At 47.0% G+C, this 257,891-nt stretch overlaps 2 protein-coding genes and 1 long non-coding RNA gene across 4 annotated transcripts; 1 reads left to right on the plus strand and 2 right to left on the minus strand.

The window, feature by feature from the left end:
* Positions 1 to 28,010: 28,010 nt before the first annotated feature.
* On the minus strand, positions 28,011 to 32,374 carry MSANTD1 (Myb/SANT DNA binding domain containing 1). Its single transcript, XM_023585370.3, has 3 exons — positions 32,023 to 32,374; positions 29,701 to 29,976; positions 28,011 to 28,381 (listed from the first exon to the last, which is right to left on the minus strand). The coding sequence occupies exons 1-3, from the start codon at positions 32,274 to 32,276 to the stop codon at positions 28,141 to 28,143; spliced, it is 771 nt and encodes a 256-aa protein (XP_023441138.1). The 5' UTR covers positions 32,277 to 32,374; the 3' UTR covers positions 28,011 to 28,140.
* Positions 32,375 to 37,879: 5,505 nt separating this feature from the next.
* HTT (huntingtin) lies at positions 37,880 to 205,468 on the minus strand. 2 transcript variants are annotated; one of them, XM_058301329.2, is made up of 67 exons: positions 205,094 to 205,468; positions 188,698 to 188,781; positions 176,478 to 176,598; positions 169,150 to 169,209; positions 168,676 to 168,755; positions 166,888 to 167,026; positions 160,472 to 160,613; positions 159,554 to 159,732; positions 149,883 to 150,087; positions 148,673 to 148,720; positions 146,064 to 146,144; positions 141,909 to 142,270; positions 137,261 to 137,384; positions 136,898 to 137,016; positions 135,927 to 136,038; positions 135,534 to 135,671; positions 134,498 to 134,656; positions 134,303 to 134,400; positions 132,987 to 133,126; positions 131,454 to 131,517; positions 131,169 to 131,269; positions 127,591 to 127,737; positions 126,202 to 126,322; positions 124,136 to 124,212; positions 122,756 to 122,907; positions 121,435 to 121,637; positions 113,541 to 113,667; positions 111,339 to 111,463; positions 106,509 to 106,619; positions 102,471 to 102,548; positions 101,651 to 101,874; positions 100,462 to 100,540; positions 100,168 to 100,329; positions 96,939 to 96,994; positions 95,893 to 96,041; positions 94,213 to 94,349; positions 92,396 to 92,512; positions 86,443 to 86,565; positions 85,907 to 86,142; positions 84,706 to 84,848; positions 78,836 to 79,043; positions 74,197 to 74,338; positions 72,162 to 72,341; positions 71,864 to 72,040; positions 71,509 to 71,585; positions 70,301 to 70,439; positions 69,095 to 69,217; positions 66,813 to 67,026; positions 66,281 to 66,426; positions 64,534 to 64,711; positions 63,434 to 63,529; positions 60,919 to 61,106; positions 58,737 to 58,863; positions 56,554 to 56,654; positions 55,506 to 55,660; positions 54,945 to 55,084; positions 53,844 to 53,926; positions 51,720 to 51,850; positions 51,448 to 51,577; positions 49,529 to 49,684; positions 46,848 to 47,038; positions 45,190 to 45,304; positions 44,853 to 45,066; positions 44,312 to 44,417; positions 42,571 to 42,733; positions 42,214 to 42,374; positions 37,880 to 41,295 (listed from the first exon to the last, which is right to left on the minus strand). In XM_058301329.2, the coding sequence occupies exons 1-67, from the start codon at positions 205,303 to 205,305 to the stop codon at positions 41,082 to 41,084; spliced, it is 9,390 nt and encodes a 3,129-aa protein (XP_058157312.1). In that variant the 5' UTR covers positions 205,306 to 205,468; the 3' UTR covers positions 37,880 to 41,081. The 2 variants fall into 2 exon arrangements, with proteins under 2 accessions (XP_058157312.1, XP_058157313.1); XM_058301330.2 differs by lacking the exon at positions 148,673 to 148,720 and having other exon boundaries at positions 205,094 to 205,458.
* A 33,842-nt stretch (positions 205,469 to 239,310) lies between these two features.
* On the plus strand, positions 239,311 to 248,919 carry LOC111761286 (uncharacterized). The gene is made up of 3 exons (XR_002794691.2): positions 239,311 to 240,232; positions 242,856 to 243,003; positions 248,834 to 248,919. It is a non-coding gene; the product is annotated as an uncharacterized lncRNA (long non-coding RNA).
* The last annotated feature ends 8,972 nt before the right edge of the window (positions 248,920 to 257,891 follow it).

Consider the following 257,891-nt stretch of genomic DNA (forward strand, 5'->3'; position numbering starts at 1 on the left):
CGCGGCGGGAGACGCGATCGTCTGTGAGAGCCCCTGGAAGCAGCCACAGACAGAGACGGAGAAACGCACGGCAAGGGGACCCAGGCACGCGGGACGCCGGTCCTCCCCCCGCCAGATGTCCCTGGGGCGCGGCCCGCCATGCCCTCCACTTGGCCTTCACCTTGGGGCTTGCGGGGCGGAGCCAGCGAGGGAAGGACGGGCCTCCGCTTCCACGCAGGGCGCGGGCGGACGCGAAATCTTCACCCACATCGTGACGCCAAGAAAAACGCGGGAAGCGGATTTGGCTCAACGCCAACCACATGGAGGTCTGAGGTTCAAACCCCCGGCCTCCTTGACCCGTGTGGAGCTGGCCCATGCGCAGTGCTGATGCGCGCAAGGAGTGCCGTGCCATGCAGGGGTGACCCCACGTAGGAGAGCCCCACGCGCAAGGAGTGCGCCCATAGGGAGAGCCGCCCAGCGCGAAAGGAAGTGCAGCCTGCCCAGGATGGCGCCACACACACAGAGAACTGATGCAGCAAGATGACGCAACAAAAAGAAACACAGATTCCCGTGCCGCTGACAGCAACAGAAGCGGACACAGAACACACAGCGAATGGACACAGAGAGCAGACAACTGGGTGGGGAGGGGAGAGAAATAAAAAGAAGGAAACCTCGGAAGAAATTCATGATTACACTTTCCCACGAGGTTAGGAAGACAAGCAGGGCGAGGAAACTTTGAGGAACTGAGCTGCTGAGAAAGACGAGCTGTCCATAAAGAAGAGAGTGGCAGCAGCCGCACAGCTGGGAGGGGAGCCTGGCAGCGTGGGCATGGAGAGGGCGCAGGCCTGCCACAGACGGGAGAGCTGCGGGGGTGAAGAGAGACCACCCGGGCGGAGATGACAAACCATGGAGCCCAGCGAGTCTGCTCCCCTCCACCTGGGCCCCAGTTTTGCCAAGTCCCCCAAGGAGGGACTGGAGAGCAAAAGGGAAATCATCAGTCCTGCACATTCTCACAGTTCTGGGGTTCCAGGGCTCGGGCAGAGTTACACGTAAGGTGAGCCAAAATTATCCAAAACTGTAGCACTGAGAAGATCAAAAACGGCTGAAGTGAAATGGGAGGTGCAGGGCTAGCTAAACAGCGGCGGATCAGTATAATTAAAGCTCTCGCCCAGCCCCCCATCAACACGAGTCTTGTGGCATCTGAGTGATAAGGCCCTCCCCGGATGAGGAAAGGGTTTGCGTTCTGTGGGAAATAAACTCAAACCAAGCCAGAATATTGCATGTCAGTCTCCATTGCTCATTGACATGCAAGCCCAGAATGGGGAAAAAATACGAGCCATGTGAAGAAGCAGACAACTTTGACCCATGATCAAAGGGAGGCACAGTCACTGGATGAGGACCGCAGATGAGCCGGCCTTTGGACATGACGTCAGACAACTGTCAGGACTATGCTCAAGGGTTAGTTAAGGCCGGTGCACTCGTCTTCCAAAGGACGGCCAGTGCAAAGCACCAGAACTCTGCTGGCGTTTATAAAGGGGATTTATTTGGGGTAAAAGCTACAGCCCCAAAGCCACGGAAAGTCCACCTCAGCTGCCATGTAGAAGCAAGATGGCGGGCGACCTCCGCGGGGCACCAGCCTTCGGCTCTGGGCCTCCTCCTCCTCTCGCGGCTCCGCGGGCCCAGCGTCTCCCCAGCCCAGCTGCGGGCTGGCATGGCTTCCCGCCCTGGCCCCTGCATGGCGCAGCTCCCTTCCCCAGGCGGGCTGTGCGTGACCAGGCTGATGGCTCCTCTCTCCGCGGCTCTAGCTGTTCGAGCCTCCTCCTTTCTGTCCCTTGGCAGGACCAAAAACGACGAGGTCCTCTCCGCTGTGACTGCTTGGGGAGTGTCCACGTCTACCAGACCCAGCAAGGGGCGGGGCCTCAGCCTGAGTCACGCCCGCTGACCCAGTCCAGTCCAAAGGCCTAATCCTAACAGGTCATCTGATCAAAGACGTCTCGGCTGAATTTATGCAATCAAAGGGTGTCACACCCAGAGGAACAGATTAGTTGACAAACATAATCTTTCTCTTTTGGGGATTCATAAATAATCTAAAATTGCCACAGATGGATGTAATAGATAAAGAGACAGGGGTATTTGGGAAGAAAATGGAAATTCTAAATAAAATATCAGAAAGAAATTCGAGGACAAAAAACTGCAATATCACCATATCTAAAATTTAAAAACATATATCTTGGCTAGCTTTCTGAGCACTGCAGAAGAAAAATTCAGTGAACTTGAAGACATGTCGATATGAATTATCCAAACTAAATCACAGAGGAAAATATTGCATAAAATGAAAAGCGCACCTGTGATCTGTGGGGTGATACCAAGCAGCGTGACAAATATATAATTGGAGTACCAGAAAGAGGGGGGAGAAGATGGGGAAAATAGCGTTGAAGAAATAGTGGCCAAAATTTTTCCAAATTTGATTTTAAAAATTCAATACACAGAACCCCAAAGCTAACAAACTCCAAGCAGAATAAATACAAAGAAAACAACCCTAGCACAACTTGCTTAAAACAAAACTAGTGCCTTAGAAGCTACTGGAAGGGAGGAAAAGACCCTTTTTTCCCTTAGTACGACAGGAGCGAGGGCCGAGATCATCGGAAACGCCGGAGGCCGGAGGACCAAGGAGCAGCGACACTGAAGACCTGGGCGGGGGCTGCCGGCTAAGGTTACACATCCAGAGGAAAGAGCCTTCCAAAAGCAAGGTAGAAAAAAGGCATTTTCAGATCAACAAAAGCTGAGCGATTCCATTGCCAGTGGAGTCACACGACAAGAAAAGCCTGAAGAGGTCCTTTAGGCTAAAGGACAAAAATGCCAGATGGAAACCGGGAGCTACACAAAGGAATAGAAAGTACCAGAAATGGCTGTGAATATAAAAGGCTACTGCTTCCTTTGTTTCAATTCTTTAAAGAACAATTGAACATTTAAATAAAAAATAACATTGCTAAAAGGTTTCTAACATAAATAGATGTAATACATGTAGCACAAAGGGATGGGAAGGAAATGAATTATGCGTTGCAAGGTCTTACCTGATACACGAGGAAGTACCATGAGCCTTCAAGGTACACTGAGAGATGTTAAGGGTACGTCTTGGAACCCCGAAAGCATCTCTAAAAAACAGCACCGGGAGGCGTCGCTAACAACCCAGCGGGCCCCACCTGATCAAGGTGGTGGCATGGGGCACCAGGGCTCTGCCCCCGAAGAAGCTTTGACCCACAAGCAGAACTCGCGAAAGCGTCTTTCTCACAGCTCCAGGACGCAGGCGAAGGTGAGCGCTGAACCAAGGCCAAGGCGACTTAAGCATGGGGCAGCCCCCGCCCCTGGCCGGCCCTGCCCCCCGGCCCTCCCTGGCTCGGGCAGCTCCCAGCCCTGCTTCCGGGGGAGCCCAGAACCCTGGGCCCTGCACACGCCAGGACGCGGGCGCGTCAGGGCCAGCCCGGGGCAGCCCGAAGGAGTGAACCAGGACGCACCCCGGGCTCGGCGCCACAGCACGCGCCCTAGCGCAGCGGCTCGTTGCCGGCCAGGTGGAAACCAGGGGCCCCTCGCTGAGTCCACCCTGTACTGCGTATTATGGAAAGGTAGATCACACCCGCACCAGCACATCCCCACAAGAATAAGGTTTTCTGAATTCCAGCTGAGGCTCACGGACCCCTGGGTCGGGACCCCTGCCCTGGAGGCAGTTCACAGAGCGCCCCAGGTCCACGGATGCCTGGGGCAGGCTATCGCGGCCACCTGGGGCACAGGCGTGCCCGCTGTGGTCAGACGTTGAAGCAGCCAGGACCTGAGGAAGCCTCAAGAACCCGCTTTAGCGTTTCTTGTCTCCTCGGGGAACAGAAACAAACAGCAAGGCGTTCCGTAGACTCGAACCCAACTGTTTCAATAATCACATCACATTTAAATGGTCTCAGCATTCACACTAAAAAGCAGACATTACCCAAGAGGATAAAAAAACAAAGCTTGCTATATACTGTTAAACAGAGACACTTTAAATATAAAAATACATCCGTATTCAAAGTAAAAGGATATAAAAATATACCCTGCGTGTAGCACTTTGATATTATTGATGAATTCCAGAGAGAAATATTGGATTATGTTTGCAAACTAATCTTTTCCTCTGGGCATATTAGATTATATTAATTATGTAATCAGGTAAACCTCTTGTGCCAGTAGGGCACTGAGTCCCTGCCCTTTGGTGGGTGGGGACTCACAGATAAGAGGCATGGCAAGGGACAGAGCGGAGGGCTTTTGATGTTGGAGTTCGATGCTGAAGACTTAAGCTGGAGCCCTGGGAAGTCAGCACACAGAGGAAAGAGAAGCCAGCCCCTGGAAGAAAGGAGCCTTGAACCCAGAGAGAAGCAAGCCCCAGGAACGTAGGAACCCAGGAAGCCTGAGCCCTCCAGACGTCGGCGGCCATCTTGCTCCAAATAGACTTTGGTGAGGGAAGTCACTTAGTATGGTATCTGGTATCTGTAAGCTCCTACCCCAAATAAATACCCTTTATAAAAACCAACCGATTCTGGTATTTTGCATCAGCACCCCTTTGGCTGACTAGTATACCATGGAAAACAACCATGAGTGACTATATTAATATAAAACAAAATAAACTGAATACAAGGAATATTACCAAAAATAAAGAGGAGAATTTCATAATGATAAAATGTTTCATTTATCAAGAACATATAAAATCTTAAATGTCTATGAACCTACCAACAGAGCTTCAAAGTATTTGAAGCAAAGATTGTGAGAATTAAAAGGATAAACAGGCAAACCACACTTGTTAGATATATTAACATTCTTCAATCAGAAATGGATGGGAAAATAACACAAAATAATCAGGAAGGACATAAAAGATTTGAACAACAGCATCAAACAATTCAGGCTAATTAACATTTCCAGAACATCACAACCATCAACTGCTGAATACACATTCTTTTCAATCGCACGTGGAACTTTTACTAAGAGAGAACACATACAGGGTCATAAAGTAAATCTTATTAAATGATAAAGGATTGGAATCACATAAAGTAGGAGTTCTTATGAGGGGACCATGAGCTTGAATTGAAAATTCAAAACAACATTATTCTTGTGGGGATGTGTTGGTGGGGTGTGATGTATTTATTAAATGATATACAGTGTAGTGTGGACTTAGTAAGGGGTCTGTGGTTCTCACCTGCTGGCAAAAGGGTCCGTGGAACAAAAAGGCTCAGAGCCCCTGATATAGAGTATGTTCTCCGACAACAATAGACCTCAACAGCACTACCTAGGAAACACCCAGCATTTGACAATTAAGTAACATACTTCTAAATAGTTCACAGGTCAGAGAATAAATCACAAGGGAAATTAGAACAACAGTTCTAAATGACTAGTAAAGAAAGCAGAATCTATAATAATGTGTGGTATATAGCTAACGTTGTAATAGAGATAAATTTAAAGTCCTTATACTTTTAAAAAATGGTTTGAAATGAATGATCTAAGCTTCTGCCTTAAGAAGCTGGGAAATGAAAGTAAATTAACTTAAAGTAAATAAAAGGAATGAAATAATAAAAATAAAAGTGAAACAAGCAGGGAGCAGAGGTAGTTCAAGCGAATGCCTCTCTCCCACCTGGGAGGCCGGGTTTGGTTCTTGGCGCCTCCTTGAAAGAAGATGAGCAGACAGAGAGCTCACAGCAGGGGCGGGATGGGGGGGATAAATGAAATAAATAAACAAATGTGGACATCACTGACATGGAAAATAGCCAAACCACAGAAAAAACAAGAGAGCCAAAAGTTGGTTTTTCTCAGATTGATACAATGTATCAATGCTTAGTAACATTAATGAAAAATAGAGGGAAAACATAAATTGCCAATATCAAGAATCTCACTCTAGAGCTTACAAATTTTAGAGATTTAGTTTTCTATTTATTTCTCTCCCCTTCCCCTTCAGTTGTCTGCTCTCTGTGTCCATTCGCTGTGTGTTCTTCTGTGACCGCTTCTCTCCTTATCAGTGGCACCAGGAATCTGTGTTTCTTTTTGCTGTGTCATCTTGTTGCATCAGTTCTCCATGTGTGCGGCACCATTCCTGGGCAGGCTGGACTTTCTCACACTGGGCGGCTCTCCTTACGGGGCGCACTCCTTGCACATGGGGCTCCCCTATGCGGGGAACACCCCTGCGTGGCACGGCACCCCTTGTGCACATCATCACTGCACATGGGCCAGCTCCACACGGGTCGGAGAGGCCCAGGGTTTGAACTGCGGACCTCCCATGTGGGGGGCGGACGCCCTAACCACTGGGCCAAGTCCGCTTCCCTAGAGCCTGTAGATTTTAAAAGGATAGTAAGAGAATTGTTTGAATGACTTTAAGACAAAAATTTGACAACTTGTGTTAAAGGAAAAATACAACTTAACAAAAATTACACAAAAGGAAATGAAAGTCTGAATAGCCCTGCATTGGTTAAAGAAATTACATTAAGAATTTAAAATCTGTTGGAGGAAGTGTGCTGATGTCTCCACCTTATTTAAAAAGAAGATAGAATGATGGCTAGAGAGTGGGATAAATCCACGGATAGACGCATGAGTTTTAAAATGAAATAAATGTTAATCTAGGAAATGGGCATCATTGTTCATAATACAATTCTTTCCATTTTTCTAAGTGGTTGAAATTTTTCATAATAACATTTTAGGAGGAAAATACCAGCATGTGCCACCCAAAAGCCTACCCACAAATCAGACTCCAGGGCCACAGGTGCTGGCGTGGGCTCTTACCACGCGTTTCTGGGAGCAGCGATCCCATTGTCACCAAGCTCTGAAAACAGGAAGGTGGAATGCCCCGAACTCATTTTGTGAGAACTGCTCAACCTTGACACCCAGATCTGACAAGGACATTGTGAGAAAATGAAATTACAGACCAATGGCCCTTATGAACACACACACAAAGATCCTTAGCAAAATGCTAGTAAATTGAATACCACACCTTGACTCGGTGGGGTTTAACATGTGAAAGCAACCCATGTAATTTTACCACAGTAGCAAAGGAGAAAAATCTTGGGATTATTTCAATAAATGCAGAGAGAGCAGTTTTCAAAATTCAACATCCAGTTATCATTTTTTTAAAATCCTCGAAACAAACTAAAAATAAAAGAGAGACTTTCTTAATTTGATACAAGGCATCTATAAAAACCCTGCAGCTAGCATCAACACTCATCGGTGCAAAACTATTTTCCCCTTAAGACCAATTACAAGGTAATGCATTTATAACTTTAACATTGCACTGGAAGAGGAAAAAGGCAAGAAAAAAGACCTAATGGGCAGACAGATTAGAGAGAAAGAAGCAAACTGTCTACATGGAAGACGTGAATGTGAAGACAGAAAATCCTAAGGCACCTACAAAAGAGCTTTGAGGGTTATTAGAGACTCGAGCAGGGCGGCAGGCCACAGAGAGAGACCTCAGCTGTATTTCTGTGTACCAGCAACAGCAACTGGAAACTTCATACACGGAGGGGAAAACTGAATCAAGACGGCCAGTTCAAGTTCATCTACAGATCTGATGTCACCCTCGTTTCAGCAGCCTTTTTGTATTTTTTGGTAGAAATTGACCAGCTGGTTTAAAGTGTATAAGGAAAATAAAAGGATCTAAAAGAGCCAAATGAATTTTGGAAAAGAACAAGACTGAAGACTTAGACCATCTGACTCAGAACTTTTTCTAAAGTTTAATACAGTAGTCAAGATGACGTGGTTGACCAATGGAAGTGAAGGAGGCCTCTGGAAATTTACCCTCTCGCTCAGATTTTCAACAGAAGCATTAGAAGTCTTCAAGAGGGACAGGAAAGGCTTTTTAGCAAATGGGGCTGGGGTGACTGAGGGTCACACAGAGAGAAACTTTGGGCCTAACTCACACAAGCACAATTAATTTGAGATGGGTCAGAGACCCAAATCTGTAAGAATTCTAGAAAGGACAAGGGAAGTATTTTCACAACCTTGGTAAAGATTTCTTAGGCCACAAAGACGCTGGCCGTGGAGCAAACAAACAAATTAGACACTAGGATAATTTTTACCCAAATCACAATCATCAAAAGACACACTCAGGCCGCGTTATGCCAGGGGCGGGGGGTCCTGGGTCTGGACTTCGCCTCCACTCTGAACTGGAAAACCGGACAAAGCACGGTCAACACGGGGCTGAAATCTCAGGCGGGGAAACCAGCACAGAGCTTGGGGTCCCAGCCCTGCGCCCCCACTTGGGCTTGCGTGGGAACACGGGGACTCTGCAGACCCCCTCAGAGGAGGCGGGCCTGGGGCGCGGGGGCCCCGGAGAGCCATCTGGGGCCAGACTAGGCATCGAGGCCCTGGGGCCAGGGGAATGGGGGGTGTTTTCAGGTGGGGGAGCCCCAGGGTGGGGCGCAGAGTCTGGGAGAGGGGCCTCGCCCCCCTGGCGGGCGCCCCGCACCCCCTGCCCGCGCCCCCGCGTGCCCTCGGCGCTCCTCTCCCGGGCAGCTGCCCCCCAGCCCGCCCCTGGCCTCCTGCTCGGGCTGCGGGGAGACGTCTAATAGTGCAGTGACAATGGTCCCTGCCATTTCAGGATAATTGCGGAGCTGCCAGCTGGCACCCGGGAGCCGCGTTGTTCCCGACAGGACTTGAAAGCGTCTGGAAAGTTCTTTGGGCAGGAAAAGAGGAAGATGCCTCGGAAGTGACAGGCTGGGGTCCTCCCTGCCTGGGCCCCTGTGGCCTCGCTGCAGGCCCTGCCCGGCGGAGGGGGCCCCTGGGGGAGCGGGCGGCCACGGACCACTCGCCCTGCGGCCGAAAAGGCCCACCCCGACCCCAGAGCTGCAGGGGTAGGCGGGGAGGGTCTGCCCGGACCCCCGGCCCGCGGGGCCCCCTTCCGGGGGGGACATCCAGCCTGCAGGGACCAGCACCGCCGGGGTCCGGGCGCCAAGGCCGCAGCGGAGGTCCTGGCTCAGGGGCCTCTGCGCCCAGCGTCCCCCTCGCGGGAAGGGCCTCTCCCCACACCCAGCCTCTCCCTGCCCCGGGGCCCGGGCGCGGGCACGAGGCATGGGGGTCTCTGCCCCGTTTGCGCTGAGACCTGGGGCCACCGCCGCAGCCCTCGGGACCCCTCCCTCCTGCTCGCTGGGGCCGCGTCCTCAGTGCTTGAAAGGGCTCCCTGGTGCCTGGAGTGCTCGGAGCCCGGTGTCCCCAGGCCCGGAGTCCCCAGGCCCTATGTCCTTGTTCCGTATCCCCCATGATGCTCCACATCCCCCGTGACCACGTCCCCGTGCCCACGTCCACCTGCCCCACATCCCCCGTGCCCCGCGTCCCCCTGCCCCACGTCCCCCCTGCCCCGCGTCCCCCTGCCCCGCGTCCCAGTGCCCCGCGTCCCCCCTGCCCCGCGTCCCCCTGCCCCACGTCCCCCCTGCCCCGCGTCCCCCTGCCCCGCGTCCCACTGCCCCGCGTCCCCCGTGCCCCGCGTCCCCCCTGTCCCGCGTCCCCCCGCCCCACGTCCCCCCTGCCCCGCGTCCCCCTGCCCCGCGTCCCACTGCCCCGCGTCCCCCGTGCCCCACGTCCCCCCTGCCCCGCGTCCCCCTGCCCCACGTCCCACTGCCCCGCGTCCCCCGTGCCCTGCGTTCCCCGTGCCCCGCGTCCCCCCTGTCCCGCGTCCCCCGTGCCCCGTGTCCCCCCTGCCCCGCGTCCCCCGTGCCCCGTGTCCCCCGTGCCCCGCGTCCCCCCTGCCCCGCTTCCCCCGTGCCCCGCGTCCCCCCTGCCCCGCGTCCCCCTGCCCCGCGTCCCCCCTGCCCCGCGACCCCCGTGCCCCGCGTCCCCCCTGCCCCGCGTCCCCGTGCCCCTGGTCCCCCCTGCCCCGTGATCCCCGTGCCCCGCGTCCCCTCTGCCCCGCGTCCCCCCTGCCCCGCGTCCCCCCTGCCCCGCGTCCCCCTGCCCCGTGTCCGCGTGCCCCGCGTCCCCCCTGCCCCGCGTCCCCCCTGCCCCACGTCCCCCCTGCCCCGCGTCCCCCGTGCCCCGGGAGCCGCCTCCCTGTCCGGCGGTGCCCGCCCTGGCCCCTCCCTCCCCTCCTCGTGCCCCAAGGCCCAGCCCCCGCGCCGGCAGCCCCGAGGCCGCGCGCAGTCCTGCTCTGGACCCCTGGAGCCGGCACACCCAGGCCGGCCCGGGGCTGCCCTCGTGGGGCTTGACACCTGGGTGGACGGAGCGTCCCTGGACTGCCACCTCCCACCCGCTGCAGCTGGGGCCGTCCCCGCAGAGCTGGCCGGGGGCCTGCAGGGCCGGAAGCCCCCCGCACCGTGTCCCCCGCCTCCCGCAGCCTGCCGCCCCATCCTGCTCTTCCCCAGAGCCTCACCGAAGGTGCAGGCAGGGCCCCAGCCCCGAGCTCCGGGGGCCTCTGGCGGCCTCGCCCCAGGGTCGGCGGGTGTCTGCCCTGGGGGGCGGGTGACTGCGCGACCCCCATGGCCTAGTGGGCCACGTCTCTCCCGCCCGCAGGCTGGCCCCGCACTGCGCGCCAGCCCTGCCCAGCTCGGCCAGCGCCGCGTTTTGGGCGGTCGTTTCCAGCAGCCCTCCCGCGGCGCTAAGTTCTCAGCTCAAAACTGCCTTCGCTGTAATAGCAGAGGCTGGAGCGGGAGGGAGTCGGGGCAGCCCCGGAGCGCGCGGCTCCTCCGAGCAGGCCCCTGGCGTCCATGCCTGAGAGCGCCTCACAGTCCTGGGAGGCTGCCGGAGACCCAGCCGTCTCTGCTCTGTTTTCTGCAAGCAGGAGAAAGTGGGAAAGTGGCAAGAAAAACAATCAGACCTGTTTGTCCCTTTCTTCAGCAGCCTTCCCAGCTGCACCCCACTTGCTCGGACGCCTCCCCTGGACCCTAACCTGCAAGGTAGAGGGTGGGCTGTAGCTGGGAGCAGGGCTGCCCCACATAAAATGAGTCCTTCCCTCCGAGGAAGGAGAGAGGGGAGGCAACAGGCTTCACCTCGAGGGACGGTGGTGGGCGCGTCGGGGGTGGCACCCGAGCACCTGGTGACGCTGGGCAGGTAAGTGATGGGACGTCCCCAGCTCCTGGGCAGCAGGACACGGCCTCCCAGGGCCGAGCCCTGAGCAGGTGCCTGGAGAACAGGCTGTCGGGGGAAAAGTCACTGAAACGGACACGGGCAGTCGCCCGGCTCGAGGCGCCCCCCGGGGTCCCAGCAGCAAGGAGGGCATTTCCACGGCGTGAGCCGGGTGGGTCAGTGTAGGAACCAGACCGCGCACAGCGGGGGGCTGGCGGGACCTCCAGCCAGGCGGCGCCCACGGTGGCCAGTGAGAGCGCCCGGGCGTGGGCGAGGTGGCCGGTGGTCAGCAGCCGGGCTGGGCCCAGGCGAGGGCCAGCCAGAGCGGAACCCGCGGCCTCTGCCTCTTCTCCCGACCCCTCTGACCGTAGATGGTGATTCAGTTTCCTCATCGCTCAAGCAAACACCACACGCTGGATTGGCTTAAACAATGGGAATTGGGAAGCAGGTGTGGCTCAAGTGGTTGAGCTCCTGCCTCCTAAAGAAGACGAGCAAGACCGCGAGCTGACACGATGGGCTGGTGCAGCGAGCTGACGCAACAAGATGAAGAAACAAAGAGACACAAGGAGGAAAACACAATGAGGGATCCAATAAAGCAGGCAGCAGAGGTGGCTCCAGCGATTAGGTGCCTCCCTCCCACATGGGAGGTCCTGGTTTGTTTCCAGAGCCTCCTAAAGAAAGAAGATGAGCACTCAGTCAATGCAAACAACGAGCAGGGGCGAGAAATAAATAAGTGAAATAAATCTTTTTTTAAAAAAACAAAAAATGGGACCTTATCAGCTCATGGTTTCGAAGCTAGGAAAAAATCCAAACCAAGGTGTCACCAAAGCGGCACTTCCTTCCAGGAGCCGGACGCCTGGACCTTCTCATTCCTCAGCAAGGCCCCTCCCTTCTCTCCCGCTGCCCGTGACCCTCAGCGTCTGGTGCTCCCTCGGTGGCTTTTTCTGTCCCTGTCACAGGCCAAGACCCCTCGGGACCGGCTGGCCGCCCTCGCCTGCAGGGGTCTCGTCGAAAGGGCCCCGTGCCATGGCCCGCGGGAATGGACTTGCTCTGGGAACCTGCTTTTCTGGGGTACACACACTGCGAGCCAGCTCAGATGGCCCCTGACCGTCGACGCCCCCCAAGCAAACACGCCCCTAAGCGGCCGCCAGGACAGCCTCTGCCCCCAGCGTCCCCTCACCGTGATTGATGCCTCTAGCCAAGCCTGGCCCTCTGATGGCCCCCCCCTTCCCTTCTGTCCCCCCACGTGCCCCAAAACCTTCACCCTGAACCTATGGTACAAAGGATTCTGGGAAATTCTCAACAGAACAGTCCAGAGCACACGGACCCCGACCTCCAGCGCTTGGAGGCAGCGTCTGACTAGAAGGCGGGGTGCAGAGGTGCCCGGACAGGGGGAAGGCAAGGGAGGGCCTGAGACCCGAGTGCCACCACAGCACCAGAGGCGGGGGGCAGCTGGCCGGGCCCCGCGTGGCAGGGGGCGCCGCACCCGCCGGCCTCAGCGAAGGGCACGGGGCAGGCGGAGCTGGGACTGACGCCAGGACGCGGGTGCCCACGGCAGAGCGGGCGACGCCAAGGCAGGGCCAGGGGCGCGGCGGGGGCGACGGACTCAGGGGCGATGGAGGGGAGCGGCCCACACCCCAGCCCCTCCCGTCTTGGGAAGAGGGGGCGCCCCGGTCCTCTCGTGCAGGAAGCCCTCAGCGCTGCGCCCCTGGCAGCCCCCCGGTGGGGCCAGCCCCTCCATAAAAGTGCCGACTCACCAACCAAACCCCCCTCCGCTCTTCTCCAGGGTGGCCTGTCACTTGTGTTTTTTATTATTATCCCCCCTTGCAGCTTTTTGCGCTCTCTGCTCTCTGCGTCCGTTTGCCGCGGGTTCTGCTGTGTTCTCTCTTGTCTCCCTCTTTTTGTTGCGTCACCTTGCTGAGTGGCTCTCCGCGGCACTTGCCGGCCAGCGACTCTCCGCGGTGTGCAGGCGAGCCTGCCCTCACAAGGAGGCCCCGGGACGCCCAGGTAGGCGGGAGCCCAACTGGTGGAGCCACAGCCGCTTCCCTGCCCGTGAGTTTGTTTTACCATCTACGGTATTGGATGCCTTTGCCTTTTTAAAGCCATCTTTGCAATATAAAATTTTTAAATTTCATTGCTCAAATTAGGCTCTTTCTCTCTTTGTGTTGTCTCAGAAAGGTCCCTCAGATAACAAGGTTATACATTCTTACAAAACTTCTAGAAGATTTCCATTTTTAGCATTTAATCTTTAACCCCTCTGGAATCAGCTTTGTGCCAGCTCCACGGAGGTTATACCAGTGCGGTTTCTCGTCTCACCAAGGCCATACTTGTCAAATATCAGCTTCCCCGCAAACGGTTCATTCCCCCAGCCCCGGCTTGTCCCGTGGCGCTCCCACAGGGCCCTGAGCAGCGGGCGCTACCAAGGCTTTCACTGCCTGGCGAGCGAGCGCGGCACCGCTTCTCTTTCCAGCCATTGTCTTCCGCGCCTTAGAATCATTTTGTTCCGCTTTCCAATGCCCCAAGGTCTGACAATTTCACTTCTGTCCCCCTCCCCCCAGCACTGTGTGCAGTGCCCTAGCATCAGGTGACTTTTCCGGTTTTATTCATTCATAAGCATTTATGTTTTGTTGCTACCATAAAGTTTTTTCCCATTTCTCTCTATAACCAATTTAGAAAAAACAATTTTGGGTATTTGTCTTATATAGTTGTCTCTTATTCATTCTACTAGGTTTTATTCTTAACTTCTCTTTCAGATGTTTTGGTGTCACAGCCATGTCATTGGCAGAGGTGATTTTACATCTCTTTTCCTAGTGTTTTCACTAATTGCTTTGTCCTTGTCTAGCCCGAGCTGAGCACAGCAAGGCTGGGCGACAGGCGACCTGCGCACTCCCATTTCCATGGACGAGGCGCAGCGTCCCGCTCTGCAGCAGGTGCTTGATGGTAGACTGAGTAAATGACCTTTGTCCTGTTCCTTCTACTCCTGTTTACCCAGGAGCTTTATTATTATTAAATTCTTTTTTTTTTGAAGATACATAGGTCACAAAAAAATGTTACATTAAAAAATTTAAGAGGGTCCCATATACCCCACCCCCACCCCACTCCTCCACATCCACAGCCTCCTCCATCATCGTGGCACATGCATTGCACTTGGTGAGTACATCTTGGAGCACTGCTGCACCCCATGGACAGTGGTCTACATTGTAGTTCACACTCTCCCCCAGTCCACCCAGTGGGCCATGCAGGACACACCATGTCCAGCATCTGTCCCTGCAGCACCACCCAGGACAACTCCAAGTCCTGAAAACGCCCCCACATCTCATCTCTTCTTCCCTCTCCCTGCCCTCAACAAGTACCAGGCCACATTTTCCAGATCAATGCTACGGTTTCCTCCATTCCTAGTCACAATAGTTCCATAGTAGAATATCAGTAAGTCCACTCTAATCCATACTCTATTCCTCCATCCTGTGGACCCTGGGATGGTGATGTCCACTCCACCTCTATATCGACAGGGAGCTTAGATTCCACATGGATGATGGATGTGATTCTCCTGCTTGCAGCTGTAGGCACTCTTGGCTCCCTAGTCTGGTGGTTGACCATCCTCACCTCCCTGTTAGCTGACCTGGGTAAGTCCAACAAACCAGAGAGTAGGAGCTGCAACTCTGCTGAGGCTCAGGGCCCTGCTGGCACATGGGCAGTCTGGAGACTGACTTCTCACCCAGGAGCTTTTAATGGGAATGCTAGCTTACTCCAGCAGAACCCTCGGCTCCTCCTCACTGGGCACGTGGATTTGCTTTAGTTCCATCACAGTGGAGGTTGCTTGCTTTGCTGGAAGAAACCCAAGTTGGTCACGGTGTACAATATTTGCTGATATTTTACTTTGAATTTTTATGTTTATAGCTATATGTGAGAATGGGGTATGTTTTTGTGTTTTATACTTTAAAAAATCAGATTGTAGTATTAAGGCTTTGATTGGTTCACAAAATGAACGGTGGACTTCCATCTTCTTAATGATCTGAAATAGTTTAAATAGCATCAGAATTATCTCCTCACATGACAAAATTATCAACCACGCTTCCACAATCTGCTTAACTTTAAAGGATGGATGGATGGATGGATGGAGAGTAGATAGATGGATGGTGGATGATGGATGATGGATAGATGATGAGTGGATGGATGGATGGATGATTGGATGGATGGAATGATGGGTGGATGGATGGATGGATGATGGATGATTGGATGAATGATGGGTGGATGGAGGGAAGGATGGATGGATGGATGGAGAATGAATAGATGGATGGATGATGGATGATGGATGGGGGATGGTTGATGATGGATGATCAGTGGATGGATGGACGATAGATAATGGATGGATGGATTGGATGGATGAATGATGGGTGGATGGAGGGATGGATGGTAGCCGGATCAGAGTCTATGGACTTGAGCCCTCTTGACATCTTGGGGTAGGGGACTGTCCCGTGCATTGCAGGGTGTTGAGTAGCACTTCTAGACTCTGTGCACCAGATGCCAGGACATGGCATGGCATGGATGTCATGACAACCAAAAATGTCTTCAGAATTGTCAAATGTCCCCTGGGGGACAAAACCCATGTTGAGAACCAGTGATGTAGGAGGACATGCAGCCATGTGCATACTCGCTGAGCCCCACTGCTTCCCCAGATCCTGAGAGCACCACCTTCTCAAGAAAAGTCTGAAGTGAAACACTCAAGTCCTTGCATTGGTGGCTCTTGCTTCCACCATAAGAGGTAGGAGTCAGAAATATTACCAAAAAAACATAAATGAAAAGACCCATGAGACCCCCTTACAGAACTTGAGCTTCCCGCCCCCCAGCCCTTAGGCTCTGCTGGGTCAGATATCCCTTCCCAGAGGGCAGGGTTGGGCAGCCCGCTCGGCTGAACTTGGAGCTGCAGCTGTCATCGAGTCATCTGGGCTCCGCGTGCCCGGGGCAAGCAGGCAAAGAAAGGAGTTGCAGGTTGACAGGGGTGACTGGCCCTGAGCACAAGCAGGTGTGGGGCTGCTGCTACACAATGAGGCAAGAAAAGCAATTGTATGTGGGAACCTCAGGGGTCCACTGGGGCCTTTGGGAGCCTCCCCGTCCTGAGAAAGCAGAATGGCAGTGACCCCAGCCACCCACCAAGGGCACGACCGTAAGAGCTCAGATGCCCCCAGGCAAGCAACAACTGGAGCCTAATGCTGGTTGTGTGGGGCGTATTTGGAATGGCCGTCCAGGAGGGAGCGGGGGACATTGCTTACCGCCTCGGGGCGGCAGCAGCAGTGGGCGCTGCGGAGATGGGGGCTGGACAGGGTTCGAAGGCTGGGGCTGCAGGCAGCAAGGGGTGGACTGTATCTCGTGCAGCCCGAGCTGCCTCTTACTCCAGCCACCGCCGCGGCGGCCGGTTCGGTGTGGGCACCGCGCAGCGTCACACTGGTACCTACTGCGGCCACCTCGCTCGGGCAGCCCGCTCACCTCCTCCTGCCCCAGACTTGCTCATCACCGCATCAGAGCTCGGACCAGCGGCGCGTGGGGCAAACCCCTCGCCAGGACTCCATTTCAGGCGCCTCCGCAGACCCCCTGGGCGAGCAGTCTGCTCCCCCCGGCAGGGACACCTGCGGGGACTGCTCTCCCCGCTGCCCCGCCTCCAGTGAAGGACTCCCACCAAAGCCCCCCGGCTCAGGCCCGGTGAAAGCACCCCCGGGGAGCTCTTCCTCCCCTGACATCTGCTGTGGTGCAATCCCTGCAGAAGCACAGCCTGGGATGGGGCGAGACGAAGTCGGGCGATGGGGTGGGGTCTCTGGACCCCCAGCTGGAACGGACCTCGGGGACGGCAGGCCCACGTGCCAGACCGGGAGCCGCCCCAGGGGACCCGGGGGGAGGGCAAAGCCTCAGGGCCCCGGAACGCCGCCCACCCCAGCTCCCCCTTTTGGGGCCTGGGGCCCCGCTATGCGGGTCCAGCTCCAGCCTCCTGCCCTGTGGGTCTGAGGCCCTGACCCCTCCCGGAGGGCCGTCAACGCCCGAGTGTTCAGTGGAGCCAGCGCCCCCCCCCCCACAGCTCCTGCCGCGCGCTCCCGTTCACACGCTCCCGTTTTCTTTTTCTCCTTTTTTTCTTAAGGGTTAAAAGTTGTTTATTCAATAGAACTTGGTCCTGCCCTTCAGTTTGTCTCTGAGCTCAGTTGACATTAGTAATCACTACATGATTTTTTTTAAAACACTAATGACTTTTTTTAAAGATTTTTAAAAAAATTTTCTCTCCCTTTCCCTCCTCCCCCCACCCCTTTGTCTGCTCTCTGTGTCCATCCGCTGTGTGTTCTTCTGTGTCTGCTTGTCTTCTTGTCAGTGGCACCCGGAATCTGTGTCTTGTTTTGTTGCGTCATCTTGCTGTGTCAGCTCTCTCTGTGTGCGGCGCCATTCCTGGGCAGGCTGCACTTTCTTTTGCACTGGGTGGCTCTCCTTGCGGGGTGCACTCCTTGTGTGTGGGGCTCCCCTACGCGGGGATACCCCTGCGTGGCAGGGCACTCCTTGTGCACATCAGCACTGCACGTGGGCCAGCTGCACATGGGCCAGGAGGCCCTGGGTTTGAACCCTGGACCTCCCATGTGGTAGGCAGACACTCTATCAGGTGAGCCAAATCTGCTTCCCCACTAATCATTTTTATTAGCATGAAATCTAAAATCTTTGGGTGGCACTTCTCACTTCTCTGGAAATCTTTTAACCTTGCAATAAGACAAGGTCTTCATCTACTCATATTCACTCCACTGGACATAAAAAAAAATCCCTCTAATTTCTTGTTTAAAATTGCAAATATATAATATATAAATATAGAACTTAATGGTAACACACACAAAAAGTATAATCTCTGGGGGAAACGGACTTTGGCCCAGCGGTTAGGGCGTCCGTCTACCACATGGGAGGTCCGCGGTTCAAACCCCGGGCCTCCTTGACCCGTGTGGAGCTGGCCCATGCGCAGTGCTGATGCGCACAAGGAGTGCCGTGCCACGCAGGGGTGTCCCCCGCGTAGGGGAGCCCCACGCACAAGGAGTGCGCCCGTGAGGAAAGCCGCCCAGCGTGAAAAGAAAGAGCAGCCTGCCCAGGAATGGCGCCGCCCACACTTCCCGTGCCGCTGACGACAACAGAAGCGGACAAAGAAACAAGACGCAGCAAATAGACACCAAGAACAGACAACCAGGGGAAGGGGGGAATTAAATAAATAAATAAATCTTTTAAAAAAATAAAAATAAAAAGTATAATCTCTGAATGCTCTAATAACCTTGGCTTTTAAGGTTTTTTTTCATTAAAGAATTTCTATTATCTCTCCATCAATTATAAAAAATCCCAAAGTATAATTATTGCACATCTTGATTTACAAATAAGAATAGCACGGTAAATTCTACAGGTTGAAATTTCTGAATGACATAGGAATTTACTGGAACAAACCATAACATTAAACTTTAAATATTTTCTATTTCAACTCCTATTAACTTTTTGAAAAGCTATAAATTTGTTGACAGGCACAGTCCACTCAATAACTTGATATTATCACTAGAGATAAGATTAATCTGGTGGGTGGAGATTTGCCTGCTGGACTTACGAGACCCTTCACGTATCGGACCGAAGTGGTCGTCTTTTAATTTTTTGTTCTCCAGGAGGTCAGGAATTTTTCTGTTTTGTCCCTGCTTTGTCATCTTTTTCGGGCAATGCGCAGATGAAACTTCATTCCACAGACGTCTCCCCAGTTGCTTCAACATCTCTGCAGCTCCACCAACCCCGGCCGCCCCCAAACCTCAGGGCCGAGGCCGGAAGGGGCACGCGGGAGGGGGCGGCCCCGCGAGGGGCAGCGCCCCAGGCTGCTCCAGGTCCCCGAGCGGGAGGAACGCCCGTCTGGAAGCCCTGCCGCTCCCATCTTCAGTCTTCTTTGTTTGTACCGCTGGAAAAATCCTTGAGCTCAGCTAAAACTTAGAAATAACGTTGTTGGTTTCCACGCCCCCTCATTTCTAGGGCATTTTCTAGGGTGGTGGAAGGATGTCAATCACCTTTTTGCATACTGCCTAGAGTCCAAGTCCTCCCCACTAAATCACTCCTTCACACTCAGAGAGAAGACAGAGGCGTGATTAGCACCACTATCGCTCCACAGTGGTCTGTAGACAGTAGCCAGTGCGATGAGAGAGGAAAATAACATCGTTCTTTGTTTGTGATGTGGCATTACATGTGGGATAAACATGCCTTTAATAGTAAGCTTTTCCTTGTTATCCAAAGTCACCACAGTCCATCTCAGTAAATATAAAAAATATGCTTAATACTTAGCACCATGCTGGCTTTACGCCCAAATAAATCTGGATCAGAAAAGTCAATAAATTCACTTTAAGAACCCCCAATTTGGCATCAGACTTGGCCCAGTGGTTAGGGCGTCCGTCTACCACATGGGAGATTCGCGGTTCAAACCCTGGGCCTCCTTGACCCGTGTGGAGCTGGCCATGTGCAGTACTGATGCGCGCAAGGAGTGCCCTGCCACGCAGGGGTGTCCCCCGCGTAGGGGAACCCCACGCGCAAGGAGTGCACCCATAAGGAGAGCCGCCCAGTGCGAAAGAAAGTGCAGCCTGCCCAGGAATGGCGCCCACATGGAGAGCTGACACAACAAGATGATGCAACAAAAAGAAACACAGATTCCAGTGCCGCTGACAACAACAGAAGCAAAAAAGAAGATGCAGCAAATAGACACAGAGAAAAGACAACAGGGGTGGGGGGGAGGGGGAGAGGGGAGAGAAATAAATAAATAAATCTTTAAAAAAAAAAAGAGTCCCCAATTTTTAAAAAAGATTTCCAAATGGATTTAGGCAACTTGGAATAATGGGATTTACATAATAAATTCTGAGACAAGACTAAATAAATAACAAAAAAAAATTCTAACACAAAATTAGAATTTCAAGTTCACAGATTTAGGTTATGCCAAAAAAGCACAGAAAAAAAAGCATAATCTGAAAATCTAGTACAATCAGGAAATTTGGTAAAGTGGAAGATTCCAAATAAATTTATAAAAATCATTAATTTCCTTATAAAATGGAAAAATAAAGGGAAAATTGCCAAAGAAGATAAAATGTATAGGAATGAGCATATCAGGAAATATAGGAGGAAATCTTTAAAATGCTCCTGGTGGACAAAAAAGAAGGCGCGAATGGAAATGAAAACAAACACAGTGTTTTTAGCGGCGATGGCCAGTACCGGCCCCCAAGGCCCCACGCCCGGATCCCCAGACCTGAGTGTCCCTTGTCACCTTATGTGCAAAGGCGCCTTTGCAGATGTGACGAAGAGAAACTCGAGAGGGGAGGCCACCCTGGGTTATCCAGGTGCCCGGTGTAATCACGGGGGAGGAGAGATTGATACACAAGTAGACGGTGTGGCCGTGGGAGCAGAGGTCAAAGTGACCAGGAAGGGACCGCGCGTCTGGGAACGCAGGCGGCCTCCGGAGGCTGGGAAAGGCCCCCTGGAGCCTCCAGGTAGAGCCGGCCCTGCCCACCTCGACCTGAGGACTTCTGTCCCCCCGAGCCGTGACAGCGCGTGCTGTCTGAAGCCACCAAATGTGATCACTCCTCACAGCAGCTGCGGGAAACTAAGACGGATGAGGAGGCTCCGGGTCCAGACGTCCGTCCTGCCCTCGGCGTAAGCTCCCTGAGCGCAGGACCCTCGCTCGCTTGGTCCCCGGCCCTCAGAACTGCGCTGCACAAAGTCAGCGTTCCATAGATGCTTTAAAATAATCTACAGCTTAATAACATGTAAGTCATTGACAGTTTGGGGGGGGGAATAGAAAAACTGGATATAAATGTATCTAGAAACATAAACATTAATATAATCCCGGACATTTCTGAACAAGAGGGTGATAAGGCAGAGGTGAAGGCGGGGGTGGGGGTGCACGAGCCTTTCCAGACCAGAAAGTGCTGCAGAGCGGGAACGAGCGGAGCCTTGCGGTGTAGACGAAGCTCCTAGAAACCAGTAAGGAAAAAACAACAGCAGAGGGTGTGCCGAGTGGGGTACAGAGGAACCGCCTATATTATTTAATGTAGCATTTTGTGTGATTTATGTATCTTCACAAAAAAAGATAACAATGATTAAAAACCCCATAGGAAGTAAACTTGAACAGAGAGCACATAAAAAGAAGCATGAATGGGTTTTAATTGCTGAAAATACACTTAACCTCATTCTTGCAAACGGAAGTGACGAGGCACCATTTTGGCCACCTCACTGGCATCACGGTTTTGCTGACCTGGTGGGGACATGCTTAGGCGTCGTTGGGAGGTGCTGGCACCCCGTCTTCAGAAGGCATTTTGACGATATCTATCAAAAATCTGCATGCACTTCTTCTTTTTTCCTTTTAAGATTTATTTCTTTCTTTCCCCTTACCCCCACTGTGTGCTCTCTGTGTCCATTCATTCTGTTTTCTTCTGTGTCCGCTTGTATTATCAGTTGGTACTGGGACTCTGTGTCTCTTTTTGTTGCATCATCTTGCTACGTCAGCTCTCCGTGTGTGCGGCGCCACTCCCGGGTGGGCTACGCTTTTTTGGTGTAGTGCGGCTCTCCTTGCAGGGCACACTCCTTGCGTGTGAGGCTCCCCTACACGGGGGACACCCCTGGGTGGCAGGGCACTCCTTGTGCACATCAGCTCTGCGCGTGGGCCAGGTCCACACGGGTCAGGAGGCCCTGCGTTTGAACCCTGGACCTCCCATATGGTAGGTGGATGCTCTATCAGTTGAGCCACATCCACTTCCCTGCACTTCTCTCTTGATCAGCAGTTCTCCATGTGGGAGTTCGTTGTATGAAAACACTTGCCGTGGGCACACGTCCATACGGGGATACTCACTGTCCATTGTTTAGAGAAGAGACTAGAATGAGCTAACCACCCGGCAGTGGGGACCCATTAAGTCGTGGTGCTTCTACCCAATGGAATCCTATTCTGCCATTAAGAGTGAGGGCACTCTGTCTGTATACATACGGAGCAAACGCGACGATCGGCGCGTGAACGCTGATGCATTACTTATTGCTTGTGTACTTAAAAGATCCAGTGGGGCGAGACACCTGCATGCGGGAGGGGGCTCATGGGAGAAAGCGTACACAGTCGAGCAGGCGGACCCAGAAAGGGGCTCCCTAAAGAGCACTGGTAGCTCACAGGATTTCTGTGAAGGTCGAAACGCCCGATTCCCCTGAGGTCCTCACCTCTTTTCACTAACGTGCCTTGTATCTCTGCTCCTTCCTGCCCCAACCAGCAGGAAGCACCTACAGAAGAATGACGGTCGCCCTCAGGCGCCTTGAGAGTAAGCGTGAGGGGAAAGCTGAGGCAGGTAAGGAAGCAGGGAAGGGGCTGCTCGGAAGAAAGCTGGCCCAAGACCCTGATCTCCAGGCCCAGTTGAAAAGTCCCATGCTCAGAATGAGTCCTGAATAACTCCAAACAGAAGCTACTGATGCCGTCCAATTGGTTTAAATTGTGACAATGCTATCATGTACAAATACCTGCCCAAGTCCCTGCTTTCAATCGTTTTAGGTATATGCCTAAGAGTGGAATTGCCAGGTCAAATGATAATTCTATATTTAACTTTCTGAAGAACCACCAAATGGTTTTCCACAGTGGCAGCACCATTTTACATTGCTATCAACCGTGAACGAGAGTTCCTACCGCGCCACGTCCTCTCCAATGCTTGTTCTTTCCACCTTTTTTTTTTTTTTTTGAGGTACCAGAGCCAGAATGGAACCCAGGACCTCGTAATTGGGAAGCTGGCGCTCAACCACTGAGCCACGTGGGCTCGCTTGAGTTGGTTTTTCCCTTTGTTTGCTTGTTGTTTTTGTTTTCAGGAGGCGCTGGGAACTGAACCTGGAACCTCCCATGTGGGAGGCAGACCCTCAAGTGCTTGAGCCACATCCACTCCCCTCACCTTTTAAAATAATGGCTAGCCTAGAGGGTGTGAAGGGGAATCTCACTGTAGCCTTAATTTGCATTTCTTGAGGGATTAAGGATGTTGAACATCTCCTACACTTATTGGCCATCGGAATATCTTCTTTGGAGAAATGTCTATCCAAACGCTTGGCCTATTTACTAAGGGGGCTGTCTTTTTGTTGTTGAGTTGTAGGCGTACTTTATATATTTTGCATATTTTACCTTATCAGATATATGGTTTCCAAATATTTTCTCCTATTCTATAGACTGTTTTTTTTAATCTTGATCATGCCCTTTGTTGGACAAAAGTTTTAATTTTAAAAAAGATTCATTAATTATTATTTTTTAACCTGCCCCCCCCCCCCCCCGCCCCCAGATGGTTCTCCTCTGTCTGCTCAGTGTCTACTCGCCTTCTCCAGGAGGCACCAGAAACCAAGCCTGGGACCTGCCACGTGGGAGGCAAGTGCCCAATGGCCTGAGTCATATCTGTTTCCCGTGGGCTGTGGCATCTGCTAGCTTGTGGCATCTGCTCGTTTATGAATCTGCTCATTGCAGTGGGTATGGCATCCGCTCATCCACAGGAGGCACTGAACCTAGGACCTCCCGTGTGGTAGGCAGGCACCCAACTGGTTGAGCCACATCCATGTCCCCAAATTTTTACTTTTGATAAAGTCCATTTTATCTTTTGTGGCTTGTGTTTTTGGTGTAAAGTCTAAATATTCATTGTCTACCACAAGGTCCTGAAGATATTTCCCTTTGTTCACTTATAAGAGTTTTATAGTATTAATCATTGATTCATTTTTAATTAATTTTTGTACATGGTGAGAAGTAGGAGTCCACATTCATTCTTTTCATTTGAATTTCCAATACCACTTGTCAGAGAGACCATTCTTAACCCACTGAATGAACTGACACTGTTGTAAAAAAATCAATTGGCCATAGATGTGTGGATTTATTTCTGACTCTTAATTCTATTTCAATAGTGTATATGTCTATTCTTAGGACAGTACCACACTGTTTTAATTACTGCAGCTTTGAAATAAGTTTTAAAATCAGGAAGTATAAGCTCTCCAATTTTAATCTCTTCTTCAGGATTGTTAGACTATTTGGGGCCCCTTGCAATCCTGTATGAACTTGAGGATCAGTGTTTATATTTCTGCAAAAAAGTTTGCAGGAATTTTGATAGGGACTGCATTAAATTTTTAGATAACTTTAGGCAGTATTGATATCTTAACAATACTAAGTCTTGCGATCCGTGAAGAAGGGATGTAGTTCCATTTATTTAGGCCTTCTTTAATTTCTTTCAGCAATGTTTTGTAGTTTTCAGTGTTTAAGTCTTCTACCTCTGTGGATAAATTTATTCCTAGGTATTTTAATCTTTTATATGCTATTGAAAATGGAATTGTTCTCTTGTATTCTGAAACTTTGCTCAATTCTCTTATTAGTACTAGGAGCTTTATTATGGGTCCTTTGGATTTTCTATGTGAGATCACGTCATCTGCAAATAGGGAAAATTTGAATCCTTCCTGTCCAGTCTGGGTACCTTTTGTTTCTTTTGCCTGATTTCACTGGCGAGAACTTCCAGTACACTTCTGAATTTAACAGTGGTGACAGCAGACATTTTACCTTGCTCTTGGTCTTAGGGGAAAAGCTTTCATCATTTATTATGATTTTTGCCGTGGGTATTTCATAAATGCCCTTTATCATATTGGGAAAAATTCTCCTCTATTTCTAGTTTCCTGAGGGTTTATAACATGAAAGGGTATTAGAGTGTGTCAGATGCCTTTTCTGCATGAATTGCCATCCATGGTCATGTGGTTTCTCCCCTTCATTCTTTTAATACGGTATATGATATTGACTGATTCTATGTTGAGCCATCCTTGCCTCCCTGGAATAAACCCCACTTAATCATGGTTTATAATCCTTTCAATATACTGTAGGATTCAGTTTTTCAGTATTTTGTTGAGGATTCTGCATCTATATTCTTAAGGGATTTTGGTCCATAATTTTTCCTTGTGCTGTTTCATCTGGCTTTGGAATCAGGGTAATAGTGGCCTTACCGAAGGAGTTAGGAAGTAATCCCTCCTCATCTATTTTTTGGAGGAGTTTGAGAAGATTGGCCTTAAATCTTCTTGAAATATTTGGTAGAATTCAGCTGTGAAACTATCTGGTCCTGGAGTTCTCTTTGTTGGGATATTTTTTAAATTACTGATTCAATCTCTGGACTGGTTATAGGTCATTTGAGATTTTCTATTTCTTGTTGCATCAGATTAGGTAATTCATATATGTCCAAGAACTTGTCCATTTCATCTACGCTTTCTAATTTGTTGGATTATAATTGTTCATAGTACCCTCTTACAATCCTGTTCATTTATGCAAGGGCTGTAGCAATGTCCCCACTTTCATTCCTGAGTTTAGTTGTGTTCTTGTTCTTTCTTCTTTATCAGTTTGGCTAGAGGTTTGTCAGTTTCATTGGTCTTTTCCACACACCATGTTTTGGTTTTGTTGATACTCTCTATTACTTCTCTATCTTCTCTTTTATTTATCTCTGCTCTAATCCTCCTTCCTTTCTTCGAATACTTTTGGATTTAGTTTGCTCTTCTTGTTTTAGTTTCTTCAGGTGTGAAGTTATTTACTGACTTGTAAACTTTCTTTTTTAATTTATGAATTCAGAGCTGTAAATGCCCCTCAGCATTGCCCTTGCTGCATCCCACGCACTTCCGGTCTCCGTGGTTTCTGGTGAGAAATCCACAGTTAACCTCATCGGGGATCTCTGGTATGTGACACGTCACTTCTCTCTTGCTGTTTTCAAAACCCTCTTTGTCTTTAGATTTTACCATTTTGCTGCAATGTGTCTTGGTGTGTGTCTGGTAGTGGCTATCCCGCTTGGGGGGTGTTGAGCTTCCTGGATATGTGGAGCTGTGTACATCCATGTCTTTCACCAGTTTGGGGCCATTATTTCTCCAAATACTTTCTCTGCCCCTTTCTCTCTCTTCTTCTGGGACTCCAGGGTTGAGTAAGTTGATACATTGATGGTGTCCCACAGGTCCCTCAGACTCTGCTCATTTTTGTCTTATTTTTCCTCTTTCTGCTCCTTGCACTGGGTAGTTTAATTTCTTGTATTCAAGTTTGCCTCTCTTTTCTTCTTCCTGTTGAAATCTGCTGCAAATCCATCTGGTCCATTTTTCATTTTAATTACTGTACTTTGCAACTCCAAAATCTCTTTTGTTCATTTTTATTACTTCCATCTCTTTATTTTGCTCAATGTTTTCCTAATATCCTTTAGTTCTTTTTTATATGAATTTCTTTAGCTTAGTGAACACATTAAGGTAAGGACAGTTGATTTAAAGTCTTTGACTAATTGTTCCAATATATGAGCTTCTTTGGGGTTCGTTTCTGACAAATTCTCTTTTCCTGTGAAGGGGCTGTACTTTCCTGTTTCTTTGTGTTTTGTAAATTTATTGAGGACTGGACACTGTATTACGTTGTTATAAACCTGGAAGTCTAGTTCTCCCATTCCTCTGTGATTGCAAGGACTTTTGATTTTGTCTGTTTTTTGTTTTTAGGGCTGAAGCCATCAATTTGTGACTTTTCCAAACTATATTTTTCTCCCAAATGGGGAGTGCAAAACTAGAAAAGGAAAAAATGTAGATCCTGCTTCTTTGAGGTTCCTCTGCCATTTTGCCTGAGGGCCCCCCATCTGGAGCAGCTGATCACAAGCTACCCAGCCCCAATGCTGGGGGGATAGTTCTTTGTATCCCCCCCGCCCCCCCCCCCCGGCACCAGCAAGCTGCCCCAGGAGCCCGGGACTGCCGTCCCCACTGCTGCCGGGGAGGGAGGTGGGAGTTCACTGGTTTTTGCGCAGTTTACCCTCCTCTTCCTCCAGCTCCTCCCTGACGCTGCGCCGTGCTCCTCGAGACTCCAGAACCCCAGAGAGTTGCCTCAGATCATTCCTGCCAGCTCAATAGCTGCTTGGGTGAAGGGAGCGACTCCTGGAACTTCTCTGCCATCTCCCCACTGTCCTCTCCCACCTTAAAACAGCCCACGTGCCTTACCCCCAGCCTGCTGTACCTCTGTCCAGTGCGTCCGTCTTCTGCACACTAACTGCACACTCTGCTTATTGCCTGCCTAGCCCTACCCCAGTTGGCTCCACGAGGACGGGGGCTTCTACCTGCTTTATACCCTCCTCTCTCCCCAGTCCCAAACCGTGCTTGAACCCAGAGCTGATTGACAGAGGAGCTGGTAGACGGAGAGAGAGGCCTCGGGGGTGTGTAAGGGTCCCCCGCACGGGCCTCGGGGCTCCAGATGCTTCCCTCTGTGTGGCTGCACGTTACCCTGAGGGAGGCCCCCCAGCCGGGCGCTGGAGTCCAGGCCCCGCTGGACGGACTGAACAACCAGGACAGGGCGCAGCTACCCGGCGGCTCTGCGCGTCCCGCATCCCGGCCGCACCCCCCGGGTCAGCTCGGCCGGGTCCCCCGGGCACCCCTCCACCTCTGTGCCCGCGTCCGCCGAGGCCACCCGCGTCCCAACCCCCCGGCCCGCGGGCACCCTCCCTCCCCCCTGCCCACGGCTGGCCCCTGCTCCCCCACAAGGGCAGCCCCGAGGCGGGCGCTCCGTCCCCACGCACGAGGCCCCCTGCCTAGAAACGAGAGGGCGCCGGCCCGGGAGCGGGGTGGGATTCTTTTATTAGCCTGGCTGCCGAGGAGTCCGTCCAAATACCCCGCAAGGAGGTGCGTGGAGGGCTGAGGGGGCACCGACGCTCTCGGGGCTCGCCCTCTCAGAGGCGACACGGGGCCACCTCGAGGCTCACCCCGAGAGCAGAAGCAACCGCTCCGCCGAGGGAGGAGGGGTCCGCGCGCCAGCCCGCCACGGGCCGCCCCTCTCCTCGTGTTCAGAGCAGACCCCCCGCCGAGGTCCTGCCTGGCCCCTGGCGGGAACGGGGCTGCGGCGGTGACGGGAAAACGACACGTGTCCCATCAAAAGCCACGTCAGGCGTCGTCCACGGCCGCTCCGCCGGGGGGCGGCTTCGAAGCCGCGCTCGCCGCGCTACTGCCACGGGCCCAGCTGGAGACGGGGCTCGCGGGGCGCGCGGGGCCCCGAGAGCCCCCCGGAAGGGCCGCCACCACCCGGGAGCGGCGCGCCCTCTCCCCGCCGCCGCCCGCGTGCCCGCGGCCCGCCTAGCCGCTGGCCTTGGCGATGATCTTCTCCAGCAGGCTCATCATGCGCTCCTGCAGCTGCAGGCTCTGCACCTGCAGCAGGTTCTGCTGGTCCAGCACGCGGCGCGCCTCGCGGCACGTCTCCTCCACGGCGCGGCTCAGCTTGCGCTGCTCCTCCAGCATGGCCTCCAGCAGCCGCAGCTTCTTCTTCTGCAAGTGGCAGCTCTGCGCCTTGCGCTTCTTCGCCGGCCGCTCCTCCGACCTGGAAGGGCACGCAGGCGTGAGGGCACGTCGGGGTGGGGGCGCAGGTGCACCAGGACGCGTGGGGGGCGAGGCCGGGTGGGCTGGGGTTCGTGGGAAGGGCCGACGGGGGCCACCCAATCCTCCTGGCCTCCCACTGGACAAACGGGGAAACTGAGGCTCTGGGGAGGTAAGTCACGAGCTCAGGATCCCTCGGGCCAGGGTGGGAGGAGGGCCCACATACCCAGGACAGGCAGAGGAGCCGCGGAGACCCCAGCACCCCAGCTCTGGGACCAGCACGCGACCCCACAGCGCCAGGTCGCAGGACGAGCCAAACCTGCGGGGGGCGGGGCCGAGGCCGGACAACACCAGGGACACGCCCTGGCCCGAGGGAGAGGCTGGAAGGTCAGTGCCAGTGCCATGAGCTCCCGTGAGGAAGGCGGATTCCCACCTTGGGCGGGTGGGGAAACTGAGGCCCACCAGGCCGCGACGCCCTGCTGCAGGGGAGCGGGACAGGACTCTCCAAGAACAGGAGGCCTGGCCTGAGGTGCTCTGAGAAGGGGGTGCAGTCCAGCCTGGGCCCGGCTGGCAAGGGACCACGTCACCCCACAGGGCGTGGAGGCGGCGCTGGGGAGGCCCCGAGGTGCTGCGCCCCGGGCCTGGAGCTTCTGAGCAGAGCAGCTCCTGCAGCGCCCGTGCAGGCCGCGCGGCACCAGCGCTGTGAGCCCAGGCCCCTGCTCACTCGTGCCCCCTCACCCGTGCCCCCCTCCCACCTGACAGATCTGGAAACCGAGGCACGGGGGGGGGGGCAAGGCGGAGACAAAGTGGTCAGGGAACCAGAGCCGTGATTCAAATCCCTGTTATTCCCGTGCCCGTCTGCAGCTGGCCATCTCCTACTCACCCTTGGGGAGCCCACCCCAAATGCCCTCTGCTGCCGCACCCCAGTGGCGGCCTGCCTGCGGGGCCTGCACAGGCCTGGGGCGAAGTGGACAGTGGACGGCAGAGGGGTCCAGGAGGGCACTCAGGAGGCTCAGCCAACACCCCTCCGAGAAGCGGTGGGTCCCTGCAAGGGCAGGAGGCGGGGACCCCAGGGCTGGCCTGCTGGGGGGCACGCGCAGGCCGGAGGCTGAGGGGCGGGCAGGCCGGGGAGGCGCGCGCGGGGCGGGGCAGTCGTCCCTGTCCCCGCAGCCCTGGCTTATCCCCACGTCGCAGGGGGGAGACTGAGGCCCAGAGAGTTCACGGAACTTGGCGCACAGCCGAGAAGCGATGGAGCGGGAGACGCTGGAGCCCACACGGCTCGGGGAGCCCCCCGCCCGCCGCCGCGGCCCGGCCGGGCCCTACCTGCACTTAAGGGACAGGAAGCTGGAGGAGCTGGAGGAGCGGGCGTCGTCGCGGCGGCCTTCGTAGGAGAACTGGCCGTACGGTAAGTACAGGGGGGCGGACTTGGCCGACGGCGACAGGGACGCCTCGGTCTGGGAGGCGGAGGGCCCGGGCGGCCGGCTGTCGGGCAGGTTCCCATCACACGCCTCGGGGACCTTGCCCAGGATCCTGTCAATGGCTGGGAAGTAGGGCCAGTCGGGCGGGACCGCCTCGCTATCTGTCATGCATTTTAATTTCCTGCAGGGAGAGACAAAAGCGAGGGTGAGAAGAGGGCAGCGGCCGGCGGGGGCCGCACCGGGGCTCCGGGCAGGGGTCTCCCCGGCCCTGCCTGCCGCTCCCTCCCAGAAGGACCGGCCACCTCCGGGGCCGAGATGACACTGCGCCAGGAAAGGAGGGGAGCGTTGGGGTCTCCGTCACCGGAGATGCTGAGACGAGCGGCGGGGATGCAGACCCCCAGCTAGCCCGGAGCTCTCTGGACGGTGGGGCTCTTGGGGAGAGGGCACCCTGTTTTTCTCTTTGCGCGTCTGTATTTCTGGGTTCTCTGCGGTGCACGGATTCTGTCTTTTTATAGGTTAAACAGTGATCACAAAATGTCTTAAAACATATAACATAAGGCAAATATCATACAAGCATGGCCATAGAGCAGGTGCATTTCCTAAAAAGGACCCCGTGGGGGAGAGAAAGCACAGGCTTTAGGGTCCAGGAGATCTGAGTCTGTATCTTGTCTCCACCACTTGGCTGTGTGGCCTTGGGCAAGTTCATGAACCTCTCTGAGCCTCAGCTTTCACAGTAAAAGGGCAATAATCAAAGGAAGATCCCCCCCCCACCACAGCTGTAGGGAGAATGTAGTAGCACCCCCACTCCGCCCCACCCCTCCCCAGCCAGTGGCCCGCACACTCAGCCCCCGGCCCTCCTGACAGGCCAGCCTGCCCTCGAGCCTGTCCCCAACGTGGGCTCCGGCCCCCAGCCTCGCCCGCGCTCCCCCCACGTTCCTGCGTAACACCCCCGCCTGCTTCGGGGAGGGCCTGGGGGTACAGAGCGGTCGCGGCCAGGCCCCGGGTCCCTGTCGCCGTGCCGTCCTTCTTCTCCCAGCAGGCCCTTGGCCCGGGCACCCAGCGGCCAGCAGGGAGGGGCTGCTGCCCAGGGTGACAGCGGGGGCCGGGATCCCGGGGCTGCCCACCAGGCAGTGACCGCAGCCCCTCAAGCAGGGCCGGGGACGGGCCACGCGGGAAGGAGCCCAGGTGGGACGCTCCAGGGGGGCCACCGCGGGGGCCAGGCCCGGGAGGGGGGCGGCTCTGCTCCTTCCCACGCGCAGCCCCGGCGTCCCCCAGCGGCGCGGGGCCCAGCGCTGCCTGCGCCGCTCGGGCCAGGCCTTGGGGACGCGGGGAGGCGCGGCCGCCAGCAAGTGGCCTGCTCGGCAGCTGACGGCGCAAAGCGTCCCGCAGGACGCAAGCCCCCTGCCGCACTGCGCCTCGGTTTCCCCACTGGTGAACAAGGGCTGACGGGGGGCACCAGGTGCGGGGGCCCCTAAACCGTCAAGGGCCATGCTCCCACGCCGCCCCCCCGAGGGTGCCGGACCCCGCTCGGCTGCACACCCCGCCTTGGGCAACGGAAACAAAGTCCTCCCCGGGGACTCGCGCGGCTTTCAGGATAAATAATGCATCACTCGCCCAGGCGCCAGGAGCCGGCGGCCTCTCCCGAGGACCCCGAGTCGCCCGCCCGCCGCCCCGCAGCCCGTGCCCGGGCGGCCAGCCTCGCGCCCTCGCCCCCGTCGGCCGGGCCGCAGCGCACGGGGGGCCGCCCGCCTTCCGCGCCCGCAGCTCAGGGCCCCGGGGCCGGGGGGCGGAACGGGCCTTGGCTCGGGCTGGGCTTCGGCCTCCGCGTCGAGGCCCCGCGGCGTCGGTTGGCGCAGCTCACGGGACCCCGCTCCCCGGGCTTCCGGCCTCGGCCTCCCCCCTGCCCGGCGGCGCCCCGAGGCCAGGACTGAGCTTGGGGGCTGGGGTGGGGGGCGCTGGGCCTGCCGTCTCCAGGCCTGCGGGTGGCACGCACCCCTCCACGGCGCTGTCGGGGGCGACGCTCAGGTTGAGCTCCCTGGGGGCGGCCGGGCCCGCTTTCCCGCCTCTCCGGGCCTCGGTGTCCCCACCCCCCCGCTGCGAGGTCCTGCGCCACCCGGGCCCTGCCCGTGGGTGGCTGGGGGCGGCCGGCGCCTCCCGCCTGGGCCCTCGGGGGGCCCCGGGACCCCGCGGCGCGCGTGACCCCGTGGCCCCATGCGGGCGCGCCCACCTGTACTGGAAGGTCATGTTGGTGATCTTGATCTTGATCTCCTCGCCCAGCCGGCGCTCACCGGTCATGGTGAACAGCTCGCTGGCCATCTTCTCGTACACCTTGGCGTTGCGCTTGGTCTGCTTGAGCTCGTCGAAGAACCGCTCCCAGACCAGCAGGAGGCCGCGCATCTCGGCGTCCGTCCAGTTGCGGGCCCGCCGGTGTTTCTCGGCCTGCGGGGACAGCAGGTAGCCGGGCCCCTCGGCCGCGGCCATGGCGGGCGCCCGCGGGGTTAAGGGGCTCGGGCGGCCGCGGCCCGGGGCCGGCGCGCCGCTCCGTGCACCATGGGCGAAGGCAGCCGTGCTCAAAATGGGGCCTACGTCTGACAGGCAGGAATTTAGTTAAAAGCTTTTAAACGGGAAACGTCATTTTGATGTCACGTTTCCATAGCAACAGAGCAACTGCATAAGCTACAACAACAGAAACCTTTTAACGGAAGGCGCAGGAATCAGGGCAGCCCTGACGGGCCATCAATACTGCGGGGCGCGCGGCCCGCCGCCACGCTCCCTGCCCGCCGCGCCCCGCCGGGACGGGGACAGCGCGCGGCCCCTCGGCCCCCAGCCCGGCTCCCCCCACACCCCGGGGCCCGGGAGCCGGGGCTGGGCTGGACGCACCAGGGCGAGAGGGGCAAACGGAGAGGGGGCGGGGGTGCGGAGGCCGAGGGAGACGGAGGAGGGCAGATGGGGGGGGGCAGAGAATGGGGGCCCTGACACCCCGGGCCCAGATGGCCACGGCACACGCCACGGCCTCGCCTGCCACCGCGACCACGTTTCCTGAGAAATCGGGGCCTGTAACGCGCAGGCTCGCCCTCCCGGGCTGGCTGTGCCTGTTTCCCTCGAGGCAGAGAGCCCGAAGCCGGCTGGGGAGGGGAGCAGGCGGCCAGGGGGCGTGAGCTCTGCCACCTCCACCCGCTCCCGGGGATGGAAGTCACTAGGTGTGTCCTCCCTGCGTCCTCGTCCTCGGTAGCCTTGAGATGAGGCTGTGGTAAAGTCTTGCTGTGAAAAGGCGAGTAGGTGACCTAGACTTTGCCCTCAGACTTACTGGCAAATTCCTATTCATTCTTCAAAACCCTCTGAAGGCCTCCTACTCTGCTTTGGTACCTGCCCCTCCCCCTCTTGCTGTGGGGACCCACCTAGAGCCAGGCCCTCCAGGGCGAGTCAGAACGCCGCAAGAGTGACGGAGCGAGGCTCAGGCGCCCGCGTGCCGAGCACTGCGCAGGAGCGTGCTCTCCAGAGGCCTCGTGACGATGCTGGGGTGAGGCGAGCGCAGCTCCTGCTCTTGCTCAGCGGATGAGAAGCGCAGCTGAGGTGAGGACGCCCGGCGAGGGAGGGGCGCTGCGTCACTGCCGGAGCCGCCACACTGCCCCGAGCAGGCTCGTGCAGGGGCTCCCCGTGAAGGACGCCCACTGCTCCTGCTCTGCCCATGGTCCAGGGCACGGGCTGGGCACACACGGGCGCACACACAGGAGCACACAGGTACACACTGGCACACACATTGGTACAAACATGAGCTCACACACAGGCACACGGGTACACACATGCGCGCACACACAGGTACACACAGGTACACATGGGCACACACAGGCGCACATGGGTACACACATGCACGCACACACGGGCACACGAGCCAGGTGCACGCCAGGTCCTCAGTGCGAGCTGCTGTGTCCGGCGCACGCACATGTCCCCCGTCCCCGGGGTCCCTAAGGAGGCCTCTCCTCCCTGCCCGCCCTCCTTGCCAGCTTGTGCTGCCCGCTGGCACGCCCACCCACCAGAGCTGGGCCCCACCCCACGGAGCAGCCAGGGGAGCAGACAGACCCCAGCACCCTCGGGCAGGGGCACTGTCGCCGGACGAAGAGGGGGTCTCAGCCTGGTGAACCCGGGCAGGTGAGCCAGGCAGGGGGAGGCCGGCGACAGCCGCATGTGCAGGACTCTGGCTGCCAGAGACTGGGGCGCCGTGGGGTGGCCGGGGACCTCGCGGGGGATTTGGTTGTGGGGCACCGCGGCGACTAAGCACCACCTAAAGGCATCAGGGTCCAAAATTAACGCTAAAAAACAAATGAAACATGCCAAGGCCGAGGTGCCTGGGTGGGCCAGCCAACATGGACATGACGAGAGTCGTGGCTGCCCCCAGGAGCCGGCCCCGGCGCTGGCGCACCTGTCAGAGCTGCTGCCCACACCCACCAGATTCCGGCTGCACCCCTCCTGGAGCTGGGGGTAGCCCTGGCAGCTGCCCCCAGGCCTGGCGGCTGCGAGGACAGTCTGGTGGCAGCCACCCGGGGACTGGAGGAGCTGGGTCGGGGGGCTGCAGCCAGGAATCGGGGGGCGAGTCTGCACACTGTGGGCCCCAGCATCCCCCAAGAACAGCGGCAGAGGGGGCTGTTCCTCCTGCCCCTGTCGGCGAAGGCTGGGGGCCTTGAGAGCCAGAGGCGGGCAGGGCAGGGGAGAGGAGGGCGGCAGGCTTGGTGTCCGGGCTCTGGACCCTGGTTCCACCGGCGCAGCGTGGGGCCACCTCCAAGCCTGTTTCCCCATCTCGGCGGCGGTGGCACAGCCGCTGGCCGGGTGACCAGACCTTGCCCAGGAGGGTGCTGGAGGGCAGAGGCGCAGGAGGGGGCTGGCTGTGGGGCCTCTACGCCCTGCCCACCCCCGCGGACCCTCCTCAGAGCTTTGGAGAGGACAGAGGTCCAGTGCCTGCCAGGGCTGGTAAGCACCAGGAAAAGCCGCCACCCCAAAGGACAGGTGAGCCAGGCCGCTGGGCCAACGCCCCCGGCGGCTCAGGCCTCAGGGCCGCGCCACCCCCGGTGCCCACGTGCAACCCACCCTCGGGCGGCGTGTCCGGGGGTCAGGGGAGAGGCCAGTCCTCTTCCACCTCCCGCGCCGCACGGAGGCACCTGGAGAGCAGGAGCCCAGGGGACTCCAGAGCTGTCGCCCGCGCCTCGGAGGACAAGGAGCCAGGCCGACGGGGGAGGCCGCCTGCCGGGGAGCCCCGTACCTTGGCGCGGCTGCATGGCGCGCGGGCCCCTCGGGATGTGGGCTGGCGAGGCCGGGCCTGGCTGCACCTGCAGGGAAGAAGGGGCAGCTCGGGCCTCGGCCGGCGCCCGGGGGAGGCCGGAGGGGCCCTGGCTCCTGAGTGCCGTGCGGGTCCCCTCGCCTGCCCTGCCCGGCCCGGGCCTGCTCGTGGGGGTGGGCGGGCCTGGGGGCGCGAAGCCCAGCCACGAGGGCCCCGCGGGGGGATCGGGCAGGCCCCCGGAGCCGGCACCCCCAGTGCGCTGGACAAGGGTGGCCAAGGCGGCGGTGGAGAGCCCGTAGCTTGCAGGAAGCACACGAGGGCAGGGGGCGGGGGGTGAGCGCCCAGGCCAGGGGTGGAGGGACAGGGCCCGGGCCGTGGGGCCTTGACCAGGGGCTGCTCAGGGCACCGGGGCTGCGGGCCCGGGAGGGGTGGATGGTCAGCTCGGGAGAAGGGAGCTCTCTGGTGGGCCTGTGCCGTGACGGGGGACAGGGGCTCGCTGTCCAGCCCTGCGGCGGGGGTGCCCGGGGCCGGCCCCCACACCGGGCAGCACCCACCTATCCCGGCTTGTGCCGAGACCAGACTCCTTTTGGGCTCTGGTGTCGGGGACACGATGGCCCTGCCGTGTGCCCCCGCCTGAGGGCGAAGGCTGGCTGGGGCCCTGCCCGCAGAGCAGGGTGCAGGCGCCGGGCGGGCCCTTCGGAGGACACGGCCTGGGGGCGGGGGTCTGGAGCCCTGGGGAGGGCGGGTCCCGACACTGCGCAGGCCTGGGTCCCCTGGGTGTCGTGGCGCTGGGACTCAGCTCGGGATTTGTTGATCAGACTGTGGGGACCTGGAGGACCCCTCCTGTGTGGACAGGAACCAACGGCCAGGGACCTGGGCAGCAGCAGGCCTCCACGTGGCAGCGGCAGGGACCCCAGCAGCTGCTACCAACGGAGCGCCCCACAGCTCCTCAGAGCACCCACAGCTCCTCAGAGCACCCACAGCTCCTCAGAGCGCCCCACAGCTCCTCAGAGCACCCACAGCTCCTCAGAGCACCCACAGATCCTCAGAGCGCCCCACAGCTCCTCAGAGCACCCACAGCTCCTCAGAGCACCCCACAGCTCCTCAGAGCACCCACAGCTCCTCAGAGCGCCCCACAGCTCCTCAGAGCACCCTCAGCTCCTCAGAGCACCCACAGCTCCTCAGAGCACCCACAGCTCCTCAGAGCGCCCCACAGCTCTTCAGAGCACCCACAGCTCCTCAGAGCACCCACAGCTCCTCAGAGCACCCACAGCTCCGCAGAGCGCCCCACAGCTCCTCAGAGCACCCACAGCTCCTCAGAGCGCCCACAGCTCCTCAGAGCGCCCACAGCTCCTCAGCGCCCCACTGCTCCTCAGCGCCCCACTGCTCCTCAGAGCACCCACAGCTCCTCAGAGCGCCCCACAGCTCCTCAGAGCACCCTCAGCTCCTCAGAGCACCCTCAGCTCCTCAGAGCGCCCCACAGCTCCTCAGAGCACCCTCAGCTCCTCAGAGCGCCCCACAGCTCCTCAGCGCCCCACTGCTCCTCAGCACCCCACTGCTCCTCAGAGCACCCCACAGCTGCTCAGCACACAGCAGCTCCTCAGCGCCCCACTGTGCCCCTCAGCGAGCCCCACCACAGGCCCTTGGTGCACCCCAAGCCCGCACAGGCACGCTTCCTCCCCGCCCTGCACCCCTGCGCCCCTCCCTGAAGCTCCGGGGCCCACTTAGGGCGTCCTGCTGCGGCTTGCCCCCGCTGCTGAGCAGGAAGTTCCCCCAAGCCCACTCCCCTAGGCGCTGCTGAGCCCCCAGCCCCCACGGCTCCGTGACCCACCGTGCTGGTGCACCTCCCTTTGGCGCCACGTCCTGGGAAAAGCTGGTTATGGCCAGAAAGCAGCGCAGGGCTGGGGAAGAACGGGGGTGATCTCAGAGCCTCCCCTGCGCCTCGGGGCATGTTGGTGATGGGGGCCCTCTGTGGTGGAAGGATGGGGTCCCAAGACAGTACTCACCCACCCCTGCCCGGCCACGTGCCGTGGACAGGCCACTCGCTGGAAGACAATGGTGTGCCAAGGGCCTGGCCGCCCTGGGACCAGAGATAAAAGGGGTGTCAGGCCACAGGTGGCCCAGTGACCAGAGCTGAGAGGCCACGGGGAGGCGCTCGGGCGGCCCTGGAGCCGAGGCCACAGAGGACGGGAAGGGCCTGCGCTGGGCAGCAGGGCCGCTCGGAGGTCTCCAGGGCCAGCCGACTGAGCAGGCTGGGGGGCTCGGGGCGCCCTCCCCGGCACCACCGCCAGGGCCCGGCTGTGGGGCTGCGACCTGCAGGCCTGCCCAAGGAGGGGTGTGCCTCCTCCCAGTCAAAACACAAGGCACCCCACGAACACTGCAACTGGCTCCCGGTGCCCGGGGAGCACTTGAGCGCCGAGACGGGCCCCCTTGTGGGGCTGCGCAGGCTCCTGGAAAGCGCTGCTCCAGGGGCAGGGCGCCCCAGCTGATGTGGGCATCGGTGGAGGCTCAGGCCCAGTGGTGCCAGCGCCGAGGCGGGGCGGACCCGCTGCCCTGGGCGGGCGGTGGGAGGGCGACCTCGAGAGCCAGGCTGTGTCCCCTGCCCACGCTGCAGGGCCCTGGACGTCAGCGCTCCTGCGGCTCCTGGCCACGGGGTCTGCCTCTGGCAGTGGCTGGGGGCCGCTCCGCTCCACGCCTGCTCCCCGCCGGCTGGCTGCTTCCACCCACCCGGGACAGGGCCGGGCCCAGCACCCCACACAGCGCCTCCCGGCAGGCTGCGTCCCTGAGCAAAGCAAGCTGCGCACAGCAACGCTCGTGGTTCAGGTGTCCTTTAATTTGGATGTACAGTGTTTGCAGCAGTTTAAAAACGTCAATACACACCTCGTTTCAGCCCTCCCCGCCCTCTCCTCCAGGCGGTCTGGCCAGCGCTCCGGGCCTGGCCCATCCCAGCCTGGCCGGTCCCCAGCAGTGGTGGCAGCAGCACAGTCACCCCCCCCCCACAGGTGGCCCCGTGGCCCCCGCCCGCGGGAGGAGCTGGGACAGAAGCCACGCACAGGAGGCCCCTGTGGGGCGGTCAAGGCCGGGCTGCCAGCCAGTTTGCCCACGGCCGGACGTGCGGACTGCTGGCAGCACACGGGCAGGGCCCAGGCTGCCTTCGGTGTCCCTGCAGGCCACCCCTTCCCGCAGGAACCTTGCAGGCTCTCCCCGTGCCTCCTCCTGCCCCCCACCCACCCCAGGACCCAGGACACAGGACACGCCAGGGAGTAGCGGGCACTCCCCAGAGAGAGGCCAACACCCAAAGTGAGGAAGTCTGCTCCAAGTTTGCTTACAGGCGTCCAAGGGAAACTAAGTGCACCCCATTGGCAACAGAGAAGGGCAGCGCCCGCCCGCTCCAGCACCCACTGGCCCCGGTTCCACCGCCAGCAGGACACAAGCTGAATTATTGCTGCATTAAGATCCGTGCTCCACGGGAAGGGCGCCCAGCGGTGCCCGGGCCAGAGGGCCGCCCCTCAGGGGGCTGGGGGACGCCCCTGGGCACGATGCGAGCAGCATAACATCTCTGATGCCCCTTCCTGGTGTGGAGGCGTTTAAGCTTCATTCTTTCTTCCCCAAAGCACGGGTTTGCTGGCAAACTAAGAGCAAGAGTAAAGGGCACTTGGCTTGGGAGATGGTCCGCTCCAGCCCACGTGGCCAGAGCCCGCCGCGGAAGAGGGAGGCACGTTTGGAGAGGAGACATGCTTCAACGCATTGTAACAATTCTACCCTGGTTTCATTAAAGTCTTTCCTGATATCACCAGCAGGAAACAAAACAAAACAAAAAGTCCGGCAATCAAGGACCCTCTGCCTAAGCCTGGATTGACAACTACTCGTCTTAAACTGTCCTCCCGTCCTGTGGGACATAAGCGGTGACGCTCCATCCACCGAGTCCTGCTCCCACACGGCTCCTGCCCATCTGTGCCTGGCGTTCCCCGTGGACAGCCGGGCGCGGGTCGGCACTTCTCTTCCTGAACTTGTGCCCATGCTGGGGCGCAGGGAGGTCTTTGGGTTGGCACCTCTCCAGAGCTGGGTTCCGGAGCCTCGGTAACAGCCCCTCTGCTCTAAAGCACGTGATAAACAGGCCGGGCCCACTGGACGCCCATCGGGCCTGCTCTGCTACCTCCACAGGGAACGCTTCGAGAGCTGCTCACAAACGTAAACGACCAGCAGCTCCACGGCCTGGACTCCCGTCAAGAGCTCCCCTCCGCAGGCCTCCCCGTGCCCTGCGTCCCTTGGTGGCTTTCCATGGCACAAGCTGGGAGGACGCGGAGCCCCAGCCAACGAGTGGGGGCTGCTCTGCTTCTCGCCAGGGCTCAGCAGCGTCCCAAGGTCCTGAGCAAATGCAGAGCCACTCCTGCACCCACCCGGCTGCGGGAGCCCAGGGAAGGCCTGGGAGCGCGGGCAGGCAGCCTGCTGCCAACGGCCCCACGTTGCTCGGGAGGGCCTGAGGAAGCGGCTGCTCGCCAGTGTAGACATGCTTCACAAAAGGCCACTCCTGAGTGCCAGTTAACCTGGAGGACCAAAAACGTTCCCGCTTTCAGATTCTGCAAGAGCTCTGAAATGACCTCTCCTAAACACGGACAGCATTTGAGCCCACGTGCAAACTGAGACAACTGCACAACAAATCCAAACCTCCAGGGTCTGCGTCGGAGAGCAAGGCTGTGTGGCAGGTCAGTGGGACCCCCTTCCTAAGGCCCCTGCGCAGCGGGCAGGGGCAGGCCTGCTTCCCAGGACTCACTGTCACTTGTAACGACCCGGCTCCTTGGGGCCTGGAAACAAGCTGCTCAAGGGGCTCAAGGCCCGAGGGTGGAGCAGCTGTGGGCCTTGTCCTGCCCCTTTCCTGGTGCACCCTGCTCAGCCCCAGTGCTCCTGGGCGCAAGGAGCCCGAGGAAGCCCGGCCGTGTGATTCTGCTGAGCGTTGCCTCTAACAGTTGTCAAGACACCAGGATGTCCTTGACCAACAGGGTGCAGACAAACGGACGGCACTCAGCAGTCAGCGGGAGGCATAGGCTGGGGGCGGCAGGGGCAGGTCTGGTGCCAGGTGGGAGCCGTCCCTTCCCGGTAAGTGGAGCCTTAGAGCGGTCAGGGCCAAGGGAAGAGGGGCTGCACTGCCTGCTGTGCATGGCACACCTCCTGGGCACTCTTCCTGCACCCTTACGGGGGTATGACAGAGAATTCTTGAATACAGACAATTCTTTACACTCTAATGAAATGTGCACGCATAGAAAGGGTGACGCGAGCAAAGATGTGACGGGCACAGTCGGAGGACCGCGGGGGACCCGCCGGGCAGAGGGGGAGCCGCTCCCGGGGAGGGGCATGCAGCCCAGGCTTTACAACTGTACATACTTTACATGGGTATAGAAATAGTTCCGTTAAAATTAATCTCTTTACTGATATAATTAAATTTTAAATCCTGAGAAGTTGGGGACGTCAGGCTGGGTGTCTGGAGCTCCCACTGACCACCCAGCCTACACCCAGCACACACAAGTGCAGACATGGGCGGCATGCCCGGAGGGCTGCTGTGACCCCCGCGCCCTGCGCCTCTGGGGGGATCGCTGGAGAGGTCCCTCCAAGGCTGACAGCATCCACTTCCACCTGGGAGACAGCCGAGGGGCCTGGCAGCCAACCTGAAGGGAGGAGGCCTTCGGCCCCGAGGCAGGAGAGGCTGCAGCCTGACGGCGACGGGCCAGCCTCTAAAGGATGCAGAGGCAGGAGGACGCCGGGCCCTGGCCTCCAGCGCTCGCTGCAGGGCCAATGCACGGGGCTTCACTCTCCACGAGGATGCGTTCCCTGCATGGCACCTACTGCCGCCGGGAGAATTCAGACACCATCTGGCTGCCCCATGCTGCGGTGGCGAGGGGAAGCCTGCCCCAACGCGCCAACTGCCTGGCCAAGACCCCTCTGGCCCCTGCAGGTGGGTCCCACAGCGACACAGCCCCGGCGCCAGCTGCTCCTCGAGGCCTCTGTCCTGCAGGCACTCAGCACGCGGCGCCCTTGTGAACACTGAGCAGACAAGCCAGCAGTCGGCGGTAGGGGCTCCCGGGCACCGCGACCACCTCAAACACAGACTGGAAGGCCCTGCGGTCCAGCTCCTCCTCTATCTGGTGCCTGTAGAAGTCTGTGGCGACCAGGCAGAAAAGGTTCACATCCACGGGTTCCAGCTTGCCCATTCTGCTGATGACGTGGGGGAGGCTAGCAGAGGAGTTAAGGCAGCAGAGTGGGTAGAGTGACAATGGCCCCAGCTTCCCGGCGCTCCACCACCGGCCCCAGGGAGACCCTTTCCTGACTCCAGGTCCACCCTCTCCAGCCTTCACAGGCTCTGGGGCCAACCAGAGTGCAGGAAGGGATGTGGCCGGAGCCCTCCAGCTGCAGCCACCTGCCACTGCTCTCTGCCACCCAGGCCAGACGGCTGCGGGTTGGACACCAGCACTCCCTGGCCTGGACGCCCGGGCTTGCCCACAGAGCGGGGTGCTGGGCAGGGCTGGCAGAGCGCACCTGGCCTAGCTCCCGGCAGTGCCGTGCTCCTGCTCGGCCCCCGGGCTCGCCGAGGGAGGCCGCCCCACCAGCAAGCGCCGGCTGTGCAGCGTTAAGGCTCTGTGGTCTGTGTTGGGGGAAGGCGCCTAAAGGGGAACTTTTGGCAAAGAAGTCTTTTGGGGCTTGGACCTGAGAGGATGGTATGGGCACAATGACAAGAATAACGAAAAACAGCATCAATGAAAACACCCCACCATGAGCGCAGAAGGGGCCAGGGAAGGCGTCCTAGTGGCTTGCCAGCGAGGACTGAGACGGACCGTCCTCTGTCCCCACTGTCCCTCTGCTTGGTGGGCTCGCCCGGCTCTGGGGACATATCCTCAGGCTATCACTAGGGACACACTGGCCCAGCCCCCTTTTCTCTGGCTTTACTTTGGAAATGGATGTCCACCCCACCAGTTTCCTTATCAACATGTTAGTCCCTTGGAGCAGAGGAAAATGTCATCTTGACACCTGTGGGTTCTCAGCAGAGGTTAGGATTCAAACACTTCCACGGAAACACCAGCCCATGTGCTGAGAGCAAGCAATGCAAGGACTAGGCGTCGGGGGCGCTGGTGCGGCAGGGCACAGGAAGGATACGTTGCCGAGACCCACGGGCTGGTGGAAGCGCTGACGAAGAAGCAGGAGAGGCTCCACATGGCCATGGCCACCGGCGCCCGCTGCGTGAAGTTGGAGAGTGAGAGCATCACCCAGTCCCGCACCATGGACGACTGGCCTGTGCCGTGCAAGGTCTGGAAGACCTGGAGGAGAGCAAGGGTGCGGTGGGCCTGGGGCAGCAGGAGTGCACGGCCTCGATTCACCCGCGTGGGTGAGGGCCGCGGCTGGCGCTAAGGGGAGGAAATCCCCGAGGGAACGGCACGTGGCTGGTACTCAGGAATCAAGCGCGACGCTGTGCGTGAGCTCTTCCGGGCGCCAGTGCGGCCGGTTGCATCTCACCTTGAACACCACGGAGGCCATGAACTGGGGGTACGGCTGCTGGTTGGACAGAAACTCTCCAATGACTTTGTTCATGACATCCTGGGGTGGGAAGAAGTCATCCAAAAACTGTGGCAGGATCCGGGCCACCACTCTGGCTTCACAAGGAAACCCTTTCCTGATCCTACGAAGAGGAGAAACCAGTCAGAGCCTATCCTCCCCCAGGGGGCTCATCTCTGAAGCGGGGTAGGGGGCTGAGGGCTGGGCTCCGAGGCGGCTCCTCGAGTGCGAGGTTAAGAGTGAAGGCAAAACCCCCACCTCACTTCCCCTTGACTCATTATTTGACTGCTGACTGCGCACCGGCAGAATTGGGGGCTCTCTACCCCAAAGCGGTGTCCTGTGAAACAAAAAGGCTTTGTCCAACCATGGAAAGCCACAAGCAGAATAAGATGACTCTGGCATAGAGGAGATTTAAACTAGTGACCCCAAACTGTCCTAGTGGTTTTGTTTTCCCATGCTGAGAAGCTCCAGCTCCATGAAACTCCCATGGGAACACACTCGAAGGCCTCGCGGCATACTGCCAGTGAGGATTTCTCTCCCCACTCCCTGACGCCTACGCAGCCCCGCAGGTGCGCCCCAGCAGACCCTCCCATCAGCATCTGCAGCGGTCCTTTCCGAGGCTCCAGACGACCCTCGAGCTGCCATCTGTCACCACATGTATCAAAGCTGAGTAACTGATAAGCCCTCGGGGTCTTCCGGAAGCTGAGCCTGCGCTTGCCCCTCCGGTGCGCCTACACACGAGCTGGCACAGCTGCTGCTCCAAGACATTCCACGGTTCAAAGTGGTCTTCTGTCGGGCCAGTGCTGGTCAAGCAAGCTTCTCCCCACAGCGTTCTGAGCAGGCGAAGTGGTCGTGGGCACTGCACAAGCTGAAATCCCAGCTGCGCCACACGCAACCAGCCCTCAGCCGCTAGGGTGTGAGTGCACGCGGGCAGTGCAGTGTGCACACCTCCACGCAGGGTTGCGGCCAGGGCCAGGCGGCAGGTGGTGTCCAACGGACACAGCAGGATGAGACATGTAGAGCCGATGGGCTGTCTGTTACACTTCACGTGGCCAAAGGGTGCTCACAGGGAGCCTCATACAAACCAAATGGCCTCCTGGGACCAAGCAACAGACCCTTCTCTTCAGAGAGGCCGCGAGCAGACACCAGGCCCTGCTCTCAGGAAAAAGCCTGATCAGGTGTTTCCTCTGTTCTTCAGAATTAGCAAACTAAGCCAATTCTGAATAAAAAGGCCTAATTTAGAGAGCTGGGAAGCAAGCCACAGGTCCCACAGGCTCTCAAGACTCCTTCTCTTCTGACTGCTTAGACCTTTACTGTGACCCAGAAGTGACGCCACAAGGGCAGACAGGCTCACCAGCATCTCTGACTGACCTGGGCACTGTGCCGGCCCCCAGAGCCCCTGTGGTCATGTGCAAACCTGACCTGACCCTGCTCGGCCAGAGCCTGCCCCTTGACCACAACGACGGGCGTAAGCCTGGGGGATGCCTGGAGCGAGGCACATCCAGCCCCGGGCACCGGTCCAAGCTCTGCGCTGACCGCTAGAGCCCTGAAGGTGCAGGCGGGCGCCACAAGCAGGGTGTGCCCAGGGATGCCACACGGCAATGCGCCCGTGCAGCAAGACAAGCAGATCTGCACCAACACCGTGGCTGCTGGTCCAACTCAATGCCGGCTAGGTGATGAGAAGGTAGGTTTCGCTTCTTACCTATCAAAAAGGACAGATACCCGTTCCATGGCGACGATCACCGACTCGCTGTCCGGGGCCGCAGGGTTTGCATCTGACGTTCTTCCTGGGCTAATTTTCTCCTTTCCTGAAACAGAATCGCTCAGCACTGAGGATGCCTCGGCCGTCAGCACATCAACACTACTCCGTGGACAGTGCGCTGTCCACAGCCATCCCCTGGGTGCCTAGGATTATCTGCAATCGAGGGGCATGAAGCTCTGCCTGACCCAGCACCACGCCCCCTCCTCACAGGCTGGGCTGTGCACCACGTGGTGGTGGGCGTCCACAGGCCCGCGCTCTGCCGCGCTTTGATGATCACACACGAGGGACCCCGAGCCAGTCACCTCCCCGCTCTGGGTTTTAGAACCTCCCTCGTAAGGTGATGGGGCTGGATGGGAGTGGCACTGAGAAGTCGAAGCTGGAGGGGACAGGTGGGTCTCCACCCCGCGAGGGCACTGAACAGAAGGCTGCAGGGGGCGGGCTTGGCTGCACACCCTCGTCCCGACTCCCACCGCCCACACACCTGTGTACATGCAGGTGAGCATCAGGCCCAGGGCCGCCATGGCTCGGTGCGGGCTCTGCACGTTCACCCTGTCAACGCTGAGCTTGACCAGCGACTCTGCATCCAGCCGGGAGAGCTGCTCCGAGAGGAGGAGGCGCTCCAGGCCTCTCAGGACGCAGTGGTACATGACCGCTGGGGTGGCCTCCTCACTCCCAGACAGCATCACCCCACACATCTGTGCGAGAGAGGCACTTTCTGAAGGCATAGGATCGCCTCCCGCTCTCCCACTGCCCCCCAGGAGAGCTCACCCAGGTATATCCTGTAAGCCAGAAGCCCTGGGAGGCCTGAGCCAGCTCACCTGGATTATTGAAGCAGAAAACTCTGGCCCTACATCCAGAGGGTAGTTCTCGATCAAGTAGAAGGCCGTGGCACACATCACCAGGACGTGCTGCTGGCTGTGAACGTTCACACAGCTAGAAACACGAGACAACAACGCTCAGCAGACGAAGTGAGTCCATTCCAGGCCACAGGCTGAGAGAACCAAGCTCTGGGACCGGATCTAAGTGCTGGTCACTCTGATCATGGAGAGTGGACAGACCGCAGCTTGCCATACTGAGCCTGACGCTGCACGCAGCAACCTCAGCCTGTGCCCTAGGCCTCGCACTGCACTTGTCCCGGGAGTGCCTGTCACCTGGACAGCCCTTACAGGCGCCAGCCCGTCCAGCTCGTCCCTAAGGGCTCCTGTGAGCCTCTGCTGCCCTGCCCCTCCCTGCCCAGCCAGCTGCCTCACGCTCACCTGCTGCTCCCCCTATCGGGCCAGGGCCTGCTTCCTGTGCTCAGTGCACCTGGCACGGACCACCGCGCAGATGCACAGACCCACCCCGCCCTGTGCAGACAGGCTTGCTTCACTGCCCCCCTGGTGCTCTGCACACGTCGCCTCTCCTGTGCCCAGTTTCCACTTTTGGGGCAGATGGCACTAGCCCCCATTCCTTGGCACTTCCGCTCAACTCACCATCTCCACCTGGATGACTTGCTGACACTGCAGGCTCACTGCACCCACCTAGAGAGGGGGAGCCCACGGCATCTCTGTCCACAGCTCGAGTCCCCTCACCCCCCACGTGTGGCCCTGACAGTCACCCAGTGGCCACCTGCAATCTAAGACTGCTGGGGCCTCCACCTTGGGTTGCTGCCACTTCTCAGGCTGCTGCCCTGAAATCGAATCACTGTGTCCTCCACACACAAGGCACTGAAAAAGGCCAGGGGCAGCTCTTGGCTCCCCTCCCAACTGCATGTGCTTGCTTGCCCCACATTCGCCCCATTTGTCGAGCAGCTGCTCCTTGCCAGGCTCTGGTCACGCCGGGAGGGCCAATGTCTGCTCAGTCTGCTCTCGGGGCACCCGCTGTCCAGGGAGGGCGACAGACAGGAAAGACCTCATTCAGGGCTCCTGCCACGGGCAACGGCCTGTGTCACCGTCCCCTCTGCCCCTAAGATGCTGTAACGTGCCCCTCTAGACTCTCTCACCCTCCTTGGCATTCCAGGCCTCCCCAGATCCTTTCAAACCTTCCGCTGACGTGCCCCCGCCTCCTGCCCTCCTCTCAGGACGGGGAGTGACTTTCCTCCCACGTTCCTGCCCTCTCTCCCCTTCCTCTGTCTCAGCACATTCTACCAGTCAGGGCAAGCTGCACGGGAGAGGAGCTGGCACCGGACAAGTCAGAGCAGGACATCGGAGGCAGAGCTGAGCGCCACTGACCTCGGAGCAGGAGCTGTGGGCAGGCACCAGCACCGGTGTGGAGCCGGAAGCCACCGTGGTCGCAGCGGGGGCATCGAGGACCCAGAGGTGGGGCCCCAGCTCTGAGCGGGAGCACAAGAGCTTCAGGGCCTGCCTGCCCGGCCTCCTCCTGACGCCCTCCCAACACCCCGCTGACGTCCACTCTTCTCCTCCGAGCCCACCCTAGGATGCCTGCGGCGCCCCAGCCAGAGGAGAGCCAGCTGGGGCTCGCCGCGGGCCGCACTTACGGGGCGACCACCTTGAGGTTGGAGAGGAGGTAGTCGCTGACGAAGGGGATGAGCTGCTTGGCGGTGTCGTCCAGGAGGTCGCACTCGAGCACGTAGAGGACGCCGTGCAAGGCCCCGATCCTGCTGGGCAGGTGGCTGCTCCGCAGCGTGCTCTCCAGCAGGCGGCTGATGGGCTCCGCCACCGCCTTGTCCTGGGGCAGAGGCACATGGCACAGGCTGACCTTGGCCGTGCAACGGCCGCCCAGGACAGGCTTGGCTCGGGTCATGGATCAAATGAGACACTGCTCTGGGGAGGGAGGTGTACAGTCAAGACCCGGGTGCTCAGAAGGGCTGGCACCCGGGCCGGGCTCCAGGGGGCGCCTGTCCGCCGGCGAGGCTCACGTGCCTGGAGGCTGGTGCCAGCAGCGTGCTTGAAGCTGAGCACATGCTTCCCCTCTGCAAGCCCGTAAGGTGGATGGTGCTTCGAGGAGGACCCCGTGTGACCAGCCCCAAAAAAACCCCAGGCCTGGGCCTGAGGCCCTTCCTGGCCAACACCTCACAGCACTGTCACAGCCCGCTGCTGGGGGTTAAGCGGTCCCGTGTGGCACCACTGGGAGAGGACTCCAGAGATTTGGACCTGGATCCCCCGGCTGTGTCCCCCAGGCGGCTCCCTTCCCGGGCTGTTTGGCACCTTGTTCTGTGCTACCTCCTCGTGTGTGATGACCACCTGCTGGGTCCCGTGAGGCCCTCTGGTGCATCCAGGCTGCTCGAAGACCCCGACCCAGAGGTTATGCTAACTTCAACCAGAACAGCATCAACGTCACCGCCCGAAATACAGCGGAGGTAAGCCGAAACCAACCCTAGTACCACGGCCCCTCCCCTCGGACATGCTCTTTACCGGTGGAGAGAAGACCACAGAAGAACCCAGTTGCGAGTGGCAGCCCACGGCCTTCACAGAGCGCCCTGTCCTATGAGAAGGCCACCCGCTGCTGGCTCGCTCTTCAGCTGGCTCCTCAGAAGCGAAAGGAGACTGCTGGGCACCTGAGCCCCGTTTCACCGGAAGGACACATTCTGCACCAGAAACCTTCTCCTCTCCTCCCCCCATCCCTGTGCTGTCGCCCGCCCCACATTCACGCCGCCATCTGAGCCCTGCTTGAGAACTGCTCAGGCCCTCGCTTCCAGAAGCACCACACCAGGACGGGAAGCCACGGGCTGTGGACCCCTACGCTGGACACACACCTCCAAATGGAAGGGCATGCCTTGGAAAGGCTCTGTCTGTAGTAATGCATCCCCCAAGAAACGTCCCCCAGGGGGCTGGGGGGCCAGGGCCCAGGTAGTCTTGCCTGGGGACCTCGTTTTTGAAGCGTCATTATTTACTGGGTTGACAGCAGCCATTTGCTTAAGGGGATCTGGGCCTGAGCACAACAGCACAACTGCGATGAAAACTAATCCAGCACAGAGCAAAAAGCAGCCGCTTTTTACCTTGCCACCCCAGAGGGGTGTGCACTTTGAGGAGACAAAGCGCTCCCTGCTGCTGTGCCCCGGTGGCTTCTGGACCACGGCTGTGGCCGCGCTGAAAGTCGCCCCCAAGGGGGCCACTGCTCGCACAGCCTGGTGCGGGCAGGACAAAGGCCACGTGGGAGGTGGGGCGGTGAGGGCTGAGAGTCAGGGCTCCAGCTCACGCCTGCCTCTGGCCTGCCCGTGCGACTGCAGCTCAGTGCCTGACCTCGGCCTCCACAGGGTAGGCCAGGAAAGCGGGCCCACCTGTCACACTGGAGATGGCTGTGGGGGAAGGCAGGGGAAGGTGTGACAGGAGCTGCTGCTGCGAACGCTCCACTGCACCTCTTGGGAAAGGTGGCAAGGGACCCAGCACCCTGGGGTGATCCCGGATGCAGGCACCCAGCAGCTGCTCAAGCATCTGCTGAATGTGTGAATTTCTGTTGCTGCCATAAAAGAGATTCTAGGGGACATCTGAGCAAGAAACACCACAACAATTTGCCGATCCTACATGGCAAATAGCAATCAGAATGCCAAAAGACAGTTGGGAGTCAAGCTCTTTTTGTCTAGTGGCAGAGCAGATATCCTTTATATGCTCTTGTTAACAAGCAGCAGGGCCCAACACAAGTATTTTCATATGTATATATGGGTGGATGTTTGATAAATACGTGTAATAAGCACAGAGAATGGATATGGGACTGCACTGGTTGAATTCCCATCAACTAGCAATGGAATACGAAGGTACTTAAAAGAAGGCACCATTTGAAGCTGATGCTAAAAAGAGACTAAGGAGCAGAAATAACAGGCGCAGATTAATGAGACAGGCGGTTCCCAGGAGGGGGACTCTGTCGACGTGAAAGCGCAGGGGGCTCTGGACCCTGCCCCGGCAGGAGCCAGGAGGCCATGAAGCCTGGACAGCAGCTGTGGGGAAGGTGCCTGGGTCCTCGTGCACCCGCCCGCCTCTACGTGCCCTGGACAGCCAAGACCCTGTGGGCTGTGCGAGCGTATAGGGGCACAGAACCCCCACCTGGCTTGCCCCCAAAACCCTGCCCCGCAGCGAATGACGCCACCAGCTCCCCTTCCAGCCGGGCTGGCCGGTGGGGCCCAGGCTCAGGAGGGACTTCCCGGGTGGAGCGCACCCCGCACACCCCTCACGTGTTAGGTACCAGCCTAGAGTGAGCCAGGGCCCGGGTCCCCTGGCTTACCATGCCAAGGACGGCGGCTGCCTTGCACATGGCTGGCACCAGGTACTGGACGAGAATCTCATCTTCTGCAGGGTGCACCCTGCGCAGCTCTGTCAGCGTCAGGTACATCATCTCAAACTGGCTGCGCTCCGTGAACAGGTCTGACACCACCAGGAGCTGGAGACACAGAAAGCCGGACAGAGAGGGGGGCGTCTGTCAACAGGGCCCTGAGAAAGCAGGCCAGACGCGGCAGGAGTGCGACGTGCTCGGAAAGCCAAGACGGCGGAAAGGGTGGAGGAAGACATGGGTGCCCTGCCTGGGAGACGAAACCAGCAAGCACCCCGGAAACCCAGAACACCGCGTAGAATATGACAAGAAGAAAGCCAGTCACTGGCAGTTCTCAAGAGCATGTGCAGACCCGCCATCCTCCGCAGACACGTGTGCGGGCAGCAGCCCCACTGAACGGGCTCTACGCTGCGACCTGCCTGGAACGGACAGGCTCTCAAAACCCCTTCAAGTGGAGAAACAGGTGAACGCTTGTTTCAGAAAGAAAGGCTCTGGAGACTCTTCTTGTTGCCTCCATGCGCTCCTCTTTCTATGGCTTGGCTCTGCACGCGACGTCTGCACACGTGTCTCCATTGGGCGGTCCCTGGGTTGTGTGTGTGCTGGGAGGCTGGAGCAGGGGAACTTCGGGCACAGGGGGCCTCAGCCCGTGGGGTGGGACCCCAAGACCATTTCAGGGCCCACCCGGTCACACAGCTTTTCTAATATTACTGTCTTTTAATCTTGTTCTTTCATGAGTGTTTGGGAGAATTTTCCAGAGGCCGCATAGTATGTGGTCTTGCAACAGACTGAATGTAGAGTGGAGATAAGAATCCTGCTGTCTTCTAATAAGCCACAGATAAGAGATTTGCAAAAGTATAAAACAGTGCTATTCTCATTGATTGTTTCAAGTTATTTTTATAAAAAGTCACCCATTATTTTAAAGTGGAATAATAAAGTTAACTATTTCTAAAACTTCTCAGTTTTACTTTCTAATACTGTAAATATACCTATAACCCACAAACAAATGCTCTTTGGGGTTTTCATTAAGTTTTAGAGTGTAAAGGAAACCTGAGATTAAAAAGTCTGAGAAGGGCTGCCTTAGTGCTACTCCAAAGTGAGGTGTGTGGTCCTGGGACCATCACAGCAGGTCTTCAAAGAGATAAATGCAGAAAATGAAAGCAAGTCTCCAGAACTTTTATAACAAGTTTCCGTTTTCATGAATCTTTTACTGTATTTTAAAAGAGCATCATGGGAAACGGATGTGGCTCAACCAATTGGGCTCCCGTCTACCATATAGGAGGCCCAGAGTTCGATGCCCAGGGCCTCCTGGTGAGGGCAAGATGGCCCACACGGAGTGCCGCCCCGCACAGGAGCACAACCCAGTGCGAGAAAGTCACCCCCCGCAGGAGTGCTGGCCGAGTATGATGCAACAAGAGATGCAGAGGAGAGAAAATAAGAAGCAGCAGAACAGGGAGCTGAGGTGGTGCAAGAGAGTAATCGCCTCTCTCCCATTCCAGAAGGTCCCAGGATCGGTTTCCGGAGCCACCTAATGAGAATACAAGCAGACACAGAGAGAAGACAATGGGGGGAACAGGGGAACGGGGGTGAGGAGAAATAAATAAAATAAATCTTAAAAAAAAAAAAAAAGAGCATCAGTCTGCCATGGATTGGAAATTTTAAAAGCTGTCTCTTCATCAGTTTGAGAAACACTGATCCATCATCCTCTATCTGTAAATCTGTGAGTTCCCTTAGAGATAATCAGAGATTACAACCACCTGTTGGGAATTTCCTTTTGTGTGTGAGTGCCAGAGCCAGAGAGACAGAGCCACAGAGAGGTAGAGAGAGCCAGAGCCGCGCCGTGCCAAGCGTGCACGTGACGTGCAGGGCACACTTACGGATCGGACCACCTCGCTGACGAGAATGGCGGGCGTCCTCCTGGCTGAGCTCCCCGGCAGGATCCAGCGGCTGTACAGTTCAAGCAGAAACTGTGAACACGAGTGGATGTCAACTCCTGCCCGGTGTTTCCTGCAAACATACAAGACAAAAGTGTTCCCCATACACAAGGTGAGAGACTCGAGGCACGGTCACTGTTTTTAATAACCCCAGACAAATCAAATGGCTGACAAGAAATTTCAAGGCACTTTAAAAAAAAACAGCAAATGGAAACCTGGAGTTGACTGGAGACGTGGGTGGTGACGAAGGTGCCGGGGCATCAGCCTCATCCTCCTCCTCTTCGTCCCACTCCTCCTCTCTCAGGGGCGTGATGTTGTTTCCCAGCCACATAGAGTGTATCGAAACCTGGTGGAGAAAGAGGACACAGCGCAGTGCTCAGGGAGCCCACATGCAGGCTGCTCGCTTCTCGAGGGCAGAGAGGTGGGCCAGGGACACTGGACTACGGGTGCCGCCCAAGACCCCTGAGCCGAGAACAATCCCGTCAGCTTAGGGGCACCAAGGAGCCTCCCAGAGCTGGGGGCCCCGGGAGGGCTGCAGCCCAGGGCCAAGAGCGGCTGAGGGAGCATGGCGGGACAGGGCGCTGAGAATGGGCTTCGGGTCCTGAGTGACACTAATGAAATCCCAGCAAAAATGGAAAGAGCACATGAGATTTCCGCTCACATCTGGCCCTCATTCACGGGGTAGTTATTGTGGTAAGCCCATCTTTCTGAACTACCTGTAAAAAAAGCCCCCTGTGAATCCAAGAGGAGCAATGGGCTTATTCTGTAAATGGCAAGTAGGAAAGAATTAGGAAGCTGAGGGTAAGGGATCCAAACAGGAGGGTGGCTGGGAGCAGAAAGCGAAGCCACCCTGCGGTGCGGAGGGTCCAGGAGGCAGGTGAGGGCTCCTGCCGGGCACTCCCCCTCTCGAAACCCTGTCACACTTCAGCACAACGGCTTATCTGCCTGCCCATCTGCCCTGTCCATTCTGAAACCACGAGCACTCCCAATTTGTTGAATGAACGATCACACAGTGGGAGGCGCTCAGTCCCACCCCTGCTCTCGGCACACCAGCCACTCCTTTCAGGGGAGCTGGCCTTGGACATGGCTGGTCAGAGGCCGAAGGCCAGACTGAAAAGAACTGACTTGCAGAAGCAATTTTCAGCCTAGGAATAGCATCCCCTCCACACCTAAGCCCCTTCCCAAAGCAAGTGGCAGCTCAGTAGAGTGAACGTGCGAGCCAATGGCTGTCCCAGCCAGGGCAGGGGTGGAACCACATTTCGTCCCAATGGAACCCCACCCACGCGGTCTGTGAAGTCGGGCACAGGTGCAAACACCAAAGGGAGTGTGTGTGGTCAGGAGAGGGCCATGGAGCCAGCGGGACGCAGCCCAGCCCGAGTCCATTTCCCTGGCCACTCCCAGAGCCCCCAGGTCTGGGCCAAGAGCTGCACGCTCACAGCCTGCTCTTCCATAAAAGTCACACTGAGTTCTCGGGATTGCTTTCATTTAGAATGGAAACTTCTCTGCAAATGAAAAGGAACGAAGAGTCTGTGGCTTCTTTCCAACCAACTAAGTCACTGCTTCTCACTTCTCACTCACGGAAGCCAGCCAGGCACCAAACGGGACCAGGATGCTGGACCAAGAGTGCACAGGTGGCAAGCTGGGACCACATAGGAGCCACCCCAGGGTCTGTAGCCTGCACTACTTTTCTGGGAGGAAACCTTCAGAACTAACAGGTTTTTCAACACTATCTGGATGAATTTCTTCTTTTAAAAAAAGCTAAACAATTTTGCAGGGCATCCTGGGTTCTAAGAGGCTGGTGCTATATAGAAAGGAACTGGGCAGGGGTGGAGGGAGGAGGGCCGGGCAGTCAGACAGGCCGTCATGCTCTGTGGTCAGTGACCAGGGCCCTGGGGTGGCAGCCGCCCGAGCACTTCCAGCACCTCTCCATCCAACCCTCCACCCCGAGCTGCACAGTCACAGGCGCGGCTGCTCCAAGGTTTCTGACGAGGATACTACAGTGCAGGCAGTTACAGACCATGGGCAGAGCTGGCACCTAGCATCTGCCATGAGGAGAGAAACGTACCTGCACGCTGCTGAGCTGCACCTGCAAGGCTCGTGGCCATCAGAGCAAGGACACTGCCGTACGATCTGTCTGCGCCTCGCTCCCTAATGCCTTTTGTACTTGGACCTTTGCTTTTCTCGTCTCTTCCTTCTCACCTGTTTCTAATTCACAGTATCTCACCATTTTCATACACTTCCACATCACTATATCCATATGAGGATAATATACCTTACACTCTTTTTTAATTAAGAATGCAAAGAAAACACCTCGGCCTCGAGGGGCTACATGCACAGACCTGGCCGAGCTTGTAACTCATGCTGCCCAGCTCTCGCTCGGGGTTGATCTGGAGCAGAAGCTTGTCGTGGCTGATCAGGGCCCCTGGAAAGCAACAACAGGGTGAGGGGTTCTGCAGACACCCTGTGCAGGCAGGTGCGGGCACAGGAGGGAGCCGCAGGCTCAGAGAGCCAGCCCCGCTCCCAGCCCGGCTGGCCTGCCCTCCGCTCACAGTCTGGGTGCTCTTGAATACATGGGAGCCTGTTAACTGCTTGCCGGCAGCCCTGCACTACTCCCTTGTCCCTTGTGGGACCAGCTTTTCTTGATCATCCCTCAGCCTTGGACTCTGGAGGGGAACTGGTCGTGGGTTGGGACAGGTGAGGTAACCTGTGCCCTGGCGGGGGGTCTCTGCAGGGCCTGGGCTCGTCTCTCCAGCCTCCCCGCCTTACTCTCCAACCTCCCTGCCTCCTCACTGAGCCCTCACTATCACCCACACACGACAGGCCCCAGAAAGGACCGCTGCGCTTCCCTCCTGCTGGCCCAGCTGAGTGACCAGATTCTGGGACACTCTGCCAGGCTGGCGGCACACATCCTCTTCCAAGAGGCTTCCTAGCCACTCCTCCCCGAAGCATCTGTTCTCCTCACAAACCCCAAAGCCCCCCACCTGCTCCTAACCCACCACAACCCTGCCCTGCCCGGCATGGCCATCGGGAAGGACTGCTGGTGGGCTCCTGTCACATCAGACTTCTCCCGAGAACCCAGAGTCTAGGAATGTTTACCTGGATCCTCTTGGTTTTCCCAAACATGAGCAACTAAGCCAGCTTTTAAAAGACCATGCACTCAGCCCATCTGCCAGCCTCTGAGAACTCCTGCCTCCTCAAGCTTGCCCAGTGAGTTCCCAGGACAGTGCTCCCATTCACTTCTAGACTTTATTTCCTTAGAACTGATAAAATGTCCCTGGGCCAGAGTGAACTTTGACCCATGAAGTAGGGCAGCATATTTAGCACCGCAGCCTCCAACAGTAAAACAAAATCACCACATGAGTTTTTTCCTGCCTAAACAGTGTTAATAAGTTCTATTTTCATTCAGCCTGAGTGCAAAAAGAGCCTTTTCCCACAGGTACCTGTCGTAGCTGGAGACAGAGAAGGGACGGGATCCCAAGCTTGGTATAAATGATGGGTGGCAATATTCTCCCTCTTTGAAACCATTGCTTGAATCTCCTGCTCTACAATTCCTCTGATAACACTCAACTTCCTTCCAAACCTAAAATTCAAACAAAGGTTAAAGAATATTTTGCTTCTTCCAAAACCCCAAAAAGGGAAAACACCAGGATGTCCCTCCAGCTTTGATGACAGACAGCGTGGCAGCTGAGCGAGAGAATGCGATGCTCTTTTCCAGCCAGTTCCTGCCCACGCGCCCTTACTCAAGTGCCCATTAACCTGCCACTCCTGCTGCCAGAGCTGCCCGTTAACACGCCCGTGCCCCCATGTCACCGCTCGCCTCCTTTCAATGGGACCACTAAATAAGTCACTTCTGGAAATACCCTAACTCTCCGTCTTCCTAGCACTTCTTGCAGCAACACAGTGTACAGTGATTTTGTTAATTTTGGCAACACAAAGGGCACTGGTGAAGCTGCTGGCCACCCGGGGCCCCTCCCTGGCGACGCGTGGGAACTGAGGCGAACCTGGTGTCGAGAGCCTTCAAGGGCTTGGTCCGGGGCTGCTGCTCCAGGCAGCTCACAGCGGGGTTGCCTGCCACGGGGACAGCCATGGCGCTCAGCACCAAGGAGGTGATGGCCTGCACGGCCAGGACGTTGATCTGGGTCCTCTCTGTGTCTTCCTGGAAGGAGAGCCCCCATGCCGGGTCAGGAAATTGTGGCCAGAGAAGCCCCAGCCTGACTCCACCCCTGCCACATCGAGCCTGGCAGACTGCTGGCCCTGGCTGGTGGCCACCACGGCCTTGTCGGGAGGAAGACGGGCCCAGGTGAGCCTGGAGCCGCACGACCTTCCCTGGCTGTGGTCTCCTTTTGCCTATGTTTACAAGAGCACCACGCAGTGCACACACACAGCTGCCTACCTTGAAGTAAATCTGTTGGGCAAATGCCTACTTTTTTCAAAGCACCATCTCCTATGGGTACAAAACTCCAAATATGACTTTTTAAGGAACTGTCCCTAAATTTACTAACTTTAGGGATTCTGCATATGATAACCCGTTAGTTTCTCCAGATGAACGTAAGGACAATCTTAATGATTTTTGACATGCTTATCTTCTTAAATGCTATCTATGCAAATTCATAACCATACCTTTTATCAGTTAGTGACATTTAATCTTTCAGGCTTTGTTTTATCAGAATGTGGTTTAATTAGAAGTAACATAATGTAATGTTCACATGCTAAGAAGCCTGATAAAGTCTTTGCAAAACCCACACAGGTATGTGTGCGTGATCTTTATAAAGTGCCACTCTGCTTCAATTCAGCCTCGCACTCCTCTGACCAGGAATAAATAAGCAGGACTCAAGCACACTTCAAGAGGGGCTGCCCACTGACCAAGAACATGCAGGCACACCACAGCCACTGGCAAGCTGCCGTGTCCAGACGTCCAGGGGCTCTGTCCCTGCTCTGGAGCCTGCTCAAGACACAACCTTGCTTATTCTTTTAAACATAAGGTAAAGTAGGAGAACGCTTAGCTTCCTGCCTTCCTTGTGCCCTCCACGAAAGCTGACAAGTCCTTACCTCTGGCTGGCTCTCTGCCTGCTCCATTGCTATGGGCTGGGTCACCAGGACACCAAGGAGAGTGGCCCAAGTCTCCTCAAACTGAGTACGACTGGTCCATCCTGGGAACACAAAGGTTACACAAGAACATCTCGCCTGGTTCTCAAGCCTGTCAACATAGTTGCGTGGTCCTGACTACTCTGGGACAAGCACGTTCTCCAAGGGCCACCTGTGCTGACACCTCTAGTCCTCACGACAATTCCAGGGTGTGAGTAACACTATCACCTCCATTGTACAAAGAGGAAGTTGAAGCAGAGAGAAGTCTGCTACGGAGTCTGAGGCCATAGGACCCGTGTGGCGCAGGCAGAGCTCAGCCAGCAGCGTGGTCCAAGCGCCGCCTCCCGGACCCCTGCCGCTGTGAGCGGGGGGGGGGGGGGGGGGGCGTCGGAGCGTGCTGCGAAGCCCTTCTGCCTGAATCGAACAGAAAGTCGCCACATCACGGTGACGGCTGCACAACTCTGAACCTACTAAAAACCAGTCAGGGACTTGCACGCTTTAAATGGGTGAATTGTACAGTCTGTGGTTCTCTCTCAATGAAGCTGGGTGCAGGGAGGTGGATGTGTTTTTAAAGAGAGGCCAGCAGTCTCTGCCCTTGTGGAGCAGTGTTGGGAAAGAAGACTGGAGGAGGCCGTAATCTACTAGGCCGCTCGAGCCTCAGCGGCGTGTGGGGTGTCTAACAGGCCCTCCTAAGGCCCATTGAGCCACCCTCCAGGAAGCGGCCAGTCAGTGTTGTCCTGAGGGCTGTGCTTCACTGTCCTGGGCCAGGACCGGCGCCCAGGGGCCACTGTGTCAAGGCCAGGAGTGACAGGAATGAGCATCACTGAGGACAGGAAAACTAAAAATCAAATTTCAGGATCTTCTTAATAAACAAGATACAGATAAGGGAGAGATTGATTGATTTAGATACACAGTCATAGATTTATAGGGACAGACATGTGACAATTAACACAGGGAAAAAGAAAAGAGGGGAAAAAATAAAAATGACCAAGAGCAAAGGTAAACACCAGGAAAAGACTGTAAAACTGTCCTGGCTCAAAATTAACGATTCAAGAAAAGGAAAACCTGAGCAAAGAAAAAGGACACTAGTCAGGCGAAGGGGAAGAGCAGGAGGCTATCTGAGAATAGCCTTTCAGGAGAGGCAGAGAGAGCGGCTCCTGGAGCAGGGGGTCACTCTGGACAGGGTGAATCACATCGGCCGACTCCAGGGACAAGCAGAGCAATAAGGTGGCCACTGTCCTAATCTTCCAGGGCCAGAATAAGCCCCAAATGCACAGAGGCCCGTGGCAACAGGCAGCCCAAGGGCCTGAGGGACAAGCCTGACAAAGAAGCCAGTGCTTCGAGTGCTCACTGCTGGCTCCCAACACTTGTGATGGGGAAATGGGAGACACAAGGACTTTTGCCGGCAACCCCCAGAACAGGAACACGGCAGTTTAGGAGTTACTAATTAAAAGCCCGTCAGATGATAACTCTGCAATAAAGTGGGGGACAAACAGTGGCAATTTCTACTGTGCTTCAGAAAGCAGAGAAGAATCCTGAGAGAAGAACCACCAGCACTACCCTTTGCTGAGCTATTATTACATGCAGGCATTTCTTTCTAATGTCTAGACTTCTAACGACTCTATGCTGAAGGATGAGGAAGCTGAGGGGCCAGAGAGCACGACCTGCCCGCTGAGCCAGAAGCCTGCCCCCCCACTCCACCACGTGGGATACAGGGGAGCTGCACTGGGGAGGAGGCGTCAGACCCAACATGCTCGTGAGAGGACAGATGTGGACGGCGATGCAGCACAGCACCAGAACTGCCAGGAGGAACACGCTACCACTCTTTAGCATAAGTCCTAAGAGGAAGATGACGTTTGGGTTTGCAGTATCTATCACAAGTGGACCTATCCTGACTTCAAAACATATCTGAAATATAGAAATGGGATTAAAAACACATAGGTGCCCACACGCTACCTTGGAACTAAGTTTTCATTAGAACAAAAAAAGGTTTGGGAAGATACCGCAAAAATGCAGTTATGTATGTTCATATTACCCCTAAACCTTCTGCTGAGTAAAATGAGGTGAGTTAGACTGCAGCCTTGGGTTTCTCCCAGGCAGGTATTTTCTGACGTTCCCCGATTCTGGAAGACAAGCCATAAGCACACCTAGTGTATTGATGCGGTAGATGAACTCTTTGAAGACTTCCTTTTCCTGAAGAAACTCCACAGGGATCTCGGGAAGTGCTGTGCCAAAATCCCCTCCAGGTGTGGGTGACCATCCGAGCTTCCATACCTGAGAACACAAAAAGGAAGTAGGATCACCTAGACGGAGCCCAGCAGCTCGACGCGAGGCGGAGAGACACCACTTCTCTACTCCCAGGGTCCCTCCTGAGCCCGAATGCCTCCAGCTGTTTCTGAACGCAACCCACTGCCTCTCCAGCAGGACGCCTCAGGAGTGCTGTCCCACAGTGTCTTCCACACCTGATGGCGCCGCCTCCTCGCCTACACCCCGGGCCAGGTCCAGTCACCTGTCACCACACATGCCAACTCCCCTCAGCCAGCCTGCCTGCTCAGGATGGCAGGTTCTTTGTGGGAGAAGCTGGCAGCCTCTAGCCTCAGGCAGGGAAAGTGTAGAGAGAAGAGCAAACAGGTGGTGTGCTACACTAAAAGTAAGCCTCCCATGAAATTCAGCCACACGTATGAACTCTCTGGCAAGCAGACACAGAAGCAGCCGCCCTGTCCATTTCTGTGGACCTGTGTCCTCAGGTGCCCAGCAAGCACCTTCAAGGGAGGCTTGCCTGAGGCAGACAGTGCTGCTGTAGTTGCGGGCCTGGCCATGCTGACAGGGATCTCCCTTGGATATTGGGACAGAACACTCAGCAGAGGCCCAGGCCAAGAAGAGGCCCACCCCAGACCCCCACAGCCTATCTGGGCAAGGGCAGGGGCCTCTGGGGGCTGCCGGCCAATCTGAGCGCTTCAGTACTTCTCATTTCACAGGAGGACACTTGCCCCAAGCCCCGGGGCCCACAGTCAGATAGAGGCATTGGCCGCCTTCAGGTAGTGCCTTCCTGAGACACCGAGATGCTTGCTGGTGTCCGGGAGGACCGCTCAGCCTCTTGCTTGAGTGGTTTAGTCTCTGTCAGTTGGTCTAGACTGAAGGACCTGCAAGCTGCAACACTAACCTCTGGATGATGACTGTGTAGCTGCCCTTCCTGCCTCCAGAATCCCCCAACCTGCTCCCCCAAGTGCAGTAACAGCCTCAAAACTACCACCCGCTGAATGCACAGCAACTCCGCCTGACTGGGGAACAGGCTGAGCTCTGTTCTAACTGCACAAGGCGCTGACAACCTGCTCTCCAGCACGGCTCTTCCTCCCTCTGCCAGTGGGCACTGGGCTTCAGAAATGCCTGGCCACTGACAGCTTTACACCTACGTCCAGCGCTGCCATGCCCTGGGCTTTGTCTCCTGATGGCCCTTCATCTCGACAGCTTCATCCTCCTGCCCTGGCAACACCCTCCTCATCTCTCAAATTCTAGAGAACACAGCTTCCTTGGTAAAAACTTTTCCAGAATCTCTCATGTGTGCGCATGTGCGCACACACACACATACACATACATACATGCATACACACACAGGGGCTGTGTGCTTACCCTTGCATGCACAGCCCCTTCCAAATGGAAACAGCTGCCCTGGCTCTGAGGACCTAATTTTCTCTTCGGGCTATCATCTCTCTACTGATTTAGACCCGCTGGGTACAAGCTTTCTTTCCTGCTTGTGGAGGACTTTCTCTCCGACAAGGACTACATCTCACCACCTCACTTGAGAAGCTGTGGTGGGAAATGACACAATCTCACTGGGGAGAGGGCAGTGCGGTCCCCTATCAACCCTCCCCCTCTTCAAGTTCTTTCTGTTACCCAAAACAAGAGTCCCCGTTAATAATGCCTATTTTGAATCAATTCTGAAGACAACTGCAAAAGAGGAGTTGCAAAAGTGGTTATGTAGAAATACATGAATTATCACCAAAGGTGACTACTTTTAAAGAAACTATTCACTGAGGGGTATAATTTCTGGTCTATCATTAAACAAGTCAATCTCACTCCTTTGGAGTCCCATCCACCATGAAGTATCTAGTAGTGGGAGATAAATGATGTACTGCCTCACCTCGCTTCACATTATGCCTGGAACACCAGAGAGGTGTCAGACTACCTGTAAGGAGACATCCTGTCCTCAAAGGACACACCTAAACAGCAAGAGTCTGTTTCATTCCTCGGGCAATCCCCCCGGTCAGAAGCTTGCCTTTCCGTTCCCATTTCATCCCCGTCTTCCGCAAAGAACACGAGCAGGCTCACCAGCGGGGGGACGCGCGTGTAGCTGTTGACCAGGGGTAAGCGGGCCAGGCTGACGACAATGTTCTTCAGCACGGCGGTGAGGAAGGCCGGCACACTGCCGTTCCTCCTGTGGCCCAGGGCCAACACCGACTGCAGGGACGCCACCATCTCTGCCACCATCTCGCAAGCTGCAGTGACATACCTGGGAGCTGAAGAAGCAACCACGGTGACGACAGGACTGTTCCATCAGCGCACTCCAAACCTGCCTCTCCTCCCATTTCCCAGCCCAGGGGAAAAGGCAGGACCACAGGCCGCCTCCACGTTTCCTTCTTCTCCACCTCATTCCCACCTGGGGCCTGTCCGAGGGTCTGCACTTCTTAAACATCCACCTAAACCATGCAATTCTCTGCGTCTTCTACCAGGATTGTTGCAACCATCGTGACACCGGTCTCCTGCCTCCAGCCTGCAGCCCCTCTCGCCCGCCTCCTACGAGGAAGCCAAAAGTGGCTTTCTAACACCCCGAAGCAATCGCGTGGCTCCTCAGCGAACACTTCCCTCAGCATGCGCCCCTGCCCTTCCTCTTTCTCTGGCTGCCCCAGAAGCCTGTGCCTGCTCTTAAGCTGGGCCGTAAAGAACCCTGCTGTGGCCTCCGGTTCACGGTTTCCCACAGCCTGGGGTCCTCAACGGGCTGGCTGTGGGGTCCCGACACAGCAGCGGCTTTATCACTAGCGTTCTTGAGGCAGGATGAGGAGGCAAACCACGCACTTGCCAGCACTCTGAGTGCAGGTAGTATCTCTTACTCGCTTTGGGTCTGCTATATTGTATGCACTAAAAATGTACCTGGTGAGTTGATAAATATTTAGGATCTTAGCTGGATATCCCCTATAGTCTAGTAGATTCAACTGTCTAGGTAACTTCCTAATAAAGACAAAGAACTCTTACTGAACTTAAAGAATCAAGCCCCAAGCTAAAAGAAATGAGGTTGCCTTAAATATTTAGTGGGAACTTTACGAATTATCATCCTATCAAGGTGATTTTAAAAGAAAAAAAAGCTGCCACCAAGTTTCTTCCTCTGGCCAAGATAAAGTTAATCAGCCTAAAGAGGGCCATGGAGAATGAGCACAATTACACTGTGATACACAAAAACCCACATTAAAAACACTCCAGCCAGTGGCCTGGCATGCTCTAACTGAAATCCTTGAAAGGACTAAAAATTTTTTAGAGCAATGGAAAGTCAAATTAAAAATTAAACAAATGTTGACATTTATTGAGTTTTTACTCTAAATCTGGTATTTACTCTAGATGCTTTACATATATTAACTTATTTAATCCTTAGAAAACCCTATAAGGTGAGCGTATGCTTCTCCTGCTTACAGAAGATCATGGTAAATGTGCTTACAGCCAAGAAGGGATGTGAATGCTTCATGTACTCCTCAGGCAGAAAAACGGAATCATGAAATCATAAGCTAAGAGCTGAAATAGACCTGAGAGGTTGGAAGTAAATATGCAGGGAACAGGACCTCAGCTCTGTATTAAAACACTGTTATGCAATTACAAAAAGTTGGCCAAGGAACCAAAAGAAAAAAATATTCTGCTTAAGACTAACAGGGGAGAGTTCCCACCCCGGGAGGGCAAAAAAAAGACACAAAATGTTTATGGACTTGTTATAAATAAAGCATGCTTCAGGGGTAAAGGAGCTAAAATGGCCCCAGAAGCCAGGGACGCCGGCCTCAGACCCCAGTCCCTGCAGGCTGGGCCCGCGCCTGGGGCCTCGGAGGCTGGGCTCGCGCCTGGAGCTCGCGCCCGGGGCCTCGGAGGCTGGGCTTGCACCTGGCTTCAATCAGCTGAAGAGCCTGACACTTCTAGTCAGCAGTGAAACAGGGAGCCACTTGACCAAAAAGTTTTCCTCACAACCTTCCTTACCATCATTTCCATAACGAAATATCTACTTTAGAACCAGGAGGAACAACATAAAAAAACATGGTACACATCTAAGTCTAGAATGGGTTGAAATGATTTGGATTTGGTTCCAGCGGGATGGTCAGGGATTTTCTTTTAAAAATCTGCTTACTCAGTCATCACTCAACAAACCTACTACATGCATTTGTTTCTGGGAACATAAAGGAGAGCATATTCCCTATCTTCAAGGGGCTCAGAATACATGTGAAAAGGCTTATAGAGCAGAAACTGCCGTGGAGTGCGGGAAGTGCTGAGACGGAAGGCAGAGGAGGGGGCGACCAGAAGAGGGGTGCAGCCCCAGTAGGCGAGGAGGATGTAGATCAGGGAGGGCTTCCCCAGGAGTGTGACATCCCAGTCACATTTGAGGGGTCAAAGACAGCAAGAGTGGGGCAGGTGCTCCAGCAAAGACCACGTGCAGACAAGGTGCCAGAGCCCCGTGAACTGAGGGAAGAGCTGCACAAAGCAGGGAAGTTAAAGCAAGCATTCGAGGGGCCACGGTCACCCTGTAGAAGTCTCTGCTGAATGAATTTCAAGCCTCCAAAGAGATTAAGGGAGAGAAGTGGACCTCAGGACTTACTCAGCATCTTTGCATCTACTTCATCCTCTCCGACAGCCTTTGGAGTGTTTGTCTTTCTTTCTGGACTAAGAAGCTGGTCCCCAGGCTGCACTGCAACTACAATTACAAAAGAACAAAAAAATTTCCAAACACTTTTACCATTCCTTTCTATTCAAACTTCTTCATTATGTAGCCTCCTAAAAATTCAAAGTTATAGACTACATCAAGTGAGGTACAGATTTCTTATAATTAACTATAGGCAAGTAGAAAATACTGGACAACACTAAACTTCAGGTAGCATTATCTTTGCTAATCTTAAATTTACAAGGATTTGGACTTCCACATCCTGATTTCTGAATCCTTCTACTGTCTTCTATTTGCCATCTCTAATCCTAAAGGTTTTTATTAGACAGTTCATGATTCATTGCTGCTAAAAGCATCACAGTAACCCCAAGAAGCCTGGCTTTTAAATTCATCCTGGGATCTTCATTTTGAAATTGACTACAAATGCAGAGATGAAAACAATGTAAACAATGAGACTTCAAAACACCACTCTATAATGTTTAATTTAAAAATACAAAACTTCACACACCCTCAAGCATGTAAACTATAAAGTCCAATTTTTAAAATGTTTTGCCTAATGACCCTCACCAAGAACATTACCCTTGAAAAGAAGTAACTTTTATTTTACAGTAAGTTATTATTACAATGCAATATAGAAATAACTGTCTCAACTATAATAGAAAACAAGCAATCTTTTTAATCTTATTAATCTTATGCCATTTAGGACTAAAAACATAAAAGAGTCAACTAGGACCAGAGATCCAAGGGACATAAAATTCAAACTTTTAAACAAATCAAAGTTGTGACTCCAAAATCTAAACAAAATGACTATAACCCATGTTAAATTCCAATGTAGATGCCAGAATACTGGAGGTTGAGGGGAGGCTCTCCCTAAGGCAAAGCCCAGATTTCACCCACCTCTCCACTCTCAAATTCCTGCCTTAGTACCTGGCCAACAGGGGGCACCACATAAAAGCATGTGAACCACCTTTGCTGAGCTGATGACTGGCTCAAGGGACAAAGGAGAAGCACACATGGGCTGGGGTGCAGGTGCTTACTGGCTTCCAGGATGAAGCGGACGCAGTGGATGAGGGAGCAGGCCTGGGTCACACAGTCCGTGGAGGAGATGAGGCCCCAGAGCTCTGGCAGCTGCAGAGCCGAGCAGCAGCAGTCCAAGCCGGCCTGGAGGTCTAGACTCAGCGGGACCTGCTCGTGGATTAAATGCCACGACAGGGCCTAAAAGAGAGTATTACACTAACCAACATTTAAGCGCTAACGTCATGATGGGTGCTTTCTACATGGGCAGCTGCAGCAGGGAAACTACATTTCAGAGTTGTCATGGAACTGCCCAAAGCATCAAGAGGCTGGCAGCTGCGCATGCCCTCGCCCTCCTGGGAGGACTGCTCTGTCCTGCCTCTCCAGGCCATCCCCAACCACCCCTTTTTACTCCCTCTGGATCCCAGTCCCACCCACTCCCCAAAGCTCCAGCTGGCTCGCCCCCCAGGGCTCTTTCTCTGCCAGAATCCCCATTGTAACCTGGCTGCCGCCTTGTCCTTCAAAATTCAGCTCCGTGGCCCCTTCCAGCAATCCTTCCTGGCAACATCAAATGCTCTCCCTCAGGGATCCCCCAACCCCAATCTGGCCTCTGTCACAGCCATAGAGGCTGGACTGGAGAACATGGGTTCTGGAGATAGCCAGACCTGGGTTCCAATGCCGGGTTGGTTAACTCCTTTCTGTTTGGGTGAATCTGGGCAAGGCACTTAAACTCTCTAAGCCTTGTTTTCCTCATCTGTAAAAGGGGGAAAGCAAATCCATCTTATAGGGATGTTATGAGACCCAAATAAGATGATGCATGTCAGGGATTTTGTCCTGCACATAGCAATTTAAACTGGCAGCTCTGTAACCGTACCTCTGGACTGTAATCCTATGCACACTTTCCAGTCTTTCCCACAAGCTGAAAACCTAAAAGGCAGGACCCATCCCCACCCAGCATGGTCTAGGGCCCTCCTGGCTCAGGGCTGAGAGCCTATTCAGCTTTCTTAATCTGCTGCTTCAACGGTCCTCTGCCCTGCCCGCTCTTGGTGTGGAAGGGCCGGAGCACCTGGGCTGGGTCGCCAGTGCATGCCCTTGTGTAGGCACTGCCACTCTGGGCTCTGTTCCCCAAGGAAGCAAGCCAGACCCCACTTCCAAAGGGTCCACGGGAAAGCACTGCCTCCACAAGGGGCACACAGATTTTCTGATAATTAAAAACGTCAGCATCAACTGAGTGCTCAATCTCCCCATGGCTGAAATGTCTGGGTTTACGGCTCAGTTTAAAACATAAACTCACAGGTTATTTCTTTAAGGTTCTAAAATGAGGATCCGCATTACATTTATAGGGCTTTTTTCCCTGGAAAAAAAATTTTAATGGGTGGTCTGTCTTATAATCAAAGGCATCTTAGAATCAAGGAAATAATGTCACATACGAGTACATGACATGAGCAGCCTAGTGTATTTGGGAGACACCCCCAAGGGGTCTGTACTCATCTCTCCAGCTCCCTCTGCTTCTCCTTTATTGACACCTTCCATCCTCAGCCAGCTCCCCAGACACAGGGGAGTGGAGAGGTGGCTGTGGCCTATGTCCGGCACCAGCTCCCCTAAACCTGAGTGTCCCAAGCTCCACAAAGCAAGGACAATGCCTGCCATCTCTATAGCACCTGGGGACTGCTGAAGATCTTGCCTTCCACAGGCAGCTGCTTTGCTCTCTCGAGCAGCAAGGACCTCCCTGTCCCCCCTTCTCGGCACTGCCTGCCCTCTGCCTCCTACCTCCAGCGTCATCACCACGAACTTGACGGTGTCCCTTTCCTTCTCAGGAGGAAGGTGCAAGTGGCTGGGCAGTTGGGAAAGCACCGCAAGGTACTGCGCCAGGGCCCGGGCCAGTGTGGTCAGCGTGGGGTACAGTACAGCATCCCCTGGAACACAAGGGCTTTGTGGGGAGATGCAACTTTTGCCAGCATTCTTTAACTTTTAAAAGCGGTCAAACATTTGTTTGAGAATCTGATGAAAGTGAAGACAGCTTTCCTCAGGAGAGCACAGCTGCCCATGCCCCTCAATGACTGGGTGCTTCGAGCATTCCCATCTCCCCCGAGGTCCAGCCAAATATTCCTTAAAGGCCTGAACAAAGGACAACAGAGAGAGAAGTGGAGAGCTAAGAATCCCAGCACTGCTTCTCAATGACCTCTTAAAATGCTTTCTATTTATTAGATTGATAGCATTTATTATATATTTACTCCCTGCAAAGCACTGTGCTGGGCTTTGCAACTGCTTTAAAGATAAGAGAAGTTTTTATTTTAATTACCATACAGATCATTCAACTTGCTCCAGTAGGCTGAGGACTCCATAGCAAGGAATGGCTGGAAAACTTGGTGGACAGCAGGAAGCTGCTGAACGAGGCTCGTCACACGATCCAGAGTGACCACTCGGGCAGTTTCAAACAGGTGGCTCTTCCGGCCCCCAGAAATCTCAGTCACACCTAAGCTTAAGCATGGTGCTAACAGGCTTACGTTGAATTCCTGAAATGAGAGAATGGAAGTGAACAACAACACAAATGAGGAACTTTCAGTCAGGCGAGAGAGGAAAAGACACGCACACATTCCTGGGGCGAGCAGCTCAGTGGACCATAAGAAACAGCGCCGCGTGCTACCTCTGTTACAAGAAAGTGATCAGCGCCATTTAAAGCAGCTCAGTCAAGTACACTGCTGCTCTCTTCTGGAGACCTTAATTTAAACTAGTATTTTTTCTTTTTGATTTAAGATTAAAAAAGTAATATGAGAAAGCTTTAAACAATAAAAATACAATATTAAGGCTGATGTGCCATCTGAGAGAGTTGAAAAACCAAACATTCCTGAAGTTTGAAAAAGAAAAATGTTCAAAAGCAGCTGGAATAAATCAAAGTAGCCATATAAGTGCCAATATTTGGGTTAGAAAAATTGCCTTTCATATCAGAATGTTTGAATTTGTATTGATGTATTTCTTGTTTTGCCAACTTTTTTTGTATAAAATTTTTTAATAGGTTTAAAATTTTTTTTTAAAAGATATATAGATCATACGAAATGTTACATTAAAAAATATAAGAGGATCCCATATACCCCCCACTCCCCACTCCTACCCCCACTCCTCCTATATCACCAAATTCTTTCATCAGTGTGGCACATTCACTGCATTTGATGAGTACATTTTGGAGCACTGCTACACAGCATGGTTTATAGTTTATATTGTAGTTTACACTCTCCCCCAGTCCATTCAGTGGGTTATGGCAGGATATATAATGTCCTGCATCTGTCCCTATAATATCATCCAGGACAACTCCAAGTCCTGAAAATGCCCCCATGTCACACCTCTTCTTCCCTCTCCCTGCCCTCAGCAACTTCAGTGGTCACTTTTTTTTTTTTAACCATTTATGGACTGAGGGAGGGGGGCAATTTCTCATATAGAATATCAATCTTAGTTTAGCTAATATTAAGAAACTCATCAGTAATCAAGATTCAACCTTCCTGTTAATAGTAATTACTTCTAAAGCTGTTAAAAGCTCAATTAGCAAATTTGGCAAATTCAATAAATTGATCATTCAGCAAATTTCTCATTCATAAGTCAGTTTTCATTAAATGGGTTTCAAGGTAAAATGAATTTTAGCAACTTGATTTTTGGCCAACTGTCCTGTTCTTTTCCCATGTAGTTCTTATTTCAAACTGATCAAGAATTCATGCTTAAGCACACACTGTGCACCGCCTCCTTCCCCCAGGCGCTCACAGCAGGGGGCACCTGAGCTTGGAGGCCCTTGTTTGGGTGCGCTCCCTCACACACCTGCACAGCCCGCCCACCAGCTCCCCACTTGGTACCCAACCCCAGAAGGTTTAACCGACTCCTCATTCTAGCAGGTCTAAGAACCCTACTAAGGCTACAGCTTGAATGACCCCTAGAAGGGAGCCCTCTTTCCTCACACCCCTGCCAACAGGGCTGAGGACAGGATGTGGACACTGCACGGGCCTCCCGTGTATAATACACCCTTACTACACCTGGGGAGCAGGGAGAGGACCTTCCTCCATCCAGGGCGGGGGTAGAGGACCTTCCTCCATCCTGTGGTGTATGCGCACGCACGTGTGTGAGCAGGCCTGACGACATATAGTGAGGAGGGTGGTGAGGAGCGCCTTACTCCAACTAGTTGGCAGTCAGAGATACCTTACTTCCTCCGGAGGGGGCGTTACTACATCTACTGCGGGGACAGGAGAGGAGCTTACAACTAAAGACGAATTTCCAGAACAACACGAACAAGTTTTTTCCCTCAACTTTTAATTTAAATTATGCAATATGACACCATTCCAAGAAACTTCCCTAATTACCACGGAGAACAAATAAGAATTGACTGTAACCTAAGAGCACACACACATTTTCTTCAAGTACCTGAAAAGCTGAACAAAACACAACTCACTCCTTTTTGGATTCTAAGGCAGGGAAGGTGGCGAGAACAACGCCGGTGCACTGTCTAAGGCAGAGGGGAGTGGCTACACATGGCCAGTAGAGTGTGTGTCCGACAAGAGGCAGCCAGTGATTTCCCAGCCTCCTCCTGCACGAAACACTTACCGGGCTGGACATGAGTGCACTCAGCTCACCAGGAGGAATGCGATTCACCAGCTCTGCACCTTCCAGCAGTGCAGAATCTGACTTTGTCCAACACTGGGATTTGACGAGACGTATGTACCAGTCCTGGAAAGAAGAAATAGGTAACTAATGGAGATGCCCTGGGGCAGGGTGCTCAACGGGCTTCACTTTCCCAGGAGCAGTTGTTTCTTTGCCCACTACTCCTCACTCCCTGTGGTTCCAGGTCAAAGGACAAGGGCCTCCTCCACTCTGGACACGAATGCGGCTTCGGTAATACAAGGTCTGTGGCTTTGCAGGAGCAGGCCTGGGCTCACAGTTCACTACAGCACAGCACCGGTTGTTTCCAAATGAACTGCTACAAAGGCTGTGCCTCTGGACTTGCTGTTACCTGCCCAGGATAGCTTTTCCTCCTCCCCTTCCACCTGGTGAACTTCTAAGTGTCCTCCAAAGCCCAGCCACAGCATTAAGCGTTCCTCCTATGTCCCCTCAGCTCCCTAGACCTCCTCACTTGGCACTGCACCCATCACCCTCTATTGGGACTGCCTGCTTTATCTTTCGCCAGTGCCTCAGGTAAAGCAGGTGCTTGGTAAATAGAGACTGACAGAAAGGGCCCACATTTTTGCTATCCTATACATGGCTGTTGGCTTTTGAAATCAAGCTTCAAAACAAACTCTCTCTCCAGATAAGTACTACTTGGTGCCAATTCTCTTCCTGCCATGTCATATTCAATAAAAGAGAAAAGAAAAGAAGCAATCTTATTTCCTCTGAGCGAGCTGGTCTTCCGGCAGAAGCTGGACAGCAGAGAGAAAGCCTGCTCCAGTGGCCAACCCTTCAGCAGGCACCATGAGCAGCATGCAGGGCCCTGCACGGTTCACAGCTCTGAAGTGTGAGCACAAGTGCAATGACAATGCAAGAGTGGCCTGGGAGCAGCAGAGTCACCACACACAGGGGAGGTGCCCCTGCCACTGCGTGTGCAGAGGTCCCGGTCAGCACTGCCTGTCTCATGGAACCTGTCAGAGCCCCAGATGGCTCTGAGCAGTCACTGGAGACTGGACTGAGGCGCCTGTGCATGCCAAGCACCTGCCACCCCCCGCTCTGCCCCCCATGTGGAGAAAGGCCTGCCCCACAACGCCCTGGCGCACGACATTACTGAGTGAGCCCTGGGTGCACAGACATGCAGACACTCACTCCGTCGGGATTCACTGTTTCCGGCGACATCTGCGCATCCCCGTCCAGGGGGTGGGAAGTGACTGGAGGAGAAGGACTAAGGGACTCCGGGGCAGTGGAAAGACGGAACCTGTCCAGCAGGGAATACAGTCTTTGGTGTCTGAAATGTAAACACAAATGAAATTACAGCACAATTTATTTTTTTAGGCTATGCAAATCAAGGTTCTAGGAATAAAATATGTAAGGAAGAAATATTAGTGGCTTTTTGGAGTAAGAGGCACCTTGCTCAAAACTTTCTCTTCATGGCTATTTTTTCATCAATGCCCAAACAGGTCATGATGCAAGTTCGGGCTTTAGTTCACTTTAAACAACCATAATTTACAGCCCATAAATATTTTCAGAAATTTTTGGCCATTTCATAAAAGAATCACATCCTCTGTCCCAAGACATTTCTAATCCTCCTCATCTGAGCTGAATACTAAGTAGGGTCAAAAGCTAGACCTCACATCATCTGCTTTGAGTGTGACAACTTCATAGTGCAAATTACAACATAACTCAGCTCCGCATACAGAAACACCATCCGAAATTGTGTACTGCCCATCAAATGATATCCCATCCTATTTAAAGACACTATCCACAACCTACTTTCAAGATGGAAATCACAGTATAACAATTATATTCACGCATACACCAATGCCCCCAAGGAGGACAAAAAGTCAAAGCTTCCCTCAATTTTTTGGCAATCATGGAAATATACTACATAATTGATACAATGATTTCTGAGAAAGGCTTCTAAAAGACTTTGCAACAAAGTGCTAACATGTTGCAGATATAATTCTTACATGCTAAGAACTGGATAACATCTTTCAGATTTACCAATTCTTACTTAGCAATTGGATGATATGCTTTGTTTTTGCTAAGAAAAAGTTCATATTCCTATTTGCCATGGGACAGTGAATAGAAGCAATAAAATACCTACTACCTGTCAAATATCCAAGGAGTGCAAACATATCTCCATTTATGCAAAAGATGTGATAATGGCAGTGTTGATTTTCACTTTCTATAAAGTGAGATCCAATTTCTTAATGTTTAGAAAGGCTTTCTATTCAGTAAGCCCACCTATAAAGTGTATCAATGTCTTGTCCTTTTGTGAACTTATTCCCTTACAAATCCGAGGTTTATCCCCTGGGTTACCTAAAAGCAAGAAGCACCCAGATGTCCAGCATTACCTGGGCGCTAAGCCGCTGCTCTGAAGGTACTCCTGAATTCTGTTCAGTTCTTCTACTGGTAACTGAGACAGGCTGCTCTGTAGGAAACAGAACACATCAGTGGATTTGCAACACACATTGAACTGAAACAATCTCTTTGCTTAAAAAAGGACCAGCGGTGACACATATGGCTCATTTTAGCAAAGGTACACTAGAAAAAAATACATAGCACACAGAGAAGGACACGTCTGTATGTGTTATGCATGTTTCTCCCAGTGGCCTAAGAAGAACAGGCCTGTAGAAAAGCAACCACTGATTGTTTTGCTGGCTTGGCTATGGTTTCAATATAAAATCATTATCAGTGTTTTTTCAGTACCTGTACATTTGCAGCCAAAAGCATCTCTACCCGGCGACAGGCAAGGGTGTCCACCATGCGAGCCAGCACACGGAATGGGGTGCACAGAAGCCTGTCCACATAGAGCGTTAGCACCGCGCCCGACTGGCTGAGGTGGATCCCCTCCAGGCACTGAAGTGTCCTCCTCAGAGTGGTTGGCTAAAGTTTGACAAGGAAAGAAAAAGCACAGATTATTTTGCCAATTGGAAATTAGCCTTTTAAAACAATTTACGGTAAGATAAACTACGGTTGGCAATAACGGGCAGCACTAAACACTCACAGTTGAAAGGTTTTCACAACGAGATTGGATCGCCTGGATAAAAAGGCCACTAGCAGCAGAATTCCGGTGAACGGCACTAATAAAATCCTGAACTGGAGGCTCGTGGGATAGACTGATCAGATCTTGAATATGATTCACGATGAGCCATGTTAAGTGCTCTGAATCATGGAGGTTCTGACACTGAGGAAAAACACAATGAAAGAGTCACTCTCAAGTAGATAAAAGACAAGAATGCCATAGAAAAGGCTGGAGGGGAAGACAAACTCCAAAATATAATCCTCACTGAAAATATGTGGCATTTAGAATGCAGAAAACTGACAGGGTAGGAAATTCAACTGGTGGAACTCACCCTCCCTTCCCAGCACCAAGGCCCAGGCCACGTGACATCAGACCCCACGGGTGGATGGGATATAGTGGCCCAGCTCCAAAAGGCTCGAGTTGATGGCCAAAGGACAGAGGTTGAGCAGGGCAGGCCCTGCCGCTCTGGGGACAATCGACAGGCAGCCTGCCCACAGTGCTCCAGCTGCAATCCAAGAGCAATACGGCTCCCGCCATGAAGCACTGTCACACGCGAGTGAAGGCATGCCCCCGCCATAGCACTCGGCTCTCTGCCAGGTCTTGGTTTGGCCCACTGAGCAGTGGTCTCCAGAGTTACTCGTTCTCCAGTTTTGTAACAGCTCAGTGGAAAAAAAGAATTCACTCTATCACAGTTCTGACAGAATACCCGAATTAAAAAAATAAACAGATCCCACATTTCTTCATTTATAAGGAAACAAGGAAATTTCTACTTTTTAAACATATATGCTGCCTTTTCATCTGAATTCATAATCCTAGGCAGAAACTGTAAAACTCTGTCAGTTCCTTGACATCTAGTTAAAGGACTAATATTTTTCATTTGGGATCATTTGACAGTATGAACTTGGAAAATTAATACTCCTTTTGCCTACATTTACGTGAAAAACAGCATAATATAAATATATAAAACTATTTCTTAAAAGTGGAACAAAATAGAAAAGTAAACATCAAGAATGTAAAGCAAAAAATTAATAAATTGCTATCACAATTTTAAAAAAACCTCTTGTTCAGTTGAAGTCAACTTCCTTTTCTGACTCAGAATGTTTAACAATGTGCGACAGCAGTGTGTATATGATCTCATCTGTATCAAAGAAAGAGATATTTCAAAATAGATATGGAGAAAGTATTAAAATTAGACCAAAATGGAAGAGCAAGTAAAATGATTACAGCAGATTTTATTTTCCTCTGTTTACATATTTGGTGTTTATAAATTCTCTAGAGTAATTCATGACTACAAGTTTTTTTGTTTGTTTTTTTTTTTTTAATTACTGAAATTAAGTTTACTTGTATACATAACAGTCACAAGAAATGTGATTCTGTAAAGAATCCTCTTTAGCTGTGGCCTGGCAGTATATAAATGGTGCTTCATTTAACAGAATATCTGTGTAGGAAATACAACACATTTGAAGTGTAAAAGAAAAAAATCTATTTTAAAATGCTACAATGGAAAAAAAAATGCACTTTGAACACCTAACACCTTTTCTATAGATTAATTTTCTTTTTTTAAATCAGGGACCCCTTTACAGTTACCACTCTTACTTGTTTTTGGTTTTTTGTTTGCTTTTTTTAGGCGGTATGGGGGATTGAACCCTGGGACCTTGTACATGTGACGCAGGCAACCACTGAGCTATACCTGCTCCACTGGTTTTTGTTTTGTTTTGTTTTTAATTCTGTAACAAAAATGCCCAGCATTATGTCTGGCATAAGCAGTTATTTGATATTTGCTGAAGAAATGATAGCTGAATGAAACCTTTTATAAACTTAAAAATATGGTGACTCCAGGGCCAAGTCTGGCTTCAGAAGAGGCTAAAACATTAATTTTAGTTTTTTACTTTGATAGAGCGAGCAGAATGGTGGGGAGTTAGTCTGGTTTCCAGACAATCCACACAAAGGAGCACCTACACAGGGCTTTTCCAGCCCTTCCCCACCTCCACCCCCTGACATGCATTTTCAAACTTACAACGTAATCACAGAAAAGAACAAGCGCTCCTCTTCGTACTATTTCTCTGTTGCACATCCCAAGTTTGGACACCATGTCAGAATCATCATCCTCCCCAGACATCTGAGGACTGAGTAACTTGGTGCTGGAAAGACTGTGTCTTCTAGAAGAAGCAACAGATTGTATTTACAATATTTCTAGGATGATAGTGAGCTGATTTTCAAAATAGTAAAAATGATGTTTAATTCTAATTCTGAAACAGGCAAGTTATTTTAAATATTGACATATCAGAATGATGTATGTGTAATATGTACTTTAGTTTTCTATTCCTGAGCCATGATAAAAGCACAAATAAAAAACTAAAGAAAAAAGAGGATTTAACAGGCAGAAAATTAAATGCTTGATTGGAAGGCAGAATTCACCATTATATAACAGCTGCACATTCAGTCAGCACTTTTACTTCAAAATTGAAAATGAACTCACCCTGGCTATGTGTGATAACATGGCAATTGCTTTGGAATTCCCCGTTTTTAATATGACGTGAAAACTTTTAAAGTTTTGCACCTTTCTATTCAATTACCAATTAGATGTTGCAATTCTAAACGTGTCCACAGTATATATTATGACAGGACGTCTGCACTGGCTGTTTAAAAGCATTTCTGCAAAAGTAATTCCCTATTAGTGAAGGTTATTTCACTGCATATTTACTTCTCACATTTTTCTTTTCACCTAAGTGGGAATTGGAGACTCAATTCTAACAAAAATGCTTAAAATTAAAACCCAATACTTGTCCAATCCCCAAAGCGCAGAGGTCATGGCAGACACCACCCTGCCCCTCTGACTTCAGGGCTGAGCTAGGACACTGTCCTCCCATGACGGAAAGGGCCTGGGACATCATCTGCTGATGCTTCTCTGAGACAGAGGCCACATTGAGGCAAGGATATTCTGAAACGTGTCAAGTTTTCCTGGAATGCATCAGGATTCAGAAGAGAATGGGTATAAAAAAATTCTATAGGAATACAATTTTTTAAAACTACCATTTTTCTTCCTGCTGATGAATGGACAAAGCAAACCATCCATCCCTCCATCCAATGGAATATTACTCAGCAATGAAAGGAACGATCCTATGATGTTTCAAATACATGACGCTAAGTGAAAGAAGCCAGACTCAAAAGGCTACAGACCTAATGACTCCTTTTATACAGTGTTCCGGAAGAGGCCAAACTACAGGACAGAACAGGGGCTTGGGAAGGTGGTGACTACGAAGGGATGTGAGGGGCCTTTGAATGGATGGTACTCTTCTACATCTTAATTGTGGCACACACTGTATTGTAAATTATAGTCAATTTTTAAAAACTCAACCCAAGAAAAAATTTAAAAACTCAACCCAAGAAAAAAATATAAAAAATAAAAGACAAAAATTTTAAAACTGAGGGAAAAAAAAAAAACCAACCCAGACACCCTGCCATTTCTCAATCAGTGACCCTGCCAGTCCCAAAGTGATTTATATTCAGTCTGCAATTTTGTGTTTTGCTCAAATGGGCTCCCCCAAACCCACTTTCCCCCAAGAAGTAAAAAAAGCATGTGCCCTGCAGGTGGGAGGCCAGGCCTTCCCTCCCCGATTCACGGCGCCTTCCATCACCTGCAGCCCGGCAGTCCGGCTTAGCCCTGGGATGTGCCAGGGGCTGCCTGAGGCACCTGAGGTAACAGAACAGAGATCCCTGGTCTCACTGAGTTTCCCTTGTAGTGGAGACACAGACACACACGCCAAAAACACAAAAGGCTCCACATCCACCATGTGTCAGTCACCTGCGAGCCCCGCGCTGCTAAACCATCCTCGTCTTGCATAACTCTCAGTGGCATATGACCCCTAATCCCCCCTTCTAGTGGGCCCCAGGAAGTGGCACTCCCCTGTGCTCCACCTCCCTCAGTAGAAGCTCGAGTGCCACAGCACTCAGGCCTGAGACCGCTTCTCTTTCCTCTCACTCCCCGAGAGGCCCCTCACTGGCCTCATGATGCCAACTGTAAGACAACGTCCCCCAAACTGACATCTGTGCAGACCTCATGCAAAGGCTCGAAAATTGCACCAACTCAGCATTTCCACTTGGTTTCTCATCAGCATCTCAATCCTAACGCAACCAAAACCAAACTCTAATATTCCCCCTGAGCAGAAGCGTTTCCAGGAGTTTGTCTCCTCCTGGGTTGACAGCAATGCCATCCTGCCAGCTGCCCAGGCAGAAACTCTTGACTTAGTCCCATGTCCTCTCCTGCCTGCTGGCAAATCCCACTGTACAACCTGCAGTGCTCCCAGCCGGGGCCCCCTCCCCTCATTTGTCATCTCAGCCCATGCCACACCCCGAAGAGGGTTAGCTCAGAGTGCGCTCCTTCGGAGGAAGAGCCACGTCCTCACGACGGCCTGGCTGCAGCTCCACCCCTGCTCCCCCAGCCTCTGCCTCTCCTGGAGCACACTGTTGCTCTGTCTGCCTGCTGCAAACTTTCCTCACATGCCCCCACGGTTTGCTCCTCTACCTTCAAAGATCTTCAGGGCACAAATCCCTGCCTAGGCTTCCCCTCTGAGCCACCCCCCCCCCCCCCCGACACTCGCAGTCCTCCACCCTGCACTTCCCATAATGCTGTGCAACCCCCTTGTGCTGCAGAGGAAGCTGTCTATGAGACTGTTCCCCATAAGAGGCTGTGAGCACCTCTGGGGCAGACACTTCAGTCCTGCATTTTGAAGGTGTACCACAGAACAGGTCCTTTTATATTCACTGAATTAATGATGTTTTATGGTGAAAGGCACTGGCAATTTTGTCGTTTTGCTCATTTCCTAAGAAAGGAAGGTGAAAAAGAATCATGAATTACTTCCTGAAACCTCTGAGACTACATGAAAACACCTAAATGTCCAAAACCGAGCTCCTTAGAAGGGTAAATCACAGATGAAGAGTCGAAAAGGAGGAAAAATGGCCTTTCTACTGTTTTTAAGAAACCACGTGACAAAATGATTATGTAAGAAATTTTACAAGAAAAGTAAAATTTTTTATTACATAAATATCTTTTGGTCAGGTCTGCTAAGAAACCAAACCAAACACTGTGTCATCTCTGACCTTAAAAAGGCTGAGAAGAAATGGGCATCTCCCAGTTGGGGGCAGTTTAAGCCAGGAATTCTCCTGAGGAAATGCCTTGTGGGCTATTCCAGGGCGTGGAGCAAGGTTCCTCACCCCATAAGAGCCGCCACACACAGTGCATCCTCCTCCCGCCTGAAGGCCCAGCAGTACAGGTGGAGAAAAGAAAAAGAAACAGCAGCAGGAGCGGCCCCGAGAACCACGGGGCCAGGCGTGCGCTCGGCAGTGGATGCCCTCCTCCACCCTCTTCCCTACAAAGACCTGCTGCCATTCACCTCCACCTCAAGTTCGAGCCCTCAAAGTCGTGCCCAGCACAACCCCACCTTGGGCGACCCCAGTTCCTCAACTCCCAACCATTAGGTCTGGAAGGCTGAAACCCTGAACTGGTCTTTCCAATAAGGCCGCCAGGGGATGCGACGCCACTCCCCAGGGACTCAGGACCTCGCTGCTCAGAGGGCGCACCGTGGGTGAGCGCCATTGGTGTCACCTGGGAGCATGATAGAAAGGCAGGTTTTCAGGTCCCACCAGAGATTTGCTGAATCAGAGTCTGTATTTCACAAAGACCCTCAGGTGATCTGTACGACATTTAAGTTTAAGAAGCACTGAGCTAGGAGACACTGATTTTTTGTCTCCCAACTCTTAATGGCAGGTAGTCAATATGGTATCTTCAAAATGTGTGAAATAACCAAAGTATTTCAAATGTTTTCACTGGACTTGTTTCCACCAACCCAATTATAAGCACTCTGAGGACAGGAAATGGCTATTATTTTTCCTCTGCATATCCCATACCTAGAGCACAGAGGATATGTTTAGTAAGCCTACTAATATTGGATTTTCCAGTTGAAAGCAATGGATTGGCCAAAACGAGACCCTTTGACTGCACAGAACCCAGGCTGCCCACAGAGGGAGAGGAGCTGACCTCAGTCCTCAAAGGCTGGCAGGCTTTTATTTCTGCAGGTCTCTCTCCCCGCACCGGCCCTTTGGCCTTACAGAAACAATGCAGTGAGCACTCCGATGGGGTGTGGCACCTTTCATTGGTATAAACGTAACAAATCTGAGCCAGTGAGCACTTAGAAATTGAGGTTTAAACCTAAAAACTTTTTGCACAAAGAGGGTTACAATTAGACACTTAATGAATCTTTTTGAATAAATAACAAAAAAGGAAATTCCAAGCATTTTGAAATTTTGCTAAATAATTTCTTCATTATCTAAGACTAACCAGAACCACATTTAACTTAGAATGAAGTTAAAGACACTGCAAAAGGCCTGGCATGCAACATGACAAGAATAATTGTAAGATGGAACAGTGTCAAAGAACTTGTCACAGAAAATCCTACTTGAAAAACAGCTACTGTTTTGAATGCCATTAGGCAGACCACATTTTCCCCTACAGTATGGAGCCCACAAATCAAAGACTATGTGGGAGAAATTTTAGAAAGCCTCATGAAAAAGAGAAAATGACAATGCTCTGATAATGGTCAGCTCTCAAAGCACTGATAGTCTTGGTGCAGAAGACGTCCCGTGCACCCGGCCCTCACCTGGGCGTCTGCTGCACCTCGGACCACCAGCGGTAGTCGGTGTGGTTGGCGAGGAGCAGGATCTGGCACCAGAGCAGCACGAGGGACGGGTGGGTGGGCATCATGGAGTGCACCTGTGCATTCAAGCTCTCCAGGGTATAGAAGTTGCCGTCAGAGCCGTCACTGCCGAAGAGGCGCGTGGCAGCGGCTGTGATTCTCCGGAACATTCCTATAAACAAACCAGAAGCACAGCCGCCTGAGGGGAGAATGTCTTGTGGCTCATTCAGTCCAGCACTACGAGGCTACATGAAGATCTTAAATAAAAAGACACTGAGCATCCCTTTCCTACACCTACAGAGACAAAGCACTGAGTATTTAGACATTTTGACTTTCCTAAGTAAAAACGATTCTGCTGGTTTAATAGAGCAACCAAGAAAACTAACTTTCTTGCTCTCTAGCTCTGACTTCCCATTGATGACACCCTCTGGAACACTTGAGCATTGCCCCATTCTGAAAAGCTCCAAGTCGACGGCCCTCACTTTCTGGCCATGAAGACCCAGACGCAGCCAGATTCAGGAAGCCAGCAGATGCTTGGCACTGCTCGAGCACATGCCCAAGGCAGGTGGGCATCCCCCTCCATGGAGAAGCAACCATGGTCACACTGCTCGCCGGGCCCTAACTTGCTACCACACAAAGACTCTGCCTGCTAAAAACTGAGGGGTGGTAGCAACAACGACATGGTCCCATGGGCAGACAGAACAAGTGTGCAGCTCCTGCGCATTTTCCGGCTGAAAGCAGCGGGTTGGCTATGTGGGCTCTGGCAGCTTCCATGCTCCTGTACCTGGGTGCCCAGCTGAAGAGCCTCCTGGGACACCAGCCCAGCACTCGCAGCAAGGGTAGGCCCAGGTATGCGCCGCCCACAAATGCTCGAGAACATCCTTCTCCTGGGCTTGGAAAACATTCCATGCAGAAAAGAATTATCTCACTTTTGCTCCTCCTTGGATGAGCACAAACTCTGCTCAGCATGTTCCTCTCCACCCATGAGGGCTTCACAAGGGTGGACTCAGCCTAAGGACACAGAGATAGGCATATGCCACAAAGCACAGTGGGGAAGCAGGGGCAGGGCCAGGGTGAGGTGCAGGGAAACGCCCCCCTTCCCTCAACAGCTCAAGTCCTCTAGCCTCACTGCAGGGGGGTCCAACCTTTAACCCCAACTGGACAAAAATAAACAAAAACTTCTTCCGTATGACTTCAGTAAGGAAGAAGAGTTCTGAGTGGTTACCCTCGTCTCTGGCCGCTGCTAACCCCTTGGTCGGCCTGTGGTTGTTGCATGGCCAGCACTGCCCACCCTGGCCCACCTGGCCCGGACTCATTCCTCCTCTGCTACTGCACAGGCTCCTCGCGGGGCCCACGGGCAACGGGTAAAGGCTCCTCCTGCCATGAAGGAACCCTGGAACTGGGCCACGAAGGGGCCGATCAGGGTGGACGCTGTATTAAATAGGTCAGAGAAGGCCGTGGCTGGAGGTGTGCTTTAGATGATTAAAGTGTCTAAACAGGCTCTGAAATCAGACTGCATGGTGCAAATCAATCCTCTGCCACTTATAACTTGATGACCTTTGACTGAGGTTACCTAGAGCCTCAGCTTTCTCAGTTGTAAAATGGAACTAAAAGCAGTACCTGCCTCACAAGCTGCAGTAAAGATGAAGAAATAAACCCAAGTGAGGTGCTGAGTGCCGCACCTGGTCCAGAGTGGACAAGTGACAATGGGGGCTGCTGCTGGAACACTATTGGAAAGAGCTGAGGTGAACGATGGCACAGACTTCAGGGGGCAGGGCCAGGGGAAGGAGAGGATCCGTCGGTAGGGAGGGCCTGTGATGACAGGAGGGCCACTCCTGGGGGCAGGGGACAGGGGAAGATGACCTTGGGGCTTTGCACATCCCTAACGAGAACTGGCCACGTTAGCAAGAGCGGGAGGCCCTGGGGAAGGGACAGCTGGGTGAGGCGGTGTGGTTGTCCTGAGCTTAAGTTAACTATACTATTTTCTCTTTCTTCCAGTATTCCTACTTTGGCCCATTACGTGAAAACACTGACCCTTCGAGGAAAAGTACTGAGATGACAGCGTCCACCCGTGCATCCTTCGAGCCGACCTCTGCTCTCGGTAAAAGGAGGGATGATGCATCTGACAGAGGCACCCAGAGGAGAAGCATGTGGCAGCTCAGCGCTGCCTTCGGGGTCTGCCCTCGCCTGCTCTGCTCCCACATGGAAAGCTCACTAGCCCAGGACACGCCTCTTCATCCCCCTCAACTGGGACCCAAAGGGCAGTGAGCAACGATTCCTGCTGCTCCTGACCCTGGGAGAGCAGCTGGTTAGCGGGCAGGGAAGGAGCATCACATAGCGACTTAGGACAAACGATGAGCCAAGGCAGGAGGTTTCCAATTCGGCCACCCTGGTGGAGGAGAGGGAACAAGAGGTGTTCCAAACACCGTAAGCTGCAGGGCAGCATCTATGTAGGCCACTCTTTTACATGGCTTGAATCTGATACAGACAAGCAAGAGGGACAGCAGAAGACCAGAAGTCAGACTAGATCCCGTTTTAAGAAACAATTCCTGAAATAGACAAATTGGAAGGTCTAAGTTTTCAGTGGAGGCGTGTAAGTCAATGCCTTTGTTTAAACAAAGTGTAAGAACAAATAACCAATTTTATATGCCAAATGCACCTTATTTATATGATCTACTTCAATTTTATCTCAAAACCTATCAAATACAGTAATTCTGCCACCTAGTGTCTTTAAAGGAAAAGCAGTCAAAATAAGCAAGGAGATAGAAATGGATGTTTATACACACACACAATTTACTTGTAAATGCTGACCTAGTTCAACAACATCCAAAGATGCTAGCAGCAAAATCCATGTGCCCCGATACCAAGCTCCACCGTTTTTTACATATACCAGCACTGTCTATTATGGTAGCCACTAGCCATGTGTAGCTGTTGAAATTAACTGAAATGTTAAAAAATTTAAAACTACACTCCTAGGTCACAGCAGCCACATCTCAAGCCTATGGGTCAGGATGCCCCCGTAACTGCAGGAAGTGCTGAGGCAGCACTGGGGCAGACACAAAAAGATGCCCCCTGATTTTGGAGAAAAGGAAGAAGAGGCAGTGAGAGCAAGAGGCTGCAGAGCAAGCCCCTGGGCATGCGCAAGGGCACAGCGCATGCCACTCTTCTCCCAAGGAGGCCAAACACAACAGAGGTGGAGCCTTCTCCCGGTGTTAGACCCAGAGCAGTTCCCAGTAAAGCATTTCAACGGCCAACATGCAAAAAATGATGTATTCCTCAACAAGGCATAAGTATTTTCTCAACTTTAAACTTATGGCAGAGGGTCAGAGAAACACAAATCAAAAGACCTTAAAAAAGAAAAAAAGAATAATTAGTAAATGAGAATACTTGAAACCTCATCCATTATCAAAATTAAATTCCGGCCTTGCCCTGTGCCAAGGAGCTACCGATGAGAGGAGCAGGCAGGAAGCTGCCTCTCTGTCCCTGCCCTCCCAGGGCCGCGAGTGGCCTGGCACCTCCCTGCGACTCGCCCAGATCGTCCCTCCGGGACAGCGAGCCCCTGCTGGCCCTCAGCCTTAGCTTCACAGACACTCCTCGGAAAACCTGTCCCCTCTTCCCACTGCCCTGCAGCGATGATACACTTGTCTTCCCCACTAGTCTGTGTGCTCCCCTGAAGCAAGAAGCCCATCGGCTTTGCCCGATGAACTCCGGGAGCCAGCACAGTGGCTGGCTGCCATCAGAGAGCTTGGCCGAGTGAATGAAGATCCAGAACAATTACTACTAAAAATACTTAAATAGGTGTTTTTTAAAATTTGTATGAAAGTAATACATGCACATGATGATGTGAAAAGCCAGTAGCTGAGAGGGCTTCAGGTTCGGGAGCGCCCGGCCCCACCAGGCCGCAAGCCACCACTTGTTTCCAATCCTGTAGTCAGCTCTCCTGGGGGCTGCCCCCACATTCTAGCTGAGAGGCCCTTCTCACAGGCAGTAGACCGTCAGCTACTGGGCCTGCTCCTCCTCCCTTCCTTTGGGGAGAGTAACCTCACACCCCCTCAAAGTGTGCTAACCAATCTCCACCTGCCCCAGGTAGCCAGGGGACCCAGGGCGGGCATGTGACACTCCCACTCCTGCCAGAGGACACCCTTCCTGCCATGTGCGAGGAGCCAGCAGAGAAGGCAGCCAATACCCAGAGCAGAGCAGAGGCAGGATACTCAACGCAGACAAGAGGACCCCAAGATCCGGTCACACTGCAAGGCAGCATCTCCCCCTGAGCTTTTCAGGAGCACAAACTAATGCAAGCCTCCTGCTCCAGTTCAGGCTGGCCTCACAACTCACTCGTGACTTAGACAAGGGACAACTCTGGACACTACTTACCAGTTCTACCTTACTAAAGATGGGCCTCAGTTTACTTAAACTACCTCCTATCAATTGAGTTCTAGTTTTAGTTCTACCTAGTTTTCTCTTTTTCTTCCAACATTAAACATTATCACATAACCCTGAAAATGCAAGATAAGAATGCTAGTGCCCCTGCCAATCCCGCACCGCTTTCTCTACCTTCTACTTTCCAAATTAACTTGGTTTGCTTGTTTTTATATTTCTCAATGCTGAAAACGTTTTCATTCTAATCTGTAACCATATTCAGTACTCAGGTCTTCTGTGTTTCATTCATTTATTGACTCCAAAAGTGAAAAATCCAATAGCATTTCTATTATGGCTTAACAGTTAAAACTGTTCCCAACAGAGCCAAGAAGCCCAGAAGGATCACATTTCTTTTCTCTGGGTCCTTGGCCATGAACTCAGGGCCACATCAAGGTCTTCCAGGACATCAATTGTTAAAAATAAAGAGGGAAACGGACTTTGGCCCAGTGGTTAGGGCGTCCATCTACCATATGGAAGGTCCGCGGTTCAAACCCCGGACCTCCTTCACCCGTGTGGAGCTGGCCATGCGCAGTGCTGATGCGCGCAAGGAGTGCCGTGCCACGCAAGGGTGTCCCCCGCGTGGGGGAGCCCCACACGCAAGGAGTGCACCCGTGAGGAAAGCCGCCCAGCGTGAAAAGAAAGAGCAGCCTGCCCAGGAATGGCGCCGCCCACACTTCCCGTGCCGCTGACAACAGAAGCGGACAAAGAAACAAGACGCAGCAAATAGACACCAAGAACAGACAACCAGGGGAGGGGGGGGGAATTAAATAAATAAATAAATCTTTAAAAAATAAAAAAAAATTAAAAAAAATAAAGAAACATTTTGGTTTGAGTTGTATTTGGACCATGACTTTCTTGGTGTTTGTTTTTTTCTAGATATCAGAAGTACCTTTATTTTTCTCGCCGAGAGAAGAAAGATAACCCTGTACCCTCTCACCAATTCCTCCTGCTTCTTACTCATTTAATCTAAAGCAAGGGATTCTTTTGGAAAAACCCTGGTCCTCCTGGAGTCTGACCACCCTGGAAAGCACTGGTTGCTTCCTCTGCTGCTGCACAGCTAGCACCTTGCCACTTCTCTCCTGGACCCACTGCCCTTTGTAACTCATGGTAAAGGTAACAAAAACATCTCTGCCTTCCAAATCTTTAAAACAGGAGGAAACTCTCAGGTTTTTCACACGAGCATTTTAAGTGAGCCAGGCACCAGCCCTTTCATTCAGAGAGCACACAGAACACAGTGCAAGCGGGGGACAGGCAAGGGCTCCCCAGGGCCCAGCACTGCCAGGGCGGCGATGGGAGGGAGCACCCCAGGGCCCAGCAATGCCGGGGCGGGGACGGGCAGGGGCTCCCCCGTGGGGTCCAGCACTGTCGGGGCAGGGACGGGCAGGGGCTCTCTGGGGCCCAGCATGCCCACTCACCTGACTTGAAGATGTGGATCAGGCACATGAGCAGGGTGCCCAGCTCCTGGCAGTAGAAAGTATGCTGCTGCTCACTCACGTCCACTCTCAGCTGTTTTGTAACGATGTCCTCTAGAAGAATGCCAACAAGCTGCAGTAGAAACCTTCAGAGAAAGGGAGTAAGATTCGAGATTCGGGTCAATTTGGGGCCTATTATAAAGCACTTAAGTGAGGGCCAGAGGAAATACAGGCCAGGCAAAAGGAAGTTCAAATGGCTGACTAACTCCAGAGTAAGCCACTCTGCCTCTCTGAGTACTACTTTCCTTACTTTCTAGGATCCATCTGCAAAGGACTATTATGAGGAAAAGACACATGGCATTTTTTCAAGTTTTGGAAATGGCAAAGCATTACACCCAGCTAAGCTGGTATTCTACCACAGGAGCTCGATGTACCAACAATCCCAGCCTCTTGCTTAAACATGATACAGGCTGCTAAATGTGCAGAGCTGCATTCTCCCTATGCTGAGCCACACAATGAGAAGGGTGCCAAGCAGCCTTGCTGGCTTAGTTCCATGAATGACAGGCCCTCGTCCTTGACCACAAACTCGAAGGGCCACTAAACTGCCGTTAGAGCAGACCCGGCCACATGCAGTGCATCATCGAGCTCCACCACAGCGAATGTCGAGGCCAGCAAAGGGGGATACACACTTGTCCACATAACAGTATTCTCAGTCCCTGAAGGAGTTTCCAAAAAATTTGTGAGAGAAGAGAAGATATGATGTCACACATCTATCAAGGGAAGCACACCTGGCAGGGAGAAGTACTTTATTACTGACCGTGCTGAAAACTGCTCACATGAGGCAAGAATAAAAAGAAGACTAACGTCTAGTGGGTTTCCTAACATTGTAAGTTCCCTGCATACAGCGCATCCTTATTGCCTGCACCCAGGGGAGGCCACTACCACCACTCGTGGTGCGTCACAACCGTAGAGTCTTTGGCGGGAATATAAGACAGAAGGCGACGGAGCCCTTGGAGAGGTACGGACCAAGGGTGACAGGCAAGTTGGGCTGATAAAGAGGACAGACCCAACACGCTCTCTTGTCTGACTCGCCGAGACACGAGGCCAGGCTGGAAAAGCACCAGAGTGATGCCAGACGTAGGACCACAGAGCACCACAGACCCAAAGGACACGGGCAGACTAAGGGCCGAGAGGAGACTCACACCTGGAAAACGTCTCTTCAGGCAAATGTTTCATCTGGACCCCCTCACTGTGTTCCTCCAGTGCTGAATTACTGCCCCCTTCTCTTAACCTATTAATTATGGGACAGGAGATCAAATACGGAGAGAAGGAGAGCTCCTGGATGCGTGAAAGAACAATATCTTCCGTAGACTGGGAAATAAGGACTCTCAGGATGGCGAGGATTCCTGATATCCACAGCTGAACAGTGCTTACAGATGCCTAAAGGGAAGGAAACAAACAAGTTATAGCTGCAGAAAGAATGTCCCTTCTTTTCCTTATTCTGACCTCATGACAGAAAACTGTCCCTATTTTACCGTCCTACCAATGCCTAATTCTCTCAATCACTGTGGCCTCTGGACGAACAGTATCGGCACCACCAGGGAACTCAAACTTACCGAGTCAGAAATTCTGGGTGTGGACCCACCAATCTACGTTTTAACAAGCCCTCAAGGTGGGTCTGGTAAATCACTGCACTATACATTCTTGAATCTCAAATGCAGCAGTGGGCAAGGTACTCACCATTGTGCTTGGAGTAACGAACATGCTTCGTAATAGCATGTCCACAGGACGGAGGGAAGAAGGGGCCAGAATTTCAAACAAAGTATTTAATACTCCAAGGGCTTCATGAGAATCGATGTGCATCTGTTGCAATTAAACATCACAAAAGTGTCCATATAAGCCAACATAACATAAACCAGGCTGTATACATCTCAAGGTCGAATGACTTTAATCATTCCATCATTACCACCCCCTTGCTTAAAATACATTTTAAGTTCAATAGTGGGAAGCAGACTTGGCCCAATGGTTAGGGCATCCGTCTACCACATGGGAGGTCCACAGTTCAAACCCCGGGCCTCCTTGACCTGTATGGAGCTGGCCCATGCGCAGTGCTGATGCACGCAAGGAGTGCCCTGCCACGCAGGGGTGTACCCATGTAGGGGAGCCCCACGTGCAAGGAGTGCACCCTGTAAGGAGAGCCACCCAGTGCGAAAGAAAGTGCAGCCTGCCCAGGAATGGCGCCATAAACATGGAGAGCTGACACAGCAAGATGGCACAGCAAAGGGAGGCAGATTCCCAGTGCGGCTGATAAAGATAGAAGCGGTCACAGAAGAACATACAGCGAATGGACAGAGAGAGCAGACACCAGGGGGTTGGGGGGGAGGGGGGGAGAATGGGGGTTGGGGGGAGGGGAGAGAGAAAAAAAAAAGTTCAATAGTGAATCAAACTACCAATTTTTGGAAGAACAATGTATCCATAATTTTTTTTTTGGGCAATGGAAATCTTTTCATTTAGATTTTATTACATAAATAATATACGCTTTCTGTAAAAGATTCAAATAACACATAGGAGTATAAACAACTATCACCAGGAATTGCCCCACCCTAACATCATCATCATCAACATTCTGGGATGTTGGAGAGGTGTTTCCCTTAAAAATTTTTGAAAAATTGTAAAAAAACATGCCTGCTTTTCTCACCTAACAATAGGATGGAGAACTACCAAGGCAACTGGCTGTAAAATCAAACATTATTTTTAATGGATGTAAATATTCCAAGCTAAGTCTGTACCACAATTTATTCAGTCATTCCCCAGATGATGATGGGTACCACCTCTGTTTCCAGTTTTTGCCACTACTAATGTGTGTATATGTAGGAAACAATCCTGAAAAGATATCCAGAATTTTCCAACATGCAGCCCTGACAAGTCCAGCACTGTGCTAAACCTTCACAACAAGAAGAGTCACGAGAGGACCCCTGAGCTGCACCCACACTCTGCCTTCTCTCAGGTTACCCTGGAGAACCCACCATGCCCAAGGCAAAGGCCAACCCTGAACCCAGAGGCCACATTGCCAGGCAAACTCCTCTGTTCTGCACCACCAGATTCTACCTCTATTTGCTTTTGTCCTTGGCATATGAACAGACCCTTATTTCTCCCAACTCACACCCTCTATCGAACCCTCTTCCTCCCGTGGGCTACTTACCCAATTCTTTGTTCCCTCTTGGAGTAAAACTCTTTCAAACAATCATCTATACACAAATTCCTCCCATCTGTTTCTTTAGGGAGCACACTGCAATCAGGTGTTTGTTCCTCTGCCTTACCCAAACTGCTTGCCAGGAACCTCCATGGTTCCAAATCCAGGGGCTGCTTCTCAGAGCTCATTTCCTTGACCTCTCAGTAGCCCACAGCCACCCCTCCCTCCATCGCCCTCCCTCCTGCAGGAAAGGTCCTTTGCACGGGCACCTGCTTTTCCTCTGAGTGCCCCGTCTGCTCCTTCTCAGGCTCCTTCATGGCTCATCCTCACCGCTGGGACTGCCCACAGCTCAGGGCTCAGCCTTCTCCCCTCTGGCAGCACTCTGCCTGCTGATCTCATCCAGTCTCACATTTTCTTCCAGCTCAGCTCGCTCCTGAGAACTCCAGCCTCAGACATCCATGTGCCTGCCTGACCCTTCATGGGATGCCCAGTGGGCATCTCAGCTGAACCATCCAAACTAAGCTCTGCCCTTCTGAAACCCACTCCTCCCAGTCCACCCCACCTCAGTAAACGGCAGCACCGTCGCTTCCTTGAAGCCATCCTCAAGCCCTCTCTCCATCTTGCATCCCGTATACCAACCGTTAGGCATCCTCACTGGTCCCCATCCACACTATGACAGCTCCTCGCCGCCTCCTGCCCCTGCCCTAACACAGGTGGATATAGCAGCAGCCTCCTGGCCCAGCCCCTTGCTCTGTCCTCACCTGTTTGCAGCCTGTTTGCAACTCAGGGGTAAGAATGAATCCATGCTCCCTTCTGCTGACCCCACCCCACTGGCCTCTCCACTCCCTGTTAAGGCTGGCAGGCATGGTCGCGGTCCCTCCCACCTCCCACCCACAGTGTCTGCTCTGTTTTCTCTGCCTGGAGAGTTCCTTGCCCAGACATCTGTAAGGCTCACTCCTCCACTTCCCATGCTCACTCAGGGGCGCCTTTCTCCTCACCTACTTAACAATGTAACCCACGCCCAGGCACCTCCCTTCTCTCCTTGCTTTTTCTGCAAAGTATATATTACCATCTGCCATTTTAAACATTTTATTGATCTATTTTTCTGTTGTCCATTTCCCTCCCCTGCTCCCCCCCTCCCCCCCAAAAACAACTTGCACTCTGAGAGGGCAAAGAATTGTATCTGCTCTGTCGCCAGGACATGGAGCAGTGATGGAACCCAGTGGGTACTCAGCTGGCATCTTCTGAATGTCCCATGTCCATGAGCTTGCTCCCTGGCACGTTCCATGTACACTATATATCATCAGATTTTCACAGTAATGGAAATTGGACCAGGCATTTATGACACATTCAGGCCTTCCATCTCAACCTTCTCCAGACTGTGCATATGATAAAAGAACAGAATAAAGCTAACAGAGTACTATTTTTAAAAACCTGTATCTGTAGGCATGGAATCCACGACTGCATTAAAATGTCAAACTCATCAATTTATTAAAATTTCTGTTTGTCAGAAACCAAGCTCCTTTTATTCAAGGTCTTTTTCTAGTTACATCACCAGCTGGTACTTGGTAGTGATCCCTCGGCACCAGGGAGGCTCATCCCCGGGAGTCATGTCCCACACTGGGGGGAAGGTAATGCATTTACATGCTGAGTTTGGCTTAGAGAGTGGCCACATTTGAGCAACATAGAGGTTCTCAGGAGGTAACTCTTAGGCACCCTGCATCTCTAGGCCTAGTTCATATTTTAGGCACACAGGCTTATAAGCATAGTCATCAGTATCAAGGGTTCATTGTTGGACCATCCTTCTTTGTTGGTCTTTGCCGTTGCACTTGGGGGATTGTTGCTGTTCCATTGGGGAAGGTGACAGAGCTCCCCTGGCTAGGAACTCAGCACTCCCTCAGCTGTCATTTGTAACTGTAAGTACTATGAAAATACCCAACATATATCCAAACATTTTTATGTACCCTATATACATGCCTTGGAGAACTCCCTCCCAACCATGTGCCCCCAATAACAATAACACAATCAATAACACCACACCAGTGTTCCTTGAAAAAAAGGATTAACTCAGACCAGCAGAATATCTCAGCCTACATGTAGGATCATGTGTTGAAAACTGCTTTTTGACCTTGAATAAAAGGGGGAAATGGTGGCTAAGAGTCTTCAAAGAAAGAGTTGGGAGGTTATCAGAGGGGTCGCTCTTACACATGCCTCAGCAGGACCCCAGAGACAGCCAAAGTAGATACAACCCCAGGTACTGGTTCTCCAGAGAGCTACAGAGACCCACAGGTCCTATGGTCATGGCAAATGACTCTGGAATTCAGTGCCATGTCAGTTGGCCCTACTTTGGAATTTGTATTCCTGAGGGTGATAGAGTTGGACTCAGATGTGACCTTTCTACATATGCCTCTTCTGTTACTTTTACCAGATCTGTGGTTGGCATTTGGGTTGGTATATACTCAGGAGACCTGAATCTCTGGACAGTCCATGTGATGGCCAGGCCCTGGGCCTCAGCAGACTTGTGGTTCTTACCCTCTGGTTCATTGGACTTACCTAGGTCAGCTAACAGGGAGGTGAAGATGGTCAACCACCACACCAGGGAACCAAGAGTGCCTACAACTGCAAGCAGGAGAATCACATCCATCATCCTTGTGGAATCTAAGCCCCCTCTCAATATAGAGGTGGAATGGATATCACCATCCCAGGGTCCACAGGATGGAGGAATAAAATATGGATTAGAGTGGACTTACTGATAGTCTCCTATGAAACTATTATGACTAGTAATGGAAGAAATTGTAGCATTAATGTGAAGAAAGTGGCTGTGGTAGTTGCTGAAGGCAGGGAGAGGGAAGAAGAAATGTGATGTGGGGGCATTTTCAAGACTTGGAGTTGTCCTAAATGATATTGCAGGGACAGATGCTGGACATTATAAATCCTGCCATAACCCACCGAATGGACTGGGGGAGAGTGTAAACTATAATGTAAACTATTATCCATGTGGTGCAGCAGTGCTCCAGAATGTATTCACCAAATGCAATGTATGTGCCACAATGATGAAAGAGGTTGTTGATGTGGGAGGAGTGGGGTGAGGAAACCTCTTATATCTTTTGAACATAACATTAAAAAAAAAAAAAAGCTATCATAGGAAGAAAAGAAAGAAAAAAAAAAGAAACCAAGTTCCCCCTTCCCTCTTTGTCTAGTGGTCTCAGGAGAACTCCGTGACTAAGTCAGAACCGGGGTGAAGCTATGAAGAAGGTATTAGAGGGAAGCAGATTAGGCTCAGCTGATAGAGCATCCACCTACCATAGAGAACCAGGGTTCAAACCCAGGGCCTCCTGGCCCGTGTGGTGAGCTGGCCCACAATGCAGTGTTTATACACACAAGGAGTGCCGTGCCACGCAGGGCTGTCCCCATGTAGGGGAGCCCCATGTGCAAGGAATGTGCCCCTCAAGGAGAGCCGGCTCCCACACACAAAAGAAGCACAGCCTGCCTAGGAGTGGCGCCGCACACACGGACAGCTGATGCAGCAAGATGACGCAACAAAAAGAGTCACAGATTCCTGGTACCGCTGACAAAAATGCGAGTGGACACAGAACACACAGCGAATGGACGCAGAGAGCAGACAACGGGGTGGGGGGAAAGGGTAGAGAAACAAATAAAAAATAAAGCTTTGAGAAAAAAAAGGTATTAGAGCGCCTCAAAGATTTCATCAAATGCTGTGAATTATAAATGATTTTGTATTATCTGAAGTACTTGTTTCCTTAGTTTGGATAATCAAGATGAACAAGCATCTACCTACCGACTCCATTCAAAATGCAACCTAAAACTCTGCCAGGCAGTTAAAGAGGCTTCTGGAAGAGTCATCTTCAGCAAGTTACTGCTGCACCACAAGGGCCCCAGCCTGGCTTCAGAGCTGCCGCTGTGACGGTTGCCCAGTTCAGTCCTCTGATGCCTGCTGGTAGGGGTGGTTCCATCCCAGATGGCAAAGCCAGATCATTTCCTTCCACTTCATTTGGGGAAACACCAAATCTTTTTTTTTTAATTACAGAAATTCTGACTAAATGATGGATAAGCATTGAATGATTTTTCAAGTGGTAAGAAAAAAAAAAAAACACTAAAGATTTTTTTTAAATGCTTGACTGCCCAGAATGAAGGCAGTAAGGTAAAATAGTAAAATAGTTGCATCCAGAGACAAACCTGGATCCAATCCTAGCCTACCATTTTCCAGCTATGGGACTCTGGGAACCTCAGTAATATCTCTAAGCCTCGGTTTCCTCATCTGCAAAGTAAGTAGACAACACCAACCCGAGAGGGTCATGAAAATAAAGGACCCTCTTTTCGCCATGTGAACGGCATTGCTAATAACTGTCACAGAAATCCACAATGTGACTCCATGAAGATTTCCTGAGAAGCTGATCACAGTCACCCACTGTCTCACTCACTCCTCTCTAAAGGTGTCATGACGACCCCATGCCGATGCTCCAAGGCGTGGTGACAAACCTGCTGTCTGGCTAGCATTGGGAGGATCATGTCGGCGATCTGTCGGGACAACCGCTTCCACTTGTCTTCATTCTCCTTGTGACACTGCTGCAGGACGAGGATAAACATCTCCAACACCTGAAACAGCATTTCCACACAATCATAAAGGCTCCTGGTCAAGAGTAACCTTTTCTCTACTCATGGTCCATCTCTCACACTGATTCAGCTCAGCCAGACAACTCTAAGACGAAAACAAATGCCATCCCCAGTGGGCAGGTCTGCTTCAGACCTGATGCGGCTGGTACAGTTCCCACCCTGATATACAAAGTGGAGGGAAACAAGAAGGCTCCGAATTTGCCGATTCCTCAAGGGTGTGCGCAGGTGGCAGGCTCTGCTCAGGATAACCTGCTGTCATTTCAATGGAGTTAACGAGATTTCACTATCAGAGAAAAGGCACATGGGAAAAGCAAATTTACATTCCCCTTTGGCAAAACACAAACCCAGCCCGGCAGACGCTTAGTACTTTTGTGTATGTTAATTTCAATTCTGTGACTTTTGCAACAGTAATCTCCCCCTGAATAAGACTTAAGTTCAAAAGGGTTTATGCAAGGTTGAGTATGAGTTTACTCATGGTAATGTATTCCCCAATGAAGGCCCTGAAAACTTGGCAAAGGCCAGTGACAGGGTCAGTCCACCACCTGTTTTTGTAAATAAAGTTTTACTGGAACAAAGTCACACCCGTTCATGTACTTTTTGTCTATGGCAGCTTTCGTGCTACAATGGCAGCGCTGAAAGCTGGGACCGAAACTACATGGCACGCACCACTAAAAATATTTACTATCTTGCCCTTTGCAGAAAAAGTGCCAATCCCTGGTCTATAATATACAACCTGCTCCCAAGAAAATGCATACCCAACTAAAGTCCAATCTCCCATCAAGCATGCCCCAACTACCACTTTTAACACCTGCCTTCTCTTGTCCAGGGATTTGTGCAGCACTTAGTACTACACAAGAGAAATCTGCATTTAATTCCAGTAACAGCCGTGCCAACAAGCCTCTACTTAGTCACCTGGCCAGGCAAGCTGACATGAAAAGCATGCCCAGAACTCAGTTCACGCACGGGCTGAAAACTGAATCCCATAATCCAGCTGTGCTTGCCATGTGGCAGGTGCTTGTTCTCAACTCTCTTTATGGCAGTTGAACTTTTTATTGTAATTATATGATTTAATTAAATATTGCATAGATTAATCAAAATATGAATGGAAAAAGAAAGTGCTGTTTCTATGAAAAAAGTTCATCGCTTTGTAAAGACGCAAAGACCAATAGCTAAAAAGAATTGTCAAAATAAGTGAGAACTAGGCAACTAAGTTAAAAGAGAAGTCATTTAAAAAGCTAGATTTCTGCATTCAGATTGCCTCAAAGTGCCTTTAAATTCTTGCTTCACTTCAAGGAAAACAAAACCAGAACAATTCGAAGTAAAAAGACCTTGGCCCTACATCAAAATATTGGTAAATAAATGTATAATTAGAGCCTTTAGATTATTTCAGTCATATCGTTTTTAGAATTCTACCATTTTGACGGACTTTCTCCATTAATTGGTTTAGGTCCTTATTTGGGAAGAGAGGGCCCTACCATCTTTTTTTCCTGCCTTGAGGGACCTCTTGACTACGAGGTGTGAGTCAGAGGGCCTCCCCAAATGCATGCACGCATGTTAAAGACAGGAGCCTACCACAGCTTCTGTTTCTCTGCCATCTCCCCATCTCCCAGGAGAACCCACAGCATGTTCAAAATAACACTCACTGTTTAACAAATGGCAAGACTGGTGCATTTTCCTCTTACCTGGTGGTATGGGATAAGTCTCAGTAGCATTGACACCACCACTTCTTTTTGGGTTTCAAGCTCTTTTCCTGCATCAGCTTTATTTGTTCCTCTTAGTACGAAGAGGTCGTGGACAATGGGCTGCAGAGCCGGAATGGCTGGGGACATGAAGGACACATGAATAAGGTGTACTGCATGTAAACTTCAAGAAGACAACTCAACATTTCCAAAATATTCTCAAGAAATAAACAAAAACTGTACTGAGATTATGATAAGAGCTAATTTAAAAGTTATCAACAAGCAAAAGGAAGTATTGTGAAGTTGCTATACTATCATGGAAGGCCAAGGCTCTTTCTCTGAACACTTGTTTGGTGAAGGCCTTTGGAAACAGAGAACTACAGTTTCTATGGCACAATAACACTTTTGGGAAAGGTGACACAAACACAAATGGAAATTTAAAAAAGCAAACTTTACAACTAACCAAAAATAGCAATATACCTGGTGGTCTCATGAATAGTCTACTTAAAGATTTAGCTGAAAAGATAATAAATCCTTCTTTAATAGAATACATTCAGTCATTTTATCATTAATTTCTATGCTATTTTAAGTAATCTCACTCTCTCATTAGATAAATGGGATTTTTTTCAAGTCTTCTCCTTATGCAAATGGCAGTCAAAGTAAGTTATTTAGTCTAACACAACCACAGTGAATAAGCTATATAAGAAATAGCTTCCACTGTTTCCCCATCATGCTACCAAGACTACTTAAAAATAACAATCCCCAAGCCCACTCTGTGCCTCGGAGCAGAAAGTCCCAGAGCCGTTTGCCTCCCTGTTCAAAGCCTGTTCTAAATATGGGAACCTTAGTTACCCCTGCATTCATCATGTGCATTTTTGCTGACACGTGAATTTGAAGACTTTGTAAGGCCATGGGAAAGACTGACTCACTTATAGTGTGAAAATCTAGATGGCAGGCTGCGCACCTGCCTCTGCATGGCTCAGTTCTCTGCTCTACTGCAGACACACTTAATGGAGGGCATTATATGTGCGTCATTTTCACAACTGGGAATTTGCAAAGCTCTTAGGATATACCCCTGCCAAAGTTCAAAAGCCTACATAGTCACAACAAAGGAGTCAGAGGAGCTGGGAGAGAAACGCAGAGAGATCAATTTAACAAGTTCAAAGACAGATTTACAGCCTATTTTTAAAACCACACAATCTTATTCCACATGTTGAAAGAAAGATGCTTTGGGAGCTGACCATTTTCCATGGTCCATATTTAAGCTCCTATAACATAATCAAGCAAAACAGAAGGTCCTGAGTTAAGGTCAAACTATACCCTCCAACGTCCCAGGATAATAAAATCAAATGCCCTTACAATTGACTTATGAATGATTTTTGACAAGATGGATTTTTACAATTTTTGTTTCAAACAGATAAGCAAGCATATTTACATTGAGAAGCTATCTGTACCTTAGACCATCTTACTGTTTTTTGCACTTAGAAACTCCTGAGAGTAAAAATGTGCTGTCTACTCATTTTTAACATCTCCAAACATGTATGTGTGCATGTGCACACACACTCAGAACCTACAAAGTGGAGAATAATTGTTTATACAGTTGGAAGTGGGTATGAGGAAAGACTAACACTGTCGAGTACACCATGATTACTGAAGGCCCCAGTGAAAGGGCAGTCCGGTTACCATGTGTCACAGCCTTCCTCCCGCTGGCCATGATGCCATCACAGAGCTGGATGATTTTAGGAATTCCAATGATCTGTTTTGAATGATAGCGTTCATAAGACAGCAATACCAAGAAGAAAAAGATGTTTGGAATAATTGCCTCTGATTCCCTGGAGACAAAAACATCCATTTAGACACTTCCTTTTAAAATTAAGATACACAGTCAATAAAAATAAAATAACTCATGATTCAAGGTTAAAAAGAGAGAAAGAGAACATTAACATAAGGAACCATCAACCTCGACCTGCCCCTGCATCTATACAGAGGGTCTGCCAGTCACTTGGAAAGGGGCGTGTGGGAAAGCACCCGACAGCACTGGTGCACAACAGGAGCAAGGTCCCTAGCACTCCCTCTGCCCCTTCACTCTTCAGCTGCAGAAATGAGACTCAAAGGAGAAAAGGCAGCATGCCCACCATCACACAGTTAAGCTGCCACACGGCAGAACAAGAAACTGGGTCTCTAGATCCAAGAGACTCTCGGAGTACTTCCTTCCGTACTGTGTTGCCTTAGTTATTTATTAAGTACTTCAGAAACTAAAGACTTTTAATTTTTAATAATTATATGTACAAGTCTATAACTGTTAGAGTGAGAAGTATTAAACTCTTAACGTCTAGTCAGGAAAAGCTGCAATTAACATAAGCAAACTGCATAGTAATCATCATTTACTAAAGAATACAAAAAACGCTTTCTCTAAGATTCAAAAAGCCAGCGCTCCATCACATGAAATTCGATGTAGCAATCAACCATCATAAGTAAATGCTTTGAAAATGTAAAAGGAAAACTGACAGCACAGGACCAGACACAGGACTACACCTAAACAAGTCTTGAGATACTTAGTCATTAACTTTCAAAAGAAACAAAAATATGCATCGTTCATCATATTTCCATTGAAAACATACCTAGTAAAAATGCTTATCAATCCCTTAAAGTAAACCTTAATTGTATTCTAAAATTACATATAAGTGCATGAAAGGACAAGAAATCTAAAATAACAAAATACTATTTACCTGAACTGGCCTACTTCGATGTATTCAAACTGTTTTAGCACAAATCCAATAAACACCTACAGACAGGAAAATATAAATTTCACATCAAGTAACAGAATTAAAATGTGCAAACTAAATTACTTATAAAAACATCACGTTGACTTTCCTTCCTACTTATCTATTTGTATGTGTGTGTATGTTTTTTCCATTTGCTTGTTGTTTTTCTTTTTAGGGGCACTAGGGACTGAACCCAGGACCTCCCACGTGGGAAGCAGGCGCGCAGCTGCTTGAGCCACATCCGCTCCCCTCTGTGTGTGTGTGTGTGTGTGTGTGTGTGTGTGTAGGTACTGGGCCCAGGGACTGAATCCGGGACCTCGTATGTGGTATGCCAGCACTCAACCACTTGAGCTACACTGGCTCCCTGTGTATATTTTTAACAAGTTTCCTGACAACAATAAATTTACTAGTATGTAAGAACTCAAATTTATTTTGAAATCAGACCAGATAATTTCAGAACACTTCCAGAGATCCCTTTAAACAAGTTACTGAACGCTGAGGTGAAATGCAACTGGAAAAAATAAATAATAAACACCAAGAGCCATCAGGCAGTACCCAAAACATATAGCTGGGGGTCTGATTTGCTCCAGTTAACAGCAAACCAAGGAACACACAGTTCCTGAAACTGGTTACATAATAAGATGCCAAATTCTCCCTTCCATCTCACCTACATTCAAGTGACCCAATGCAAAGGGGGGGGCTGAAGTTGGGGGTGTCCCTGGTGAACACAGGCCACACTTTGGGACGAGACCACACCCACTCCACACCGCAGAGCAAAGCGCAGCACGGAGCTGCCATCTCTACATTCTTCTCACATGCCCCAAGCGTAATACAAGACGCACAGCTGGTGCTCAGTAGGGGACTATGTGGCCTGAATTCAATGCTTTGCCTGTTCCTGTTTTCAATCCTTCTTCATAACAAGTGTGATGGTACTTCAGCCTAAGAACTAGAGGGAGAGGGGACTGTGTGATGAAAGCAAATTGTAACAAGTATGGGGCTCGACTGCCCCAGCCAGAGCTGGCTGGGAGTTACCACTGCCGGAGTAAGCAGAAAGGGTGCTGGGACCCATGGGGAACCTACATAAAGACACAGACAAGCCTCTCGCAATATTTATGCATCTGCTGGAGACTTTAGAAAGAAAGAAGAAAAAACGAGTTTTGAGAACAGGCTCCATGCAGAATGTCTAAAGACATTCTGTTAAGAGTGGGGAGCTGTTTGTTTCCTTTGTCTACTAAAGCTGACCCAAAAAGAGGTCGTGGTCTGTAATTCCAGATGAGAAAATCAGTTTCTACCTCTGATGAGTCAGAACTGGGGAGTTCTGAGGGAAAGGGAGCCCGGTGTGCGATGTGTTCCTAACTGGACGCTCTGGTTCCCGTCTGAGCGCCACTCGCTGTGGCCCTAGGCTTGAGTGCTGCCGGCATCTGGCCGCCTCCTTCCTGGCCACTGCTCGCACTGCAGGGGGCTCGGGCTTTTCTCTGCCAAACCTCCCTGTGTTAAGGGAAGGGGATGCAGCTTCTCCATCATCCCCTCACGGGCCTATTTCCGAAGAGGGAAACAGTCCTTTTAGACCAGTTTTCTTCTGCTATCTTGAGTGAAAAAAGGAGGAGTAAAGACGCCAGGCCCAGCAGAGCCCCGACAAGGGCTGAGTGCCGGTTCCTCACCTCCACACTTCTTAGAGGGTGCCTCCCTCCCCCAGTTCCACCTCTGAGGACCTCAGTATCTTGAACCTGTTTCCTCATTTCTCCTAGGGAAGCAGAAGCTTTAAGGTGAATAAAGGTGCAGACAGTATATCTAGGAAGAAATGGAGAACTGTACCATTTCGATCCGCCCCAATTTCCTATCTCATACAGAAAAGCAGCCGAAGATCACAGGGCAACAATGACAAGTCAAATTCTGATGACCTAAAAGCAATTTTACCCGTAGTGACTCCGGCTAAAATGAATCTTTTTTACCCCCACTGAATCGATTTTATTTTCAATGAAATATTTGATAAGCAAGGTTTCTCAGTAACTAGTATCGATGTTTACATTTAATGCAATTTTAACACAAAGGCTCCTCAGCAATGCGACTATTATATTACAGCTGAATAGACTCCGCACAGACAAGACTGCAGGGCAGATCCTCTTTTTTTTTTTTAAATATTGGAGACACTGGGTGTTTACAGAAGGCATGCATAAAACACAGGACTCCCACATATCGCCCTATTATTAACAACCTGCACTGGTTGGTACATTGGTTACAACTGATGAAAGCACATTTTCATAACTGTACTGTTAACAATAGTCCATCTCACCTACATCTGTTTTGTACATAAATAGTGGATTTCTCTAGAATGAATCTTTTTCAAAGAACTTGCACCAAGTGCCGTGATCTGCCACACTTCCTCCCCTCGTGCCAGAATCCCATCCTAGAGTAAGCCTGTGGGGAAAGCCAAGGAGCTGACGTCACGGGGAGGACAGTGAGCTCAAGCACTGCGCAAGCACAGGCAGCTCAAGGAGCACGGTCTCAATTGTTGTTCTTAGATTACATTCCTGTTAAAAAGGCTAAGTTTGGATTGCTTGAAATTATACATCACAATTGAAAATCTGTTTAAAATAAGTCTGGATTTTGTAAAAATGCCTCCTTCAAATAAATCTTTATTACATCTTACCATTTAAATTCAAACTTTGTTTGGAATGCGGGCAGGTGAATGGATGGGGAGAGCGAGTGGCTGGGGAAGATCTACGGCAATATCTATTTTTTAAGGCTACCCCTTACACAGCTATGCGCCACAGATGTGGAGGAACTGGGGGGAGGCGTCCAAACTCCCGGGGGGCCTGGTATGTGCCAGGTATTTGCAGGAAACTAGCTGCCTTGACATAGATATCAGGCAGCAATTGTTGGGGGCAAAGTAAGTTTCACAGTTCTCTTAGGTAGATTTCAGCATTTTTTAAAGCATGGCTTCTTAACCTTTTTGTTCCATGGACCCCTATGCCAGTCAGGTGAAAACCACAGACCCTTTCTTAAGTCCACAGTACACTATGTATTATTTAATAAATAGATTACACTCACACCAACATGCCCCCACAAGAATAATGTTCTTTTGAATTTCAATTCAAGCTCACAGACCCTTGTTAAAACCCCATTTTAAAGATAATTTTAATTTAATTGTGAACAGGTATGGTAGATTAAAGATTTTAAAAAACTGACCCACCTGATCTGAATCCAGAAGACAGTAGTTAACCCGTAACTGTACCAGCTGTGCCAGCAAGTCTAACACCTGCTTTTGTAACTGCACAGATGTTGTCGTTGTGTACTGTTTTAGAGCTTTTATCACAAGAGGCTCAAATAAACGAATGTGATTATGAATAGCATTCTGGGGAAAAGGAAAAAAAAAAGGAAAGGATTGTGATTCTTCAAATAAAAGTTTCCAACGACCAACATTTTTATTTCCAGCATGGATACCACAGGTGTGCACCTGCCTTCTTAAGCCATGGCTCATATTTACCTTGTCTGCCCGGGTCTTTGTGACGCTTGTGAGATTTGTTTTCAGTTGGGTAGATACTTTCTGGAGAACATCAAACCACCTGCAGATGGGGAAGTGGGGAGATAAAGAAAATGGGGAGGGAAGAATGTACTTAATCTCCTACCCTTAGCTATACTCTAGCTCAAACTAATCTCACAGTCACAAATTCCAAGCACAGCAGAGCCAAGAAGAACTTGAACTAAACTCAATGTAGAGTTTGCAGCTGACTGACAGCCATCAAATTTTGTCACATGTAGGGGCTAAAGATGGAGCTTTCCTCTGCCACAGAAAACTCACTGCTTGCGCAGTCTTTTGGTGGGACTAGTAAGAAATGTCATGGTCATTTGAATGATCTGGTAATTCAGAAGGTATCACTTGACTTCTTAGCGGAGGGGGAAGGAACACTTTCAAACGTTTACATCAATTAGATCCTTCTCTTTTTAAAAGATATATATGAAGTTGCAAGACAGTAACATGTATACACATACATACACACAAGCCTGCTTGTTTACTTATCTACATCCCATAATGTTACAGAGAGGATTTAAAGAGGCTTATTCCTGAGATTTGGGTGTATAATGAGTATGTCACCAACATTAATGTAAAGCCGGGAACACAGGTATTTTTCTTGGGTCCTGACTCCTATTTCAATTGTAGCTGTTTGAACCCTCTATATCTACATAAGGAAAAACAAGGAACTCTATTATTGTTACATACAGAGTAGCAATTCAAATATCTGCTAATAAATATGGCAATTTAAGAAATACCTACTGTATGCAGGATATCACAAACATAAATTAAGGTGAAAAGATACTTTTATCTATAAAGCTTACAAAATTATATATCCATGAGTCTTTTATGCCCTCTAAATGCCTCTAAATGCAAACACTACAGTGCTACAGTGTCATGATAAAGTTGTATTTTCACTTTAGTTATGGATCTGAAAAGTGCTACCAACACATATCACATTATACCGTAAGGGAAGATGCCATTTAATAAGCACCAGAAAATAATAATGTGATGAGCTATGCCTTAATCACAGTTCTTTGAACACAGTAGACTATTAGAAGATGGTCCCTCGTTTTTTTCAAAGAAATTAGTCACAGCTTCCTTCTTCATGACTCTACCGAAGAGAGCAGTACTGACAAGATGAGAACAGAGGGACTGTTACCCCGAAGTGTCATGCTCCGGCTCCGCCTGCACCATGTTTCTCAGACTGGCATCAGCTAAGGCCTGGGTAAAGTGGGTGTATGGAGCCATGAAGCAGTAATGATACAAGCCTGGCCTCAGGCTGGAAGAGCCAAGGCGCTGAGCACGGCCTTGAGACTTGCTGGGGTTGGAGGAGAAGCCATCAAACTGCGATGCCAAGTTTGTTCCAAAAAGAGTCTTCAACAGCTAGAATAAAAGAACTGAAGTTCTCAATCTTTGACTTAACGCAGCATGAGCAACACTGTATGACTCTCCCACACAAACAGCAGATCCACCTATAAATAACTGGATAGGTTACCAAAATTCGCACTGTGAAATTTCTACTGTAAACTGCTATGTATGGCTGCTGGGGCTGCTGCTGTGAAGTAAAGTGCTGTTATACCTTGAATCAGAATAACTGGTCCCCAGCAGTTTCCCATTTTCCTGTGATTCTAAACAAGACTGAGCATTCCAAACAAGACTCTGGAAGGGTACTAAGGCAATGGTTAAGTAACAAGGGTCCAGCCAAGCCACCAACAGCCTCTACCCTTTACAGAGATGGCCCTTCTCTTTCAGCAGAGGGAGACATAGCACAGCGAGAGAAAGAGGACCCATGCTCCCGAACAGCCACCATGGCCTACATCATGGGGTGAACAAAGGAGGGTAGGTGGGATTGCCAGACTGTTCTACCCCTTCCTGCTGACCATGCTACCAACACTACCTTCTTAACAGAAAGTGATCTGTTACCATGCCTAGAGTGAAGGGTTTAAGAGACAAGTGCAGGAAACCACTTTCTTTCTTACCTGTTGGACACAAACAGTTGCCATCATTGGTTCTCGACTGAAGCAGGATTTCAGGTATCCTAGGATCTCTTCAACACACTATGGAACGAATAAACATTAATGCATTGAAACAACTGATTCACAGATGATCTATTATTGTTTGGAATCCTGGACAGAAATCAGACACAAGATAGCTTCTATTTAAATTGTATAATTTAGTAAAAATCAGAGGAAGGTTGTAATATTCAATGGATCATCTTGAAGACTGACAGACAGTACGAAGTACTAAAATCAAAGTAGATATATTTCAAGCATTCCTTCATGCACTTATGAATTCATTTATTCATTTCTACATTCATTTGCTCACTCAACAAACATCTATTGCCTACTATGTGCTTAGCTCTATTTTCAGTGTAGGAATTCAGAAGATACAAAATAGCAAGGAAAAAAAACACCTTGCATTTATAGACATTATATTCAAGTGAACGTAATAAATTTACTGCAGAAGAATGTGTTGTGAATGTGTGATTCACTGCAAACTTGTCCCAGAAGCAGCTCAGAGCAATCTGCAAAAGTGACCCCAGTTTCCAAGACATCAAACCCCAGGCCATGAAGTTCATTAATCCCTGGGGCACAGACAACAAATGAGGTGAGACCACCAGCGCCCACCTTACACCCCTGAGAGTGTTTCCAGGTTGTGGTATAAGGAGGAGGAACACAGCAGAGTCTGGGGACTCCCTCAGTTGAGAAGGAGCCAAGAGTCCAAGGAAACCAAAAAAGCAGAACTGTAGGACAGAGAACCAGAGCCAAGAGAGCTGCCCACAAAGAGACCCCTGGAGACCTGCAGAGGGGTATTCAGCAGAGCACTGAGGGATGCATGTGTGTCATGAGGCCAGTGAAAGAACCATCCATAAGGAAGAGAGGAACAGCATGTGATGGTCACAGACAGCTGAGAAGAGTGGTTGGCCATCAGTCAGAATGGAAAAACTCACGATTCACGGGGCACTGGACAGAGTTCCCAACAAGGCCTTGCTTTAGCCATGGTTCATAATTAGCCCTAGACTGAGTGATGCTCCAACCCATTTCACAAATCGTAAATGCAAGACCCAGAAGAATCAAACTGTTTCCAAGTAACTTCACTGCATCCCAGAGTAAAGTTCAAGAAGATTTGTAGGAATACAAAAATACCCAGGACCCAAAAAAGCAAAATTCACAGTGCCTGGCATTCAATCAAAGATTATAAGACATGCAAAAGGAGGAAAACAAGATCTGTAATGAGGAGAATAACCAATTAGCAAAGACCAAGAACTAAAAGAGATGCTGAATAACAGAGAAAGACATTAAAAGTTATTATAAGTGGATTCCATATGTTCAAAAAAGGCAAGTAGAGACGTGGAAGATACAAAAAAAAGATCCAAATTGAACTCCTAGAGATGAAAACTACAACATCAGCAATTAAAAATACACTAGATAGGACTAAAGGCAGATTAGACATTATAGAGAAAATATTAGCAACTTGAAGACACAGCAAAAGAACCCAAAGAAAATGAAACAGAAAGATAAAGCATCCAAATTTCTGAAAAAAGCATCAGTGAGCTTTGGAAAATTTTCAAGGAACCCAATATACAGATACTTGGAATCCCCATCAGAGAGGGAAAAAAGGAGGATACATTTGAAGAAATAATGATGAAAAATTTTCCAAGCCTGAAGAAAACTACAGAGTCAGAGACCCAATAAGTTTAACAAACCCCAAGTACAAGAAACAGTAAGAAAACTACACCAAGGTAATCATAGTCAAATTACTCAAAACCAGCATGCACTATTAAAAATACTAAGAGAAAACATATGATACAGAACAATGAGGAATAAGATGGAAAAATTTGTAAAACAAAATGCAAAAACAAATACAAAATATATTACGATGACATAAAAACCTAACTATGGAAACAAGGTTTAGAAAAGAAGAAAAACAAAACTATTATTTGTCAAAGGTACGAACAGCTAGGTGATTTTTTTCATACCCAGTGTTGGTATTTCGAAAAACAAAAAGACTGCAGTAAGGAGACTCCTGCACAAACATAGTCATATGCAAAGGAGAAGCACCCAAGAAAGCTGCTTCCATCCCACATTGCCTCATCCAGAAGAGCAGAAATGAAAACTCAGCATGTAAGCAGGAGCAGCTCCAAAGCAGGTACAAAGGGAAATAGAAAAAAGTCAAAACTGAGAATTAAAATGAGCCTTTCATAAAATAGCAAAAACTATAAACTTTAAAAAATAGAAAAGTAGAGATGAAAACAGCTACCTTTATCTATACACAGATAAGAGGATAAGATACTGCATTATCCAGGATTTTCAGAGATACAATTATTATATATACCTTAAAAAGAAGGTGATCTACTCATTTTCCTGATTTCCTAACTACAAAAAATTAAGTAATGTCAATCATGATAAAGTCAAGAATTGGGAATTATTAATTTTTATATATCTGGATAAATATAGCATCTGATAAATCCCTGATTTAGAAACTACAAAACTGTTACTGAAACTCATTTCTCTATGTATGTGTTATTCAAAATAAAAAGATAAAAAAATTGAACACACACACACAAACAAAAATGTACAAAAACAACAAATCACAAGGGTATCTTTAGTCCCATTAATTGCAAGGAAAAGAATCCTTTTATTATTTTAAAAATTCCACGTAGATGGCTTTTATTCCAGTATATCTAACACATCCACATTTAAAAGACATTATACTCCCTACTTTACTAAAATGTTATACATACATAGACCCAGCTCCTGAAGACCGCTTAGAGAAAGCTATGACTGAGGGAAAGAGCAGTGGATTTGAAAAGCAAGGGGCTCTGTGCCAACTCATCTGGCCCCGGGAAGGCTGCGTCCTTCAGCCTCCACTCACAGTGAAACTGGGCTCGGAGCAGCCCCTCAAAGCATGGCCGTGGGAGAAACGAGACACTGCGACGGAAGGGCCCCACTAACTGTTGACAAAAGCACCTACTACACTTTCAGCCAAGTTCACTGAATGCCTGTGATGTGCTGGGCAATGCTGGGGATGCCATACAGAATAGCGAGTTTCATGATGATATGGGTCAAAGGGAAAGAGAAGAGTATATGGGGAGATGGCCAGGGAGCGCCTCACCAAAAAGGTGACATAACCACAAACTTTTAAAAGTTTCGCTGTCATAAGAAAATAATATATAACCATTAAGAATGGCAAGTATAGGTACTAAGTTGATACATGGGAAAAAGTAAATGGAATAACTGGGAGGAAATATGCAAAGAATTTGTATAATGATTAAAGCTAAGTAAACACGTATATTAAGATAAGAAAAAGACTTAGATGAAAACAAATTAACTTCATTAGTATACTACATTTCACTTAAAGAGGTAGAGCAGCATATATTAAAAAGGGAGTGGGCTATGTAACTGACTTGGAAATGCATCAAAAAAGAAGATGCATATTAGTAGATGGAGAGATGAATGTACAAATAGAAGAATTACAGCAAAATGTTAACAACTGTAGAATCTAAGTTGTAGGCATATGATATGGGTGTTCACTACACAATTCTTTTAACTTTTCTGTCTGAACATTTTCATAATAAAATGGGGGTGGGGCTGTCTGGACTTGGAACCAAAGAATGAGTTTCAATCCCAGCTCTGCTACTTCCTATTGTACCAAAAGTGCAAGCCATCCACCCTCTTAAAGTCTGCTTTTGCCCCTTTCTTTTTGTGATGGTCAAATAAGAAAATAAAGAGCGTTTTTGAACGTACCAATTTTCTAAAATACACTAGGCCTTATCAAGCTAATGATAAGGTAAACAAACTGAAAACAGGATAAGAAAAGCACCCCCTCCCCAGACTTCCTAAGACATGGACCAGACTCCAGTTCTGGCATACCAGGTGAAGATTCCCCCAAGCGGTCACTGGCTCCTAATTCTCCCCAGAGGAGGGGCCCATTGCAGGTGCCATCAGCCCAAGGGGTACACACCAAGTGTGCTCTGAGGCCAGGTGCAGCTCAGTGAGAAGCAATTCAGTACAAACCTTCCCAATGTCCTGCAGTGTTGCCAATTCGAGAATCTGTGATAGAACATCCAGGGCAGAGCGCAGAAACGCCCCAAACTTTTCAGTGCTGTTCTGAAGCTCCAAGGTAACCTTGGGGGACGGAAGGAGAGAAAACATGATCGCCGACACCATCCTGTTGAAGGGGCCCAGACAAGGACACACCTGCAGCTCCCTGCAGCGAGCTGTGCTCTACCGGCACCCCGCAACCCCACCATGCTGGAAGTGCTTATTTGTTGTTCTACTGAGAAAATACTTAGGAAGGAAATTACTCTCCTAGATAGCTATATTAAAACTCTTATCTTTTCAAAAGGCATCTTGGAAGTTATACTGGTATTACAGAAAGAAATAATACCTAATCTACTGCCACCATGAGAAAAACCTTTAAAATGCCCATCATAACCAATGTCTGATAAGCAGTATTATCAAAAAATATATAAAATACCAAGTCGTTTTCCAGATCCATTAGAATCCCCAAGGGAAATCACTATCAAGATCAGACACAGTCACCCGACCTGGCTACCACAAAGTATTAAATGAGTCTTAAACAGTGTTAATTTAAGGTTCTAAAGATTCAGCTTGCTACAACAAATGGAAAGGAATTTGCTCAGTGAAATGAAATCTGACCAACCATCATGGACGAGCAGATGCCAGCTGGGCAGGGGGAGAGACGAACGCAGAGAAGAAACCCTTCGCACAGCAGCATACGTACGTACAACTAAGAGTGTGCTTTCAGGAGGCCAAGGAAAGGACAGAAGAAAGAGTGGGGCTACTGAAGACCCAGGGAAGGGCAACCTGATGATGGGATGTCCCGGAGGCGATGGAAGGTAAGAGAACCGAGAGCCCCAGGATGGAGGGGTCACCCATGGGCATGGGGCCTCTCCTGTCCAGACAACAGGCTCAGGGACAGATGATGCATGGGACTGCTGGTGGGAGGCGGTTTCAGGGAGCAGTGCCCACTTGGAAGGCTACCTTTCGCATTAGCAACACAAGGTCATGGGGAGAGAATTAAGATAGAAGGGAAAGCTCAGGGTTCTGAGAATTGCTGAAGCCATGTGGCGGCCTGGGATTACAAAGGAGCAGGAAGAGCCAAGTGCAGAGGGGAAACCAGTGACCACTCAGGAGCTCAGCTCAAAGAAACAGAGAGGGGAAAACAAAAGTTCCACCTGATATGCCAGTGACTCTGAACACAGGTAAACTGTGAAGTCTGTGTCCCAAGAAGCCACAAGGAGAGACCCAAGGAACCCAGCATAGCAGGGGGGCCAGAACACAAAGAAGGAGAGTGATCAGCAGGGAGCATGCACACTGCACACACAGAAGGGCCAATGACAGAGGGGCCAGAAATGCTGAATGCAGACTGAAAAGAAAGGTTTTCTCTGTGTGGCATTTTAACTGCCCTCTCCCTCTACTTTGGAGTTGACATGAGAAACATCTGGCTAAACAGAGCCTCCACTTTTTTTGGTAAAATGTATGTAAAGATGTTTAAGTTTGAAAATTACCAGTGTCCTTCAGAAAAGGTGCCAGATGAGGTTTACAAACGGTTTTCCAAAAAGAGGAGTATCCATTAGGAAAAAAAAAAAGATGAATATACCTGTGGTTACAATCATCAAAAAATGCCCAAGATCCACTTGAACAACGCTTTAAAGTGCTTCTGAGGAGCATTAAAGAAGATGAGAACCCATGGAAAAGCATCGCATGCTCGTGGCCAGGCAGACCCAATAGCTTAGGACATCATCCTTCTCAAAGTAATCTATAAATTTAAATACTCTCAGGAGGTTTTGAAGTCAGATAAGCTATTCTAGTGTCCACACATAAAAATAAACAAGTAAGAATACCCAAGAAAATTCTAAATAAGAATGAGGTGAGCCATGCTCTCAAAATATTAATATATTATGAATATAAAGCTTGCAAGATGGTAAGAAAACTATAGTTTATGTAATCTATGGACTATAGTTAATAGAAATACTATAGTATTCTTGCATTAATGCCAAAATATAGTGTTAATATTAGGGAAGAATGGAAAAGACATACCAAATGTATGCTATAGACCATAGTCAGTGGTAATAGTCTGATGATATTATCTCATAATCTGTAACAAATGTTCCACAACACCCAGTGGTTAGGGCGTCCGTCTACCACATGGGAGGTCCACAGTTCAAACCCCGGGCCTCCTTGACCCGTGTGGAGCTGGCCCATGCGCAGTGCTGATGCGCGCAAGGAGTGCCCTGCCACGCAGGGGTGACCCCCGCGGAGGGAAGCCCAACCCGCAAGGAGTGCGCCCCGTAAGGAGAGCCGCCCAGCGCGAAAGAAAGTGCAGCCTGCCCAGGAATGGCGCCACACGCACAGAGAGCTGACGACAACAAGATGACGCAACAGAAAGAAACACAGATTCCTGTGCCGCTGACAACAACAGAAGCGGACAAAGAAGACGCAGGAAATAAGACACAGACAACAGACAACCGGGGTAGGGCAGGGAGGGGAGAGAAATAAATAAATAATAAAATAAAATTTAATTAAATTTAATTTTAAAAAAATGTTCCACAACAATGTAGGGTGTTGTGGGGGGTGTGTGTAAAGGAATTCCACACATGTGCATGATTGTTTTGTAAACTCACAACTTCTCTAATAAAAATAAACTACAAAAAAAAAAAAACTTGCAGCTAATATGTGATAAAGGTAGCATTTCAAATAATTCAGTGCAGAAAAAATGGATTATTCAGTAATCAATGGTGAGGACAGACAACTGGTTAGGCGGTTATCTGGGAAAAAATTATGTTAGATCGATATTTCACATCTAAAAATAAAATAAATTGCAGATGGATAAAAAATTTTTTTGAAGTAAAGATTAATAAAAGCACTAAAAGAAGCTATGCAGGAAATGGACGTGGCTCAACTGATAGAGCTTCCACCTACCATATAGGCAGTCCAAGGTTCAAACCCAGGGCCTCCTGGCCCATGTGGTAAGCTAGCCCATATGCAGTGCTGCCACACGCAAGGAGTGCCGTGCCACGCAGGGGTGTCCCCACGCATAGGGGAGACCCACGTGCAAGAAGTGCGCCCCGTAAGGAGAGCCGCCCAGCGCGAAAAAAGCGTAGCCAGCCCAGGAGTGGTGCCGCACACACGGAGAGCTGATGCAACAAGATGACACAACAAAAAGAGACACAGATTCCTAGTTGCCACCAAGAATGCAAGGCGACACAGAAAAAATACACAGTGAATGGACAAAAGAGAGCAGACAACAGGGGCGGGGGGGAGGAAGGGGAGAGAAATAAATAAAACAAATCGTTAAAAAAAAAAGAAGCTATGGGAGAATTCTTCTTTACTATAATCTCAGAACGAGCACGGCCTAAGTGTGAAGCCTACCCGTGCAGCACTGAACTAACAGCAGGCCTGATACTGCTCTCCACAGAAAGACCCTTGGCTGGGGGCTGGGAACTGGGGGGAAAGTGTTCCCTACAATGACATGAAACCTTCCCTAATTGATAAGGAGGGTACACACAACGGGGTTTATGCTGCACACTTGCCTTCCTTCCAGGGGTCTAGAATTTGGGCATGTGCCAGGTAGAGGGTACCTCTGTGACCAGCCCCCAATAAAAACCCTGGGCACTGCATCTCTAACGAGCTGTCCCGGGCAGAACCATCACACACAGGCTGCTGCACTTTCGCTGCTGGGGAGGACTGCGCATGGCAGGATCCTCATGGCAGGGTGAGGGCAGGAGCCTGCAGGGGGCTTCCCCAGACCCCGCCTGCATCTTCCCTTCCAAGCCATCTGTGTGGCCTGGCTACGGCACCATAAAACCCAGCCCTGCGCCAACTATACACTGAGTCCCGTGGTCCTTAGAGCAACTCTCCGGACATGGGGGTGGTCTTGGGGACCCTCCAAACAACACCCAAAAACCATGAAAGAGGTAATTTCACCAATATGAAAATCCAAAAATGTCATATGACAGAAGCCACTAAAAACAAAGTTGAAAGACAAACATGAAAATCCTAACTATAATTCATGTCCCAAAGGGCATTATTATATTCATACATGTACAACATGAACTTTTTGTTTTCATCTCCCCTCTGAACTCTCAAAAATTCACTTGAAAGCTCATATTTTATCACTAGTAGATATTATCAATGTTTTCTTTGATATGACAGACTCGCTTGATTTATTTTTGAGAAAATGTCTATCAAATACCCTAGTCCAAATAACCATAGTTTGTCAGTCATTTTTTTACAATGAAAAGTGGTATTCACAAAAAAATTAGCTGATTCAGCTCACACCACAAATAGCTGCACAAAACTACCTAAGTCTGTGGCAGAAGGGTTTGGTGCATATTTTCTACCTCGGCACATGCAACATTAAAACGCTATACAAAAATTAATAATTTTTTCTGCCTCGATAAGAACATTCTTAAGTGAACCTGGTGTTTTCTAATGTAAGTGTATACAAGTTTACTGCCATTGCAAAGTGAAAACAGCAAATAAACTCTCAGGGCTGCCTTAAAGATAGTCTGACCCCTCAGAACTCCTAAAAAGGCCTTGAGGACCCGAGAAGTCAGTAGTCACAGACCACACTCTGGGAACCACTGCTCTAAGGGCATCACTTGACAGCTGTTTCAGACACTTAGAGAACTTTTCCTAACTTAAGTGAGTCTACACAAGGTTCTAAGGCATTGGGGTGGCTAGAAGTGTATCCTTCACAGGAGTGGGAAATCTAAGTTATTTTTCCACTCATTTAGCACTTAGCATTCTTGTGTAACTAAAGTATGACACAAATATTTTAAATACATGTGCATTTACCAAAGAAGCAGAGCACCATACCTTGTAGTTAGCATGAGTAGCTTTCAGGACATCGTGTAATTTGAGGTATGAAGGAAGATGATAGAAACTTCCCAACGATGAGGATTTACTTGTAACAGGCCCTGAGGGATCAGACTGCCTAGCAGCTTTAAAAACATACACAAAAATTAAACTGTTAGATCAAAAGTAGAATTTTGCCAAGTTTAAAATAGATTACTAACAGTGATTATTTTTAAAAGTATAGTAGAAGAATACGCCAATTCAAGAGAGAGAAAGCAGATTAGAGCTGACCGGGCGCCGGGGAGAGGGGCATGGGGAGTATGGGGAGTTAAGAGGTTTAATGCGTACAGTTTCTACTTGGGATGATGACAAAGTTCTGAAAACAAGAGTGGTGATGAGTGTACAACATTGTGAATGCACTCAATGCCACTTAATACACAAACAATACACTTAAAAATGGTTAAAATGTACATTTTTATGGTGTGTGTGTAACTGCAATAAAATACAAATTTTAAAATATTCTAGTAAAATAAAATTCAAATCTTTCTTCTTTTTGATTACTAGAAGTAACAAGAAACTGACTAAGCAGAATTTGAGTACCAAAGAAACTGAAGGAAGAAAAGCAGTATGATACAGCTGTTTGTTTGATTTTGTTTGCTTGTTTTCTTTTTAAGGCACTGCTTTAAGAATCAGAGGAACAACTAATTGAATGGCCTGCAGCCAACCAGGTCCCTAATGGCAAATCAGGGACAAGCCAGGCACTCACTTCATGAGTTCATTAAGCAATCAAACAGGATGTGTGAAAATGCTGGGGATTGGAAAGGGGACAAATATCATCATTAGCTGGCATGAAAGACTAAAGAGCCAAGCACTTTGTGAAATTATTCTACTCCTGAAGCTTAAAGATTTTTTACTTGGAGCCCTTAGTATACTTAATTCATAAGAAAGATACTTAAGTCACATACTAATAATTTTGCATCTGAAGCTTTTAAGACTTTTAAAAAAATTTTTATTTTATTTATTTATAATTTCTCCCCACCCTCTCATTGTTTGCACTTACTGTTTCTATTCATCTACCTTGTTTCTCTAGGAGACACGGACAACTGAACCCAGAACCTCTAATGTGGGAGGGAGGCGCCTAATCGCTTGAGCCAAATCTATTCCCTGCTTTGTTTTGTCTCTCATATTATATTTTTCTTCTTGTGCCTCTTATTGCATCAGGTTGCAGTGTCTGCCCGTCGCACCAGCTCACTCTCTTCTTTAGAAGGCAACGGGAACCTAACCACAGACTCCCGTGTAGTAGGTGGGAGCTCAATTGCTTGAGCCACATCCGCATCCCTTAAAACTTTTTAAGTCCTCATACTGTACTATACTCAATTCTTAAAAAGTCTTAATATAAATGCTTTAAAAGGAGAACAAATGGGGAAATTATGACTGATCACCCAGAAACAACCAGAAGGCGCAAGAATGCACTTTGTGGGGGGAGCGTGCATGCAGATGGGCTTCTGGGACCCAGGCACAGCCAGGAACTGCCTCCTTTGCGGGGGCCTCCCCTTGCCCATCAAGAGCAGCACAGATAGGGGCAGCTTGCAGGGCCACTAAATTTTGGTCCCTTTTAGCTCTGAGATTTTCTAGGATGTAAAAGTCCTTACAAATGTCTGTGAAATTCTCAGGCCCCTCCCAGATGATTTTATCCACATTTTACCTCCCATTTAGCTCTGCTAAATGTAACTTTTTAACTTCCTACTTTGGAATTAACATCTCAAACCAATTACTCCAGCCCACTCCATCACTTCCATCACTTCTTGGCCATCCCTCAGCCCTACCTCCCTCTCCACGCTCTCCTGCAGTGAGAGGAGGAGAGAGCGAGTTCAGGAGAAGGATGTGGGAGGTGCTGCCCAGACCAAGGCTGGGGCCTGCGGGGCTGTGACCTGCAAGCCACAGGGACACTCAAAGACACTAAGACCAAACAGGCCGGTGGATGCAGACATCAAAGCACGGACAAGTACTCACAGGCTAAAGAGCAATTTGTTTTTAATATCTGAAACCATTTCAGGGGAAACTGTTTCTCGGGCTTCATTGCTGTTTATTTTATTTCCTTAAAATGACAGGTTATATTAATCTTGACCTGAGTGTAAATTTAAATACTAAATTTCTACATTATACACCATATGCCACGAAATTCCTTCTCCTTTTCCTTCCCGCCCCAGTTGCTTCTCATACCTGGACTAGCTTCATTGCCTTTTTTAGGGCTTAATGGTACAGATGTCTGTTCTCCTGGTTCTTTCTCCTTTCCCTTTCGTCGGATTGGACTTAGAGAAGGAGGGTTCGTTAGCGAGGGCAAGGCTGCCTAAAACAGAAAACAAAAAGCAAGGAGATGTAATCAATACAGAAACCGAAAACCATAGTATACGGTCAGTTTTCCCGTGTGCTGGGAAGAGCTAACCCAGGCAATGCCGCTTTACTTTGGACCTCTATTCACAAAGCTCAAGGACTCCCATCCACTACCACTTTGACCCACCCAGCAGCCACAGGCAGTAGGTGCTGTGCCCGGTCTTCCAAACGGGTGCACTGGGGGTGGGTCAGGAGGAAGGAGCTCCCAAGCCCAGGCCCTTCACCTCCAAGAGCAAGCAGCCAGGGTACTCTACATGTATTATGACATGAAACAGGGTACAAAGCAATGCTCGGCTCCATTTTACAAATGAGGAAACAGGCTCAGTAAGCGCTTATCAGCTGTTACTCAAGGTCATAGCTGATACGCAGCAGAGGTTGACCACCCAGACCAAGCTGTCCACAGAGCCAGTACTTGTTCCAAACCACACGCCTCCCACGACAGAATCTAGGAGGTTCAGGTTCCGGGGCTCCAGGAGACAGCCTGGCATGGAAGGCAGAGTAGAAGACAAGCAGACAGAAGGAGGGGCCCCGGGTCCTCACTCTGCCACTCACTAACTTCTAGATCGCAGAAAAGTCACTGTACATCTCTAAGCCTTTCTGCAAAATGGGCATAATGGGGGTAAAATGTCTGTACTAAGGAAAATGAACTGGAAGGCAGCAAAGGACTGCAGAGACCAGTTAAGAGGCTGATGCACCTTGAAAACAAGCTACATGAAACAAGTTGATCACAAAGGACCACATATTATATGGCTCTGTTTATTTAAAATGTTAGAGTAGGAAAATCTCTTCAGACAGAAAGTAGATTAGTGGTTGCTTAGGGCTGGGGGTGGAGAGTGGGGGACAAGGAATAGAGGGAGAGTCAAAAGGTGGAGGGTTTCTTTTTGGGTGATGAAAATGTTCTAAACCTGATTGTGGAGATGGCTGCACAATTCTGAATATACTCACCGAATTGTACACTTCAAATGGATGACCTGTATGACACGTGAACATGCTGAAATTAAGTTGTTAGCATGAAAAAAGAAAAAAAAGAGACTAGTGCAGTGGCCAGATGAGTTATGACACTGGCGTGGACCGGAACTGTGGCAGCAAGCTACCTGGTGGGGGAAAGGAAGGGTTGTGATGACTCCTTTCTTTCCAGTTTGATAAAGCATATGGTGCCTTTTTCAAAGTGGTAGAAAATGGGAAGGCACAGACCTGGGAAGAGGGTGAGAAGTTCAGTGTCAATGTCTGTGTTTGAGCTATCTACAAATCATCCAAATCAGCTCTGTGCTGGCAGCAGAACACTCCGGACCGGTGCTCTGAAAACAGGGTGGGTCTCTGGTATTCAACTCTAAGGCTGTGAGCACACCTGACTACCCAGAGCTGTACTCTCCAACACGGGAGACACCAGGTACATGCGGCTGCTGACATTTAAATTTAAGTTAAGGAAAACCAAACAAAATTAGACGTTTAGTCCCTCTACTGTACTAACCATGTTTCGAGAGCACTACAGCCACAGGCTGACAGTGGCTACTGTCATGGACGGCGCAGATCTGGAATAATTCCATCACTGCAGAAAGCTCCACTGGCTAGCACTGGCCCAGAGAACATAGAACCTAGACACCCTGCCCAGTGGACAGAAAAGTCAAAACCAGGAAAGTGCCTCAGAGCAGAAAGGGGGTAGGAGAGAAAACATGAGGCAGAATGGAAAGGAACTAAAGAGATGTTTCAAGATGGAGGGGCTACCCCAATGACACAAAGAGGGGAAGGCAGACAGGACTGGGAAAATAGCCACAAAACTGAAAGACACGACCTCAGCAGATGAGTTGCTAAGGGGCAGTGGTAGTAGAAATCAGACCAGCAGAGGTCAAAGAATTGACGGCTGATGCAGTGGACAAGAATTCAGGACGCACAAGGTCACTAGGCTGTGAAAAGCAGGACAGTCTTAAGGCTGAGGGCAGTGGGAAATGCGACAATTTGAAACTGGAGGACATGACTCCCCAGAAAAGCTTGTGAGTGCTTCTGGGAAGATGATGGACTAGAAAGACACAGGACTCTCTTCTCCCCCAGAAAATAACTAGAGAACAGGCAGAAACGGCCTGGAAAAAAATATTCTAGGGTTCAGGACACCAGAGGAAGGCTGGACACTTCCCAAAAGAGAGAGAGACAACAATCTGAGACAAACCATCAAGGGCTAGCGATTGCAACATTTACGTAAGTCCCAGGAGACTGTTGGCAGTTTGTCCTGCACCCGTAATATCCAAATCTTTATTTTTTAAATAAATACACAGATTACACAATCCAGTTATCTTCCATGTGAGATGTGGTTGTTGGGCCATCTAGAGATGGTTTACACGTCGGCTCTACCTATACAATGACCTCAGATGATGTACTTAACCCCTCTGCCTTGGTTCTTCTAATTCCATTGTGATGAGTTTCTGACTTAAAATTCACTGGTTCTATGGCCTGGCCTGGTTTTTTAAGTTGCATTTTAATAAGCTTTGCTTTTCACTTTGTACCACAGATCATAGGATCCGGAGGTGAACTTTCAAGTGCAACACTGAGGAGAACAACCAGCCTGTGGACCACAGCACCTGAAAGGTCCCTTCTGTTAAATCAAGAGTATTTTGGCATTTACAGTAATAACTTATTTTTAAAAATTTATTGAGGTAATTCACACATGGAACATACATGAACAATAAGTACATAGTAAAATTATGAAAGTTACTGTTTCCAACTTATTCCTTGCTCTGGAAAAACTAGGCTTTCCCTGACACTAGGTTAGAGTCTGCAAAGAGCAAATTAGTGCTTACCTTTGAACTTCGGCTTTTTATCCTATATCATCTCAAGAAAAGACCTGGGCAGCCAGCCAGGCCGTGTGCCCACGCTGTGAACCTCAAGTGGGGAAGCAGTTTTTCTGATGGAAAAAGTGCATCCGTTTCGAATGTCACTGTTAGATAAGGAAATGCCTCCTGACATTGGCGGTAAACTTGAACTGCAGTTTACAGTAATTCATCAAACCTATGTTTAGGGAGTTGAGGAAGCCACCACTGTCAACATAGTAAAATTTTTATTTTGCTTGATGCACTGTTCCTAAGCACAAAGTAGTGGGGGTTGTCTGATTTTGCTGGGAGCTTCTCCGTTACAGGTGAAGATCTCGGACTTGGGGAAAGGGGACGAATTCATGCCTGTTGGGTCAGGGCATGTGGTCGGGCCTGCTCTTGACCTGCAACCTGGGAGAGCTTTTTGGAGGCTTAAGACAAGCTAGTGCCACGTTGCATGTTATTTTTGGGCTCAGTCCTTGAGGTACAGCTGGGATGGTTACCGAGTTTCTGGTTTGCCAAGTAGAGCAGCTCCTCTGTAGGATTACTGGAAATGTGTGCATTTCAACTACTTTTACTGGAAGGGGCTTATAAGGCAAAATTGTGGGTACTTCTAAAGGGTGCTTCTTGTAACTAACACTGATAAAATCTAGTGGCGTGTAGTTCAGTAAAGAAGCTATTTTTCTGTCTTGTAGTTTCTTGGTCTGATTTTGTATTACCATGCAATCCTCTTAACTATTTTGTGTAAGCCATATGCTTGTGATCTGAGCAATGCTTAATGGCTCTTAGTTGAGCAAATAAAATTTTTCACTTTAAAAAAAAAAAAAAAAGAGAGAGAGACAAGGAAAAGAATCACAAAGGCAAAACTTTTGAGTTAAAAGCAGTGCTGTGCCCTCCTCCACACTAAAGACACCTATGAATACTCAGGCCTCTGGGCTGGTGGCTACAAATAAAGAGGGCCCCAGGGAGCCACCTTCTCAGGAAAGGGAAGAGAGGGACACAGCCTAGGGCTGACTCAGCTACTGACCCACAGGTTTGGTCTGCTGTGTCCACAGGTCATTCCAGGCAGGGTGTAACCACACCGCTGTTTGCCTTGGGAACTGGCAAGGGACTAAAACGATCCAACCCTCTCAGTCTCTCTCCGCTAACCGAAACTGATTGTTGATCCAGAGGGGAGTGGAATTATTCTCGCCAGCAGGAGAACTGCCTCGGACAAAGTCTGAATTAAAGAGGCTCTTGGTCTCCAGGCAGGATCCTCTATCACATTGATCCAGTCCCTGGAACAGCAAACACACGTGGACCAGGCCCTGAACTAAAGGGGTTGCCAAAGAGACCCCTCTGCTGGCCAACCAAGGAAGTGCATGTAAGGAAATTACAAGTAAATATAAGAGGATTTTTCCAGCCTTTATAGGCTCCCTCCCCAAGGACCTCCCCAAGGCCCTAGGAAGGAGGTCTGTAACCCATTACTGGGTCCAGAGCCCAGTTATGAGCAACTAACAGGGATAATCCTAAAGACCCAGAAGAGTTAAACCAAGAATCAAAGACCAGGGAAGCAGATGTGGCTCAAGCAACTGAGCTCCCCTCTCCCATATAGGAGGTCCAGGATTCGATACCTAGGGCCTCCTGGTAAAGGCAAACTGGTCCAAGCAGTGAGTTGGCCCACGGGGAGTACCGGCCCATGAAGAGTGCCGGCCAACACGGATTGCTGACACAGCAAGATGACATAACAAAAAGAGCCATAGAGGGAAGCGGACTTGTCTCAACAGTTAGAGCATCCGCCTACAACATGGGAGGTCCAGGGTTCAAACCCAGGGCCTCCTGACCCATGTGAAGCTGGCCCACACACAGTGCTGATGCGCACAAGGAGTGCCATGTCATGCAGGGATGTCCCCCACCTAGGGGAGCCCCACACGCAAGGAGTGCGCCCCTAAGGAAAGCTGCCCAGTGTGAAAGAAAGTTCAGCCTGCCCACGAGTGGTGCTGCACGCGTGGAGAGCTGACACAGCAAGATGATACAACAAAAAGAGACACAGATTCCCAGTGCCCCCTGACAAGTGGACATAGAAGAACACACAGCAAATGGACACAGACAGCAGACAACTGGGGCAGAGGGGGAAGGGGAGAGAAATAAAGAAAAATAAATCTAAAAAAAAAAAGAGACACAGAGGAGAGCTAATAAGAGACTTAGCAAAACCAGGGGGCTGAGTGGCGTAAGAGAATGATTGCCTCTCTTCCACTCCGGAAGGTCCTAGGAGAGGTTACTGGAGCCAATCTCCATAATGAGAATATAAGCAGACACAGAAGAACACAAAGCAAATGGACACAGAGAGCAGACAATGGAGGGAGGAGGGAGCAATAAATAAATGAATCTTTAAAAAAAAAAAAAGAATCAAAGAACAGCAGTAACACATAGACTCCCATCACAAACCCCTATGAAAGAGAGAAATTGGGCATCTGAGTATACTGACCATCCTAATCAGATGCCTGGACATCAGTAAAAAATTATGAGCCATGGAATACATGGCCCAAGAAAAGGAAAATATTTAAACCCCAGAAGAGACGCAGGATTTGAGACAACTAATTAACAAGATGCACACAAATTTCCAAAATCAAATGAATGACTTGAAAGACAATATGGCCAAAGAAATAGAAGACATCAAGAAGACATAGCGTGAGCACAAAGAATCTGAAAACCTGAATAGAAAAGTAACAGAGCTCATGGGAATGAAAGACATGATAGGTTTGCTCAAAAACATATTAGAGGCATAAAACAGCAAACTTGAAAAGATGGAAGAAAGAATAAGTAATACTGACGACAAAACAACTGAAATTGAAAAGATAAGAACTGAGAGAGAAAAGAATGGAAAAACTTGAGCAGGGGCTCAGGCAGTTGAATGACAACATGAAATGCAAAACCATATGTGTCACTGGAGTTCGTTCCAGAAGGAGAAGAGAAGGGAAAAGGGGCAGAGAAAGTATTTGAGGAAATAATGGCTGAAAATTTCCCAACTCTCAAGAAAGAAATAAACTTACATGTGCAAGAAGCGCAGCATATCCCAATCAGAATAAATCCAAATAGACTACTCCAAGACACAGACTACTCAGAATGTCAAATGTAAAGATAAACAGAAAATCCTGAGAGCACAAGTGAGAAGCAAACCATTACATACAAGAGATGCCCAGTAAGACTCAGTGAGGATTTCTCAAAAGAAACCATGGAGGCAAGAAGACAGGGGTATGATACAATTACGATACTGAAAGAGAAAAGCCTGCAGTGAAGGGAAAGAGACCAAATGGTAGCTAAAGGAGGACATGAAACTAAAGGAGACCCAGGAAAGAAGACACGAAAAAGAGAGAAGAATGAGTTACCATGATCAATTAACTGATGCCTTAAATTCATGGTGTGACTGGTTTAACATTTGTTGTGAAGTTGCTCTTACTGGCACTATACTTCATAGAAAAGTAAAATTGCTTTGCCAACATTTCGGGGGACAGCAAATAAGTTATTTAAGCCAACAACTTCAATTCTGAGTTAATGCTGAAACCCTAAAAATAAAGCTACATAAGCTTTACTGAAGAATAATCTATAGACTGAATAATACTGAGAACCCAGTGGTAGACTGTGGTTAATAGTACAAATACTAGAACGTTCTTCTATGAACTAGAACAAATGTACATCTATTACAAGGTAGTAAGAACATAGTTGAGGCACAGAAAAATACAATTAACATACATTATAGAATACAGTTAACACCAATATTGTAATACTCTTGCATCAATGTCAAAGAAGGTACTATACCAACACTAACAGCCATTAACGGGGGGAATGGGATCTTTTCTTTTGGACTAAGGAAAATGTTCAAAGGTTTACTGGGGCTATGACTCAATAACTCTGCGATGAGAGTGAGAGCCACTGAGTATACTTCAGACAGAATGTACAAGGCCTGGGGCTATACACCACAGTAACCCAAATGGCAGATGATGGACTTTAGTTAACAGGACAAATATGAGTGTTCTCCCATGAACTACAATAAATGTGCAATATCAATACACAGTGTTAATAAGAGAGGGTATATGGAAAAAATATACCAAGAGTACGCTATGGACCACAGTTAGTGGTAACAGTCTGATCATGTTCTCTAATAATCTGTAACAGATGCCCGACAACAATGTAAGGTATTGGTGGAGGGGTGATATATGGGAATTTTGCACATTATGCATGATGGTTTTGTAGCTCACAACTTCTCTAAAAAAAGAATAAAGCTAAGCAAGCTTTAAATCCGTTTTTTAAAGATTTACTTATTTATTTATTTCTCTCCCCTTTCCCCACCCCAGTTGTCTGTGTCTATTTGCTGCATGTTCTTCTTTGTCCTCTTCTGTTGTTGTCAGTGGCACAGGAATCTGTGTTTCTTTTTGTTGCGTCATCTTGTTATATCAGCTCTCCGTGTGTGCAGCGCCATTCCTGGGCAGGCTGCACTTTCTTTCGCACTGGGCGACTCTTCCTTACGGGGCGCACTCCTTGCATGTGGGGCTCCCCTACGTGGGGGACACCCCTGCGTGGCACTGCACTCCTTGTGTGCATCAGCACTGCACATGGGCCAGCTCCACACGGGTCAAGGAGGCCGGGGGTTTGAACCACAGACCTCTCATGTGGAAGACGGATGCCCTAAACACTGGGCCAAATCCGCTTCCCTAAATCCCATTTAGAGACAACAAATGATAGGTAATATTTAAAGGGCTACAAAATATATGATCACGTTTTAATGTTAAATTTAATGTCATAATATGAGCAACTCTGTTCCTTTAGAGCAGACGATGGTATGTCTGGAAGCCCACAAAGTCATGAGGATGGGTAAGTAATGGGGTACAGCCCCAGACAAGAAATCACCTCCATTGCTGGTATAGCCCCAAGTAAGAAATTACCTTCATTGCTGGTCCTGGAGCCACATCATCCAAAACATGTGCACAGATGTTAATCACCTTCAGCAGGTGAGAGAAGAGCTGTTCCACCATGGGCACCAGGCTTCGGTCACCCAGAGCTGGCCAGACCTCTTCTTGTTTGGTGGCTGCTGGGTTGGCTTCTTCTTCCATGGTCCATGAACTTCGCAAAGATTTGGGAGCACTGGCTGTGACATGGGCATATACATTACCTCACCATCCCCACAGTGTGTGGAAAGAAGCTGAAAGGGATGTGAGTCATTTAGAGCCATCTACACTGACATGCTACTGGGCATCACCACCTGAGGGCAAATGACACCTGAAAGTCAACAGGAAATTGACATTTCCCTTATAAAATCTGTGTTTCCAATTTCCATGAATGTCACCCACTGAAATGACTGAAACAGTCATCTAGGTCCCTGCTTAATCCTCAGAACCCAAGTTTGGTTGGTGATGGAGGCCTGTTGATTCATCCTCCTTAGTCTCTTTCAGTCTCTTCGCCCATAATTCCAAAGTCATCATGTTAGTTCAGATTCTGTGTTTTAACTTAGCCACAACATTAATCTCCTGAGTTTCTCTACCATCTCCTCCAATCCACATTCATATCTTCTTTTAGTATTTTAGAAAGAGTGACCTTTCTAAAATACAAATCCAATTGCTCTTCCCTTTCAGGAAACCCTTCAATTACCTCTCAAAGCACAAAGAAAAAGTTCAGACTCCTTACTGGGGAATGACAAGCCCCCAACTCCCCCATTTCAGTGGGCCCTGACTTCCTCACCAGTCTCGTTTTCCATTCTCACATGACATCTAAAATTATTCATGGTCCCCCAACTGTCCACATCTCCATGCCTCTGTACATGCTGTGTCCCATCTGGGGTGACCTTTCCTGCCAGCTCACAAATCTTATTTCCAGTTCTGATCCCCAAAGGAAGCTGATGATGGCCTGTTGTGCTGCCACTGCACTAAATACCCTCTATTTTACTTTAGTTTACAAATATAGCCACTAAGCTACAATCAACTTAAGAATAGAGACCACACATTATACTTTCTTACTGCCCACTTCCTCACAGTGCCCACTACCAACTGTGGGACTAACTACAAAAGGGTACTTTGAAATGCTCAGTACAGAAGCTGCCAACAGCACACATTTATATATGCTTATGGGGAACATTGGAAATGTCTGCTAAGGAACAAACTGCCATTGGCAATAGCTCCCAATGTTTTACCTTCCTTTGATCACCACCCCCACCTAAGAAAATCAAAAGCTAAAGACCTAAGAGCTCCTGTTTCAATTCAGCACCAGTACCTGCAAGCAAATTCCCAGCTAGAATCAAGGCATCCTGGTGAGCTGAGAGATCCAATGGGAACCAAGCTGAGGAGAGCAGGGTCAGGATCACTGTGGCCATCCCAACCGTGCAGCTCTTCCCAGGCTCATCTGAGGCACTTAGTGGGGGGACTCTGGAACAGACATTTTCCAAGGTCATATCACAGAATTTTCCAAAGTAAATAGTCTTGCTTTCTCTTATAAACCCAAAAGACAGGCATGTCACTATACATTTTATACCAGCTCATAAATCAAATACACTCTTGATAACCAATACCTTTCCTATAAATCAGAGCTCCATAAAAAAATTTGAGAAATGAGAACAAGTAGCAGATTTGAATAAAAGAACAGGAACTGTATGTTTATTTTGATTAGTTTCTAACTTTCTTTAAGTCTGACTTAGCATCTTTTATTCCATGGCCACTGTTGCTTGGAAGGCCAATGGACTTTGACTGGAAAAGTGCAGTTGCTCAGTAATATTTGTTTCAAGAAGGAAAGTAACCATTCAAGACCAAGGAATTCAGTCCACTTCAAGCAAATGTTAATTTGCTGTATGTTGACCTGTACAAAAAATCTGCACATTTACTTGCAAATAAAACGGTGATTCACCAAAATTTTTCTCAGCAATTGGTATGTATAAGGAAAGCTTACTCCTCAATGCTGTAGAAGATGGCTTACAGTTATTTCACAGAAGCTGTTGTATGACATCTAATGGAAGAAAATAATTTCTACATGAAAATTGCTAATAAAAGTACACTAGCTCCTAAATTATATTCTTTAGATTATCACAATTTTGTATGCCGGGTCACATTTGATTTCAAGCAAAAAATATTTCTAGGTAGTGGATGTGGCTCAAGCATTTGGGCATATGCTTCCCACATGGGAGGTCCCAGGTTTGGTCCCCTGTGCCTCCCAAAAACAAACAAACAACAAAAAAGAATAACTCGGGGGAGCCTATGTGACTCAGTGGTTGAGCACCAGTTTAACTGGATTCAATCCCTGGCCCCTGGTACTGAATGAGGGGGGGGAAATGTTTCTAAATCTGTAATTTAAATAGAGGAAATTTTTAGAGGGAATCAATGCCGATTTAAAAAGTCATTTATCAGCATTTGTGAACTCCCTTAAAAAGAACCTACAGAGCACAGCTTAGGGATAAGCATTTGACAGTCATAAGAATTACAACTAATTCAGTATTTCCTAATAGCACATATCACTAGTTTTCACACAACAAGACAGAAACAAGTATTCCCTCCTCAGGCATTTTGCCAAAAGCCCAAATGGATAAAAAAGGAAACAAGGATCCTAACAGGTATGATTGCATCATGTAACTGAAGACGGCTATGTACTGAGGAAAATACATACCCACAATGCCAGCCTAAACTCCAAACACAAACTGGAAAGGCAGTGGAAAGAAGACACAAGGCTTCACAGCATCCAAACTAAAGAAGAAAGGAATAATAAAATCACATCCAAAGAACAAAACGCAATGATCACACTAAACCTCCTTCTGCCCTTCATAAAAAGTACGAACTACAAGAATCACATTTAGATCTGTGAGTGATTTCTCACCATAGGCTATCTGTCCTGCTGTGGTATACAAATCTATACCTTGGAAAGAAAACACAGCAGAACAACTGAAATACAGTTTAAGGAGAAGGCCAGTCACATCCAGTGAGGAGAGGCAAGCAGCAGAGCTGTGCCTACAGCCGGGGACTGAGCTTTGCCTGCCATGCCTTCTCCCTTCCCACCCCCCAGGTTTGCTCCCGGGAGTCCTCAGGTCTCAATGCAGGCTGATTAATGCCAGGCCCCTGGCCAGCGTCTAAGAGCCAACAGGGCACGAAGCCTGTTTGTTTTTATATCCGAGGCCTACAACAGAGCCTGGCACATGTTGGCACACAATAAATATTTAATGAACAAATCAAGGGAAAACCAAATCACAGACTGCCCAAACAACATCTGGATTTAAAAGGTAGTCATATACTCATCAAGACTTAGCATAATCTTAACTGTCTGCCTTTTCTACAACATGCAAGTACTTCTTCTGTCACATAAAATAAATGTGAAAGGATTAACTTGGTAATCAACAAATTAACACTACTTTGTACAACATTGTTTTTTTGTGATTATAAAAGTTACAGTTCTCATTTTGGAAAAATCATGAATATCTGAAAAACATAAAGGAAACAAAAATTATCCACAATCCTAAAATCCATTTTGGCAATTTTCTGCCACTCATTTTTCTGAGTATGTAAGGAAGTATACGTGTGAATATTATTTTCCAGAATTGAAATCCTAATAATATATACTAAATATGCAGCTGTCTATTCTTTTTCGATCAATATTATAAACCAGATTATATCTCTCTATACCACTAAAAACTTTTCAAACATCATATTAACAGGTATATCATGCATTACATAGGTACAGAATTTTATCATTCTTGAATGCTTGCTTATTTTGGTACTTTTCCAATTTCAGCATCATGAATAATGTACGAATAACTGCGTTACACAAAACTCCCTGCTGGCATTTGACTTTTGTTGTTAGTGGACATGACGGGCCAACTGGCATGGCGTGGCAGTTCTGTGTGGGGGTTCAATCACCCCGCCTCTTATTAGCTGTGACCCGATGCTTTGTATTTAACATCTGTGGGCCATGAGTTCCTCATCAGTAAAATGGGGGCGATAGCACTACCCTCTCATAGGCCTGTATGAGACTCTAAGTCTGGTTCAACTTAATATTTTATTCTCATTTAATCTTTTCAGCAACGTTGTAATGTCTCTTGGTCTAGAGGGAGTAAGTCCATTTGCCTGAAGCAGAAACAAGTCATAAAGATGTTATCTCGCTCCCCCAGCAAGGAGTGAGTCATCAGCTCTGAGCAAGAATCCAAGGCCCACACAGAGAGAGCATCACACACCCAGGATACCAACCAAGGCCGGATTCAGGAAGGCCTCGAGACAACGTGCTCCCCACTTCAGGACACCTGGTCTCCCCAAGCTGAGGACGTCACCGTCATCTAACAGAAAGGGGTGACCCGCCAACCCAAAGCTGTGCCTCTCTGCTAAATCCTGGTGCCAAAGGAAGGAGGGGAGGTAGGAGCATATACACTCAGAGATCTGAAATAGGGGCCATGTGGAAAGTTACAATAAGGAGGGGCACCCTACAGATCTCTCTTAGTAGGATTATGGTAGCATTTATTTTCATTTTACTGCCTGGATTTTTATTTTTTTTAAACAGTGGGCATGTATTATTCTAATAATCAGAAAAAATACTTATTTACATTCATTCCTGTTGTAATAAACAAGATTCTAGTCACAGAAGTGTAATTCCTTAATGTGCACAACAGATAAATAAGACCATCTTACCATCAAGATCTGACCGCCAACTACTGAAAATCATTGTCCTTGACCCAACCAGAAAAGACTTACTGTGCGCGCTCGCGCTGTTGATGGGATCAGCTCTTGAGAGACTGCTGCAATAACTCTCGAGAGGTTATTTTCCACAGCGACATCGGTTATGCTTGGCAGTAAATTATAGCCTCTATATATTCTAATGAGAAAAATATGGAGACTTAAAACATACTGTTAAAACTTACAGGATTTTAAGATATCAAATGGCATTTAAGAGTTTAAGAGGAAAGGCTAAGAGATTAAAAGCAGCTAAAGAAAGATCTGAAATCAATTTTGGTCATTATTCTGTGTAAATGGCTGAAATAATTATGCTCCTTCTTCCCACTCTGCCTCAAATAACCTTCCCAGTAGCACTGGAACCACTCCCCTCCCTGCCTTGCCTGCAGTCTCTACATGGCAGAAGTCACCCGCCTCTCAAACTGCCCAATTAAAAATCTGCTTCATGACGCTACTCCTGATTCCAAGTCACAACAGTCCCTTCCCCATAACTAGACTCCATACCACAGCACTTTTTCTGTATTTCATTCATGGCACATATCAATTTCTATCCCCCATTAGAGTTATGTATAAATTCTAATTTCCCCATCATTGAAGCTCAAATAGGATTCTTGTTTAATTCGCTTTTGGACCCCTCAGGGTGCACTGGAGGCACTCAACAAAATAATGAGATTATTATATTATTTTCTCACATAAATTCTAACAAAGCAGATAGTTAAACAGCAAACATAGCTGAATAATTGGTGCAATTATCATGCAAGAAGCAAATAAACATAACTGAAGGTCAAGAGGTTAAGGTTGTACCTGAGAACATTTTCAAAGTAGAAGTTAGTAACCAATTTTAATGAAATATTATACTCGTCTCTGTCACCATCTAAATATTCTAAAAGCATTTCTACTCTAATTACTTTTATAATCTATGCTGCTCATTTGAGAATCAGATGAGAACAGGATATACTTGACACTGTATTCAAAAGCTTCTCTCACCAAATGTGAATAGTATTTGCAAATTACTGAACTAGTGGATAACCCTAAACAACATTAAACACTACTAAAATTCAACAAGCATGATATAAAAGTCACGCTTTTCACAAGTAACACAAATAAAGTGAAAAATTTTAATGGAAAAGGTTTCAGTGAGTCATAACAGTCATGTGCAAAAATACAATGTGTGTGTCAGAGTATGGACTGCAGTGAACGAACTAAGAGACTGATAATCACTGCTGCAACGCTTAAATAAAGAGGTGGTAAATCCTAAACAAGATAAAAATTCTATCAAAGGAAGACTGCCTACTCAAACACACTGACCCCAAGATTTTTCTAGAAAATAAGTGTCTTAAACTGAAGCCCTAAAAAAAGGCATTAAGAAAGGGTCTAGTTTTACCAATGTGAAGACATGGCTCAGAATACCTGGTTATCGTGCTGACGGAGAAATGAGATGGAGGCTGCGTCTCATGCATGAGGAGTTTCAGGTAAACACTGCTTTGGTCTCTTGCCACAGCCACCACTGGATCAGCTTGTCCTTGGTCACATTTATAAAACAGCTTCGGGACAAGCCTAACATGAAAAGGAAGGTTTTTAACTCAAGAAAATATATGAAACTCACCTGTGCTTGTCTACCCTTCTCCCCACCCTCCCACCCCAGAAGGTATTTAAGCCCTAAAAAGAGGAGGCGCTTCTCTCTGTCCGCGGCAGCACTCTTTGGGGCTCTCCAATCACAAGACTACACACACGCCTCTGAAATAACTTAGTGGTACACTTTCTTCTTACCTGTCATGGGACCTTCTTCTATGAATAATTAAAAGCTTTGATTTAAAACCGATCTTGAAAGTTCTATTTCTAAACATCTTGATTAACCTCAACAAGTACCTCGAGCCACCGACCAACAGAATGTACCAAGCTGGGCGCAGAACTGACTGGCAGTTCCTGCCCCGTGGGCGTTTCTGCCATTTTACTTGCCCAAGCCCTCCCACAGCCTTCAGACAGCAAAGCACCTACTGAGATCTGTAACAAATCTCATCCTCACTCAAAAGGCGAAAATGGGAAACATTTTCCTAAATGAACACAAGGCCTCATTTCTGCAATCAAACCTCAATGCAGAGTATATGTACAAGCACTCTTACACTTACAGATAGTGTGCCCAGCTTTTAGAAACAAGCAACAATTTTATTACACTCGTTTGCAAACTCCAAATTCCTCCATGGAGACCTGGTCCTAAGTACAAGTAGAGTATAATTGCTATCATTTGCAAGAAGAGGTAAGCATCTGAAATATTTTTTGGACAAAAGCCATACAAACTCAGCTAAGTAAATGAAAAAGCAGACCTCACAAGTAATAAAAGAAATGCAGGGAAGCGGATTTGGCTCAAGTGATAAAGTGTCTGCCTACCACACAGGAGGTCCAGGGTTCAAACCCAGGGCCCTTCTGACCCGTGTGGTGAGCTGGCCCACGTGTAGTGCTGATGTGCGCAAGGAGTGCCCTGCCATGCAGGGGTATCCCCCGTGTAGGGGGGCCCCACGTGCAAGGAGTGCACCCCTCAAGGAGAGCAGCCCCATGTGAAAAAAGCACAACCTGCCCAGAAGTAAAATCGCACACAGAGAGCTGATGCAGCAAGATGACACAACAAAAAAAGACACAGATTCCTGATGCCACTGACAAGAATGCAAGCAGACAAAGAAGAACACACAGCGAATGGAAGAGAGAGCAGACAATGAGGGGGGGGATAAATTTAAAAAATAAATCTTTAAAAAAAAGAAAATGAAAACTAAAATGATATACATCAAAATCTAACATTAGTTTTCTTCAAGTAGTCTGATGACAGGGATTTTTATTTCCTTTTTTATATATTCCCTAAATTTTGTTTGGTAAACATGGGTTACTTCTAAAACATGAATAATTTGTTTAAAAAAGAAATGCCAACTTCTGCCTATTAAAAGAGAACCTACTTAAAATTTTTTGAAGAATAGGAAGAACCAGAAATAATCATATTCTGGTAGTGGGAGTATAAACTGGTACATTTCTGGACAGCAGTTTTGTAGTAATTATCAAAAACCACAAAAAAATCCACTTCTAGGAATCTACCCATAAGAAATGAACACGTGTCCACACAAAGGACAGGTAGGGGAATGTTCAGAGTGGCTTTATTCATAATAGCCAGAAAGTAGGAATAATAATAATATCCATCAATTGGTGAATGGGTAAAATAAAACAGGGTATTACCCATTAAAGGACTACTATTCAGCAATAAAATAGAATGAACTACTGAGGTATACTACAACATGTACCAACTTACACATCAGAATGAACCTCAAAAACGAAGTGAAAGAAGCCAGACACAAAAGGCCACCTATTGTATGATTCCATTTATAGAAAACGTCCAGAAAAGGTAAATCTTTGGAGACAAAAAGTAGGTAAATGGTTGTCTACGGCAGGACCTGGGAATGGAGACTTATTATAAATAAATGGGTACCAGAGATCTTTTTGGGGTGATGGATATGTTCTAATATTTGATTGATGGTGGTGGTTGCACAATTCTGTAAATTTACCAAAAATCACTGAATTCTGTACTTTAAATGGGGAATTTTAAGGGATGTAAATCATTATCTCAATAAAACTATTAGGAAAAAATAAAATAAAAAAGCTTAGCCCAATAATTCAACTTCCAAGAATTAATTCTAAGAAAAAAAATTTATACACAAAGATTTATGTATGACAATGTTCACTAGAGCATTATTCATTATTTAAACCAAAGAAAACTTAATATCCAGTAAAATGATATTTATATTTTAAAAATGCATCACAGTGTTTACAACTACCAGTGCTAATATAAGGATATGACAGTGATTGAAAGAAAAGCCTAAGGTCACATATATTACTAGAAGGAAAGCTAAAAATGTAATATGAGACTGTATAGCACAGCAAAACCTCATGTGAAACACAAGTTTGGGTATATAAGACTGCTTTCTTTGAAACTGAACAAATGTATGTTAATATTACAAGACGTTAATATCAGGCAAGAATACAACCAAAGCAAATGACAGACAGTATAGTAATATATTAATAATCTTCCATTAAGGGTAAAATATATATATACACACTAAGTGAAAGAAACTAGAAAAAAGGTATTCCATCTATACAAAATATAAACACAAATAAACCAGAAAGAAGGAAACAGAATAGCAGCTGTGTATGGCAGGGGAAGGATAGACTGAGAGGTGATTATCAAGCAGTAGAGTTTTTAAAATTTGTATGTTTTTTGCTTTTTATTATTATTATTAGCAGAGTGATGAAAATGCTCTAACAACGATTGCAATAATAAATGCACAACTATGTAATTATACCAAATATCACTGATTGTACACATTGGATGGATTGTATGCTTTACGAATACGTATCAATAAATTTTTTAAAAGAAATTTATGCACAAAAATTTATATATAATAATAATTACTGGCGTACTATTCATTATTTAACCAAAGAAAATGTAATATCCAACAAAATGATATTTATATAAAAAAAATTTACCATGACCACGCAGTAAAAAAAACGGCCACTAGTTAAAGATCCTGTTTTGGAACTTTAGAAGACTATTTAATAATAGGAAAATGCTAATAATATATTAAGTGAAAAACAGTACATTACAAAGTTGCATGTTCTCTATGACTGAAAAGGAAACCCATACACAGGATACACAGCAAATGTACAAAGCGATCATCTCCAGGTGGGAGGAATGGAAGGCAGCTATCATGTTCCTCTTAATACACTACTTTTACTTTACAGCTGCAGATCGGTATTTTGTGTTGTTTTATTTATTATTCTGGACTCTTGGTAGTGAATTTCTCTGCTGATGGCTGAAGAACAGAATGAACAGGCTGAAAAGAGCCTAACAGACTCAGCTCTGTCCTCCATCCTCTGAGTCCTTCCTTCTCTGGCCCACTCTCATACCATACAGTACTTCAGCCAAAAAAAGATAATAAAGAGAGAAATACCTGGTCAGCGACGCCGCAGCAACATGCCGCACCCGGGGGTCTTCATCCCCCAGCAAGTAGATGACCACGTTACTGAGCACTCGTTCTTGCAGTTTTAAAAGCTTTACAGAGAAGGGTAATAAAAGTGGACATTATCTCTGTATTCGACTAAATTTTAGATAAGACAGTTATATAACCACCACTCTACCACAGAAACCATGAAGTCAATCTTAATTCACCACCACCAGGAAAGCCCGCTCCAGCACACAGCCCCGGAAAACTAAGGCCACCAGATTCATCACTTACCCCCGTGTAATGATGCGTGCCTCTGCGTAAGTTTTCTGCTCTTGCCTCCAAAAAGCTCACCAACCTAACAAAAGGAGCACAGGTACTGACAGTTCAGTTACTCAACACTCAATGCCGAGGCCCTGGCAGGACCCTGGTAGCCACGGCAGGGCAGCGGGCTTGCTTCACCGTGGGTCAGGACGTGTGCCAGGTAGACTTCGCAAGGGAACACTTACTTAAGTAACATTTTTTGGGAAGCGGATGTGGCTCAGCTGATAGAGCGTCCGCCTACCATATGGAAGGGAGGGTCCAGGGTTTGCTCTCCAGGCCCTCCTGATCCGTGTAATGAGCTGGCTCACACGCAGAGCTGCCGCACATGGAGTGCCATGCCACGCGGGGGCACCCTCACGTGAGGGTGCCCCATTCGCAAGAAGTGCACCCTGCAAGGAGAGTCTTCCCGCGCAAAGAAAGCGCAGCCAGCCCAGGAATGGCACTGCACACACAGAGACCTGATGACGTAACAAAAAGAGACGCAGTTTCCTGGTGCCACCGAGGGTGCAAGCAGGCACAGAAGAACACACAGCAAGTTGACACAGAGAGCAGACGGGGCAGGGGGAAGGGGAGAGAAATAAATAAAATAAATCTTTTAAAAAAATAAATAACATTTTCAAGTAAGTAGAAGTCACAGTGCTGATGCTCTAAGATACTGCTCAATAAATTTTCTTGAAAATACATAAACATATACTATATTTAAATACTCCAAATGCCCCATAGAATGAGATGGGACATATAACACAGAAGATAAGTGGGCAGCCTGCAAGTTTTCTTCAACCTCAGACCCACCCCAGCCTCACCCTAACTGGCCACGTGGCCGGGACAAGCTTCCCACAGCCTGCTGCTTCATTTTCTCATGTGTGTTATGAAGAGAAGAACAAGATGCAATTCGGAGGGGTGTTCGGAAGAGGAAAACAAGTGGCTTGTGAAGGACATGCAGCACAGCAAAGACTATAAAGGAGGGCTTTTAAAAAAAGCCCTAAACCTGGATTATAAAGGCAAATTTTCCCTTCTAAAAGAGAGCACTGAAAGAAAACATCTCTGGCCAAAACTTAGTCTTAGAAAATAAAAACTGCAATAAATCAAAGGTTATTTTTAATTGCAACAAAATACAAATCATCCATCTTACCCAAGTTTTGTATAATGATGAGAACATTCTTTTTTAAACAAGCAGAAATGATACTATAAATTACATTTTTTAAGTTTAAGACAGCAGTGAAAAATCTCAGAACTCTTTCATTCCCATCTAGATCACTTAAATGACTACCAGAAAAATTCATTCCATTGCCTATAATGAAAAATTCTAAGTATAAAACTAAGTTTAGCAAAAAGCCACTGGGAAGGAGACAACTACAACCACTTATCAAAACCACTCTTATTTCTTATGGAGTAGTTACTTGATAACCATCACTACTATCTTGACCCCCAGCACTTTCAATTTCTAGTTTAGACTTCTGAGAAGCTTCAGTTCATTAAATCTAATGAACTTGATTCACTTACCTAAAGTCAATCTCTGCAACAGTTTCCAAAAGCTCTGTCCTCACCAGCCAGTAAGAACTATTCCTCAGAGTCAGCACATCGATAATCAACTGTAATCCTAGTTCACTAAAGCTGCTGCTGCACAGACTCATGACACAATGCTGAAAAACAAATTGGTCACAATTAAGGTGGCATCAAGTTTAATTTTACTCAACAGCTGCATCTTGAAGGTTTTATGACATCACCCATACACATTATTATTTTCTAAATGTTTTTAGAACTGCAACTTTTTCTATATCGCTCACAAATATTTATAGTGCACATTTTATCTCATAAGCACAAGTTTAAACATAAATATCCCTTTCACATAAATTTGTTTCTTCCTTCCAGTTCTGCATTTGATATGGCCTTGACCCCTATCTAGCAATTCCATGGACATCTACCAGTGGTAGAGAAGGAGAGCACACAACACCAGTCTAAGGTCCAGGTCAAAGACGAGGGACCGCAGCCTCCCTGAAGATGCCCCATGGATGGCATGCTATACTGCAAATCCTTCGCTGCTCATGAGGACAGAACGGGGCTCCCAACACTGCCCACTTCCTCTTCACCCCCAGCACCACGTGTGCCATTATCACACACACGGTTAAAGCACGCTGGCTCCTGGCCAGCAACTTAATTGTGTTGTCAACACATTTACTTCTGCTCAAGAAAAGACACGGCTGACAGGAACTTGGAAAAAATTTGGAACAAGGGGGAAATTACTGCTAGGCCATGGAAATTTGAAAAGGAGAGGTGTCTTATAAATTTGACAGCCATGGGTATTTTTTGCTTTATTTTGCTATGGGTTAAGTTTTACTGTTGCTGACTGGCCAGTTGTAAACTGTGAACTGTGAACCAGCTGATGCATAAACATGCAACACTCCATCATGCACCAGACGGAGGCAGTTATACTTGACACGGTTCAGCTCGAATGCTAAAAATCGAGCTGAAATAATCTCTAAAGCTTACTTTAACTCAGCATTTTATGGGTCTCACAGAGTTGGTTTTTTTTAAAGAAATCAATTTTATACTTAATGATAGCAAAGTGTACTTCTAACTATACCCTAAGAGAAAGGCATATTTCAAACAAATACTGAAAATTAAAAGTTAAACTTAAGTCTATTGCACTTCAACTTCATTGGCAATACTTTCTTTTTAATTTGTGGATACATGGGTGTTTATTAGTGTTTACAGCTTCAGAATGTCTGGAAATATTCATCTTAAGCTCCAACTTTAATTGTAACAATGTTAAATTTCCACTAATCAAATAAATGATTTCTGCAAAAGACTGTGCTCACCCGCACAGCTGTACAAGCCAACTTGCATGTCACAGACGATTCATCTTTCAAAGTTTTCTGCAGCAAAGGAATGCAGTCCACGAGAGAAAATGTACTTCCTGACCAGAAGAACAAGCAACAAAGACCTTCATGTAAACATAAACTTGGGAATGAAATCTGGAAGAGGCACTATGGAAAAACTCAATCAGTTGTCACCTGTCAGGCTCCTAACGGTGCACATCCATTCCTCCGCCTGGAAGCGGGATCGGGTGAGGATGGAGTAGACAAGGACCCCACAGAGAACGGCAGTGGCCCCGCGGACCTGGGGGTCTCCGTGGTCGATGTAGCGCAGGATGTCCGAGACGTACTGCTCCTCTGTGGAGATGAATTGCCCGGCCATTGTACAATTCTCTACCTTCAACTTTCTGACTCAAAGTAAAGGCTTAATTATCAGGAGAGGAAAAAAGGGGTACGGGTGGGTGCCACTGAAATCTGGAAATGACTGTAACAACCCTCAGAGGCAAAATACGTTTGGGGGCTTAAGGATTTCTAGATTCATTCTACCCCTTACGTCCCTGCAACTCAACAGATTTTCTAGGTTATAACTCCAAGTTAAATAGTTAACCTGGCCAGGAAAGATTAAATAATCAAAATTTCAAGATTTCATTTCAAAAACCATTTTACAAAAACTCAAACAACTGTATCATATACACATTTACCCTGTGTAAATTCAATAATACAAATTTGTTCACTCACACAAAAAGAAAAAGAGAAGGTAGGGAGATCATTTTAAAATGTGATTTTTCCTACCATTCTACTCCATGATGCATCTACGTCCCCAAGTGGGTGCGATGGGAGACATGGAGTGCTGCTCCCTCGGCCGGGCTTGGCTCCTACTGCTCGGAGTATGAACATTGGGCCTGGCTCAGTGGGACTCACAGACAACTTGCCTCTGATCAATTTGTGCTTCAGGTATAAATCTACTATGGGGGTAAATCTGCTCTTAAGTTCCCCAGCTTTCTAATTCTTGCTGTGTTTCAACTACCAGCACTACCTCTATGAGGAGTCCAACGAGCTAAAAATATCATTATTCATGTATTTTATGGAGAGCTACCATACAGTTCAAATACCAAAAATTAACTAAAAAAATTTTTTTTAAGTACTGCCATAAAACCAAAATAACCAATACTGTTTGAAATATTTTCCAAAAAAAATGTAAATATGAGGAATGTGATATGAATTGTTAACATACCAGGGTATTCAGTGGTGTCAAGAGGTACTTTGTAAAGTTTGCTGAAGAAAGATTCAGGATGAAGGGCCACAGCTGCTCCGACACAGCTAATGGCCAGTGCCTTCACACTGACCCTTACATCCCTATCTGGAACCAGTGCTGCAAAGAAAACGCCTTGGTCACAGTTAGCCTCAAAGCAGCAAACATTCAGTTTTCAGATAAATAAAACTAGACCTGCTAAACAAATAATCTCCACCATTCCCTCCCTTCTCCCATGAGTCAATGAAAACCAAAGCTCACCCTCAAGTGCTACTCCCTCTGCTGCAATAGCTGGACAAAAAAATGGCCACCATGTTGACCTATGACACCTAAAGCTTATTTTCTTCATTTCTGCAACTGAGCTTCTACACTTACCATTTTTTTCCCCAGTTAGCAAAAACGAAGCAGATAAAAGGCGAACACAATGGACAAGAGGTGCAGAATCATCATCTGTAGACAGTCCTATGTCACCTTTGATTCTGCAAGGCTAGAACAGAGAAAACTCACATTTTGTCTTATCATCAAAGAAGCAATACATCCATTCATTAGTTCATCCACACAACACTTCCAGAGCAGCAAGCAGGCTGAGTGCTAGGGATACAAAGATGCAGATCTCTGCAAACATGCACGCCTGAGCTCACCCTCACTGACAACACAATTTAGCAGAAAAGAGACCTGTCAGAAGGCAGTCAGAACACAGTATCACGTGTGCAGTGACAGGGACAAGCTCACATGCAGTTAGAGAGCTGGAGAAGCTGCTGGGGAAGTAAAGCAAGAAGTCTTCTCGAGGAGAGCAGGAGCTCCCCAAAGTCCAAAGGTGAGAGGGAGTAAGCCTAGCAGGGTAGGGAACCAGAAGGAACTGCTAGGATTTACAATACTAATTGAACATCTACTATAGTTCTACTCCTTGGAATTTATAATTAAATGGAAAGACAGGACACCTACTTGTAAAAATATAAACAATATAAAGAGATGTTTTTAGAAAGATAAATGCAACAAAAACAAGAAATGACGCAAGGCCATGTAGGGCCATCAAATGAATGGCATTAATACAAGAAATTTATGTTATAGGAAACCAGCAGGGTGGCAATCAGTACAGGAGAGAATTGTCTGGGAAGGATTCTCGAAGGAGGCAAAAGTTAAGGGAATTCTTAAGATTTGGGGTAGTACTTGGCGAGATAGCAAGAAGAACAGGCAGGACAAGAAACCAGTATTTAAAGGGGAAACAGCTTGAGCAAAAGCAGAAACAGGAAATCAATAAGCCAGCCAGAGAGCCGGGAACGGGGGTGATTTTAAACTTCCCACCAGGTCAGAACGCTCAGGTGGCGTGTGCCTCGGTGTCTCACCTTGTTTTCTTGATCGCCTGGTTCGGCAGCCTCATCTCGTGACACCAATTTATCTACACTGCTGTCGGAAGCCTGCCTGCTGTGACCCAGGCTTTTCAATAAATGTGCTTGTTGAAGGGCTTCAAAAACAGAGAAATCCAGATTAAGAGACAAGTGTCCTGACCAATGGTTTCCAGTGAAAACACGAATGCACACAGTTAGACAGGAACACTGACAGACGGGATTTAGATCAGGACAAAGAAGGGCTCTTCCTCACCTGGTCTCCCTCATCTGCTGTACACAACTCGGAAAACAAAGGAGACGGGGGTTCCTTCTTGGAAACTACCGTAAGAGTAAACTATCCAGGGCTAAAAGCCCACATACCCAGAGAAGAGCTTCTGAAAGCATCCGAGGCCCCGTCTGGAAGAACCCCTGCGGCCTCCTCATCTTCGTCCTGCAGCTGTCCAGGCGGCACCCCCAAGTACTGGCCCTCGGCGCCGTCCAGCACCTGAGAGAGTCAAGAGGGGCTGTGGGGCAGCCTGAAGGGGCACAAGTGACAGCTCCAACCCGAAAGGCCGAAGGAGGAGGCAGGCGCAATGCTGGGGACTCAGCTTTAAACACAAAAACCCAGGCCCTTGGCCCAGATGCACATGACTGCATAGGTGCAATCATCAAGAGCTCACTACCCACACACTACTGTGCATTACGGAATGCTTCACAGCTCCAAGACTGCCAAAGAAACTCCAACCCAGAAACCCCCTGAGAGCATGAAAAAAATCCAAACAAAAACATTTGTCTTCACATTAAAGTAAATCTTACAATAAGTCAGAAATCAGAAAAAAGGTTTTAGACAAAAACCTAGCAATATAATAGGCTATCTCCCAAGCTGCTACAGCCAAGGCCTGAGCCCACTAAATTTTGGGAAGAGTGTGCCACGTCTTCAGCCATAAGCTGAGGTTAGGAGTCCACAGAGCAGAAATGTTCACATCTACTAGAAATCCCCTCTAAAATTTATCTGAAAAATAAACTGAGTGATGGACTTGTAAACCACTAACCAATTATTACTGAAATAAACTATATTTTCTATATTACTTTTAGAAAATCTTTCCAGGTTCCTTCTAATTTGAAAACAAAAGTCAAGCTACATGGTCAAATTGAAACAGGAAATAAATTATTTCCACTCCCAGATTAGTTTACAAAACTGCCCTAGCTAAGCAGGTCCACAGGTTAAAACGAGAGGGCCTCTCGTCCCAACAAGCAGTGCTGACTGAGTACCCTACCAGGCCCCAGGTAGGAGGGCCTCCAGGTGTCCTCTCTGTTAGTCTTCCCAATGCACAAGCACAGTTCCCAGTTCATTTTATGAAACAGAAGCAAAGAACGACACACTGCCAAGCTTCCCGTCCATGTGGGCTTGCCCAGAGCCCAGGTCCTCAAGCCCACACTGCTGTCTCATGAGGAAGCGTGCGAAGGCAACAGCAGATGCTCAGCGCTGGACCCTGCATGCCACTGCTGGGCATCAGCTCCAGCAAATACTCAGGCTCCTTTCTCACCCCACCCAAGGTGGCATCACAGAGCCCTGGAAGGAGCTAAAAGTGGGGGTCTTCGGGTCAGGACAGCCTGTCGTCATGGCAACCCATTCACCCATCTCACTCTCCAACCCTTACGTCCCTCCCGTCTCAAACCAGCCTTCAGCCACACCAGCCCTCTTGCCTCACCTAGTTTCTGAACTCAACTCCAATTCTGGTTAAATCCCAACTCTCCACCTGCTCTGTGCCTGCACCCGCGTGGTAGAACCTCATGACTCAGAACCTCCAGTGGGCCATTGGTGTTGCCTGGAAGCCCGCTGTGCCTAGCTCAGTGGACCTCAAGCATCAGCATGCAGCAGCATCACCTAGAAGGCTGGACCCACCCTAGAGGTTCTGGCTCAGCAGGCTCGGGGAAGTGCCCTGCGCATCTTGCCATTCCCAGGGAATGCAGGTGCTGCTGGTCTGGGGCCCTGCTTTCCGAACCACAGTTCTAGTCGTCTCTACCTTCTTAGACGCCTGTTTTCTCCTCCAACTCCTCTTCCACCATCCTTTCTCTCAGATGCTAATGACACTGCTTTCCACTTCCATGAGAAGGTAAACGTGATTAGAAAAGCATTTGTGTGCCCCCACCGCCACATCTACACACTGACTGCCCTTGTGGCCTGTGGGTCCGCCTTCCCTGCTGTTCTGACACAGGAGCTGTAAGGTCTCCCCCGCCCAAGACCCACCCCTGTCTGGTGCCCTGGACGTCATCCTCTCTCACCTACCCAGGGTCACAGCTCCAGCCCCTCTCCCTCTCTCTCCAACAATTACAAATCATTCCCAGCGGTACATGAACACGTTATAAGAGCTCCCATCTTAAGAGAACCTTCTCTTGGCCTCATGCTACCTTCCATCTCTATTTCTCTGCCTCCTTAAGAACAGAAGCTTTCTCGAGCATTGTTCATACTCACTGTCTCCAATCCTTATTCTTTCCTCAGCTCACCCGCTGGGCTCTCTAGAGCCCAGTACTCCATCTAAACAGCTCCTCCTCAAGGTGCGCAGTGGCCTCCCAGGTGCCAGCGCTTAGCGCTCAGCTGGCTTAACCTGTCAGCAACATCGGCCAACCCCTCTCCTCCACGAAGCACTTCTTCACTGGCTCCAAGGAGGGCTGTTCTCTCCTGATCCTCCTCCTGGCCACACAGGTGGCTCCTTCTCAGTTTTCTTTGCCGGAGCGTAATACCTGGAGTGCTTCTCTTTCCCAGCCACACTCACCCCCCTTGGTGATCTCATCCAGTTCCATGGCTTTAATACGTTGCCATCTCCAAGGTAAGCTTCTCCCCTGAATTCCAGCTCATTTACTAAACTGGCGCTTAACGTGTACCTACTGACATCAAGCAGGCATCTAAAACCTGACGTGTCTAAAGCTGACCTGACTTTCCCCCAACCCACTCCTCCCAGTCTCCCCATCCCAGTCAACCATGGCTCCCCTTTCACACGCTACCTCCAACCTGTCAGTGCACTCGGTTGCCATTACCTTTAAAAGAGACCCAGTATCCAGCCCCTCCCATCACCTCCACTGCCCCCCCTGGCCTCCTCACTGCCACTTAACCTGTCAGATGTAATGCACCTCAGGCCCTCAGCACTGGTTCTTTCTATTGCCTCCACTGTTCTTCCCCTACTTTCGAGCTGCTGCCACTCCCAGTATCACATGGCTCATTCTCTCACTGCTGTGAGGTCCCTGCTCCAAAGCACCTTCTTCGTGAGGCCTTCCCTGACCCCACATCTAAAATAACAGCCCCTCCCCCACCCCTGGGCTCCCTGGCCCCTTCACTTTATTTTTCCCTATGGCGCTTATCACTATGTATTTATTTCCTTGTTGATCTGATTAAAGGTTTATTACTTACCCCCTGACCCACTCTAGAATAGAATAGCGTAGGCAACCTATGGCCCATTGGCCAAAGTCAGCCCACTGCCTAAAGTTGAAAACAAAGGTTTGCTGGAACACAGTCAGGCTCAGTCACTTATGCCTGCTTTCACAATGCAATAGCAAGGGTGAATGGTAACACAGAGACCATATGGCCTGCAAAGTCAAAAAATTTATGATCTGACCCACTGTAGAGTCTGATGACCCCCACTCTGGAATATAAGCTCCATATGAGCAGGAGTTCTGTACGTTGTATCCTCTACTTTATACCCACTTTGAGAACAATGCCTGGGGCACGGTAGGCACTTGACAAGCTTGTTTAATAAATAATTAATGATTAGACCAGGGTCTCTTAACCGTTTTTGTTCCACCGTTTTGTGATAAAAATATCACACCCACATCAACACATCCCCACAAGAATAATGTTTTCTTGAATTTTCAATTCAAGCGCACAGATGCCCTGAAATCTTTCCACAGACCCCTTGGGGGTCCATGGACCCCTGGTTAAGAAGCCCTGGATTTGACTAATATATAGAAGCCAGCAGCAAACACTTGCTGGAATGAACATCCATCTCAACCACCTCAACATTCCCAAGGAAGCACGTTTCCCTAATTTCCATGGCAAATCACTCCCATTTCTAACATTTTTGTCCAGAAATAATCTAACGTAAAGAGGCCACACATCCCATAAGAGTTGATGTATTAAACAACAGAAAATCCCTCCACCTACTTAAAAGGCTAGTGAGTCTACCACCTTCTCCAACTTCTCTTCTTCTTGAATAGTGATTAGAATTCAACAACCCTGTCCTTTCTTAAAAATCTTTTCCCATGTTTCCAATTATTTGTCCTACCCTCCTTCAGGACCTCTAGGTAAAATCCCTAACATGCACCCACCTCACCAAATAAGCCTACACAAATCTCCACTGGCTTTAGAAACTACATGCAAATGACGTGACAATCACCAATAGGAACATCCAAGCACTTGACTGCAAGATCTGTAATTCAAAGCTTCTGTACTCATTCCAGCAACTCGATTCCATTTTAGAAAAGCTGGGCACATTTAAAATTTAGAGGCAAGCCCAGAAAACACGTTGTTAATATTTTCAGTAGCAGCACAACACTTCCCAGTCAAAATCTGAAATCAAAATTGGGATGTAAGACTCAGTGGGTACTTGTACCAAACTTTTTTTGATCAGACTATCCTTAAGGTGTTACTGAGCCTGGGCCCAACAAGCTCTTAAAGCATTTTCAGTGCACATTTTAGCAGAGTTCATTTAAGAATCTAATCAGCTCTTGACCCCAATGTTCAACACAAGTGAAACTATGCTGTCACCTTCAGTAAAGTTATAAAATGAGATCAAGCTCTCAATTAAAGATCTGAGCTGATGACCTTTGCGCTCTTACTAGTGGGACTAGACAGGAAGACAAGAATAAGGGGAAAGGCTCGGGATTCAAACAGAAAGCTCCCAAGTCCAGCCGGCCGTCAATAAACCATTTTTCCTTCTCAAAATCAAAAAAAAGAATAAGGGGAAGGGACCAAGTCCGAGCTTCCAGGGAAGAGCTCCCTTGCAGGTACCCAGGACGCCCTCTGCCCACTCACAATTTCAGAACTGTCTGAAGGGGTGACTGCTGAGTCAGGCCCTTCAGTGGTGGTCTGGGAGCTATCACTGATGGGTGAGGAGGCCTGGGTCCCATCGTTCAAGTCCATGGCAGGGTCAGAGGGGACGGCGCTGATCTGGCTGGAGCTGTGGCTCAGGATATCCTCCTCGTCCCCATCAGTAGCAGCACTCGTCAGGTCACAGCTGGTTGGATCCACAGAGTCTGACTGCAGAGTATGCTGTGAACGGGGCTGCTCGGTAATAATATCATGACCTGTGGAATCAGCAGCTGAACTTGTGGATCCTGGAGTTGAAACCCCTGAAGAAGCAGCCAGCTCACCAGTGAGCTCACCCTTCACTGAGGCTGAAAGAACAGAAACACTCATTCAACAAATGGCTGAAAACAACAAACATTTTCAAAGTAACAAAAAATTCACCATCATGGAATGTTTTTAATATAAAACATCCTGAAATACAGTGAAAGTATGAACTAGTAAATTTCAGAGGCAAACAATAAGGCTTCCTTCAAACACGACTAAAACTGCCTTTTACTATATAGTACTTAAATGAACTAAGTAAGGATACTCAAGAGAAATTTTTTTAATGCTATGAATATTCTCAAATGGTGTTTCACTGCAACAACTGGAGAAAACGTGGCTGGTAACATTATCACCTCAAGTTCTTAAGCACCTATGCTAGCCTTAGCTTGGAGCAACACATAAAATGTTTAAAATACGGGGCCCCCACACTCCGAAACAAGCAGCGGTCAGAAACAATGGTAAATCATCCTCTCCTTGGGGTGGTTCTTCTTCTTTCAAGACCCTGCTCATGATCTCTGTAATGGTTAGGCTCACGGGTCACCTTGGCCAGGCTGTTCGGTCACGCAAGCACTGACCTAATTATTACTGTGAGGGCATTTCGTGGACTTAAATCACCAGTCAGTTAATTTAATCTATGGCTGATGACATCTACAATTTCAATTTCAATCAGATGAAGACCTTAAAAGGAGAAGTGATGATTTCGGCACTCAGAAGAAAGAATTTCCATCTCTACTTTAGCCAGCCAGCTTCTCCAGGAAAATTCATCAAAAGCCTTCACTGGAGTTCCCAGCTTATAAGCTGCCCTATGGAATCTGGACTTGTGCATCCCCATAGTCATGTGAGACAATTTTATAAAATCTCATAATAATTACAGATGTCTCCCATTGGCTGTTTCCCTAAAGAACTGTGATTAAAACAGCCTCTTCTACTGAAATGCCTTATCCACTGCCATGGTACTCCACAGAGCATTGCTCAGGGTCAAGGAACCCTAATGTGTGGAAATGGGTACATGCTCATGGAATTCCCTGTCTTACCATGTTCCATCATCTTGAAGCAGCTCAACTGACAGAATAATTGAAGGCGTTTGGAAGACTCAATTACGGCGCCAACTAAGTGGCAATCCCTTGCAGGGCTGGGGCAGTGTTCTCCAGGAGGCTGTGAATGCTCTAAGTCAGCATCCGCTCTATGGTGCAGTTTCTCCTACAGCCACGATCATGGGTCCAGGAATCAAGGCATGGAAATGGGAGTGGCACCACTCACTATGACCCATGGTCATCCACAAGGGGAATTTTTTGCTTCCTGTCCCTGCAACCTTAGGCTCTGCTGGTCTACAGATCTGAGTTCCAAAAGGAGGAGTGCTTCCACCAGGAGAAGCGATTCCACTGAACTGGGAGTTAAGACTGCCACCTGGCCATTTTGGGCTCCCCATGCCTCTGAATCAAGAGGCAAAAAAACAGAATTATTGTATTGGCTGGGGTGATTGATCCTCACTATCAAGGGGAAGTAGGACTGCACCTACACAATGGAGGTAAATAAGAGTTTGCTGGAAATACAGAAGATCCCCTTGGGCATCTCTTACTACTGCCACGCCCTGTGATTAAAGTCAATGGAGGGGGAAACGGACTTTGGCCCAGTGGTTAGGGTCTACCATATGGGAGGTCCGCGGTTCAAACCCCGGGCCTCCTTGACCCGTGTGGAGCTGGCCATGCGCAGCGCTGATGCGCGCAAGGAGTGCCGTGCCACGCAAGGGTGTCCCCCGCGTGGGGGAGCCCCACGTGCAAGGAGTGCGCCCGTGAGGAAAGCCGCCCAGCGTGAAAAGAAAGAGCAGCCTGCCTAGGAATGGCGCCGCCCACACTTCCCGTGCCGCTGACGACAACAGAAGCGGACAAAGAAACAAGACACAGCAAATAGACACCAAGAACAGACAACCAGGGGAGGGGGGGGAATTAAATAAATAAATAAATCTTTAAAAAAAATTAAAATAAAAAAAAATAAAGTCAATGGAAAACTGCAACAACCCAATCCAGGCAGGACTAACAGTGGCCCAGAATCTCCAGGAATGAAAGTCTCAGTCACCAAGGAAAGAACCAGAGCCAGATGAGGTGCTGGCTGAGGGTAAAGGGAACATGGCATGGGTAGTTGGAGAAGGTAGGGATAAAAACAAACTAGAACCAGTGACCAGTTACAGAAGCAAGGACTGTAAGGGTCATATTTCTTCCTTGTTTTGAGTATGTCTCTGTATGTACATAAAACAAATATCTTTGTTTTCTTCCCTATCTTATCCCCTTATCATATGACATATGACATAAGTGTTGTTAGATTCATGAAATAATCGTTAAGTTACAGGATATCAAGTGTAAGAGTGAATATTACCCAAGAACTTGCACCCTATTCTGGTAAGATTTCATGTGTTTCCAATTATACATAGGACAGCTGAGTACTGGATACTAAATATGTCTGTTATTGTTTTTATTTATAATCTAAGTATGGTTTAAGGTGATGTATATGGATGCCAAGCTGACAAAGGGTAGCCTGTGATGGTTACACTCATGTGTCAACTTGGCCAGGTAATGGTGCCCAGTTATTTGGTAAAGCAAGCACTGGCCTAATCATTACTGTGAGGACATCTCGTGGACTTAAATCATCAATAAGTTGATTGCATCTATAGCTGATGACATCTACAATCAACTGAAGAGACTGCCTTCAGCAATGAGATATGCCTCGTACAATAAGTTGAAGGCCTTACAAGATAAGATGAAGTGATGATTTCAGCAGCTAGAAGAGAGAATTTCAACTCTACTTCAGCCAGCCAGCTTCTCCTGGAGAATTCATCAAAAGCCTTCATCAGAGTTTCCAGCCTCTTCCTAGCTTGTGACCTGCCCTATGGAATCTGGACTCGTGCATCCCCATAGCCACGTGAAAAAATTTTATAAAATCTTATATTTACATATTTTTCCTATTGGTTCTGCTTTCCTAGAGAACCCTAATACAAGCTCTAAACCAGTCTTATTCTGCAAGAAAAATTTATACCACATTTTCCTAGTTTAGTTTTTATTTCCCATTAAAAAACAAACAAAAACAACATAAAAATCACTGCAGAAAGATATGCACCAAGTTAGTAGCAGCGGTCATTCCTGGAGACAACAAGGTCAGTGAGGACATGAGCTTTAACTATTCTTTATAGTTGCAATTTTTTTGCTTTAAACAATTTTTTTTTTACTTTCACAATTGGCAAAAAAAATTATTTCTACTTTATAAAATAAATGAATAAATAAATCACCACCACTAGAACTGTTCAGATTTTCCTTCTCAAATATTTTAGCCTTATTTTCAGTTATTTAAGAATATCCTTTTGTATAGGATTATACAACAAAATCATCATTTTATCCAATTATCAGTATCTTAGTCAATACTCATCTTTTATAAGGTAAACAAAGAACATAATTAGATGACTATCTGTAAACAAATGTGGTTTCTTTAAGTTAAATTATCCATTGACAATTTTCAATCCTCTTCTTCCTCTACTACCCATCCAATTCATGAGACACTTCTACCAAATCATCATCCCCTACCCCAATAGACGGCTTCAGGGAGTATAAACTGGATTTTAAAGCTGCCTTAACCAAGGAAAACAGGAAGTAAAGGATACCAGAAACACACACACATATGTCTCAAAGTAAACATAAAAGAAGCTTGAGCTCTCCCTGACGTTAGTAAATTGATGGCACTGTGGCTCCAGTAGGGCCATGCATGGAGCAGTGCACAGAGAAAGAAACTGAGTTAGTGGGCAGAAGGTTAAGGAAGGTCAACACAAACCATTAAATAAATTGGAACTACCTGCAAAGGCTGAGCTGCTGACATCTGACCTCGATTCAGAGTCATCTTCCAAGGCTTCTTCTTCCCCTAAGAGTACTTTACCTATTAAATGAGGCAGCAATGTTCCTTTTAAGTTTGCTAAAAATAAGGACTTTTACAATTAAATAAAGGCACATTCTAAGGTGAAAATCATAGGAATATTTAATTTACCCTTTCATACAGTTTATCATCACACGTAAGTACTTTTATACTTCTAGAATGCCATGCATAAAGAATGTAGAGGTATTCTTTTTAGAATGTTATTAAAATCAACAAACCAATATGGAAAAAAGCTAAAAGCAATGATTCTAAAACTGTATAGCAAAGCATCTTAATAATTAATAAATATTAATTTAGATTACTATTAATGACAAATAATATATTACTGTTTAAGCTTAAAAACGGTCAGTTTTGGGCTGGACAGATCCAATTTGATTAGCTCTTAGAATATTCATGTCATATCTCCAAAGGCACATCAGAAGTTACAAATAAAACTTTATACTTAAAAGTCACTTTTCTTTCATTATTTTTTAATTTGCTAGTCTCTATGGTTGACAATCAGAATTCAAACAGTTTAAGATCTGGGAGGATGAAATAAAATTTCACCTTTTGCAAAGTTCTAAAAATACCTTTTATAGTCCATGGTTCTCAAATTATATTAATGAGGAGAAAAAGAAGCCAAAAGTCTTAATGGGATTCAACTTGACTCATTAAATCTTGACAGTTACATTACTCATTAAATCTTGACATAAATGACACTATCCAAATAATTACTGACATTTCCACTTCTAATTTCACTACCCTTCAAAGAATAAGTTGTAGGTATGATAACTCCCATAACATAAGCCTACAGTGATATGACATTAAAGGCAAAAAAAAAGAAGAAAAATGCCAAATTTCAGATAAAACTAATATAACAACTCAACATATCTACTAAAAAATAGGGCCCTTTATTATGGAACAAGTTGTTTATCTTGAGAAATAAAATAAAATTCCAAAACTGAATTCAGATAAAGCCATTGTAGCTCAATGGTTGAGTGACTGCTTCGTATGTACAAGGTTCCAGGTTCAATTCCTGGTACCTCCTTAAAAAGATAGATATAGATACAGATGTAGATATAAATATAAAGATAGAGATAGGTTTAAAAAGCAAAAAGATATTTTTAAAAATTGTTTAAATAAACAGAAAACAAACCAAAAAAAGATGAATTCAGATCTTAATGAGAGTGGTCTCAATCCTCCAAACCACTGGTTTGCAAAATAAGTTTTGTAGGCACTCTCTAGGACAAGCACATCAAAGGAGGAAGGGCCAGAGCTACCACCAGAGACGGGACTCCAGGTCACTCTTTCTATCCCAACCTGAAACTCTAACTCCAACCAGAACAACTCTGTTTTTAGCTATTGTTTATATGGGGTGGGGGTGGGGGGAGGTTGCTTCTTTAACAAAAAAGTTTGAAAACCACACCTGTAAAACAAAAAACACTTAAAAAGAGATTGAAGATATATCCCATGTTCTATGTAGAAAAGGACAAAACGGCCATCCCAACGTCAATCAGTCCTCTTTTACATTTGTCACTGGAAGAAAAGACTAAAACACAAACAAGGTAATTATCAGAATAACTTAAGTCACATGCCCAAAATCCCTTCCTAACTCAAGAAAATAGAGATTAATTCTTACTAGAATTCTTGTCGCTTTTAAACAATCTCAATTTTTCACCAAAATCTCAAGGTTAATTAAGTATGCCACACTACAGTAGCCCAAACATTATTGATTCTATGTTATTCTGGGAAATGTTTACTGAATTTAGTGAAGGCCAGAATGCTAGAAGTGTACTGTTGGGTCCATATCAAAACCACAAATAAGATTAGGCATTCGATGCTCAATTAAAGACTCAAAACATGGTCTAAAAAAGGATTCTTAGTCTTTTAGGATTTCAAATAGAAAAAGACAACAATTGTTTCTCATGGAAATTCAGACTGAAAAAGAAAATAACTGGCACTTCAACATGGGGATAATAGGTACCCAAACTATCAGAACATAGAAGGAACACTTTGATTAATAAAAATAAATTAATTATACCACAACACTATGGTGTGTACAAAATTAAATGTGACTTAAAAATGATAGCCAGGCCCAAATTAACAAAATAACAAAATAAGAAGACTCCTGACTAATATCAAACAAGATAAACTGTGAAGGTATATCACCTTTACAAAGTATAATGCAGTCCCTGAAACAGGAGTGGACACCGACGTACCTGCCGGTGTTTGTAAAGAAAGGTTTATTGGAAGAGCCACGCCCATGATTTGACAGAGGCAGCTGCCTTCCTGAAACAAGGCAGTGGATTCCCTGCAAAAGTGGCAGCATGGCCCACAAGGCTGAAACGCTCCTGCCAACTCCTAACCTGAAAGCAATTCTGATAGTCATTTTAAAAGCCATCCTACAGACTGTTCAGGCCTAGTTATCAGATTCCGGCAACATTCATATATAAAACCATTTTGTTGAGAAAAGGTATAGAGTCCAATACATTATGAAAATATGTAAAAAGCAGTAAGATTCAATACAAGACTCTGATTTCTGAAATAATCACCTTTTTGTTTTCTTGAAAGGACAGGGCTGCATGAAGAACCCCCTCCAGCTGTAAATCACAGAAAGTGACAGATCAAAGCAAGGTAACAAGCTGCTTAAATCTAAAAGGAATTCGAGCATCTTCAAAAGGCTTGATTGAACATTAGGAGTGGAGAAAATGTGGTGAACACATTTCCATAGGAAGTGCTATAATTTTGATATGAAAATCACATTAAGATTTAAATAAATAGTTCTAAAGTACAACATAAAATGTCAAATGAAATAAATTGTACTTAAAAAGCCAAATTAAAATATTAGAAATATCAGATTTGATCAATAATTAAGTATTAATTTTCACTAGAAACAATTATTAAAAATTAATGCTTCTCCCAATTATTTATAAAGCCCGCATCACACAGAGGAAAGGCATCTTGAGGACAGAGCAGTAAACAGGCATATTTATATTTTCTGCTCATGCTCCAAGGAAGTGGTGATTAGAGCCCCAGCCCCATGCTCTCTGCTTTGTCTAAGCTGTGGGTAAGGACCATGTTAAAAGTGAACTACACGGTCTATCCCACCGTGACAACGGCCTGGGAGAGGCTCGGTGGGTGGGCAAATACTTACTGAAAGCCTCCCACAGGCTGGACCCTGCCCTGGAGATTGGGATTCAGGGATTCCATGATTCCAGCCCCTGAGGCCTGGACCACTGAGGCTGGGCTCAAAACGAGGGCCATCCTCTAAGGCAGTATCCCATGAGAGCATGTGCAGCTGTGGTTAGGGCCCAACTCCAGAAGAGTACAGAAAGCAGAGAGACGGGGCTGCAAGCGCAAGGGATGGAAGGGCCTGCCTAAAGCCAGGTGGCCAGGGGACAAGGACCAAGCAGCAGAAAGGGGCTGTAGACTCCCCATGGAAACGTAAAGACACCATCTTTAGCCAAGTGACACAAATGACTCTGGAAAAATTTTCCCTAAAATTTTCTCTTCATGATCCCTAAAATGGACAGATAGGGCAGCCCAGCCAGGAGGGAAAAAAGCTGAGAGGCCAGTCTTTAAATTCTTGGTCTCATTTTGTCCCACAGTCTTTCTAAACTTTAGGTCTCCTGTTCGTTTAGAATGAACAAATAAGAATGAATGATACCTGCACTGCAAGTTTTTCGGGGCCCATAGTTCAATAAAGTTTAATGGGTTTAACTGTTCTGGTTCATTTTAATTTATCTTTAATTAACAACTGACCTATGAGCTCCACAATGCTCCCACTCCGACTTCTGCACACGGGCTCATCTTCAGCCACAGGCAGCTGCCCGATGCCGCCGGCAGTGGTCAGAGTCTGTAGCAGCTCGGGAGGAGGGGTTCTGAAGAGCTGCTGCAGCAGCTCCAGCGCGCCCGTCACAACATTGTGGTCTTGGTGCTGAGTATAATGCAGAGTCAGTTCATAAACCTGGGAAGAAAGAAGAACACAGCTATCACTGCCATGTTTTTAAAAATGTGTCCTAGGTTCCATTTTTATTGTTTTTAATAGGCCTTTGTTGACAACATCTGTGCCTTAATTTTCTCTCCCTAAAAGTTCCAGTCATTTCTACCAGAACGATCATTAGCTTCCACATTGCTTTGTATATTCCCATGATTTCTGTATTCTCATAAAAATTCCTTAAAAATAGAGCACTTCAGCAAAAGCAGTATCATGCTAAAGTAAGAAACCATTTCCCTAAATCAGCAACTAGGAAAGGGAGAACAGAGTTCAACAAACACTTAAGAGTAGATTCAGGTTGATACACTTAATAATCGAAAAGCATTGTTGTGGGTGCAACAAAGAAAGAGTTGCCAAAATTTCAGAGGCATTGTCAAATTTTTTTTAGTGATTTTATTATTATATCACATTATATGAACATAATGGATCTATTCTTTTTCCCTTTAATTAGAGATGCCAGACAAAACACAAGTTAAATCTGAATTTCAGAAAAAGAATGAATACTTTTTTAGTATAAGTATGTCTACCATATATTTATTCATTCTTTATCTGAAATTCAAATTTAACAGGCATCCTTTATTTTTATTTATTGTCTGGCAAACCTTTTAATATCATAAAAGTACACATGCATGCACACACACATATTGTTTTTAATGAAACACAAACCTCTCAGAGGTATTATAGCTACTTTTAATCATTTGCCTTTAGTTCTACTGATGGCAACCTCCATAACACTAGATCACAGCTCAGCAAATTACATACAGTCTGCAAGCCAACTCTGGCCTGCTGCCTACTCTTGTAAATAAAGTTTTATTGGTACACAGCCACATTTATGCATCACCTATAGCTGCTTTCACACTACACTGGTAGAGCTGAGTAACTGCAACAGAGGTGGTATGGCCCACAAGGCTTAAAAAACCTCTACCTGGGCCTCTACTGAGAACGTTTGCCAACCCATGGTGGAGATAATCCTACCGCTATTCCTTTATTTCTTAAGCCATGAATTCTGAACAAAGACCCCTTGGCTCCTCACTATATACATTGAGGAGATGAGCATCCCATACTTGCCTCACCTCACCTGCACCCTTCCAAATTAGAAACACCACTGTTTTCATATTAAGATTTACAACATGTATACTACCCATATAATGTTATTTAAATCCCTTGTGCTTTGCCTAAAATTGAGTCTAAATAAACTGAATTCATTTATTTATTTAAGATTTATTTATTTATTCGCCCCCCCCCCAACTCTCTGCTCTCTGTGTCCATTCGCTGTGTGTTTTCTGTGTCTGCTTGTATTCTCATCAAGTGGCATCGGGAATCTGTGTCTCTTTTCGTTGCATCATCTTTCTGCGTCAGCTCTCCGGTGTGCGGCACCACTCCTGGGTGGGCTGTGGTCTCACACGTGGCGGCTCTCCTTGTGTAGGAGCCATTCCTTGTGCAGGGGGCATCCTTATGCAGGGGTATCCCTGCATGGGCTGGCACTCCTTGCACACAGCAGCATGGTGCATGGGCCAGCTCACCACTGAGCCCTTGCACCTCCTATAAGGTAGGCAGATGTTGAGCCACATCCGCTTCCCTAAAACTGAATTTAAAACTCCAGTGTGTATCACGTCATGAGTAAAATATATTACTCCCTAAAAATCCTATTAATGTGAGCAGACTCAAAAACAAAGAAATATTTCATTATTACTAGACTTGTGGCACATGAAAGAAAATGTCTCAAGGGTAATGGTAAGATGGAATTTTGTTTATTATCATCTATTACATGTTTAAAATTATTTCATAGTTTAATTTGCTCATAACTGGATCATAAATTTCCTACATAAAGCTTTCTGACTTTCCTAACATTATTAATTGCTTGTATCCCTCCCCTTATTCACAATGTAAGCATATGCCTTCCCTTTTTTCTGAGCTTCTTAATCATACTGTTTATTGCATGAAATTCTTGGAGCTCCTTTGACTTCTGTTTCTAGTTTGAATCACCTGCTGCACAATAATCACCTGAGAATTCTTTTGATCACATTCCTGAGTTAGAGTCTTTGTTTACTGGATTTTCAGGGCTTCCTCTTTTTTTCTGGATTTATTTCTCATATTGCCGGAATACATCTTCAAACTAATTTTTTCAAAAAGGGTAAACTAAAAAAAAAATGACTTCCTGCATATCTAAAAGTATCTATATTTTGCACTCACACATGCTTAATAGTTTTGCCAGGCCAAGGATTATTTTAATTCTAGTAAAATTAAACTAGTTGTACAGAACTTCTCATCAAAGTAATTTAATTCAGAGTGGTTATCAAAGGAAAATAGATTAAGATATGCTTTTAATTTTATCTAACTTAATATTTCAAAAAGGTACTTTCTCTCTCAACCACTGCAAAGAAAAATAACTATTGAAAAATCAGTAGTGGAGGAAGCAGACACAGCTCAACTGATGGAGCATCCATCTATCATATGGAGGGCCCGGGTTTCGATCCCCAGTGCCTCCTGACCCGTATGGAGCCCACGCGCAGCGCTGCAGCATGCAAGGAGTGACATGCCACGCAGGGGCGGTCCTGTGTAGGGGTGCCGCATGCGCAAGGAGTGCGCCCCGCAAGGAGAACCACCCCAAGTGAAAAAAAGCACAGCCTGCCCAGGAGTGGCACCGCACACACAGAGAGCTAGCGTAGCAAGATGACACAATAAAAGAGACACCACCACATAATGCAAGCAGACGCAGAAGAACACACAGCGAATGGACACAGAGAGCAGACAACAGGGTAAGGGGAGAGAAATAAATAAAATAAATCTTAAAAAAAAGAAATAAATCAGTAATGAATTAAGCAAACATCTATTACCCGTGACTCCATCCTCCCAGGCTGGCTGCTCTCCTAGTTGATGGCGGTTTTGAACATCCCTACAGCCGCCAGCTAATGTATGAGAAGCCTCGAAACCAGGCCCGGGAACTCGCCCGTGTGCGCCCCTCGGCTACGCGCTCCCTCACTCCCCGGCCCCTGCAGAGGCTGTAGCTGCTGCCTGAGGAGCTCTTCCTGTTTTCCCCACACCCTCTGCCACAGCTCCCGGTGACTCAGGTCCTCCCGGAAGGGCTGTCCAGCCTTCCTTGGTGCAGAGGGCCCCTGCTCTAGCTCCTTCAGCTCCCCTACTCCTCCACCACAACATGATAGTTAGTATATGTTTGTCTGCTTCTCACCCTGGACCAACGGTCTCCACAGAATTTTTTGATTAAGTGCCCTTTTGTTTAACCGTAAGTTAAAAAAAAAAATTCTGAACATGCAGCCCCAATACCTGTGTAATATTTATTTCCAAAAATTATACATGTACTTACTGTACTCAGGGATTATGCACATTATAAAATATTTGCTAAATCTGATCAAGCCCTTGGCTACAATGATCAATATACAGGAAATTCAGAGGACAAAGATATGTGTTAATTCACATAATGGAGATGTGAGCAATAAATCAGAGCAGGGTAAATGGGAATCCCCTATATTTGTGATTGAACATTTATGCAATCTAAAGCTTCTTTAAAAATAAAATTAAAATTAAAAAATCAGAGGGAGATTCCACAAGACAATCTGATTATCTTCAACAAATAAATTCTAAGAGGGAAAAAAGTAGAGATGGAAGGGGAAGACTTATAGTACTAATCAACCAGTCTTCTTTGGATACTGATTTCAAAAAAGTGGAGAAAAAACTGACAATGGATGAATGGATATTTGATATTAAGGATATACTAAGCTTTTAGATGTGACAATGACATTTTAATTCTTTTAAAAACAGAGGCCCCACCCTGATCAATATGGTGGAGTAATATGTTTCAGGGCTCCATTCCCCCATAGAAACTTTCAACAATAGGCAAGAACTGGCAAAAATGCCTTTCTCAAAGCTCCAGAAAACTGCTAAAGGCCTGCAGTACAGGGCAGGTAGAGAATCGAGAAAAAGGCACTTAAAGTGGGAGGAGCTCGCGGCACCACGAAGGGCCCCTAACGGCTCAGCATGGGGCTAGCCCGTGCTCCCTGTGCAAATCCTGGTCCTGGTTCCAAAGAGAGCAGAGTAGCCCTCCAGCACATACTGCGAGCACGTATGTCAGGCCTACTATGTTTGGCGGTGGCCTAAGGGACTCGCTGTCCCAGAATTTGCCCTGCATGTGGAAGGCGGCTCCCAGAGCTCTCCTAGAGAACACGGAGAGGGAGCAGTCAAGTGGTCACCTGGGGCAAGCGATTGCGGGCTGGAGGACAGACAGTGCAGTGCCTGGGATGGTCAGGAAACTCTCCCAGGGGAGAAGTATGTAAAAGGCAGAACTCCCAGAGCCATATGCATATGCCCCAACAAGGCACAGGCACAGAAAGCATCAGGAAGGCCCCGACACTTTGGCCTGGAGCCCATTTTCTAAACTCACCATATAGATAAGCCATGAAAGAGCATGCTCACACAGGTCAATCTGCAAAGACTAGGAAAGATGTTTTCTTTCTTTTGGCTGTTAGTTAGCTGCTGGCATTCAAGGAAAGCTCTGTCATACACTAGCTGGATATATGTTTAAGACTAGATGCCTTGGAGTCTAAATTCCAATAATAACATTAAAATATCAAAATGTCCATTAAAATATCAAATCTTTCAACAAAGGATTACAAAACATACAAAGAAACAGGAAGTGATGGCCCAGGCAAAGTAGAAAATTAAAGCACTAGAATCCATGGATGAGGAAGACCAGACCTGGTATGTACGAGACAAAGACTTTTTAAAAATGGCTCTAAATGATTTACAGAACTAAAGGAAATAAGGAAAATGATAGATGAACACAAAGAGAATAGAAATAGAGAGATAGAAATTTTAAAAAGGAACGAGAGCTGCAGACCACAGTAACAGAAACTTAAAGTTCCCTAGAGGGGTTCAACAGCAGATAAGGGCAGGCAGAAGAGTCGGTGAACATGAAAATAAGACAACTGAAGTCATCTAGTCTGAAGAGCAGAAGGAAGAAAAAACAAAGGTGAGACCTGTGGGATACCATCAAGTGTACCAATATATGTATTGTGGGTGGCATAGAAGGTGAAAAAAGAGACAAAGAGGTAGAGAGAATATTCAAAGAAACAATGGCTGGAAACTTCCCAAATTTAACAAGACACATGCAAGATGCTCAACGAACTCCAAACAGGATAAACCCAAGATTGCTTTGGTCCAGACTTCAGTTTCCATTGTTCTGTCCTGAAAGTCATTTTTCCTTTGATTCGTCCCTTCTTTGTTCCTTTCAGGCATTGCTTCTGTTCATACAAATTGAACAAAAATCTTGTTGGCTTGGTGTGCAGTTCCAGGGATTCCAAAACACCCGACGAAAGAACTTTACACAGATCCGCCCTAGTTCACGGCATTCCCAATCCCCACTCAGCTGAAACCGCCGAAGGGATCCCTGTTCAGCCACACCCTGTTTAGCAAAAGCTCATTCAGTTAAACGCTCCCCTGGAGCCCTGTTCCCTGGGGACTCACTTCCCAGAAGCTCAGGAGAGCCGGTGCCGCCGCTTGTGGCCCTGTCTCAGAGCACACAGTCTGAACATGCTGACATTTTTCAAAACTATTTTTTGGGTCCTTTGTCCTTAAAAGTTCAGCTTACTTCTTTCCTCTAACATTTTACTATTAGCTGCAAGGAGAAACTAGGCCACTAATTTAGAAATCTCCTCATAATCTAGAAATTTCCTCAGCTAATATTCAAGTTCTTCAGTTCCAAGTCTGCCTTCCATCCAACATCAGAAAATTTCACCATTATTTTTTATTTATTTCTCTCCCCTTCTCCCCGCCCCCGCCCCAGTTTTCTGTTCTCTGTGTCCATTTGCTATGTGTTGTTCTTTTTATCCGCTTCTGTTGTTGTCAGCGGCACGGGAATCTGTGTTTCCTTTTTGTTGTTGTTGCGTCATCTTGCTGCGTCAACTCTCCATGTGTGCAGCACCATTCTTGGGCAGGCTGCGCTTTTTTTTCTGCTGGGCGGCTCTCCTTATGGGGCGCACTCCTTGCGTGCGGGGCTCCCCTACGCGGGGGACACCCCTGTGTGGCAGGGCACAACTTGTGCGCATCAGCACTGCGTGTGGGCCAGCTCCACACTGGTCAAGGGGGCTCAGGATTTGAACCTTGGACCTCCCATGTGGTAGGCAGACTCCCTATCCACTGGGCCAAGTCTGCTTCCCTCTACCCCTTTCTAAAAAGAATAGCCAGTTTATAACAACACATTCATCATTTCCTTCTAAGGAATTGTTACGGAAATTACAGACAATTGTTCAGCGGCCATCACCCAGTCCTCGTCTACCCTCACCTCCTTCTCCAGGGAAATCACCAACACTAGCTAAGTGGCCATCCTCTGGCCTTCTGCTACCCCTACCTCCTTTCTTACTATGTGCCAATCCACAACCTGGGAGAGATGTTAACTCTGTAACAGACAGGCTGCCAGATCTTAAACCCAGAAACCAGGTATAAGCAGCCCCAAATGCAGGACCCCTCCCCAAAAGGTGGATAAAAGCTGCTCAAAAAGGATGGATTTGTCACTCTTCACTCTTCTCCACTGTGAAGTAGGGCACACAGAGCTGCCACTTATCAATCCCAAATCAACGCAGTTTTCAGCCAACCCAGGAGGCTAGCCATGATGGGACTTCTTCCTCTGCTCTTCTAGATTCTTTCTAGAAGTGAGGAGATGTGCCCTTTCTGGACTCTTTATTCTGTACAATAAAGGGATCATTTCCTGAAAGTTACTGCTGTGCCCTAAACCTGTCTTTCCATGATGCACTGTTGTAGTAACTTGCTCCACAGGCCTCATCTGAAGTACCTTTAACATACATAATTTCACCCGATAGTCTCTTCAAGTAATCTGAACTTCTATCAAGCGCCTCATAAATCTTCCAGACTCTTCCCATTACCCAATTCCAAAGCCTTTTGTATATTTTTAGGTATTTGTCATAGCAGTCCCCCACTTCTGGTACCAAAAACCATCTTAGTTTCTCAGCTGCTCAAATAAACACCATACAACGGGTTGGCTAAATGAGAATTAGGCTCATGGTTTTGAGAGTAGGAGAAATTCAACACTGAGGCACCGGCAAGGCAATGCTTTCTCCCAGAACAACGGCATTCTGGGCCTAGCTGCCTGCACTCCTCGCTCTCTGGCTTTTCCGTCACGTGGCAACGTACAGGAATGTCTTCCCCTTTCTCCTCCAGGTGCCGCTGACTTCACTGGCTTTCAGCTTTGCCCCCTGGCTTCTCCTTTGCTTAAAAGGACTTCAGCCCCGCTGGACTAAGGCCCACCCTCATTGGGCACATCTTAACTAATAACATCTTCAAAGGTCGTATTGACAAGAGGGGTTCCATACACAGGACCAGGGGTTGAGACCTGAACATGCGGTGAGGGACATGATTCAATCCCCATAATAAATTCTAAATTCTCCAGAATTAAAAATAAAAGCAAACAACAACAAACCCACAAGGTAAGGCAAACATAAAATAAAGTAAATGATTTTTAAAAGTTTATTTATAAAACCCTTTTTGCTCTGATAAAAACATTCAGAAAATGATGTTTTTGCAAGAGCAATGCAATCAGATGTCCTATCTCATGAGATTGTCATTGCTTTTACTGTGTAATATGGCTAAAGAGTAGCTAGTAGAACTTACCAGCCCTGACATTCCCTTAAGAATCCACTCCTGTTCAATTATTTATCATTAACCAGGACTCACGGAGCTTTAACATGCACCAGGAAGGACTTAAAGCACTTTACAAATATAACCTAGCTTAATGCTTAAATCATCAGCATTATTTTCAATTCATGTTTTCTATGCAAGAATTGTTTTAAGTCACTTACCATTTAGTGCCCTACAAAATTCAGGTAAATGACACAACCCCCACAAATCCGCTGATCCAGAACCTACATATGTCATCCTATAATGAAAGCAAACACATGAGCCAACACAGTCCTGAAACTCCCAGGTAAGGACTTTTGACCAACCGTTCCCTAAGGTGCTTCATGTTACATGAAGCATGTGCCCATCTGACTACGAAAAAGGAGGGCAACAAGATCATCCAGCATATTAAACACAGTGACACTACGAGAGAACATTTTAAGCAAAGTTCAAAAATCCAATTAAACACAGCAATTTCACTTCTAGGTATATACCCAAAAGAAGTTAAAGCAGGGACTCAAGGAGGTACTCATACCCCTATGTTCAAAGCAGCAATATGCAAAATAAACAAAAAGAGGAAATAAGCCAAGTATCCATCAACAGATGAATGGATAAAGAAAATGTGGTATATACATATTATAAAAAGGACTGAAGCGCTGACACGTGCTACAACATGAATGAACCTTTGAAATATTATACTGAGTTAATTACCGCAGACACAAAAGGATGAATACTTTATGATTCCACTTATAGGAAATATCAGGAATAGGTAATTCATAAGCACAGAATGTAGATTAGAGGTTATCAGAGGCTGGGGCAGAGTGGAATGGGGAGTTACAGCTTAATGGGTACACAGCATCGTTTTAGGTAAAGACATGGTTTTGGTAATAAGATGGAAGGAATGGTAACACAGCTTTGCAAAAGTAATTTTTACCACTGGACTGTACATTTTAAAGTGGTAAAAATGGCAAATTTTATGTTTTATGTATATTACTACACACAAAAAATTTTTTTTAATCCGATCATGTAAAATGTGGGCTGCATTGTTATATATTAATGATATAACTTGGGTGAGCATGCTGCAAAGAACTGGTATCAACTGCCATTTACATTATATTAGAATTCTTGCAGGGTTTGTCTTTATTGGAAAGAGAAGTTTTACTATTTTGTTCTGTACCCCAATGGATCATGTTCCCACTTCTAAGGGTGAGCACACAAGACTCTGTAGACAAGTCACAGGATTCCAATTTCCTAGGAGCTGGGAGCTTTCCTGAAGTGCTCACCTGTATTCTTGGCACAAATCACAGTGTACAGCACACGGGTGCTCAAAAAATTTGTACTGAATGGACACATTTCCAAAAAATATCATCATCACCATCATAACAGTACTATTTATTTAGTGATTTCTATGCACAAGGCAGGAGTTTAAATAGATCAATTCATTCAATACTTTTTTTTAAGGGTGTATTTTATGTAAGTGGTAACACACATGTAACACAAACTTTACCATCTTAGCCATTTTCATGTATACAATTCAGTGGCAATTTAATTCTCACTTAATATTCACAACAACCTTATGTCATCATCTTTATTTTGGTCAGGATGAACTAACATTTGGAGAAGCCCAGTAACATGCCTCAGCCACACAGCCAGAAATAAGTGAACTAAGGATTTGGACCAGGCTGTCCTCAGTCTTAACCCTGGTATACTGCTTCTCTTCCAAACAGGTCCACTCCTTGAATTTTAGCCATTTCTGTTTAAGCATTTATGTGAACCAGGTGACTCCTACCTGGATAAGCTGCTCCGTGGAAGGAGAGACTTCCATTTCTTTTCGTGTCACACCAAAACTCCCTTTCAGGCTCATGTCCTTGACTTGCTGCTGGAGCAAGGGCACCAAGTACCTCAGCGTGAGCAGCACTCCAAGAATCAGCAAGGTAGAATGCTCATCCTCAACCGGAACTAGCAAACCTGCAGAGGCAGCAACGATATTCCTTAACACCCAACACACTGCTTAGAGAGTCATGCTAGAACTGTTAAAAAGAAGAGAGTCGCAGTAGAATCCTATTATAAGGCTGGTGGTGAGGGATAAAGAGGGCACTGTTATTCCTGTGAAAAATATACAGTGGCCAGCACTCGCACTTTAAAAAAGTACAGCGGTCCTTTAAGAGGGACCTTCGCTGTGTCTGAAAGCTGGGCAGCCACTTCAAACCATTCACTCACATGCTCCCTTGGCCACCTGCTAAGGCTGACTTCTGGTTGTCAAAACTATAGGAAAACGGTCAGCAGATCTAACCCTATGCAGAGCACCTATAGGGACCCAAGGCAGAATTTAAGGCTGCGTGGACTCAATGAACCACCACATATGGCTGTGCAGTTTTGATGCACAAAGGGTCAGGCACAGAAAGGCAAATGCGGCTGTGGTCTGGCCTGAACCCCGACTGGCGCAAAGAGGCATCCTTGTGGTGGCTGTCTGCAGTGAGGAGGAGGGTCGTTTCTAACTCTCACAAAGACATCACAGGGGCTCACGGCAGCCTTGATGGCAGCGCATATAAAATACCAGTCAGCCAATGACAAATGGCCTGGTCTAGAAGGTGGGGGAGCATTTGTTTTTAAAGATTTTCAAAGGTCTATCTCAAGTCAAGCCTTAGAGGTTCTACCATGCTTTGGGAAGGAAAAAAAATCACTAATATGCTTTCCTTCACCTTACCTAAGAGTACATTTAGCAACCAGCTATAAAAATACTGCGTCCTTCTTGAGTGTTGGCAGATGCTCACTGCTGATCCAGCTGCCGTCCGCCGCACAGTAGGGGAGCTTGACTTCAGATTTGCTATGAACGCCTTTAACAGAACCTAGGGAGGCAAAAAGTCAAGTAGATAAAAGATGAAGCTGCTATGAAGCTTAGCACATATTTCATAAAATGTAACTTGAGTTAGAAGCTCCAAATTCTTGCAAAGTAAAAATTAGAAATATTTTGAGATTTTCCTAATGTGGGATAGTCAAGGGCAGTTCACATAATCTCTACTTCTTTACAAACTCTATTTAGGGACTTGCTCAACCACTGTGTGTTCTGAGTGGGGATGAAAGCCTCAGCGTCTAGATAAGATGTATCCTCAGTATTTGGGGACAACGTTGGCACCATGACACTATGGAAAATAAAAGCAGGGGAAAAAAGTCTACCAATAATGAAGTTGAAAAGAAATGAGTATGAGCCACTGCCAAGTGCCCCCCCAGCCTACAAGGTGGCTTGTGACTATGCTGCTGCTCTCAGAAAGTTACCCCTGGAAAACGTGTCACTTAACAGAATCAGCACAACTATTCTCCTAAGAAATAAGAGAATAAGACTTTGTCATCAGACCTGCAGGATAATCAAAGAGAGGGTGCTATATATGTCGAACAATGGTCAGTCAAGTCCTAACAGAGAGACCCAAAGCACACAAAGGGAGTGCCCATCTAGCTAAAGTAGTTTGGTGACCACGTTACCAGAGAATATCCACTTTTCACTCTTCTAAACTACGCTCTGATCAGTGATCTGGCCCCATCATCACTTTGGCCTTTATGAAGCATTACCGACTAGGAGTCAGGGACTCTGTAAGGGTCATACCACTGGAGGTCTGGCCCTGCGCAAATGAGCAGAAAAATAATAAGCTGGCACCTAATAAATAAGTTTCTCAGAGGCGTCTTGACTCCTGGTGATTATGGATCAGACCCCTGGAACCTGTGAGGCGGAGGACCAGACCCTCAGCCTGGGCCTCCTCAGCCATTACTGCCTCCAGCTCCTCCCCCAGGACACCACCTAGAAAATACAACTTATCTTTTTGATGAACTTTTTGGCTACACAAAAAGATATTCACCTCTTAAGAATGACTTTGAGTGAAAATACAAGCACACATATTAATATCCTCGAAAAAGTAGAATAAGAAAGATTCTATACTAGTACAAAGTTATGAGTACAGTGAAAGCTAAGCATTATTATGAGAAGTCAGTTCACAGTGAATTTAAACAATTTGGAAAAATAAATAGTAAAACTGAATCTGAGAGCTGGAACAGACCTTCTGAGGTCCAACTCCCCACAGTCCCAAGTCCTAGAAGGCTGCTGCAGGGGCTACAGAGACCATGCTTAGGCAATTCTCATGATGGCAAGAAAGTACAATGTTTAGGACAGACTGCTCTATTTTTCAAAACACATGTTTACTTTCAAAGGGAAAAGATGTATGAACCAAAAAACTTTTATAGAGTCCAAAGTGTTTCAGGGAACAGAAATGAGAATTGAAGTCATAATGTGATATCAGCAATAACTTGTCAGAATGGCTGAAATTCAAAGGACTGACCAATGCAGGTGTTAGCGAGGATACAGAGCGACCAGAATTCACACTTGTTGCTGCTGGAAGTGTAAATTGGTGCAACCACTTAGGAAAACTATTTGGAAGCTAAAATTGAAATACACATGACCTATCAAGCAACAATTTCGTTTCTAGGAATCCGCAACAGAAAGAGGTGTATGTGCTCCAAAAGATACAACAACATGAAGGATCTCCCAGACTTGGTGGTAAGCAGAAGAAACCAGACAAGAATAGTATATATATTATAAAGCTCTGTGTCCACAGAATTCAAAGGCAGACTTCCTATGGCATCAGGACCCAGGACAGTGAGGTCCTCTGGGAAAGAAGGAAAGAGGTGAGTGGGAGAGAGCAGGAGGTGGCACCTCAGGTGGTGGTGACATTCCGTTCTTGACCTGAAGGTGGTAAAAAGGCTAATTCCACACTGGAAGGATTTGTCAAGGGGGTATATTTATGATTTATGTACTGACTTGCATGTGTATTATATGTCAATTTTTTAAAAGTAAGTGCTCTAAAGGGTCTCAACCTAAGTAGGTGCCAGGCAGCCTTTTTTTTTTTTTTTTTAATTTTCAGGACAGTTGTAGGTTTATGAAAAAAATCATGCACCACTTGCCATCCTGGACAGGCAATCCTTAGATGGAAAATGTACTCGGGTTAGGAAATCTCTGATCAAATGTGCTGGATTTAACATGAGAACCTCTGCTATCCAGAAACCCCACTGAAATCATGTAAAGCCGCTTTAGAAAACATAAACTCACAAGGACAACAAAGAACAGACAGGGTTAACAGCAGACTAGAGGTGTCAACAAAACTGTGGAAGCTGGAAAATAAACAAGTAGTAACTGACTGACTCATCAGCACACAGAAAGGAAGTCCAAACCCCAGATTTGGGGGAGGAAGGAAGAAGGTAGAAAGGCTGGCCCACATCAAGCCACAGAAATGCAGGCTTAGGAGGGATGGTCTCCAGTGTGGTTTGCAAAGCTGAGAAGAGATGGAAAACAAGAGAAAGCAGCGAACAAGGTAAAGCCTGCATCACGAAGGAGCTCATCAGCTCCCTTTTATTCCAGGCCCCAGAACCTACTACACAGCCAAGCATATGTTTCCATGGGGGAGAATGAGGAATTGTTCTCTACAACTGGCTCAAGAGAAAAAGGCTCACGCATACTGGTATTTAAAGGTCCAGCAATGAGAAAGCAGGCTCACCATCCGTCACCTCAGGAAGCCCACCAGACGACAAACCCTGTCCACACACTGGCTTCCAATAAGCTTCTCAGTGTCTCACGCAAATATAATTGGACAGCATCTGACTTAAAACAGAAGAAGTCAGAAGAATGGTCAGGAAAATTGTAATTGATATCCTTAAAAAGGTAAGATCCTTATTCATGAAACAAGAATTGGATACCACAAAACATGAATATTCTGAAAATAAGAATGAGCTCTTAAAGATTAAAAATATAGCGGTGGGAACAAAAAGTGAATAGAAGGGTTTGAGATGGACATCTTCTAGGAAGTAGAGAAAAAAGAAAGGTAAAGCAGAAGAAAAGATAAATAAAAACATGAATCAATCCAGATGGGCCAACAACTAAGTAACAAATTTTATACAGAGAAAACAAAAAACAAAGGGGAGAAACTTGTCAAAGAAATACAAGAAAATTTCCCGGAACGTGATGTAAGTTTCCAAATTAGAAGGCCTGACAAGTACCCAGCATCCAATCCCATCCTCTCAAAAATAAAAAGCTTCTGGAGAAGAGCACATTCAAAGTGTAGTGATTTAATTTCTCTAATGCAACAATGAAAACTTTAAGACAATTCTGAGAGAAATTATTTCCATCCTTCCAAATGTGAGGGAAGAATAAAGGCATTAGTAGGAATATACAATCTCAAGCAATTTATCTCCCATTTGCACTTTCTCAAGAAGCTACTAGAGGATGTGTTCCACCAAAACAAGGGAGTAAAACCTAGAAAGATAAAGACATAGTTCCAAGAACTGGGTATCCAGCAAGAGAGCAGCAAAGGGAATTCCCAATCAACACCAAAGAGAAGTCATAGGATAAGAGCTGTGAACAGACCTAAATAGCAACCCTGACTAGACCAGAGCACACAGCAGGAGAAATTCTAAGATGGATGTCTTGGGGGCAGGGTGGAGGATGGGGTGATGTATCCAATAAATTACCAGTAAATTTTATTGAGAGGCACCTTACACAAAGCTGTTGGAAGGTGTGAAAAAACTTTAATGTCCAAAGAATAATAAGTGAAAAAAGGGGCAGTTGAAAACTCCAGGAAAAACAAATAATTATACAAAGAACTTTAAACATAGCATAGTACATAGCCAGCTGTTATTATTTATGTAGGCATAATAACATATCTGCTGAATACTGATAAAACTATAGTAAAAGAATGGGGGAAGGGTTAGACCTAAATTCATTTCTTTCATTGGAAAAAAATTCTAAAATTTAAAAAGCAAAAACATTAGCAGTATAAGCATGTTATTGAGAAACGTGTAGGTAAATAACAAAAGAAACACTAAGTGTTGTGTTTGCCTCCCAGATTCAGAAATTAACAGGAGGAGGTGAAAGGAGACTACTATATTTGTCCTTTCAGTACTATTGGATGTCATTGATTTTTAAAAAAATAAACAAAAAAAATGGACAGACAGAGGAATAAGTAGATTTTTTAAATGCCAAAGGTCCAGGAAGAAGGTGATTGAGGGGCCACTATAGTCAGAAAAATATCTTGGCATTAAGTCATATTCAAATGGTGATTCAACTACCAAAAGGATCCACTGGAATGAGAAGAGCTAAGACTACAAAAATAACATCTATCTCCTCCTTGACCCATCCCTGACAACCAGAGATATCAGAGAGGGAAGGATCTGCAAGGAATGCCCACTAGGCATGCCCTCATTCTCTTATGTGAAGGAACACCTACTCCAACCATCCCAAGGAGGTGATAATTTTTTTTTCTTTTCTTTTTTTTCTTTTTTAAAGATTTATTATTTATTTATTTCTCTCTTCTCCCCACCTCCCACACCATTGTCTGCTCTCTGTGTTCATTCGCTGTGTATTCTTCTGTGTCCGCTTGTATTCTTGTCAGCAGCACCGGGAATCTGTGTCTCTTTTTGTTGCATCATCTTGCTGCATCAGCTCTCCATGTGTGTGGTGCCACCCTGGGCAGGCTGCACTTTTTTGCACTGGGTGGCTCTCCTTATGGGGCACGCTCCTTGTGCGTGGGGCTCCCCTACGCGGCAGACACCCCTGCGTGGCACGGCACTCCTTGCACACATCAGCACTGCGCATGGGCCAGCTCACCACATGGGTCAGGAGGCCCTGGGTTTGAACCCTACACCTCCCATGTGGTAGGCAGATGCTCTATCAGTTGAGCCAAATCCGCTCCCCCATAATTTTTTTTCAAAAAGGCAACAGCAGCGGCAGCTACCATTTATTGAGTACAATAATTTAGTTATAACACTAAATTTAAAAAACCCATGAAGCAGGCTTTGACATCATCTATTAACAAGGAAACTTCAAAGCTCAGAGAAAAAAGGAGAGAGAGGCTAAATAATTTATTCAAGGACATACAACGAATAGTACCAGCAGCAGCTAACATTGGAGCACTTTCTACAGGCTAGATACCAGCTAAATAAACTCTTCACATGCATTCAGTCACTGAACTCTCAAAAACCCTACATGGGTACTGTTAATTTCCCACTTTACAGAAGAAGGAAGGAAACAAGTTTAGTAAGGTTAAGACAAAGAACTTAATCCAAACCTACCTGATTCCAAAAACAATGCTCTTAACCACTGTACTATACTTCCTTACAGGCAGACTAATTTGGATTCAGACATGGGACTGACCCACAAAAAAGGAGGAGTCAAGAATCCTGAAATCTTCAGACCATGTGACAGGATCCCAATCCTGAAAATAAAATCCTTGAGCATGTCCAAAGTTTGCTTGCTCAGGTATAGAATAGGAAGGCAAGAGGGTCCTGACGTGAAGAGCAGAGGTGCCAGGTACTGATCCCTTCCTGCAGTCCTGGAATGGCCACTTTACCTACTAGATTAAGAAGTAAATCTGGGGAAGCGGACTTGGCCCAATGGACAGGGTGTCCGCCTACCACATGGGAAGTCCACGGTTCAAACTCCAGGCCACCTTGACCCGGGTGGTGAGCTGGCCTATGCACAGTGCTGATGCGCGCAAGGAGTGCTGTGCCATGCAGGGGTGTCCCCCGCGTAGGGGAGCCCCACGCGCAAGGAGTGCGCCCCGTAAGGAGAGCCGCCCAGTGCGAAAGAAAGTGCAGCCTGCCCAAGAACGGCGCTGCACACACGGAGAGCTGACACAGCAAGATGAGGCAACAAAAAGAAACACAGATTCCCGGTGCTGCTGATAAGGATAGAAGCAGTCACAGAAGAATACACAGCGAATAGACACAGAGAGCAGACAACTGGAGGGGCGGGAAGGGGAGAGAAATAAATAAAAAATAAATCTTTAAAAAAAAAAAGGAAGTAAATCTGGTACACCAGAAACCAATCTACTCTGGGAAAACTCCTTTTGAGTTTGCATCTTTAAAGGTCTTCTCCCTCTTCAACTTGTTCCCCATGTTAAGAAAACAGATACAGTTTTGAAGATGCTCTAGTGAGCCTCAAAATAATTCAAAGGATTTTCAGCTAAGTTACTAAACACAACATAGCTCAACAAGTCCTCACAGATGACTGTCCGTCTAATAATCCCTCACAGGACTCAGTCACAGTATCATTCCCATGTTACTGACTTGAGGCAATCATCATACCTTAATTTCATTGTCATTTGCAAAATTGCCAAAAGAAGCCATAACTTTGGGTATAGCTGCAGCCAAGGTCTCTTGAACAGATTCTTCAGGTCTCTTGCTAATTCGAGTCAGGCAGGGCAAAAGGTTTACCAAGTAAGGCCTGCAAAAGTGAAAGGAACATTAGTGATTCTTCCAGCACTATTAAATGAGAACTCTAAGAATTATTTTAATACCTGTTAGGGAAAAGTCTGTTTTTATAGGAAATTAGCAGTTAATGGAGATGGCACTAGGGCAACTCTCAGCTGAAAGACCAGGAGGACTAGATACAGATGACGCTCAAATGTGAGACAGACACCCTGCCTGCCTTCCTTCCTTCTACAAGTAGAGGACTCTAAAAAGCTTGGCTTAAAGATTATTTATAGCCAACTACAAGAGGCATTAAATACTTATACTTTTAATTGGAAAATAATATTTAAAAATCATTTTAAAAACAGAAGTCAAAAAATGAGATTAAAACTTTCTTTAAAAAGAAAAAAGTTGTCTGAACTAAATAGGATTACAGAGAAGACTTGGCCCCTTAAAAAGAAAAGGTAGAACATGCAGGACATGAGAAAAGTGAGTCACAGAACAGGAATCACATTCATTTGTTGAACAAATACTGAGTGACCAAGGCAGCACGGAGCTGCCTGGTGCACATGGCAGGGCCCGGCAATGAGCAGGACAACAGATGACACGGTAAGACCCTGAGGGGGAAAGAGAGGCACAGGGAGACATCAGAATATACAGATGGAGGCTAGGTGTGCCTTTCCAAGAAGGTCATTTTTTGCTGAGACCTGTGGAGAAAAAATAAAGAAGCCATTGGGAGGAAAAGAAACTTGACTTGTGTGAAGAACTAAAATAAGGCCAATGAGTAGAGAGTGTCTCAGGGTCCGGGGCTATCGGCACCTGTGGGCCTTCCTTGGTAAGGAGCCCGGAGTCTGTCTAAATGGCACTGGGAGACAAGAGACTGGTTTTAAGTAAGGGAACAGATGACCCAATTTATAGTTTTGTAAGGTCACTTTGGCTGCTGTGTGAGAATTTGGGGTATGCTCAGAACTATAATAAAATTTTCAAAATAAATACAGTAAAAGTAAACAAGCTTTTAAGAACAGAAATTTCCTTAGTGATTTCCCTGTGGTCCTAGAGATCCCTACTAAAACTCAAACTCCAGGATATGAAGGTCTGTCTAATGTAAACAGTGAGGGCCAGTTCGTCACTCAGGGGTCTCAGCACGTATGCCAGTTATGGAAAGCAGGATGCAGCCCATGAACCGGCCATAGGGTCCTGCTTTCACTCTCCATCCATTAAGACAGACCTGTTTCAACTAGTCAAAACATTTTCACAGCTAAATACTGTTATTTTTAACCTACTCCTAGAAATCGATGTATATTTTTCTAAAATCCCTACCATAAGCAATAATGAAGTTGGTAACTCAACCTTCAACCATTGGAAAAGTATCTTTTAAGCAATGATCATGCCAGCCACAGTTACGGGTGCTAGGCTGCAGCAGAGAACAAGACTGCCAAGATCCCTGCTGCCCTGGCACTGCAGGCTAGTATAGGAAATAAATAAGTACATGACAGTGTACAAGAAAATGTCTGACAGTGATGAGCACTAGGAAGGAAAAATAATGACTGGGGCAGAGTTCGGTGACTTTAGATGGAGTGGACAGGGAAGACCTTGGAAGAAGTGACAACTGAGCTGAAAGGTAAAGAGTCTGTAGGAGCCAGAACCCTACAAAAAGCAGACATCCAGAGTACTACAACTTACCTGCATTTCTGAGGCCGAACCAGGTGCGCCAGCTCAGCAAACCTCCACAGGGCAGCACGCAGGCTCCGAGAAGCACCATTCTGAGTTGATCAAATGGGTGAGGTGTTACATTTTAAAGCCAATATACCAGTAATCAAGGGAACTTCATTTAAGTAAAGGCATTTTTTACATTACTTCTGGTTTTAGGGAAAGGGCCATTTATATGTATAAAATACCTGACTACTTTATGAATATTAAGGTCTATTGAACTTCAATTATAAAGATACGCAAAATAAATTACCATTGTTAACTTCCATCACATCTAATAAAACTCAAAAAGGGTTAACATTTTGAAGAAAAATAAAACAGTGAAAGTCTACTTTACCAAACAATATGTCCTAACTTTTTTACTTATTAAAAAAAAGACAAAATTTCATACATACTGCTTACTACTGTGAAGCTACCATTTTTCAATAATGTAAAACACAGGCCTACCTTTTTAATTTCCTTATAGAGTTCTAACTGTAACCTTGGGAGGTTAGAATCCATCAAGGCCTAAAATGAAATACAAGAGACTGGTTTGTGGGAGACACATTCCATTCGCAGTTCCAAAAAAAGCTAAAATGTCGGTTTGAGGGGCAAAGTAAAATATAACAGTACCTAAACTAAGCACTGATTCCTTAAGCAGGAAAGAAGCATATACATTCAGGAAGTGGAAGAATTTAGCTTTTATTATATTCAAATACTTTGAAATATTAAAACTAAAATGGTAGAAGATTCAACCAAGTCCACACATTTATTACTCAATGCCTGAAGAAAAGATCTGAAAGACTTCCCTCTGTTCACTCCACTAGATGACATTAGACAAAGGCCTGGTGAGTCTGAAGCACCACAGGCAATGCAGGTGGACTTGAAATACCAGAGCCCCCCTCGCTTGTCCTGAGAACACACCTTGATGCAGGAGCCACGCCCTCCCTGAAGGTCTGGCCCTCCCTCCTTGGCAAGCATGCCTGTAGGCCCATAGTTTCAGAACCTGCCACCAGCTGGGAGCCTCACATTCCTACAGTCAATGTCTTGCCCACCTCCTACTCACTTACAGGCCCCATCTACCCACTCCCCTAAAAAGGGCCACATGGCCAACTTCAACCCAATAAGAACAGCTAATGGCAACCATGACCCAGCTACACAAGGGCCATGTTAGAGAAGAGCTTCTCCGGCTGGAAGATTTGCGTACACTGCTCTCTCAGTGCAAACCCTCTCTTCTAAAATGGTATTGCAAATGGGTGGCCCATCAAAAAGAGATGTAAGGCGGCAGACTTGGCCCAGTGGTTAGGGCGTCCGTCTACCACACGGGAGGTCTGCGGTTCAAACCCCGGGCCTCCTTGACCCGTGTGGAGCTGGCCCATGCACAGTGCTGATGCACGCAAGGAGTGCCCTGCCACGCAGGGGTGTCCCCGCGTAGGGGAGCCCCACGTGCAAGGAGTGCGTTCCGTAAGGAGAGCTGCCCAGCGTGAAAGAAAGTGCAGCCTGCCCAGGAATGGTGGCACACACATGGAGAGCTGACACAACAAGATGACGCAACAAAAAGAAACAGATTCCTGTGCCACTGACAACAACAGAAGCAGACAAAGAAGACGCAACAAATAGACACAGAGAACAGACAACCGGGGTGGGGGGGGGGGGAAGGGAGAGAAATAAATAAATAAATCTTTAAAAAAAAGAGAGATGTAAGAGGCAATTAAGCCTCAATCAAAGAGTCCCCTTTTCATCACGTGTAGCATGTGATGCCTAAGAACTGAGCTGGGCCTAGTAAAACTCATGTGGTTCACCTACTGGTTCACTGAGCTTCAAATTCTAAAGCAGAAGCACATTTTGGGGGTTTCTCAAGTATAATGTCTTAGAAATTTTTAGATACTAATTCTGCTTATTCAGTTTGAATGGACTGAAAGTCCTTAAATGAGCAAACCAAAGTGGACAAACATACATACATTAAAACATTACTTTTCAAGGGGACCTCTTTTATTTTTTAATGTAACATTTTTGTGATCTATGTGTCTTTAAAAAAAAGACAAATAAAAATTTTTAAAAAATGTTTAAACCACTACTTTTCAAATAAAACCAAAAGCCATAACATTTGATTTTACTTCATAAATGTTTTATAAACTAATGCCAAACTTATTTTATAGTAAGAGAAAACTGAAACTAAAATCCCCAATAATAGCATGGAATCAGCTCTTAAAATATTCCTGGGATGAGGGTAAGGGCAAACACACTGATTCCTCCCACCGCTTTGAACCCCACTTCCACACTGAGACAAACACACCCAACCTCCAAATCCAACCAGCTAAACAGCTCACCTCATCCTCCTCACTCACATTCCCAATGCCAACCTCCTGGTTCAAGACTCCCCTCTCCTACCTCGACTATTTCACCTGCCGAAGGGATTCTTTACACCACCAGCCTTCCCCACTCCAAGCCATTCCACACACCACACCACGCTATTCCTCCCCAAAAAAGCACTCCACTGACCAGGCCAGAAATCTTCAAGAACTCCTCGTTCTCTAGCACAGAGTACGAACTCCTTGAACTGGCCCTTAGGGCCACCCGTTCGCTGTGCCAGCACGTGTCAGTCCACCCTGCTCTCCCCTCGGAGCCTCGTCCACAGGCAGGACACTGTGGTGCTCAAGAAGAAGGCCCACTGACTGCGAGCCACTGCCCCAGGAAGCTTCTCTGCCTCCACAAACAGAAACACTATCTCCTGACTGCCATCACGGTTTGCCCATACGTTTCAGAACTTCCAGCTTACACCACATACTGAGTTCTTTCTACACCTACACACGTCATCATCTGAGGCTATAAATTACTTGAGGGCAACACCCTGCCAGGCTCTGTGTCAGATCCGCAGTGGGATTTTCTGCATAAATGAAAAGCAAATGTGCACTGTTTTCTTGGGCCCAAGAGAGTCTGGTCCTCTGGAAGACCACTCACATTTCTTCCAGGTCTCCACTCCCCTCTGCAGATCTGGATCCCTGCTCCCAACCTGCCTAGCCTGTTCACTAAAGCACCTGAGGAATCAGATACCCGAGAGTAACCACACCCCATCCTCCACGCTTTGTGTAGAGGAGAGGCTGAGAGGAATGACCTCATCTTCCGTTCAGGGGCATCACATGAGAAGGTGAAATCTCCACACCTGGAGACTAGAATGAAAGAGGAAATGGGAAAGACCTGGGAGACAGCCAGGAAAAGAAGCCAGGGCCTTAAAGCTATGAGCTATGGCCCAGGGTCCATCACCAAGAAACATACATCAAGCCATTTCGTCTGGCAACTCTTGGAACAGGTCTCTTAAAGGGACAGACTTGATGAATACTATTTATCAATAAAAATATCGTATCGATATATACGACCACATGGATAAACCTCAAAATACTAATGCTGAAAGAAGCAACTGCAGAAAGAGAGGAGTACATACTATTAAAATTTCATTTGTAGAAAATTCTAGAAAACACCAACTAATCTGTGGCGATGGAAGTAGAGGGAACTTCTGGAGGTGAGGGACACCTTCATTATCTTGATCGCAGTGATTATTTCACATATCAAATTGTCAATACATATCAAACTGTCCACTGAAATATGTGCAGTTTTGTTAATTATACCCCAGTAAAACTGTTAAAAAAAAAAAAAGAAAAGAGAAGACAGGTTTGACAACTGTGATAGTTTGAGGGGATTTTGTGGACCCCCAGAAAATTAGGTTTTTTAATTAATCCATTCCAGTGGGTATGAACCTATTGTAGGTGGGCTCTCTGGATTAAATTACTTCAGTTAAGGGCCTCTGATTTCATCAGTTCAGTAGGGGAAGAGCCAGGGTGGGCCTTAATGCTCTTACTGGAGTTCTTGATAAACGGAGGACACAGAGACAGAGAAAGCCACAGAAGCAGAGAGAATGCCATGAGAGTGAGAAGCTGAAATCAAAAGAACCCAGGAGAGAGGAAGCCAGAAGCTGAAGCAACGAGACCCAGGGAGAAGGGAGAAGCAGCCATGAGCCTGTCTTTGGGGAGAAGGTATCACCTGATGATGCCTTGATGAGGACACTTTCACAGCCTGAGGACTAGAAGCATGCACCCTAACAAATCCCCATTGTATACGGTATATTGGTATATTGCCTTGGCAGCCTTTAGCAAACTAAAATAACAGTGTAATGATACCTAAGTATACAAGAGGCAACATCAGAGCAGGCTGGGGTCATTCTGTTCTTTCTGCCTTCTCAATAAGGGCAGCCTGTGCTGGACCTCTTTAAATTTTCTTGATTCTGAGGATCAAAGTTCAAGACTTGTGGAGAAGGTGTAGCTCAGTGGTTGAGCGCCTGCTTCTCATGTACAAGGGGAAGGGAGGGAGGGAAGAAAGAAGCATTTCAAGAACTGAAGTATCAGGGAAGGAAGGAAGGGGGGGGGGGAGGAAGGAAGGAAGGATTTAAGGATTTCAAGAACTGAAGTATCAAAAAAAGTCCAGCCTGAACCTGCCAGTGGGAATAATAAAAGCAAGGATATTTAGGCAGCAAGTTTCAGTGAATACAGGCTCTCTGCAAACATACTGAGGAACCTATCCACACACGAGCCTCACAAATTAACCTGACATGAGCCATTCTAGAATTGTGGGAGGCAAGAGGCAAGCAAGAGCGTGAAGTGCAAGCATAGGGATATGACAAGGAGACCACTATGGAAATGAGAGGGGTCCTCCAGAAGGCACAGGGAGGCCACCTGCCCCACTGAGAGGCCAGAATCCTCATGGCTATGAAAAATCCAGCATCTCAACCCCAAAGCATGGGTCACCAAGAAACAATCTGTTAACCAGATGGGAGATTCCTTGGGCAATGAGACATCAGGAATCCACACAACAGAAAATGCTCTAGGGTGTCCCTTACTCTCTCTGGATAAAAATCTCATTATAAAAATATTTCTTAACACTTTGAGGGTCAAGCATGTGCCAAGGATGATGCCAAGCAGTCCATACAATAGTGCATTTAATCCTCACACACACACTCAACGTACACACACCCAAAAACCTTGTCTGTTCCCATTTTATAGATAAGGAAACTGAGGTTCATGGAAATTAAATACAAAGTTATTCAGATAGTAAGTAGCAGATGCAAGATTCAAACATAGGTCTCTCTGAATCCAAATCCTATACCTGCTCTCTCTGCCTGGCAATGACTCAATTTCCTTAGACATCTTCCTGGAGAAAGCTAGACCCATGAAGAAAAGGGGATGGATAATTTCCCAGCCAACGTAAAACGTGACCACTGTCTAAAGGCAGACTTTGAGAAGAGTCCAAAGATCAATTTTGTTCTTCAAAATCCTAATGATGGGGAAGGAGACGTGGCTCGAGCAGGTGGGCACCACCCTACCACAGGAGAGGTCCCAGGTTCAGTTCCCGGTGCCTCCTAAAGAAGATAAGCAAGACAGCGAGCTGACGCAATGAGCTGACAAAATGAGATGACACAAGATGACACACGAGGAGACACAACAAGCAGGGAGCAGTTGTGGCTCAAGCGATTGGGCACCTCCCTCCCACACAGGAGGTCCTGGGTTTGGTTCCTGGTGCCTCCTAAAAAGAAGACAAGGACACAGAGAGCACACAACGAACAGAGAGAGCAGAGAGCAAGTACAAATAATAAGGGAGAAGGGGGGTAGAAATAAATAAATCTTAAAAAACAAACCGTAATGATGAAGGGAAATAATCAAGTAACATGGGCGGAGTTCTTGGTTCATCCAGCCAAATAAGTACTGCTAGAAAGAAACCCTTAAAGGAAAATTAAGAGGTATAATCTCTTCTCAAAACCCCACCTAGGGAAGTGGACTTGACCCAATGGATAGGGTGTCCACCTACCACATGGGAGGTCCACGGTTCAAACCCCAGGCCTCCTTGACCCGTGTGGAGCTGGCCCATGTGCAGTGCTGATGTGCGCCAAGGAGTGCCCTGCCACGTAGGGGAGCCCCACGTAGGGGAGCCCCATGCACAAGGAGTGCGCCCCGTAAGGAGAGTCGCCCAGCGCGAAAGGAAGTGCAGCCTGCCCAAGAATGGCGCCGCACACACGGAGAGCTGACACAACAAGATGAAGCAACAAAAAGAAACAGACTCCTAGTGCCGCTGATAAGGATAGAAGCAGTCACGGAAGAACACATAGTGAATGGACACAGAGAGCAGATGACTGGGGGGAGGGGGAGAAGGGGAAAGAAATAAATAAAAAATCTTAAAAAAAAAAAAAAAACCCCACCTAATTTTTAGGGTTCAGACTCAAAATAATAGGGGAAAAATAAGAAAAAGTGGAAAGGCCCAATATACAAGATCCCTGTAGAGCAAGAATAAGACAAATTATCAAGAAATTGTCTTTGCAAATAGGGAGGGAGGGAGGGAAGAAGGGAAGGCAAATGTGGCAAAATATTAAGTTTGTAGATCTAGGCATCTGGATGGGAGGTGGTTGAAGTTCTCTGTATGTATTCTGTATTATTTTTTAAACTGTGCTGGAAGTTATAAATTATTTCAAAATAAGAAGTTTTTAAGAAAACTGGTCAGCCTTCAATGGGAACAGTAAATTTGGACGCCCCATTCAAAAGGCCCATTCACAAACACAGAGCCCGGAAGGTAAGCAGGAGGAGGTGGGGACTCAGTCCAGCAGAAGGGCAGAAAATGATAAAGGGAAGAACAGTTTCCGATGTCTTAAGAGTTAGTACACAGAAGGCTCTTCCATGGCAGCAGAAACCAATGACAGGCACAGCAGGCTACAGTTACGGTGACCTGGGCACACACTGAATCGGGAAGAGCACGACTGCAGTCCCCACCTCTTTCCTTTTTTTTTTTTTTTTAATTAATTAATTTATTTATTTTTCTCCTCTTCCCCCCCTCCCCGCCCCCTCCCCAGTTGTCTGTTCTCTGTGTCTATTTGCTGTTTCTTCTTTGTCCGCTTCTGTTGTCAGTGGCATGGGAATCTGTGTTTCTTTTTGTTGCGTCATCTTGTGCCAGCTCTCCGTGTGTGCGGCACCATTCCTGGGCAGGCTGCATTTTCTTTCACGCTGGGTGGATCTCCTTACGGGGCACATCCTTGCACGTGGGGCTCCCCTACGCGGGGACACCCCTGTGTGGCAGGGCACTCCTTGCGCGCATCAGCACTGCACATGGGCCAGCTCCACACGGGTCAAGGAGGCCCGGGGTTTGAACCGTGGACCTCCCATGTGGTAGACGGACGCCCTAACCACTGGGCCAAGTCCGCCGCCCCCATCTCTTTCCTTACCCACGCATCGGCGCTTCTCGGGAGGCTCTGGAAGCTCCTTTCTCCACACTCACTGCACATTCACTCCCGCTAACCAACTACCTGAAGACATCACATCTTCACTGCCAAGCATACTTCCTGGCCCACATCTTAGGAGAGGTTCAGAAAGGATATGGAGAAAGGGAGGCCACAGACAATAAGAGACTTCACCCAGCCGGGCTTCCCCAGGGCTTTTTGGTTTCTCTGAGATGGGCCTGAACAAAAGGTACCTGTAGTAATATTTTCCCCCAAAGCACCCAGTGGCCACAGGAGCCTCGTCACTGCCCTAGGCCGTGGAGGCCCAGTGGTAAAAATGGTTCTTCAGCTCAGGAGCAGCTTCAGTCTCAGTAGTTGCAGCAGCACACTGGTAGATAACCAAACTACACACCATAAATTTTAAAAGTGGCTTTTTCATTAAGGGATTTTGCTACTCAGAATCAAAGAATGCTAACTATGGTTTCTTCTCTTAGCCTAAAGAGATTATGGCTCTAGACATGAGCACAGTGCCCCTGGTTCTTACTTTTATAACTTTATTGAGGCATTCGTCAGCCACCATCCTGACATCTGACTCCGCATCATCACTGCATAGCAGAAAAAGTTCCATAGCAATGCCCAGAAGTTTCTGAAATTCTGGAGAATTTCTAAATTTAAAAAAAGAGAGAGAGAAACTGTCATGGCCAAGAGGTACCCAAGGAATCATGACAACTAATTGTACTGTGGGCTCCAGGATGGGATGCTGGAACAGAAAAAAGGACATTAGGTAAAAACAAAGGAAATCTGAACACAGTATCAAACACCACTGAATTATATATTTGAACATGGCTGGGGGCAGGGAGAATTTTAGGTTTTACATGTTATTAAAATAAAAAATTTTTAAATAATCAATATTCATTCATTGTGACAAATGTACTACACTAATGGAAGGTGTTAATAATAAGGGAAAGTGGATATGGGACATATGGGAACTCTTTGTACAGGCATACCTCAGAAATTGCAGGTTCAGTTCCAAACCACCGCAAGAAAGCCAATATCACAATAAAGTGAGTCACATGAATACTTTGCTTCCAGTACATATAAAAGTTATGTTAACACTATAGTCTACTGAGTGTGCAATAGCATTATGTCTTAAAAGAACAATTTACATACCTTTATTAAAATGTGACACAGAGACACGAAGTGAGCACACGCTGTTGGAAAAATGGCGTCAACAGACTTGCTCGATGCAGGGTTGCCACAAACCTTCAATTTGTAAAAAACTCGGTATCTGTGAAGCGCAATAAAGCTAAGCGCAATAAAATGAGGTATGCCTATACTAGCTCTGCAATTTTTCTGTGAATCTAAAACTTTTCTATAATAAAAAGTTTATTTTTCAAAAAGATGAAAAGCACATCTCATTTTTTTGTTGGTTTTAATTTAAAATTCTTTTAAAAGACACCATTTTAGATACTTAAACCCCAGAGAGCCATCTGCTTTCTGCCAACAGGTTACTTTTATCCTTTTTGACAATACTCTCAGATCATTGAAAATCAGTATAACAATATAATTTTATTCCTTTTTAATCTTGTCTTTAATATATTCCAAAGTTCAACCACATTTCACTGTGTACTCAATATGATTGTGGTTAAGCTACATTTTTGTTGTTCTAGATACACTATCACAATGTCACAAAAACAGAACTCTATTCAAGTTTTACATCCTATTAAAAAATACTTAGTTGAGAGAGCCTTTTTAGACTGTTATGATTCAACTGGCTCAACACAGCCAAGACAGAGACAAGGTGATGGGCCACGGGCGTGGAGCGATGGCACAGCGTTCTAAAGCGCACACGCCAGGAACACATCCCTTGAATAACGCTGCCATTCACTGAAGCATCAAAATCCAACTGCTCTTTCATGACTTCAACCTAACGTAATCTGAAATGGACTCCTTTCCCCTCTACAGCTAGGTAATAATTCCTACCAATAGTCAGAAGAGAGCGGTAAGCCTAAAGGAAAGCAAAGGGCCATATTAGCATTAAGCAATAAACATATCAAAGCAAGAAACAAGACAGGCCACTTCGCAACATTTCAGATGTCATCTACGGGGAATACAACTGTGAATTAAAAGCTGAACATAAAAGAAAATAAAGAAAAAAAAAATTTTTTTAAGCTGAAAATATATAAACTATAACACAAACTACAAACGTAATTTTGAATTTGTTAGTAGGCATAAAAAATAAAAAGAAACAGATAAAATAAATTTTAATAATATATTTTATTTAACCCAATATATCCAATACATTATCATTTCAATATGTATCAATCCAAAGAAATTGAGGTATTTTAATAATCTTTTTATAGCACACCTCAAGTCAGACACTAAATTTCCATACTTATATCTGTATTCTGATTTCATAAGTCAGTTGAAAAAGTACATTCACATACCATTTCCAATCATACTTAAAAGTTCTCCACTGACTGGACCAAGTATTGAGTTTTACCTTAAACACAACACTCACAGGACTAATCAGGTTATCTATTTCTTCTCAAGAGTTTTGGTAGTAGTCTGTGCCTTTCAAGGAAACTGTCCATTCCATCTGAACTGTTGGGTTAACTGGCATAAAGTTTTTCCTAATATTCCCTTATAACCCTTTTAACATCTATGGATGTATACTGGTGTCATCCTCCTCATTCCTGACACTGGTTATCTGTGACTTCACTCTTTCCTGATCAATCTGGCTAGAGGTCTGAACAATTTTATTGATGTTTTCGAAGAACCAGCTTTTGATTTTATTGATTTTCTATATTTTTTTCTGTTTTTGATTCCACTGACCTCTGCTTTTATCTTTGTTGTCTCTAGTCTTCTGATTATTTTGGGTTTATCTGCTCTTCTTTTTCAAGTGTCTTAAGGTAGAAACTGAGGTCACTGACTTGAGACCTTTATTTACTAAAACAGACATTCAGTGCTATATGTTTCCCTTTAATATTCTTTAGCAGTATCCCACAGATTGCGAAATGCTGTTTTTATTATCAACCAATATAGAACACTTTCAAATTTCCCTGACATGTTTTAACCCGTATGTCACACAGAAATGTATCCTTCAAATATAGGGTACCTTTCTGTAACAGATTTCAATATAATTATATTAAGATCAGAGAACACACTTTGTAGAATTTGAATCCTTTTACATTGAGTTGTTTTTCTGTTTTGTTTTGGTTTGTTTTTTTATGTGCCAGTACATAATCTATCTTGGTAAATAATCTGCGAACACTTGCAAAGAGCATGTACTCCACTGTTGCTGGTAAGGTGTTCTACGAATTCCAAGTTGGTTGATAGTGTTGTTCAAATCTTCTATAGCCAGATTTTATATCTATGTATTCTATGAATTAGGAGACACAGCTACTGAAATCTGTTTTAGTTGCTGCTAAAATACACACCATACAATGAGTTGGCTTAAACAATGGGAATTCATTGGCTCACGGTTTTGAGACCAGGAAAAGTCCAAACTCGAGGCATCAGCAAGGTGAAGCTTTCTTCCCAAAGACGGTGCCATTCTGGGGCTGGCTGCCCGCAATCCTTGGTCTCTGGCTTTTCTGCCATATGACAATGCACATGGTGGCATCTTCTTTCTCTTCTGGCTGCCGCTGACTTCCAGCTTCTAGCTGTGCCTGTGGCGTCTCTCTGTGGCCTTCACTGTAAGGACTCTCGTAATAAGATTAAGACCCATCTTGATTCAGTGGGGCCTCACCTTAATTGAGGTATCTTCTGCAAAAAGGTCCTATTTACAATGGAATGAATTAAAATTAAGAACATGTTCTTCAGCATACACAGCTCCAAGCCACCACAAGATCTCTGACTATCGTTGTGGATTTTCATTACACTTTTATGAGGTTTTGCTTCATGTGTTTTTGAAGCTCTGTAGTAAGGTCAGTAAATATTTAGGATTGCTATATCCACATGATGAGCTGATTCCTTTATCAAATGACCATTTTTAGCCCCAGTAATATCCTTGTCCACTTTGTCTGATGTTAATATAATCAGTCTAGTTTTCTTTTGATTAGTGTTAGCACGGTGAATCTCCTTTTCTTTTAACCTATTGTTGCCTAATATTTAAAATGGGTTTCTTGTAGGTAGCATATACTGAATCTTGCCTTTTCATCCATTCTAGAGCCTCTGCCTTTTAGATTTAATGTCTTTATTGTAATGACTAGGCTATACCTACCACCATACTATTTGTTTCCATTTGTCTAATACTCTCTGTTCCCTTTTTTTTCCTTTTTTTTTTTTTTTTGGATTATTTTTTATGATTCTATTTTATCTCCTTTTTGATTTATTAGCTATAACCCTGTTTTCAGTTGTTGCTCAGTGTTTACAGTATCTTTGATTTATTGATAACCTACCTTAGTGATATCATGCCCCTTCACATACAGCATAAGAAGCTATACAGAATTGTATTAGTTTCCTGTGACTGCAATAATAAACTACCACCAATGGGTGGCTAAAACCAAAGAAATTCTCTCATGGTTCTGAAGGCCAGAAATCCAAAAGCTGTATCAGTGAGCAAAATCAAGGTATCAGAAGGAGGGGAGAATCCATTTCCTGTCTCTTCCAACTCTGAGAGCTGCCAGCATTCCTTTGCCTGTGACTGCACCACACCAATCTTCAAAGCCAGCATCTTCAAATCTCTCTCTGTTCCGTCTTCATAATCACCTTCTCTATATGTGTGTCACTTGAATAACCCAGGATAATCTTTCCACAAGATTCTTAACTTAAAATCACATCTGTAAAACCCTTTTCCTACATAAGGTAACATTTACAGATTACATGTATTAGGGGTTAGGACCTGATATCTTTGGGGGAGCCATTATACTACCTATAAGAATATTTCCATTTCTTCTCTTCCAGCTTTTATGCTCTTGTCATACATTTTACTTCTACTTGGTATAAACTCCAAAATACATCATTAGAAATTTTACTTTAAACAGTCATTATCTTTTCTTTATTTTTATTTTTAAAAAATACATAGATCACAAAAAAATGTTAGTTAAAAAAATATAGGAGATTCCCATATGCCCCACTCCCCACACACCCCCCCCTTTTCCCACATCAACAACTTCTTTCATTAGTGTGGCACATTCATTACATTTGATGAATACATTTTGGAGCACTGCTACACAGCATGGATTATAGTTTACATTGTAGTTTACACTCTCTCCCACTCCATTCAGTGGGTTGTGGCAGGATATATGTCCTGCATCTGTCCATGCAATATCATTCCCATTATCTTTTTTTTTTTTTTAAGATTTATTTATTTATTTCTCTCCCCCCTTCCCTACCCCCACCCTGCCCCGGTTGTCTGTTCTCTGTGTCTATTTGCTGCGTCTTCTTTGTCCGCTTCTGTTGTTGTCAGCAGCACGGGAATCTGTGTTTCTTTTTGTTGCATCATCTTGTTTGTCAGCTCTCCATGTGTGCAGCGCCATTCCTGGGCAGGCTGCACTTTCTTTCATGCTGGGCGGCTCTCCTTACAGGGTGCACTCCTTGCGTGTGAGGCTCCCCTACATGGGGGACACCCCTGCATGGCACGGCACTCCTTGCGTACATCAGCACTGCGCATTGGTCAGCTGCACACGGGTCAAGGACGCCCAGGGTTTGAACTGCGGACCTTCCATGTGGTAGACGGACGCCCTAACCACTGGACCAAGTTCACTTCCCGCCCATTATCTTTTAAAGAGACTAAAAATAAGGGGCAGGGGGGAGTCTTTCATGTGTATCTACCATAGTTGCCATTTTTCATTGCTCTTCAAGCCTGTGTTGCAGATCCAGATGTTCCAGCTGGTAATATTTTCCTTTACCTGAAACACAATTCTCTAATACTTCTTACAAAGGTGATCTGTTAGACATATATTATTTCAGCATTTGTAGGTGTGGAAAAAGTATTTCACATTTGTTTTTTGAGGGAGACTTTTGCCAAGTACGGAATTCTTTCTTTCAATACTTTAAAGATGATGCTCCACCAACTTCTGGTACATGTTGTGTCCATTAAGTCCCAGTCATGCTTATCTTTGTTCAAATTGGATCTTTTATCTATGTTCTCTAATGAACAAATTCAGTATTTTCTCTGGCTTTCTGAACATACGAAGTACAGTTATAGCAGCTTTTTCTTTTTTTAGATTTATTTTTTATTTATTTCTCCTCCCCCTCAGTTGTCTGCTCTCTGTGTCCATTCACTGCGTGTTCTTCTGTGACCGCTTCTACCCTTATCAGCAGCATCGGGAATCTGTGTTTCTTTTTACTGCGTCATCTTGCTGCGCCAGCTCTCCATGTGTGTGGCACCATTCTTGGGCAGGCTGCACTTTCTTTCGCCCTGGATGGCTCTCCTTATGGGGCGCACTCCTTGCGCGTGGGGCTCCCCTACGCGGGGACACCCCTGCGTGGCAGGGCACTCCTTGTGCGCATCAGCACTGCACATGGGCCAGCTCCACACGGGTCAGGAAGGCCCGGGGTTTGAACCGCGGACCTCCTATGTGGTAGGTGGACGCCCTATCCATTGGGCCAAGTCCACTTCCCTACAGCAACTTTTCTAAAGATTTCGTCTACTAACTTTACCATCTGTGTAATTTCTAGGTCAGTTTTTATTGACATTTGCTATTCTGAATCACGTTTTCCTGCACTTTGCAATCCTAGTAATTCCTGATTGGATGCCAGACCCTGTTAATTTTATCTTGTTAGGTGCTTTGTATATATTTTTGTATTCCTATAAATATTCTTAAACTTTGTTCTTGGATGCAATTAAAAGTTACTTTGAAAAGGCTTTGCTTTTAATCTTTCTTAGGCAGGATCAGAGAATAGCTTAATCTAGGGCTTAGTCCTATTACTGAGGCATAACCCATCTGAGTAAGCTATCCAATGCCCCACAAACAATGAGGTTTTCCACTCTGGCTGATGTGAATAGGAACTCTTCCTGGTCCTGCGCAAGGTTCAGCAGTTGTTCTTTCTATCATTTCACACAATCCTATTCCCAGCCTTGGGCAGTTTCTTCACAAGTGTGTGCTCCTCAGAACTCAGCTAAAGTCTGTGGGGGGACCCGCAGCAGATCTCTAGAGCTCTCTATGAAGCTTTCTCCTCTCTGGCCTTCTATCATACAAGCTCTGGTTACCTTGACCTCCCCAGGCTACCAACTCTGTCTCCTCAACTTGACAAATCATCAGACTCTGGCTGGGTTTTCCCTCTTTGAATCATGGCCTGAAAACTCTCTCCAGGCAGTAAGCTGGGGAAATCATGGGGTTCGTCTCATTAGTTTCCTATTTTGGGGATGACTGTTTTTCACTGCCAGAAGCCCAATACCTTGAAAATCATTGTTACATACATATTTCCATTTTCAATCATTTCAGGAAAGAAGGTAAATCATCCCTGATATTCTTTCTTGGTCAGAAGTAGAAGTCTTTAATAATTTTTTTTGACATGCTGTTAATGTATTTTTCTGAGTATTAAATATAAATATATCTCTGTCATCTTTTCACTATTGACTAGAATTCCCTTGTGTAAATGTATCTTAATTTTTCATTAAGATTATTTTTACTTTTCTAATGGAAATACCAGCACCACACCAAAAGATAAATATCTAGAAGTAAAACTGCTAAAGTCAAACACTGATGACTTTACAGGTTGCCAAACTGCCTTCTAGGAAGGTTTTATCACCTTTGACCAAAAAAAACCTTGAGTGTTTTCTTTAATATCTGCCAACTTGACAGATAAAAATGATCTTATTTTTGTTTGAGTCTCATTCCCCTGATTACTAGTAAAGTCAAACATTTCCCATAGGAAGCACTAAATAAGTGTTAGCTATTATGTTTATTGGTCCATTCATGTTTTCCTTTCTAAACTACCTTTGCATGTTCTTTGCCTATTTTCTGATTAGAATGCTTGTCTTTATTTTAATGATTTATATTGGTTCTTTATATAGGTTATGAAACCTTTGATACATATGCTGATAATACCTTCCCAAGTTGGATTTGCTTCCAATTTATTTAAGGTGGTTTCTTTTGTTTTGTTTTAAAGATTTATTTTTCATTTCTCTCCTCTTCCCTGCTCCCCTCCCCCCCCCCCCCCCCCCCATTGTCTGCTCTCTGTCCATTTGCTGTGTATTCTTCTGTGTCTGCTTGTATTCTTGTCAGGGGAATTGGGAATCTGTGTCTCTTTTAGTTCCATCATCCTGCTGCGTTAGCTCTCCGTGTGTGCAGCACCACTCCTGGGCAGGCTGCGCTTTTTTCGTGCTGGGCGGCTCTCCTTACGGGGCGCACTCCTTGCGCGTGGGGCTCCCCTACGCGGAGGACACCCCTGCGTGGCACAGCACTCCTTGCACGCATCAGCACTGTGCGCATCACAAGGGTCAGGAGGCCTGGGTTTGAACCCTGGACTTCCATGTGGTAGGCAGATGCTCTATCCGTTGAGCCAAATCCGCTTCCCTAAGGTGGTTCTGACATACTGAAGTATATTATTTTTAGGTAGCCAAAACAACTTTTTCCTTTATAGCCTTCCTCAGCTTATTATATTCCTTCTTGAAGTAATAATTTCATTTTTTCACACTGAGGCAATTAATCTTATGTTTGTTTACAATACGAAGGAGGGACAGTTTTCCCCTTAAAAAGTTAGCTGGTTATCTTAACCATTTATTCAAAATTCCATCATTTCCTTACTAAAATGATATCTTTATAATAAATTTATACATACAAATACATACACTTTTCTGACTTTCTATTCTATACCTGTTTTGATGTCCTGCCACTACTTTAATATCATGTATACCAGTTCTCACCATTTTATTGATGATTTCTAGATTTTCTCTATAACATATATGCATTTATTTTTGCAGATGAACTATAGAATCATTTTAACAAGTTCAAAAATAACTCTACTGGAATTCTTTCAAGATTATATTAAATATAGTTACATAAATTAAATTATATAAGTTAAATTATATTAAATTTGTGGGTTAATTTAGAAAACATTCAACTTTATGATATGAAATCTTCCCAGCTAGGTAGAGAAACAGTCCTCTTTATCTTTCAGGGAAATTAATACCAAGTAGTCTTTATGTAGTTTCCACATTTTTTTTTTCTTTAAAGACTTATTTTAATTAATTATTTCTCCCCACCCCCTCGTTGTTTGCACCTGCTATGTGCTTTGTCTTTAGGAGGACTGGGAACTGAACCCAGGACTCCAATATGGGAGGGAGGCACCTAATCGCTTGAGCCACACCTGTTTCTTGCTTTACTGGGTATCTCATTATGTTTTTCCTTCTTGTTTCTCTTGTTGCATTATCTTGCTGCACCTGCCCACTGCATCAGCACACTGTTTTGCTCATTTTGTTTGTTTTTTTTTCCTTTTAGGAGGCACCAGGAACCTCTGCTTCCTTCTCTGTTGTGTCTCTTATTGTTTTATTTCTTGTGTGTCTTGTTGCATCATCAGTTTGCCACACCTGGCCATCATGCCTGCCCACTGTCTTCTTTTTTCTTTTTTTCTCTCTTATTTCTCCCCCCCGCACCCCCATTGTCTGCTTTCTGTGTCCATTCGCTGTGTGTTCTTCTGTGTCTGCTGTATTCTCATTAGCGGCTCTGGGAGTCTATCCTGGGACCTTCTGGAATGGGAGAGAGGCAATCATTTTCTTGCTCCACCTCAGCTCCCTAGTTTGCTGCATCTCATATTATCTCTTCTCTGCGTCTCTTTTTTGTTGTGTCATCTTGCTGCATCAGCTCTCTGAGTGGACAGCTCCACTCCTGGGCAGGCTGCTCTCCAGTGTGGGGGTTACATGCCTTGCTCAGGGGCCACTCCTTGCGTGGGGGGCACCCTTGTGCAGGGCGACACTCCTTGCACACAGCAGCACTCCACGTGGGCCAGCTCACCACACAGGCCAGGAGGCCTGGGTATCAAACCCTGGACCTCTTATATGGTAGGCAGAAAGAAGCTCTATCTGTTGAGCCATAGCCACTTCCCCCCGCTGCCTTCTTCAGGAGGCACTGGGAACTGAACCATGGATCTCCCATGTGGTAGGTGGGAGCTCAGTCACCTGAGCCACAGCCACTTCCCACATATTTCTTTTTAATACTTCAGAATTTTATTTTTGGGCGCTATTCTGAGTTGGATCTTTAATCATTATACTTTCTAACTGGTTTATACTGACATATGGGAAACCTATGGATTTTTATAAATTTTGTATATTTACCTAGCCACCTTATCAAAGTACACTGCTTGTCTAAGAGGTTGCTTAGATGAGGGTACCTACGTATTTCCCAAAGGATGACTGTTAATAACAAATCCCCAGGTCTCACCCAAATAGAAAGTATATGTGTGTTTTGGAAGAAGGCAATGAGGTATCTCCCTCACTTTATTTTTAACAAGTCTTTCAGGTAATTTTGATGCTTATCCACATTTAGGAACAGTAACTTAGACTACCAAATTGAGAGCTGAAGTAGACTATGTATTTACAATATATATGAAGTTTTAGATGACTTCCCCTATTAAAAACTTCAAAAGTTGTCATTTAAATAACTTCACTGGAAACAAGATCAGTATATCAGAAATGCAATTTAAAAGTTCCAAGGAGCAGATATGGCTCAAGCAGTTGAGTGCCTACTTTCCACATGGGAGGTCCCACGTTTGATTCCCAGTGCCTCCTAAAAAACAAACAAACAATAAACAAAAAACAAGCAAACATATGAAAGAACAACTCTGGGGAGCTGATGTGGCTCAGTGGTTAAGCTCCAGCTTCCCAAATACGAGATCTGGGGTTCAATCCCAGACCCTGGTACCTCAAAAAAAAAAAAAAGTTCTAGAAACTTAGTTATATTCAGGAAGAGATAATTAGAAATAGTCATCAATAAGATTTCATAAAATACTGTATTTATATAACATATCCACTTCAGCTCTCCAAGCAGAAATTTCTGCAAAGAATGAAGAGCATCTTAAAAGAAACCTGTTCTTGATCCAAAGGAACCATGGATGACTTCTCAGGCTCCAGGAAATACCCTCTCAGCATGCTCCTTCATAGGGCAAGAAACACAATGAACTATCAGCATTAACATCACTCCATAAAAACAGAAGAGATATACTAATGTAAAAACTGTCACCAGTTACTCTTTTGATGTAAGATGACCAAACTGAACCACAAATCAATCTTAAGATCTCTCAACATATTTTACTAATACGTGGAATCTGAACTGACATTCATTGAGAACTGTTAAGAAACAAAACTGACAAGAAACAAAATGAGAGAGATCGCATTTTCTTGGTCAATAAGCTCCTGTCAAGGAAAAATAATGTTCTTTGAGACCTGGATGGTGAGATCAGACAAACATAGTTGTACTATAGTAGTAGGGAATCAAATGCATGTCAAGTACTTAAAGTTGTTTCACCTAAAATGATAATTCATAGAGCTAGACAAGGTCCATCACAGCAGAATATATTTGTCCCTCTTGGTAGTTAATGAATCATCTAGGTAGTTCTTTAGTACTTTCACATTATCATTTTATCCCACAAGAACCCTGTAATTTGGAGTTTCCATTTCATAAATGAGGCAAGAAAGGTGCAAAGAAGTTAAAACTTATTTAAAATCACTCAACTTATAAGCAGTAGAGATGGAACTGAAAACTATTATTTTATTTTTAGTATAAAATTGTTTTCTACGAGAGCATGCTCACTTAGAATTTTACATTTTTTATTTTAAGGACATATTTTCATTTGTTTAATTTTCTTTTCACAACAATTTTATCAATTAAGTAGAAACAGAAATATTTCACAAATGAGGGAATGAGATAAGCTAAAATGAAATGCTGAATGTGAAATCACTTTGGAAGTATTAAATACAAATGCAAAGTGGTATTAAAATAAGTGACTCAATCAATCAATCAATAAGTGAATCACCAAAAGATATTTCTGTCAGTACTGAACTCAAGATTATTTTTCTCTGAGCTGCTTCTAAGGTTAGCAGGAGCTCTGCCCAGCTTCTAGTAGAACAGCATTAGTTATTGATTCCGAGGGAAAGAAAAGCAAAGAAAGAAGCATTTCACACATGCCCATCTGTAGAACAGAATTCTGAAATCATAGGTGCATGTATTACCTCACCCTGTTAGGAAGCAGGCCTAAAACACTGCGCCATCCACAGCTACCAGGAGCAACTGTCAGAAAGACAGACAGTTTAAAGCAGAGAGAATAACAAGAATTAGCAAAGAGCGACAAGAGAAGGTGCTACTAATTCATACCAGTGAGAAAGATCAACCAAGAGCAGGAGACCTGGAGTCAGCTCCCAAGACCCCACTATCCCAGAGAGGATGTGGGGAGGCACTGGCCACCTGGGGGTACAGGCATTCCTAACAGGGCGGAAAAGTAGCAGAAAACTGACAGAAAAACTAATAAGCAACACAGTAACTGTACAGTCTCATATTGTGCCAATTATTGCAATAAGTCTAAAAACATAAAAGATGACTTTGAAAGAATTACACAGTTACCAAGAGTGCCAACTGACCATAAACATGCTGTTCAACTATCATAATAGTTACAACTGTACGTGAGATTACAAAAAGGAAACATTGGTCATTACAGTGTTTGGGTGTCTCTGATGTACAGCCAGAAAGATGGGAAAATCCTTATTTTAAAGAATTTCTTTAAAAGTTTTCAGACAACAGAGGATACAAAGAATATTCTTGCCCATTAGGATTAAAAAAATATAATTTCTGTTTTCTCTAGAAAGTTCAAAGTACAGTTACCTGAGAGACTGTGCCACTATGTTTTCGCATATTGTCAGACAATGATTCACCCGGTCTTTCTTGGTTGTTAAGAGTTCTTTCTTTCTATTAAAAAAAAAAACAGAAAGAAAGGAAAGGAAAGGAAAGCATATTTAATTATCCACTCCATTTATCTCTACACATCATTCAGCATTCAGTTAAATATGCACTGACTGCTATGTATACACCCATTTTATTCCATGCTGGGGGCCTGGGTGGGGGGGCAGGGGCAGGACTGGGAGACACAGATGAGCTCGAGCTAAGCATTTCAGACTATACCCCCATAGAAAATTACTAAAGCAGCTTATTTTCCTCATTTTTGACAGAAGGAAAAACTGAAGTACAGTATCACACAGAAAGGAAGTGACGGAGCCAAACTTAAAACCCTGGTTTAAATCTACCCTGTATTTCACCAATTCACATTCAGTTTCACCTTTTTCCACCTGTTAACATCCCAGGAACTTAGATGCATCTTACAACTGATTGCATATCGTAGTTTAATTAGCAACTTGTTTTCTTTCTCAGTACATGGTACACCATAGTACATAAGATAATGGTGTAGATTACAATGGGTGGGGTATTCAAGTTAATGAAATATAATAATACCTATTATTTATACCAGACTGCCTCCATTCCTCCAAATCACACTGTTAGTTGATAGCAGTCAGAATACTGCATAGCTCTCATACCCTCTATTCCATACAAAATAAGGTATAAACAACAGTTAATCATTTCCATGTCCCAGAACAGCAGGAAATAAGCCTGCTGCTCAGAACCGTCCCAGAAGCCTCCTGTTAAGACTTCTCCGCCAAAGAAAAGGAGATAAAAAATAATCTGGGCAAAAAGATCAGACCAAAGATACTTCCTTCCCACCCAAACCTATGGTCTCCAATGTCTTCACGGCAGGGAACATCAAAATAAAGAGGAATGACCCAAAGGGGAAGCGAAAAAAACAAAGCAGAACAAGCAGGTTTAAGCACTATGCCCACAAAAGAACTCTGGTTGTGGCTATCGTACAGGGAAACAATTCAACCAGAAGGCTACTAAGTTTTTGAGGGAATCTTGTTAACCAAAGAAATCAGAAGTCTAACCCACAAACACCTGTAACTACTTAATCCTTAATGCAACCCTTGGACTCCAAAACTGTGTTTGAGGAACAGGCTACTGAAATTGTGGAAATCCAGGGAAGGCACAGCCTACCCAAAGGCACCTCAGAAATGACAGGGAAGGATAACAGGCAAGGAAAATCTCTGAAAGTCACAGTCAGGGACCTGGAAGAAGAGATGGGTAGTTTTAGGCAGCAAAAAGAACCAGGGTCTAAATGAGAAACCTCTTACACAGCAAGTGGAGAGGAGTCTCCCAAAGACTGCCTGGTAAGAGTCCACCACTACTTCAGGCAGTGAATGTGCGTGTCTTTCGTTTGTCCTTTCCCTTAAAAGGACTTCTATTGACAAGTAAGTTATGGCAGACTGCTAGTCATCCACCAAAACTCTATTTTCCCCTTCCTGGACACATGGTCTCCCTGATAGAAGCAACATTTCCTAGCCTCCTTGTAGCTAGATATGGACACGTGACTCAGATCTCACCACTGAAGCGGGAACATAAGTGATATATGGAATTTCTGCCTCACTTGCTTGCCCTGCACTTCTCCCCTTTTGGAACACTTTTGATTATACAGATGCAGACAAGAAGTAGAATCTAGTAGTACACCAAGAAAGCAGGATTTGGGGTCCCTAAAGGACTGTAAGAAGCAGAGGTCGTCGTCCCCCTCCACTTCCCATCTGCATGAACCATTCACATCAAAAGTGCTATGACAGAAACAACCTAATGTCTTTATACCTGGTGAATGGTAAACAAACCATCCAATGGAATAGCACTCAGCATTAACAGAAAGCAAGCCACTGATTACTCTCAAATGCATGACACTAAATGCGAGTAGCCAGACTCAAAGATTACTTCATGTATGATTCCACTTACAGGCTGCTCTGGAACAGGCAAAACTATAGGAATAGAACACTGATCAGTAATTTCCATGGGGAGGGACTGAGAACAAAGAGGCATGGGGGAATTCTGGAGGGTGACAAAACTGTTCTAAATCTTGATTACAGTAGCACTTAAAATGGTTTAAGCATTTGTCAAAACTCATATAGAACTATAAACTAAAAGTGAGCATTTTTCCATATGCAAAGTATACCTCATATAAAAAAGAAAGAATTACTAGGAGAATTAAAATGCTTTCTTCTTTAAGCCACTATATTAAATTTAAAGCCTCTGTAACAACAGCTTAGATTTTACCCTTAGGTAATCATTAAGAAAATTAAAGGTCACTGACCATTTTAAGCATTTTAGGGAGAAACTAACTCATGTTCCTATTACTATTCTATTTCCAAAGTGAATATATGTCCAAGGCCATAAATGGACTGATTGACACATCTATCTTCCAACTGCAAGCAATGTGGTTGGTCCATTACACTAGTATCTAAAAAGACTCATTAGGGAGGTGACAATGGGAGAAAGAAAAAAAAAGGCTGAAAACACTGAACTAAGTGAATCCCATACCTTACCAATGGTTGGAACAGAAATATTTATGATCTGAGTTTGTCAGCCAAGTCAGAGTGTCTAAGTAGAACCTTCACTCCTGTGGAGTCTCCTCCTCCCAGCCAGAAAGGTAGTGAGTAGATGATTCCTGGCAAGACCCTTAGCTCTCTGCATCCAATCTTCCCCACATGTAACTGAAGGGGCTCAGCTGACTTACAGGAGGTTGGTAAGTGACTTGTGACGGACCAACCCGGATGAACTGGTCTTGGTTATGGCTGTCCTAGGGAACAGCATGGAGAATGATTCTTTGAGGACATAAGTCTTCAGTAACAAAGACTGCTTACTGAATTCTTCATGGATGGGGGAAAAAAGGTAGCCTCAACAAGATGATTCCCAAGATCCCTTCGAACTGTAACATTCCAAAAGTTTTTGAAGCAGAAAAAGCCACCAGGACTTAACAAGATAGCACCATACAATGCTGAAAGCAGCATGTCCATATGCCAGTTATTTCAGTGATTAAAAACTACAGTGCAGAGAAGCAGACTTGGCCCAAAAGATAGGGTGTCCACCGACCACATGGGAGGTCCGTGGTTCAAACCCCGGGCCTCCTTGACCCATGTGGAGCTGGCCCGTGTGCAGTGCTGATGCACGCAAGGAGTGCTGTGCCACACAGGGGTGTCCCCCACGTAGGGGAGCCCCACGCACAAGGAGCGTGCCCCATAAGGAGAGCCGCCCAGCGCGAAAGAAAGTGCAGCATGCCCAGGAGTGGCGCTGCACACGGAGAGCTGACGCAGCAAGATGACACAACAAAAAGAAACACAGATTCCCATGCTGCTGATAAGGATAGAAGCAGTCACAGAAGAACACACAGTGAATGGACACAGAGCCCAGACAACTGGGGTGGGGGGGAGAAATAAATAAAAAATAAATCTTTAAAAAAAAAAAAAACTACAACGCAGGATTCCAATGAGTGTTATCACTCAGTAAAGCATCTAGGGGATAACAAAAGAGGTCGTAAAAAAAAAAAAGGCAACTGCTTCACATAATTTACCCATATCCCTGACTAGGAAGTGGCAAGGCCTTTGTGTCTCTCCTTATATATGAGATCAACAAAAAGAATACAGTTAGCAGTGAACAACATGATGCCACTCGCAGGACCTATCACCTTGAGCTTCTTTCACAGGACCGACCTGTGCTGCTGCCCCATGCCTGGGCCTGAGCCAAAGTTTATCAGAGAGTAACTATTAAGGACAGAATATCCATCTCACTCAACAAAATACAATTGCATTATTCTACTGTTGGTTGAGTGCAGCTCCTCCTCTAAGCGCCTTGGGGAAAGACTGCCTGATTCCCCGAGGTGCCCTTCTCCAGCTCGGTGCCCTTCTCCAGCTTGTCGGCACCTCTCTCCCACACCATTTGGAAACCGTCCCCTTGATGACCTCCCCAAGGGACTACAGCCTCACCAGGAGCAGAAGGGCATCAGGTCTTTACTACTAGCCTTGAGCGTAACACCTATACTTTACAGGTGTTTCATAATTAGCTAATTATGAAACAAGTAAGTAAACATTTTCTTTAGCATAATGGAGTAAATACATCTTAAAATTGACTCAAAAGTGCATGAGTCAGTTTTACAAATAGGATTCAGAAGATAAACTGTTACAATTCCTCACTTGAAACTTAAGTTTCCAGAACCAAGAAGAAAGGTAGAAACAACAAAGCTTTAAAAAGAAAACTGTGAAGCAACCCCAAATGTACTTAAATTCTACAGACTAAGTAATTCAAGCCATAGCTTGCAGAACCCCTCAGACTATAATTAAAATATTATCAAAAGTCCTTTTTTTTAACCCTTCAATGACTCTTATTATCAAGACTTTACTAGCAAAAAGAGGACAGTATACTTTCTATAATGATCAGCTAAGAAGAAAATATGTATTTTAAATTTATCTTCTTATCGCATCCAAAATCATTCTTCAACAATGCAAACCCTTTTGGGGTAAAAACAATCTGGCATAATATATCTACGTTTTAATCTTTTCCCATTGTAGTAGACAACCCTGGAATCATAGAATTCTGCAGGTAGACGTTCAGTCTTCAATGGTTGCAAGTCTGAGTACTTTTAAAATTCAAACAGTAATTATTACATTTCTTATTTTGTGTGAGAAGCTCAAAAGGCAAACCATCTAATTGCTACCAAAACACCCTGATTTTGCTCCACTTTTCTTAAGCCCACTGTTACTTCTAACATGATTAAATGTGTCTATAATATGACACATTATGTACTATAAGAATTATACAGTTTTTCTGTATTAAAGTCATACTCTCAAAATACCAACGTAAAATGCAGTGTAACCAAAATCTTATATAACAAATAAATATCTATTTTATCACATTGAAATATAACCATAAAGACTTAACCCTCAGACAGCCCAATGAAGAGACATATCAGAAAATGAGGGGGGGGGGAAATACTTTTCAGAACTGTGCACTGAAACACTAAGGGAACTACCAACAATCTAAATAGAAAATAGCACATCTATCACAGCAAGGTGCAAAGGTCAGAAACTGGTCTAACAAGGTCCAGGACCATTTGGCCCTGGCCACCTATCCAGCCTCAAGCTCCAGTGAAGATTCCCCAACTTTCAAGGAACTCTGGTCATTCAAAATAACTCTCTGTTATTTTGGTCCCATACCTTCAAACTCTGAGTTATTGTATATTCTATGGTTCCTGCCTGAAACACTCTCAGTTCTACCTCATTTTGTCCACATTTTCCAAGCAAACTTGGAAGTTTAAGAAAACTAGATTTCTTTCCCCCATGGAATTTAATTAAATTAAATGAATGATAATTGACAACACTGTTCTACATGAACAGTAAGTATGAAAATTAAAGTGTAAATGGAACACCTGAAAGCAGGAACTGAACAAACAGGTCCAGTAAGATCAGCAGTGGCTCTCCCACCACTTTTGGTAAATGGAGTCACTTTAACTTCACTTCAAAATTAAAATGAGTAAACCTCAGTCAAGCTCCCCCACTTGTGTAATGAATCAATCAAATACTGCACAAAGCACATATTTCTAAGGAGGGGCATTTCAAGGACTCTAGAGTATACAACAAAACATTAAAAATTTACCAAAGAACTAATTCTAAAATACATGATGTCAAGCCCTCTCATCATCTAAATACTTTTTATAGTTATGTTATTTTAAGGTTGTACCTGAAAATGTGATTCCAGATTAGGGAAGGGGAGGCAAGACAGAGACCTGGACGACCCCAGAAATTTAAAATAACCATCTTACTACTTTCTTGCTATTCGTATTTCCAATTACTTCATAAAGTCATTTTAGTGTCTGGGTCTGCTTACCCTAAGGTGGTGGGGGAGGGCATGACAACGGAATCTCAGAGGCTGTGTCACCTGCAGGGGGAACAGGGCCGGGATGGACCAGGCAGGGTTCTAGGTCTTCTGACTCCCCTCAACTGTTCTTTAAATTTCATCAAGAACAACAGTCACATGACAGTTTTCCTAGACAAGTAGGACTTTTTAAGAAAGATTTTTTAAAGAAAAGAATCCATTCATTTTAAAGAAAAGAATCCAAAAGTAGTTAGTTCTACTCAGGACAAATGGGGCAAAAAAAGCCATTCTGAAATTATTTTTCATACTATATCAAGTACAGGTGGCTTATTAGCAAAGCATGCCTAGTTTGACATTGAGAACATTTATATATATAAACTATAATGGCTTAACACTTTGTCAAAAACCATAGTTTTTTTATGGGTTTTTAAAAACTTTTATTCTGGGAACATATAAAATCACAGTATTTTAAGGAGCAACCTATTGAGGCCTTCTGAGTCGCAAGTATCTGGGTGCAACACCACCAGCATCACAGCAGGTAGGGACAGAGCAAGGCTTTATAATTGCTTCTCTCCCCCTCTGACGCTCACTCACTTGTAAAGGACTCCAGTCATCCAGGTTAAGGTCCACTGGCTCAGGTGGCCCCCCCTTAACTAAGCAGCATCCTGAAGAGATCTTATTACAAAGGGTCCACACCGCCAGAACGCAGACCACACCAAGAACACACCCAAACTGGGGTCACCATTCAACCCACCACAGCAACCCCCACACATACTAATAGTGGAGAAACGCATTCCACACATGCACCCTCACACACAGGATTTTTTTTAAGGGCAGAGGAGGAACACTACCTAATACAGAGAAAAGAACAACAGTTTTTCTGAAACTGTGTTAGAAGACTTAGATATCCATCATGTGGAAAAAGTAAACTAGAACACTATCTCACAATATAAACAAAATAATCAATTCCAGTTAGACAACAGACCTAAATGGGAAAGAAAAATCAATAAAGCTTTTACATGGGAAAATACTTCATGACTTCGGTATAATGAAAAATTTATCAGGGGAGAGGGCTGAAGGAAGATGACAGAATAGGACACTCCATGAATCAGTCCTTCCACATAAACAACTACTGAACTGCAGAACAATTTTGACATTCTGGAGACTAGTGGATATTACTATCTACCTGAACTATTACTTCACACCACCAAATTGGCTAAAATTTAAGTTCTCACAGTATAAAGTATTGTCAATAATAAAGGGGGACAGTGAGAACTCTTAATATATTGCTAATGTGAACGCAAACTGGTACAACCACTTGGAAAAGAGTTTGACATAATCTGGATAAACATACTCTACGACACAGCAAATCCACTGCAAGATGAAAACTGCACCCATGTACCAGGATACAGGACAGGAATGTCCACAGCAGCACTTCATAACCTGAACTTAAAGTCCAAACACACAGCAATGGGAGATTAGAAAAAAAAATAGTGGTATATTCATACAATGGAGTATTATTATAGTAGCCAAAATGTACAAACTACAAATTAATGAGTAAAGTGTAAAACATAAAGTTGAACCAAAGAAGCCAGACACACACATGCATGGGTGTATATACGTGTATAGGTGCAGCTGCACGATTCCATTCACATGACATGCAAAACCAGACCGTTTAAAGCAGCACACGCACGTGCTTCAGCCAGGGATGAGGAGCCGCTGGCTGAGGCTACTTGGGAGCTACCTCTGAGTTAAGGATGACATAGCTGTTCCTGGTGGTGAATGTCTGAACCAATGGGGGCCCTTTAGCAAGAAGGGAGAGGAAAACAGGTTTTGGACAGGCAACAGCAGTGTCTGCGGTGCTCCCCCAAGGTTCACATGGGTTGGTCCCAGCCAGTCCAGGTGACTCCAGGAATATTCTGGGCAAGGAGACTAAAAGAAGAAACCAGCTTGCTCTCAGCCTGTGGGTGATGCTGGTCCACAGAAGCAGTGCCAAGAAAACCACAAAGAAGCAGAGCCAGAGACTGGAGTCCAACTCTGGAATCTGACCTCCCTCCAGATTTTTTGTAATGTGAGATGATGGATTTCTTTGCTGTTGGACCTTCTTAAATCTGGATTTTCTGTTCCTTCACAACATCCTGACAGATATAGCACTGGGCCATGACAGGGAGCCCTGAGGGTTCTAGGGTGGGGAGAGCAAAGGGGTGGCCAGGGAGTGAGAGTGGACTCTGGGAAGTGGTGTGCAGAGGCTCTGGAGCAGGGGACCCTGCAGTCAAGGCCGGCAGCATGAGGAGGGGAGACTGCCTGGGATGGCAGCAGTTGGGGAAAGAGGGACAAGGATTCAGTTCAGGTCAGGACTACATCCCAGGGCCCTGTGACAAGGGGGAAGGGTTTAGTTTTCCGAAAGCAATATACCACAAATGGGCTGGCTTTTATACTGCAATTTATTAGCCTACAAGCTTACAGTTCTGAGGCTGTGAAAATGTCCAAATTAAGACATCATCAAGATGGTACCTTCTTCCTAAAGACCAGCTGCTGGCGATCCTGGACTCCTCTGTAACATAGCATATTAGTCAGCCAAAGTGGTGCTGAGGCAAAATACCAGAACTCTGTTGGCTTTTATAAAGGGTATTTATTTGGGGTAGAAGCTTACAGTCACAAGGCCCCAAAGAGTCCAACTCAAAGTTGCTTCCTCACCAAACTCTGCTGCCACGTGTTGAAAGAAGATGGCAGGCAATGTCTGTGAGGGTTTAGCCTTCTTCCCAGCATCTTCCAAACTCAGCTGTAGGCTGGCATAAGGCTCATCTTCTGCCCCAGGGTTTGTTTCTTTCCTGGCTTTGCTGCTCTGGTCGCTTCACAAAGTCAGCTGCAGAAAATCAAGCTCATCTCTTTTCCCAGGGCCTCTGCCATGTCTATCAAGCTGTCTCTCTTCCTTTGCCATGTCTTTTTTCTCTGTGTGTCTACTTCCCTGTGAGAGTCTGTTTTATCAGACGCAAGGGGGCTGGGACTCAACACTGAGTCACACTCTAACAATGTGGTTGAATCAAAGCCCTAATATTAACATAGTTAATCAGATGTCTCAGCTGAATCTAATACAATCAAAGGGTTATGCCCAGAGCAACAGACCAGTTAACAAACATAATCTATTTCTTTTTGGAATTCATAAATAATACTAAATTGCCACACATGGCAAGGCACATGGTGGTGTCTGCTGGTCTCTCCTTTCTCTTCCTGGTTTCTGTGCTTCCACCTTCTTGCTTCCATGGCTCTCTCTCTTTATCTGAATTTCATTCTCTCAAAGGACTCCAGTAAGAGAAATCTTCAGCCTTCACTGAAGTAACCTAACCAAAAGGCCCTATTTACAGTAAGTTTATACCCACAGGAATGAATTAGCTTTAAGAACATACTTTTCTGGGGTCTATACCACCACATGGAGAGTGACCTTTCCAACAGACAGCTCCTAGGCTGATCATCTCTAAATGCAGACTCTTCCTGGTCTGTACAGCACTTTCTTTTTCCTAGTAGTTTTCTCATCTATTTATTCACTGGTTGAGACATCTGCTGCTCACTGATATCCAGGTGTGCCTCCACAGTTCCCAGCCCCTGCCAGCTCTGTGGCACCATGTGACTGGTTCTGGTCTGGAGAGTGGAGTGTGCGTGGAGGTGGTCTATATAAAATCCTCCACACCTACTTCCCCACTACGGTGGACCCCCAAGCCCTGCATTGAGATGGCGGAGCCTCCTTTAGCATGGGTCTCTGATCAACTTTGTAAAGCAGAGCCTGGCCAACCTCCTCTAAATATGTATTGTGAGAAACAGACATCTGTTGTGTGTATCACAGACACTTTGAGGTTAACTTGTTACTGCCGCATAACCTAGTCTTCCCTGATTAAGACATTCCAATCAAATATAAGTTCAAACACGAGGGCTTGGTCTGATTTTTCTTTTTTCACCACCATTCTCAGCATTTGGAACAGTCCACTCAAATAAATATTTGTTGAATGAAAAAAAAAAGTTCACTTGTGTGGAAAAGTTATAAAGCGATGACTATAAAATGAGGCCAACAGTCTCCTCTCCATGAAACGGGATGGGAATCAGGAGGCAGCACTAAATGGAGGGAGTTTCTGGAGGGTTAGCAATATTCCATATCTTGACCGGACGGTGGTTACAAGTACCATACGCTCTTCTGTACGTAAATTTCACAATAAAAAGATTAAGTTTGTAAAGCATGAAGCTGGTAAATAAATAGGAGAGAAAAGCTTTACCTCGAAAAGCAAAGGTAAAAATTATGTAAAGAATTTTGTTAGGTTTAACGATATATAGGTTATAATTCCAACTATTCATTCAACAAATATACACTGAGAACTTAATATGAGCTAGACACTCAGGATTCAGCAGTAATTAAAGTAAAAACTCTGTCCTCATATAAATTACATTCTAGGGGCAGGAGTCAGACATAGAAATATCTAATATGTCAGGTGGTGGTAAGTTTAACAAAAACAATGCCAGGCCAAGGGAATGGAATAGAACATTTCATCTGATTTAGTCCTCATAAGAAGTCTAGGGTAAATACTGTTCATATTATTATCCCTATGATACAAGAAGACTGGGGCTCAGAGAGATGAGTATCTTGTCCCAAATTACAGTTAAGTGGCAGAGCTGAAAATCAAATACAGGGCCATAAAAAAAGGAAGGAAAAGAAAGATGACTACTGTGAAAATATATATTAAGGTTTTGTTTACAAATAAAAATGTTATTTATCAGGGGAACCAAGGCCTAAGATTTCTCCATTCTACAGTTTGCATCATAGCAAAGGGTCATTAAAATAGAGCCTTTCTTACTACTGATTTAACTAAAACAGTAGCAATTACTAATAGAAGTGAAAGTCTAACCCCATCTGTTTATGTTAAATGAAAAAAGCTAGATATAAAAGGCCACATATATGATTCTATTTATATACAATATCCCAAATAGGCAAATACATCAAGTCAGAAAGTAGATTTGTGGTTGTCAGAGGCTGAGGCTGGGGAGTGGCTGCTAATGGGTACAAGTTTCTATTTTGGGGAAATGAAAATATTCTGGAATTAGGTGATGGCTGCACAACCTTGTGAATATACCAAAAACCACTGACCTGTACATTTTTAAATAGTGAATTTTATGATATGTGAATTATATCTCAATTTTTTAAAATCTGCAAATCCTATCAGATATTCCTCCAAAAAAAATCCAGAATCTGACTTCTCACCCCCAACCCTGCTGCAATCAGTCTCCCCAAGCCACCTACACCTCTTGTCTTGACCATTTCAAGAGCCTCCCAACTGTGTCCCTCTTCGGTTTGTGATGCAGCCATTCTTTTCATTGAAATTTTTATTGAGACAACTAGATTCACATGCAGTTGTAAGAAATAATAGAGGTCCCATGTACAATTTACCCAGTCCCCCCACAATGGTACTACTTTGTAAAACCAGAGTATATATCACAACCAGAACCTGACACAATCCACTGACAGAGTTCGTTTTACTCATTCCTCTGTGTGTGTGTGTGTTTAGTCCTACAGTTTATCACATGTGAGTTCCTGTATCTACCACCACAAAGTCAAGATACTCAACATTTCCATCACCACAAACAGCCCTCGTGTTCCCTTTTAAAACCACATCTACCTCCCTCCCACCCCTCTGTCCCTAATCCTGGCAACCAGTAATCTGTTTTCCATTTCTCACACTGTATCATTTCAAAAATGTTGTATGAAGAGTCATAAAGTATGTAACCTTTAAGGATTGACTTTGTCCACTTAGCATCATTTCATCAAGATTCATCCTAAGTTATTGCATGTATCAGTAGTTCATTCCTTTTCATTGTGGAGTAGTATTCCATGGTGTGGATAGACGAGGTCTGTTTAGCCATTCACCTGATAAAGGACATGTGGGCTGTTTCTAGTGTTGGGCTATAATGAATAAAGCTGCTATAAAGTTTCATATACAGGGAAGCGAATGGGCTCAAGAGACTGGACTTTCGCCTACCACATGGGAGGTCACAGGTTCAGTTCCTGGTGCCTCCTACAGGAGGCGAGCTGGAGTGGCAGGCAGGTATGGTAAGCTGATGCAAAAAGATGACACAACAAAAGAGACACAAAGAGGAAAGACAATGAAAGACACAACAAACCAGGGAGCTGAGGTGGCTCAGGTGATTGAGCGTCTCTCTTCCACATGGGAGGTCCCAGGTTTAGCTCCCAGGGCCTCCTAAAGAGAAGACAAGCAGACACAGAGAGCACAGAGCAAATAGACACAGAGAGCAGACAGCAACCGCAAACAACGGGGCGGTGGGGCGGCAGGGCGGGGGTGGTAAAGGTTTGAGTACAGGTTTTTGTGTGAACAAGTTTTCATTTTTCTGGAATAAAAGTCTAAAAGTGCAATTGCTGGGTCACACAGTAAATGTGTGTTTGTTTGTAAGAAACTGCCAAACTGTTTTCCAGAGTAGCTCTACCATTTTACGCTCCTGCTGGCAATGTATGAGTGATCCACTCTCCAAATCCTCACTAACATTTGTGGTCAGAGAGGTCTGTTAAAAACATAAACCAGATCACTTGTTTCATCACACAAGCAATCCATCTGTTCAGAGCAAAATACAAAATCCTTATATCGGCACGCAAGGCCCTAAGAGACCAGCCCTCCCTAGCCACCCTATTTAAAATTAGACCCCCTCCCCACACTCTCTCTCTATCCTCATTCCCTGGATGACTGTCCACAGCACTTACTGCCATTCAGTATGCTCTGTGCTTCACCTATTTCACTTGTCTGCTTTCCCTCACTAGAATGTGAGCGCCATGAGGGAAGAGGTTGTTAACTGCTGGATTCCCAGGTCTAGAACAGTTATCTAGCACATATCAGGCATTCAATGAATGTCAACTGAACAAATGATTGAATGAAAAGGTAAAGCTGCCCTAGGAGGAAGCCTCTTTGCCCATCGCCTTACGCACTTCTTCCTGTCTGGACCCCAGATATGAGACCTACGGGCATAACAATCATATTTTACTTATAAAATAGCAAGAATGAGGACAAGGGCTTGCAAGCTAAGTACAACAGCCTGGGCCCCTGATCTTGCTGCTGAACTTCTGCAGACAGACTTCTGTTTGTCTTATGATAAACTTTCACCTGTTTAAGCTACTGCAGCAGGGTTTTCTGTTACTTGCCGTTGAATGCAATCCTGATAATGCCAACTACAGCTAAATTAGGTTATGCTCACCAGAGTTCAACAGGCTCTTTGGCTCTTCCTTGGGAATTCATCACTTCTCACCTTGCCTACTACCTACGCTGACAGAACCACCACTGTCTCTCACCTGCAAAAGCCTCCTCTCTGGTTTCCCACTTCTGCTCATGCTCCCTTCACTCAGTTCTCAGCCAGTGTTCATCTTAAAATGGAATTCAGATCATGCCACTCCTTTGATTAAACCCTCCCCAATTAGAATAAATGCCAGCACCTAAAAATCCACCCACAAAGAAGGTCCTACTGGTCTATATCATTCCCTCCACCTCTCTGACCTCACCCAGTGCACGCAGCCAATATAACCACCTCACCATTCCTCAAGCAGGGGCTTTCTTCCCTCTGCTTGGAGGGCTTCTCCACATACATCTTCACTGCTGAATCCAGGATTCTCTTCAGATCTTTACTCAAAAGCCACCAGCCCAGTCTTTCCTGGACACCTGACTTAAAATATCCCCATCTTAACCCTGACTTCTCCTAATTCCCGCCCCTACTTTAATGTTCCTCCATTTATCACTAAAACACTGTACATTTTATGCATTTATCTTATTTACCATCTACATCGTTCACTAACATAAAAGCTTCATGAGGGCAGATTTGTCAGTTCACCACTATAGACCTGTACCTAGAACCATTCCTGGCAAACAGATGCTCTATAAATATTTATTGTTGAATGAATAAAGTCAGGGAAAAACTAAGTAAGGGTCTGAAAGAAAATGAGAAAGTGCCCAAGATAAATTTCAATTACCTCATAATTACTATTAACCCTTCTGAGCTGGGCCACTCCACCACTCCAGCCCGCCCAGAAGCCAGCATCCTGTACACAGAGCAGTGAGCAGGCACTCAGGCACTGCAGCTGAAGTCCACACAGGTCTGTACACGGCAGCTCCAGAAAACAGAGCAGGAGCCATAAAAATAGATATTTTCTAAACTGTTTTTGGACAATCTTTGGGGAAGCATCTAAACAGAAATGCCAATATCCAAACTTGTGAGCAGAGGCTTCCTACTTTCTCAACAACAAAGTACACAGAATGTGTTTATTTTGTTCTATTTAAAATAACTATAATTAAACCCAATGCCACCTGATTTCAGAGCATGCTAAGAGCCTTTAAAAGTTACTATTCTAAAATACTTTTGTTTTCAATAATTTAGAGTCTATCTTAATATACACATAGATTATATCTGGAAGGTCACACAAGAAACCAACAGTGCTTGCCTCTGGGGATGGAGAGAGGTACTTAGGAGAAAGGAATGGGAGGAAAGTATTTTAATTATTACCCTTCTGCAATTTTAAAATTATCATATTAAGGTATTACTTGTGCAAAAACAACAGATTAAAAATTTTAAACATATCAATCTGTATTATCTTAAAATAATGAAACAAAATCTACTTGGTCAGCAAGCTTCAGAAAGATAACTCTTGACACCCATATTTTGAAAATAAGCAAATTCAAGTTATTTCAAATCAGCAGAAGAAGCAGAAAGCATATTTTTAGATTGACCAAGTGTTCCAAAAAGCTACCAGAGGCAGCAGTATGCTCTTCCTTCCCATCCAGGACCTAGCTTAAGTGCTTCCTGTGTTTACACAAGACACAAGCAAGTGTGAACTTCCATGACACCTAAGGAGGCAAAACAATAAAGGTCGGGAATGGATATGACCATAAATTACTTGTTGTAGAGATAAGTAAAACTGTTTCAGTTTCCCTAGCTATCCAAACAAGTTTTTCACATCTTAGAAGAAAAAACTGATTTACTTCTAAATTTTATTGTAAGGAATAAGCCACTCCCTCATTCCCCACCCCTATTCCACCCACCCCCACACACACCCTCAGTTTTTTGTTAAACTCTCAGGACACAGAAAGGATCATATCAGAAACAGAAAACACAAGAAAACGTCACTAAAAATGAAGCAGTGAGATTCTTTTAGGGGTTGCTTCTTCAACACGGTCCCTGTTAAGTGCCATCTTGTATACTTCCTAATCAGAGATGAACGGCCCGGAGGTGGGAGGAAGGCCTCAACTGCAGAGCACTCCCTCACTCCTGCTGCTCTCTAAGAACACCAAGACTTCCAGGAAGAGTCCTTGGATGGTATTAGAAGGTGCTACTAGTTGTCTCTCTTCTTCTGGTTCAGAAATTCTCCCCACTCACAAGCAGCAGAGACCCCGGGCTTTCAAAAAATACCAATTTGTCAGCAAGGAAGCAAAACAGGAGCTCTTTCCCTGGATGCCCAAGACGTCCCGGAGTGCACAGACACCCCGTGTTCTACCCAGCCTGACCACGACGCTGGTGAAATGGTACACCTCACTCCTTCCCCAGCAATTGACCTCGCCCTCAGCGATGCGTCCTGTCTGTGTCCAACACAACACAGGCAACTCTTCCTACTATTTAAGTCCATTTTATTATTTCTCATTTGTTAATAATAACTCATCTAATTAGCTCATCACTTACTTGGCAACCACCATTTATTCAAATCCCTGCAGACCTACAAATGAGCTTAGATAAGCGAATCTCTTCGGCGATGCTGAAAACCGTGTTACTACCACTGCGACTCGCGAACTAAGGGGACGCCCTGCGAACCGGGAACAGTCTCGAGCCAGGGGCTGTTTCAAGCGCCACTTTGAAAAAGAATCTCCCATTGGGCGGCGTCCTCAGGCCCCCCCTTCCCCAAACACTCCTGCCTGAAAGCATTATGTCATCCACCATCCCCACGCCACTCCAGCGCCAAATCCCGGCCCTTCTCGAAGTCTCCGGCGCCCCCAACCCTTCTCCAAGTAAGAGGAAACCCGACAGGACGCGGCCTGCAGCCCTCCAAGTGCTCAGCACAACACGGGCGCACCGCGCCCGTTTCTGGGAAATGCAGACAAACAAGTTCTTTCCCTAACTCTTGGCATGTCGGAGAAAACCAAAGGATCGGGGCCGTGGCTCCCCTCGGTGTATTTGGGAGGGACCCCAAGGACTCCCCACCTCCCCTCGCAGAAGGACGGAGACCCCAGGGAGGGAGCCCGTGGGGGGAGACCGCTCAGGGCGACCCGGGGTCCGCACCCGGCTCTCCCAGCAGGAAGGGGCGAGTCTCCCTCTCCCGGGAGCTGAGCGCTGCGCGGCCTGCGAGGCTGCCGCGGGACCAGGGCTTGGCGGGCTACACCGACGCCGCTGCCCCCAAGCCGCGGCCCGGAGGTCCCGCCCCGGGAAGGGAGGCTGCGGCGGGCCCCGCGCGCCGGACCGCGACACTCACGGTCGGTGCAGCGGTTCCTCGGCCACCGCCGGGCCGGGCGGCGGCGGCGGGGGCGGCGGCGGCTGCGTCTGAGGGGGCGCCTGCAGCGGCGGCTGCGCCTGCGGCGCTGGCTGAGGAGGCTGAGGCGGCGGCGGCGGCGGCTGCTGCTGCTGCTGCTGCTGGAAGGACTTGAGTGACTCGAAAGCCTTCATCAGCTTCTCCAGGGTCGCCATGGCGGCCTCCCGTCCCGCGGGGCGGCCACCGGAACCCTGGGCCCGGCTCGCGGCGGCGCGGCGCCACTCAGCAACCGGGTAATGAATGGGGCTTGGGTCCGCCGACAGAGGTAAAGCGGAGGCGCTCGGCCATCTTAGAACCGTCCCGGCAGCCCCCGCGGCGCCCTGCGTCCCGCGACGCAGCCCGGCGGAGGCGGGGCCAGGCTGGACGACATGATTGACACTCGGGGACCGCAGCCTCTGCCAATGGCCGGCCCCGGCGCCGGCACGCCCCCCACGCTCGCAGACGCGCCCCAAGCAGCCGCCCCGGCCCGCGGCTCCCAGTGCCCCGCCCCTGCAAAGGCGGGGCCCGGCTCGAGGGGGCGGGGCGAGAGCGAGGAAGGGGCGGGGCGCATCGAGAAGGGATGGAGGGACGGAGGGGGGAGCGGAGGGAACGGGGTGGGAAGGAGAGGGAGGGAGGAGGGGAAGAGGGCGGGGCGGAGGGGGGAGCGGAGGGAACGGATGGGAGAGGAGAGGGAGGGCGGAGTGGAGGGGGGAGCGGAGGGAACGGGGTGGGAAGGGGAGGGCGGGGCGGAGGGGAAGGGGGCGGGGCGGAGGGGGGAGCGGAGGGAACGGATGGGAGAGGAGACGGAGGGCGGAGGGGATGAGGGCGGGGCGGAGGGGGGAGCGGAGGGAACGGATGGGAGAGGAGAGGGAGGGCGGAGTGGAGTGGGGAGCGGAGGGAACGGGGTGGGAAGGGGAGGGCGGGGCGGAGGGGAAGGGGGCGGGGCGGAGGGGGGAGCGGAGGGAACGGGATGGGAGAGGAGAGGGCGGAAGGGAAGACGGGGGGGGGGGGGGGAGCGGAGGGAACGGGGTGGGAAGGAGAGGGAGGGAGGAGGGGGGAGCGGAGGGAACGGGTGGGAGAGGCGGGGAGGGGGCAAGGGGAGGGGAGGGGGGGGTTCCTGGGCTTACCGGGTGGGGGCCCCAGTCCGCCCTCCCCCCACTACCCCCTAGTCCCCCGGGCCCGAGGTGCTGCGGACGCGCGGCCCCTTCCCTGCGCAGGGCGGCGGCGGGGCGAGGGCGGGCGCGGAGCCCCGGGAGCAGGCGCGCCTCGGGGCGGCGGGTAGGGGAGTGGCGCGCCGAGTCCCGCTGACGGCCGCGCGACCCCGTGAGCGTCCCCGGCAGCCCTGAGTCGTGCGCTTGAATTGGTGGCCAGGGGACCTGGGGGGCTGCGGGTCAACTCGGCGCGGCGCGCAGCAGCCCCGGCGCAGGCCGGCCACAGCGGTGACCACGCGCTTGCCGTCCTGCCGCCTGGGACACCATCACCGGTGGCCCCGTCCCCTGTCCCCTGGCAGCCCCCTGCCCCGCTGCCGCCGCGCCCTTCTCTCCTGAGCCCGCCTCCTCGGCGCCCCCACGGAGAGGAGCCCCCTCCCTGAGGTCGCGGGCCCCGGGGCGCGCGGGGCCGGGGTCTGTCCCGCTCTGAGCTCTGGGCTCAAAGCGACGGAAACTGCAGGGACCGCCAAGACCCCCTCAGGGAGGGTGGAGGCGCGGGGCCCCGGGGCCCCGGGGGCCTGGGCCCGCGAGGGCTCGGCGGGCGGGGCGGTCCCGGCCCTCCCGCCGGCCCAGCCCTGGCCCCGGATCCCCGGCAGGGGGGGACAAGGAGCAGGAGGCTGGGGCGCAGGAGGCAGCCAAGCCTGCCTGGTGGGTGCCTGCTGCCCGAAGGGCAGAGAGGGGCAGCTTTGACAGAAAGACGGGGCCGCGGCGATGCCCGCCAGTTGTGACTGCCCAGCGCCAGGGGCACCCCTCCATGGGAGGCGACACCGTCCTCCCCGGCCCGCAGGACCCCCGAGGGGTGCAGCTCCACAGCAGCGCCTCAGGGCCTGCGGGCACCGCCTGTACCTGGGGGTGCTGGCAGGGGGGAGCATTGAGGGGCCCCTCACCCCACCTTCCCAGCGGCAGAGAGACCTGGGGCTGGGGCGGGGTAAGATGTGTGCAGCAATAGCCCACTGCAGCCCACCGGGAGGGCGGCCGTGCCTGCCACGGTGTCCCCTCGCTGTGGCCACAAGGCACAGCTCCACCTTCTGTCAACTGTCCCAAAGCGGCCAGGTAAGCGGACTCCAGTGTGCCCGAGGGGACAGGACTGGGCCCGCCTTCTCGGGGAGAAGGACAGCAGAGGATGAAGAGGCCGAGCCTCAGCGCCCCCCTGCCTGCCCTCGCCCCCTCGCCCCCTGCCCCGGGCGGGTGCGGCCATCTGCTGCCCTGGAGGCTTGCAAGGTGCTTCGCTGGACCTGGTGGCCTGCCTGGAACCGACGGGCTGTGGCCAAGGTGATGGGATGTCACTCCCGCGGTTCGGTTCCGAAAGAGTCTGGCTCCCATTGTTACTGGGTTTTCTCTAGATTCTTGGCTATGGTACCTAAACGAATTTAAGAACATTCCAGTTTCGTTAGGCCAGGAGTGTACGAAGGAAAGGAGAAAAGAGAATCGAAATGGGAGAAAAAAAGAGAGTCCGGGTCCCCGGGTGGCCTCCCGCCTGGCCCAGGGTGGAGAGAGGTCTCGCTCGAGTGGTCGCTTTTAAACCACTACTTAGCCCTGCCCTGCTGAAGCGGGGGCGGGGGCCCTGCTGTTGGCTCTGCTGATTGTCGCCCACCCGCCAATGCCCCCGGCGGGCGCAAAGAGAAGGCCCCTTGAGGATTCCCGGGTTTTTCCCTTGGTCCGGTGGGAATCCCCTTCTAAATGGGGGGTTCTCGAGGGGCTCGCTCACCTTCTGGGGGTCTTTCCCGGCGGGTTCCCTGTTTGTCTGCCAGGGGGTTTAGGTCCGCCTTCCCCTTCCCTAAACCGCCTCGCCGTCGCGCTGCGACCCTGTGCCCTGCGGCTCGCCAGCCCCCGACAGAGCACGCTGCCAGGCAGGCGGGAGAGGCCCCGGGCAGGCGCGAAAGACGCGCCGCCAGCCCGAGGCGCTGAGTGGTGCCAGCTCGGGTGAGGGACAGTGGGTCCTCCCCGCGAGGCCGGGGAGCAGCGGCCCCGCCTGAGCCGTGCCCAGGTGCCTGAGCCGTGCCCAGGTGCCTGACCCGCAGAACGAGGCAGCTAAGTGTGTGCTTGTGAGCGCCGCAGGGGATGCGCGGTACATTCGCGTGGTCTCTCGGATGGTTTTCGCTCGTAACAGGGCCTCCATGTTCAGCCGGCACTCTGGCACCTAGCTAAAATACTACGTTTTCCATCCTTCCTTTCAGCTAGCTGTGGCCAGGTAACTAAATTCTGGCAAATAAGATATAAGCACAGAAGTATTGTGTGTTACTTCTAAAAAGCCTCCTTAAAAGGAAAGGGGAGGGGAGCGGATGTGGCTCAGGGATTGGAGCCGGCTTCCCACGTACAAGGTCCCAGGTTCAATTCCCAGCCCCCGTACCTCAAAAAAGGAAAGGGGATGGGAGCGAATGTGGCTTAAAAAAACAGTTGGGAGGAAAACTGGACATGGCCCAGTGGATAGGGCGTCCATCTACCGCATGGCAGGTCCGCGGTTCAAACCCCGGGCCTCCCTGACCCGTGTGGAGCTGGCCCATGGCCAGTGCTGATGCACACAAGGAGTGCCCTGCCATGCAGGGGTGTCCCCCGCGTAGGGGAGCCCCAAGCGCAAGGAGTGCGCCCCGAAAGGAGAGCCACCCAGCGGGAAAGGAAGTGCAGCCTGCCTAAGAATTGTGCCACCCACACGGAGAGCTGACACAACAAAATGTCACAACAAAAAAAGAGACACAGATTCCCGTGCTGCTGACAACAACAGAAGCGGACAAAGAAACAAGATGCAGCAAACAGACACAAAGAACAACTGGGGTGGGGGGTGGGGGTGGGGTGGAATGGAGAGAAATAAATAAATAAATCTTAAAAAAAAAAAGCTCAGAATTAAAAAAAAAAAACAGTTGGACACCCACCTACCACATGGGAAGTAATGGGTTCAGTTGCCAGTGCCTTCTGAAGAAGGTAAGCAAACAGTGAACAGACAGATGAGAGAATATCTGGGGGAGGGGGGATAAATCAAGGAAAATAATGTAAATAGTTCTTTAAAGAAAGGAAGGGGGGTGTACACCCATCTTTTTCCTGCTGCAGGGAATAGGGATGTGTTGGCTGGCACTTGAGCAGCCATTTTGGACCATGAAGACGAAAGCCACCTGGGATGGTGCAGCCAAAAAGAATTGGGGGTTGAGATGACTGGATAAAGCTGCCACTCCAGCCTGGCCTGCCCATTCCTGGGCTGCTTTTATGTGTGAAAAATGCACATCTGTTATGTTTTAGCCACTATTGCTTTGGGCTATTGTTATATGCCTTAAGTAGAATTATAGGTGGGCCCAGAGAAGTTATGCATAATCGAGACCTCATCTGGACATGATAGATCATGGCTGCTTCAGATGGGGCTAGAAGAAAGTCCATAGCCTAGAGTTTACTATAATCCCAAAGGACCAGAAAATTGTGTGGAATGGGACTGTCAAGAAGGCAGGTTTTTAAAGTGCAGAGGTCTGCGGCGGAGAGGCACGAGGGTGGTACAGTGACACCACTGCGTTAGGCATGCAGGCTGTCGGGGGTGGGGGGGCTGGACTGTCCCTGGACCTGGGGGAGGTCCGGGGAGGGGAAAGTTAACCCCGGGGGATTGGTGGGTACGAGGCTGGAACTATCGTGGGAATGCTCTTTTGGCAATAGGGCAAGGCAGGGGTACTGGTTTAGGGCGTTGGATGTGGGGGGCATCTGGGACAGGACGCACCTGGGGCAGGCTTCTAGGGAGTGTGCGAATGTTCGTCTTGACATAGTGTGTTACATCAGCGGGTCGAGACCCACATCATGAGTAGAAAGGTGGTGGACTCCCATCCTGGGGAGGCCCCCTGTGTTCTCAAAGAGAGGGGCAGGAGTCTCTCGGGAGCACAGGCGGCACCTAATGGGGGAGGACAGACCACTGTGTCCAGCCCTCAGTGTCCTGCAAGGGTGAACCCCAGTGGTTGCTGTGGGTCCCTAGGGGAGGGGGAGGGAGGAAGAGAATAGATGGAGCGGGAGGCATTTTGAGGGCGATGGAGGTGTTCGACATGATCTTGCAATGGTGGATACAAGCCATGTTAAATTTCATCAACATTTATAAAAGTGTATGGTCCAAAGTGTCAACCATAATGTAAACCATTGGCCATGGTTGGTAGCTAGGTTTCAATATTTGTACATCAATTGTAACACATGTACCACCCACATAAAAAATGTTATTAATAGGGGGAGGGGGAAAGGGGGAGGATGTTGGATATATGGGAGTCCCCTATATTCCGTGCATGACTTTGCTGTAACCTAAAACTTCTTTGAAGACAAAATGAAAAAAGTAAGACACTGGGGGAATAAATGAAAGAAAATGTCACTATACATACAGGACAGCAGATCTTACAGTGATTAAAGGCTAAATATAAAAATTTTTGTTCAAAATTTTTTAATTTTTAAAAATTTCTTTTGTATTTATTTTAAAAACTATCGTTATTTCATTTTCTTATTAATTGTATTTGACTATTTTATTGACTTCATTTTTTAAGAAGTTTTGGGTCACAGTAGGGTTACAGTTGTGGCAGGGGAGGATCATTGGTGTGGGGTGTCAGTGATTGGGGATAATGAGAGGGGGTTCATCTGGGCATACATATAGGGTATATAAATGTGTTCACATGTTCATGAGGTATTGCTACAGTGGGTGGAGAGTCACACAATAACCGAAAGAATATTGAATTCCCATCCTGGGGAGCTCTGCCACATTCTCTAATGGAACAGCAAGACTCCCAAGTATAGAGGCAATGGCTAGTGAAGGAGGATGGTCCATTTACAGGCCTTGATATTGATGACTGTGCTTATGAACACTTACTCTTGAAATTGAAACTTATCCTAGTATTATAAGGTACCTAAATATTACCTCCTTAGAACCTTCTTGTTGCTCAATGTGGCCTCTCTCTAAGCCAACTCAGCATATAAATGCAGTAACTTCCCCCCAGTGTGGGACATGACTCTCAGGGATGAGCCTCCCTGGCACTGAGGGATTATTACCAAGCACCAACTAGCAATGCAATAGGAAATGACCTTGGCCAAAGGGTGAAAAGGTAAAGACAATGAGTTTATATAGTTAAGAGACTTCAAAGTGAGTCAGGAGTTCATTCCTAAGGTTACACTTATGCATGTCTCAGCAGGATCTCATTGACTGCCAAATTAGACACTACTCCAAATAGCGGGGCTCCTGAAGGCTCTGGAGACGCCCAGGCGCTATGGTCTGGGCAGATAACTCATGAGTTTGGTGCCTTGCCAGTGGGCCCTGCTTTGGGGTATGTGCTCCCCAGTGTGATAGAATTGGACTCAGTTGTGGTTTCCCTACACATGGCTCTTCTGACCTTCTATTTGAACCTATAGTTGCTGTTGGAGTTGGTAGGTGTACACCCACGAGACTTGAATCTTTGGACTGTCCATGTGCCAGCTGGGCCCTGAGCCTTAGCAGAGTTGCAACACCTAATCTCCAGTTCATCAGACTCACCCAGGACAAGTAACAAGGACATGATAATGGACAACCACCATACCAAGGAACCTAGAGAGTCTACAACTGCAAGCAAGAGAGTCTCATCCCTCAGCTGTATGGGACTGAAGCCCCCTCTCAATTAGAGGTGGAGTGGGCATTACCATCCCAGAACCCTCAGGACTGGGGAATGAACTATGGACTAGAGGGACTTACTGGTATTCTACTATAGACTTATTATGATTCTAGCAATGGAAGAACTTATATCATTGATGTGGAGGCAGCGGCCACTGGAGGTTCTGCAGGAAGGGACATGGAAAACAGATGTAATATGGGGCATTTTTGGGACTTAGAATTGACCTGGGTGGCGGACTTGGCCCAGTGGTTAGGGCGTCCGTCTACCACATGGGAGGTCCAAGGTTCAAACCCTGTGCCTCCTTGACCCGTGTGCAGCTGGCCTATGCGCAGTGCTGATGTGCGCAAGTAGTGTCCTGCCATGCAGGGGTGTCCTCCGCATAGGGGAGCCCCACACGCAAGGAGTGCACCCCGTAAGGAGAGCTGCCCAGCGTGAAAGAAAGTGCAGCCTGCCCAGGAATGGTGCCGCACACATGGAGAACTGACACAACAAGATGATGCAACAAAAAGAAACACAGATTCCCGTGCCACTGACAATAACAGAAGTGGACAAAGAAGACGCAGCAAATAGACACAGAGAACAGACAACCGGGATGGGGGGGTGGGGGGAAAGGGGAGAGAAATAAATAAATAAATAAATCTTTAAAAAAAAAAGAATTGACCTGAATACATTGCAATGATAGATGACAGATACAGGCCATTATATACCTGCCATAACCTAAGAATTGTGTGGGAGAGAGTGTACACTACAATGTGAACTATTGTCCATGCTTAGCAATGCTCCCAAATGTGTTCCTAATTGCAGCGACTGTAGCACACGAATCGGGGTATTGCTGGTATGGTAAAAGTGGGCAGTGTGGGGAGCAGGGCATATGGGAATCCCTGGTATTTTTTGTGTAACATTTATGTAATCTAAATATGTTTTCTTAAAAACAATTTTTAAAAAAATGAAGTTCAGAGAAAAGTTTGGCATGATCCAAAACAGCTAAAGAATACAGTCTGGTACTGTGTTTCCAAAGCCCTAATGACCTGTGTGACACTGTGAGAAAACCCGGCAGTCATCGCGTCCGGCTCCAGAAGCGCCTTCCCGACCCCCGCGGGGCCGTCAGGGGCCCGCAGGCCACCCAGTGCGCACCGCGCGACCCCACCCGATGGAGCAGGCAGAGGAGCACGCGGGACGAGCCTGGGCGTCAGTCCCCGGGGCCGCGACAGTCACTGCCTCTGGGCAGGGACACCGAGGGTGCCTGCACCCCGTTCTTTAGCTTCTTTCGGCAGGAAGAGGTGCGGGGCAGCGGTTAAATCGGAGAATGGGCGTGGGCGGGGAGCTAAAGTGAACCCCGCGCCACCGGCTGGTAGCTACGCCCGCGAGACAGCGAGGGGTGCAGCCGGGAGCCGGGGCGGCGCGCGGCGTCCCCGCGGGAAGGGCCCGGGCGCTCGGGCCGGGGGGCCGGGGGGCCGGGGTCCGCGGGGCGGGGGGCCGGGGGGCCGGGGGGCGGGGGGCCGGGGGATCGCGGGTCGGGGGACTGGGGGGCCGGGGCAGGGGGCCGGGGGGTCGCGGGTCGGGGGACCGGGGGGCTGGGGCGAGGGGCCGCGGGGCCGGGGGACCGGGGCGGGGGGCCGGGGGGTTGCGGGTCGGGGGACGGGGGGCCGGGGCGGGGGTCCGGGGGGTCCCGGGTCGGAGGACCGGGGGGCCGGGGCGAGGGGCCGCGGGGCCGGGGCGGGGGGCCAGGGGGCCGCGGGGCGGGGGTTCGGGGGGCGGGGGGCCGGGGCGAGGGGCCGCGGGGCGGGGATTCAGGGGGGGCGGGGGGCCGGGGCGAGGGCCGGGGGGCCGCGGGGCGGGGTTCGGGGGGGCGGGGGGGCCGCCCGCGGGAAGCGCCGCTGCACCTGCTGCAGCGGGAAGGCGGCCGGCAGCCCCGCGGGTCGAGCGGCCGAGGGCCGTGGCCGCGGGGCGCGGGCTTGCGGCGCGGGGGCCACGCGGAAGGAGCCGCGGGCTCGCCACGGGGCAGGGGCCCAGGTGCGGCCAGGCCCCCGGCGGCCGCGCCCCGCCCGCTCCCTCCGGGCGACACGACCTCGGCGCGGGCGCGGCCTCCCCGCTCCCGCGGGCTCTGCGTTTCGCGGCGGCGCTTCCTTCCCTTCCGTGCAGGGTAACGGCAGCATTCGGCTTTCAGCGTCCATCTACTAGGCGCCTGCTGTTTTCCCCCCCCCCCCGCCCCGGTCCCTCCGTCTTGTCATCAGAGACGTTGCGCGCGCCCAGAGCGGGGTGCGCAAGGCGTGGCTCCCCAGGCAGCTCCGTCCACCAAAAAATAGGGAACGCTTCACGAATTCGTGTCGCCCTTCCCGTCTTCTCTGTGTGAGTCCAAGTGTAACACACGTGCCGTCCGAGTGAGCCCTGAATTGACTTTTTAAAATCATCCTATTTTTAAACCTCTATTAGTTTGGGAAGTTAAACAACGCTTTTCTTTTCTTTTAGTGCTGAAATCTTCCAGGTTCAGTATATCTGAAAATGTTATTTTTGCCTTCATTCTTTTTTTTTTTCCTGTATCTTTTTTTTTATTAGAGGAGTTGCGAGTTCACAGGACAATCATGCATAAAATACAGGGTTCCCGTCCACCACCCTGCACCAACACCCTGCAATGATGCGGAGCATTTGTTACAATGGCTGATAGCAGCTTTTTTAAAAAATAATAACTGTCCATGGTTTAACTTAGAGTTCACTGTGTAATGTAGTTACATTGATTTTTTAAAAATGTTACACTGTTTTATATATACCTTCCAATATTTCCCCTTTTAATCATACTCAGACATATATTTCAGGAATGTTAACTGTGTTCACAGCCTTGTGCTACCATCCCCATCCATTTCCAAAACATTTCCATCCTTCCACACGGGAACCCTGTGCACTGTAAGCCGTAAGTTCCCTCTCTGTCCCGACCCCATCTCCGGTAACCTAGAGTCTAGATTCTGACGCTAGGAGTTCACTTACTCTGTTTCAAATCAGTGAGATGATACAGTATTTGTCCTTGTGTCTGACTTACTTCACTCAGTACGAGGTTTTCAAGGTTCATCCATGTTGTCACATGTACCAGGACTTCACTGTTCTACAGCTGAATAATACCCCGTTGTACTCAAAGTACCACATTTTATTTATCCATTCATTGGGTATGTGGATATGTGGTTTCCTTCCATCTTTCGGCAACTGTGAATAATGGTGCTATGAACACTGATGTGCAAATATCTGTTTCAGTCCCTGCCTTCACTTCTTTCTGTATATGCCCAGTAGTGGGATTGCCAGTTCATATGGTAGTTCTTTGCTTAGCTTTCTGAGGAACTGCCAAACTGTCTTCCACAGCAGCTGCACCATTTTACATTGCCACCAGCAATGAATGTTGCTATTTCTCCACAACTTCTCCAACACGTCACTTTCCAGTTTTTTGTTTTTTGTTTTTAATAGCAACCATTCTAACGGGTATGAAATAGTGTCACACTGTTGTTTAGATTTGCACTTCCCTGATGGCAATGATGTTGAGCATCTTTTCAGGTACTTTTTGGCCATTCGTGTTATCATCTTTGGAGAGATGTCTATTCAAGTTTTTTGCCTATTTTTAATTGGAATGTTTGTCTTTTTGTTGTTAAGTTGAAGGATTTCTTTATGTATTCTAGATATTGAACCTTTATTGGATATGTGGTTTCCAAATATTTTCTCCCATTGTGTAGATTGTCATTTTACTTTCATGATAAAGTCCTTTGAGGACTTTCAATGAGGTCTCATTTATCTATTTTTTTTTTCCTTTTACTGCTTGTGCTCTGAGTGTAAAGTCTAAGAAACCATTGCCTAACTCAAGGTCCTGAAGATGCTTCCCTACATTCTCTTCTAGGAGTTTGATACTTCTATCTCTTATATTTAAGTCTTTGATGGATTTTGAGTTGGTTGTTGTATATGGTATGAGGTAGGGGTCCTCCTTTCCCTCTCTTTCTCTCTTTTTTTGCAATTTTACCAGCACCATTTGTTGAAGAGACTGTTCTTTCCCAATTGAGTGGTGAAAAGTCAGTTGGTGGAAACTCAGCATGTAGATGCTTTGCCTTTCCCCCAGCATGGGACATGACTCCCAGGGATGAGCCTCCCTGGGGCTGAGGGATTACTACCAAGCACCAGCTGATGATGTAACTAGAAAAAGACCTTGAATAAAGGGGTCAACTCAGACTGGCAGAATATCTTAGCCTACATGTAATATCAGGTGTTAAATACTACTTTTTGACTTTGGATAAAAGGGAGAAATGGAAAGGACAAGTGAGTTTATATGGCTATGCGTCTCCAAAAAAGAGACGGGAGGTCATCAGAGGGGTGATGCTTATGCACACCTCAGCAGGGTAGCAGAGACAGCCAAGGTAGATGGAAATCCAGGTGCTGGTTCTCCTGACGGCTGCAGAGACCCACAGGTTCCATGGTCATAGCAGATGGCTCTGGAGTTCAGGGCCATATCAGTTGGCCCTACTTTGGAGTTTGTGTTCCTGAGTGTGATGGAGCTGGACTCAGATATGACCTTTTTTTTTTTGCATTTTTTGGTCTTTATTTATTTATTTTAATATTACATTAAAAAAATATGAGGTCCTCATATACCCTCCACCCCCCTCATCCCACTCCTCCCCCCATAACAACAATCTCCTCCATCATCATGAGACATTCATTGCATTTGGTGAATACATCTCAGAGCACTGCTGCACCTCATGGTCAATGGTCCACTTCATAGTCCACACTCTACCACATTCCATTTTTACACATGCCTCTTCTGTTACTTTTACCAGACCTGTGGTTGGCATTTGGGTTGGTGTATACTGAGGAGACCTGAATCTCTGGACAGTCCATGGGATGGCCAGGTTCTGGGCCTCAGCAGACTTGTGGCTCTTACCCTTTGGTTTGTTGGACTTACCCTGGCCAGCTGACAGGGAGGTGAAGAGGGTCAACCACCACACCAGGGAGCCAAGAGTGCCTCCAGCTGCAAGCAGGAGAATTGCATCCAGCATCCTTGTGTAATCTAAGCCCCCTCTTGATGTAGAGGGGGACTGGACATAACCATCCCAGGGTCCACAGGATGGAGGAATAGAGTATGGATTAGAGTGGACTTACTGGTGTTCTGCTGGGGAACTATTGTGATTAGTAAGGGAAGAAATTGTAGTAGTGATGTGGAGAGGGTGGCCACGGTGGCTGCTGATGGTCGGAAGACAGAAGAAGAGATATGGTGTGGGGGCATTTTCAGGATTTGGACTTGTCTGGGTGGTGCTGCAGGGACAGATGCTGGACGTTGTGTGTCCTGCTGTGGCCCAATGGGTGGACTGGGGGAGAGCGTGGACTCAAATGTGGACCACTGTCCATGTGGTGCAGCGGTGCTCCAGAATGTACTCACCAGGTGCAGTGGATGTGGAGGAGGTTGTTGATGTGGGAGGGGTGGGGTGGGTGGGATGGGGGTATATGGGGACCTCATATTTTTTTAATGTAACATTTAAAAGAAAATGAAGAAGAAAAAAAAGTCAGTCGGCAGGAAGTAGATGTGGTTCGACCAGCTGGGCACTCACCTACCACAGAGGAGGTCCTGGGTTCAGGTCACAGTGCCTCCCAAAAGAAGACAAGCAGGTGCTGCCCCCACCACAAGCAAGCTAGATGCTGCCCCCACTCAACAAGCTAGAGACTGCCCCTGCTGCAATGAGCAGACACCACAAGCCAGCCACCTCTCAGGGAGTGGATGTGGCTCAGGCGATTGATCACTCACCTGGAGCCCCCTGGAGAAGGTGAGCAGTGAGCAGACAGAAGAGAGAACCATCTTGGGGAGGGAGGGATAAATAAAAGAAAAATAAATAAATAAACCTTTTTAAAAAATCAGTTGGCATTAAATGAGAGTGTTGATTTCTGGGCTCTCAGTTCAGTTCCATTGGTCTATATGTCTGCTCTTGTGCCGGCAGCATGCTGTTTTGATTACTGTGGCTTTGTAATAAGTTTTAAGATTGGGACGTGTGAGTCCTTCAACTTCTTATTTTTGAAGATGGTTTTGGCTATTGGGGTCTTATCCTTCCACATAAATGTGATGATTGGCTTTTCCATTTCTGCAAAGAAGGGGGTTGGAATTTTGATTGGGATTGCATCGAATCTGTAAATTTCTTTGGATAGTAATCTGTAGATTTCTTTTGGGACGTTTTACTTCTTCCTTCTAGCTTGGATGGCTTTTTTTCCCTCCCCCTCCTCCCACCCTGCTGTTTTGCTGTCTGTGTCCACTCGCTGTGTGATCTTCTGTGCCTGTTTCTTTTCTCTTTTTTTTTTTTTTTGTTCTCTTTTTCATTTTCTCCTCTAAGATTCAACAGAATTTGATCCCGGGGACCTCCAATGTGGAGTTTCCCTGTCACTTGTGCCTCCTCGGTTCTTGGTTTCTGTTGTGTCTCGCCTCGCTCTCCCCTTCATCTCTCATTTGTTGCTTCATCGTCTTGCTGCATGACTGGATGGCTCGCTGTGCAGGCACGCCTTTACCAGGAGGCTCTGGGGATCAAACCCAGATCCTCCTGTATGGTAGATGGAAGCCTGATCGCTTGAGCCACATCTGCTTCTGGATACCTTTTATTTCCTTGTATTTTTTTTTTTGCCTAATTGCTCTGGCTATAACTTCCAATACAAAGTGGAATAACATTGGGCATTCTTGTCTTGCCTTGTCTTGTTCCTGATCTTAGAAGGAAAGCTTTCAGTCTTTCACCGTTAAGTAGGATGTTAGCTATGGGCTTTTCATATATGCTCTTTTTGTGCTAAGGATGTTTCCTTCTATTCCTAGTAGTCTAAGTGTTTTTATCATGAATGGGTGCTGGATTTTGTCACATGCCTTTTCTACATCCATTGAAATAATCATGAGGTTTTGTTCCTTCATTCTGTTAATGTGGTATATTATATTAATTGATTTTATGTTCAACCAACATTGCATACTAGGGGCAAATCCAACTTGATCATGGTGTATAATTCTTTTAATATGCTGTTGGATTCAGTTTGCTAGAATTTGCTAAAGATTTTTGCATCTATATTCTTAAAGAGAATTGGTCTCTAGTTTTCTTTTATCATAGTATCGTTATCTGGCTTTGGTATGAGTGTAGTGATGGCCTTGTAGAATGAGTTAGGGAGTGATCCCTCCTGTTCAGTTTTTTGGAAGAGTTTGAGCAGAACTGGAATTAAGTCGTCTTGGAATGTTTGGTAGAATCCCCCTGTGAAGCCATCTGGTCCTGGGCTTTTCTTCGTTGGGAAGTGTTTATGGCTGATTCAATCTCCTTACTAGCAATTGGTTTGTTGAAATTTTCTGTTTCTTCTTGAGTCAATGTAGGTAGTTTGTGTGTTTCTAAGAATTTTTCCATTTCATCTAGGTTATCTAATTTTTTGTCAGACAGTTATTCTCAGGATCCTCTTATAATCCTTTTTATTTCAGTGGAGTCAGTAGCACTGCCCCCCTTTTCATTTCTAATTTTCATTATTTGGATCCTCTCTTTTTCTCCTAGGCTAGCTAAAGATTTATCAATTTTACTAATTTTTCAAAGAACCAACTTTTTGTTTTGACGGTTCTCACTATTTTTCTTTCTGTTTTTTATTTTGTTTATCTCCACCCTAATGTTTGCTATATCCCTCTTTCTGCTCAGTTTGGGCTTAGTTTGCTCTCCTTTTTCTAGTTCTTCCAGTTTTGAGGTTAGGTCTTAGATTTGAAGTCTTTATTCTTTTTTAATGTAAGAATTTAGAGCTATCTGGCCCATGCGCACAGCTGATGTGTGCAGGGAGTGACATGCCACACAGGGGTGTCCCACACGTGGCGAGTGTGCCCCGTAAGGAGAGTCGCCCAGCACGAAAGAAAGTGCAGCCTGCCCAGGAATGGTGCCGCACACACAGAGAGCTGACACAGCAAGATGATGCAACAAAAGGAGGCACAGATTCCCAGTGCCACTTATAAGCATAGAAGCAGTCACAGAAGAACACATTGCGAATGGACACAGAGAGCAGACAGCCGGGGGGGGGAGAAATAAATTTTTTTAAAAATCTTAAAAATAAATAAATAAATAAATAAAATGGGACCACCTCTAAATTAAAAACTTAAAAAAAGAGAATATGCTGTTTAACTTCCACATATTTGTGAATTTTCCATTTCTCCCTTTGTTACTGATTTCTAGCTTCATTCCATTGTAGTCAAAGAATATGCACTGTATTTTTTAATTTATTGAGAGTTCTTTTATGACTCAACATATGGTCTATTCTGGAGAATGATCCATTTGCACTTGAGAAGTCTGTATTTTGTTTTTATTGGGTGAAGTGTCCTATAAATGTCTTTTAGGACTAGTTGGTTGAGAGTATCATTCAAATCTTGTACTTTCTTATTAATCTTCTGACCAGATGTTCTATCCATTATTGAGCATGGTGTATTAAAGTCTACTACTATTTATGTAGAATTGTCAATTTCTCCCCTCAAATCTGTTAATATTTCCTTCCTATATTTTGGGGCTCTGCTGTTAGGTGCATATCTATTTATAACTGTTACATCTTCCTGCTGAATTGTCTCTTTTATCAATATGTAATGACCATCTTTGTCCCTCTTAACTGTTTTTTGTTTTTTGTTTTTTGTTTTTTTAAAGATTTGTTTATTTATTTAATTTCCCCCCCTCCCCTGGTTGTCTGTTCTTGGTGTCTATTTGCTGCGTCTTGTTTCTTTGTCCGCTTCTGTTGTCGTCAGCGGCACGGGAAGTGTGGGCGGCGCCATTCCTGGGCAGGCTGCTCTTTCTTTTCACGCTGGGCGGCTCTCCTCACGGGCGCACTCCTTGCGCGTGGGGCTCCCCCACGCGGGGGACACCCTTGCGTGGCACGGCACTCCTTGCGCACATCAGCACTGCTCATGCCAGCTCCACACGGGTCAAGGAGGCCCACGGCTTGAACCGCGGACCTCCCATATGGTAGACGGACGCCCTAACCACTGGGCCAAAGTCCGTTTCCCTCTTAACTGTTTTTTGACTTAAAGTCTACTTTATCTGATATTAGTATAGCCACCCCAGTTCTCTTCTTTTTTTTAAAGATTTATTTTTTTAATTTATTTCTCTCCCCTTCTCCCTCCCCCCCCCAATCATCTGCTCTCTGTGTCCATTCACTGTGTGTTCTTCTGTGTCCACTTGCATTCTTGTCATGCGGCACCAGGAAACTCTGTCGCTCTTTTTGTTGCATCATCTTGCTGCATCAGCTCTCCACATGTACAGCGCCACTCCTGGGCAATGCTGCACTTTATTCGCACAGGGCAGCTCTCCTTGCAAGGTGCACTCCTTGCACATGGGGCTCCCCTACGCAGGGGACACCCCTACACGACACAACCCTGTGTGGCACACCCCTACGTGAGGGACACACCTGCATGGCATGGCACACCTTGCATGCAGCAGCACTGCGCATGGGCCAGCTCACCACACGGGTCAGGAGGTCCTGGGTATCAAACACTGGACCCTCCATATGGTAGGCAGACACTCTATCAGTTGAGCCACAACCACTTCCCCTAGTTCTCCTTTGGTCACTACTTGCACGGTATAGGTATATTTTTTTTCATCCTTTCACCCTCAATTTACTTGTGTCTTTGAATTTAATGTTAGCCTCATTCAGAGAGCATATGGTTGGGCCATGCTTTTTTAAATCCATTCTGCCAATCTCTGCATTTTGCCTGGAGAATTTAATCCATTTACATTTAAAGTCACTACTGATAACACAGGACTTACTGCCATTTTGCTATTTTGCCTTTGTAAGCCTTATACCATTTTTGTCCCTCACTTCCATTAGTACCTACTTTTATATTTAGTTGATTTTTTGTGTTGTACCATATTGAATGCCTTCTAATTTCTATCTGGATATATTTTTCATCTATTTTCCTGTGGTTATCATGGGGTTAAAATTTAGCATCCTAAATATGTAACAATCATATTTGGATTGTTACAAAATTAACTTCAATTGCATGCACATGTACATTTCCTATACCCTTTTCTCCCCCCACCATTTCTTTGGTACTTGTTACCACTTAAATATTTGTACAGGGCATGTCCAGAAACATAGATTTATCATTACTTTTTATGAGCTTGCATTTTTGCACCATAATGAATCAAGCTCTTCCTCCTGCTTTTCCCTGAATGCTCTACAGTGTTCTTCTGGCCTCTGGAATTTCAAAATAGCTGTTTCAGACAGTTTCTACCTGTTCAATAGCTGTTTTGGTGGAAGGACTGAGTTCTGGAGCAACCTACTCCACCATCTTTCCATAATCCTCTGTTGCCTTAATTTGTTTTTGTTTGTTTGTTTGTTTTGCACACCAATGTTTACTGCAGCATTATTAATAACAAAAGGATGGAAGCAACCTAAGTGTCTATTAGAAGATGAATGGATAAGCCATATGTGATATATAAACATAATGTAATATTTTCCATCCATAAAAAGAAATGAAGGGACGCGGAAGTGGCTCAAGTGATAGAGCTTCCGCCTACCATATGGGAGGAGCTGGGTGTGATCCCCGGGGCCTCCTTGTGAAAAAGAAGGAGAGAAAGTGTGCCTGCACGGCGAGCCAGTGCCCACGCAAGTGCCTGTGCGGTGAGCCAGTGCCCACGTGAGTATCCGCGCAGTGAGCCAGTGCCTGTGCGAATGAGTCACACAGCAAGATGATGACACATCAAAAGAGAGGCAAGGGGGGAGTCAAGGTGAAGCACAGCAGAGACCAGGAACTGAGGTGGTGCGGTTGACAGGGAACCTCTCCCCATCAGGGGTCTCCAGGATGGAATCCCCGTGAATCCTAGAGGAGAGAAAATGAAAAGAGATGACAACACAGACAGCAAAAACAGCAGAGCGGGAGGAGGGGGAGGGGGGGAATAAATCAATCTTAACAACAAAAGGAATGATGTTCTGAAGCATTCTGTAACATGGATGAAACTTGAAGACATCATGCTCAGTGAAATAAGACAGACACAAAAAAACTGTATGATCACAAAAAGGCAAGTTATATCAAATACCTAGAAAGAGACAAATACTATTTTACAGGTAACGGGTGGGGGTGGAGATTTATGGTGGTAGGGCCGCAGGGAAGTGAAAGTTATAGTTCAGTGGGTGAAGAATTTATGTTGGAGGTGATGAAAAAGTAGGGTTAATGGGTATCAGTGATGGTAGCACAATAGTGGGGATATAATTACTACTACTGAAATGCATAATTGAATGGGGTTAAAATATAAAAGTTTGAGTTGTGTATTTGTTACTACAATAAAAAAAAATTTTTTTTTAAGTGGGGATATGTTGAAATGAAGTCCTTGGTACGACTGTGAGGCGCAACAGGATTAACTGGTGTATGTTAGAGATGAGCTTTGAAGGTCATTCCATTGGAACTCAACTATAAAATGCAAGGCTCTGTAAGAAAGGTGATTATACAGTTAAAAAGTATAAAATGTGCTCTTAAACTGTAGCCATTTACGTCCAACTCTGTAACAAAAGTATGTTTTAACAAAGAAAGAGAATGACCCATTGGACCTTGACATTGCCTATGCAAATTCTGTGTTGTTCGTAAGAATACCTGAGTTTCTTGAACATGTAATGTTGTTTGTATATAAATGCCAAACCTAAATTTTGTTAAAACATAAAAGTTCAGGGAAGCAGATTTATCTCAATAGATAGTACCACATGGGAGGTCCAGGGTTCAAGCCCCGGGCCTCCTTGACCCGTGTGGAGCTGGCCCATGTGCAGTGCTGATGCGCGCAAGGAGTGCCCTGCCACACAGGGGTGCCCCCGCATAGGGGAGCCCCATGCGCAAGGAGTGCACCCTGTAAGGAGAGCCACCCAGCGCGAAAGGGGAGGGGGGGATTAAATAAATAAATAAATCTTTAAAAAAAAAAAAAAAAAAAAAGAAAGTGCAGCCTGCCCAGGAATGGCGCCACACACACAGAGCTGACACAGCAAGATGATGCCAGAAAAAAGAGACGCAGTTTCCCAGTGCCGCTGACAAGAATACAAGCCGACACAGAAGAACACACAGCAAATGGACACAGAGAGCAGACAACGGTGGGGGGGCGGGTGAAGGGGAGAGAAATAAAAAATAAATCTTTTTAAAAAAACAAACATAAAAGTTCAGAGATTTATTTTTTATTTTTAACTTTTTATTTTTTGATCAATTTAATTGATACATATTAATAAAGCATACAATTCATCCAAAGTGTACAATCAGTGGTATTTGGTATAATCACATAGTTGTGCATTCATTACTTCAATCATTATTAGTGCATTTTCATTATTCCGATAATAATAAACAGAAAACAAACCAATGAAAAAGCTTTACCCCTTAGAGTCACCTCTCAGTCTCTATGTTCCCCTGCCACACATAGCTGCTATTCTTTCTTTCTAGTTTATTTGTATTTATATTTTGTATAGATGGAGTCAAACAATATGTAGGACCTTTTGCCTAGTTTCTTTCACTTCATATATTTCCTTTTTCTTTTACCCTTAATGGAAGTTTATTAACATATTATATACTACCGTCCATAGTTTGATTGCATTTTTGCCTGATATTAACATCTTGTAACATTAATGTACATTTGTTCAGTTTCAAAGAAAAACAGTCTAATATATGCAATATTACCCATATTCATATTTCACATGAGGTTTTGCTATGCTATAAACTCCCATGTTACATTTTTAAACTTTCCTTCTAGTAATATACATGACCTTAGTTTTTCCCTTTCAACCATCGTAATACCTTATATAATAACACTACTAGTTACAAACTCTATGCTGTGCTTACACCTTTTCTGTTCATTTCCAAAGATCAACAACCTTTTTTTACCAATTCTGCACAGGCTGACCCTCAGCTTTCCATTCTCTACCCTCATTCTATTTTCCGGTGACCTACTTTTAGTGTATTGAGTTTATACAGTATATTTAGTTCATAATAGTGCAATCATACAGTATTTGTTCTTTTGTGTCTGGCTTGCTTCACTCAACACAATGTCCTCCAGGTTCGTGCATGTTGCCATCTGCTTCATAACTTCATTTCTTACAGCTGCATAGTATTCCATCATGTGAACAGACCACAGCTTGTTTATCCATTCGCCTGTTGATGGGCTCCCGGGTTGTTTCCTCTTTTGGCAGTCGTGAATAACGCCGCTATGCACGTTGCTGTGCAGGCGTCTGTTGGTGCCACTGCTCTCAGTCCTCTGGGTGTAGACCCAGCAGTGGTCCTGCAGGGTCACGGGGCAGGTCTGTAGTCGCTCCTTCAGGAACCTCCACACAGCCCTCCACAGCGGCTGGAGCGTTGTGCATCCCACCAACAGTGGACAGGTGTTCCTCTCTCTCCACAGCCGCTCCAACACTTGCACTTTTCTTTTTCTCACCATTCTAATAGGTGTGATATGACATCTCATTGCAGCTTTGATTTGCAGTTCCCTAATTGCTAGTGATGTTGAACATTTTTTCATGTGTGTTTTCACCATCTTTATTTCTTCTTTGGACAAATGTCTATTCAAGTCTTTTGCCCATTTTTAAAATCAGGTTGTTTCTCTTTTTATTATTGAGTTGTAGCATCTCTTTACATATCATGGATATTAAACCTTTATCAAATATGTGATTTCCAAATATTTTCTCCCATTGAGTCAGCTGCCTTTTCACCCTTTTGACAAAGTTCTTTGAGGTGCAAAAGTGTTTAATTTTGAGGAAGTTCCACTTATCTATTTTTTTTTCTTTTGTTGCTTGTGTTTGGATGCAAGGTCCAATAAATCATCACCTACCACAAGATCTTGAAGTTTCCCTACATTTTCTTCTAGTAGTTTTATGGTCCTGGTTTTTATATTTAGGTCTTTGATCCATTTTGAGTTGATTCTTGTATAGGGAGTGAGGTAGGGGTCCTCTTTCATTCTTTTGGTTATAGATACCCAGTTCTCCCAGCACCATTTGTTGAAGAGATTGTTTTGTCCCAGTAATGTGGACTTGGTAGGTTTGTCCAAAACCAGTTGACTGTAGAGGTGATGGTTTGTTTCTGGATTCTCAATTCTATTCCACTGATCATTGTGTCTACCTTTATGCCAGTACCATGCTGTTTTGACCACTGTAGCTTTGTAATAATGTTTCAAGGTCAGGTAGTGAAAATCCTCCCACATTGCTCTTTTCTTTTAGGATGTTTTTGGCTATTTGGGTGTGCTTTCCCTTCCAAATAAATTTGATAACTGCCTTTTCTATTTTTGTAGAGTAGGGTGCTGAAATTTTGATTGGTATTGCATTGAATCTATAAATCAGTTTGGGTAGGATTGACATCTTCACAATATTTAGTCTACCAATCCATAAACATGCAATATCTTTCCATTTGTTTATGTCTTTGATTTCTTTCTTTTAGCAATATTTTGTAATTTCCTTAATATAGGTCCTTTGCATCTTTGGTTAAATTGATTCCTAGGTATTTGTGTCTTTGTGTTGCTATTGTAAATGTATTTCCCCCCTTGATTTCCTCCTTGGATTGTTCAATGCTAGTACAGAAATAGTACTGATTTTTGTGTGATCCTGTATCCTGCCACTTTGCAAAACCCATTTATTAAGTCAAGCAGCTTTATAGAAGTTGTTTCAGAATTTTCTAAATAGAGAATCATGTCGTCTGTGAAAAGTGAGAGTTTTACTTCCTCTTTTCCTATTTGGCCTTTTACTATTCCTTTTTCCTGTCTAATTGCTCCAGCTAGGACTTCTAGCACAATGTTGAATAACAGTGATGACAGTGGACATTCTTGTCTTGTTCCCAATCTTAAAAGGGAAAGCTTTCAACATTTCCCCAGGGAGTATGATGTTGGCTGTGGGTTTTTCATATATGTCCTTTATCATGTTGAGGAACTTACCTTCTACTCATATCTTTCTAAGTGTTTTTATCAAAAAAGCTTGCTGGATTTTGTCAGATGCCTTTTCTGCATTGATCGAGATGATCATGTGTGTTTTTTCCCCTTCAATTTGTTAATGTGTTGTATTATGTTAATTGATTTACTTGTGTTGAACCAGCCTTGCACACTAGGAATAAATCTCACTTGGTCATGGTGTATAATTCTTTTAATATGCTGTTAGATTCTATGTGCAAGTATTTTTTGAGAATTTTTGCATCTATGTTCATTAGAGTGATTGATCTGTAATTTTCTTTTCTTGTATTATCTTTATATCTTTATCTGGTTTTGGTATTAGGGTGATGTGAGCTTCATCAGATGTGTTGGGTAATTTTCCCTTCAATTCAATTTTCTGGTAGGTTTTCAACAGGACTGGTATTAATTTTTCTTGAAATGCTTGGTAGAAGTCACCTGTAAAGCCATCTGGTCCTGAGGTTTTTTTCCCATGGGAAATTTTTGATGATGGATTCAAAATGTGATAGTTTGTTAAGTTCTTGTATTTCTTGTAGCATCGGTGTAGGTTGTTTATGCACTTCTAGGAATTTTTCCATATCATCTAGGTTGTCTGGTTTGTTGGCATACAGTTTCTCATAATATCCTCTTATGATCCTTTTTATTTCTGTGGGTCAGTCGTAACATACCCCCTTTTAATTCTGATTTTATTGGCATCATCTCTCTTTTTCTTCCCCTAGTTAGGGGTTTGTCAATTTTATTTATTTCTCAAAGAAACAGCTTTTGTTTTTATTGATTTTCTCTATTGTTTTGTTGTTGTTCTTCTTCTTCTCCATTTCATTTATGTCTGCCTTAATCTTTTTTTCCACAAGATGCCTCCCTCATCTGTCTGCTCACTGTGTCTGCTCACTGTCACTGCTTTTTGTGCTCACTCATTGTCTCAGCTCATTGTCTCTGCTTGTCTGCTCATCTTCTTTTAGGAGGCACTGGGAACTGAATCTGGGACCTCACATGTGGGAGGCAGGGACCCAACCACTCGAGCCACATCTGCTCCCTGCTCATTATGTCTGTTCATTGTGCCTGCTTGTTTGTCCGTTTGATGTGTCAGTTGGTTGTGTTCTGCTTGTCTTCTTTAGGAGGCACCAGGAGCCCAGGACTCCCATGCGGGAGGTGGGCCCCCAACTGCTTGAGCCACATCTGCTCCCCTATTTCTGCTCTAATCTTTATTATTTCCTTCTGCTTGCTTTGGGATTGGTTTGCTGTTCTTTTTCTAGTTCCTCTAGGTGTTCAGTTAGTCCTTTGACTTTAGCTCCTTATACTTTTTTAATATAGATATTTAGGACTATAAATTTCCCTCTCAGTATTGCCTTTGCTGTATCCCATAAGTTTTGATAAGTTCTGTTCTCATTTTCATTCATTTCATGATATTTACTAATTTCTCTTACAATTTCTTCTTTGACCCAGTTTGCTTAGAAGAGTGCTGTTTAGCCTCCACACAACCGCAAATTTCCCCCTTTCCTGTCTATATTATTGATCTCTAGCTTCATTCCATTATGGTCTGAGAAGATGCTTAGTATAATTTCAATCATTTTATATTTATTGAGACCTGCCTTGTGACCTAACATGTGGTCTGTTCTGGAGAAAGATCCATAAGCCTAAGAAAGGAATGTATAACCTGCTGATGTGGAATGCTGTGTTTTGTATATGTCTGTCAGAGGTCAAGCTCCTTTATCATAGTGTTCAGGTTCTCTGTTTCCTTGTTGATTGTCTAGTTGTTCTATCTAGTGATGTCAGTGGTGTGTTGGATCTCCAATGATTATTGTAGAGATGTCTATTTCTCCCTTCAGTTTTGCCAGAGTTTGTCTCATGTATTTTGGGATACCATGGTTAAGAGCATAGATATTTATGACTGTTACTTCTTCCTGGTGGATTGTCTACTTAATTAATATATAGTGGACTTCTGCATCTCTTATAACTTGTTTGCATTTAAAGTCTGTTTTGTCAGATATTAATATAGCTAGCACTGCTCTTTTTTGGTTACTGTTTGTGTGGAATATCTTTATCCAACCTTTCACTTTCAGCTGATTTGTATCCCTGGATCTAAGGTGACTCTCTTACACACAGCATATGGATGGCTTTTTTTTTTTAACCATTCTGTCAGCCTATATCCTGTGACTGGGGCATTTAATCCATTCACATTCAATGATATTACTGTAAATGCATTATTTACTTTGACCATTTTATTTTTTAGCTTCCAAGTGTCTTATTGTATTTTTGTCTATCTTTTTGCTCTTTTGCTAGTCTTGCCTTCTACACTCTCCTCCAAGCCTCTCTCTGCTGTCTTTTTCTTTTGGGCTGTAAGGTTCCCTTTAAGGGTTCCTGCAAAGGTAGATTCTTTTTTATGAATTCTCTTGGTTTCTGTTTATTTGTGTGTATTTTAAACTCACCTTCATATCTGAAGGACAAGTTTGCTAGACAAAGAATTCTCAGCCCAAAAAAAAAAAATTCTCAGCAGACAATTTTCTCTTTCATTATCCTAATTATATCATACCACTGTCTTCTCGCTGCCATGGTTTCTAGTGAGAAGTCTGCTCTAAGTCTTACTGGGCATCCCTTGTATGTGAAGGTTTGTTCCTCCCTTGCTGCTCTCAGAATTTTTTCTTTATCTTTGGCATTTGACATTCTGAGTAGTATGTATCTTGGAGTAGGTCTATTCAGATATATTGTGATTGGGGTATGCTGTGCTTCCTAAGTGTGTAAATTAATATCTTTCATGAGAGTTGGTAAATTTTCAGCCATTACTTCTCAAATACTCTCTATGCCCCCTTTCCCTTCTCTCCTCCTTCTGGAACTCCCATGACACGTATGTTGTTGTTTCCTGTTGTCATTCAACTCTCTGAGCCCCTGCTCATTTCCCCCCATTCTTTTCTGTCTCCAATTTCACCTGTTCTGTCTTCTGCATCATTTATTCTTTCTTATATCATTCTGAGCCTGCTGTTGAATGCCTCTAAAGTGTTTTTTATCTCACCTATGTGTCTTCCATTTCCATAAGCTCTGTTCTTTTTCTATTCAGGTTTTCAAATTCATCTTTGAGCTTACCCAGGGTTCTCTTGATGTCCTTTATACCTTAAGCCATAATCTTTCAACACATTGATTTGATTCAGGAGATTTGAATGAATCTTATTAATTAGTTGTCTCTAATCCTGTATCTTATCTGGGTCTTTGCTTTGGGCCATATCTTCCATTTTCTTAGAATGGCTTGTAATTTTTTGCTGATGTCTAGATATCTGATTATAATGGTGAGTTTACTCTGATGTTCAATTTCTCTCTTTCATAGGGATTCAGTACTGGGAGGCTGTGTGTTACTGTTCTTTGATTCCTGGTTCAACCTGTTCTAGGTCTTTAGGATTATCCCTGTTCAGTTACTCAAATTCAGGCCATGGACCTTGTAATGGATTGTAGACCTGCTTCCAAGGGCCTCGTGGAAGCTGTAAAGGCTGGAAAAAGCTCTCTTACTTTATTTCTTCTTGTGCACTTCCTTTCTTGGCCAGCAGATGGCGCTCTTCAACAGCCCTCTCAGTTTCAAAGCCTGGTTGGAGTGTGTTCACTGCAATATGGACCAGACCAATGACAGCGGATCATGCCTGGAGGCTAAGAGCTTTGTAATTCCAACTTTCTCAGAGGCTGTCCTCCAGTCTTTGGCAGTAGCCCCCTTCCTTTACCTGGGTAGGAAATAATTCCCACCCCTCTGCATCCTCAACAACCAGTCCCAGTCAGTAGAGAGGGATACTGAGATGATGAACACACCAGACCAAATTTGTGGGTCAAAAGCTGAGTCAGCTTTAGGCTGCATCCCTCTCTCCTTTCCTGGAGAGGTGGACTCCTGTGGCCCCCTCTGTCCATAGCTGCAGACCAGAGTTTGGAGAATTCAAAGCTGTCTGCTCTGAGGGTGGGTGGGTATGGGCACAAGCAGCTACAGCCTTTACTCACAGAGTTTTCCTGTCGAGATTCTTTTCCTTTGCCTCTCTCTCTCCTGGGTAGTGTCCAGACTCCCCTGGTTCCTAAACCCTAAAACATTTTTCAGGCCATTTATGCCTGTCCTCTAGCTAATTTTCTGAGAGAGAAGTGAGTCCTGTGTCTCTTTAATCCTCCCTCTTCCCAGAAGTCATTGCCTTCATTTTTTTCTTTTTTGCCTTTTTAAAAAATAATATTTTTTTTATTTTTTAGAAAAGATACTTAGATTACATAAAATGTAACACAAAAAATATAAGGGATTCCCATATGCCCCACTCCCCACACCTCCCACTTTCCCCCATATTAACAACTTCTTTCATTAGTGTGGTACAGTCATTGCAATTGATGAACACATTTTAGAACATTACCACTAAGCATGGATTATGGTTTATGTAGTGGTTGACACTTTCTCCCACTCAATTCTGTAGGTTATGGCAGGATATATAATGGCCTGTATCTGTCATTGCAATGTTATTCAGAACAATTCCAAGTCCCAAAAATGCCCCCATATTACACCTCTTTGTCCCTCTCCCTCACTTCAGCACCTCCAATGGCCACTGTCTCCACATCAATGATATAATTTCTTCCACTGCTGGAATCACAATAAGTCTATGGTAGAATGCCAGTAAGTCCACTCTAGTCCATATTTTATTCCAAATTCTGAGGATTCTGGGATGGTGATGCCCACTCCAACTCTACCTGAGAGGGAACTTCAATCCCATATGGCTGATGGATGGGACTCTCTTGCTTGCAGTTGTATACTCTCTAGGTTCCTTGGTATGGTGGTTGTCCATCATCACCACCTTGTTAGTTGTCCTGGGTGAGTCCAATGACCTGGAGATTAGGTGTTGCAACTCTGCTGAGGTTCAGGGCCAGCTGGCACATGGACAGTCCAAAGATTCAAGTCTCTTGAACATACACCTATCAACTCCAGCACCAACTATAGGTTCAAATAGAAGGGACAGAAAAGGCATGTGTAGAGAAGTCACAGCTGGTCCAACTCTGTCATGGTTGGGAGCACAAACTCCAAAGTAGGGCCCACTGGCAAGGCACCAAACTCCAAAGCTATCTGCTATAACTGTAGGACCTGGGTGTCCCCAGAGCCCTCAGGAGTCCCACTCTTTGGGATAGTATGTACTTTGGCAGTCTATGGGATCCAGCTGAGACGTGCAAAAGTGTTACCTCTGGGATGACTTCCCAACTCACTTTGAAGTCTCCTAGCCATATAAACTCACTTGTCTTTACATTTTCCCCCTTTCATTCAAGGTCTTTTTCCAATTGCATTGCTAGTTGGTGCTTGATAGTAATCCTTCAGTGCCAGGGAGGCTCATCCCTGAGAGTCATGTCTCATGCTGGTGGGAAGGTAATGCATTTATATGCTGAGTTTGGCTTAGAAAGAGGCCACATTTGAGCAACATAGAGGTCTCATGAGATAACTCTTAGGCACCCTACAACCTTAAGTTGCCATTTCAAGAGCAAAGGCTCATAAGAATAGTCATCAATATCAAGGGTCCATCAATGGACCATCCTTCTTCACTAGTCACTGACCCTATATTTGGGGGATTGTTGCTGTTCCATTAGAGAGTGTGGCAGAGCTCCCCAGGATGGGAATTCAATATTCTTTAGGTTACTGTGTGAATCTCTACCCACACAGTTAATTCCTGATTGACTTCTGGTTTACTAAAGAATTCCAGGTTAAGAGAGAGATTCTTTCAGCAGATTGAAGATAATCTGCTGTCTTCTGCTTTTCATTCTTTCTGTTCAGAAGTCAGTTGTGAACTTAGTTGTTGCTTCTTTAAAATTAATGGTTTCTGGGAAGCAGACTTGGCCCAGTGGTTAGGGCGTCCGCCTACCACATGGGAGGTCCGCAGTTCAAACCCCGGGCCTCCTTGAACCATATGCAGCTGGTCCATGTGCAGCGCTGATGCGCTCAAGGAATACTGAGCCATGCAGGGGTGTCCCCACATAGGGGAGTCCCATGTGCAAGGAGTGTGCCTTATAAGGAGAGCCACCCAGCGCTAAAGAAAGTGCAGCCTGCCCAAAGCCACCACCGCACACACACGGAGAGCTGACACAACAAGATGACGCAACAAAAAGAAACACAGATTCTTGTGCTGCTGACAACAGCAGAAGCGGACAAAGAAGAACATGCAGCAGATAGACACAGAGAACAGACAACTGGGGCGGGGGGGGGGAGGGGGAAGGGGAGAGAAATAAAATAAATAAATCTTTTTAAAAAATTAATGGTTTCTTTATTTTCTCTTACTGCATTTAAGATTTTCTCGTTGTCTTTGGTTTTCTGTATTTTCACTGTGATCTTTCTCTATGTATAATGAGAGAGAAATCTGCTTGTTAACAGGATGGCCCTGGGGATCCACGAGGTTCAGTAACCTAGCAGTAACTTCATAAAGCAGGAAGTGCTCTGAGGACTTGCTGGTACCAGTTCTGGAATGCAAATTCCCTTGATGAAAAATGTTCTGAGATAAGGATCTTTCCATCAGCAAAGCCATTCTCCACATTGCTACATGATTGGCCAAGTAGTCCCTGTTCCCACCCATTTTCCCCATGAATGTACAGAAGGACAAGCTGCACAGTCCCTCTCCTGGAGACCCATGTATCATCAGCAGGGCCTGGTGTTACCATGACTTTCCACGGGATGATTACATTTGGGACACTAAGTGCATTCTCATGAACCTCTGCTGCTGACTTTCCTCCGTTTAGTCTATTTTATGCTTACACCATGTGTTGTTTTTGGTGTTATAATTATCTTGGCTTGGTTTAACAATGTGGATTTCTTTTCATCTATTCTGCTTGAAATTAGACAGGTTTTTGAAGTTGTGGATTGATATCTTTCATTATTTTTGGAAAGTTCCCAGATAGTATCTTTCAAAATTTTGCATCTGCACCATTCTCCCTTTCTCTCTTCCTAGAACTCCAAATTTATCTAAAAGCCTCTAACCATATCCAAGTGTAGCAAATTTAAGGATTTCAGAACCAATCAAGAAAAATATTTTGGCCACTAGAGGGCAGTAACACATAAGCTATTTTGGGGACAGGGCATTGATGGGTTTCCTAGAAAGTGGGGTTCCTCTCAGTGGAGACCTTCCATAGAGACCACCCAAAAGTGGAAGTAGGAAAAAGGAAACTCCTGCGTGAAAGGAGAATTGGAAGAGGGGTGCTTATATTCTAGGAGATATAACTCAGGCAGAAGAACAGAGAGTCTGTAGGTCAGTGCGGCGGCTTGCTCGGTCGGTAGAGGTGGGGTCTGGCTGCGGACGAGGGGTCGGTCCAGCTCTGGACGAGGGGTCGGTCCTGCTTGGGACGAGGGGTCGGTCCCGCTTGGGACGAGGGGTCGGTCCGGCAGCAGACGAGGGATCGGTCTCACAAGGGGTTGCGCGGTTCGGCTGACGGGGTCGCCCGGCGAAGCCAGGGACGAAGGGGTCGCCCGGAGAAGCAGGCGACGAACTGGGGACAAGGGAGGCCAGGCCCTTGTCGGGGGCTCTCAGGACTGGAGGGCGCACGGCAGAAGAACTACCGCGGAGACAAGGTAAACACGCAAGTCCACTTTACTGAGGGAGAGGCAACAGTTTTATAGGGGCTGGGGAAGGCTGATTGGTCGAAGCCACACCCTGTTCTGATTGGTTGCCGGCGAAAGGTCAGTGGGCGGTACTGGACGGGGGAGGGGTGGTGGTTAGGGATTGGCTGTCGCTGTTGCTGGGGGAAGGGGCAGGGTTTAGGGATTGGTGGCTGCTGTTGCTGGGGTGGAGGGCAGACTTGAGTTTCCCGCCCACGCCTGGCTGTTGCTGCTGTCGGGGGAAGGGAAAAGGGCGGGCTGGATTTTTCCGCCCACACCTGGCTGTTGCTGCTGTCGGGGGAGGGGAAAAGGGCGGGCTGGAATTTTCTGCCCTGCGCCTGCGCAGGGAGAAGGAAGAAGGGTGCCGCCCCACAAGGCATCGGGTGGCGCCATCTGGGAGGAGGGGCGGCCGCGGAAGCATGGCTGCCGAGAAGGGGAGACCCGAGGGCACTCTGCGCCCATGCCGAGCTTCCTTCAGGGGTGGCGGTGGGCCCGACCAACCACCCTATTATGGGGGCAGCGGCTTGGCCTACCGCGGCCGCTCCCCCGCCAGGCCAGCAAACCACACTTCAGCCCGAGGGGTGACCGCAGGTCAGAGAGTGACAAGGGACAGAAGTGGCTTGGGGTTTTGTATATTGACTTAAGAATATTTTGTCTTACAATAATATATTGATTACTGTTTGCATGAAGTATATTTTTCTACTCTACTACTTTCAAGCTCTTCGTCTCCTGGCATTTAAACTCAGTCTATTATAGATAGCATATATATAGATGATATTTTCATCCAACCTGCCAGTCCTTGCCTTTTAGTAAAGGAGTTTAATCCATTGAAATTAAAGGTAATAACTGAGAAGGATTTACTTCTATCATTTAGCTATTTGTTTTCTGTATGTCTTTTGCTCCTCAATTATTCCATTCCTGCTTTTTAAAAAATTTGTAATTCGGTTCATGTTTTGTAGTGTACCATTTGAGCCCTTTCTTCTTTCATTTTATCTATTTTTTAGTTATTTTCTTAGTGTTACCTTTGTAATTACAAAAAATATTTGATAACAATCTAGTGCGACTAGTACCAACCTAGTTTCACTAGTGTACAAACTCTCTACTCCCATAAATCTCCATCCCTGTTATTGCCTTGGATTATATCTTTATACATTGTATGCCCATAGATTTAAAATGTTATTTTACACATTTGTCTGCTAAGTCACAGTGGAGGAAATGCAGTTACAAACCTGAAGTACAGTAACACGGGATTTTATATTTACCCAGGTGGTTGCCTTAGCAATATTCTTCATTTCTTAAAAAGTTTTGAATTACATCAAGTTCCATTTTATTTTAGACTGGAAGACTCCCTTTAGCATTTCTTATAGGGTAAGTCTTCTGATAATGAAAATTTTTACTTTTTGTTTATCTTTAAGTGTCTTAATTTCTCCTTCATTTTTAAAAAAGATTATTTATTCCCCCCACCACACCCCACATTGTTTTCTGCTCGCTGTCTGCTCTCTGTGTCCATTTGCCATGCATTCTTCTGTATCTGCTTGTCTTCCCTCTAGGCGGCACTGGGAACTGATCCTGGGACATTCCAGAGTGGGAGAGAGGTGCTCGTTCTCTTGCACTACCTCAGCTTCCTTGTCTGCTGCATCTCTTGTTGTCTCTCCTTTGTGTCTCTTTTTGTGGCATCATCTTGCTGTTCCAGTCCTCCACGCAGGCCAGCTTGCTATGTGGGCCAGCTTGCTTTCACCCAGAAGCGAGCCCTGGACCTCCTACGTGGTAGATGGAAGCCCAATTGCTTGAGCCACATCCACCTCACATTGCCTTCATTTTTTAAATATAATTTTGCCTGATACATACAGAATTCTAAGTTTATATTGTTTTTCTTTAATAATGTGTCATCCCACTGTCTTCTGGTTTAAATGGGTTTCATTTTTTAGGAGGTACCAGAGATTGAACCAGGGTATTGTACATGGGAAGCAGGTGCTCAACCACTTGAGCTACATCTGTCCCCTTCCATGGTTTCTAATTTAATTTTTTTTTAAAGATTTATTTATTTCTCTCCCCTTCCCTCCATCCCCTGCCCCGGTTGTCTGTTCTCTGTGTCTATTTGCTGTGTCTTCTTTGTCCGCTTCTGTTGTTGTCAGCAGCACGGGAATCTGTGTTTTTTTTTGTTGCATCATCTTGTTGCGTCAGCTCTCCATGTGTGCAGCACCATTCTTGGGCAGGCTGCCCTTTCTTTCACGCTGGATGGCTTCACGCTGGATGGCTTTACGGGGCACACTCCTTGCTCATGGGGCTCCCCTATGCAGGGGACACCCCTGTGTGGCAGGGCACTCCTTGTGCGCATCAGCACTGCGCATGGGCCAGCTCCACATGGGTCAAGGAGGCCCGGGGTTTGAACCGCAGACCTCCCATGTGGTAGACGGACGCCCTAACCACTGGGCCAAGTCCGCTTCCCACCTTCCATGATTTCTAATCCTATTGGGAATCCCTTGTATGTGACAAGCTGCTTGTTTCTTGCTGCTTTCAAAATTCTCTGTCTTTGGAGTTTGGCAATTTCACTCTAATGTGTCATGGTGTAGATCTCTTGGAGTCTGTCCTGCTTGGAGTTCATTGAGCTTCCTGGATGTGTATATTCATGTCTTTCATCAGATTTGGGACATTCCCAACCATTATTTCTTCAAACACTTTCTTTGCTCCTTTCTCTTTCCAGTGATGCATTATTGGTATGCTTGACAGTGCCTGAGGCCCCTCCGGGCTGTTCATTTTCCTTCATTATTTTTTCTTTTTGTTCCTCACACTGTTTTGTTTCAGTTGTTTTGTCTCCAAGTTCACTGACCCTTTCTTTCTCTTGTTCAAATCTGCTATTGAGTCCATCTGAGTTTTTCATTTTAGTTACTGTACTTTGTATCTCTGAAATTTGTTTAGTTCCTTTTTGTTAGAGGTTTCCCCTCACTAGGTTTGCAATAATTAACAAGCTGTGACTCAGTTCCTCCTGATATGCACTGGGGAAAGACAGCCCCCTCCCTCATAGCCTACGTGTCTGAAAGTACATCACCTCCCCAAAGGTTGAAAAAGAAATTATGTGGAGATGGGAATAAAGGGAGATAGAGACCTTCCCTCCCTGCAGATCAAAACAACACCGTTCCTCTAACATTCCAAGAAAACATAACTCCCTAGTGTACTACCCTCTAGTCATACAAGGGAAAATTTTCACCTCTTGGGCTTCCTATTGGCCCCTGTACCTCACTCAGACCCTCGACCCCCTCCCACTGAATATCATTTCCCCACCTAGGAAAGTACTGCATAAGTTCAAATGCACCTTCCAGGAGTGGGCTAAAGTCTATTTTTCAGATCCCCTTTATTGGGAGAGCTTCTCAATAAATTTCCTGCCTGTAGTTATATCAGTCTCTGTGTCCCAGTGAGCACCATTTTTCTTCAATGTTTGGTGCCAAAACCTGAGACTGGGGTCATGTTGAGACTGATTGGTGATGAATCTCCCCTCTGCCACAGCCAAATGCCCATCCAACGCTGGACATCGAATCGCGGCTGGATGAGTTAAGGATTTCTCCACCAGAGGATCCTGCTCTCTCTTCCTCTTTCCTTTTCCATTGTCCAGGACAACCCATGGGGAAAATCCTAGTGCTAGGTCAGGGATCCTCCCTGTCCCCGCGGGCCACAGTGGTGAAAGGCCTGCATCCTTGTGGGAAGAAACCCCTTGGCTCTGGAGACGTCTGGTTCCAAGTGTTTGATTGCCTGTTTCCTTGGAGATACCTGACTGATTCTGGGATACCTGTCTCACTCAGAATCTCCCCTGTCCTAGAGATCCTTAGTTTTGCCCCAGCCACCTAAAATGGGGAATTCAATTTTGCCCCCCCCCTCAAAAAAACACATACCTCTGGGCTGTCTCCTTCATAACCTTAAAACTCTGTATCCAGGGGAAGCGGGTTTGGCCCAACGGATAGGGCATCTGCCTACCACATAGGAGGTCCAAGGTTCAAACCCAGGGCCTCCTGACCCATGTGAAGAGCTGGCCCACGCGCAGTGCTGATGCCCTGCCACACAGGGGTGCCCTGCGTAGGGGAGCCCCAAGCACAAGGAGTTCACCCCGTAAGGAGAGCTGCCCAGCACAAAAGAAAGTGCAGCCTGCCCAAGAATGGCGCTGCACACACAGAGAGCTGACACAACAAGATGACGCAACAAAACGAGACACAGATTCTGGGTGCTGCTGACAAGAATACAAGCGGACACAGAAGAACACACAGCGAATGGACACAGAGAGCAGACAACTGGGGAGGGGACAGGGAAGGGGAGAGAAATTTAAAAAATAATAATAAATCTTTTTTAAAAAAACAAAAACCTCTGTATCTGGAAGGAGACATCAGACCTAAAAAGCTCATTTTCTATCCAACTTCTGCGTGGCTGCAATACAAATTAGACAATGAAAGTCAGTGGCCGGAAAACAGCACTTTAATTTCTAAGTTCTCCAAGACTTAGAGAACTTTATCCAGTGTGATGGCAGATAGCCAGAGATCCTTACAATCAGGCATTTTACTATCTCTGCGATTGCCCCTCCTTCTGCCAATCCTGTTCTTCCCACAAAATTCTTCTTTTACACCAGAAACCTCCTCAGAAATCTTCCTCCTCATCACTTCCACCCCTAAAACTTCTGAAAACTCCGACTTAGAGCCCTCAGATCCCGCTCCCCCTGTACCTCCTCCACATGACCCTCTGGTGTTATCCCCGAGCTCACCCTCCACCCTTCCTCCTCCGCCTCTCCCCTCCTCACACTCGCTCACGAGGATCACCTCGCCCTCCTTCTGGGCCGCGCCCTCCACCTCTGCCAGCACCAGGCCCCTAACTCCACACAGACGCCAGCTCCTCTCTTGCCCTCCGGGAAGTAACAGGAGCTGAAGAAACAGCCAGAGTACCTGCTCTTTCTCATTCTCAGATTTAAGCCAGATAGAGGACCTGTTAGGCTCTTTCTCTGAAAATCCTGCTATATACATCGAAGAATTTCAACACCTCACTCGCTCATATGACCTCGTGTATCAAGACACACCCGTTATCATGACCTCCTCCACAACTCCAAAGGAAAAAAACGACTTTCGGGCTGCAGCTACCACTTTCGCAGATTTCACGCATACCCAGGATTCCAGCAGGCATTCGGCCGGCTCCACTGCAGTTCCCACCGCTGGCCCCCGCTGGGGTCACCGCCCAGGCTCCGGTGACCGTGCTCGCACGGTTTCTTAACCTGCGGAACACAAGGCAAGGAGAAGGCTGCCCTTAAGGCCGTTAATTAAGGCTGATGAAATCCAGCTGCCTTCATGAATAAATTAACTGAGTCTCTCCTTAAATGTATTATTTTTATATCCTGACTCGGATTCTGGTCAACTGTACTTACACATCCACTTCATCACACAATCTTATCCTGACATTAGAGAGAAACTACAGAAGTTAGAGGACAGCTCTCAAACCCCTCAGAAAGACCTGACTAAGGCGCCTTCAGGGTCTTTAACAACAGACAAGAGCAGCCAAGCAGGAAAAGCCTGAGCGAGAGCAGGCTAAAGCCTCCTCCTTGCTGCTGCCCTCCCTCGGCCTCCCCTCGGCCACCACCTGGACCCAGTCTCAGATGTGGAAGGAAGGGCACTGGGCACGTTCCTGCCCTAATCCAAGGCCCCCGTCCACGCCTTGCCCGGTGTGTCAGCGCAACGGTCACTGGAGGTCGGACTGTCTTGAAAACCCTGTTTCCAGGAGAGTTCCTCCAGCACACGCCACAAGTCCGGAGCCAAGACCTTCCTTCCCAGACCTTCTCGGGCTGACAAAGAACGACTGACGGGCCCGGGGTTCGGGACGGCCCCACATCTCCATCGGTAAGTCGGAACCGAGGGTTAGCATCAAGGTTGGAGGTAAGCCGACCTCCTTTTTAATTAACACGGGGGCCACGTATTCAGGCCTCCTAGAACATTCGGGACCTTCATCTGCTTCCTCTGTCTCTATTGTGGGAGTTGACGGCATCCCTTCTTCTCCTTTAATTACCAGACTGCTCAAATGCTCAACAGAAAACCATACGTTTCCCCACCAATTCCTTCTAATCCATCCCTGCCCCTCCCCATTTCTAGGTCGCGGTATACTGTCTAAACTCCACTCCTCCATCTCCTTTATGCCCCCATCCTCCCAAACCACCTCCCTTCTCCTCCTGTCTACCACACCCTCCCCCTCCCGGATCCCTGCTGCCATTCCTCCCGTAGTGCAGTCGGAAGCTCCTCCCCAGGTCTGGAACACCAGTTCTCCTTTAGTCTCATCGCACCATTCCGCTTTAGAATAGTCTTAAGGAAACCCTCCTCTTTCACAAACATTCCGAGGTATCCCCTGTCCATTTCTGCCTGATGAGGCTTGAAACCCACTGTTGACAAACGGTGCCGCTGGCCTCTGTGTCCAACTAACTCACCCTTTAACACTCCGATTCTAGTAGTAAAGAAACCCAATGGAAGCTATGGTTTTGTGCAGGACCTTAGAACTATTAATGAAGGCACACAGCCTAGTGTCCCCCTAGTTCCTGAGCTGCACAGTCTTCTGTCCCATGTATCCCCTCACACTACACGTTATACCGTTAATTGACCTCAAGGATGCCTTTTTCACTATTCCCCTAGACACTTCCCAAGACATTTTTGCCTTCACATGGACAGATCCTGAAAACCCTCGACATCCCCAACAATTAACACAACACGGACAGCTCTTCCCCAGGGCTTTAGAGACAGTCCCCGTGTCTTTGGACAGGCCCTACACCGAGATCTCTCTGACCTTCAGCTCCGCTCCGGTACCTTCTCCAACGTCGGTGACCTCCTCCTCCGTAGCCCCTCCTTACAAACCTCTATAACCCACACCATCGCCCTGCTTAACTTTCTCGGTAATAAGGGATATCGGGTTTCCCCAAGCAAAGGACAGTTTTAAAATCTGAAGTAACCTATCTAGGGCTCCACCTTTCCCCCTCATGTAAACATCTAACTGCAGACTGAATCCAATTCATCAGAGGCTATCCCCTCCCACAGACTAAAGCAGATCTCCTTTCTTTCCTAGGGCTTGTCAACTTTTTCTGTCTCTGAACTCCAGACTTTGGACCTATATCTAAACCTCTCTACCAAGCTGCTTCTGGCAACTTACACAACCTACTTGATCATCCCCTATCATTCAAACTTCCCTTCAGTCGGCTTAGAGAAGCCCTATTTCCTGCACCTGCTCTAGCCCTCCCCAATCCCTCTACACCTTTCTCTCTCTATGTAGACGCCAGACAAGGATATGCCCTAGGAATCTTAATGCAGCCATATGGCCCTGATAACAGAATCATTGGCTACTTCTCCAAACAGCTAGATCCCGTGACTCTGGGCTGGCCCACCTGCCTCAACGTCCTCGCTGCCGCTTCTCTCCTAGTCCAAAAAAGTTTTATACTGTCTCCGATAAATCATCTCCATATTTTTTCCTCACATCCCCTATCTCCTCTTTTAACTCTCAAATCGGCTGCATCTATCTTCTCTACCCATCTTCAAACCCTTCTTGCAACTCTTCTACAAAATCCCAGCCTCTTCTTACACCATTGTCCTCCTCTCAATCCTGCCACCCTCCTCCCCATTGATCCCAACCCATCCCCGGAAACACTGGACACAGATTACACTCATGACTGTGGTGACATACGTGATGTCCTCACTAAACATCTTCCCAATATTTCAGATACTCCTCTTATTAATCACACATGGTTTATTTTTAATTAATTTTTAATTGTATTTTTTTGAAGATACATAGATCACAAAAAATGTTACATTTAAAAAATAGAAGAGGTTCCCATATACCCCATACCCTGCCCCCTCCCTCTCCTCCCACCTCAACAACCTCTTTCATCACCGTGGTACATTCTTTGCATTTGGTGAACACATTCTGGAGCACTGCTGCACTACGTGGATAATAGTGTACCTTGTAGTTCACACTCCCCCCTAGTCCATTCAGTGGGTTATGGCAGGATATAAAATGTCCAGCATCTGCTCCTGTAATATCATTTAGGACAACTCCAAATCCCGAAAATGTTCCCACATCAATCTGTTCTCTCTCCCTGTCCTCAGCAATTACCATGTGTTGGAATCTGGGGCATAGTGCTGTTTCCGTGGCTACGCTTTTACCATAGGAGTGCAGCAATTAAGCCTCTTGGGTCTACAGGACAAAGCTGCCCGGGGCAGAGAGAAAGACGAGCAAACACACTTTGTAGTTTGAAAGGAATACTAAATCTTTGTACTCTGAGATAAGTTCTTTAATTTACGAGCATTGTTAATGTGTAGTTACGCTGCTTGTTATCTCGATAGCTTGAGTATATATAATGCCACATGAAGAAAATAAAGTTGTCTGAGGAGTTTCCACTCTCAGACCCCCTGATCCCAGCTCTCTCGCTCTTTCTTTCTTTGTTTCCTTCTCCCTTTCCTCTTTCTTTCATTCCCGATACCCTTTCAGGTCCACATCTCCAACATCTGGCAACATCGGGCTCCAACGAGGGGCCCGAAGAAGCGAGTCTTCCAAAACAGGATCGGGAACCGTGGAAAGGACTCCTACGAGGGTCGCATGTGACGTCCAAAGCAGTGTGACTCGAGTCTTCTTTTAGGTAAGTAACATTTCTGCTAAGCCATCAGGGTAATGGGTAATTGAACTGGACGTGTGGAAGAACACTCACAAGTGTTAAAAACTGTTGAAAGCTAGTGGGGTGCCTGTAAAAAGTTGTGCGTTAATGGAATTGTTTGCTTTAATACAAACGCATTGTGTTTGGTTTCAGCCTCAGGGGTGGAATGTCTTAAATTTGAAACAGTGGAAATGTGTAATGAAAGCTTTAGGGAGAGCACATCAGAGAGGGGAATCCCTTCCTTTATCTGCGTGGGCTTTGTGCCAGCAAATTGCTGCCGCCTTAGATCCTTTACCATCAGAGGAAGATGACGAAGAAGAAATTACTATACTTTCAAAACCCATAGACAAACAGAAAATGGAGAGCCATTTGAAAGAACTAAATTCGGAGTCAAAAGGCGGAGGAGAGTCTCCTGGCGTTATGCCTAATCCCAGTACTAATCCTTTCATAGATAAAAAGACAACCGTCTGCTCTAATGAAATATCCAATCTCCATATACCTCATCCAGGCGCTTATCCCAGCTTACATCCAGTTCAACCTACTGCGCCTGATGAGCCGCAGCCTATGGCTGCCCCGACCTCAGCCCCTGGAATTTTTTCAGATACGGCAGATGATTTACCCTATGTTAAAAAGATAGTTGTTTCCAACCCCATTCCTCAAACACCCTTGATGTGCTGTTTATTGCAAGGATCTCAACAAGGGATCTGGAGGCTGTGCAATTCTTATCAGCTTTTCCGGATAAATCACGACCAACTCCATCAGATGCTAATAATCCTCAGGGAGGTGCTGAGTTCCATCATGAACCAATACCTTTTAAACTATTGAAATATTTAAAACAGGCTTGCGTGCAATATGGGGTTAACTCTCCATATACGTTCGGCTTAGTTCAAGGCATGGCTCAGGCAGATAGATTGATGCCTTGGGACTGGGAAATGTTAGCCCGTACTGTTCTTAGCCCTGCTGAATTTTTTTTTTAAGATTTATTTATTTATTTCTCTCCCCTTTCTCCCCCCATCCCGGTTGTCTGTTCTCTGTGTCTATTTGCTGCGTGTTCTTCTTTGTCCGCTTCTGTTGTTGTCAGCGGCATGGGAATCTGTGTCTCTTTTTGTTGCGTCATCTTGCTGTGTCAGCTCTCTGTGTGTGCAGCGCCATTCCTGGGCAGGCTGCACTTTATTTCACACTGGGTGGCTCTTCTTACGGGGCGCACTCCTTGCACATGGGGCTCCCCTACGTGGGGGACACCCCTGTGTGGCGCGGCACTCCTTGCGCGCATCAGCACTGCGCATGGGCCAGCTGCACACGGGTCAGGGAGGCCCGGGGTTTGAACCACGGACCTCCCCTGTGGCTCTGCTGAATTTCTGCAATTTAAAACTTGGTGGACCGATGAGGCTAATGTGACTGCCCGGCGAAATGCTAATCAAGACCCTCCGGTGCTTATATCAGCACAGCAAATATTGGGAATAGGAGCGTGGGCAGGAGTTGACAGACAAATGCAGTACGATGATGTAGAAATAGTTCAAGTCAGAACGTCCTGCTTAGCAGCTTGGAGAAAAATTTCAGCCCCTAGGAAACCTATACAGTCCTTTGCTAAAGTTATACAAAAAGTAAATAAGCCATATGTAGAGTTTGTAGCTAGGCTATTGGATATTATTCAAAAAACTAGAAATTTCAGAAGTTAGAGACTTGATTTTATTAACTCTTGCATTTGATCAAGCAAATAGTGAATGCAAAAAGGCTATTAAACCCGTTAAGGCAGTGGGAAGGTCAATACAGACTGCATTAAGGCTTGCCAGGACATAGGGTCCACCACCCACCAGAGGGCCATATTAGCTGTGGCAATAAGGGGTGATCAAAGACCCCAGGCTAAAAGAGGAAATTGTTTTAAATGTGGGAAATCTGGTCATTTTCAAAAGGATTGCAGAGCAAATTTTGCTCAGCCACAAAATGGGGGAGGAAAAACCCCCTCTAAACTGTGCCGTATATGCCAAAAGGGCTTTCATTGGGCTAATGAATGTAAGTTTAGATTTCATAAAAACAGCTCTCCCATTTCACCGTTGGGAAACTGCTTTGTGGGCCTAGCTCAAGGCCCTCAGACAAATAGGAGCCTACAGGAAAGATACCCAGTCAGCAATGGCCAGCAGCATGCATTCCAGTTTCTGAATTAAGGGCAGCTACTCGAGGGAGCGCTGCTGTTGATTTACCTTCTACAGAAACTAAACTTATTACTCCTGCTATGGGTATGCAAACTATACTTATGGGTGTAAAAGGCCCATTACCTCCTGAAACTGTTGACTTAATTGTAGGTAGGAGTAGTTTACCTATGAAAGGACGGCTAGTACAAACTGGCATTATAGATAATCATTATAAGGAAGAAATTAAGGTTATGGTGTAAGCTGTTGGTCAAGTACAAGTTATTTTGGGGCAACGTATAGCTCAATTATTACTCCTGCCCTATCACAAACCTTGCACTCTTCCTTTTGATAGAAATGGGGGATTTGGGTCTATGGGGAATGAAATTTATTGGCAAACTTTTGTAGACAATGATTGGCCTGAAATTACTATTACTATTAATGGAAAAGTGTTTTGGGGTTAATAGACACAGGCGCTGATGTGCCCATCATTGCTAAGCGATACTGGCCTCAATCATGGACATTACAACAAGTCCCAACAGTCTTTACTGGCATTGGCACTATGACAGATATTTATCAGAGTACCTCTATTTTTGATGCTTTAGGACCTGATAGGCAAAAATCTACGCTATAAACTTATGTGGCTGATGTTGGCCTTAATTTATGGGGCTGTGGTTTAATAGTCAGTGGGGAGCTTTTGCTCACATTCCTACATTATCTGAGCAGGCAAAAGCTTTATTTATGGATATGCAGTATAACCCTAACATACGTCAAAAAGAGGATCATAGAGGACTTGGTTCTGTTACACTGAGACAAGATTCAGCGATGCAAAATTCAACATAGGGGCCATTGCAATAAAGGGCATTACTAGTCCCATAACCTGGTTTACAGAAGCACCAGTGTGGGTTGATCGATGGCCCCTGCCCGTGGAAAAACTCACTGCCCTTCATAGTTTAGTAAAAGAACAATTATCTCAGAAACATATTGAGCCCTCAAATAATCCTTGGGATTCTCCAGTGTTTGTGATAAAAAAGAAATCTGGAAAATGGCGAATGGTAGCTGATCTAAGAGGAGTGAATAAGGCTACAAGTCCTATGGGGGCACTGCAACCAGGGGCTCCACAGCCCTCTATGATTCCTAAGAATTGGTCTTTGAGTATTATAGATTTGAAAGATTGTTTCTTTACTATTCCTTTGCATCCTTCTGATAAAGAGAAATTCACCTTTTCTGTTCCTGCTCTAAATAATCAATCCCCTCTGCAGAGATATCAGTGGTGTGTGTTGCCTCAGGGCATGATGAGCAGTTCCACCATGTGTCAATTATTCCTTCATCAGCCTCTACAGGTGCTAAGAAAAAGGTTTCCAAAGGCCATGATTATTCATTATATGGATGATATATTATTTGCACATTCTTCAGACGACAAGTCACAGCAACTGTTTCAGTATGCCGAAAGGTGTTTCCCGAGTATGGGTTACAGGTGCCCCTGAAAAAGTTCTGCGGAACACCCCTATTGTTATCTAGGTATGCAAGTGGCAAATGGACACATACGCCCACAGAAAATACAACTGAGACGTGATAAATTAAAAACCTTCAATGACTTTCAAAAACTTCTGGGGGGGAAATGGACTTGGCCCAGTGGTTAGGGCGTCCGTCTACCACATGGGAGGTCCGCGGTTCAAACCCCGGGCCTCCTTGACCCGTGTGGAGCTGGCCCATGCGCAGTGCTGATGCGCGCAAGGAGTGCCCTGCCACGCAGGGTTGTCCCCCGCGTAGGGGAGCCCCACGCGCAAGGAGTGCACCCCGTAAGGAGAGCCGCCCAGCGCGAAGGAGGGAGCAGCCTGCCCAGGAATGGCGCCGCCCACACTTCCCGTGCCACTGACAACAACAGAAGCGGACAAAGAAACAAGACGCAGCAAATAGACACAGAGAACAGACAACCGGGGGGCGGGGGAGGGGGATTAAATAAATAAATAAATCTTTAAAAAAAAAAAAACTTCTGGGGGATATTAATTGGATTCGTCCTACTCTAGGTATTTCTAACTACATGTTGCAGCACCTATTTCAAACTTTAGAGGGAAATCCTGCCCTCTCGAGTCCGAGGAAATTATCCTCAGAAGCAGAAAAAAGAATTAAATCTCACTGAAGAATGAATTTCACAGGGACAATTGACTCAAATAGATCCTGACAAAACCATAGACTTGGTGATTTTTTCTACCCTGCAATCTCCTACGGCCCTGTTCTGGCAAGATGGCATATTGGAATAGGTATTTATCCCCAATAATAAACAAAAAAGATTACGAACATATTTACAAAAACTTATTTCTATTATTGCTAAAGGTTGATTAGTTGCTCATGCAACTTAAAGGGACTGATCCTGATCGAATAATATGTAGTCTGTCTAATGATGAAATTAAACATCTTTATGCTACAAATACACAATGGCAAGTTGCTATTAGCGATTTTTAGGGAATTATTGACAACCATTACCCAACTTCTAAGCTGTTAACATTCTTACGGAGAACAACTTGGATTTTACCAAAAATATTTAAGTCATTTCCAATTGAAAATGCACTTACCATTTTCACAGATGGTAGTAGCAATGGTAAAGCAGCTTATAGTTTGGCAAACACCGCATACTTCTGCACAACATACAGAATTATCAGCTGTTCTCATGTTCCTACAAACTTTTAAAGAGCCTCACAATAATATGTCTGATTCTGAATTTGTTTGCTTAACTGTTGCTCAAATTGAAACTGCTAATATCTCTGTAACTGATGCGCTTTCTCAAATGTTCCTACAATTGCAGGCACTCATTCATCAATGAGTAAATTCTCTGTACATTACCCATATTTGATCACATTCTGCTTTACCTGGCCCCTTGGTCGCACATAATGCGCAAGCTGATATTCTAGTAGAGTCTATACAGGATGTTGCCAAATATCATGCTCTAACTTATATCGATACTAAGGGATTGCAACATAAATTTCCGTCTTTAACAAAATTGCAAGCACAAGATATTATAAAACATTGTTCTACCTGTGGCCCTCTCGTGTCGGCACCGATTGATAAAGGCACTAAATCCCGAGGGCTGGCTCCAAATCAAATCTGGCAAATGGATGTCACACATGTTCCAACTTTTGGTAAACTGCAGTATGTTCATGTTTGTATTGATACTTATTCTCACTTCGTATGGGCTACAGTGCACAGTGGGGAAAGATTTTGTCATGTTCGTTCACATTTGTGGTCTGCCTTTGCAGTTATGGGATGCCCTGCAGAAATCAAAACTGATAATGGTCCAGCTTATTCTGGCAAACAATTTGCAACATTTTGCTCTAAATAATCCATTGCTCATGTCACAGGAATTTCTTATAATCCTACAGGTCAAGCCATAGTTGAAGGGTCGCATCATACCCTTAAGCAAATGTTTTTAAAACAAAAAGGGGGAGATGATGGCATTATAGTACCAAAGGACCAAATGGCAAAAGCTTTATTCACTTTAAATTTCCTTAATGTATATGATTCAATAAAGCCTGCTGAACGGCATTATGCATTGAATAAGAATAAAGAAAATGTATTGTGTGAGTCAGCTGAATATCAGCCAATATATTGGAAAGATGTCCTAACTAACACTTGGCAAAAGGGAAGGGTTAAAGTATGGGGGCGAGGATATGCTCTTGTCATTACAGAAGACGCAGAACAAATTTGGCTGCCAGCTCGACAGATTAAACTGCGGATAGAGAAAAAGAAAGAGAATTTTGACGATGATTTCTCCTCTCCTGATCATGTTAATGGTAACTCTGGGTCATGCAGGTGAAAATCATACTTATTGGGCATACATTCCTAACCCACCTCTAGTATGTGCTCTAACATGGAAAGACCCATCATTTCCTATATTTTTTAATGAAACACATGTGTTTCCTGGGCCTATAGATGATAGACTACCCTTAAAACCTGATGAAGAAGGGAAGAAAATATATAATCTTACCCTTCCTTTTGATCATAGACCATTATGCATTGGAAAAAGTTCCCCTTGTATGCAAACAAAAAATCAGAATATGGTTATCATGAAAAGTTATGGTACCAAATTATTAATAACTTTGTTTCCCTCATATAATTCTTTTGTAACTAAAAAGCAAAATTATAATTGTCCACCCTGAGAACCTGAAGAGAAAGAGGGATGGCAGGAATGCCATATAGGAAGAGGATCTGTCATTTCTAATGATTCCTGTGGAATAGTGTGGAAAGTGCTCCTATGGAGACCCCTAAAGAACAGAACGGCACATTTATATGGCATGGACTTAACAACAAGGGGCAACGAGTTAGTAGTATGCAATATCCTTTTTCAGAATCTCTATTCTCAGGTGAACAAGTGGTATATACTAACAATTTTACTATTTGGAAATGTAAAGGAAAATGGTTACCAACCCCTTGGATTAATGACACCTATAATCTTAATATACATAAAAACTTGTGGAAAGTATTTCTTGGAATTGCCCCTACTTATGAATGGATTGGTAATTACAGTCAATATCTACAATTAAATCAAACCTATCAATTGAAAGCATGTGTCAAGGATCCTTCATATTCATTACTGGAAAAATAACTATAGAAGATAATGCGTTTTTTTTTTTGTTTGTTTGTTTTTTAAGATTTATCTTTATTTATTTAATTCCCCTCCCCTCCCCTGGTTGTCTGTTTTCTGTCTTTTTGCTGCGTCTTGTTTCTTTGTCTGCTTCTGTTGTTGTCAGCGGCACGGGAAGTGTGGGCGGCGCCATTCCTCAGCAGGCTGCACTTTCTTTCGCGCTGGGCGGCTCTCCTTATGGGTGCACTCCTTGCGCGTGGGGCTCCCCTACGCGGGGGACACCACTGTGTGGCACGGCACTCCTTGTGCGCATCAGCACTGCACATGGGCCAGCTCCACACGGGTCAAGGAGGCCTGGGGTTTGAACCGCGGACCTCCCATGTGGTAGACGGACGCCCTAACCACTGGGCCAAAGTCCGTTTCCCAATGCCTTGTTTTATAAAAATGGTGCCTTGTATACATGTCTGTCGGAAAGTGTGTTGCAGAATGGAGACACCATCACAATGGCCAGAAGACAATGAAGTATATGGATTCCTGTCCAAATGAACTGAATATGGCAGTCATTACCAGAAAGTCAGCTGTTGCTTCACATGGCAAAAAAAAATCCTGAAACAGACAAAAAGATTTGTTGGGCTCCTAATAATTAGTATAATGGTCTAATTGGAATCATCACAGCTGCTGCAACCGCTGCTGTAGCTTTGCATGAGACTGTTCAGACTGAACAATACGTGCATGATTGGCATAAAAATGCTAGTGATTTGTGGCATAGCCAAAGCACATTGATGAACAGTTAAATAATTGGGTTAATGATTTAGAATTGGCTGTTTTGCATATTGGAGATCAACTGTATAATTTAAACTTGTAAAGGGATTGAAATGTGACTGGAATGAAAGCAACTTTTGAATTACTCCTCTTGCCTATAATTCATCCAATATAGAATGGAAAAAAATTAAGAATCATTTGCTAGGCCATAAAAGTAATATCTCTCTGGAAATAATTGAATTACAAAGGAAAATATTAGAAATGTCTCATAATCAAATTAATGTAGCCAATGATAAGGATATTTTTTCAGACATGATTTCACATATTACAAAGTTTAATCCAGTTAATTGGTGGAGATCACAGCATTTCCTGTCAGCTTTAGGAATAGGGCTAATCATATTTGTTCTGTTGCTCATGATTTTCACCTGTGCTGGACAGTGCTTTTGAAGAAAATTACAAGTGTAGCATCTGTAGGATGTGCGAATAATCTGGTTCTAGCAAAAGCGTTTCAATAACTTCCCCAAGTTGAAGAGCTTGGCCGGTAGTCAATGACAGGTAAGACTCTCAAAAGGAGGGCAACCTAAGACAGGCATGGTCACCTCGACTAAAACAAAAAGGGGGACATGTTGGAAACGGAGGCATAGTGGTCTCGCAAAGAGAGACATGCTGTTTCCATGGCTATGCTTTTACCATAGGAATGCAGCAATTAAGTCTTTTGAGTCAAGAGGACAAAGCTGTCCGGGGCAGGGAGAAATAGAGCAAACACACTTTGCAGTTTGAAAGGAATACTAAATATTTGTACTCTGAGATAAGTTCTTTAATTTAAGAGTATTGTTAATGTGTAGTTACACTGCTTGTTATCACGATAGCTTGAGTATATATAATGCCACATGTAGAAAATAAAGTCATCTGAGGAGTCTCTACTCGCAGACCCCCTGATCCCAGCTCACTCGCTCTTGCTTTCTCTTTGTTTCCTTCTCTCTTTCCTCTTCCTTTCATTCCCGATACCCTTTGGGTCCAAATCTCCAACAACCATGGCCACTTTCTCCACATCAATGATACAATTCTTCCATTACTAGTCACAATAGTTCTATAGTAGAATACCAGTAAGTCCACTCTAATCCATATTTTATTCCTACATCCTGTGGAACCTGGGCTGATGATGTTCACTCCACCTCTATATGAGAGGGGTCTTAGATCCCACATGGTTGACAGGTACGATTCTCCTGCTTGCAGTTGTAGGCCCTCTGGGTTCCCTGGTATGGTGCTGACCATCTTCACCTCCCTGTTAGCTAATCTGGGTAAGTCCAATGAACTGGAGAGTAGGAGTTGGAACAGATTCAAGTCTCCTGGGTATAAGGGCAAAGACCAGTGAAGAAGGATGGTCCAACAATAAGCCCTAAATACTGATGATGATGCTTATGAGCCTGTGTGCCTGAAATTTCAACTAGGCCTAGAGCTGCAGGGTGCCTAAGAGTTATCTCCTGAGAGCCTCCATGTTGCTCAAATGAAGCCACTCTCTAAGCCAAACTCAGCATGTAAATGCATTACCTTCCCCCCAGCATGGGACATGACTTCCAGGGATGAGTTCCCCTGGTGCCAAGGGATTACTACCAATCACTAACTAGTGATACAACTAGAAAAAGACCTTGAATAAAAGGGGGAAATGGTAAAGACTAATGATTTTATATGACTAAGCGTCTTCAAAAAAGAGTCAGGAGGTCATCAGAGGGGTCAAGCTTATACATGTCTCAGCAGGATCCCATAGATAGCCAAAGTAGATACAACCAGGTACTGGTGCTCCTGAGGGCTATGGAGACACACAGGTTCTATGGTCACAGCAGATGGCTCTGGAGTTCAGTGCCTTGTCAGTGGGCCCTACTTTGGAATTTGTGTTCCTGAGTGTGATGGAGTTGGACTCAGATGTGACCTTTCTACACATGCCTCTTCTGTCACACATGGTTTATTGATGGCAGCTCCACTAAAGTTAACAGCTCCCCCCAGGTCAGATACACTATTGTTACCATTGAATCAGGTCCCCTGCCACGCGGCACAACCTCATAGGCTGAGCTCATAGCCCTCATCATCGCACTGGTCAGAAGCAAGGGGCAAGCCCTAAACATGTACACTGACTCCAAATACACATACCACACCTTACACTCACAAGCCCCCATCTGGCGGGAGAGAGAGTTCCTAACTTCTTGTGGATCCTCCATTGTGAACAAAGATCTCATCTTGCAATTACTCCAAGTGGCATCACTTCCAACACAAGCTGCTATAATTCACTGCAAAGGCACCAAAAAATCGAAGTCCCCCATATCTGCTGGCAATAACTGAGCCGATGCTGAAGCCAAAACACAGGCTACCCATCCCTACTTAGTTGCATACTCCACTGTCACACTCATCTCCTTGCACTTCCACATCCTGCCCGCCTTATACACCCGAGGAAACCTCAAAGTTCTTCTTATTGGAGCAAAACAAATTGAGGTATTGTTCATGGACGGAAAAATCCTTTCACCTGAATTGCAAAAACATAACATTCTCCCTTCTTTACACAATCAGTACCATGTAGGGCACAGACCACTCTCACTACTCCTAATTCCCTACGTTGTCCCGAGCTCTTGAAACTCTTAAAGACAATCATGAGAGACTGTTCTATCTATTAACAAACTAATATCCATGGGAATCCTACGTCTCTTTCTTTTAAAACACCAGTAGAGAGGCTCTGCACCAGGACAAGATTGGCAATTAGACTTCGCCCACGTGCGGCCAGTGAGAAGGATGCCGTATCTCTCAGTCCTCATGGACAGACATCTTCTCTGGATGGGTTGAAGTCCTCCCAGCAACCTCAGAAAGGGCAGGTGTTGTTGATAAAATCCTATTAACAGAAATCATTCCCAGCGTTGGCCTTCCCTCTTCCCTGCAGTCAGACAACGGAACGGCTTTTTTTTTTTTTTTTTTTTTTTTTTATTGACTTTGTAATAATATTACATTAAAAATATATATGTGAGGTCCCATTCAACCCCACCCCCCCCACCCCCCTCTCCCCCCCCAACAACACTCGTTCCCATCGTCATGACATATCCATCGGATTTGGTAAGTACATCTTTGGGCACCTCTGCACCTCATGGTCAATGGTCCACATCATGGTCCATACTCTCCTCCATTCCATCCAGTGGACCCTGTGAGGATTTACAATGTCCGGTGATTACCTCTGAGGCACCATCCAGGGCAGCTCCATGACCCAAAGACGCCTCCACCTCTCATCTCTTCCTGCCTTTCCCCACACCCATCGTCCACCATGTCCACTTTTCCCAATCCAATGCCACCTCTTCTTTGTGGACATTGGATTGGTAGTGTCCATTGCACCTCTATGTCAAGAGGAGGCTCAGATTCCACATGGATGCTGGATGCAATCCTCCCATTTTCGGTTGTAATCACTCTAGGCTCCATGGTGTGGTGATTGTCCTTCTTCAACTCCATCTTAGCTGAGTGTGGTAAGTCCAATAAATCAGATCGTAGGTGCTGGAGTCTGTTGAGGCTCAGGACCTGGTTATCACATTGTCGGTCCAGAGATTCAAATCCCCTAAATCTATCTTAAACCCTAACGTTAACTGCACCTCTAGCACATTAGCATGAAAGTCTTATGAAGGGAGATCCCATCTGAGTCCAGATTCCTCACACATAAACACCATTTCCAAAGAGGGGCCATCTGCCCTGGTAGTCAACCCCATCGGCCATGACCATAACTCTCATGGGTCTCTTTAGCCTTCATAGGAACCAATATCTGGGGGTTGTATCTGCTTTATCTGTCTCTCTGACTCTGCTCAGTTGTGCATGAGGGCAATCCTTCTGCCAGCCTCCAGACTCTTTTTTAGAAACTCGTAGCCATATAAACTCATTTCTCCTCGGAACGGCTTTTATGTCACAAATCCCGCCAGGTATCTGTAGGGCCCTAGGAATAACTTGGAAGTTACATGTCCCCTACAGGCCCCAATCTTCCGCAAAGGTAGAGCATAAGAATGGAATCTTGAAACTTAACCAAATCAGTGATGCCGATACGAGCACCTGCGGCTGAACTTCTACCCTTAGCTCTTAGGAGAGTCTGAGCCCTTCCTCGAAAACCACATTTCCTTAGCCCCTTTGAAATCATGTATGGATGCCTCTTCATCTACACTAACATTCTTCTCAGCCATCAGATTTCGAGAGTAACCGCCTTGGCTTAACCCAAATGCGGACACTCCTCCATCAGCTAACTGACTCTAGGTTTCCTGCACCGGAACCCTCCGCTCCCTCCCTCCCTATTCACCCAGGTGACTGGGTATACCTGAAAACCTTACACCCTAAACCCTTAACCCCAAAATGGACGGGTCCTTTTCTTGTTCTTCTAACCACTCCTGGTGCAGCAAAATTTTTATACGTTCCATCGTGGTCACGCTTTCCTGATTGAAACATGCCCCACCACCTCCTGTGAACAATAAAACACCAGATTCTGAAACTGCAGACAAGTACAACCCTGAAACTTCAGATAAGTACACCTGCGAACCTCTCAGAGATCTGCGATTGAAGCTCACAAAGGACAGAGGTGACAAAACCCCAAAAGCAGACCTCTCACAACACCAGCCCAGTGATACCAGAGCCAACACCTTTTGCAGTATTCTCTCCACACGCTCAGCTGCGTTTGTCATCCCCTCTACCCTTTCAATCGAACAATACTGCAACATCGTTCAGAGCCTGTGGTTACAAGGGATCTTTCTGATTTTTACCCGAAAGAAATCCACTTCTTCTCCTTTGTTACCCTCTTCCTTTTCTTTACGAAGGTCTCTCTATGATGAACATCCTGTATTTTACCCTTCCACTCCTCTTTGTACTAACCTCTCAAAACAAACCGCTTATCATCCCCTTACAGACACTATCCAAACTATAGCAACCGCAATTAACCATACCGATTGCTGGATATGCCCTGCGCATACCTACACTGAAACTACATCCTTACTCGCCTTTCCTCTAAGTCCAGAAACTCTCCTGCGTGTCCACCCACAGCACACTGGCTTCGGAGGCCGATGGGTTACAGAACCCCCGCAAGTTTACCAGAATATGAAGATATGCTTATTCTCCATCAGACCTTAAACATCTCTCACTTAGGGGAAAATTCAAATTCTATTGTTGTGGTCACAGTCCTACGGACAGACCTTTTTTATGCTTTAAATACCTATCCACATGACCTTATGCAACTAATTTAGGGCATATTCTCATTACATCTTGTAGTCATACTTTACTCTTTAAGACTACCACACTGCACTGGCAGGAAGATGTGAAAGTGCCAAACAAGCATCTTTTTTTTTTAAGATTTATTTATTTATTTATTTAATTCCCCTCCCCCGGTTGTCTGTTTTCTGTGTCTTTTTGCTGCGTCTTGTTTCTTTGTCCGCTTCTGTTGTCGTCAGCGGCACGGGAAGTGTGGGCGGCGCCATTCCTTGGCAGGCTGCTCCCTCCTTTGCGCTGGGCGGCTCTCCTCACGGGTGCACTCCTTGCGCGTGGGGCTCCCCTACGCGGGGGACACCCCTGTGTAGCACGGCACTCCTTGCGCGCATCAGCACTGCGCATGGGCCAGCTCTACACGGGTCAAGGAGGCCCGGGGCTTGAACCGTGGACCTCCCATGTGGTAGACGGACGCCCTAACCACTGGGCCAAGTCCGTTTCCCACAAGCATCTTAATTCAACCCTATTTTGGGATGACTCAAGCATCAGTCAAACACTACCCACCAAAGTAAGCAATAAAAATTAGAGTGAAAATGTACTGTGCTTCAATAGCTCTTATAGACAGACTGAGTTATTTGGAGTAGGAACACAGTCAGGACAATTATACAATTTAACCAGGTTAAAACCTAGAAAAAAACCAAAAAATTTCTTGACTTTTCTTTTCTAAAATCTTTTCTGTCAGACTAACCTAACATGATATTTCCAAACCCCACTAATCTCCTTTATGTGTTAACATAGTATATGGCGGAACTCAAATATTCAGCATTCCCAGTCACCTCTGTTTCTGTTTTATTCCCTCAGGCTCCTCAATGGCACTAACACTTGCAGGCACAGGTTTCTACTTTCTGTGTGGTCATACTGCACACCTAACACGCCCTACCATATGGATGGGAACTTGCAACATAGTATCTATTATTCCTAATGCCACCATCCTAAAAACCACAGAAATGGCCTCTTCTGCACAGATAGTTAATCTTGGTTCCTTTCTTGAAACCTCACTCCAACCTCAAAAATGAAATGAACGAAAAGAAAAGACCCAGAATTTGGATATCATGCCCATGACAATCCGATCTTAGAAAAACCTGGTATAGGACACATTATCTCCCGCAGCCTATTTTGGTTTGCAGGAATCCCACTATTAGAGCGATCAATTTTAAACATTTCTCTCCAACTACAACTATCCTGGAATGCAACCATGCAGGCCACAGACAGTGAGCAGATAGAAATAAATAGTCTAGCTTCAGTTGTCATGCAAAATAGAAGAGCGTCGGATGTTCTCACAGTAGCCATGGGAGGCACCTGTGCAGTCATAAATGAAACTTGTTTTTACATTAACAGAACTGGTCAGGTGGAAGAGAATCTTAAAGTCTTGAAAGAAAATATAGAAATCATTCAAAGAGCCCGAGATAATACCTATGGGAATCAATCACGGCCATCCTCATTCCTCTCTTATTTTTCTTCACCCTTAAGATGAATCCTTCATTATAACACCGTCACTGATAGTACTGCTGCTGCTTCTTTTTGGTCCTTGTCTCTTACAGCTTCTTGTCTGATTCATACACCAAATCGTACAGTCAACAACCCAGGAATACGTAAATGGCGTCTTTTTGCTGCAGGAGCGACAATATCAACCCCTGCGGGACTTGAAACCACAGCCCACTGGACAGGATGAAGGGAATTTTTCTCTGCCCCTTGACAGCAGGAAGTAGCCAGACTGAGCTGATGCCCCAAATCCCCTCACCCTCCCATCCTGCCCAGTACCTTACACCCCAATACCCAGATCCCCTGACATATATATATATATATATATATATATATAAACACAGAGTTAGGAATGTTAGAGGTTCCTCCTCACTAGGTTTGCAATAATTCACAAGCTGTGACTCAGTTCCCCTGATATGTGTTGAGGAAAGACAAGCTCCCTCATAAGCCTGTGTGTCTGAAAGCAGGGCACTTCCCCAAACGTTGAACAAAGAAACCACGTGGAGACGGGAGTACAGGGAGATGGAGACCTTCACTCCCTGCAGATCAAAGCAACACCTGCTCCTCCAGCGTTCCAGGAGACCTAACCCCCCACCACCCCAGCCATTCGAGGGGAAACCTTTGCCTCTCGGGCTCCCCATTGGCCCCCGCACCTC

Source organism: Dasypus novemcinctus, chromosome 1 (assembly GCF_030445035.2).
Source record: "Dasypus novemcinctus isolate mDasNov1 chromosome 1, mDasNov1.1.hap2, whole genome shotgun sequence".
NCBI lineage: Eukaryota > Metazoa > Chordata > Mammalia > Cingulata > Dasypodidae > Dasypus > Dasypus novemcinctus.

Bases quoted from the DNA above. Each gene is read 5' to 3' on its own strand.
- HTT (XM_058301329.2), bottom strand. From the start codon at position 205,305: ATGGCGACCCTGGAGAAGCTGATGAAGGCTTTCGAGTCACTCAAGTCC. The intron at 135,672-135,926 runs GTAAGTGTAGAA...TTTTCTTTGCAG, and splicing joins GCTAACTGGGGAAAAAAATG to CACTGGTTCCAGATAGGGAT. The intron at 102,549-106,508 runs GTTTGTACTGAA...TTCGTTCCATAG, and splicing joins CACTGCAGGACATTGGGAAG to TGTGTTGAAGAGATCCTAGG.
- MSANTD1 (XM_023585370.3), bottom strand. From the start codon at position 32,276: ATGGCCGCGGCCGAGGGGCCCGGCTACCTGCTGTCCCCGCAGGCCGAG. The intron at 29,977-32,022 runs GTGGGCGCGCCC...CTCTCCCTGCAG, and splicing joins AACATGACCTTCCAGTACAG to GAAATTAAAATGCATGACAG. The intron at 28,382-29,700 runs GTAGGGCCCGGC...GTGCCCTTCCAG, and splicing joins TTCCTGTCCCTTAAGTGCAG to GTCGGAGGAGCGGCCGGCGA.